Source organism: Phalacrocorax carbo, chromosome 3, assembly GCF_963921805.1.
Source record: "Phalacrocorax carbo chromosome 3, bPhaCar2.1, whole genome shotgun sequence".
NCBI lineage: Eukaryota > Metazoa > Chordata > Aves > Suliformes > Phalacrocoracidae > Phalacrocorax > Phalacrocorax carbo.
This window is the reverse complement of record NC_087515.1, coordinates 77718936-77976243: the sequence shown is the minus strand read 5'-3', so window position 1 is coordinate 77976243 and position 257308 is coordinate 77718936. Positions and strand designations below refer to the sequence as shown.

The window sequence follows — 257308 nt, the reverse complement described above, 5'->3', positions numbered from 1 at the left end:
CAAAAGACACATGCTAGAACCAGATGGAAAATGAAAGCTGAGAGGGAGGAGAAAGTAATTTCCATGCAATGGGAGACTACATAAACTAATACTTGGCTAGATCCCCAGCTGGGAGATGTGATATGACAGAGGCCCGTAAAATCAGGAACAGCACAGACAAGATGGGCAGGCAACAATTATTCACCGCTTTTTGTCACACACGAGTAGGGACATGGAATAAAACAATGAAGTTTGAAAACAAATTTATGGCAAAATTTGTTCATATAATTAAATTGCTGACTTAAAATAAGAATATATTCCTATAACAAAACACTGCTGCAGCTGAACATATAGATGGGTTCAAAAGAAAATAAATATTTTGCCAAAAACATTGACCTCAGGGGCTTATCTATGTTTTTTTTTTTTAATATCAAGAGCAAACCAATCATTCCAACTCTGAGTTCTGCTCTTCAGAGGAATCCTATGCTCTTCACCATGTACAAAGAAAATAACAGCAATAACAAAAGGTCCTAACCCTGGTCACTTTCTCCCAGGCAGGAGAACTGCCTGAGACTATGGGTGCCACACAGCAACTACCCACACCGAAGTTAGAGAAGCCTTTCGAGGCACAGGTCTGGCCTCCCTTGGCACAACCGCTCACCCCCCTTGGCCAGAGCGCATGGGGCATTTGGATGTTAGGAAGCTGACAACTTGGGGTAGATGCTGGTAGTACCCCTGGGCCTGAAGCCTGCCTGCTCCCCACTGGGGACCCTCTAAGAAGGAGGCATGGCTGGGTACACACTCCACTCTGCACCCTGGTGTGTGTGTGTGTGAATTTCCAGGCTTGAGTAGGACATCCTCCATAAGTCTGCCTGGAGGTTTCTATTTCAGCAACTAGCGGCACATGAGAAAGAGAGCCGCCTATGTGAGAACGAAACAGACACATGAGCTGCTAACCGGTGGGAAACAGGCTCTATTTTGAACTCTCAGCCTTCAACATTGATTCTAAAATGCACAGATCTGATTTCTTTAATGCTTATTAAAAAACAGAAACTCTGAAATAATTACTTGCCTAGTGGCTGCCTGCTCACTTTGGGACTCAAGGGATGTAAACACAAGTCTCCGCTTTGCCCTGTTTTCAAGAGAGTATCCAAGAGTCTAACAACCCCCGCTACAGATAAATATTTGACTAAAAAAGATCAGTGAATGATTTTGGCACAGTAGCAAAGGCACAGAAAGCAGATTTGCACCTCACACGCTGATCAGAGGAATACCCACGCTGCATGCAATGCCTCCAAGAGGAGAAAGACCAACTGGAGAATAACCAGGTGTTGACAACAGCCACAGGGAAGTGGAAGGCCAAGGCCTTTGTCCCAGCACCACACCAAGGATGTGTCCACAAAGATGTGCTCCAGGCTGGCAGAACCACAGCAGCCCCTGCAGCACTGCCACACAGGACACTTGAGGATGGCCATAGAGTCTAAAGAGTAGAGGCAGCCATTAGCCTCTGTGGGCACCTAAGTACCAGAAGGGTTTGAGTCTCAGGCAGATGGTACCTTTCTTCCTGCATGACAGCTGTCTTTCTGATACCCATTTCTATGAGCAGTCACTGTGCTGTTTCTGCAGTTATCCTCAGAAGGACTCAGATTCTCAAACTACAGCATAGGTGAGTGGTATCATTCAATTTCTGCACCCAAGGAAGTTCTCCAGAGATTTAAAACAGGATAAGAACCAAAAGGTTATTTCACTTCAAGTGGAAAAGATACATCATTAAAGGAACTTGGAAGTGCCCTGTCGATACTAAAGCAACCTGTTCAAGCACGGGGTCAGGCAGGCACTAAGACCCCCTGCAGAGCGTGGCTTCTCTGACCAGACCAGGAGACGTGTCTAGAAATGGACTTTTCTCCTTCACTTTCACAGTATCTAAATGAAGCAGTAGAAAGTGAGCTGGCCAGAAAAAAATATCTGTTTGGAAAGAAAGTATAGTCAATTTTAATCACTACCAGGATTATCAATTTCATGTTATTTATAGAGTTTTTACTGTTTTACAGAATACTAAGAAACAGCATTCCCATACATGCCTTGAAATAAAATCCTCTTCAGAATTTGTTTACCCATTTGAAAGATCTGTCAAAATAACAGACGTAATATTTGCATTTGATGACAAGAGTTACCTCTTATGAAGAAAGGGTTAATGTGCCTGTATGCAATTCTTAGCTATCTTTCCAAATGCAGTCTCTTTATATGAAATGCTGGGGCCATCTGATAGGTAACTAGTTGGTGGCTGAGCTAATCAGTTTTCCCAGCTCCAGTGAAGATGACAACAAGTAACTGTAGAGGCAGTGAGTGTTGAAAGAGTTCAGAAATGCACTTTCTTGCTAAAACTGGGTAGCACCATTTTTCCCCTCTGTAAGAAAGAAAGTGACTCTACTTGACTCCAATTTTTTTAGCAAATCCCTGTGAACAACATAAAAAGAAGTCTGTTTCTACCAAGTATCTGCAAAACTCTGCAAGGAAACATTATGTAATATAACTCAGATCTTCCTACTCTTCTTAATTACACTGTATGGAACTAGATCCCACTTCAGAAATCAAGTTCGTAATTACAACCTAAAATGTTGGAGGACCATTTTTAATCCTAGCTACTTGATATAATGATAGCAATGCTACTTATACAGATCTTACTAGTACAGTATTATGGATAATTCCCCTGCTAGCAGGTAAATAGTTTGGATGTATAACAGTGCAGCTGAGAAAAAATCAGAGCCTCACATTTATTGAGGTTATTCATATCTAGTGTAGTCATTGACACCAGGCTAGCCATAAACCCTGGTGCCATTGTTAACTGAATGAGCAAGCTTTCACATGCATTTCTATTAATAATATTACAGCTATTTCAGCTTTCCTGTTTCAAGTAGATAAATATTTATTTAATCATTACTGTAGCAGGATTATAACATAACTGAAGACTTTCTTGGAGATGTAAATTTATTTAAATATCAGATAAAATCCTGAAATATTTATTCTGCCAGAGTGTGATTTGGAGTTTGAATCTTGATTTAACCACTGACTTGGCAGAAACATACTCTAGGGCAGCTTTTCCAAAAGCATCTCAGTGTTTGGAGAAACAATGTTGTGTCAACATTTAATGACACTTGCATGTCCTGGAAAGCCTACACCATTTTTCAGCCAGGGCCCGGGATCCCACATCACTGAAGAGCTGCCAAAAATAGGCTTTTCCTGGAGTCTCTTCCATGCATTGAGTGGGGTGGCACCACGTCTCCAAAACACCCCAAACATTCTTGGAGCTTGAAAGCTTTCAAGGTTCTTGCAAGTATCCTTGTGTGGGGAACATTACTTCATGGTGAAAATAACACTTTGGTTAAGCATAACAAGTCACAATAACACCATAGCTCAATGGACGAACCCACCGCCAGAAGGACACTCATGGAGTTGACAAGCTCAGTGTTAGGGTCTCAGTTGAGATATACTCTTGTACCCCGAGAAAGATGCCCCAACACCACTCTCCAGAGTATTCTTCCTCCCTGCATTTTGAATTTTAAAAAAAAAAATCAGATCAAATTAGGAATAAAAAGTCCTGCAAAGCAGATGATACTGTTTTAAGGCTGTTTTAACTATTAAACTATGAGAAGCTTTGGCTAAAAGCTATGGACCATAGTTTCAAAGTAAATCTTAACTAAGTGGTCACGCCCAATATGGAAGCATTGATCAACTCCTTCCTCTGGAAAGGGAGCAGAGGCAGCAGGGCACTGCTGGCACTTTTGTCTTCAGTATATACTGAGTTGTTGAAAACTTTGTATCAAAATCATTTCTAGACTGCAAATCTCCTTAGTTGGCTTCCTGAAACACAACATTTTCAGAAATGTGATAAAATCCCAGCTGGTCATTTCCAAGTTATCCAGATGTGACAAAATGATCCTGTTCCTATAGTACATTTTCAGTTTCTTCTTCACTGATAAAATTCAAACACTATTATATCTTTTTTTCCATAGTCCCCCTACCCCCAACTTCCTTTTGAATTTATGTATTCAGTAAAGAAGAAACAGGAACAAAATCATAGATCATAGAATCGTTAAGGTTGGAAAAGACCTCTAGGATCATCAAGTCCAACTGTCAACCCCACACCACCATGCCTCCTAAACCATGTCCCCAAGTGCCACGTCTACATGTTTTTTGAACACCTCCAGGGATGGCAATGCCACCACCTCTCTGGGCAGCCTGTTCCAATGCCTGACCACTCTTTCAGTAAAAAAGATTTTCCTAATATCCAAGATAAACCTCCCCTGATGCAGCTTGAGGCCATTTCCTCTTGTCCTATCACTAGTAACTTGGGAGAAGAAACCAACACCCACCTCACCATAACCTCCTTTCAGGTAGTTATAGAGAGCGATACGGTCTTCCCTCAGCCTCCTCTTCTCCAGGCTGAATAACCCCAATTCTCTCAGCTGGTCCTCATAAGACTTGCTCTCCAGGTCCTTCACCAGCTTCATTGCCCTTCTCTGGACACGCTCCTGCACCTCAATGTCCTTCTTGTAGTGAAGGACAAAACTGACCACAATATTCACGGTGCAGCCTCACCAGTGCCGAGTACAGGGCCACTATCACCTCCCTGCTCCTGCTGGCCACAGTATTCCTGATACAAGCCAGGATGCTGTTGGCCTTTTTGGCTGCCTGAGCACACTGCTGGCTCATGTTCAGGCGGCTGCCAGCTAGCACCCCAGGTCCTTCTCTGACAGATAGCTTTCCAGCCACTCTTCCCCAAACCTGTGATAGACCTCTTGGATCTTAAGTTTCTTGGCTCAGCTTATTCCAAGGACCCCAGGGAAGTTCAGGGCCCCTGTGCAGAGGTGGATATAAAGCACCAAGTGCTTTAGCACTACCGGGCAGCTCTAGAGCTAAGCAAGCACATGACCTTTACACAACTGATAAAAAACCCACAGAGTTTACATAGTAAAATCAACGCTTTCTTTTGGATTAGCTTCAAAATATATTGGAATCTAGATCAAAGGCTTGATCCTGCAACCTGCCCCCATGTGAGTGATCCTATTCAAAGCCATGGTACTATTTACCTGGCAATAGGCAGTAAAACAAGGCTGCCGTGTACCGACACAAATGCCACTGAGCAAAGTGTTTCTAATTTGCTGTAGAATGAGGGATGTACTGAAAAACCTGTTGGAAAAAATTCACCTTGCATCCAGTCCTCACTGAAGGAAGAAGAAATAGTGAAGGGACAACTGTGGTGCAAAACCACAAAGAAAAACAGTCTCTCTCAGATAATTTTCCGATAGAATTTTTTTTCCCAATAAAAATCTGATAGATTTTTGCAGAGGCTAAAAAAAGGCTGTGAGGAATGTGTGTCCTGCTGAGGAAGTAATAATATAAGGGAACCTCGATTTGCATCAGCAAATCCAGCATTTATTGCCAAGGAAAGCCCAAGTTTCTCCCCAGTGACAGAGAGGACTCAGTTCCAACAGGTGTCAGAGACACAAATACAAACCCGAGAATATCAGGGGAAACCCAGGGCTGCTGTCACCCTGGTTTCAGCAAGAAATTATTTGAAAATAATACCCCTAAAAAAGCAGAATTGTCTGTGTGGAAGGGACAATGAACTAACGAAACAACTGGGTTTGTAGTGCACATGATTCATGGGCATGGAATATTTTTTTAAGTAGATCTCTCAGTAAAGAGGTCTTGTATTTTGCTTTTGCAAACAAGCAGAGAAAATTTTATTAATAAGGTGTTTTGAATGTTGATCTGCTTGGCATGATCAAGTGGGCAACTGAATCCAAAATAGTCACTGCAAAATATATTTTGGAACATATTTTCCCTCTGATCCAACATCAGTGGTTGCCAACAAAACAGTGAAAAATGGCTGAGGCAAAAATTTTGATATTAAAAACACATTTTTTTTTTCACTTGTAGGGTATTTTCATAATGCTCTTCTTAGAAGTTTATTTATTTTGAAGATCTTGTCAGAGAAGCGTAGGATAACCACAGTCCACAAAATAATGCCCGATTTGCTGATATGCTTGAAAAATTTCTTTTTTTTTTTTTTTTCTATAAAGAGATAGCCAAACAAAACACCAGTTTTGTTTGCAAAACTGCAAAACTGCAAAAACACCAGTACTGGAAAAAATAACAAAGCAAATGATCCATGGACATATCTCAAGTCACACAAGTACGCCCTGTGCAGTCACTGGCATATTGAAGGATATTTTCAATATATAAGGACTGCAAGGCTGAACCTAATTTTTCCTTACATCTCATGGTGGAACAGGAAAAAAATAGTAAAGACATATAGCTCAACCTTGAGATCAGACATTACTCATTTGTAGTTCTCAATGTCTTCATTTGGCTCCAATGAAAATAAATCAAAGCAAAATAATCTGAGAACAACAAAAATCTTAATGGTTATAGCAGCAGTGACCTAGGAAAATGAACCTCTGTCCTCCTCTTCTTTCTGGGAGAGGCAGGCGGCTGCATTTGCCGTGGGGTAGGAAATGTTTTGGTGTGCTTCCCAGCCTGGGGGACGGCCCTGTTGCCTGACATTTCCTTCTCTGCTATCCCAGAAAGATGATTGCTTTGTACACTGGACTGTTGTCCTCTTGCACTGGCTCCAAGCCACACCGCTTTTGTGTTATCACATATACTGGCATGTGAAATTATTAAATGAAAAAGGGATGCTTTCTTTTTTTTGCAAAACAAAGAGTCAGAAAACTATAAGAAACTAGATTTACAGCAACCTCTGCATCCTTAATCTCACTCCTTTATATGTTTGCCCTGGGAACTGATTATATAGTTAAATGCTGTATCATAATGTACAATGTGTGTTTGCAAGGCTCGCCTTTTAAAAATTAAAAATAGATTTTTATTTTAATTTTAACACTCTTTTCTCTTTGTTTTGTGTGTTACCCACGAGAAGGGCAGAGAAAAATCAGCTGAAATATTTCTTTCATTAGAATTTGCCAATTCAGTGATGATGAAACATTTTGTGGAAAGGTTGTGACTTTGACAAAGTTCCAGCAGAGCCCACATGTCCCCAGCAGTCCTTCAGCACTATTCCCTGGTGGCCTGTCACGAAGTCATGCACCCAGCAACACAAGTTGCTGTATTTTCAACTCCTCAGGAGCCCACAGTTCTACGATTTCCAGGGTCTGAGAGTTGCTGCTTTCCCCAGACCCAAGGCTGCAGTTCCTTTCATACAAAATCTGATATATTGGAGCTTTGTGGCTAGGTGGAACAAAACCAAAATATTTAAATGCCCTGTGACAGTGTCAGAAGAGGCACCCAGCACAACCCATTTCCTCCTAACTTAGCAGTTGCTCCACTGGCTGCTGGGCATTTGCAACCTGGTGTGAGCAACAGGCATTGCTCGGGCAGGAACGCAGTCTGTGGTTGCTGTGGCACATTGCAAATGCTCAGATCTGTAGATTGAAGACAGGGAAACTTCAGAGATGGATGGACAGAGAGGCTCACCCGGAACAGTATTTTCTTGAAACCCTGATGTGTTTCTCTTTGCTTTCTGATGGCCTTTTGCAAAGAGGGGGGCGATGGTAGTGCTTAAAGAGAAGTCATAATGTCCTCAGTAAGAAAAACCCTAAAACACCTAAAGGTGGGGTGGCTCATAGTCCCTCTTCCCTCTGATTGCCTTTTAACTGGCAATCACAAGCAAAGTCAAGATTTAGTAGAGCCTGGTGGTGCCTATCCTAGTAGTCCACATGACCTGTCTGCTGGGTGCTGGTGTTCCTAGGAATTCCGCTTAGGATTATTCAACACAACAGGTCCAAGTAGCTTGGGAAGAAGAGACACAACTGTGCACCTTTACTTACAACTGACTCAAATGTATGTGTAGACTGTTTCTGTACTGCTGTCTCAGCAGAAGCTGTGGCCACACTAAAACATGGATGCTGGCAGCTGCAGCAACACGAAGCTCGGCCCAGGCTTCAAGACCTATCCAGGAAGCAGGGGAAGCGACTGTGTAGGGAATAAAGCTGTGTGCCCACATTGTACTGTAATCTCCAGGGTGGCTGCCACCTTGACATGCTCTGCATGTCAACCAAAGGCAAGGTTTTATGAGAAGGTCAAGTCACACCAGTACCTTGGGGAAACAGGGCAAGAGCTGCTGTTACTGAAGGAGATCCCTCACCATTGCCATGAAGTCCTTGGCTGTTCTCCTCTCAGTCAGCTTCCCAGATGTTTTCTGATACCCCTTCACTTTGTTTCCTCCAGTCATCTCCCTTGATCCTCTACTCCATCTCCCCCAGGCCCTGCCAGTGCTGGTGAGCCACTGGTCAAAGATCAGCAAGGACTTGTCTGCAGCCCCCTTGGGAAGTTATCCCAGCTGGATGCAGGTGGTCCATTCTGTGCTGCTGGTGGTCAACTCCACGGGCTCCACTCTCTCAGCTCAACAAAAGCGTGCCCGTGCCACAGGTCCACCTCAGCGCCGCTGCTTATACGCCATTGCCTCTCGCTGCCTTCAGCATATGTGTCCTGATAGCTATGGGGGCCCTTGAGCAAGAGATCCTGTCCCCAGCACTGTTCCCTCCATCAATGTCTCTAGCCATGCTCATGCACACCTTCACCTGCTGAAGGCTGTGGATGGGCTGCAGGACCCCATACCTCCGCTGGGGCATTTCTGGGGAGTGCAAGCCAAACCATGGCTGTGCTTTCCCCCACTTTTCAGGCAAGGACAGCAGCAAAGACGTGGGCTGTGGAGCACCCTCCCTGTCACCAGGAAATGACCCCACCTCCTCCCTGTCCTCCAGGTCACTGCAGCTTGTCACGTCCCTGTGTGATCTCAACAACCCTTTAACATGTATGAATCAGACAGAGCAGCAAATAGCATCTTCCTATCTTCACACACCCCTGCTCTGGGTTCACTGGTCACTTTGCTGCAAAGGGCATAGTAGAAACAAGATCTTTTCTGCACTTGACACCTGGCTGTGACAGCCTGGAAGCTGCCCAGCTGGCCAGAGCCCTTCATGGCCCAGAGACCTGACCCAGCTCCCGTGGGGGAGGACTGGTGTAGTATGGTTCCTGCGGTAGCGTGGTTCAGGGGTACAGCCTTCATTTCCCATTTCCAGGCAATCAAGCCACAACTGTTCCAGCCCATCGAAACATCACCTGATATGTCACGCAGACCCTGTGCAAACAGTGCCACTGTTGCCACAGGTGCCACAAGTGTTGCTTTTTCATGCACACAAGACCAAAAGGCAGGTACAACCATATCAACAGTGAGTCAGAAGTACCTTGTCAGGCTTTGGCTGCTCTAATGCAGCCAAGGAGGCTTCAGGAGCAGGGACCTGAAGGGTGAGGCAGTGCAAAGCAGCTCCGTGAGACACCTCCCCCTCCCTTGGAGCAGGGCTCTCTGCAGCATCTCACACGGGCACCTGGCAAAAGCACAGCCAATTCTTTCATTTCATTACCTTCTAAAATTTTCTGCCATTATCCTTTCAGCCACCAGTAGATGGTGATACTTTATCTCCATCCAAGATGCATGTGTACACTGGAGAGCCAGGGAGGCAGCATGACAGCCTGTGTGAGAAGAGACTGAAAAATAAATTTTAAAATATATCCAGAAGTCAGGCTCCAGACAACCTCCTGCTTGTGCAGACACTTATTTTGGAGGCCTAGCTAATATCCCCAACCTCTCTCAGGGATCCTGGCTAGATTTCCAGGGCTGAAAAAACTGCAACTTCAACTATATCTCTTGCTTCCAGGTGTGATCCTTTGTGTGTGTTTGAATGAGCGCATGAGAGGAGGCCTGGAGGCACAGCTCATCATGGAAGCTGGACACTCTGGGCACCAGAGAGAAGAAGGAAATGTATTTATTGCTGAGAATGCAAATAACATCTTTGCCATCTCTAACGAAACAAAATCCTGGAGGTGTGTTTGATGATCACATTCTCTTGAAAAGCTCCCTTTGTTTTACAGACATCCTGCAGCAAGTGAAAAACAGTGTAAATCACTGACCTACACAGTCCTCTGTGGAAAGTGTACTCTTGCATTTCCAGGTCTTACAATTTGCCTTCAGAGCTATGCTTGTGCAAGAACTAACCTGATCACAAGGGAAATAGAGCAGATCTGGATAAACTCTACCTGAAATTGCAATGGTAACATTTTTGTCATATTGATATATCATTTATTTTGGGGCAAGACTGGTGTGGTCATGAATGATGTGGTCCTAAGCACAGGCAAAGGGTGGCAGGATAAGAAAGCCCTGCCTAATGCTAAGCCACATGGCTGGCCGCCTTGCAGGAATGCTAGGAGTGACTGAAGAAATATGGATCACAGCAGATCTTTCCCCTGTTATTGTTCCAGTTATAGGCCTGATCTTCCTCTCCCAGAAGCTCTGTGGGTTACACGTGTGCTCATTTTATCTGTCCTAAAACCATTGCTAACACACTCTCACTCATTCAGCTGGCAGCCATTTTTTGACAGGTGCATTTCTTAGATGTTCCCATCTCATTTGCCTGGAGAAATTACTTTACAGCCTCACCAACTCTTCCTTGTTTTGCCTGGATTAACCCCACAGGTGCTCTATGTTGTGGTTTCAGTGCCACCAGCCTTTTATGGCTTGGGATTTGTCTAGCTTGTGGCCCACAAAAGGCAACAGCAGATGCCAAACCTGTGGATACCTCATGGTAGGGAGGACAGGGCACAACTCAAAACACAGGAGGCTGGACTCAATTCAGTAGTTGCACGGGGCATTAAGATACTACCAATATGAGCCCATGACATTATTATGAAAACAGGGATCTAAAATCAGCTCTCCCGCTTATACAAACAGTGCACGTAGCCCAGTGAAATGGGCGTCTGGGAAGAAAATGGCCTCACTTAAATCTCCCCAGCTAGAGGACGTAGCTCTCAGTTGGGTTTCAGCCTTACCTACTGCACAGTTAACAGCAGTTAGCAGTATGGTTTTTCCCTCAAAGAACAATTTCCAGAAAACTAATTTGGTCTCAAAATATCTCTCCCTCCTTCGGGTTTGAAGAAGACAGGAACACAAATTAGAGAGGAACCGTTTGGATTTAGCAAGAGGCTGTAAACATTTCACCCAATGAAGAGAATAAGCGTCAGCCGATAATTTTAGAATCCCATAAAAGAGGCAAAAGCCACCCAGGCAGACCTCAGAGAAAGACCTCCAAAATACACACACAGAAATAGGAGATAAAACACTGACATGCAATCAGTCCCCAGAAACTCCCGCCCAGAGCGGTAAGGCTAAGATTATGCTGGCCAGGCCCAGGAGGGAGAGAAAAGAGCAGTCAGGGCTCCGAGAGCACCCTGGTGAGGGAGCAGCGCCAGTCAGCAGCCCCAGCCCGTGCGTTTCTCACCTTCCGTGAAATGAAGTCCTGCTTTGAGCCTCTCCTGCATGTGTGGGGAATAGCTGACTGCGGCAGCTGGCAAATGGCTCTGGTGAGAACAGTAAAAGTCAGCATCAAAATTAAAAAAAAAAAAAAAGAGAGTGAGAGCAACAGATACATTTGACAGAAAAATCACATCAGAAGCAGGTTATGGGGAAATGCCTGTGGTGAAATTGCAGCTTCGGGCTAAAGAGGCACCTGCTGTGCCCACTGTTAATTAATTGCCATGGTGTCAGCTGCTGCCAGAAACTCCTCACCGCGGCAAGAGATGTGTCCTGCCTGTGAAAAACTTTCACGTGCTGCTTCCCTCCAAGCAGCTTGCTGGGGAATAAAACTCCTCAAGCCGCCTGATGAGATGAATGTTTCCAGTTAGCCTGGATCCCGCAGTCCCAGGATGGGACTAGGGCAGGCGGACATTAAACAGCCTGTGCCAGGGCAGGCTTCATACCTTTGGTGTCTTAAATGTGTGGTCTTGACCCAGGTATGGGAGGAGCTGCTTGTGGGAGATGTTCCCCATGCAAACTGCTCCACATGGTTTTGATAATTTCTGCACCCTTTCTTTGTAAGATGTGTCGTGCAATGCCACGATCGATGGCAGAGCTGGGCCATCTGGGAGTTGCAACAGCATCTCCTCCCAGCTCTGTGCAAGGCCGTGGAAGAGACACATGCCCCCAGACCAGGCGCTCACACTCAGATCAGCTGCATGCACTTCCCTGCCTGCCTTCTCCTCCTGCTGTCCCCAAGCCTGCCATCACTGGGGCAAAGCCTGTCCTGTTGCGCCGCGAAGCCTCAGAACTGTCCCCTGGGTCAGGCTCCATCCCTGCTGCCTTCCACCTGTCCGACTGAGTCACTTATCCCCTGAGAGCTGCAGGGACCCCACTGCATTGCCCCCAGTCCTTGTTCATCCCACTCCCCATCCCGCAGGCCCCATGTCCCCGCTGTCTCTGCTCAGAGGGGACCAGCTGTTTGCAAGGGGTGGAAGGCCTGGGCCAGCGCTGCCGAAGGATGCTCGGTCCCAGCACAACATCAGGAGGAGCAGATTCAGGCCTGCAATACCTTCATCCTCCCTTCTCTCAGCACCAAAGTTTTCTCTTGACTTCCATGCCGCTCAGCTCCCTTACCAGCCACCTCTCCTATCCCTTAATTTTAGCCATGACTCTCCTACCCCAGTTTGTAAAATACCCCCAGGGAGGTATCTGCCATGAAAGCAGCTCTCGCCCCAAACCCCTGCCGCATGCTGGGGATGCAGACAGCTCCGACTCCGTGGCATTTCAGCATCAGATTTATTATTAATTATCAGTGTCATTATTACACAGCACCTACGAGCCCTGGCCATCTAGCAAAGCCCTGTGCAGAATATTAAAATGCTAATTTCCCTCCGAGATGGGAACTTGCTGGTGTCCCTCTGCTCATTTGTTTGCAAATGTCGTTTTCCTGTAGAGGCTGTATTCCCAGCAGGCACGGCAAGGAAACGCTTGCATAAACAGCCCCTGTTTAAGAAACCATGTATCTCACACATTCATGCATTATAGCCCTAATTGGGATTACTGTGACAATTTAAGAAAACTCTTGTGCTTTGTCTGACGCATTTTTAAGATCTTATTGTGCCTTCAGAATGCCTTGATGCAGTGACAGCTTTAGATATATGGTGGAGGACATAATTTTCTTCTGCAAAGCGTGGCTTAGCTGGCTGTAATAAGTTATATTAAGACACAACTCATTTTTGTGCCCCTGTGTAAGTCTCCAAATGGTGCTCTGGTGTGTGACTGCTGCAGCTGTCCTGGGTTTTGTCCTGGTATCGGGTTCTCACTCAGAGAGCAAGCGGCAGCTTGTCCTGGGCCGGGAGCCAGCACCCGCCAGAGCCGATGGGAGCCCTCGTGCTGCTGCCAAAGGGCTCAGGGGCTCTGCTCCCATGCAGAGACACCCTCTCTATTGGCACAGGACAGAAAACCCTCTATTTCTATTGACAGCGATTAATACAGTATGGTTTTTAATGCTAATGATAGGTAGATGGAGAGGTGGCTCAGGGAGAGCAGAGTAAAAGGCTGCAGCTCTGCAAGTGAAGGAAGGAAGTCCTGTTACTCCTCTCCAACCTGCACTGAATTTCTTTGGAGAGCTGCATGTGAGGTGCCAACCCCCTGAGCATCATCTTTCATTTTCACTGCTGAAGTATCTCCTGAAAATGCCTCAATTCCCTTCTCCTCAGCAATGTGATTTCCAGCAGTTGATGAAACGGGAATTGTTTCAGGCTGCATTTTAAGGAAACTAAACCAGCATTCAATTATACAGAAGAGGGAGCAAAAGAATTTGGCACCAACAAATGCAAATACGGCAGTTTAGCTTAAAACAAACAAGCAAATGAAACCAGGATCTCTCCCCGCAGGTATTTTTTTGTAGGAGCCTGCCATTATTATCCCTCTGCCATTGAGCAAGACTAGCAACGTTATCTCAAGTTGTGCAATACCCTTAATGTTTAGAACTATTTCAACAGCTCCGAATCTTGGGGGATACAGAAACACAGCCAGAAAGTAGCTTAGAGAGAAAGACAGACAGTTTTACAGCTTTACAGCGAATGTTGCAAACATACATAGTACAGGGTCTTCCTGTACTTCCCGTAACATAAAAAGGGTCTTCCTTCTTTTTACAGTCACGATAACTATCCCAGTTACAAATACCTGCCTTACATAAAGGCCACCTGTCTGCTCCAGTTGCTGTTGCAAAGCAATTGCAGTGGGGCTCGCCACTGCCAGATGGGAATGCTATGTGGCTGATAATAATCCCTTCCTCAGGTTAGGGATGCAATCATGTTTGCAAGTGTCTGAAAGTTTATTACAGAAGAGGCACAGCTAGCACACCTGAGTGAGACAAGAGAGTCAAAGAGACCAGGGCAATTTGTGGATAAAAAACCCCAAAGTTAAGGTGTAGCAAAAAAGCATCACAGGTACCTGCTCCTGTAACACTCAGGGCTAAAGAAGTCACTGCCACAGCCACCAGAGTTGATACCCAGGGACATCCGTCTCCCGGTACCAGAACTACACCTGGCTTCATTTCTGAGCTGCCCACACATAGCCAGGGCAGGCACACCACCTGGTTTTGCATGGACAGATATGCTGGAATGCCACAAACTTATACAAAAACTCACCAAAATCTCTGTCCCACACAAGTGTCTTTGCTCACAACAGGGTCCGGCGCTACTCCAGACTGCCCAGCCACAAAATTCAGCTTAATCCCATCATAGTGGAAAAAAAAAGGAGGGGAACAGAGGGATAAAAATCAGAACCATGGCCATGGTGGGCAATGCTGAGCTGTGCATTCCAGCCCAGCTTTTCACAGAGCAGGGAGAAATCCCAAGCAGAGAGAAGCAAGACTGAGCCAACAGCACAACCAGCAGTGCCTGCTGGGGCAGGGGCTGCTTCTTGCTCTCCTGCTGGATCTCTCCCGGCCCAGGGGCTGCCCAGTGTCCTTGCTAATGGCATGACACTCTGATGAGCCTCTGCAGCAAAGGAGGTGAGAGCATGGCAGCTGCCCGAGGGAAGTCCCAGCCACCAGTGGGGAGCACAGAGCGTCCCAGTTCACCTATGCCAGTTCCATGGCACGTGGGCAAATCTGCTGCGCCTGCTGATAGCGCTAATGGTGCTTGACCTGGCAGGCTGGGCTCTTGGCGTGCCTTTGCTCTGCACATTTATTTAGTCTCCAGCATTATCTGACAACTCAGATGTGAAGAAGCCAAAATACGTGCCCAGTAATCTGGAAAACAGGTTCCCTGTGCAAGCAACAAGGCTCAGGCAAAACACTGCTTATCTCCATGGCAGAGATAGTGGGGAGGGAGGCACTTGCTGTAAATCACAGCGTTGTTCTTCCTGCACTGGGAACACGTACAGATCCTCTTTGCCTGGTTGCCTGGGCCCCAGACCACAAGAGCACTCTGGTATGTAAATAGATTCAGGCACTGTTGGCCCAGAGGCACAAAGCACACAGACGGCCAGTCTGAACTCACCAATGGCTGCCCCACTGCATTGCCGAAGTGCCCAGCTGCCTGCTCCCCCCGTGCCCAGACAGACCTTGCTGCTTTGTCTGCCCCAGCCGGGCAGCATGGCAGCTCTCTCCCAGCCTGAGGGAGATGGACCTCCGCTCTGGCGTCAGTCCCAGCATGGGCAAGTGAAGGGCTCAACCCCAGAGGCTGCTTCCCTTTGTGGCCTTGCCCCGTTGGCCCTGCAGACAATGCTTCGCTGTGGGATTATCCTCATCTCGTCTTCCTCCAGCCCCAGGGGAAAGGCACCTCCCTTGGCAAGAAAGTGCCGTAGCCCTGAATCCAGCAGAGCTCGGGGCTACAAAACTCTGCAGAGGACAGGCTGACCCTGGGGTCTGGTCGCTGCAGGCCCTTTTGGAGATGGGTAAATGTTGGACACAGAGGTGAGATGTCGGTGTCAGGAGGGACGTGGATGCCAGGCAATGGCAGGTCAGGCATTTCAGGGCTCGGCATTGCTGGGGCCACATCCCTCTGCAGCCTGGCCAGAGCGATGGGGTTATGGAAACAGGTTGGACAGTAACACAGCCTTCAGCCTCACCAGCTGGAAGCATCATTCTGATGGGGCCCCAGTCCCTGGTCCTATCAGAAAAACGTAGTACTGTCTGGCCAGCGCGATACCACCAAACAACAGCTTTCCTTTTCCAGCTCCCTCCTGGGCAACAATCCATCCCATGGGATTTGCCAGCAGATGGCAGGCAACCCCAGGCAGAGGTAGCCACACTTGGCTACTGAGATCCTCGGTCCCATTCGAACCCCTAAAAGGTCTCCCTCCTCACAGCTCTCCTGCCCCTTGCCCCATCATCCCTTCACTTGCGCCCGCACCAGGTGCAGCACTGAGTCGAACCACCTGATGTGCGGGTGCAGCAACACTCTGTGGGAATTTGCAGCCCTCAAGAGGTGGATGGAGAAGAGCCAGTGTTCAGCTAAGGCTGCATGGAGGTGTTTGGTTCCAATACCAGCAGTACAGAGAAGAGAGCCACACTCAGCTATCTGATGGTCATTTAGCTCAGAGAAACACTTTTACATTAAAATTTAGAGGAAAGAAAGAGCAGGCCAGATACCACATTCATTGCCTCTGGCCTCATGCAGCGTTATCTGTTTGGCTCAACCTTTGATATTAAATTCTCTTTTTGTATTTCAGGAAAAAAAGAAAAGGCCCATTATCAAAGACACAGCGCCAACACCAAGCAACAGGCACTGCACTGCAGAATTCACATTCAGGATCCCTGTACCTACTTGCCCTGGTTGGCCATCGCTCTCTGCCCAGAACACAGGCAAACAAACCCACATTCACAAACCCCGTCAAAACACCATGGAGGCTGCTGGCAGAGAGACCTGCCAAGCACAAAATGGCAATGGCTAGCGACAGACATTTCATTTTTAAGCCTCAAGAAGCTATTTGCAAAAGCAAAGTTGGACTGCAACGGTTTTGTTCTGAAGCCTCACGGTGAAACCAGTGACAAGTCTGCTCTGAAAGGCTCTAGGAAAAAAATTGGCTCAGACCTGCGCTCAAATTGTTTGCGGTTTATGTGACAGAGAGCATTTAGCCAAAATCCTGTCGAGAAATGTGAATTTCAACATTTGTATGTAGCTGTCTATTAAGAGGGGAAAAGCCACAAAACAACCCCCCCTAACTGATAAACAGCATGAGCTTCCTAAAGAGCAACTCTCCTGTTGGCAGGGCTGCAAACCCTAGCTCTCCCCCGGTGCTCCTGGGCTCATCGGGAGCCACGGCCAGTACTGGTGGGATGGTGCTGGCTCTGTGGCCGTTTCAGCTCAGCTGAGCAGCCCTGGCTCCGCAGGCCGCTGGGTTGGGCAGCAGGGCTTTGTGGCTTTCCCCCCTCCTCCAGCTTGCAGATACTCTCTCCAGGTGCCAAAGGGCATTGTATGCAGACCGTACGTTATTCGTGCTCTGGCACCTGGGGTGTGCAGGGCCTGGGCGCTTGCAGCCCAAGGTGTTTCTCACTGCGGCTCTCCCCTTGCAGATGAACCGTAGCAGCTCAGGGGAGTTAAACATCTCTCCCAGGCTTTGGTTAACCAGTGCGACCAGTGGGTTTTTGCCCTCCCATTGGCACTGCCCAGGGGGTAGCTGGTGTGCAGGGGGGACTGCTGATCACATCAGTGTTCTGGTGAACACTCTCATATTGCTACTGTGAGCCATACCATGAACATTATCTCTTGGCCTGGCTGTGCCCTCAACTGAGGTTGCTGCCGCAGAGTTGTTCTCCCCTAAACACAGCAGCATGAGATGATAATCCCATCTTTGGACTCCAAATCCTCCTCCCAAGATGCTGCTGCCTGACACAGCCCTGCCCACGTGTAGCTAGATTTAGTTAGACTCTTTATATTAAACAGGTCAGAACCGACTTATCCTTTTACACTTCATAATACAACAGGCAAGAAAATTTTAGTCTACGTGTCTCTGGACAGTGGGTGGGAATCACGGGTCTGTGATGACCCCACCACCACTGAGGTCCAACAGCAGTGACTACTGCAGGCTCAGGCTGCCCAGCCACGCAGTCAGGAGAATAAGCACGCTGCTGTTCTAGGAGCCCAGTGGAAGACCCAAAATGGGGCTCCTGACTCCTTGCTGGAGAACCTCGTGTAAAAAACAGAAGCCATTAGAAACTCCTGCAGAATGGCACTTGCTCATAGTTCTATCAGAGAATCATAAAATCATTTAGGTTGAAAAAGACCTTGAAGATCATTGAGCCCAACCGTAAACATAACACTGCCAAGTCCACCAAGCTGAGACAAAGTCAGCCTAGCCTGTTCCCACCAGGCTCGCTGCGTCTTGCGCGTGCGCGCACACATACACACGCACACATGGCTGTTAAAGCATGTTCTGGTGACAGAGAAATGTGGGGTGATTCAAAAGAAAATAATGGAGCCACTCCTACCTGCCTGTGTGAATGTGAATCATGTGGGCTCAAATCCCAGCCAGATGCAAATCAACAGATCATAAATGAAATATAAAAGAGCACCCCCTGAGGCCTGGCATCCACCCCCACCCCTCTCCCCCTCCCAGGAACTCAGTCCCTCTAATGGGCTCTGCCAGCGTTTGTTCACATCCTCCCTAAATAACCCTGTGCTCTTTCCCTGCCAGCACCTGCAAAGGGAAGAAAAAGTGTGTGTTCTCAAGGGCTTTCCCACAAAGGTCCAGCTCTTGCCCTCCTCTTCCTGAGTGGGAAAGTCATTAGAGTCAGTGTAGGTCTTTTGCTGGTAGTCTTCCACCAAAGCAGCTGCCACCTGGGTCTTCAGGGCAGGCAAGCGGGGCTGCAGAGGGATGAGGCCAAGAAGATGATGCCGGTGGGGTGCTAAGGGTCCCTCTGCAGCGCACGAGGGCCAGCCAGGCCCCTCCTTGCCATTTGAAGCAGCAAGTCATCCCGCAGCCCTGCAACATGATGCTGGAGAGTCCCTTCTGGCTTCAGCCCCCCTGCTGCCTCTCCTCGCTCAGCGGGATGAAGCTGCTGGCCCAGCAGATCATTTATGGAGGCAGCAGCTTCCTGCTGGTGGAGGGCTTGCATGAACCACACATCACCTAATCCGGAGGGGCCGAGGGGAGCCCCATGTGAGCCGGCAGACTTTCTTTTGCCTGTCATGGCCAAGGAATCTGAGTTTCCATCAGCCCTTTCTGTTTGACTTGCAGGTCAATGAAATGCATTTCCTGAGCAAGACTTGTGTCCTCCAAACAGAAGATCCAGCTTCATGGCAGATGATGTCTGCCGTAGTGCTGAACTGGCTGGTTCTCTCCCATGAAGGATTTTTCTTTCTAGCTTCTTCAGTAGTCTCCCACGAGGCGCACGATGCTTCCATCCCCAAGAGTATAATATGTAAGAAAATTTGAAGACAAAAATCCCAGGAGGGCTCAGGCCATGCTCTGAAATAGATGCTGTAACATTAGATGTCCTGATGGACAAACACCAGAGCTGTCAGACAGCTCCCCAGGACAGCCAGGACCCAGGCAGCATCGGCAGCACAACACCCTCCCCAGCAGTAAAAGTGAAGTGAAACAAACCACCCAAGGGCTCTCTGAATATATGCTTTTTTTTAAAAATGTATCTACCATTAGCCATAAAATGGCATCCTCAGGTGCAGGCTGCAGGCGTCTGCAGAAGAGAGAGTTTGTGTAGGACTGGGCAAAGCTGAGTCACAGTATGAAGAAGGGCATTTTAGCCAAAGATTACAGCAGCCCTAGCAGGTGAGAACAGAGTGGGGAAGAAAAGATAGGAGGGGATCAGACCTCCCCTAAACCCATCCAAATCCAGTGAAGTGCCCATTACTTTGTGACCCTTCTGCGGGACAGACCTCAAACACAGCAAAACAAGGTCTGGAGCTGGAATGCTGTAGAGAAGCAGAAGGACACACTTCAAAAAACTTCCAAAAGTCCCACCCTCACCCACATGTGGGACACATCAGATCCTCCGAGCAACGTCAAGGCCTAAAACATGTTGGAAGATGGGTACCACAGGCCCACTCCATAGAGGCATCCAACCACCGAGCCGCAGCAACTCGGTGCATCATGTTTTCACAGTCAGGAGTGAGCTGGTCCTCACGTGGCACCTCCCACCTCTGCCTCTCCCACCTGGAGGCCCTCGGGAGTGGCGTGCGTGGGGAGAAGAGGCGGCATGCAACATGCCCGCCACTGTGCTGGCTGGCACCTTGCTTCTGGCTCCAGCTTTTTCACGCTTTCAGCTGCTTGTGCTCTAATTTGCAAGGGTGGGAATTGTGATCGGGCTCTTGGGGGTCCAGAGAGTTTTTCTGAAGTGCCACGGTGTTTGTAAAGCATCCAAGAAAGCAGACCCCGCTGCCAGAGCCTCTCTGTCCCAGATAGGAGAGCAGTGCAGCAGCACTGCCACCCTCTCTAGGCTTGCCCCAGGTGCTCCTGGCACCTTCCCGAGACGCCCACTGCCTGCAACGTGTGCTGACAGCTCACATAAGGTGGGCCCATCGCTCCTTCAGGCTGGATAATCTCCCTTCCCATCTGTGCACATGGGCCTCGCAGTTGGAGCCGCCCTGCGATGGTGCTTTGCATTCACCACCCCTCGCATTCACCACTGCAACTGCAACCCAAGAGGGGACCTCTGCACCAACCCCACTGCTTCCAGACCCTCTCAGAGGACTGACTCACTCCATGGCTTGCAAACACCTGCAGTGGCCAACCTCCACATCAGATGGGTACCATGGTCTACGCAGGGGCTGACAAAAATGCCCACGGCACAGATCACCTCCTCTTGCAGGAGGGGTGGTTCTGGCTGGGAGAAGATGGGTCTGGCTCAGGTAACTGCATTCCCCACCAGCAGCTGCGGGGCTGAGAGCTGGTCCTGCACCCACCCGAAGGAAGCGATCACGTTACGTGGTGGGGATGTCTGGCCCTGAACATCCTAAGCTGTGGTACGTGCTGTAAACCTGAAACCTGCTCTATGAATGCTCAGCACTGTTATATTTAGTATGCTTAGCTATTCTGGCTACACAGGGTATCCTGTTTTCTCACTGCATTTTTGGGAAATGAATTATTCCTTAGCTCCACATTTGGATATGTGCGTGAGAAGAGCAAGACACAGGAAACTTGGTTAGTAATTTTTTTTTTAAATTTATGAGGTGACAGATGACTACCAATGCCAACATGGTTTTACTAGGTCTTATTAGCCATGCTGGCCTAAACAAACTTAGGACATATCCTAATAATTGGAATGAGCACACTGCTGGAGTTCACCTGGCTGGCAAGATCCTGAAATCCAAAAGCAAAAGTGTGTTTTGTTTTGACAACCACATGTAGCATATCCAGAGACAGAATCCCACAGAAGCAGGGATTCTTCCCACTCTCTTCGCCCGTCCCCTCCACAAGCATGCCATGTCGCATGCACTGAAATCTCAGTCCACACGCAGGCAAGACTGAATACTGCTATCACGCTCTTTTGAATTCATTTTTAAGGAAGTGTATAGACTAACCAGAGTCACAGACCAGTGAGTTGCTGGTTTCCCCACAATCATACGCAAAACATCATGAAGGAGCGAGGTGGAATACAAATGGATTACCTCAGCTCTGATACCTGAGAAGCTGCAGCGATAACGCAGTCTTGGAATAGCACAACCACTGTGTATTAATAAAAGCATGACGCACTATGACTGATATATGAGTTTGGCACCTTAGGTGGGAAAGAACATGCCTGCTTCTGATCTAGCTGGCAGGTCGTTTCCTACATCCTCCAGCACACACAATCCACTGACAAGTATTTTATAAGATTTACATTAACGAGCCACAGCTGAGCATTTCTCCACAGACAATATATGTAAATGTTATCATGGGAGATTGAGTTCTTGGAGATGAAAGCATACAGCCACTGTGCAAATACGATACACATCACAGTCTCAGATGACTCAAATGCACTTAAACAGCTCTAATATCACTCTGGATGATAACAGAAGTTACTCCATTCCTGCTTCCCAGAAGAGACTGTCTCAAAGTCACAGGGGACTTCCAGCTTTCATCCAGCAGCAGCACAATATAAGAAGCAACTCTCGATAATCCCCGTTGGGACATACCCACTAGGGCATGTTAGTAGATGCCCCCATTGTTTCTTAAATGGGTAGGGATTTATTTCTATGCTTGTGGGATACTGAAATCTACAAGAAACTTTTTAATGTTTAAACAAAAGCTCCATTATTACCAGGGGGAGTATTTTGAAACCATAAACTACACAGATTTTCATGCATTTATGGGTGGGTAAGACCAAAGTCTATAAACTTCTTGACGTGATTGAGTCAGTTTGCTTGCTATGTGCAGGGAATTTTGTAGAGGTGGCCCAGACCTGTCAACTTTGCTAGGTGCACCTTCTGCAGTTCTGATGCTATACTTATGAGATAAACACTTCTCTTTCAAACTCAAATGTTTCCCAACAACTGCAGTTATTACATAAGCCATGATATGATCTGCCTGCTTGAATCCCCTCTGCTGCAGCAAAAGGAGGACACCAGCAAGGCAGGAGACTGATCTCCTTCGGTTCCTCTTTGTTATCAGGTTAACGTTCTGAGTTTTGCTGCCAAAACCAAACTATTGGAAACTGTCCTCCTTCTGTACCGCTGCGCAAGAACGAGTCATACAATTAAAACAGAAAATTGTAATTATAATTCCGCAAACTACACATTCTACTTTGTATTAGATAATGGCAAGACCAGCAACAGATGGTTTTGAACTGCATGGCCTAGCAATAATAATATGATCTGACAATTTACAATCATCTCATAGCGCTATCTGTCAAACTGGAGGACTACAGGAACCTTTTGAGGCAAGACTTTAAGCCTTTAATTTTGCAGTTCTCTGGCTCACCTTTCAGCCAAGGAAGTATGTTTTCTTTAAAAGGTGATTGCTTTTCCATAGACCTGTGTGACCTAAGCTTACAGGTTAAAGTTCAGTGTCCACTTGTGTAAATTGTCTGCAAGACACTGAATTGACAGCCGTGCCCCTGACCAGGTCAAGCATGCAGAGTTAGAGGTCATCTTCCAGAGCAGGGCTGTGCCACATTGCCCAGATAAGGGTAGAAAGTACTTCTAACAATGTAAGCGTTAAAAATACACATTTAAATGTATTTAAAAGTCCATTATGTTCCAGAGAACTTCAGACACCAAAACCAGATAGCATTAAAACTTCATTACAAAAGCAAAAGGCTGCACACTTCCACTCCTTTTTTTTTCCCTAGCATCCCAAAGAATTCCTGTTTGTGGATGTAGGGAAGAACCCTACCAATGTAGGCTCAAACGCAGGCTGCGGAAAGGATGTTTGAGCCATTCATCGACAGGACCTGGTCCATAATCCCAAAACTTCCTCTGCTGCTGATAGGTATGAAGAATTCCTTTCTTTAGTGCTTCACATATTGGGATTTTTGTTACTTAAGATACACGATTAGTCTTGTGGGATGGACATTGCATAAAACGCATTACTGCTGGCTACCATGTCACATCCAAGACTCAGTAACAAAAACCTGACTATTTTGTTCCTTACTTCTTAAAGTCATATTTAAGGAATAATGCAGATTCTCCTTTACTGATTTATTTGTAACATTTACTGCTAGCCTAAGCAAACCAAAACTCCATTCCGACAATGGACTGGGGCAAAGGTATCCTTTCTGCAATGACTTCAAACACCAGTTGGAGGTTTCACGTAGCTTCTTACTAAACATCATCAGATGACATTTTAGCTAAAGGAACGTATTGATGAATATTTCATTCAGCCATGTGTTTGACGTATGCAATGTATAGGTAAAAGTTACATACTCTCAAGGTCTCTGTCCTCTTCAAGATACTTCAAAGAACACACTACGAAATAATCACAGAAATGGCCTGTTACAGTCCGTACAATACACCTACCAGTATGCCCGTATACAAAGCCAGAAAAACTGATCCTGCAGCAGTACTCCAAGGCAAGCACATTATATAAAAATTATTAGGTAGGTTGGCATTACTTTCAGACTTCAAATAATAATCATAATCATTATTCTTTTAAACACCTACTCTGGATTATCTTGGATATCTGTTACATAACAACCGTGGTACTCCCACAGCAGTTTCAGCAGCTCAGCTATGACTGTACACACATCTTCCATAACCTTGTTGGTGGATTTAATCTACCTCAAACAATTATTGTTCCAATAAATATTTCTCCCAAATGAAAAAAAATCATTGTAGCAATCATGCAATAATATTTTTCTACATTACTATAAAAATACAAATCAATGATTCTGTTTTTTCTGCAATCTTAAGGGCATGAAGTTCTCTGGAATGTAAGAAAGCAGTACCTACCCATTAAAAAGACATTACAGGTAAACCATCGTTAACGCTTGCTGGCTATTGGAACAATGCTTGCTCAAGTTCCACGTTTAGGCAGCTCAAACTGATACTTGGCACCGATACAATGCTTTTTGTGTTCAAACAGCACATGGAAATTAGTCCTCATGCTACGACCGGGTATTGCCCAGTAGTAAAAAACTATGATATTACAGTGATTATTATTTGCTTTACAGAGTGCCTGCAAGCGCCAGTCATGAAGTTACTGTATCAGGACAAAATGACCCTTCCTGTCTCAGGGAGCTTACAGCAAGCGTAGAGGGAGGTGACAGATGGATGCAGAGAGCCTGGAGGGTGTAATGAAATACCAGGACAGTTTTCATTAACACAATAGGTACGACTCATAGCACACCAGCAGTTTAAAATATTAAACTGCTGTACACATCAAAGCCAAAGGGCTTTAATGAGGGATGCAGAAGACAGCTAGGAGGGAATTCTTCAGAAATTTATGCAACAGGTCTTCAGGAACACTGGGCAACTGGAAACAGAACATAAAACCTCTTATTTGGAAATCTAAAATGGGGGGTGTGTAGAGATTGACCTGGTGGGACGATCAGACCAGGAGACAACTTGGATAACTTGATTTGAATAAGAGGGATGGGGTAACATAGCAGCGATGTACAAGTGAAGAGAGCAGCTTTACATCTAATGCAACAGAGATGGCAGAGCCAGGGCAGTAACACAACGCAGGAAGCAACAACTCAAAGCAAAAGACTAATAGACAACCCACTCTGCAACTTTCTGAGTGGCTGTGAAGTGCAAGCTCTATAGTTGTCAAGGACAGAAAAACAGATGTAACTGTAATTCAGATCAGTATGATGAGGCTGGTTAGACCATGTAAATTGCATGACCAGGTAGGAAAAACAGTGAGAGATGCTGTAGAAGAACAAAGACTGGGACAGAGCCAACATAGCAGGTTTCAAGAAGGATGTCCAAGTCAACGCTGCTGACAACGCACAATCTTACCAACAAACAGGACAGCAGAAACAGAGAGGAAACTATGAGTGGTATAGAGCTGGGGATGCTCAGTTGCGTTGAGGCTGAAGCAACAGCTCCTTATCCATGAGGTGTCAGAAATGCAGACTGAGCGTTTTGGCAAACGGCTACTTCTAGTCTTATCCTTGTGCAAAAGGCACATCAGAAACCGAAACCTCTTCCTTACCGTGATTGGTAGCGGAAGTAAATCCCAACTGTTCTTACCCATGCAACTGTTATGGACAACACAGGTGGGATTTTTGGAAGAAGTTAATTATCCATCTGTGAAACAATGGTTAGATGGACAATACATTCTAGCTCCTGCTTTCTATGTTGTCACTTGACATCCTTCAAGGTCCAGCAGGAGGCAAAAATAAGAGGGCATTTAGCTTTAGAATGCAGAAAACCAGCTTTTTTTTTCCAGAAGACACGTCTTTAAGATTGTCACGCAAGTAATAATGAATCTCAACAAGTGGCATCACCGTGGCATGCCAGAATACTTTTAAGCAGAGGGCAAAATCTAACAGAACCACTCCATCGATCCTGTTTTCCAAAAGGCTTCATTCTGTGTTGATAGACACATACCCATGAATATCCTCATGGGCATTTTAAAAGCTGTAGTTTCAACTCTGAGGTTTTGCAAGCTTTGTTTTGTGTGGCGTACGATATCATAAACATCCTGAATATAATTACAACTGCAATTTTGTGGGCTATATTCTCCCTCTTGGTAGCCCAAAGCCAATGTTTACAAAAACTTTTCAGCACGCTTATTTTATTTGAACTTTTTATTATTATTACAAATGTATATTATTTTATTAAAAAAATTCACACTGAAGCAAAGTCAATTCCATTTCATTACAACCAAGAATATAAAATAAATGCAATGAACTCATAGTTTAGTTTTAACAGTCATTTCAAGAGTGACATCAAGACAACTTAAAAGCAGTAAACTCTCAACTCTAGAATGAGAAACAAGTATTTCGCTTTGTGGTTTTGCTAGCCCATTGGCACAGGCGCTGCCGAATGCGGCCACCACAGATCTAGAGCGGCAAAGTTTTGTGGCAGCATGAGGCACATACACAACAATTTCTAATGAAAACTACAAAAATGAAAGATGCGTGCATGAAATTATTAGAAAAAAAAATATAACTGAATAGAGACAGGCACACTTCCACAAATAGTAAACATGGGAAAATACAACTAGAACAATTTGAAAAGTTACTACCTTACATATATAAAAAGTTCTTTAAATTGCTGTTAAAAAGGACATGTTCTGTCCAGATTTTGTGTAATACTTTTTAGTGTCTACACAAGACAAATTTTTAAAAAAATTAAATAGTATTAATTTACTACTAAATATTTAGGAGATAACAGTGCATTAAGGACTTTTTTTTTTTTTTTCCATATAGTAATACACATCGCTCGTGTCTGGCGACATTTTTAGAAGATTATGTATGGCCTTATGTACAATACATTTATTTAATCCTAAAACAATTCTTTGCTTAATGGTGTTAAAGTACCATTCCTGAAGATTATGAAGGGGAACTAAGCTTATTATGTTTATATAAAATATTATACATATTTGAACACTTCTAGCTTCCCGCCACCCCTCCCGCTACGAATGCTCTTCCCTCCCCCTCCCCAGATACAGTGTCACAGATACAGTGCAGGACTCGCAGCTTTCCCTATATTTTTCCTTCATTGTGCAGTTTGTGCTACATAAACTTCACCAATGCGGACCAGGCCGCTCGTCCCATTCATTCCCCACACGTTTGTTTCCTCTGAGCCACGATGGGCAAAGCCGTACTCGGCGGCCCGCTCTCCAGCAGGCGACCAGGATGGAGAAGACAGCTCTGCCGGTGTCACCTGCCTCTCTCGGTACCAGTGTGAAACACTTTGGTGAGGGTGTAAAGGTTATGGGCAGAGGCAGAGCTATGAGTACTAATGAAACTGCACAGGCAAAAAAGAACGTTAAAATGACGTGGTCCTGGCTTCCCACGACACGCTGCATGATTCGCTTCTGAAAGCGGAGCGTTTTTACCCCATGGGATGACTGCTGGAGAGCAAGACTTCTTCCACTATGACTGCCACCCACCCTGGCAACGCACACCGAGCTCCCAAGAAAAGGCGAATTATCTCACCACCAGGAAGGAACTAGAAGAGCGTGCACAGCCTACATTTCACAGCAAATGCTTCTGCTCTTATTCACTCTCCTCCCATTTGTGAGTTTGAAGGCAACGGAGGAAGTCAGCTCAGCTTCGCCTGTGCACACAAAAGCTAGACAGGAGCAGCGTGCGGTCGTCTATCAGACCTAACCAAGGCAGAAATGCCAGTTCAGCTTAGAGAGAGGTTGTGGCAGTCGCTCTAGAAGCTGGAAGCTCACTTGATTAAAGCACCTTACATTGCTGTGAAGTTTCACACTCTACATACAGATTAATCTACACCATGATTTGCCTTATTGGCACAAGAGCCCACCTTAATTAACTGTATGGTAACATGCCTCCCTGTCACCTCCTGACGTTACACGAGTTTTGATGATCAGCTGCAGGTCACAGTAGGGAGAATAAACGTTAGATAACTCTAATGGAAAAGAAAAAAGGATCTTGAGAGAACAGAAGGGTAAAAAGAACAGAAGGGGACAAAAATTACTCTGCCAGCAGTTAGTTTCCAGAAATGTGACATTCTGGTGTATGTGACACGTGGTGTAAATTTGGGGTTGTCCTGTGCAGGGACAGGAGTTGGACTTGATCATCCTTGGGGTCCCCTTCCAAGTCAGGACATTCTATGATTCAAGTCACAAAAATGTAAAGTAAACACTACTTTATGGCATTGGTCAAATATCCGTTAGCTCAAAGGTACCTCATCCTAACATCAGTAAGGAGTGAGACATTCCACTTAAAGAATGTAACCCCAGACTCATTGAAATAAAATAAAGGAACAATTAAAATATGTTCTTTCAAACAGGCTACTAGGGTAGGTATAATATGTAGCATTTCAACGGTTACACATCGAAAGTATCTTTTGGGAGATTATCCTTCCCCAGAAATATTTTTCTCCTTCAAATTGCCTCATTTCATTTTTACCACCTTCTTTCCCGTTTGATGACAAAAGCAGGTTTTAGTTGCTTTTCCAGAGAAGCTGGGTGTTGTCAAAACCACATGATGGTAGATATGGCCAAAGCAAGCCAACCGCTCCCAGCAGGTATGAAAACAACATGTGTTCGAGGAGCAAGGGGGCACTAAAGGTGATTGGGAGATCAAATCCAGTAGAAACATGTATGTGTCTGGCTGTGATGAAAAGCATTCTCCTCAGAGCAAACAGATTTTCTCATCTTGCTAGGTATGATCACCACTTCAGTGTGAATGTGTATGGGTATAGACACTTTTTTTTGTATGGACTCAGGACAGCAGAGAACACACTGGGGTATAAGAGCCTGTAACATTAACTGTTTACACAGAAACTCTTCTCACTTCACCTCTTCTCTGGACACCAGTTGTAGAAGCTCGGTGATGTTACATTGCTAGTAGCTTTCTAAATGCTTTTTTCCAGGTTTTCTGCAACAAGAGCCAGCCTTATTTCTGAAGGCTGAAGGAAAAATGAAGCTGTCCCAAATTACATGTTGTGTCTCTCCGAATAACTGTGGTTGCAGAAGTTGGACAATAATCCTCTGATTATGCTTCTGAACTCTTATTTACTGGGGATTTTCTGCCAGCTACCCATCCGCTTACAGTCCTTAGGCACAATCAAAACATGTTTGCTCTAGGGAAAAAGAAACATTCCAGTGCAATCAAGCGCATCTGGTGTAACTAATCTGGGTTAATCACAGCAATGTGAGGGACACAGAATATGCATTATAAACATGAAGAAGGAACAATTTTCAACATGCTTTTCAAACTGCACATTAATTTCTCTTAATTATTAATTCTAACATAAAATGATTAAATGCATCTGTTTTCACAAGTCTTAGTATTTCTGTCACCTTTACAGTTAGAAAACTGACTCAGGAATGTGAAAGAAAGCTAAATTTATAGAACTCTCACATACATTAATCAGCTGCTTAAAAGAAAAAACAAGCCCATCATCCACATTCCTACTGAGACTTGAGGGCAGTAAATACATTTTCCTGACTATTTTGGTGTCCAGCCTGGGAAGACATTCCATTCTTCTGTTCCAACAGATCCTGAAAGCATCTCCTTTTTATGTGACTGTCCTGGTTTCATTCAAAATAACACTTAATTTAAAACTAGTCAGAGCATGATCACTGTGATTTCAAGAATTCAATGTGAATGAGTTAAGAAATATCAGCAATCTTCTGTTTGGCGTTCAGTCCAGTAGCATGAAGCTTATTTGTCGCTGCAGAGACTTGGGTGGGTTTTTTTCTTTTTTCCTTTTTCTTTTTTTAATTTTATTTATTTTTAAAATTTTTTTATTTTTAAGACCTCGCCTGAAAACTAGACTAATAAAAACAGAATAGTAAAATACTCTGGAACAGTAAAATTTTGCTGTTCTTGACATCCATGAGCAAACCAGTAATATCCTGTGAAAATAACATAGTGCTTTAAAAAGGTGCAATATACCTGTATAGCTAAACTGGTTTGCGTAGTATAAAACTAACTATATACAAGCTTGAAAGCCTGGGAGTTCAAGATTTTAAAACTTTAAAATGCCATCAAAGAGATTGAAAAGACAGATTTATGGCAATCACTACAGCATAAGGAAGGTGCACCAGGAATCCTTCAAAATTCCAAAGGTTAAAGAAGTTAAGTGCTGGGTTCAGATCAGAAGGGTTCATTAGAGTAACCACAATGGAGCACATGCAAGGGCAGGGAGGAAGGAAAACTTCACGAGAATCTCCTTTATGGCAATAAAGGGGCGGGGGGTGGAAGGGTGGAAGTCTTCAGTGGAGTGAAGTTTTCCTTTTATCATCATGAATTTTAATTCTGCATCATAGTTTGTATTTTTGGTTCTTCTCGTCGTTATGAACTTCATATTGCTGGAGTCTTCTGGCTTTTAGTCCGTTCCTTTCTGAGTGCAGTCCGTTAACCCCCTCAGTACCTGTGAGACTGATGAGATTGGTGATACTGGGAGCTCTGCTGAGACGACGTGGAATAGCCCATTGTACTCTGGGACTGAGAAGATCCCTGAATGTTGCTTTGGTAACTCAGGCGTGAGCTGGAGTGCTGCAGGAAAAGAGAGTGGGATCAGGGGAATGAAAACCAGCCTGTTAGGACTATGCAGCTCAGAAAACTTTTAACCTCTCTGAAGCTCATTAAAATGTGACTGTTGGAGAAGCTGACTAAACAGTGTTACGGTTTAAGGTCCCATAAAATAAGTAATCAATCTGATCTGCAATCAGCCTTAACACAGCACACAAAACACACAAGGTCACTGGCAGATACCTAGAAGTACAGCACGTATACACCCATTTTTGAAGGAAAAATACACAAGACACAAGAGAGAGCAGACTCCATTGCAAAATTCAGCTGTTTCTTAAACTTGCATCTATCATTATTCTAAGTGCTATTAATGCAAAAACAAAATGCTGAGGCCAAACACCCTTTCTGAGATAGGAAATACTAAAAGTTAGAGACAAACAATCTATTCTGTTCCTGACAAAGAGACAACCATGACTTAAGAGTTACTCAATTTATCTAAATGACAAAAATGTCTAGTAGGATAAAATAATATACTTCTAGGTGAGCCTTTCAACCTGCTGCCTTATCTAGTGGAAGCAAGGACAATTGCATGCGTATATGCAATAACCTAACATTTATTTTCCAGAATGTTTTCTTTTTCCCTCCGATGTTTGGGATATTAGCTCAGTAGACCCCAATCTCAGCAAGACAAATTTATGGATCATTTGCAACTTCCAGCCTGCTGAATTTGCCCTTTTATTACCATATCCATTCCCTGTGCAGAATTAATAATGAGCTGCAAAATCATGTAAGCTGCAAAATCACTTTGCAGAAAAAGTGCTCCACAATGGATAGGAGACTCTCTAGCAAGGTAAACCCCACCCCAGTCCACAAGAAAGGAGAGTCTACAAAAAGAAACACAAACCTATTCGCAGTCAGTAAACAGTTTGTTTCCAGCCAAGTTAAGTGCAGGGTCAGGCAACCATTCAATAGAGTTCTGTCCACTGTCTAGTTGATGGTTCTACTTGGCTATGCCCAAGGGTCAGCAGCAAGACTGTGGCCAACAGCAATCGTCTAGGAAAAGTGTTAAGATCCTACACTCTGATTAAATATCAGGATTATGAGTTACAGAAAGCCTCTGGAGAAGTTCGAGTTCTGAATGGAAATCCCATGGAGACAGTGGGTCTGTAAGAATACCACATCCTCCACAGACCAAGAATCTGCTCAGTGAAGTCAATACCCCAGTCAGTGAGGTCATCTAACCATTGGAGCTCAACCAGGAGAACTGTGAAAGCCTCCTGACAACTTTTCAGCTGGATGAAGAAGAGCAGGAGCCTAAAGTTCAGGCAGCGCAAACCACTTCTGCCCTTTGTTTCTGTACATAGTTCCATAGCTTTAATTTTACATGAATTGTAAACCATACTAAACCCTAAAAATATCACACTACTTTTTCTGTGTTCTGTCTAATGTAGGAATATGAAGGTTGCTTTCAAGGGGAAGCACAGTGAGGCTAAAGAGAGAAAGACAGCAGTCCAATCTTGCAGATTCTGTATCTCAATATAGTATCAATGTTTATAAAGGTCAGTTTGGGAGATAACAGCTCAGCACACCGGCTTTGGAAGAGACGTCTGCCAGCGGCACGTATGCTGTTAATAATCAGATTACGCTTGGCCTGAATGGTTAGATTGTTAACAGAGTGTCTGAAACCTGGAATTTGTCTCAAAATTCTGAAAGTTTTTGCAACTTCTAACAGAAAAGAGAGAGTTGTGATAAATGTTATGACTTCATAGAAACATATTCTGGATGAAAAGCATCAGCTCACCATGCTAAGCAAAACACCCATGGTCACATAAGGAATGCTCAGTAAAATTCAACAAGGAATTCGCACTGGCATTTGTGTAAGCAACATATATTGAGGTTGGTGAACTACCAAAAAAATTTCAATGGAGACTTTAAATCACAACCTAAATGAAACTCAAAGCAAAGGGAATCTTCTTCCTGCTTCTAAGATATAATGGAGTAAAATTAATGCCATAAGACTACAAGAATGCATTAACTTGCCCATGCTTATTTTTGTTCCACAGAGCAGAATTTGTTTTTAACGAAGTCAGACTTAGACAAATTGCAGACATTCCTTTCTGGAACAGAAGACTGTCAGCTAGAATTTAAGGGCAGATAGCCAAACGCAAGTGTAAAAATGGATAATCGGACCATACAATTAGCAAGTGATGTAAAGGAAACACAGATTATCATTTTGATGCCTGTGCTGTTAAAGTTTAGAAGGAAAGAGTCACAGGGGGTAAAAAAAGAAAATCTAACTATCTAAATATATTTCCAGACTGCTAGCAACTTGTAAGGGGAAGTTTGCCAACAATTCAGAGAGCTGTATAAGGATTCTATGATGGATGTCATCAAACGCAGCACACCAGTCCTCAAAATACAGACCAGAACAGGCCAGCCATAAATACTGTGTAGTCAGACAGCTGTAGTGATCTGTCCAGACCTCAAGCCTGTCTGGAACTTTTCAAAAGAGAAAACTAGTTGTCCTTACCCTTGAATTGCCCTCAATGCCTTCATGATCATTTGTAATTAAAAGAGTAAAACAGAAATGGGAGAAAAACGTCTGGCACTAAGAAATCAATTGTCTGTGGAGAAGGTCTGGAGGGCTAAGTCAAGGCAACTCCAGAGCTGGGTTTTTTAAAAGCTACTTATTTTAAGTTTAAAACAGCCTGATAAGACCATTCTCCAAGGTGGGATCCCTTCGAAGGCTAGTAGCAGATGGCATCCCTAGCATCTTTTAAAATCTACCTTTAATATCTACCTTATTCTGCTTTACAACTCACTGCTGTCCCAGCAGGTACAAACTCACAAGTATTGAACATCCTGGTAAGTTCAATGCTTTCTGTATTTAGTGTAAGTCACTTTTCCAGTGGAAAATATCATTCTAGGATGCAAAACCGAGTATGGAAATCCAAAAATAATTCAGTGATACTGCTTTTACTTATAAATGCTACTGCACATGATATCTATTCAACTTTGGTCACATTACAAACGATGTGTTTCTTTGTGCCCTACTTTAGCATGAATCATACTGATCAACCAAAACATCATTCCTGTGCTAACACGCATTTTTTTTCTTTAACATTAGAGGTAGACTTAGCAAGATACTAGAATAAACTACAGAACTACTCCATACATGTGATGATATGAGGTAAAATGAAGCAAGAATCAAATGAGAGAGTCTGGTTCTGACTTTACTTCTGCTTCTCATGATCTTCATAGATCTGCTTCTACACAGGATTTAATATTGCCGGGAGCTGAGTACCCTGAACTTGATCTAACACAGCATTTATGTGCATGAAATAGTTCCACTGCCTTCAGTAAGATTACTCTCAAACATAGAAGTTAAGCATACATTTAAGTGCCTTCCTGCAGTGAACTAGTCCTCAACACTTCACAGGATGCAGCAGATACCTGTTTTCTTTTCAAAATTACTAACCACAGAACAAAACGTTTTTACTTTAAACCTTCAAACCCCCATTTTTATCTAATATATCATAGCACGCCTGCTCAGGTTACATGAGAAAGTCATTAAAACATGACCTGTTCTTTCAGTGGGGAAGGGGGAAAACCAGTATTTTGGCCCTACAGTATCAGAAGCAGCAAAAAAATCAAGAGGTACCTGATAATCTGAAGGCATGACAGGCCCGCCTGAGTTAGCGCCTGAAGGCCCTATGCGTGGTTTCTTGTTCGGAGGCACCTGGTTGAGGCTGGAGTCCTGGCTGTGCTGGAGTCCTGCGCCCGCACCCCCGCCTCCCGTGCCAGCGCCCCCGGCTGTCCCGTTGGTCTGGGTGCTGTTCTGCTGCTGCGGCTGCGGCTGCTGCGGCGCTGCCTGCGGCTGCTGCTGAGGTGCTGTTTGCTGCTGATGTTGGTTCTGCTGCTGCTGATTCTAGGGGAAGGAGTGGCACAACACAGTCACTTGCACTGAACTAGTCTGTGAGCTTTATGGAGTTGCCAACCCCAGCGCCACCGTGTCTGTGGAGGAGGCGGCAGGCCCTGCTGCTCGATGGAAGACCAAAGCAAGGCTGTATGTTGAGAGAAACGCATCCTCTGTACACTCTTGCACACTTTGTGGTGGCATCCCATTTTGTGGTCATTTTGCTTTTTGTTTGGTTGGTTGGGGCTTTTTTTGTTTTTTGTTTGTTTGTTTTAAACAAAGCAAGCTAGACTAAAACTGGAAGGACAGTCTAGTGCCTCCTACAGCTAGCCAAGCATTCAGAGAAGAGAGTGGAAGGAACCATTTATAAAACAGTAATCACCTAATGAATTGAAAAACCCCAAAATTTCACTAGAGCTCAGCAGGAGACATGGTGAACCACAGTAAATTATTCTAAGTGCTTCAACAGCCTCATTCACTCAGAATCAAAACCACTTCTCAAACTTTCACACACATTACAATAACCGAAGGAGGTCGGCAGCATTACTGACAGAAGGTAAGCACATTGAGACCAGAGGAATTATATAATTTCTTCCAGGTTGTGAGGAAATTCTGTGGCAGAACCAGAAATGGGTTTCATTACTACTTTGCTCTCTGCTTTTAAGTACCTTGCAGAGAGTGGTGTACTGGGAATGTGGTCCAGCATGGTGTGCTAGGTATGGGGTCAGAAAATCTTATTGAAATAGCAGAAAAGTGAAAATTGACCACAGCCAAAGAGTTGAAGACGAAACAGGCAGAAACAGCTGATGGAAGAATGTGGCAAGGGAAGGCGAAGACTAGCAAAGGAAGAGAAGCCAGACAATGAAGAGGACACTGGGACCTAGCAGGAAGACACAAAGAGAAAAGTGCCACAAAAGAGAGAAAAAAGTTAAGAAGGGAAACACATGAGCAAAAGACATTGTACTCTTCTGGCCTCAGAGGGCTACAGACTAAAAAGAGTATTAGGGAACTGGAGGGAAGGTTAGAAAACCTGCCGAGTGCAACTGCCCTCCACGGTTAAAGAGTTACAAGGAAAGACCACCCATTTGTCTGGTTTCAAGCACTGGGGATGGCTCCTGCATCAGAGAACTAAAGCACATCAGAGAATTGTGAAGAAAAGCAATTTCACACCAAATGTGAGATATGTCACTTGTTCATCATGGAAAAAACCTACAATTGTCATGGCTTGAAGTAAAAAGCCTTACTACCCTCCTCCCCAATACACTGTACGGAACATTTCAGGACAGTCTTCTTTTCCTGGAATATCTGCTTATATAATTATCAAAGCTTTAGTATGGCAGCCTTTTATAAAAACCTCACTTTATTAGTTTCTCAGAAATCATGACAACCAGTTGCCACCAGCAGAAAATTTTTGATGTCCCCAATCACCAAAAGGCATTTAGATAAATGACGTAAAAGATCTGTATCTATGCCATTCATCACAATAGTCTCCCAAGATACATTCAGATGAAATTTGCAATGATGTATTCATTTAAGATTACAAAGAAGCCTTGCATCTTCAAGGACTTAAGAGGTGGCTTGCATTTCCATTTTTCGTTTAGCAAAACCAATAATATATACTCCTGCTTGTAGTCCTCAAATCCCATCTCAGTCAGATTCTGTTTCCCGGGAGATTTAAACTTCAACAATTTTAAAAGTTAATCAAGCTAGCCTGTAAAAACAAATTGTTAAGATGCAGTTTATCTCTTCATAATGGTTTGAGCTTCACTTATACAAACAAATGCCAATAACTAAGGCGGTATTTGTGCTACAAGTCCGAAACTTGTGTTTTCATAGGGGTGTTTGGATGCAAGTGAGGGTGTTGCTACTGAGAGCACTGAAAAACTGCAATTTCATTATAGGTAAACAAATATTGCAGGAACTCTCACAATCAAAGACAACAGTTTGTCGTAGGTCCCATGTTTCATGCTTTGGACATTAGAACAAAATTTACCTGACTAGTCTGAGCTTGCTCTTCTGTGCAGCTACTGCTGCTACTGCCTGGGTAGAGACTGAGATCTACTCTGTCAGACTCTGGCTGGGGTTTAGCTGCATCACCTTAGTGCACAAAAACAGCTTATGCCAGCAAAAACATTGTCCTCAGGTCAGTCTAGTTCATGGTGGATCCTAAATTAATAAACTTGCAAAAGGTCTACAGTTAGCAACATGTTACCATGTGTCACCTCTCAGGCACAAATTACCAAAATGAAATTCTGATCCTACCTAGAAACAAGCCCAGCAGAAACTTGCCTAACAGAATTTGAATGAGAAAATAATTTTTTCCACTTTGTTTTACGAACACTCATTTTAGCTTTGCTGACTAACGATTAACCATTTTGAAGAATGGATGCTTATGTTAAAGGTTATTCAATTCAGATGCAAGTTCCAAACACAGAGAACTCCTCTACATTTCCAAAGGGGTATACAAATATTTATGGTTTTAAAAATAAACCAGAAACCAACACTATTAAAAAAAAATCATCTTCTCACTTGCAACAACATTAAGAAACAAAACATGGCAGAGATCCAACTTTCAGAATATCCTTTACCTTCACATTTTCTACACTGTGGGAACACATTCAGTAATGATGAAAAAAGTTTTTTTTGGAGTGTGCGTACGTACGTGACTGTCCCCAACAATCTCAAAGACCGTTTATATAATGGCTGTTTTGAATATAAACATGCCATTGTTCCCCTCCCCCCCCACCCCAACACTCCCAGGAAAAAGGTATTTACTCTTAAATACACTGACTTAACAAATGCCAGAGTCATTTTAATTCAGGAGGTTTGTTCTTGTTTTCGAAGCTGTGAGAGTTGAAGCAGAGCTAGTAAGTAAATTACAATCAAAACAGTATCATGACTTTCATTGTATTTTTGCTTAGGTGTCTTGTTTGTTCTTTTTGAAAAAAACTATCTGGACTCAAAAATCCAGGACATTACCACTTGTTCTCAGGACAGAAGAATCTACAATATCTATTTTGAAAAACAAAATCTGCTGTCTGAAATGTATTGTGACAGGCACACTTCTAAACTCAGCTGGTTTCTCACGTTACACAGAAAATCTGAAAGAAGATGCATGTAGTCATATGGTTTCTCCAAAAGATTAACAGCCCTTATGTAGTCATCAGATAATTACAGTTTAAGGCCGTCTTCTTCACATTTTGCTAGCTACACATTACTGTTGGTGTCTCATTGTACACTTTTAAGCGAAAATTACAAGCTGTTTCATGCACTATAGCACAGCATGATGGGACAGTCACTGTGGTCACGTAGCACAGCTGAGCTACACGCACAAAGCTGGTCAGATTATGTTGCAAACACACCAGAATTTACTATGCACACAAACACATCCTTGCCCATATCTATGGGACTATGGGAAAGAGTATTCAGAGCAGATTTTTGCTCCTTTGTCTGAGGGCCCTTAAAACACGATCAGGAAACTGTGCAGACGGATGAAATGTTCTGATGAGGTGCAAGAAGCAGGCTGCCACTATTTATTTGAGACCCTGACAGCCATTTACTTTCAAATGGCTGGATGTATGCCAGTCATACAATGGAAATTCCATCCTTTTCACGTGATCACAATGTATTTTCATCATGAAATGCAGGAGGAGGTAGCAAGGTCCTCTTGGAATGATGGCAGCTGAAAGCAGACTACTGCTGACAGAACAATCCATCCAGCTCATTCCCCACAGGTCAGGGCAAACCATGTTGGTGATACTGCCTGAGACACCCCAAAGTCACCTGATGCTTTTAATCTGTCTGGGAAGCAGTTTTAAGAGCGCCTTGCCTGGAAAACACATTTTTAGTTAACTCTTCACGCTTCATTAGTTTTCATTTAGGAGCACCATGACTCTCTTTTATTGCACAGTTTAAAAAAAAAAAAAAAAAGCAGTTTATTATACCTTATCCCCTTTCTCTTCAGGTTCATCTTCATTGAGGAATTCTCTTTTAGGATATGGAATCTGACAGCCAGCAAATACACTGAAACACAGTAAGCAGTAAACACTCCACAAATTTGTACATGTGACACATTTACTTAATGATATATTAAAACCAATTGAATATAGCACAATTTAATTTCTTGTATTTCATGATTCTTGTCTCCATAACTGAATGGCACTGTAAGCACCCAAGATAGCAGCAGATAGCAGCAGTTAGGTGCTGATCAGAATATTGTATCTCTCTGATGTTGGCATGAGGCCATCATTTAGAAATCATGACATGGTAGAGCATGCCTGAATGCTAGAATGGCCACTTGTCGATCCAGATGGCAAAACGAACAAACACAGTGTCAGAGGCTCCACAACACCTAGTTGGAACACGCATGGCTCACTGAATAAAGGGCCTGATCCAAATAATATGTATGTCTATGAGCCCACCTTGGCTTACAGTGGGCTTAAATATTTGCCAATCACAACTGCAGAGTTACTTTCCATTAGCTTCTCAGGTCTTGTTTAGAGAGAAAAAAAGAGCTTTAAAAATTCATCTGGAACATTCCTTAACATTTACGGCAGAGACTTTATCACGTTATCCTATAATCTGTGGGGAGCTATAGCTCTATGTAAGGTAGCATCAGATAAACACTAAATAGAAAATTACTGGTAGATCTCGACCAGTATCAATTTCTTAGATTTCTGTGCCAGCATTCAGAATACAATCAACATGACATGATTTTTTTTTAAAGTGCGTAAACAGTTCCTAATCTAGCTGCTATGTAGTGTTTGGCTTATCCAAACAGAAAAAGAAGAAGAAAGAAGAAAAAAAAAAAACCTCAACTGGTATTAACTAGACTCCTTTTGCACTCCAGTGGCTGTTCCCTCCTTTTAGTGTTGCCTGCTAGCTGAGGAAGCAGTGAAAGCAAAGGTGGAAGTCGCCCTTCCTATGGTTCATAATGCTATGAACCGCCACACTTCTAAAAACTGTGAAGAGAAACTGCAAAAAGAAAGTCTGCCGGTAGGAATTGAATGTATCAGTTGAATTTTTCATGACAATAAAATATAGAGAGATATAAAATCTGTACTCTCAAGCCTTCTGAACAGGGGACTTGTGGGATTTGAGGCAGTCATTGATCTCTTCACTCTTCTCTCCTCATACTATTACCCTGTGCAAGAGGGCATGGAAAGAGGCTGTAGGTCAGAGAACTGACTAGTCCCAGGGAGAGGCACAATGAAACCAGGCAACAGAAAACAGGGTTCTGTGAGGCTGTGTAAGGCAGAACAGAACAGGGCACAGATTAATAATGTACTGCAGTAATACTGTCATACTAGCTTTGGTAGTACATTCAGAATTACAACTTTAGTGCGGTACTGGTTTGCTGTCCACGGCTGCTCAGTTCTAGCACCAGTAGATATAGACACTTCAGTACTACACTAAGAGTTTCTACTGAGCTGTCCAAGCTACTACTTCTTGTGGATATAGGTAGACATCCATGAATTTTTCAGCTGTCATCTCATTTCGGGGATTAGCATTTAGCAAGAAGACAATACCCCTGAAGAGCACAGAAGAGGGAATACATACTCTGATGTAGGCAGAGGATCCTCTTGAAAGTAGGGGTCCTGCAAAGCCTGCTCTGAGGTAATTCTCTTTGTAGGGTCCATAGTAAGAAGCTTCTGAAGCTGCAAAGCATAACATTAAAAACAGCAAAGAGCTTATCAAACTATCATTTTTCAAACAATGACTTTATGTCTTGGGTTGTGGATTGTTAAATTATTTGTGGCTTGTCCAGTCAAGCCTAAGGTAGCATTGCTTGTTCAGTGAAGTTCCCAAGAACTAGAATGCACATCCATCAAAGCACTACAGCTGCAAAGCACTTCTCACGTAAGTAATACAGTTAAGTGTAATATTAAGGTAATATTAATTGCTAAGGCTGAACCACTGTGCTAAAGTGACACTAAATTCACCTATTACAGGTTCATAAAGCATCATTTCTAAATAATGGTGTTTCGTTGTGGCACATGTACAGCTTTTATACTGTTCTGACACCTTTTCCCTGTTGTGTCAGCAGTACAGAGGAGACTGACTTTTGCAGACAGACTCTCCATATCACTTTAGGGACAGAAACAATAAATCTTCATCTCTCTTCCTGATGACATTCCACAGTCAGAGCACTCTGCCACTCATGCAGCTCCCAATCCCACTCTAATTGGTATTGAAATGAGGAAGAGGTGGAGCAGACCCTTCCTAGTAACCTTTCTTCCTTGCTAGGAGGAAAGCAATAATAAATTTATTAGCTAGAATGCTGTTGACTGCAGCAGGCTATAAAAGAGGATTACAGTATATTAGTAGTATAAAACAGGAATTATAGGGATAACATTATTTCTGGTTATTTATTTATCACATTCTGATAAACTCACAGTAGGAAATCTGGGTGCTCAAATTACATCATACCGTATCCTGCTCTCACACAATACTCTCCCAGTTCAAGCCAACAGTGAAAATAAAATTCCTTCTGCAAAGCACATCTTAGCTCAAACTCTATCTTCCAGGACTCCAACAAAAATTCCCTGGATGTTCAGCAAAAGAATGTGATTTTGGCATGGGTGTTTGGGGCTTTTTGTTCCAATAAATCAAAAATCTGTTACACAATTCTGTATTCTATATATATGGTGCAGTAAACAGCCTCAGTAAAAGCACTCATCCTGATCAAGGCAGATGATTCCCTGTATTTCCGTTCTCAGTAGCTGTAGTTAACCCTACTTTGTAGATGAGGTCTTATAAAATTCTCTCTGCTTTTGGCACTTCCTTCCCACCTCTCCTTATTCCCATACTTTATTACGCCACAGACCCCAACACTCTGACAACGCCACGAAGAGCCATTTGGGCTGTCTCTCCACCTATCAGCTCACTTGCAACCAGCTCCTGAGTTTTTTCCTGCTGCTTGTCCATAAATACACCTCAGGATGGTCCTGCATTGCACACACCTGAAGAGTTTGCATGGTGCGCTTATTTACTGTACTTTATGTCATCAGATAACCCTTAACCCTATATTTCCTGAATATCTTAACAAATTCAACCTCTACTGTGCTGTTGGCTCTCTACACAGTGACCTCACACGGTACAATGAATACAAACAACAGTTTTGGTATTCAGCATCTTTATGTCAAATCACCACCTCCCCCTACGTGTAAAGTTTTTGTTAGTTTTAGTGTCTTGTGACACACACACAGGTGATGCAAATTTCTTCTCCCCAGTTCCCCCACAGTGACAAAAGCTCGTGTTCTGTGTAAGGTGACTCCAGGTTAGATGTGGTCATTGACAGGCAAGTACAGGACATCAGCCTCTGCTCCCTGGACTCCTTCGTCAGAACTGGTTGCTGCAGTACTACGCAAGAGAAAGCTCCTCCAGCTTTCTGCCACATAGCACGCTCATCACAAGCTGCCTCCAAACATGACCTGTATTCTTTGTCATTCAAAGGGAAGGCCACAGCAGAAGACCTAAAGATATCTTGGACCTTTCAATGATCTGCTCATTCCCTTTAGTAATCCCCCTCCACTTCAGAGGATATAATGAGTTTGCCCATTCCACACACATCACTCCAGGTGAGATATCCTGCCTATAAGTGATGCTACTGTGAGCCAACTTTCTTTGACAAAATCTGGTCTTCTGTAGCTTCTGTTGCTCCTAGGAAAGTGAATACAAAATGGCTGGACACAATTTGCTTTCAGGGTAGTAGCTGCTAACACAATATAGAAAGCCTGTGAGACTGGACTTCATCAACAGCCTCATGCTTCTCAGCAGCTCTCAAGATTGCTCGCTGTCAGGCTCTACTGGCCTGACACAACAGCTATAAATACCATGCTTGTACCTTTTCCAGGACAGCAAGAACAGATGCCTCTTCCTGGATAGGAAACATTCTGCCCTTCATTTAGATATTAACATTCAATGTCAATCAGCAGAGTGGCACAATATCCTCCTCCTTGCCAAGAGGCACTTGCTACCTGATGCTGTATTTTCTCTATGCGCCACACTTTCTGTACTCATTAGCGCAGAGTCCTGACCAATGAAGGTTACAAAGTAGGTATCGTCAGGGGTCACCTTGCAAGAGGGAGGTTACTTCAAAAAAGTAACATAACTATCTTGGATACGAACAAGGCCTTTTAGGGAGTCTGCCTCAGAAAACGCGTACTTCCAATCTCTCTTGATTTGAGAGAGTAATACACACCTTTCCTTCAAGTTCTGCTGATTTTTAGGACCTTTCACAAGATAAGGCAGGTACTGAGCCCCTTTGCTGTAGCATGGCTGCGGTAATTTCAGTATATAGATCTCCTCAGTGCAGCAATGAGATTTCAAGAAGGCTGCCCATGTTCCTGGGCATTCTCACACAGAGCTCTGGGAGACTGACCTATTTGCGAACAGTCTCCCATCTCTGTGGTTAATCACTAAACCACCCTCATTTATCCCTGATTACGAATGGTGAGAAAAATTTGACTAACAGAACCTACCTTGCTACATGAATTTTCTTCTTCATGATGTTTAGAAAGAGCCTTTAGACTTTTGGGTATTTCAGTTCTCATTCTCACAATTATACAGGGGAATACATAGGTAGACACCTACCTATTTGTTCAGTCTGTAATATCCTTGTCTCACTACCTCTCCATAAGGAAAAGTTTCCTTGTTTACATACAGGGGCAAAATATACATGTGTGTGTGTGTATATATATTTAAAAAAATATATGTAAAGTATGTATATGTATTTTGCCACTCTATGGTTAATTTTGTGTCCTTTGGAGATCCACTTAATATTTTCCCCTGGAAAAGTAGCCTACCCACCCAAGATGACTCTCAGCTTAGTTTCATAGCTTTGATGAATTAACCACAATAGCTGACAGCAACCCATTTACTTCTTTGCCTTTCCACCAGGCTTTCTGGTGGCTTCCGCCTTTAGCAGGAAAACAGGAGGAAATTTAGGTGCAAACTAACGACGTCTCTTACACTGTCATCTTTTCAGTTCGAGTCTTCCTACAGATCGTTCCAATGTGTGCCCAGTAAGTTGAGTTTAAGAAATTTTATTTATTTTTTCTTGAAGTCTCACACTTACGTGAATGGTTCCCTTCCACCCACTTGGTACCAACCTATTCTCTTTCCACAACTATTTGTGTCATCATCCTACTACTACTACTGCTACTAACAAGTCAAAGAGCAAATCTTTGCCAGGATCTAGGGAGAAGACTGCTATGCTGAATCTGTAACTAGTGATGAAAAAAGACCACTAGAACTCAAGCTGCACTAACAGCCTTATTACAGAGACTCCCTGTTCACAGCCCTAGCAAAAGTAACTTTGAGCTTCATTCCTAAATTTAGACAGCACTGTCTTCACAGAGGCATCAAGAAATGAGGCTGTATTAGACAGAGCAACCTTGTATTCACCGACAATGAATGACTCAACTTGGTAACCAGCAAATACATGTTTAGGGATATTGTTTGGAATCACCCACAGAACAGAGGTTAACTGTCATGAGAGGGAAGAAAAAGAAAGAAAAAAAAGAAAATTACTACAGGAAATCATTAAATTTCTCCTTTCCTCTTCCCTTTCTTCACAAAACTCTAGCTTTTAGGAGCTCTTTTGCTCTCTGAAACAACACAGAATCAAGGGCTATATAATACTCACTATCCCATTTACACAACAGACCTAAGGGTAAGGCTGGGTATATGAGTGCCTTGCAGATCTTCCAAAAAGACCTTCAGATCTTCAATACTAGCAGTTTAAGCACACCCTCAGCATGAATGTTATATGAAGGAAACACCTCAAAAATGGCCAGTTTGTGATAAATAGCTTTCTTGAACATTTGCATTCATTAGAATGAGACAGAAGAACAGACACAGGTATTACTATTAGAAATCCATTTCATTCCTATCATCACAGTGATTTTCAAGTTGTACCTACCAAAAGAAAAACTTTGCTGTCAGGCTTGACTTTGTGTTTCTCCATGTATTTTATGAGGCTACTATTGGCATATCTGAAAAATACAGTTAAAAAAAGACATCTCTGAAATAATACAGCATTAAGAACATGGAACTGTAGCAAGTGATCACAAAAACATTTACCAGCCCTTAAACGGTAAAAAGAACTGCTATCAGAAAACATGTCAGATATTTATCCAGCAGTTGCACGCATAAAGTGTGCTCTTCACTAACAGGAGTAGTATCAACTGTATACAGATTATTTCTATGGAACATGCAACTTTTACAGCATATGGATAAGCTTTTGACATGGGCGTACGGCAGAGAAACTCAACTTAAAGTTTATACTCTAGTTTTCTAAAGCAACTCTGCCACAGAAAGTGCACAGCAGTTCATAACAGCACAACAGCTAAGCTATTAAGTTGTTTCCAGTTGCAATTTGGCAGAGCAGTTAGTTTACCGTTCTGTCTCCCTGACCCCAACCTGCAAACCATACAGTTGTTATAGCTCCCAAGCTCAAAAATGTCTCAAATATGTATGGCCTGCGCCTTGCCTTTAATCTACAAATCCAGAGGTTATCTACAGCCATTTTCAAAAGAAAGAAGCTTTGTGCACAGAGAAGTTTCATATCTTGTCTAAAGCCATCATAACAGATCTATGGCAGAGCTGGAAACAGAAACCAAAACTCCTGAATCCATGCCCTCTGCCATGCAACAGAGTTTGTGTTGCTCCTTACACCCTCTGATCTATCACCACTACTTGACTAATTTAGCCAAAGCACCAGGAAGCACTAGAAGTGGAAAATGCTCAGATCCCAGGTAGGCTTTGCATCACAACCTATTGAATATGTTACCTTCCATACAAACTTCTGTTCACTACTTTACTGTCTCCATGCATCTGCTGGTCAAAACGACCAGGGAGGTGCTTCCCTATACTTTCTCACACAAAATGAATGAAGTTATCTTGAACAGCTAACACAAGTGGTTTAAGCAAGCTCATTTGTCTGTTGTGCCATAGAATAAATGGCACTTGTGACGACCCTTTCTAGAGAAATAAGGGGGCCACCCAGTTGATGCTTTTAACAAGCAGTTGAGGGAGGAAACACCATTCAAGCAAAACAGCTAATTCAAACAGGACAGGTGTCACAGTGTTTGAGCCCAAACACTCCAAAATTCCCTCCCCCAAAAGTCAGAGGACAGGAGCTAATTTCTGCCTATCTGCTACATTCACTGAACTTTTGTTGTGTTGTCATCACTTACGTTGTTCTCCTAAAATCTTTCTGAAGAGTTGGATATTCTGGCATCTTCCTTATGTCTTCCCAATCTTTATCTTTGGTGGGGGGGGAAAAAGGAGAAGCATTTACAATTCTGAAAGCGTAGGTTAAGTAATGCACAACAAGAAATAACTACAGCAGTTGTTTGACTTCCTGTTTGCTGGCCAGTGCTATTGTTCCATAATTGTCAGCATTTCCAAATTCATCAAACTGACAGCTTCTTCATACCTATACAAACAACTAGTCATTTCCTTCAGAAAAAAAATCAACTCGGTAGCGTTATGTCTGACGTTTTAATGAAAATAAATTACCTGCAGGGAATCCCATTACACTGAAAATACGATCTAGCTGATCGTGATGAAAAGGATTACTTGTTTTGATGTCCTCCTGACGACAGTGAAATATAGGTTCCGAAGTCAATAGTTCAGCAAATATGCAGCCAATTGCCCAAATATCTAAGAAAGGAGGAGGATAATTAATGCAAATTTACTGTGCTTCATCACTCTGTTTTTTTTGTTTCTGCACAATTTCTCAACAACCTGTATAACCACAGTAAGCTAAAATGCCTCACAGTGTAATTACATGCAGTACTTTAAAATTAATCCTGTAATAAAATACATACAAAGAGGTGAAATCTTAAGATGTAGTTTTTTTAGTCAAAACTGGAGTCTCCAAATTCTGCTTCAAGTTGTACATGGGCAGTCCAGTACTTGAATATATTCACAGTTATGACAGAAACCTACACAACATTTGCTGACAACATAGCTTAAAGGGCATTCAACTATCAAAACCAAACCAGAAATCCCCCATAAAGATACATTGAAATAAAAGTTCTATCACCTATTTCAGAACAATTCCAAACATGTAATTGATAACCAAATAAATACTAAGAATGAAAAGACTAATATCTCATATTTTGAGCCAAATAGTGCAAGCTAGCTAAAATGGAGAAACAAGATCCTAATTTTAATCAAGAGTAGAACAGTGATTACCGAACTTTAAAGGAAACAACAACAAAAAAATTCCTACTTGACAACTGACTCCCACTGGAACAATACTGGAACTCTCATCTACATCTCACGTACACACAGAAAACAACAGCATGATATACTGACATTTTAATGAAAGAAAATAACAACCTCTACTTCATAAATCTTTCATTAATATACTTTTTAAAATTAAATCTATTATGGACAAGAACATTAGTTTCATTTACAGGAGAAGAAATTTCTAGATTACATGTATTCATTCTAGTTACGACTATCACCACTCATCTTATGCATGACCCGAATGCTTTATTATGCATCTTAAAATGAAGGTGTGAATTTGTCAGTGAGAAGAAGGTTACTAGCAGCAAAGAAATTGATTTGCTACATTGACAAATATGTGTCTGGGATATGACTCTGGAAAAAGATGTTAAGATCAAATGAATAATGAGCACAGATTGCTGAATACGAGAGTGTGGAGACTTGCTTGAGGTTAAAGCAGATGACCCTGGGAAACCTTCTGGATTTTATAAAATTTAATAGCATAAACATAGAAAATAATTTACCCTAATTTATAGGTCTCAGAGATAAAAAATTACTTAACTGGAGTTTGATTTATTACATTCAGACTAAAGAGAACACCAAAAGAAGTGTCTTGTTTGTTGCAACTAATCTGAGACTCAAAACTCCACCAGCTGTCAGTGGTGGGGTCGGCCCAGGCTGCCTGTGACACACATGGTCTCCTGACGAAAGAAAAAAAAAGCACTGCTCTCCTATGTAGGGAAGGAAAAAAGAACCATCACACACTTTGCCGAAACAGGTCGGTTCCACTTCCATCATGTTACAGGTGTGGAGCTTGGGGTGCCCCACTTTATAAGCCTTTCTTCCTACCTCCATAACAGGAAAGTCTGATAACATTTCATTCAGACTTTACAGTTTCGACAGGGTACAACTTGCTCTGTACATTACATCACTTTCTCAAGGTTTTATCTTCCTTTGATTTTCTTATTAGTCTTATCTGCATGAAAACAAGATCTTTAGCTCTTGAGATTTTATCTACTCAAGCAGCTAATGCAGCATATTAATCACAATTCCTGCCTGGGTAGTAGGCATAAATTATCTACTCCAGAATGGAAATTACTTATTATTTGAAGAATAGCATCTTCATTTAACTGTATCTATCCACTCATTTTCATACTAGATAGCAAATTCTTTTGGAGATGGTTTATCTAGAGGCCAAAGGAGTTGCAGCCCTCTTGGTTTTCGTGACTTTCTGCAGTGCTCACTGTCCATCCAGTAGTGAGGGAGGGGCTGGGCCACTGCTTATTATTCTATTCATTAGTGCTTTATTCAGACTGAGCTTTTCCTTTTAAAGAAGAAAAATGTAGTATTCTTGTTGACAGCAAAGCTGAACTAGGAAATCTCCCTGATGTGACACAGCAAACTTCAAAACTGTTCCTCCTTCATCAGATGAACTGTGTGAGAGCAGAACCACTGTGGCAACGCATTTCCACTTCCCAACTCTGTGATTAATACAGAAAGCATGTTTTAAACCCTTTGAGAATTCAGAAAGACAGACATTTACCAACTGGAAGTTACATTTGGATAAAGAGTGGTAAATCCCAAGCTGGTATTCTATTTTCTATGGGATGGCATTACTGGACAAGTCAAGCATGAGAATACTTTTGCTCTGATCAGTCATTATAGTCTCTAGTAGTTCACAGTGCTGAGGTTCAACCCTTTAGGTCTCTTGCCAGATACTCTTCAGCTTCAAAGAACTAATATAAAGTAACCCAAAATATTTAGTACAGAAAACCTGAAGCTTTAATTTCCGTAAGTGAAGATTAAACAGCTGGAAAAGGCCTTATAGCCATGCAGCTCAAGCAGGTTAGGGTCTTCCCTTCGTGAATCTAACTTTTATGTAACCTGATCTCAAACACATCCTTGGCACATATTGAAACCATTCTCACGGTTAATGGTTTTCTGCTAAGTTTGGCTAGTCCCTTTTTTTTAATAACATTCATAATTTACAGTAATTATTTACCACATGTGGCATTTTTCTAGCAGGAACACCTCATTAAATTCTGGCAAGTTTAAAAGCTTCATCAATACAAGCAGTCCTAACAGGTATTTATCTCCTATATTGTTCATGTTAATCAACCAAATACAAACTTCGGATTTAACTATGGGAAAATGTGTCAATAATTAGCAATTTCCCTATCCACTGCCTTTTCATATGTTTTCAGTTTGTGGTCCCTAAAAAAGATTAATGATTATTACTTCTATTCCAAGTCTACTCCAGATAAGAAGTACTACCTGTCAGAAGTGGGCATTTACAGGGACAAAGCTTAAAACACATAAGAAGTACTTTTCAACTACGGTGCATTATTAATCTAGTGCACATCTGCCTCTAGCACATAGGAACTTCTTATAAGGCTGGATAACAACTTCATTACAAATTAAATTTCTGTTTAAAAGCAACTGCCAAAACTAAGGGGCAAACCACAAACAGTATCCATTTTAACTTGTTATGTACCAGAACCACAGAAAACAGGGCCATACAGGTCCTACAAGGTTGCATTGGATACTAAATGTTTTCCCACCCGATGTCCCAGGAAGATCCTAATAAATGTACCAAAGTAATACATCCATTCCTGTAAAGATGATTCCATTTCCTACACTTGCCTCTACTATCATTAGGTTTCAGGAACGATCCATGGTAAAAAGTTCTTACTGCTTGTTTTCTTGTTGTGGGTGGTGTGGTTTTTTGTTGTTGTTGTTGTTGTTGTTTTTTGGTGTGTTGGTTGTTGGGTTTTGTTTTTTTTTTTACTTTGCCCTCCAAGACTTTTAGACACTTTTCCCAAGTTACACTGAACCTGAACGCTCTGGAAAGAGGGGTGTGAGTGAAGGCCTTTGTAGCATACTCCTTTCCCTAGACTCCTCACTGAACAGCTTGCTCAGGTCCCATTCAAACCTATTCACCAGTGAAATGTCCTTTCACTGTAACAATATTTCTCAAGTATTAAATAATAATTCTATAAAAGGAAAAATTAGCCTTTTAAAGATGGTCACTTGTGGTTGGTAAACAGACTTTCCATACATATGCCTGGGCGCACAGATTATTAGAATATTTGTATGGCTGTCCACGTCCTAGTTTTAAACCTGTGACTCAAATAGCTTTATAGGTCAGCTACTAAAGCCAAGAAAATCCTGCATGTCCCGCCCTACTTTAGTGCTGTAGCCAAGGAGCAAGTACAAAAGGATGCTGACACTGCTGTTTCAATGATAGGGCTGATTACGCAGACAAATGCTCAAGTATTCTTTCCTTTCTATGGCACAATAATATCGTTTCTGTATTTGTTCCAATATTTTGGAAACATTGTTATAGAACATTATGACAATTTAAAACAGCAAGACAATTTATTGAGCAATAGCCTTGATTCTCAAAATGAAACATCTTTTCCCATGCATATTAACTACAATGTTTCATTGAAGACAGGACAAGAGTCCAAGACAAAATATTTTATGCTTCTTAACTATATCCAAGAAAAATACATAAACAAGCTCTTAGCCTCATATAATTACTTAATAAGATTCTGTTAAAGAAAGTAAGTTAAGAATGTGAAAACATCTATTTAGCTGCAACTGATCTGTGGAATTCATCACTAGTGAGTTTAGCCTAGCAGCTTCAACCAACCTGCTTTTTTTGTTTTGGTTTGAACACAAAGTCTAGACCCTAGGACACATCTGAATGCTGGTAAAGGAAGCAAACAGCGGATGGGCACCAGAATTTGGTTTCTCTAGGTCCACCAAGGGCTAATGCAACAACCAGGATAACCAAAATATAGTTAGCATGGCCTTACCCCAAAAAAGGCAATGCAGGTCCCCCATAAAGAGCTACAATGTTTATGTAAGATTCGCCAGATCTTCCAATCATAGAATCATTTAGATTGGAAAAGACCTTTAAGACTGAGTCCAACCGTAAACCTAATACTGCCAAGTCCGCCGCTAAATCACGTCCCTAAGCACCACATCTACAATATCTTTTAAATACCTCTGGGGATGGTGACTCCACCACTTCCCTGGGCAGCCTGTTCCAGCGCCTGACCACCCTTTCAGTGAAGACATTTTTCCTAATATCCAATCTAAACCTCCCCTGGTGCAAATCAAGGCAAGGACAACAAATACGCCAACAGACTTAAAACCCAAAAGGTGGCTGTGCAAGCAAACATGTGTCTAATTTTTTCAAATATATATCAATCGGTCTAATGAAAAGGTCTAACCTCTTTGTAAGAAAATTTTGCTTCTCTTACGCTGAGCACAGCAGCAGATTCTAAACTCACCTGGAATCTTTACACGCAGTGACATAGGAGCATAAAGCTACTATAGAAAAAGTTTATTAAGTTTTACACTGAATTTAAATGCCTAGAAATTATATTTAAAATAATAATACACCTCTAAAGGGAGATTTCCCACTTCTTTGGTCTGATAAGGTGATTAGAACATACTTGTTGCTATCATACACACACACAAGGGAAAGCTCTTCCTTTTGTACGTTAAGGTCTCAATTTTTATATGCTTCATTTAAACTTTAATCAGCAAAAGAGAAGGTCAAGGATGAAGTGGTTACTAGCCTTTTAAGTTTGACTCTTTCTATGAAGAACTGAGAATGGGATCAAACATTTACATGTGACAGGCTTTTCAAGGGGAAGCAAAAAATGGTGTCAGTGGGCTAACGGTCAGAAATTTGCTATCACTCATTGGTAAGTTAGGCAATGTTTACTGATCTTCAAACAGCATCCCAGCAGAACTTGACTGAAGAACAGAAGTTTATACTGTAAAGCCACAAAGACAAATGCTCTGCAGATAGAAAAAAACACCTCTCAGTAATCTGAAGGACGCTCACATCCAGTCAAATGTGCATCTAAGAGCAATATTTTATTTCAAGAGCGTGTGTTCTCCTGTGCCGTGATGCAGCGCCAAGATAATTCAAAACTTTTAAAGACAAAACCATGTTAATTTAAATCAGTCATGAAATCTATTATCCTCACACTTTTTTTACCTGTATGCTTCCATCCTAGCCTTTTAAACTAAGCTGCCCTTTTCTCATGTTCATACTAAGAATTTAATTTATTTCAATTACTACACCTTAAAAATATTGAAGCATCTTGACTGAAGTTCTGAGTTCACCGAAATCAACTGTAATTTTCTACAGGGCTTTAGTGGGCCAGGATTTCTTCACTCTCTCTAAACAGAGTTAATTTACCTTTTCAAAATATTTATTTTCCCCACTTAAATGTCTATTCCTCATCATATCAGCATTAAATGAAGATCCTGGATCATATGATTTCAGACTTCTACTGTGCATTACATACATTAACTAACTTGCAACATTAGACTTAAATTACTGTGGTAACCTTGACAACATAGGTACAATAGATTTAATATGGGGATTAGGCAATAGGACCAGAGGCCCTAAGTAGTCCTCTCATGCAGCAAAAATACAACTGCAAACAAAGAAACCCTGTTAAGGAACTTAAATCTTTCATTTACAGACTTTCACATTCAAAAATTTGGAAATTCCAGGTTTATGGTTCTATATGCAGCCCTGTATGCTCCTGGTGCAGCCTATGTAGTGAAAAAGACAGGAATCCTCAAGGCAGGGAAATGCGGTCTTATCAACAATGGTACCATAGAGCACAAGAACTGAACTTTTATCAACATTAGTAGCTTGAGAACTAAACTTTTACCAATATTATACCACTATTGCACAGATTTTCAGTGCCGACTTCCCAAATACTCCCTCCCCCCCCCACCCCCCCCCAAATCCTATATACCACATTTTTCATCAACAGTTCTTTAACTGTTCAGTCTTCCAAGGCTACTACTGTATAAACTAGAGTAACTACATTAGCTAGCAGTAGAGCAGGCTAACATCCTTGAGAGAAAGAAGAGAGTAATGGTTGCATGAATGCAGAATAGGGTGATGGTTCCATCTTGTTTCTTCTCTCAGTTCTTCCATAAACCGGGGTGAGCTCTAGCCTCAGGTGATGTCACTTCAGGGCAGAGAATTAGGTCACTGGGACAAGTGCCGAGTTCTGGCAAGGACAGTGTGTTACAGCCTCCTGTTTTCCCTAATCCTAAGCCTTCAGATGCGTCAGAGACGGCAGAGGACTATTATTTTTATGCCAACTCCAGTATCTCCAAGATGTAGTAAAAAACATACTTCTACTTTTGTTCCAGCGACAGCAGTGCTTATACCTAAGAGGGTCCAAGAGGTACTCTGGTGGGCTGCCAAAGCTTTTCACAGCAACAAAAGTAAAAAGAAGAATGTTCTTTCAGTGACAACTCATCAAAAGCACAAGGAATGTAATGGGTGACACAAAAGGCAGCTTTGTAGCCTCAGGGCTACTTCCCCCTACCACATATCAAATAAATGCAGCAAGTAAAGGAAGTATGAAAGCTTCTCATTGCAAAGGTCACAAGCCTCTTTTATACTGCAAAGTATCAGGCACATCTAATACAGAAACTGTTGCCATTTCCTCATGTAATGATGGAAGAACTAAGAACAGGCAAGATACGTTGCTGTTCGGTAAAACAGTATTTAAAAAAACTTTTCAGGGAACAACCACAGCTTTGCATTTTCACTTTATCATGTGAAAAGAATGATTGACAGTATCATATAATTATAGGACTGGAAAGCCGGGAACTCCCAATTACTGTTTATGCTGCTTTATCATTAATTTCCCCCTCCTCCCATTTTTCCCCCCCCATCTTATTCCATCACTGCAGGTAAGTGTCCAATGTGGTGCAATCTATATTAAATAGCACAGGATGTTAGAGAATTGTTGCCATTTTCTGTGCTCCTCTGAACTGTAGCAAATGAGAAGTGAGCAGTACGTATTCTCTGAAAGGGAAATAAACTTTTTTCCCCTAATTAAATGCAGAATATTTTAACAAAACAGCTTTTCTGCACACAACGGAGGTCTTTGGAGGTTAACTCCATGCTAAATGACAAGGGACGATGAGTTTGTAATCTGTTGTGTGCTCTCACTTGGCTTGTCTGTCATTAACTAAAAATTACAACTTTTTACTAGGTCCAACATGTCAACACTTTCAGAGCTAGCATAAGGTGAGCAAAAGGCCTGCTATCTGGTAGATGAAGTTATAACAAGGAACATGTGTGAAGAGTACTTTCCTGGCCTGTTCCAATTCACAAGTCAGACAGTCTTTCCTGGGACTTCCTAAAAGGTATTGATGCCTACCTTATTTCAGTCAACAGAGAGGAATGCACACAAAGAGATCTTGCCTCTTAGCATGGAGAGGTTTATTTGTCCATCTAAATGGAGTGCTCTGCAGTAGCTAAACATTTCTGTTACTAAGGGGATCAGCCTTACAGCTATTTCTCATAAGGCACAGAGAATAACTCCTACATAATTATAAACAAATCTATTGGATAGGCAACAAAATAAACTGCTGTGAAATGTAATTCTGCTGTCAGTCACAGCTATTGCCAAGAAATCTACTTGTGAGGCAATCCCACCTGTCTTGAGAACAAGTCATTCTACTGAATCAGTGCTGGAGTGTTGAAAGCTTCAGCTGATATTGCTGAAATAATTGTGCCTGAAGATCAAACTGTTGGATTATCTAAAAAAAATTCCTCTGCACAAGACATATGCACCTTGTTATGATAGTAGGTACTTGGTTTTGAACCAAAACCAACTTCTGTGAGTGAACGTTCGTGATATGGTAGTAAATAGAATACACTAAAAGCCTTCATTACTGCACTAGTTAGCTAGGGTAAAGTGTTTATGGAACCAGGTTTTATAACAGAGCACCTTTTGGATCTTTGAATGGCAACCTCATGTTTCATTTCAGAAAATTAAATCAGTCTTTAATCCATTGCTTTGTAAAGGAAGCCTTAAAAAAATAACGCCAAATCAAACATCTCTAAGATGCAAGTTCAACTCTGCACCAAACCATTCCCCTGCTCATATAATGAAAGGAACAATGCATTTGCAGTATATCCCCAAAAATCACAATATATCCCAACTGACATACACAGAATGGAATTGAGTGTGATCAGAACGTGGGGAAAATGATCTCCTAACCTTCTCCAAAGGTTAGGATGACACCAAGTTGAGTGGGGAAGCAGACACTCCAGAAGGGAGAGCTGCTCTGCAGGGAGATCTGGATAGGCTGGAAGAGTGGGCCAGCCAGAACCTTATGAAGTTCAACAAGGACAAGTGTAAGGTCATGCACCTGGGAAAACATAATCCGGGAGTGCAGCACAGACTGGGATCCACCTGGCTGGAGAGCAGCTCTGTGGAAAGGGACCTGGGGGTCCTGGTGGACAGGAAGCTCAACATGAGTGAACAGTGGGCTGCTGCGGCCAAGAAGGCCAACAGGATGCTGGGCTGCATCAAAAAGTGCATCACCATCAGAGATAAAGAAGTCATCATCCCACTCTACTCAGAGCTTGTCAGGCCACACCTGGAGTACTGTGTACAGTTCTGGTCCCCCCTATACAAAAAGGCTGTGGACAGGCTGGGAGGGCTCCAGAGAAGGGCCACCAAGATGATCAAAGGCCTGGGAAGCTGCCATATGAGGACAGGCTGGGAGAACTGGGTTTGTTCAGCCTTGAGAAAAGGAGGCTCAGAGGGAATCTCATCACCATGTACCAGTACTTAAGGGGCAGCCTCAAAGAAGATGGAGACTCCCTTTTTACATGGAGTCACATGGAGAGGACAAGGGGGAATAGATACAAGTTGCTCTTGGGGAGATTCCGATTGGGCAAGAGAGGAAAATTTTTACAGTGAGGACAGTCAGCCACTGGAATAATCTCCCCAGGGAAGGGGTTGACTCGGCCACATTGGACACTTGAAAGAGTCGTCTGGACAGGGTGCTGGGCCATCTTGTCTAGACTGTGCTATTCCTAGAAAGATTCCCTGAGGTCCCTTCCAACCTGTGATTCTGTGAAATGCTGAGTCTTGCTTTCTCATGTCATCATTCATGTTCCATTTCCATGTTAGGAGTTAGGATCCATTATTTGTTCTGGGCTATGACAGACATTGCAAGAACTCCTGCCTTACTTCCCTAAATATTTTTTTTTTAACTGAGCTCACAGCATAGGTTGCTCAGGGAGGTTAGAGAATCAATTCTGCTGCTGCTGCTGCAAAGCTCATCTGCCTGGTAAAGGGCAAAATCAGTGAGATACTTGGGAAGACAAAGCTTGCTGATGTAAGAGGCGCTATAGTTGTTAACAGCTGGGAAGAACATGAAACTGGTACTCTGAGTGAAAAATAATTAGAAGGAAAAAGACATGGAACTGAGACTACCACCAGCAGAGAGGGTTTTTTTGGCCCACAAATCATTGACAATTTTTGATGTACATGGGTGCTAAGCAGAGACAGATTTTTGAAGGCACTTCTTGTTCAAAGTGGCTTTTAATCACAAAGCTGTTACTATAGAGGATATTCTGTCTTCTGAGTATTTTTATGTTATTTTAATTTTCCTGCTCTAAAATAATCCACGTACAGTTAAGTCATAGTAATCACACAACAGCAAATCTGCCAAAACATTGAATAAACAGGCAAAACCACCTGGTTGTTCTCTTCATATGTTTTCCAAGAGGAGAGAATCACGAACATATGAAAAAGTATTTGGTGACCATGAGTGGAAGTTTCCGGGGTAATTTACAGAGCAATTAGCAGATTCTAGTTGTGACTGAAGATTCAGCAGTTTTGTTTTCATTTTCCTTTTCCTTTTTAATGTCCAGAATGTGTATATTTCTTAAGCTAACTGCAGATGCTAAGTGACATCCCAGGTTTTCAGACAAATTAATCCATACACTGAGGTAACAAAAATAATTCATAACACACTTGTGCTGGAGCTCCCTATTATCACTAGATGATTTTATCTTCAGGACGATACCATTAAGAGGATACCCACTTTATAGACAATGAAACACCACATAGGATGGATTAAATGACATGCTGTAAACTACATACAACACCTGGGACTGAACCATTACTTAAATCCAAGTCTCCTGAGACCCAGCTTAATGTTCTAAGAGACAAAACTTTACTGTCTGCCCCACTTTAGAGTACCTCCATTGGTTTTATAACAGCAGACACAGGTCTGACCAACTGCACTCTTCTCATTTTCCTTACTATTAAGCTAACACACACTCCAACATACCTCTCAGACTCTTCAGAGTTGACAACGGCCACCAGCTTTACTAGCTAATTTCCAGTCATCAACATATTTGAGAAGCAAGAGCAACAGAGCTGTTTGGAGAAGGCAGGAACTAGTATGCTAAATCTCAAAACAGTTAATGTTTTAAAGTGTATAACAACCCTGTGGACAATATTCCTGGAGTTGCTGTTTCCCAAAAGACTAATTAAAGTAGTTTTAAATTGTTTTATTTAAGTGACCTAATAATCCTTTATAAAACTTTACATTTCTTAGGTGATTGCAGTGATAAGATTGTCGAGGTAGCAAATGCCTTTTTTTTAAAAAAAAAAAAAGAAGATACTTGTATAGTATTTTAGAGATCACTGTCAAGCAAGAGGAAAAAACAGCAGTATATCATCCAGCACCTGCAATAACTAGATAAGAGAGCAACAATTAATCTTTGGTATTAAAATATTTTGCCTCTCAGAGAAAGCATGTGAACAACTGCGATAATGAAAATGAAGAAAGCTTGCCACATGCCAAAATAAGTTTACCACAAAATATCGTCTGATTCCAATTACTTCCCATGTCATATAACATTGCCCAGGGCATGAACAAGGCTCCCTTCCTGGTGCAGCCTGAGTTTTTCTTTTCAGAGCGCATAAATTAATATTTTCCAAACTTCTCTACTTTTCTAGTTTTTCCACAGCCCCTTCCCCTCAAATCAAAATCTGTAACAATCAGGAAGTGGATCCCTATGCAGCAAACAGAAGCTGACTGACTAGATTTGCTTTTCTTAACTACCTCTGATGGATATTTAAAAGCAGTCCCCATACTCCCATGGCTCCACAGACCACAGGTGGGGAACCTCCCCTGTGCATTTTTTCCTAAGGACTTTTCAATCTTCTGGTCAGGCCCATTTGTAACGTCTAGTTTACCAGATTTTCCAGATAGGTCTTATTTCTCCTCCTTCCCCTCAACTCTCCTGGAACAAGAGACCAGAAGAGCTTTAGGCATTAGTCCAAGATTTCCAGAGGCCCCACAGCCTGGCCAGCGTGCCAACAATCTGTGCGCGTACAGTAAGGACATCTGATGCACTCAGAATGTGTGGGACTCGCTGCATAGGCAATATGGAACACATATGCACATATTTCCATCCTAAATCCTACATAATATACCCCAGATACTTCCCTCTCCTTTTTTCCTGCATAAAGTCAAATGAAGTTGTTGAAACGCTGACGGATCCCAGCATTCATTATAAATTCATTCCCTTTGATACACCTAATATTTTCCCGTGACATTTGCTTTCAAAGGCATTTTGATATCTGCTTATACCTTTCACACGTTTCCAGCTTCCATAACCATATGTTAGTCTGGAAATGGAATGAGGTGACAATGCACTGCCCAAGCTTTAAATTACAGTTTCTCTATACCTAAATCTTGTTCGGGCTGGTAAATGCAGTTGCCACATGGCCATTTCTGACATTCCTGCTGATTTATAATCTAGACAAATGAGGAAAGGTAACTAAGCAATAGAGGTTTCTCGGGTTCTCAGCTTTATTTTTTCACAATAAATAATCCCATCCTTTTTCGGCGCGAGACAGCGTCTTAGCCTTGCTTCTGGGGTGGTTGAATGATCGCTCTGAAGTCCTCTTTTGTCAACAAAATCCAGACCATCTGAAATACTATAAGCCATCCAATGCCATTTATCAAATATACTATTTCTTTAATTAAGGCAAGTGCTAAAGAGAAATAAGATAACATGCTCTTGTTTGATAGCACTGCTAACTATACAAGCTGCAACTTGATAAAAAACAAGTCTTAATTATGCTACTTCCTTGACATTAATGCTGTAAGATGCCCCAGAATGAATCATAGTAGAGACTGCCACATGCTTTCTTAAAAACCGATGATGAAAAAGAGTTCTTACTACTTACTTTACTTACTAAAACATTCTTTACTGTTTTGATGTTCCCAGAGTAAAAAAAAATCTGATTAATTTCTCCTTTCAAGCTGAAAGCCAGCTCCAGCTCACCTTTTCCCTCATTTTGCCACAGTCATTTCCTTTATTTTCCTTAAAATTATAGTGTAGAAGTCTTTGCCCATCCATGAAAGGAACACTGTACCTTGCCACTTACTTCAACGTTGTTTCTTTAGTATTTTGAGTATAAAGGCATTTTCTGTTGTGCTGGAGAGCTTCTAAAAGTTCAGTAATTTTATTAACGTTTCCATGATCACGAGCATTTTACATTTTCACAGTTACTTGGCTTCACCCAAAGCTTGTTCAAGTTACTTTTATTTGCATATTTTACTTCTTTGCCAGAGCATTAGGATCCGATGAACACATGGGAACAGATTCTGCTTTTAAATTATGGTGCTGGAAATGCAGACCGACTTCCACAGGCTACAATAAATTTAGTACAAATTTATATTGTGGTAACAGAACAGAAAGTGACCTTTGGCTTCTACAACACCGTTTTCCCAATTTGCATTCATCTAGTAAGTTAGTTGCTTGTAACTATGGTAGCAGATTATATAAGAAACTTTATTTACAAGTAGAGCTTAGATTATAAACGTTCACAGTTCAGGAAACTAAATATTATTCCCCGTGAAACCCTAACACAGGCTTTTTACTGTCCTTTTACCATGCAGAATGCAAAAGCTATTTCTGTTTTTCAGCAACAGTATTTTCTTGACTCCTGCATCTCCTTAAAGCATGTTATATACATGATGAAAACTACTTGTTCTGCAAGGAAATAAATGAAAAGTAGACTATTTCATTACTATGAAGGAACGAATTAAATAAAGGGGAAAGTGGCACTGAAAAATTACCTCTAAAAGAATGAAACGTGTGTATATACTGTTTTGTGTAATACAGAGTTTTTCTAAACAGACTGTATTTAGTCCAATATTTCCCCAAAGGTAAACCCACAAAATATAACTAAGATCAGGTCCAGAAAACAGAAACAAAAATCCTGAGTGAGACAAAAGTAAAATTCTAATTTCATTCTTCGATCATCTATGAGAAGTATTTACATGCAAGCAAGAATCCATAAAGGCTTTATTACAAGAACAAAACCAAACAGGACACTATAGTAGACAGTGTCCAGGATATTATGAATAATAATTAACATTATATGTGAAGATAAGGAAGAGAGTATTACATATGGAATACAGAAAATATATTTAAAGTAAAATAAAATCAAGACTAAGCCACAGTAAAAACCTAAGCAAACATCTGAATTATGTAGCAACTGTTGGACAATGTTCAGTGTGTTGCAGCAAAGAACTGACGACAGTGCACTCCTAGCAAATTGAAACAAAAATATTTCTCAAAGTGATAAAATGGGAAGAGAATAGACTAAAGCTGGCATGACACTGCTTTTAATCTGATTTTACTGATATTTACCAATTATACAAAATTGTATATTATATAAAAGGCATAAGAAAATAGCTATGGAAAATACGCAGCTATACCAAATAGCCTGTCATTTCCTTTTTCATAAATTGCTACCTAATCACCTTTCTTCTAAATTATTATTTCCAACTGAAGAGCAGTTAAATGAGAATCTTATATAATTTATGAGTTATTACTAAAAGCGATATATTAGGGCTCCTGAGAATTAGGTAATATTAAAAGAGGTTAAAAATGTATTTCTTGCATAGAGATTTAAGAGAGAGCTTTAAGAGTTGCATCCTTTGCCAAAAACATTAGCATTCAAGTTAAACTCTCACTAGTGTGCTCATTAAGATTGCCTTTTTTTTAAGTGCACATAATGCTAGAAGCAAAACACAAGTTTGGACTCATAAACTGCTTAAACATCACTGCTGTCATTTTGTTACCCACGTCTTCCCTTTGCCTTAAAGCTGCACATAGATCACCTCCAGGTACTTTTATTCTTTTCTTTTCAGTCACATGCTCCTCTAATCCTTCAGTCAGCCTACAAATCTCACCTTGAAACTTTCCTTGTTTTCATTTCCATATTTTTCACTTTGCTCCCCAAACTGTTTTGAGTGCCCTCAGCGCTCACACTGCACACCAGGTACTATATGACCCACTCACACCCCTCCTGGGGATTCACTGGTGCGGCTCTGATACAAGAAATAAAAGCCTCAGAAATAATAAACTACTAGCAAAACCAGATCTCGCTGAAGCAGCATCATCCTCTAAAGTTTCATAGGGACTCCTTGTCAGTGTTTTAGTGCAGACTACAGATCCCTCAGGGCAAGAACCAAGTAATTTATGACATAATTTAAAAAACCAACGGCATTACACTAACTCATTCTTCAAAGAGATATCCTGAGATAATGGTCCATATCATTCACCTAAATCTGCAAACAATATGCTATCTATCAAAAATAGGTAACTGTCACTTAAGGTAACTTCCCAGTACCACGCACACAAGTCACCCAGTAATCTGGTCCACTCACATCTGTGTTTCACAAAATCAACGTAGGGAAGTTTAAGCATCTAACTTAGAGGCGTTTAGGGTAATCCTGTTGGCATTTTCTTTAAACACTTCTGGTAGCTGTTTTCACCCACTACAGGGTACAGCAAACAGAGACTTTAGAAGTCAGCATCCCAGTTTGCATAGTGGCAAATGCAAAGGAAGCCCTAACAGTCTGCTTCAGACAACATGGGATTGTGCCACAACCATGGAGGGGAGCGGGGTGGGAGGCACTACAAGGCTCTACCCCCCAGGCACCCACTGGAGAAGATACCCTGGGGAACCAGAGGCCTCAGCCAAGACAGAGCTCCAGAGGAGAGAGGGTGCTGCCACGCAGGACTCTGGCTACAGGGTGACACTGGCTTCACAGTGAGATACACACAGGCTGGGGCACCTGCGAAAGTCACCAGCGAAAGGAGGTGAACAGACTCGGTAGCATCATGGAGAATAAAGTCACCTCAGGGACCCTGCAAAAGTTCCTGTAGAACGTTGGGGTAAATTTCTTCATACAGATACCACATCGGTCATCTTTCAGATCTGCTGCTCAGGAAGAAGGAAGAACTGGCTGGGGATATGATAATGGCAGCCTTGGCTGTAACAACCATGAAATAGTGGAGTAGTGAAGGCAAGTAGCAGAACACAGGCTCTGGGCTTCAGGAAAAACTAGCTACATCACCAGGGTCTGAGGAAGGTGGTTAATGGTTTATATTCCAGCCTGGAGGCTGATTACAAGTGAAGTACCCCAGAGGCCTATGAGACCTATTCAGGTTAGTATCTTTACCAATGCCAAGGAAGAGGAGCTGGAACATCCCCCCATCAAGTTGTGGATGAAGGAAAACTGGGGGAACAGTTGATACACTTGAGGGTAGAGCTGCCATTCAGAGGGAACTAGAAGGGTAGGAGGAATGGGCCACAGAAAACTCATGAAATTCAACAAGGACAAATATGAAGTCCAGCACTCATGATGGACTAACCCCCTGCAGTGGTTCAGGTGGGGGACTGACTGGCTGGTGAACATTTCTGCAGAAAAGCATGTGGGGTTTCCAGTAGACATCAGGTGAAACATGAGCCAGCAGTGTACCCTGGTAGTGATGAACTAACAGCATCAATAGGATGTATTGGCTGTATCAACAGCAGCACAGCCAGCAGATGCAGAGAAGTGATTATTCCCCTTTACTTAGCACTTGCTGGACCACATCTGAGGCACTCTGGGGACCTGAATACAAGACAGACTTTGACAACCTGGAGCAAGTTCAGTGGAGAGCCACCACCATGGTCAGAGGCTGGCAAACCTGCTCTGGGAGGGGAGGCTGAGGGACACAGTCATGACGAGATTGAAGAGGAACCTATGAGCGGCCTCCCCAGTAACTACAGAGAGCTGACCAAGACAATGGAGCCAGGCTTTTTACAGTGGTATATGACAGGAGAACGAGAGATTACAGGCATATACTGAAAAAGTTTTGACTAGATATAAGGAAAAAATTCTTCACTATTTAGCACTGGAACAGATCATTCAGAGAGGGTGTGGAACCTTTGTTTTACATCATTTTCAAGACCTGGCTCAATGTCCTGGTTTTGGCTGAGAGAGAGTTAATTTTCTTCCCAGTAGCTGCTATAGTGCTGTGTTTTGGATTTAGGATGAGAGTAATGTTGAGAACACACTGATGTTTTTGTTGTTGCTAAGCAGTGCTTACACTAAGTCAAGGGTTTTTCATCTTTTCATGCTCTGCGAGGTGCACAAGAAGTCAGGTAGGGGCACAGCCAAGAGAGCTGATCTAAACTGGGTAAAGGGATATTCCATACCATATGATGTCATGCTCAGTATATAAGCTGGGGGTATTTGACTGGTTGGCCCGCAGGCAGTGATTGGTGGTTGGGTACTGGCTGGACATTGGTTGGCAGGTGGTGAGGGGTTGCATCACTTGTTTTTCTTGGGTTTTGTTTCTCGGTCTCTCTAGTTGTTTTCCTTTTCATTAAAATTTTTATTATTATTACTAGTATTATTATTACTATTTTATTTCAATTATTAAACTGTTGTTATCTCAACCCACAAGTTTTCTTACTTTTGCTCTTCAGATTCTCTCCCCGATCCCACCAGGAGGCCAGGAGGGTGAGTGAGAGGCTGCGTGGTCCTTGGTTGCCTACTGGAGCTAAATCACAACACTGGACAAATCCCTCAGCAACCTGTTCTGAATTCAGAGTGGACCCTGTTTTAAACAAGAGGATGGACAAGAGACCTCCTAAGGTCCCTTTCGACCTGACTGAATCTATCTGCATTAGTATTTTACTTTGGACCAGGAGTTTGCTTTTGAAATGGATTGTTGTCCACATCTATGACACTTCAGCTTGTGCTGCAGAGCTCTCTCAGAGTACACAAAATAAACTCCTTTGGGATGAAATTAAACCAAAAGGTGTGCATCAGCCACTAATGAGCAGTAGTCTGTTGGACTAGGCCAAAGAAAGCCCAAAGTACTCCCCTTTCTCCAAAACACATATAATGGGGACACTAGGTACCCAGTACCCTTTTGCTTTACAGATGCACTGCTGCTGTGCCACACTACTTGCTAATGTAGACATCTTAATCTGAATAGCGATGTTTTTCCATTTCAGCAGATGAAAAGGAACGCTAGCATATAAAGCCCAACTTTTTGGCTTTTTCATGCTAACAATCTTTGTCCAAGGATAGAAACGCATGTTACCTGCCTGCAAGACTTGAACGTATGTATTCTCACTAGAGCTACGCAGAGATCTTTTTGCCCTTCCTAACAGTTCCTGCACATTCAAGGCAAGATCAACAAAGCAAGCAGTGTTTTGCCTTACACAGGTCCTCCTGCACTGGAGGATTCCAAATGGGAGAGAAAAGCAATAGAGAAATGTGAAATGCAAGTCCACAAAGCCAGGTGACAGTTTATTAATTTTTTTTAACCTTTCTCAAACTATCATATACAGCAGGAGTTATTTGAAAAAGGCAGACTGTGAGACTTTTAAAGTGTTGGTTCACCCAGCTGAACATTGAACAGAGATGCTAGTATAACACTGTGTTTTGTAATGCTCTGCACAAAGGCCCCCATAGCATCTCCAAAAACTTCTATAACAGGAAAATGCCTGCAACTCCCAAGAAAGTCACCTGTGTACACACAGGAACAGTGTAACCCCATTAACAGAGGGACACCATTTCCTTTGCCATTCTCTTCAACATATAACCTAATCACACAGACAGGATACCTCCAGTGCATCTCAGTGGTTTTATTCTCTAAACAGTTAGGCACGAGGCTGATTGTGCTTATGGAACTTACTAAGGCGGAAGACAGACAAGAGCCTGGCAACCAGCATTTCCTGAACATGGAGCTTCCTAAGTCATCAGGAGTGAATTATCTACAGATTGTGCACAACACAGGAGACTGCCCTTCTCCTTATCAAGCCACACACTTCATAGAAGCATCTGGACATGAAGCACCCCAGAACACCACCACTTAAACAGCCATACTCTTTCTCTTTTGAAGGTTTACAAGATTACAAGATCTCTGAGCCCATATCAAAAAACCATAGAAACCAATGCAAAGAATATTTTTATTTTAAAAGCAAACAACACATTTGACATGTCTAACATTAACCTTAAGTCATATTGACAAATAAAAGCACAGTCCTCAAAAAGTTTCAATCTGGATTAATCTTTTATGGATTGGATCATACTCCATCTGCTGCTACTTCATGAAAAAAAACTAGCTGGTCAGTTGATTATCATATCTACTATAAGGCTACTCTCCTTTACAACACTTAAAGGTAAACCTCTTTCTTGCAGAGAACTCACCAATGGCCTTTGTGTAATGTCTGGCTCCAAGTAACAGCTCTGGAGCTCTGTACCAGAAAGTCACCACAACAGGATCTAAGTCTGCCAATGGCTTCAAAGGTGAGTTGAACAATCTTGCAAAACCCATATCAGCTGGGGATGGGGGGGAGGAAAAAAAAAAAAAAAAGACAGACCATTTAAAATTTTAATACAACTAAATCAGAATTTAACAGTATTGCCAAAAGGCAATTATAACAAAAGCTCAAAAAGTTTGAAACTTACAAATCAAAGTTTCTAAGCAAGCAACAAGTTATTCATAACAATACTGGGCCAAATTTATCTAAGGCTGAATTCTATTTACTTCATTTATAAGACTATGAATGATGACATTTGACTTTTAAGTGTTTTCCTCATAATACTCTAAAACTTTACATAACACAGATGTTACAATGGAATTGTAACAGAAACCTGGTTAACTAAAGTCAATAGTAGTAGGTCTCTAATGTACATTTTCTCTTTTATTTTAATATAGGTTTACAAAACTATGAGCCCCTGTGACTGCTATATATTTACCCAAAGTGCAAAACCAAAACAACTGCAGTGTAGATTGCTTTGCACTATATTTCAAAGTATGCCTCCTACCTGATTTGGAAGAACAAACTCCAGAATCAGGAAAAACTTTTTAACTGGGTATTACTGAAATCGGTGAGCGTACACTGTTACAGAGATATAAAACGAATGCTTACATTTAAAATATACAACTCAAAAATTCTCTCTAGAAACAACCTTGTAAGTAACTAAGAAATGCTAGACAGGGAAGTACAAAATTTGGGTGTATATTCAAAACCATACATATTAATCCAAGTCTGAAACTTACATTTTACGCAACTTCACCTAAATCTTTGTGCTTCCAAGTTATGAAATGCCAGGTATAATTTTCTTGCAGTTACCCATATTAATACAAGCATATGAATCAGAAATGGTTAGCTGAACATTTTCAAGTACAACAGAAGTCAATTAATAGAAAAGAGGTTCCAGTACATTACTTCTTTCTTGATGATTGCCACAAGCTTTATTAAAAAAAACCCTTTATATCCACATGACTAAAGCTTACGATCTGCACAGGTAATTAGATTTTGGATAAAGACCATCAGTTACATGTGTTTCCCACCTTGGCGCCGAATAGCCTTTTGCATAGCAGATCTTTAGACCTCTACAAACGTGTGCATTGATGTTATTTATATAAAAATAATTAAGAACAAATACAATTTACAAGGAACAATGTTATACTAACTAATCATAGTAGAAGTCAAAAGAACCCTGGCCATAGCCATTGTTCTATGTGCTTATTACTTTCTTGTTTCTTACAGATGCTTTATTTTGCCAGATGTCCTTGGCAAGCTTTATAAATGCCTAATAATATGTTTGAAATATCTTAAGCTTGTAAACTCAGTGAATGAGATTTAAAATTGAACTAGATGTTTTGCATACATACACTCAAAGAATAATTATGATTTGTTTCTATTTTGCACTGAAGATGCAATTTTTTAAGCAATTCCTTAGCTGTGCAATGACATTTTCTCAAAATGTTTACCTATTTTTACTCTTCCTCTTTCAGGACCTTCACCCATTACCAGAATGTTTGCTGGTTTCTGGAAAAGAGAAAGCAGGTTATTTAGTTGTCCGGCCTTTGGTGATTATCTTCAAGAATAATAAAAATATGTGCATTTACTTTATAACAAAAACATTTCCATAAATACCCTTATAAGTATAAAATTACCATAACTTTATGTTTTGCTGACATTTAGCTTTTATCCCTAGTTACCGATTTTACAATTAGAAAAATAGTAAAGTACTTTGACATTTCACAGGAAGACATGCACTCTTTAATTAAATTTTCATTTCCATTTTTACCAGAATGATCACGTTCATTGGTGAGATTTTCTTCTACAGGAAAATTTTACACCAGGCTAACATTTATGCTACACATTGATAATCAGTCAAGAACTATTTCTGCTAGTATAACTGACTGAAAATTATGCCAAATCTTGGTACACAAATGCATAGATGAGAGTTGCTTTTATTATCAACATATTTTAACATATCAACATTTTTAGAGCTGTGCTTGCTTTTAGTGTATGAATGATAAAAATCACATTGGCAAAAGCATTTTTTCCCCTGAGTGAGTTGATTTCATGCTATGAGAATTCACTTAAAACAGAAGTATACAAGGACAGCTACATCCACAAGCTTCTGACAGTGTAGACAGCAGCTTTACAAGTAGAACAAAACCTTTATATGTATTTTATGCAATCTGCAGTTGTTCATAACCACCCGCTTGTGAACACTGTATAAAATCTGCACGTGAAATCACAGCAATTGTTCTGCAGTTAGGATCTAGGTTCTCTCAGACATCGATAGTCACTCCTTGGAAGCTTTTCCCCTTTTGTGTTAACAGCTGTAAAGTAGCAAATGAGATTGAAAACATTAAGTGATTTGAATGAAAAGATGTGTAACACAGTTTCAAAGCAGAATCTCTGGAAGGTCCATCTGAACATTACTTATATTTAAAATCCCTAATGCCTGAAGAGGTCTGCCTGAGCAGGATTTATTCAAGAATCTGAAAGAGATGTCCAGAAAGCTACAGTCAGAATCTCACTTAATTTCTCAGTTCCTAACACTTGCACTACTCCCCTGAAATGAGACACTCAAACTAGGGTTACTAATATAGCTCAAAATTGCACTACTTCACCTATTCTTTCTCCTTCCCTCCAGGAAGCTGTTCTCCTTTCCCACCTCACCCCCAGCACTAGAAATAGCTTCTTCCCTGGCTTCAGCCACAGCCTTTCTTTCCAGTCCTGCTCCAGATGCCATTGCCTCTTCTAATCCTCCTTTTTAAATCTCAGTATAATTCTCAACACCACCCCTGACTTCTCATTCCCCAACATATTTTTTGAACCCTTCAGAGGAATACGCACTCCCTCCATGGAGAATGCAACAGCTATTTTAATTGATCTTGAGTAAACGCTCACCAGCAAATCTAGGAAAGATAAAGATGATGCTTGCTCTTAGCTAATATTTAATGACAATGAAATCAACGCTTCAAGGCAACTGGTCAAAATCTGGATTTACATTTGTGTGTTACCCTGAACTGAATATTCTGGAGAACATAACAATCTCTTTCTGCATAATCAGAAACCAGGCAGCAAGGGAAGCATGCGTGTTCACACTATACTTTACCTGCTAGAGATCATTTAGCTAAAATTGTCCCAAGACAGCAAAATTCCAGTTCCCTTGTCAGAATTCTTCCCTAAAATCCTGCCTAGTAACCTTGACTGAGAGGTGAGTATGAATCAAAACCACTTCAATAGACCTTTACATTCAGAATTGGATTTTAGACACTATAAAATGCATTTATTTGTCACATGAACAGAGCTGATAAAAATGCAGTTACTGCACCGATTTCTAGGTTAGTTTTTTTCTACCGAAGAAGTATGTTGTAAGAGATGAACTGTGTAACACCAGGAGATGTACTAAGATAAAATTTAACACCTAAGCCGATACAACAGGATTCTCAAAACATCTCATAAGATTCATATTTTACCTGTAATATTACAAGATTCTTCAAGCAGCAATTTCTTCATAGAAAAAAGTACAATTTTATCTGCTGACATAAACCACAATATTCATAGAATAGTCCAGGTTGGAAAGGACCTCTGGAGATCATCAAGTCCAACCCCCTTGCTCAAAGCAGGGCTAGCTACTGCAGATTGCTCAGGCCTGAGTCCAGTTGGGTTTTAAACATCTCCAGGGATGGAGACTCCACAGCCTCTCTGTGAAACCTCTTCCAGTGTTTGGCCACCCTCACAGTAAAAAAAAAATTAAAATGTTTCTTTGTACATTTAATATATGCCCATTGCCTCTTCTTCTTTCACTGGATAGCACTGAGAAGAGTCTGGTTCAGTTTTCTTTACTCATGCTTACCAATATGCATACATACCTGATAATATCCCCCCCAAGCCTTCTCTTCTTGAGGCTGAACAGTCCCAGCTCCCTCAGCCTCAGAAAGACACCCCGAACACCTAAGCAACTTAGTGGCCCTATATGCAAGGGGATAGACTAGGTTAGAACCTATGGAAACAAGGAACTTGTCCATTTAAGTATTTTTAAGCCAGAGCATTTTGAAAAGATGTTGTTTCATTTAAAATTTAAATCTGTACTAATATTTAATCCACTGAGGATCAGAACCCTGCTCAAGCAGCCAGCAGAGAAGCACACTGATTTATAAATTCACCAGATCACATATCCATTAGCTCTTGTGAATCTCTCTGAGAGAGTTATGGGGTGAGAGAGATGGAAAACAGAAGGAATCAAGTGTGAAACAATCAAAAACTTAGTCTTCTTTCCAAAAAAGCAAGTGCCTCTCCTGAGGCGGCACCACCAACGTGGGGAACAACCGGCATTTCATGGATGGCATCCTGGTGCCTGCAGGATCCCCCACTGATCTGCACACTGCTCTCTCACTAAGAGCTTGCATTGCAGCAGCTTCCTGTGAGGTGAGAAGTCTTCATTCAAACTTGTTCCTCAAGTCAGAAGAACACAACCTGAACTTGCTTTTTATTTCCCACACGATACTGCTTGGTTATCAGCTACTAAAAATTTAAGAACTTTCCAAGTTCTTCTTGCTAATCAAAGTTGCTCTGGTTAGAAAAGCATTTTCAACTGTATGTATACTGAACCAGTCAAAGTAGCACCAACCTGACAGGACCCATCTTTCTGAGATGAGAAAAATGATATCTAGGCCCCTGTGCCCATGAATTTTTATCTAATAAAAATAAACAGCTTCAGAGGAGCTTAAAACAAAGGTCACGTGTTTTGTGGTTGTTTTATATAATAATGACTTTAACAGTGTAAGCTCCTCACTTCCCCAGAGTCTTCATGACACACAAGTTGCGCTGAGAGCAACCCAACCCTCAAGGAGCAGGGGTTCCTCGGGACCTTGGCTAAACAAGCAGCACCAAGGCAGAGCAGCAGAACTCCAGGTGCTCAGGTATGGAAGAGAGACTTTGGGTTATTTCAGAGGGATTAATTTGGCATCAGACATCCTCAGGAAAGTAGGTAACGAACATTTCCAGTCATGAGGTAAGTGAGAGAACTGCTAAAGGGAATGCAAACAACTGCTTTTTGGAGAAGGGAGAACATGTTAGTCTAATCTCTGGATACGTAGGATTTTAAGTATCGAAACATCTTACTCTGAGATAGTCAAACTAGAATTATAGTCTAGTATAACATAGTTACTGGACAGCTGCAAAAGTCAGATTAAAAAGTGTGAATCCGAGGAATTAAAAAGCCCCATACCTCATGTATGTTCAGCCTACATGCAGGTTATAAGCACCAGTCTAGTTCCTGAAACAAATCTTAGTGCTGTCCACGCAATGGAGAAAATGGGGTTTTAGGTGGCAGAAAACATGGAAGGCCCAAGCAGCGAAGAGACCAAAACCTGACACATACTTAGAGTATATCACGTCTCTTTCCCAGAGGACAGAATTTTATTCAAGTAAGGTTGAGAAGCCCTGCTTAAAATTATTAACTAACTCCTTAGTAAAGGGTGAGATAACTCAACAAGACTACACTTCTGAGCCAGTTACATCCCAATTAATACCCACTCTATTTTCCTCAAACTCTCCCCTTGCTGAGAACAGAAAACACCAGCTGGGAAGCAAAGCAATGCTGCTGCGTCTCCACCTATCTAGTTGCTATAGAAACAAGAGAAACAGTAAGAGTTGGGAGCCTCACATTTAAGATCAGCTATAAAAATGAACAGATAAATCCCTGCTGAGAAATGCAGTTGAGGTATGTCTAAAGAATATTTGCAAAAAGAGCAAGGTTAACAGCAACAAACAACTGGAGCTAAAACCTGAAACATCTGCAAAAAGGGATGTAGATGGTAATAATTTAACAGGTTTTTTACAATTAAAAAGCATGGATAATGTATTTATTTTTCTGCACCAGTAGGAGAGTGGGAATAAAGCAATTAACAGATCTTGGTGGGAGCACAATGAAAATGCTGGGCTAACAAGTATGTTTTCATAAATAATAGAAGTGTCATGAATGGGACTCATATGGACATCCATGTTATCTTAATCAATATGCTTCCTATTTAAATATTTAGACAGTAGATTCAAATAAAGGTTGAAGGAAAATAAACCATCTACGGTTTTGAAAGAGCATTACAGGTTAAAACAGGAACAACAGCTTAACAATAGATGGCAATACTTTAGTTTTAGTGGTTATTGTTGTTACCTCTTCAAGTACAGCAGTGACACAATTCTTAAGAGATTTGGTGCAGAATTACATTCCTGTGAGAAAACGTCCATAGGGACATACCACTTTCCATACACCATTCTTTATTGTTTATATCCTCACAAATGTGTTTCCCTTTTGGAATGTATCACTGGACAAAGAATAATCTGAAATTAAGAGGCTTCTATTGTAAAAGATATTGCAAGTCTTTTATCTAAAAGCTCTCGCCACAATTAAAGAAACTGGCTTGTGATGAAGTCTTTTCAAGCCTCAATTATTTAAAAAAGCAATTGTAAACACAGCGTTGATACATAGATGCGCTTTCAATTCACAAGCCAAAAACAATAGTAGTGGTGATTTCATCTTAGCACACTGCTCTACAAATGAGAAAGGTCCTAAACGAGACGACAGTGTTCCATTCTTCAGGCACTGCTCAAAAGACCACTGAGCCTTTAAGTTCAAGATTAAGAGCTGTGGATTGTTCAGAGAAATTTGCAATCAAAGCTTTTGCTCTTCTCACCCACAAGGATATGTAGGCACTTCCCTGCCTTAAGTCAATGCTATTCAAACCCAGACATTGTTTTCAGAACAATATCCTGGCATACTGGTACTAATGCTTTTGATAACAATTTATCGAATTAATGCAGGATTTAAAAAAATAAATGGTTCTGAAAAGATTTTATTATGCACTGCAAACCTCCAAATCATTATCACTTCCATTTGCATTACATTGAAAACCATACGGAAAATTCATCATCATCACTTCCCTTTCCTTTTTTAGAAAACCGTTTGGGCAACATTTTTCTCATACTGAAGCACTATACAGAAGTATACCATATAGAGTAAAATATCTTCACATCTGCTTCTCTTTACAAGCCTTACATACTGCAAACTCATATTAAGAGTCACTGCTCTGATTATACAACACCACTTTCAACTTGATTTTTTTCAGCTGTTATCCTTAACTTTACAAAAAAACACGCTATTTCATTATATTTTTTTTCCTAGATTTGTAAATCCATACAATTTTCTTCTCCTGTTTCTCTACTGTTAAAATGGTTGATGTTGCAAAACAATACCATTAACAAATCTCATCAATATATTTATCATTTAATTAAAATTAATAATGTTTCTACAGATATTATCAAATTCAGCAAGGCCAAAAATAAAGCTGATTAATTCAGCACATGATCTAAAAAAGGCAATAACAATGAATGCAAAATGCTTTGAAATAGTACATCATTCAAATGAAACAAAAACTTGTTCAAATCTAGAAAGGAGGGGAAAAACAACAGGGGCAGACACATTAAGTAGATATATGGCAACGTAGGAAGCAGAGAGTACAAGAGAAGGCTTTTATAGCTATATTAAAAAAAAAGAAAACAAAACCAAAATCAGTCCAAGAGTTTTTGCAATAAAAAATGGAAATACAAACAAATGCAGACATGTAAAATTTTACAGCTAAGCATCACCAGATTGTTATTTTTAAATTCAAAAACGTACTTACCAGAGGAACGTCAGTGACAAAAACATTTTCAAATTTATTTGTAGCATGTAGGAAACTAAATTTAATGCATATAAATATATTAATATGATAATAATATATCTATGGTACAATTACTTTTATCTCCACTCTTGCTTATAAAAATAATTTAAAAATTAAACATACAGAACTGAAAGACATGGAAGTGTGTGCCATTGTCTGAAAGGAAATAATCTTTTGCATAATTCTGAGAGATGGAAAATGGATATTCCATCATAAACCATGGTGTCAGATTATGTTAGGGACTTATGTATTTCATAGCTGCTGAACTGATACGGTCAAAATAATAATTAAATCCAGATACCAGAAATTGTAACCAGAAGTGTAGAATTTACCTCAAGCTCTGGAAGTGATGGTAACCAGCTAGAAATAGGAACAAACTGTACAGAATATAACCAAAATATTTCTCTGGAATGAATTGATAAAGATTTTTGTTAAATGCATTCTTTGCCTGTAGCCAATATGTGCTGAGAGAGGAAATGTACTGTCTTCATATCAAAGCTAGCTATCAAAGAAATCTCTGTGTGTTCATGTGTTCTTATAAAGCTCCTCTATGCACAGAAAGCAAAAGAAAGCAGAAAAACTAAAACTATGCCTACAGTGCAACCACAGATCTGCATACATTTAAAAAAAAAAAGGCCCTGAAATAAATTTAAGATTAGATAATCTTATGCCTACAGCAACAGCAAAGATGTGACTACGCAGGCTTCATTGGAGACTTAGATAAACCAGCCCATGACTCTGGATACTCTTTGGAGAATCAGTCAAAATCATACAATGCTTTGGGCTGGACGGGACCTCTGGAGGTCATCGGCTCTAAACAGGGAGGTCACCCTACTCAAAACAGTGCCAACCTCAAAGATAGAACCGACTTTGAAGCTGCATGAGGTTGCTGAGCTTCATAACCAAGGGAGCTGCAATTCTCCAAGGATGGAGGTTCCTCAGCCTTTCTGGTGGGCAACCCTTGCACTGCCTGACTACTCTCATGACAAAAAATTATTCCTCACCACTTAATCAAAATGTATCTTGGGGAAATGCGTGTCTGTGCCCCTTCCTCCTCCTTCTGCATACCTCTTAAAATGGCTTCACCTTCTCTACAACCTCCCATCGGGCAGTTAAAGTCCACACTGAAAACGCTGCATGTTGCTGAGGGCAGTGGCAGTAAAGCTGACACACGCAAAGCTATCTCTGTCACTCTGCTATACTCTTATTGCACCTTTGGCTGAACAGTTACATAGCTATATGTTTAACATATGAAACAAATACCTGAGATGGCAGAGTCATCCTAGAAGTCCACACTCTGGAACACACTCACTACAAAATGTGTTTTACCATGGGAAAGACAGGCACCCCCACCCCCTTAATTTTAACCAAATCACGTATAATCACATATAGACAAACTACCTCGTACATTCTAGGCAAGTTGCTACGCCTTCAGTTACTCTCATATATAACTGTCCTTATGATAACGAAATCAGTGGTCAGGTAAGTACTCATTTCTCTGTTTTACTTCATTTTTTCACAGGTTGGATGTTCTCAAGAGGTAATTAAGCATATACCTCAACTGACATTACTTCTTTAAATTCACTCAGCCCTACCCAGGCACTCCCCCAAAATGGCCAAAACATCCATGTTCCTTGTAAGAATGCTCTGCTTCAAAACTCAGTTAGAAACAATGGTATCTTAAGCAATTGCTAGAAAAGATATTTGTTTTATAAACTCAAGGTGTTTGACAGTTGTTGAAACAGGAAAAAGACTATTCACCAAACTCTATTCCCTGGTTAATCAATGGATAATATAGTTGCGAGTTACATCACTGGAAAATGGACTGCAAACACAAGGGGAATATGAAATAAGAATAATCACAAGAGGAGAATGTAACTCTGGGCTACATAAAAGTTCAGAAATGAAACAATCTTCCTTTCACACACCATTTCTTTCAGGTTTCTTACGGCTGGCTGAGCATTAAATTACTGCAAGACAAAAATGAAAACTCCAGACAACTTCGGATGCCAGGCATTGCTTCTATTATAACAATCTTCACAATGAACTAGTGTACCAGTGGTTTCACCCCAATCAATGACAATGCAGTTCAAGTGAAAAAGAAAAGAATGAAAAAAACCTCACGCTAGGAGAATGCCAAAACATTTGACACAAATTAAATTTTATGTTGCTATGCAACATTATCCAAAGCATTCTCCTGGTTCTAGTGCTGCAATAGCATATTTGAACTTAAAATGTTACATGTAACCTTGAGAAGGACAAAGAAGGGGGAAGATGGAAACAAAGAGAAAAATACGATCATAAATTATCAATGAAAAATAAAATGTCATAAAGCAAATGTTCAAATAATACACTGAATTCACATTGTCCCTGGTATTTTCATCACATTACAGTACACACTCCAGCAAAATTCCCATGAAACTGCTTAGCAATCATCTAGGGCCTTGTCTTTAGACCTTGTCTGGGCTCTTTGAGAGTGACAAGGAGAGCACAGGACAAGACAGATTGCTCAACCTCTGCTACCCCATTTCTGGGCAGTGCAGATGTGCAGGCCCATCATGCAAGGGAACAGATGAAAGACTCAGCTCAGAAATAATTTGGAAGAATACTCTGCTTTCTAATATATTACAAAGAGGAAACGGAGAAATAAATTTCACTCCATAAAAGCACAGTCAAACTCTTCCTCCGTTGGGGCTTCAAGAGACATCCTGAATGCCCCAAGATACTGCAGTCAAGCCAAGTCCATGCATCACTGCCATCAAGTCCTTATTAGGTATTCTTCACACATGATCTTTCCTCATAATAACTACCCAAAGGCAAATAAACTGAGAAGATTTTTGCATGTGTGAAACATGAAACATGACCACTTTCTTCACCTTTTTAAAGGCAAAAGCTAAGAGACACCAAGTCTGACAGAATGCTAACCTGAGAAAGCCTATGACTGTACTAATCGTGGGACTAGAGCTCGAGAGGAGGGGAAATGACATGATGAGATTCTCACCTGTTCCCGCTGTGGGAACTCTTCACTTATTTGCATTACTTTGTTTCTGTTACAGCAGCACGAAAATTAGATACCATAATTGCTGTATCTGGTAATTGTTTCAGTTTCAGCATTAAATTCCACCATTGCCAAATCCTGGTATTTATTTTATATGATATTCTGACTACTCCTCCCAGCTTAGTATGGTTATTAAGACAGGAGGATGAAGCCTCTATCCAATCAAAGGACAAATGACTGAAAGTGAGACTGCTGATGGTGCCATAAAACATTCTGTTAATTGCCTTTCACAAAGTATCTTTGGCAGTAAAACTCCAATACCTCAATTCCCCTGAGAGTCTACTAAAGTCAAAGAATTAACAAAGCTTTTCTGACTGCAATAAATAATATAGTACCAAACTAATACTTAGAAATGTAACCCATCTTCCTTACAAACCAGATTCTGCTTGGATAGCTTAGATTTAATATTTCAACCTAATTCAGTCGAAGTACTTTAACCAAACTTTCAAAAAGGAAAATAAGAAAGAGGTAGCATGGTTATTCAGAGAGGTGTGCTGCTTTTGGCTGGGGTAGAGTTAATCATCTTCACAGTAGCTAGTATGGGGCTATATTTTTGATTTGTACTGAAAACAGTGTTGATAATACAGAGATGATGTCATTACTGCTGAGCAGTGCTTGCACACTGTCAAGGCCTTCTCTGCTTCTCACCCCACCCCACCAGCGAGGAGGCTGGCGGTGCACAAGAATCTGGGAGGCAACACAGATGGCACAGCTGACCCCAGCTGACCAAAGGGACATCCCACACTATATGACATCATGCTCAGCATATAAAGCTGGGGGAAGAAGGAGGAAGGGGGAGATGTTTGGAGTGATGGCGTTTTTCTTCCCAAGTAACTGTTAAGCGTGATGGAACCCTGCTTTCCTGGAGATGGATGAACATCTGCCTGCTGATGGGGAGGAGTGAATGAATTCCTTGTTTTGCTTTGCTTGTGTGCGCGGCTTTTGCTTTACCTATTAAACTGTCTTTATCTCAACCCATGAGTTCTCTCACTTTTACCCTTCCAGTTCTCTCCCCCATCCCACTGGGGGGAGGTGAGCAAGCAGCTGGGTGAGGCTTAGTTGCCAGCTGGGGTTAAACCATGACAAGAGGTTACCTCCACATTCAGTGGGTCTTAAGAGTCCCTCTTTGTCTGCACATGGACATGGGACTATAGCTTAAGGGACTCAGAACTATGGAACACATTTTTAATTATTATTTTAGGGCATAAACTTTTGGTAAGATTTAGAAAAGCAATAAATACATTAAGTTTTACAGGATTTTAACAATCAAAGGTTTATGTCTAATAATATTTCGTATATCAGTTTATTACATACATTATTTTGTAGCATTAAACTACATTATTTATCCACTTTTCCTATATGCTCTTTTCCTATGCTTATAATCTCAAGGGGGAAAAAAAATATGAAGGAGGACCCATCTGTTCTCCCTGCTTCTTTCATACTGAGTCTAAAGACTAGAAAATCAATTTAAACGTCTGCTATGCTATAGCATCACCTTCTCTTTCCTGTGGAAATAATTTACAACATAACCCCAATCTTTCTATAGTCCTTCTCAGAGTATCTTCTTGAAGCAAGCCCTTGGCTTCCAGCCTTTGCAAGGATAAGTTACATGTCACTTTTTCACCATGGTTTGTCCAGCTGATCAGTGTTCAGACTTCAGTAAGAAATTTTATCACCCTAATACAAGCCTTGACACCTACAGCAATAACAACTGGGATTTAACAGTGCAGTGGACCATAAAGTCTCAGACTCACCATCCAGTTACCACATTCTAGACAACTTATGTATCAGCTGAGGCAGCACAAACTCACATGGCTTGCAGTGAGAAAAAGCAACTATGGACCACAAAGTGAGCAGATGCACAAACTACCGCTGCTCAGCGGATACATTCATTACAAAGTTAGCATACGCTTCAAAATCCATCCTAACAGAACCTCTTTTCCTAGTTTATCACAATCACTTGGTTCACCCCAGGCCCCAGATAAAAATCTCACTCCATTTCTGTCAGTTCATGCTGAAGCTATTCCCTCACTCCTCAATTTCCTGACTTTAGGGGTATCCTCAGGTCCATCCAGGCTCTGATTTTTACAGAGCTGAGCACCTTAGCAACAGTTATACTCCAAAACCCAGTCTTGTAGCAAAGTTGGAGAACACTGATTCTCCTAGCTTCCGCTTGATGGCTGTCCCAAGGTGTGTCCATCTGAACAAGCAGATATGGAGTTTTAAAAGTAACCAGTAAATGTGGTCTGCCTTGGGGCATGCTACAGCTGTGGTAACAAATTCTTGATTTCATTTCCACTGTTTTTCAGAAGTGCTATTGTTTCACAAGATTAACAAGAGTTTTCAGGAAAGCAGAATCCCCACGTCATCTCAAGGGCTGTCCTCAACAGCTGCACAACCGTGCTCCTTAAAGCAGGGCTCCCGGGTAGCTGGTGTGCTCTGCCCCTGCACAGTCTGCTCTCACACTCGAGCTGCTCCATCGTGGCTGCCGCTGCACTGGTTCCTTTGGATTCAAAGGCACTAATGAGACTTTATAAGGCAGTGAACTTAACAGGAGACACAGCAAAACATTTTTGGATACACTGCCATACCAGTACTCACTACTAGACTTCAATATTGCAAAGTTAGTAAATAACCAACACGATACAATGATCCTCTAAAGACTTCTTAGGCTATTTTAATGTAGGAAAAAAAAAGTTAGGCAGTCGTAACAAAGGATACATTTAGAGATAGACTCATAAGTTACAAAATATCTACTTGTTTTCTGAAGCCTGGAAGAGATTTATTGATTACCTGCCAGTTTTAGATACTCCCACGCACAAATGCGATTAAGAGATATTAAGTAGCACATCTGCGTGTGTTTATATTAACGATGACTTTATGTTTCTCAATAGCAAGTATTTTTAATGTATCACCCTCCATAAAATTTAGAGGAATTCTGCATTCCCTTTCTGCTCATTTAATCAGTAAATGCTATGGAAAGGAGCCTAATGTTCAGCTGTCATTCAAATTTTTATGGTATTCCTTCTGTAGTATAAACTCCAAACTTCACTGCAGCATAAGCCCAGTCTGACAATAAAGGTCTACACGGTCTAGATTTGATGGAAGAATTGAAGACCTAATGCTTAAATCAACACTAATTCAGAATTATCAGCATCTCAAACCAATCTGAAACCTTCTCATCAAGACAATTCTTCAGATAGAGGTCATATGTGCTTAGCCAGATTTCCCACCAAGTAAAAAATATTTTCTAACAGACCAGGCAGGAACAAGCATAAACCGTTTGAATCCAGAAGGTATTTTCATTAACAACCATAAACAACTGGAAGTTACAGATCTAGAATACTTCTATTCCAAGCGTGACTGAACACCACTTACACAACAACCCAATTCAAGTATTTTGTTGTTTACTTATGCAACCCTTCTTGTACACAAAGAGCAGAATGGGTAAACTACTGAACAAATGGCTCTTGCTTTATATAAAAGCTCAAGTCAGAGAGGCCAGTACAGTAACAGGGCACAGGAGTGAACACAGAGTGGGGCACATTGGGTAGAGAAGAAACAGCAATGGCACAGACAAGGCTCGGGGGTTTGGGGTCAAGGAGGAAGAGAACTTGGAGAATGGTAACCAGAGAGGTTCTTTCAAGCAAAGACCAACCCATAAAACAACAGAGATGGCAGGAGCAAGGAACAGAGACCAAGGAAAGTGTCTGCAGCCACAGGCATAGCTGGTGGAGGCTAGGAGAGGTACATAAGCAACACAGAAAAACTGGCTCAGAATACAGGGACTGAAAACCTGAACTTGGTTCAAGAAAAGAAAAACTATTTGAAGTTAAGATTTAATACACCAATTAAAAAGTTATGGAGACCACAAATTATCTTTTAAGAGTCTCAAGCTTTTATCCCAGTTACTCAGCTGCTGTATGTATGGTCCAAGATAGAGAAGTTTTCTTGTCTTGAAAGAGAGACATATTTTCATTTCTCAGATGCCATAGTATTTACACAGCTTAATAAATACTGATTTTCAGTATTTATTTTTTTTTTACATAAAAAAGTTTCACTTCATAGAATGGCATTTGTCATTTGTGTTTTGGTATCAATAGTCACAGCCTAAGACGAGCTGGAAGCAAAGGCTGTAAGTAGTACTGTTACGTACCCTGCTGTCTTGGGCACAGGAAGTATTTTTCCGTGCCCATAACCGCTTCTACAGCTTCCATGTTTTCACTCAGGAAAACATCACTTACTTATGCAGAAGAGTCTGTCTTTCTGCAGAATACTTTGCAGCCATTTGTTTCAAACAAGCACCTCCAAAACGACAAAATAAAGATTCTGCAGATACCAAGGCAAAGTATGCTGGACACCACTAAGGAAGATTCATAACTCCACAACACTACCACTTTAGATTTGTGAACACTGCTACCTCTTTTTTCCGTCTATGAATCTCTTACTAGCAACAAGATAATGTTTGAGGGTAAAAATTTCACATGAGTTTAGGCATCCTGTTCTTGAACCTAAAAATTCTGGCCACAAAGAGCTCACACGGCACTTTGGTGCTAGCGGGAAACACATGGACCCTCATCCATTTGCTTGAATAACCAAATGCAGTAGGCTTAGTGCTTCTCAACAGCATATACAAGGTGGGATCCCACTTAAAAATGGTTTATAGATACATCCATTACACAGTCATGGTTACATTCTGAGTATTTTCTACATTTTCATATGCAGAGTAACACATCTGCAGTAGCCTTAGAAATTCCTGCAGCTAGATGAGCAAATTAATTAAGCTAAGTGAAAGTGTGAGTTGTCAGCACCTCTGCTAACATGCGGGTAACTGCCATGGGCACACTCTTATCATGTGGTATCTCACAGTAAGCACTAAGCAGCTTGCTCCTTTTCATGAAGGAATAAAGGTATCTCTTACTTAGCACAGGATACCACTGGTAAAAGTGTGCCTACAGGCAGGTAGAGCAGGTAAAGGGTTTTGATTTCATATTCTCACTTGCACTCACAATAAAGTTGTCTCCATCAAGAAAACACACTTACACTCTGGTCTGCAAGTCTCAGGTGAAGAGGTTCCTCAGTTTAGAGACTACACAGATGATAACTGAGCTGTGGCAGAGCATCAGAGACATCTCTCTAGATTAACGGTGAGTTCATCCGTCTACCCCAATTCCTTACTGTGTTTAGAAAGTCAACTCAAGATTGAGGCAATGACATTTTGTCAAATTCAGGATTATTCCATTAAGCCTCCCATAATATTTACGGCAGCTTTCCAGCCCTCAAGTTTAAAATAACCAGGTAAGATCAAGAGTGTTCATACTGAGCATATTTGATATAGTGACTTGAAGTGTTCATAGAAATTACAACAATTTATTAAAAGCTGCACAGTTGCTAGTAAAATGTTAATCTTCTGTCCTAAAACTGTATTGATTTGTGAATGTAAACAGAAGACAAAAAGATGTTGGAACAAGCAATGAAGGCAACCAGGCCAGAATAATTTCCACAAGAGGCAAGCAATTTCTTAATTTCCTTTCTTTGGACGTGTACAAGAATTTTGGGGGCAAAATAAGTACATTTATTTTACAATATTTAGTGTAATGTACAGCTACAACATGACATTTCAGATTCTAAAAGTTTGTTCCTGTAGCATATTGCTAGTATCTTAATTTTTATTTTACTACCTAAATAAAAACACATCAAAAGACCATTATGTTAACAGATGCTTTCAAGAACAAATACATTAGGTATTAGTATTGCTTGTTCTCATTAATGCAAACCAAAAAGCAGTTCTTGGCAGTCTATAAACCGGTGGTGCTTAAATATTTTAGGTAGCCAACTTCAGACAAGGTGTGGGAGTCTGATCATTAACCGCTTTTGAAGATTAGGCTCTTTCCAAATGACACATACAGCACAAAACCAAAAAATCATTAAGTCATCTTAGAAAAATTTAACCTAACATGTATCAATTATTTCTTTATTACCTTGTTCATGTCTCTGCAGTTATTTGCAACACTTTTATAATAGTTTTACAGTAAGCATCAAGACCCCTCTTACACATTGAATTGAAGTTGCTGTACTGTATCTAATACCATGTGGAAGAGCTAATTAGTTACTGATTTGGAAATCCTACAACCACTTTTCAGCACCAACTATTACAAGGTTTTTCAGTCAATAACTAATTGAGGCAGATTCTGCACTGAAGACCATGGTTGAAGATTTTCAGACACATTTACAAGCTTGCCATGCAAAATAACTGCAAGTTAATTAATCATGATATGGGATTGGCCTGACACCTCCAAAAGCCCTGCAGTCAGTAGTACATATACTTCCAATAATATAAATAACACACATTTCTGGAAAATTAAAATTTTTTTGTTCATTTTTTTTTTTTATTTTAAAGTGGACAAAAAAGGACAAAAAGTTATCTGCTGTTAAACAAGAAAAAAAAAAGCCTGCCAAACCCAAAATGGATAAACCCCCTTTTTTATTTTGTAAAGGATTTTTCCCAATAATCTCCAAATGCTTTACAAGAATGACATATAAACTAAGACATGTCAGAACTATAGACTGTAGTAGCTTAAACAAACATGACCATGATCACACCCTTCATTCTTAAAGCTACTAATGCAAGTTAAAAGCTAGAAGGCATAGAGAAAGAAGATTTGGTACATGTGATTTTGAGCAGGAAAACACAGAAAAGCTGTCTTCAGAGTCAAAAGCCTTAAGGAAGCTGCTCGCAACGTCTTCTCTGAGGCAGAACCGCCACAGTAGCTACCAACTTCAGAATCTAAAGACCCTTGAGTGTTAATGAGGCTATAAAGTTTTTGAGTTAGTATGGTACTTCTAACAAGAACCTAAAATAAAGGAGAGTCACTCCACCTGGAATGAGTGAGCTTTTCTCCCATGTCGGTCAAGGCATGAAACATAGTATTCTACCTGTGCCAGCCACTGCAGAGCTCAAAGTTGCGAAGGCCGAAGGGAGGGGTAACAATTAAGGTTGTGAAGATGAAGAAAGAGGAATATTTCAGGAAAGTCAAAGCTGAGTCAAGGTTATATGAGTAATGTTAAAGAGGTGGCAAGAGGCAGATCAACAGATACAGGAATGTGGGCAGAGGAGCAGGAAGTTGGAAACAAATGAAAGATTTGTGTCAAGAGAGAAAACAGAAGAGTTGTGAAGAAGGCTCTACGTGCTGAAAACAAAATCTGAAATACTTCAAAACTAATTATAATATTTTTCCATTCAACAATTATGCCTTTTTTTAAAATGAAAGACAACCTGCATAGACCTGCAGTGGCTGTGAGATACCGCCAATTCCTGAGAAATGTTCCGTGATTCATGCCAAAAACATGAGCATGTTAAAGTGTGGCAGATCAAGCTGTCCTAATTTTTTTTTTTAAATTACACAACTCCAAACACAAGATACACTTTCAAAGAAAGACATGATTGTCCTTGCTACAGCAAATTTGCCCTACTTTACTCAGAAAAATGTCTATGTTTTTAGTGCTCGAAGTTTATAATTTACCTCACTGTTGATGTTGTAGTCTTTGGACATTCTCACAAAACATCAAGTGCGTAAAATGTAAATAAAATCCCTGTGGGAATTTTTATTTTCTTTTTTCAAGTTGCATAAATAGGCTAGGCACTCAACTCCTCCTTTTTCTCAAAGCCAGATTATGACTTTTGAAAAGCCTACTGTGCAACTAAATACCTTTGAGAAAACCCCTGGCTTTCAGAACATACCATCAGAGCACTTTCTACTCCATGTTACTCTGTCCCATGTTTTGTATATGCTATGCCCATCAGTTGAAACTCTTCTCCATAGTTACAATACCCCTTTTGAAAATAATAACGTCACAAACTTAGGACCAGGGTGAAAGTCTAGGGAAGGTTTATTAGAGGCAATAATAGCTTTAATACAGATTTAATGGCTGTAATGTCCTTACTATTAACAATCCAAAAGCTATCAACTCATTCGACAACTTGAAATCTGATATTAATAAGAGGAAAAGGAATACTGACACACACGCCCCCCTCATTCTGAACACATTTTTTTCTGTAAGACTTAGGTGGTTCTTGCATACTAAAGACTAAACTGGACATGCATTGTAGGAGGACTGTACCCAAAAGGTTGAATTTTATAAGCTCAACATATGGGTACCAACCTGAAAAAAAAAAAAGAAAAAACAAACCCTAAGTCATTATTATATTGACATTTTAGTTACCAGCATTTTAATGAAATCATCCTCAGAAACAACGTAAGGCACTTGGAAATTAATGTTATGCAGTAGCTGTCCAGTTTTAATGATGGTACATTAGGCAATTTTATCTCATTCCTATTAAGGTGTGAGATATCAAAGGACTATGCATTCTCTGCAGGATAAAAACATGCAGGTGAGCAGTTACTACAGGGCAACTAATGCAGAGTAAATCCACACCCTAAACTGCCTTGCTGTAACTTGTTCATGTAGCCATACCCTCTGCTTTAGTTTAAGTTTTTTGACTGAATTAAACTACCTAAATACTGAAGGAGGGTTCCAAGTAGTGTGCACCAAGAAAAACAGCTGTACAGTTTCAAACGTTACTGCCTCTAGCAGTCCATGCTGTCTCTCCACTGGAGATAATCATCCAGACAGCAGACTGTTGCAGTTAATGGGCTCCTCTGCCGTGGCCCTCCAGCCCACCACAGCACCTCGGCAAGAATAAATATACTTTGTCAAGGGCAGAAGTTAGCACCGGGACCATGGGAACGCTCACATCACTGACTGCGTGGTACCCAGCATCGCCTCCAGCACAGCGGAGGGATGGGCGGTCTGAGACAGCACCACCTCGCTCCCACACAGCTGAACTGAGCGCAGCTCAGTCTTCAGACCACTCAGAAGAGCCACAAAGATGTTTAACACAATTTAGTTAATCTATTTCAACAATTAATGCAGAATTTCCTGAGTGCTCCCACGTTCACCACCCCAGGGGTGGGGGGTTGGGGGCAGAGAGAGAGATTAGTATCTAGTATGTTTTCCAATAAAGCAAAAATAAAAGTCTTAAGTGAGCAGAACTGTGGGGATCAGCACTTCAGTAAATGACAGGTTACAGAGGGATATATAACCCTATATACAGGGATAAAGCAAGCATCAAAACCTCCACACTGCAGGAGGAGAAAGAGATTGAAAATGAGATAAACTAGAAAATAGCTTGATTTATTTTACATTTTTTCAAACTTAACACCCTACTTGTTGCAATATACACAATAATTTTTATATTATATAGAGAAGATGACTTTTAGGTCCCCTAAAAGGTTCACTGCTACTGCAAGCCCTTCCCTTCCCACTACACAAGCTGGAACTGAAGAACAGCAGCTCCCCACCAGAGCAAGGAGACACACACAGAGAAATAAGCCTCCAAGTAAATCCTGCGTCCTAGCAAACAGCGGCAGTCAGCCAGCCACAGCATATGTATTTGCTGACAGTAAAGTTATTAAGAAGCTACTGCAAAATTATACTATTCAGATAACCAGAATTTCAAGCACACACATTATCCAAACCCTAAATGGGTTTGCAATTCTATTGGTTTTAACTATCAAGAACTCAATATTTATTTGATAAGCAATCAGTTTTAGGGCTAAGACTGGAATTCACATCCTCAATTTCAAGAAGCAAAAAAAACTTTAACATCCCATTTAAGAGCTATCATTTCAGCTGAGCTGGCAAACAGCTCATCATACTCACAGTTCAACAGCCACAAAAATAATTTTCATAGCATTAGAAGTCAATATCAGCTCATTAAAATGTAACCTACTGGAGTTTGCACTTAATTCATAATTCTAACAATCATCATCCACAACTGTTACATCAAAAGTGACTATATGAAAGGTAAATCAAAGTAAAAATGTACAAACACATTTCATGGATTAAAGAAAAATGTAGAACAAGACACATTTGTGAAAAAAACCACTCTTTGGCAACAACTACAGCATAAGACAAATGGCTTGAGTAGCTGAAATCCCCCATTTCCAAGGGGAATTTCAGGAATGCAAAATATTGTCTATAGAATTATTTTCTTAGACATGAGTTATATTTAAGAACACCAGCTACATAGAACATTGTCATGCTAAGCTTTGGGATTTGGGCTCAATATTTAAGCTAGCAGAATAAGCACGCATAAACTTAGCACCACCTTACTACATTTTTATTACTATTTTGATTTTTTAAAAACTCTTAAAATAAGAAAAAAAACCAAACACCACAAAACAAACCCCCACAGAATTGGTTAAATGGAAATAAATTAATACAAAACCAACCAAAATTTATATTTAAAGTTTATTATACCAATAGGAATCAAACCATCACAGAGAGGGGCTAGTTTGGGGGTGGGAGGGAGGGGTTGTTTGAGAATGCAAAACCATAATCCCAATATAAAAACCAGTTTTCAGATGCCATCAGCTTACTTCAATAAAATAAACGAATTTCCACACTGTTTTCTGCTACTTTACAACATAGCACAAGAAGGTTACCGAACTCTTGGTGAAGTGTTTCTACAAGCCGCTGAAAGGAAACCAGAAGGTAATAAATAGCAAGCTGTGCTCTAACACCACTGAGGCGCCGAACAAAGTGGGACAGGGGTCTGTCAAAACACCTCTCATGCATTCACATGGGCTTTAGCTTCCAGAGGGCAGAAAAGCAGCAGATAAGAGAAAGAACAGTTTAAAAAAATCCTGTTAGTAGAAAGGTTGGGTATACAGAGAACCGTACGCATTTAAGACTGACTACTTGCATTACAACAAGCCCTTCCTTGTCTGGAGATCTTCGCTGCTTCACTGTTAATAAGTGAAAGAATATTATACATACTTTTACCAGTGCTCCAGATGTGCTGAAGGTTTGTTCCTGTATTTATTAAAATGGCTTTAAAATTGAATTCCAAGGTGTTTTTACATGAAATTCAGAAAAAACAATATAAGACTACCATATTCTTCCCTAAAGACAAATTTGAAGACCTAATGCCCAGTTTCTGAGAGGAGCACTTCACACAATCACTTCACAGACTGTATAATGGATTTCCTTCATTTTCTTTAACTGCTGTAACTGTCATATTTGGTCTTACAGCTACAGCAAGGCTGATGATTTCTGAAACATTAGCAAGAAAGCAGAAAGGATGGAGGCTGAAGAAGACAAAGTGGCCCTGAGATAAGCCATCAGTGAAACACCAGCTGATCAATCATTTTCTGCAGCAGAGCCAGTTTCTTTGACAACATTCACAGCTAACAAAACTGAGGAATAAACTAACATTCTTCGTTAGTCACTGCAGCTTCCTGGATCACTGATCAAAGATGGTTAATTTAAACACAAGACAATCTGCAACGTTATTGCAACATCTAAGTAGATCAGTAATAACTACAGTATGCTTGCAAATGAAGAGAAGCGCACAAGAGAAAGCACAAGATGGTAAGTAACATGAAGAACAAATGCAGCATTGTAATTTTTTCTTGATTATATGTTGTTACATTAGTCGCCTTCATTGATTTTAACCACTTCTTTTAACCTTCATTAATTTCTACTATTATAAATATGAACATGTCAACAATGTGGTGCCAACCTCTGTAGCCTTATTCAGAAGGGGCAATGAGTCCAAACAGAATTAATTTGACAGACACACTTGTAGCCTATCCCATTACGCCAAGGGTACCTTCTCCAACACAAAAAAAGTGGTAAGTCTTTTACAAAAGAAAAACTTTTAAAAGCTTCTTCTGAACTTTGCATTTTTCATTTAGAACTCAAAACCCAGTTTATTCACTCCAAAGAGTCACCTGTACCAGTAAGCTAAATACATCAAGTATTTACTAGAAACCTTCATACAGGGGATGGTATCTGAATTGGGGCTATTAGGAAAGATTACATTTTGCTTCTGTTTTTCCTGTATCCGGGAAAAAAACCAAATAAATTCTAGAATTACTTTAATACTTTTGCTTCCTTCTCACCCTTTTTCCACCTCAGGAAAAGAGATATGAAGCTCACAGGAGCCATATGTCATCTGTAGACTTTAGCAGCAAAACGCAGCCAAAAGAACATTAAATCAGTCCCTTTGTTTCTTCTGACTCATCTGAATTTATATCCAGTCAGGGTTTTATGGGTAGAAGCTTGTTTCAGAACCTGAGGTAAAACATTTTTCTTCAACTGTAATTATTTTTATTAGTAAAAATTAATCTACAAACATCTTCTTAATACCCTTGCCACAAACCAAAAGGTATGCATTAGTCAGTCTCAGAAAAATTGCTGCTTCCATGCACTCAGTAGAGGTAATGCTCTGCACACGTCTTCATACACCTTTCTAAATCACGTGAAGATTGGTTTTTACAACTGAAAGAGAAAAGCACAGTTCTGAGTAATGAGAAATGCACCATTTTTTACTAGGTGCTCCTCAAAATATGTCTAATATTTAAATAGAAAAAGAAAAAAGAGACAAGAATAGGCTGATAAAACTCAGTTTGCTATTCAGCATGTAAAGTTTCTGGATCATTTATCTGTCTAGAAGCACATAACCATATACATACACATATAACCACCCACATACTGTTGTTCCTCAGCAGTAAATGAAAAAGTGTATCTTCTCGTTAAAGAGATACGGAAGAGGAAAAATATGTTAACCTTTTGGCTAATAAATACAAATAACTTTCTAAAGTCATCATGGAGTCTAATCTCCTGAAATACGTAGGTTTAGCTTGCATCTCCCTTCTTCTGGGAAATCTGCAAGCTGAGTATGACCATCCCTAAGGTTCTCTGACATGCTGGAAAGTCCCCTTCACCCCTAAGAGATCATGCAGATGGAATAATAAAGGATTAAGAGGCCCAAACCCATACACAGCTTGGGAAAATGTCAGTCGGGAGTGTGTGTCCCTACACATCCGTGCACCTTTCCCATGCGTGGGGACACACGCGCGCGCACACACGCGATGACACAGAATGGTGAGGATTACTATTACAGTGTTTTTAAAAAGTTTAAAGAAACTGGCAGACAGGTTGACTCGTTATTTATTTACGGGAGGTGTGTGTGCACCCAAATGGGTGAACGGGGCCAAGAAGCTTTTCAAGCCAGTGCAAAATTACTGGCAGAAGGCAGGACCCAACAGTTCTGCATTCCTGCGCAGCAGCTGCTTGTCAAGGGAAGGATGCATGAACCTATGTCTAAATTACTTTTTATATCAGCACAAAAAAAGTCCATTTTTAGAATTGTTGGTTAAAGGGGAGTTTCCCACACTCGTCGTTTTACATTTTATCTTTCAAACCCACAGTTCACTTGCTTAGCAAAATGCAAGTGGGACATTTAAAAACAACCTCAGTTCTGTTGCTTTTTGGGTAGCTTTTCTCATAATTTATTGGCCTGGAAAATGTTGGGAGGGCACACGGAGGCAGAGAAGAGTCTAGTTAAATACCATAAACTAGTAATAATAAGTGTCAAGAGACTCTTCTCATTTTTCAAAGGCTTTGACATGAAAGCAGAAGTAAAAAGTCAGTACGCACTTAACAAAATTTTAAGAAATTTTCTGGTGCCTTCATACAACATGCAATTCATTTTAATTCTCAGTCTCCGTTAATACTTCCAGCTCATTAGAGTATCAAACAACAAAAAGAAATACTTAACTACATAAACAACCCATGTTATACTGTTTTCACTCAAAGACTTCATAGCACATAAAGCAGTAAGCTACAAATTATACTCAAATAGCTAACAGATTGGGAAACAGAGACAAAGACAGGTTAAGTGAGCTGTGTAATGTGGCAGCAAAGTTCCAGAGCAGAGATCAGTCACAGGTCCATGTTAAGAGATTGCAGATTTACACACTGGCTAGGGGAGGATTACTATCAGAAAATAATGACTGTTGTTTTCATTAATCCCTAAACTGAAAGACAACTGGTCAACTAAATATCTGAAAAATGTTGGAGCTTTATTTAATATAACTGAATTACCAATAATTTAGTAAAATGTTGGTATTCCATACAAACATCACGACGGAGCATTTAAAATACACATTCTGAATAAGTCAATGATAAATGTTTGGGGGTTTTTTAAATCGCAAATTATCAGAGTTAGAGGATGAAAGAATAATTAGTTTAATCATTTCTGAATAGGCTGTGCCTTTGAGGGAGGCAGAAGTTGCCGATTCCCACAGAAAGTCATGTCTGGCCCTTTCAGTCTGGGCTTTCCCTTTCTCCTTTATTTCTGACAGAAGAAAACCCACAGTCTCCAGACAGCTATGGTTTCCAGACAACCCTGAGAGAGAACAACTACTGCATTGTCTACTACACAGCGCTCCACAAGAGATGCGGACATGGAGCACTGGAGAAGACAACTTGCCCAGACTGCAATCATGGCCAGCCAGAACTGGCACTGGTCACCACATGGGCGCCTTGTGGCTCTGCTAAAGATTTACCCTTGGAAAGATACTAGGTTTACTGTTACTGCAGCAGCCAGATATTCAGGGGAGCTGTTAAAAAGCCCGATCCTGGGAGCTCACATGTCTGATGATCCTAAAGACTGTCTATAGACATTCACTACGTAAACAGGTATACAGAGTCAAAATTGTATCAAACCTCAGCTGCCTGCTATGTCCTTCCACCAAAACTGCCCAGATTAGCACTTCATAAATTCTGCAAGTGGCAGAAGCGCACAGACACTCCATAATCCACTCCGGGAAGAAACGCAAACTGATTAGCTTAAGCACTCAATGAAAAGATCTTCTACAGACAACATAGTGAAGCGAACTACAGTATGCATATATGATCTCCTCCTGCTTTAAAAGACAAGGGTATGGTAATAAAAGTGCTGGAGATGGAAAACCAGTGGCCAAGTCTTCACCACAGTTGGATTCCTCCTCCCTCCTGCCTTTAGTGAAATTAGAGTGAAAAGGTTGATTTAGAAAAAAAGGGTTACACTGAAAAAACCACATGTGGATATGGAAGCTTCAACAGCTTAGCCCACTCAGCAGCTGAAGAGTCAAGGAAGGGCCAGCTCAAGTAAGATTCGGGCCTGACTAGAATGATGGGGTGTGAGATCACAGAAACCCTGGAAAAAGCAAATCTTGGCTACCAGTGAGGAAGTGATGCATGGTGTTGCAGGGCATGTACACAGAGATGGCTGATAGAGCTGCAGGAAGACTTACATTGGCTGCTCTTGCTTTCTCCATTAGCTGTGCCTTCTGGAAAAAAAATATCCACCTTGGCTTCAGTTTCCCACTGTAACTCCTTTTACTTGTTTTTCTTCCCCATCTTCTACTTCTATCCAGTAATACAAGCCACAAAATCAATTACCGTCTCCGCTCTGTTGATGTAGCTATCAGCTTCAAAGCTCTAAAACATTTGCTGCCTTTCTAAGTGACAAAAACAATCCTTATAGTTTTTGCTACAACCACCTTTCTTCACTGAATACCACCATAAGAGCTGTCTTACAGTGTATAAGGGCCCTACATCAAGAATTTGCGTCAGGATTTAGTCACTTGGTTGCAGAAATCTGCCACATTACCACCTATTCTCTTCCACAGCGGAAGTAAGAAAAGCACCCTTTTCTTGCAATTGCTGTTCGTATTTGCTTTAAATGCCAAGGAAGGTGCATTTATACTGACATCATAGACTGTACACTGGAGGACCTGAGAAACAGGCGCGCTCTGCTTTCTGCCACTGGCAAAAACATTATTTCAAACAACTGTAATTACATTCTTCAAAAAAACACAACTCAAAACACCAAATCTTAGATTTCTTATGTTGAGAAGCTTCAGGTGCTCACTTTGTTCCTACTGGCCAAATCTAGGCACCCAAAAATTAACAGGTACTAAAATGGCTAAGGAGGAAGAAGATTACTGATCATACACTTAACACTGCCATCAGAATAGGACAATGTCACTGAAAATGGAAGCCTACCCTTCCCTTTTGTCCCATGCTTGTTGTCCTGGTTTCAGCTGGGATAGAGGTCATTTTCTTCCTAGTAGCTGGTATAGTGCTGCATTTCGGATTTAGGATGAGAATAACGTTGAGAACATACCGATGTTTTAGTTGTTGCCGAGCAGTGCTTACGCTAGTCAAGGACTTTTTTCAGCTTCCCACGCTCTGCCAGGTGCACGAGAAGCCGGGCAGGGAGGGGGCACAGCCAGGACAGCTGATCCAGACTGGCCAAAGGGATATTCCATACCATATGATGTTATGCTCAGTATATAAGTTTGCCTAGGGGGCAGCAGTCACTGGTCAGGAACAGACATTGGTCAGCAGGTGGTGAGCAGTTGCATTATGCATCATTTACCTTTTATATTCTTTTATCATCATTATTATTACTATTATTTTCCCTTCCTTTTCTGTCCTATTAAGCTGTCTTTATCTCAACCCACAAATTTTACTTTTTTTTCCCCCCAATCCTCTCCCCCATCCCACTGAGGCAAGGGTAAGGATAAGTGAACAGCTATATGGTGTTTAGTTGCCTGCCGATTTAAACCACAACACTTCTCCACTTGGCTCCCACACATATATCCATCTTGCCTATGTATTCACCATACATAAGCATTTGTGTAATTGTGTGCTGAATCTGATCAGAGAACAAACTCGCATACAGATCAGCCTTTTCTTTGTGAGTCTAATTTTAACTCATGTTAGTTTTCCAACCCCCAGCTTGGAGGAGGAAGAGAAGCACAGCAGATCAGAGAGGAGGCAGCACGCCTTCTTCTGCAACAGTAAGTTATACATCCAAACCTGCCCAGGGAATCACCCCATCTACAATCTCCCCTCTGTCTCATTTATTCTTTAGGCACCTAAATCTTTTCCTAAACAAATAGATCATTAGAGTGAAAAGGAATTTTTTTTGAAATCTCTACAACATTAAGACTCACAGGCACCTTTTGTTCTATCAGAACATGTTAACTCTGCCCTCTGAGTGTAAATCAAAATTGTGAGTCCAAAGGTGTGTCTAATGTGGAGTCTTTTCACCTATATCACTGTTGTTCCATCTATGAGACTGTTGCTGTAAACTAATCTCTTTAATTAGTAAAACAACATAAGCTGTCAATTTAAACATTCTAGAGCTGTAGAGGGGCAATAGCAGAGGAACTGGGAAATTTGTAGTCACAAATATTTAAAATTATAATCAATACACTTGAGAAATTTGGCTCATTTTACAAAGTTAGTTTACACAACTATTGCAATGAGCAAGTTCCTGATTTCAGAATGCTGAAAGCAACTATTTAACACAATCCTGGGGCTGGGGGGTGGGGTGGGGGTGGAGGGAATCTTAGTTTCTCTAGCAAGTTTGATTTCCAACATTCATTTGCAAACCAGAAGTTTTCTCTAGTACTCTGCTTAAAGTTATTAAATACTCAAGGATGTAAGCGGTATCTTAAATTAATTCCTCAGTATGGTTTCTGTGCACTTAAAACACCTCATAGATAATACCTCCTTCCAGGAAAATCTGTCCTATTACAAATAGAAATTGTTTTTACCAAGTTCTAAAGGAAATAGTCTCTGCCTCCTTTTGACCTTAAGCAACTAACATCAACTACAGAAGGGTTATTAGCACAAGAAAATGTGCCAAAATCCTTTCTGTTGTGAACATGAACACAGACTGCGAACACTGTATGGAAGATCTCCGCTTTCAGACAACTCTGCAAAGTAAGGCCTTTGCTGAATGTTCCTGTATAATCTAAAGAATTCTAATTTGGGGGAGCAGGCATCAAAGATATTATAATACCCTTGAATACTGCACTCCACATGCTGCATCTTCTAACTTTCTATTGACTCAAGGTACGAAGCACAATTTTAGATCTCCTTCAACTGGACAGCCCACAGTGTATACAGAGCACTTTAAGAAACAAAAGCTTAGTACAAAGAAGTCCTTTCTCTAATATTTATCTATATTAACCTCTTGTTTATAATGAAATGCCCAGCACCTAGCAGAGCCAGGAAAGCCTCCCTCCTCTCACATGTGGGATTCAGGAGTGCTGCTATGTTGAAAAGGCAAAACAATCATTGCTCAACAACATGCAACCCAGCAACAAAATGCCATTCCAAAGGGCTTGATAGGAGAACAAGCATATGGATTTTTACGGACTTAAGTCAACTCCAAGGTGTACAAACTGACTCAATGCTATTCAAAGAAACCAAAACTCTTAATGTTCCTGTCCCATATTCTATACTGGTTTGAATCTTGCAGTAAAGAAAGTTACTGCTTCATATTTTTAAACTGACAGGAATTCACAGCTTAGCCAAAAAATGCACCTAAAAAGCCACTTAGCACCTTTAAGCTACTTTCAGGATAAGAAAACCAGAGGCAAAATAACCCCAGTGTTACAATAAATTAAAATATACACTAAATTATTTTCGTATTTCTAGAATTACAAGCGTAAGAGTATTTGGTGTTATAATTTGCCTCATTTTGGGCACTTACCTAAACTTGGACATGTGTTAGAAGAGTTTAAGCTGACATAAGTCTTGGATCAGAAGAGATTAAAGGTAAACAGAGGTTATACTGATTTAGAACGACAATTTAGTTCAATCTTTTAAAAACACTTGCACTTTCATCTAAAAATTTAAAAGGTGCATTTTAACAATAGAATAATCTGATCTAATGGCAGATGATGCCAGAATGACCTGTTCAGCTTCCTGCCACCATCTCCAGCCTCACGCTGCTTCCGCACCAGCTCCTGCGCACTTGCAAGCTCCCAGTGAGATCCCTCAGGTAGCTTATCCTGCAGAAAATGAGCTCTGCAGGAGAAGGGTGAATGCTTTGTGCAGGTTTAACTCCCTGATCGAGCTCATCACCAGTCAGGTGAGTGTCACCCACCAGGCCATTATAATGGGTAGCAATGTCTAGTGGTAGTGAAGAGGGGAACAAGGCTGTCTCCTTGTGGTAGAAACCACCCCCTATCTCAGCCCAAGGACAGGACATGTATTGCAAGTCTGCAAGTTCACATTGTTCACCAGTTTTATTACTCTGTCATGCTTTTGCCAGCTACTGCCTATCTTAAAAATAAGTGTAACAATTTTAAGGTATCTAAAAATATGGTTCCATTGAGAATCAGAGTTTTTCCAAAAAGCATATTTGGTATTCTAGCTTCTTTTAAAACTCTTTGATTTAATACAGTACTAAATTCAGATTTAAGCAACATTCTTCAAACACCTCCAAACAAGTACTATCACAAATACCTAACCTCCCATGTTTCTGTTTTTCCATTGCAACATTTGTTAAATAAATTCTAAAGGCCATTTACATGGCTCAGGAGAATTTGGCTATTATTATAAATATTCTTGGAGAAACTACATTTTTTTTTTAAAGCAATGAAATAAGCATAACATGACTTTTATGGATGTCACCATCTTTGGTCTACATCCAAAAGCATACTAAAAATAGTAAGAAGAAAGTTATATTAAACCAGGAAAGTACAAGGTGTCTCGATGCAAAATACTGGTTTACATAAAACAGAAGGATATTTTTCCAGTGGATGTAAATTAAAACAGCTAAGAATAATAAAAAAAAAACCAGACAAACTGCCCCTCATCTTAAGATGACTCTGAAGAGTTGGTGTTTACATATTATACAAGAAACTGATCCCAGTTAAATCATGCCTGAGGTACCATCCTTAGAATCAAAAATCACAATTACGAGCATATGAATAAAAATTAGAGATATGTGAAATTTTTGGTTAACTGAGAATTTAAATTGGTTACTAGATGATTACATTAACTCCTAACTGTATGAGTAGACAGGACACATCCAAAATAACACATTACTGTGTTCAAGATAGAAAATAACTATGTGAAATATCTGAAATTCTTCAGAAATCCACAATAATTTTTAAAAAGGCAAAAGATTCTGAATACACCTTTAAATCACCAGAGTACCAAAGCAATTTTTAAAATAGCTTCCTTTCTCTCACTGAGGTATCCCAGAATCCATTAGCTTTAATTTATTTGCATACCAAGCACACATTAAGACTTCACAAATTTCTGTTCTTCTCCCTTCTTAATTACGCCAACATCAATCAAGCACTATCATTCAGGTGTCATGAAAAATAGTCGCCTTTTTTGTAACAGCAGCCATCACCTCCCAGAGTTCCAAGAGAAAAGACAGAGACATTAGGCACCAGTTTTCTGCAACACATCAACAACCGATAAGACCTGTAAAGTAGCAGCACTAGTCATGCAAAACAGCTGGTGCTGCAGGCGGGAAATAGCATCACCAGCAAGAAAATTCTCTAGGGTATTTGTTGTTATTATTATCCTAGATATCATCTTGTATTTCCTATCAAGATACCAAGTGCATGTATGCCATCTGAGTGTATATATATTTAATAGTTCCATGAACACATACATTTCCTTTAAACACAGCTGAATATAGACTTTTCAGGTGTTCCTTCTCAAGCTGTATCTAACTACATCTCAGCACTCTGCCAAAGCAACAGCTGCCTCCTTAGGAAAGTAGTACATGTAGCATGAAAATCAGGGTTGTACGTGCTTCCTACTTTTGCTCATGGCTACTATTCCAAAGGCAAAAAAAAAAACCCCAACCACAAAAATATACTAATATCTGGAATTTAACAGAAACATTGACAATAAATATCATGGAGCAGGGTAAAAAAATGATCCATACCAAAACCCGAAACCTACTTCTGCCCACTGTTATTGGGCATTATGACAAATATTAAATAAAATTTATTTCAGAAGATGTCTGTGACCTGTGTCCAGGACTGCCTTATGGTTATTCATATCTTTTCTTAAAAGATTTGCTCTTCACCCAAAAACTAATACAAGCCCCTAGTTACTATTAAAGATTCAGGAACAATCTGTGTCTCACAAAACGTAGCGATTATAAGTTTCTGCACATGCATCCCTATTTTGACCTACTGGAGCAATGATGAAACACAACCAAATAAAAGCAGTGGCTTTATAGACAGATTACACTGCCTCTCCTACCATACCTACTACTGATGTTGCAACAGCACAACTATTAGAACAGATTTGGCATATTAACCATCATGTTTGTCTCATGCCAAAAATTCTAGTTACAATGCAAGTGGCAGCAAGCACTATACCCGTATTAGTATTATTGTTTTTGCAACCCTTGGTAGCGCTTCGCTTGAGTACAAGGAGTGGTGGGAAACCTTAAGGAAAACAGGGTAAATAAAGACAAGGCAACTGACTGCCCTTGTAATCTCTAATCAACTTAAAGAGCCACTTCAGGTCATGAGAAATTTCAAGATGACAACTCTTTCATAGTTCTCTTCCCACGGTCAGAAAAAAATACCACATGGAAAAGAAATACTCTATGAAGAGGCTACTCTTTCACTGGCTTTTATGTTAACTTACACATAAGCCAAACAATGTCCAAGGGTATCAATCACTTTCCTACTTAAATGACTTTTCAAAGTTATGCACAAACTTATAAGAATGTTCAACCAACATATATCAGCTGGCCCATGTACTGTTTTCAGATATTGATATATGCAATCTTTTTACCGGATCTAGCATCATTGTCTGAGCTCAGATGACTCAGATAAAAACAATGTGAAAACATAGTTTGTTTTCATGTTTGAAGTCTCCATTGGTCTCCTGCAACAATAACAGGAAAAGCTGTACGGATCGATATGCAAGATTACTAATAGGGGCTTTTCTTCCCCTACCCAACAACATGCACGTGCAACTTTCTTAACCAGGTAATACACGCAGTACTTACCAGATCCCTGTGAAGCACCCAGTTTGCATGGAGGTAATGGATTCCATCGAGAATCTGGTAGAGTAGGGATTTAACCATAGATCTTGGCAACTGCATGGGCTTTTTGTTTGCTTTTGAGGCACGGTGAAACTTGATAATATGCTAGAAATGAAACAAGTAGAAACAAGAAGCATGTTAGATAAGTGGAAAGGTTTTTTGTTGTGTTGGGTTTTTTTTAAGCTATTAACACGAAATAATGGAATGAAATACGAAGTTTGTTGAACTTTGCAATAAAAAGTAATAGCGATGGGCTCACAATTTTCTTAAATTGTTTTTATTCTCTGAGTTACTTTAAAAAACAGCTGTCAAGCTTTTGTTAATATCTAAAGACTGGCTACTTACCTCCAGTAAAGTATCTTAGACGTTCTCCTCCCTCCCTCCTCCCCATTTGGGATCCTCTTAGCCTCACAGCTGCTAGAGCAGAAGCTTCCAAACCAGCAGTATCTACCAGAAAGAGGACCACTCTCTATGCTTTCACATCTTTCCTCCTCCTCTCCAAAAATACCCAGGCAGAGTGCTTGAACTACTTTACTGCTCCCCCGATAAATGAAAATCCCAGGTAGAGAGAGACTAAATAAATATTCAAATAAATATTTATGGAGGAGGAAGGGAAACTCCAAAAACCCCACACCACAACATTAGACTAAGATCATGTGCAGACATCTAAAAATGGTTATATTCTCACTTTGAAGTTTTGGTTGCATACTTCATTGATGATGACAAGCTAGTGGTTCTTGGATTACAGAAGTCAGTCAGCCCACTAGATAACAAATACTGCTTGAAAAACACAGAACGCAGAAAGGGACCCCAGCATTAGTCAGTTGAAGGAATGAAAAAAATCATTAAAAGATTGCTGAGTATCATAAATTATTCATAAACTAATTAATATTTATTGTAAAATCAATGTGGAGGTGATGTGTTAGGTTTGGTTTTGCTACCCCATACAAGAAATAAAGTGGGGTGAGGCCCTTCTACCTTTGCAATCCTCAGACATGGTGGTGCTATGCATGGCACAAACCCAATCTTAACATATTGCCATTCAGCAAACAACTAAATCCATTTATTCAGCTTAAAAAAAAAATCTCCTTTTTGAAGGCGATTCAAAGAAGCATCTCAAATAACAAAGTAGTTTTCAATTATATGCTTTTTGAAAGACAGAAATAATAAAGGCAGTTTGCATTTTTACTAAAAGCGATTCAAAATGCTAATCCGTAGAGTGACAAGACTACTAATTACCCAACTCTTTAAATAGCATTTGCCTAGTTCAAGATCATCTCTCTCCCCAGGTCAAAGAGGTAGCCAATGCTTTCATTAGATGTCTGCTCCTTCCACCACCATCCCCCTGCCAAGTTTGTCACTACTGTTCCCAATGAAAATGGTAACGGGTTAATGTTTCCTCATGGTAAACGCTACCTCTGGCTGTCACCAATACTTCAGCTACTGTCAAGTTGTACTTAGCAAAGGTGTAGACAGTATCATTTAAAGAGAAATTAAAAAAAAGTACAAAACACCCCAAATTAATCAGAACAAGGGCCTGCTTACTCCCTATCAGCAGCAGTGTTCCCAGTGATGGCTGTATATTAAAAAGCAATATAAAAGAAATCTACAGGATTACCAGTTTTTAATATACAAATGAGGATTAGTAAACAAACCAAGCTCTTAGTACTTGATCCTTTAATTATGCAGTCACTCTGAAAACTATAATGGAAAGCCTTAATGGATCATTTCCTTAGAAAAGTTTTTTCTTGTCATGTCACAAGAATATCCTGTGCCAAAAGTTCAGCTGGGAGTCCCTACCTTCCAGTACTGCACAATGCTCACCAGATCATGACCTTCATGTGTAATTACAAGAGGATTTATAAAGCAGTTACAATACCACAAACCCCAAACATACTGTGTATTAATACACAGTAAGAAAAAATACAGGAGCAAAGGTCACAACACAGAGACCCATAAATCCAGCTCAGCCCTTTTTCAGGATGCATGTAATCACTTAAAGGGATTTCTATACACATTTAAAAACTGAGTGGTATCCACACAGAATATTATTCCTTATAATAAAGGCATATAGAAAATGAAACTGAAAAGCGACTCATAGGACACAGCTAACCACAGATGTGTTAAGGAGGAACACTCTGCCTCTGGCCCTACCACAGCGCCTCGGCTACCTCTTGAGGAAGGGGGCATGACAGCACCAGGCTGGTGCCCTCTCATTTCTGCCCCCGCCCTCCCAAAGGATTGGGAACCCTGCCAAAGGTTTTGTCCTGTGAGAAACTAAAGGACTGAGCAGATGCTTAAAGCAATAGAAGAACATGTTCAAGAGCAAGCTACTAGTATGCCAGGGCCATCCATTAGATTGGCAAAGCAAAGCTTACACCAGGGTGCAGGAGGGGAAGGTTTCCGGCAGTGACTCAAAGCAGCAGCATCCCTCTTTCTTCCTCTTGTTCCACAGGAACACCTAGGTGAACTTTTGAGGCAGATAACCTGCCCTTACGCTGAGCTTTAGGTATGCAAGTTACCTCTAAACCAGAGCTAGCACAACTAAATCAGCACAGCACTAAGCTAAGTTACCCAACCAGACTTGCCAGCTGAGGCTCACCACCACCACCACACAAAGCTGGCTCACACTCCAGGAGACAGCAAAGCTTGCTCTTACCTGCCTCTGAAATACCACTTAGGCACATCCTAAATCATACCGGCTCTGATGTTGATTTGTCCCAGTCAGAAAGGCTAAGAAAGCACACTCCTTTCTTGGAGGAGTTCTTGAATTGCAGAAGTGAAGTAAAACTGAGTTTTGCTTTAAGCAAGCAATATCACCATTAGACAAAATTCAGTTTCCTACAAAAGCAAATAAAAGGTATTTTTGCCAACTTAGTCTACAGAAGTTTATCTTCGTCAAATCGCAGACTTCACCCATCACAGTTTAGATTAGAGAACTGAACAAAAATTAAACTAAACACATACTGCAGGGCCATATAGTACAGGGAACTGAAAAGCTGAATTTGCCTCACACCATTGGAATGAATCCGTAGTGCTCGTGACTAAGACCTACCCTCAAGCGTTTTGTAAAAAAAGCAGTTCATCGAATTTATTATATGCAGCTAGCCATATGAAGAAAGACCAACACACAGAACCAACACTAAACAGCAATTTTAACAGCACTGTCCATCTAAGAAACAGAAGGGCAAATAGGTGCCACTGCTGAACAGCATCTCTTCTGCTGGAGGCAGCAAGCCCAAGCTTTGTCTTATTTCTTTATGTTTTCAGAATTGTATCTATATGGCCCTAGCACTGTTGTGGGAAACTATTCTTCAACATAAAAAACTGTATCAATAAATAGATGAAAAAGAGCATTAGAACAGAAATAAATGAATGGTCATAACAATTTCACAAAAGTTTGAGGTCTGCCAGATCAGGTGTACAGTAAGCTCAAAAGCAAAGGATGCCATACCAGCACAGCTGTGCTAAAGGAATTTTTTTTTTTACCTTGAGCAATTCTGCTGTCTTCAGCTATGGCAGGGAGATGTGCTCTTTCCATGTCAAAACATTTAATAGTTAATGGTTTAAATCCAAGACCTCAGGTGTAGAAATGGGTGCAGGTGCCAGTACAAACTAGGACATTCTTTATACATAACCGCACTATGCAAGTGGATACGGCATTCTCTACTAGCTTCACTTCCTGAATAGTGCCAAAGTGCATCCTCAAGTACAGCATGTAACAGCCATAAACTTAGACCTAGTAAAGGTATCGAATAATTTACAGAAATTGTTACCTGCATTTCCCATTTCCCAGACAACTGCCTTAACTGCTAGGCTTCAAAACCCCACTCCTCCTTTCTCTCATTCAATCAATCTTGTTGCAGAATAGCACAGGATCAAGACTGTCCCATGAAACAGGAATTTGAATCCTGACAGGTATGAAGGCCATTCTGCATCTCTCTCCAGGAACCAGAAGTTGTGCTTGGACATTGCAGCTTCTTGCTCAAGTTCTTTGCTGAACCTTACCCCTAATGGATAACCATTAAGAACAAAACATGAGGACCTCCACAACCCAGTCAAGTCAGAAGCATGTTTGTAGTAAGATGACAAGCAGACAGAGGGTCAAAAGCTTTAGCATTCTCCATATCCTTTTCACTGTCACTCCCTAAAGATTCCTGTATTCTGTATAATTCTTGTATTCTGATGGACCACCTGGCCACAAAAGCTGGAAAACACCTAGACACATTCAGCAAAAGTTTAAGGAAGCCTTAATTGTCAGTGCGCACTATACCAGTCACATGCTACAGAACAGAAACCCATCCCCAACATTAACCAGCCATAATTTCATTTTAATTAGCTCATTAGAACACTGTAGGTGCAGGCTCCCCTTCTGATATATCTAAGATGCTTCAAAACTAAAGAAGAATGCTTGTCATACAAGGTAAATGAAACTTCAAGCAATATTCAAATCTATTCAGCAGAAGTAGCCAAGCCACCTTCCCTTCCCATGCAACCGTATTTTCAGATTCTCAGATCTTAAAAACATGCTGCCACTGATTGGACCCAATAAACATAGTGAGCCAATTAGGTATTCAGTTTGAGAATAAAAATAATGTAAAATATTTCTATTGCTTTTGTGTATTTTGTTTTAACCTCAAATAAGGCATCAACTTTGTGGCAGTGGCTTTAAGTCTCTATTCTAAATTAAATTAATACTTCATTAACCAATGTTAAAGTATAAATTTATTAACGTTCTAGAAAAGTAATGAAGCTTCCAGAGGCTTGCAATAATTTTCTGTTTGCAACATCTGGAACTATTGGTTTTATTTATTAACTGTATAGTCCCAATTTTCTACTTCAAAAAACATAATAGAATTGAAGGAAAAAAAACCAGATGAACCAGCTTATTTCAGCAAGACCATTTTAGCTTTAGCAAAGCCAAGACCATATAAATGATAATAAACAAGTGAAACAGAGCTAAGCATTCCAAAAGAAAGTATAGTGGTGACTCATGAAACAGTACTCAATCTAGTAGCTTGTCTACCTTCTATGTTACTTAATGTGTTGAAATTGGTTTGAAAATTGGCTGATGACGACCATGTACATTTTCTAAATTCTCCACCAAAAACAAAGTAAAACATAATGCATGACAACATAGAGCAACCTCATTTAATTTGTTCCATTAATATCTCTAGTTTTTACCCTGCTTCCAATGAAGTCAATCTGATGCAAACATACTGTTTTTGTCATCCCATTCCCAATTCCAAGAATTGCTGTTCAGTATGACAGTGGTTAAACCAAACCAAAACAAAAACCCACAAAAACCACAACAAACAAGTCAGACCTGGAAAGTTTTCATGGAAGTAAGAAGCCAGCTAAAGGAGAGATTTTACGCATGTCTGACTAAATGAAGTTACAGTAAGAGCTCTTACCTCAACAGACACGAGATGATCCATAGACCTCAAGACACAACCCCCTAGAAAACCTGACTGAGTTCTACAGCTAAAGGCAGAGCTTGTTTCAAAATCTCCATCAAACTGAAATGCAATCGTGTCAACACAAATGCCTCTCCCTGCTGAAGTAAACTGTTTTTTCCCACACTTTAGCAAAACCCCTCCTTTCTATGCAATCCCTAATCCAACCTTTGAGAATAAAACAGAATTATGTCAATGTGCCAGTAAAAAGTAAAATTACATTTTTAATATTGAAGAGATGGAAGTGTGGATACACATTAAATCTGTGCCCAGATTAAGAGGAACATTCAGATTATATGGCTTCAAGTCTCAGTTTAAACATAAAATAATCTCCACCTTCTCTCTTCAGCAATCAATACCCAAAAAAAGGTGAGATTCTTAAGTGTTAAATGTAAAGCACTTAAAAGGCTGTGGAAGAATATATCAAAATCTAAAGGTGGTATGAAAACTATACATGCATTGTTTGCACAATTTTCAAAAGTAGGAAGCAATGACAGACCCAACTAACCTGAATAACATTTGTTTGCTGTTCCAGAAATAAATCACAGCTTTATAAGCCTACACTTAGGACTCATTTCAGACACCAGAGTTTTAAACACTAAAAAAATTTTGTCAAGGGTATATCGCAAGTAAAATAAAATAAAATCAAAACAAAAGTGGGTAAAAGTACTTCTACAGCAATCACTTACATTTCCAGTTTTGGGAGCGTTACAGCAATCAACATATCATAGTCCTTCAAAAGAAGGGAAAAAAATATGCCTCAACAGCCTCCCTCTAAATGATGCCAGTACACTGCCATCATCAAATATCTTCTTTAGAATGTCATTAACCAAACTGTCTAACAAAAAAATCCATTTCCAATTGACAAGAGGTCAACATTTTAAGTAACAGTGAAAGGAGCTTTAATACTAACTTTTGCTGAAGATAACTTGCTTTAAATACCTAAGCTTTGAAGCACAGAGCAAACAGATTCAGTATCATTTTCTCAGGTTCTGCTGGGGTCTTTCTTGTTCTTCTGGATCTTTCAGACCTAAATATGTCAAAATAACTCTATACGATAACAAAAAATATCAGAATTTAACTACCCTTTCAGTATACTTCTGAAACACCCAGTATTCATGCCACTCTGTTCATATTAATTCTTCACACACTTTATGCTTTTGCACCTTTGTCTCTGTCTTTGAGGTCTGCTCCTATCTGTTGTCTCCTCCAATTCTCACACTTTATGGTACAGCAAATGAGCCCACAAACTACCATCAAATCCCCACAACTCTGGCTGAAGAAGCAAGTTTTGTGACAGGACAAGTATATTCTCAGAACAGACAGCTATCAACAAGGAATGGTGCTGCTCTCTGCAAGAAATCCAGCCATCACTTCAGTGTCAAGACTCCATCCATTATATTTGGAAGGGATAAATCATGCCATGAAGACTTTCTGTAACAATGGCTGATGATAAAAATTGTAACTTGAAAACAATAAAAACCTATGCCAGCCCATTCCCTTCTGCCCCAACAAATCTTACATTCTTGCGTCAGGTAGCGGACTCCTATAGTGGTGGATATGCACAGGACAGAAAAGACTGCACAAAGAATCACCTAGTGGAGCAGGACTGAGTTAAAACAAAAACAGATGACTATAGAAAAATAAAAGAGAACAAACTGCTACACTGAGAAAAGTATTTTCATGTATATAAAAATATTTGCGATCAACTAACATCTGAATTATCCGCATGATTAAGAGCTAAACTGAATCCTAGTGGAAGAGAGAATTGTAACTGATTACACCATATTTGAGGAAGACTTTAAAACTCAGACCTACTAGAAAACATTCAGGTGATTAAGCAAACATTCAGATTTGTTGCACAAACCAGTATGCAACACCTTCACCATTTCATTTAGACATTTTGAATAATGTTCATGTATGCATTAGCTGAAATTAAGTACACTTATTCGTATATTGAGTCAGCTAGTGTCACCAAATTCACATGTAGGAAGAATATTTTCTTCTAGTCATTACCTGATGATTATTTTGGGGTACACACAACTATGCTTATAATCTCTATCCTACATCTTTAAAAATAAAAAAAATATATACATAACAAGTATTTCAGATAATACAAAGCCAGTCTGTCCATTGCAGAAATATTTTTATTATCAACAATAATTTCAAGATTAATTTTACCCCAAATTTCTCAGTGGCATTTGCTGCTAAGCAGTTATTAGAGATGACTGGAATCTAGTATTAATAAACAAACATCCAACCAAACCTAACAAATACCCAGATCATGGATTAACTGATCTTGGACAGTGAATGTATCATTCATAGAATCATACAATGGTTTGGGTTGGAAGGGACCTTTAGAGGTCATCTAGTCCAACCCCCCTGCAGGGAGCAGGGACATCTTCAACTAAATCAGGTTGCTCAGAGATGCATCCAGCCTGACCTTGAACGTCTCTAGGGATGGGGCCTCCACAGCCTCTCTGGGTAACCTGTTCCAGCACTTCACCACCCTCATGATAAAAAATTTCTTTCTTCTATCTATTCTGAATCTACCCTCCTTTAGTTTAAAACCATCACCCCTTGTCCTGTCACAACTCACCTGGCTAAAGAGGTCGCTCCCATCTTTCCTATAGACCCCCTTTAAGTACCAAGAGCCCACAATAAGGTCTCCCCGCAGCCTTCTCTTCTCCAGGCTGAACAACCCCAGCTCTCCCAGCCTGTCCTCACAGCAGAGGGGCTCCAGCCCTCTGATCATTTCTGTGGCCCTCCTCTGGACTCGCTCCAACAGGTCCATGACCCTCCTGTGCTAAGGGCTCCAGAACTGGATACAGACCCCAGGTGGGGTCTCACCAGAACACAGTAGAGGGGGCAGAATCCCTTTCCTCAACCTGCCAGCCTTGTTTCTTTTGATGCAGCCCAGGATACGGTTGGCCTTCTGGGCTGCAAGCGCACATTGTTGGCTCATGTCCAGCTTTTCATCCACCAGTACCCCCAAGTCGTCCTCTGCAGGGCTGCTCTTAATCCCTTCATCCCCAGCCTGTACTGATAATGTGGGTTGCCCCAACCCAGGTGCACGACCTTGCACTTGGCCTTATTGAACCTCATGAGGTTCTCACAGGCCCACCTCTCCAGCTTGTCCAGGTCTCTCTGGATGGCATCCTGTTCTGCCGGCGTGTCAACTGCACCACTCAGCTTGGTGTCATCTGCAAACTTGCTGAGGGTGAACTCGATCCCACTGTCTATGTCATTGATGAGGACATTAAATAGTACTGGTCCCAGTACAAACCCTTGAGGGACACCGCTTTTCGTATTCAATATTACCATAGAATCATAGAATCATTAAGGTTAGAAAAGACCCTTAAGATCATCAAGTCCAAACGTTAACCTATCACTGCCAAGTCCACCACTAAACCATATCCTCAAGTACCACGTCTACCCTTCTTTTAAATACCTCCAGGGATGGAGACTCAACCACCTCCCTGGGCAGCCTGTTCCAATGTTTGACAACCCTTCCGGTGAGGAATTTTTTCCTAATGTCCAACCTAAACTTCCCCTGGCACAGCTTGAGGCCATTTCCTCTCGTCCTATCGCTTGTTACTAGGGTGAAGAGACCGACCCCTGCCTCGCTACAACCTCCTTTCAGGTAGTTGTAGAGAGCAATGAGGTGTCCCCTCAGCCTACTCTTCTCCAGACTAAACAACCCCAGCTCCCTCAGCTGCTCCTCGTAAAACTTTCTCTCTAGACCCTTCACCAGCTTCATCACCCTTCTCTGGACATGCTCCAGCACCTCAATGTCCTTCTTGTAGTGAGGGGCCCAAAACTGAACACAGTACTCGAGGTGTGGCCTCACCAGTGCCGAGTACAGGGGCACTATCACCTCCACACTCCTGCTGGCCACACTATTCCTGATACAAGCCAGGATGCCATCGGCCTTCTTGGCCACCTGAGCACACTGCTGGCTTATGTTCAGTCGGCTGCCAACCAACACCCCCAGGTCCTTTTCCTCCAGGCAGCTTTCCAGCCACTCCTCCCCAAGCCTGTAGCATTGCATGGAGTTGTTGTGAGCCAAGTACAAGAGTCGGCACTTGGCCTTGTTGAATCTCATACTGTTGGCTCTGGCCCAACGATCCAGCCTGTCCGGGTCCCTCTGTAGGGCCTTCCTGCCCTCCAGCAGATCAACACTTCCACCCAGCTTGGTGTCATCTGCAAACTTACTGAGGGTGCACTCAATCCCCTCATCCAGATCATCAGTGAAGATATTGAACAGGACCAGTCCCAGCACTGAGCCCTGGGGAACACCACTCGTGACTGGCCACCAACTGGATTTGACTCCATTCACCACCACTCTCTGGGCTTGGCCATCCAGCCAGTGTTTAACCCAGTGCAGAGTGCGCTTGTCCAAGCCGTGAGCACCCAGCTTCTCCAGGAGAATGCTGTGGGAGACAGTGTCAAAGGCCTTACTAAAGTCCAAGTAGACAGCGTCCACAGCCTTCGCGTCATCCACTAAGCGGGTCACCTTATCATAGAAGGAGATCAGGTTAGTGAGGCAGGACCTCCCTTTCATAAACCCATGCTGGCTGAGCCCGATCCCCTGGTTGTCCTGCATGTGCCACATAATGGCATTCAAGATGCCATTCATGTCACGTTCAACAGTGACATAAAAATGTCACTGTTTTTCAGAATGAGATAAAAACAAAGATTCAGAAGCTTCTGATTTAAGTTACAACATAGATTTCCAGAAAAAGGCATCTTAAAGCTTTGAGGTTACACACACATTAAGTGAGTCTGAGAATTAAATCTGTACCATAGCTAGAAAAGCAGAAACCTTATCAATTTAGAATATTTTTTAAAAATTAGTTATAAAAGTGTTGCTTTGAATCAAAAATCCTATTTAACAATACAGCGACTACGGAACTGAAGACATTGAACATGTACTTATCTGCAGTACTAAAATCAGAAATGTGTGCTTTAAAAAGATTTCCAATACTAAAAAGCTGATGCTGTAGAAGTATAGGAGAGTAGCTGGAAGCAAAAGAAAAGCTTTAAGTACTTTAAGCCATTGAAGAGGTTATAGTAACTACACTGACAACAAATAGAATTAACCTCCAGAGCAGATCTCATTTTTTGTATCAAACTCTTCTTGAAGTCCAATTAAGTAATCATCATGCATTTAGTGTATTTAATATAAATTTGAATCATATCTTAAAGTGCATGAGGTTTACATAGTGAGTTCTGCACAGCAGTGCACATCTAAAGACTAAGGTAAAATAAGAACATATATGAGATTTGATTAAGAAAATAAGCTATTCTTTATTAACGAAACAGAAAAAATTCATGCATTTGAAACACTTTTTTTCCAAGGTCAAAAATTAACATAGCAGAAAAATACACGTATCAGTTGAAGGAATTACTTTTTCTTGGAAAGATTTCACCCACACATAGTTTGTAAGACTATGAAGTTTTAACTGTCTACTAGAAAAGGTAACTTAAAAATCGTATCAGTTCCACTTGTGGACTTAAGATTAACTCAGCTATGTGTTAAATTACATTTTTTTTTAATCTCAACATAAATTAATCAAGGCAGAAAACCTGGATACAGTTCAGATTAAAAGCATCCAAGACCTTATGAGCAGACACGGAAAAAGGAATGCCTCTCACAAGAGAAGGAACAGGAGATGGTTGGTTCTGTGGCTATGAACATACAAAGCTGAACATTTCAGACAATTGGAATATAAAGGTGTGAGACTGAAGCAAGTTACCAGGAATTAAGAAAGGATGTGGCTTGTAAAGTATGAGATATTCAATGGAATCTGTGGACGTACATATTTTTAACCTTGTGTCAGATGCTCCTTTTTTACAGTGAGGTACAAGCTAAGGAATCTTGCATTTACTTCACAGCATGAGCATATATAAGCAGTGGTAACAGTGTAGACGTAAACACTATAAATTAACACATGTGGCACATCCAACAGCCTAAGAGCTTTACCAGTTGACAGAGACTAATAGCTGAGGAAGATGATACAGAAATCATTTGTGGATTACACTAAGATTTCTGGTGATTAAAGCAAACGAGTTATAAATCAATTGGTCAAAAGAACTGCTATGTTCTTAGACATTCTTTATTGTAATCTCATGAATGGCTTTGCATTGTTTTGTATAATGTAACTTCAGAGGTGATGAAGGAAAAATCTTTGATAGGCTTAGCTATTAAACAGTGAGTACGTCTGTAGGCAAGGTCAACATAATACGTCTTCATCAATACCTGTGAAAAGTAGTTCAAATTAGCATAGCTTTCTTCATCCCTTGGTAATGGCATCAACAGAAGTCATAGCAAATTATAAAGTATGCTGCTATCTACACTCAAATTACAGATTTGAGCAGTCTAATCCTTGGGAATTAAATGCAAAGTAAAAAAAAAAGTTCTTGCTCACCACAAAAGAACTTTTTAATAAGCTTAATTGGCACCATCACTTTTGCTCATTAGAACGGGACAATTTTTTTCAGTATTACAAAATGAACAAAATAAGATAGCATCTAGTATGGTTTATTCATCTCTTGCCAAATGTTTCCAGTACAGAAGACAAAAATTTAATGATTTTAATTAATCTGATGTTTGCAAGTGATGAGCATTTACTCTCCTCACTGAGCCAGCAGGAGTTACTAAAGCTGGGCAGCTTTGAACAGAAAGACGATTCCCATACCTACAGACAAATTTTGGTAAGTAACTCTAAGCTACCTATATTTGAAACTAACAGCCTCTGGGAATCTACATCTCTCTAGTGCCAGCACATCTACAGTTCCAAAACTTAAATCCTTCTAAACTGATATCTACAATGAATAGACTTATTTTGTTTTTACGTAGTGCTGGGGGAGCACATGGTGCTAAGCAACAACAAAACGTGCCAGTCCCTTGCTACTAATTCTACAGCTGAAAGGGCACAAGCTGTAAAGCACAGGAAATGCAAAACACAACACAACACAGACAGAATGACAAGTGGTTGTTATTACTGAAATGCGTTACAAAGTAAGTGGATTTTCAGGAGCTTTTTGAAGGAGGATAGTGAAGGAACTTTACGTACGTTAATTGGGAGGCTGTTCCATGTGTAGGAGGCAGCGTGGAAAAAGACACAAAGTTGGGAGTGAGCAAAAGAGACAAAAGGGGAATTAAGAGCGATGCTTGGGAAGTGCTGACGGTAAAGGAAATGAAGACCAAGGTTAAGCCAGAACCAAGAGTGCCTTGAGCACGGCTAACTTTATGCAAGGGAGGAAAAAGAATTCCTGGCAAAGGCTTAAGAAGCAAGGAAACATGGGCAGTTATACAGGAAAGGAGAAATGATTTGTGTAGCATGTCCCATAGGAGAAAAAAAAAAAAGTAAGAGAATTAGGAAGTGGGAGACCAGTTCACATCAAATAACTAGTGTAACAAACATTTCAGTCTCAAATAATAGAAAAGAATTAACTTCACTGAGATTATAACCAATACCCAGCCAGATGTGAGGAGTGGTAAGAACAGACTGCAGTGATTCTTTATCTACAGCTGTTAAATCACATGAAAAATCACCATGTAGTGTAAAAACCACATGCCCAAAATAAATTCAAATGGAAAAGGTTAGACAAAAGGTGTTTTAAACATGCCATTCAATGTAGCGGTAAAATGTGTTTGTTATGGTTGTTCTATAAAATGAGTAAACTCACTTGATGCACAAATAAATTCTGTCCATACAGGGTTTTAGCTGCTGCATTCCTATTCATCATCACTGTCACCAGTTATGAGAAATACAGACTCAGTGTACACTGAACTTTGATAAAGAAAACTTTTAAAATACAAAGCTGCTAACCCATTTGAGAAACCATATTCATTATTTTTTAAGCATATGAAAGGGAATGAAATACCATGACTTTACTTGTTCTGAGCATGGTCTAAGTTTACTTTCCTCCTAAATTACAATTTTGTGTCTTGAGAGCTAAGTACAAAAAAATTGAGCAACTTGTCACTAACGTTAGTAACAGCAACTTCGAGATTACTGAAGCCTTAAAAAGTAATATTGAAATTAATATTACCACTTCCTCTCCTTGCCGGTATTTTCAAAAGGAATTACAAATATTGATTACTCTTACTAAGCGTTTGATATCTTCTGGGTTTAAATACAAATCCAGGCCAAGAAACTCACATCTTATCAATAGGTTTGGAGCTTGAATATTTGTCTGAGTTCAATGATGTCACTGATGTCCACCTCTACAACAGATTAAATCAAATCATATAATATTTTGCTGGAAACCTAGACACAGACATCTACGTCTCTACTCCTCTTCCACATAGTGATAGTCCATCAGTAGGCCCAATTCGCAGTCCTTACTTTTTTTTTCTTATTGCCTTTCCATTCATACTGTCAGAAATTCACTGTTTAGAATTAGGTGATTGAATGTTGGTCACTTCCACTATACCTCAGTGAAAGGATTCAGTAAAGCAGTCCCTCTCCTTTCTTTTTTGGGGGGTGAGGGGGGTGAGGGTAAAACTGCAGGGGAAAAAAATTACTAAATACATTTCCAAACTCTATTTTAGAAGGTATCAAATTAGGAATGCTTTCTTTAACTCCAGGAAAAGTTTAACTTGCAGGAAAATTCTTTTAGCTTCAAAATGAAATCTGACTTTAAAAAAATTCTACATAGCCTTTTGCAGGTTTTAAAGTGTACAAAGAACAGGATGTCAGTTAGACCCTTAATTACAGAGCAAGAAATTTATGCATCTTTGCGCTGCATGAAGGTATGCCACACACACTTCTGTTTGAGCAAGCTCATATTACACTAGCTTAAACACTCAGGAAAATCTGTACTTACCCACAAATCATGTTCAGCATAATCAAACAGCAGCCAAACCTTTCTGTCACTGTGAGAAAGGAAAACCTTCTGCAACGCAATCACATTAGGGTGCTTCAACTCTCGTAAAAGCTGCAGAGAAACAGAGAAGCTCTTGTTACCTCTGTGCTTGTTAAGGAAAGCAAACAACAGAAAAACCAAAACAGGTCTTAGCAAACAAGTAATCCTAAAACAGGCTCTAGGAGAAAAGATGCCACTGATTCAACACATTACCTTCAAAATGTCAAAAATCAGGATATACACAGCCTCCATGGCACAGGCTGCTGTTCTACAAGCACAGCCGATCATCACTAGCTACCTTTCTGTCTGTCCCATGCTCAGCACACAGCTGCCCATCCTACCTATTCATCCCACTCACCCTCAGCTTCCATCTTAAAGGATGTTATTGCACACAAATGTAACTGTACTCAAAGGTGAACATCAGAATTTAAGGAAGCCAGAATGAAGCTTGTGCAGCTGGTCCAATTCTTTGTGGACAACAGAGTTCATCACCACATAATTATCGTACTACCAATAGTTTTCTTTTGCATTGTATTCCTGCCTTGCTTGCCTGGAAATCCATGGGGTTGTTCATCTCAGAACATAAGGGTGTTTTCAAAGAAAAGTTTACCAAAACCATTTTTCTAATGGTTGTTTCGACTACTATCCTGTACTCCAGAAATAAACCCAAGCTTATTTACTGCTTTCCAGAAAGAAAACTAGGTCTCATGTCCAATTAAGACAGCACATTAAAGCAGGCACCACTGCTGAAGTCACCCTTCAGCCAGCTTACAGCTTAAATCAGTCCTCAGTAGGAGCTGAAAAGCAGTACTCCCAAAAATATAATTTCCAAGGAATCACTTCTCCCCCCCCCCAATCCACACTGCACTCACAGAATGATTGGTCACTTCTGTTTTATCTGAAAATTGCTTGCATCTGCAACACTAGTATATAAATTACCAAGAATCAATTTATAATGGCGAAATAGTACATTGGAGTAGTTTCCAAGGCACATTTGAGAGAAATTTATCTTCCTTTTTTTTCACCTTACAGAAAAAGACTCGAAATGTTTTGGGTTTTTTGTGGTTTTTGGTTTATGGGGTTTTGTTGGTTGGTTGGTTGGTTGGGTTTTTTTTGGGGGGGGGGGGGGGGGGATAAGTAGGATGATTAATTTTGAATTATATTATCCTTTGGCTATACAGATATCTGAAGACAATAAATCTTCTAAAGAATATTATAACTGCTTATATCTATTCCAGTTTTCCAGCAAATGAAATAATTTAAATGTATTTTCTACCATGCAGAAAGTGTTTCCTTCTTTTTGTTTCTTCCTCTCCCTAACACTAAGCATTTCTAGCTGTAAAAGAAATTCCTCCTTAATGAACTGATCAGCAGTCATGCCCAGGTATCACTTATGAGACACAGTAAAAATAATTTTGTCACCTAACACATAGTAACAACTTGCAGAATTATAAAGTAACAAAACCATAGAGATTAAAGTTGTCTTCCACATGCATCAAGACATGTTGCTGTATACCTTGTCTTTAGTAATATTAAAAAACTGTCTTCCAGTAAGGATTCAATGTGATGCCTCTGCCTTTTCTTTCTTTATTTTTAATAAAGAGTTATTTTCATTTCAGGATAATTTTTAAACTAGGGGGAGGAAAAAATTATAATAGGCACATTATTTTTTTAATTGCCATTAGATTTTTCTTAAACTGTTGGCAACAATAGCAATATAAAATAATTTCAAATTGTTCAAAAAGAAAAAAAAAGGCGGCATTCTTTCAAAATAAGTAGAACTTTGGAGTAAGAAACAGCCAAAGAGTATATAGTTCCATATCAACTTTATGAATTATATGCTCGCGTATAATAAACAAGTTAATAGAAATATTATGTAGAGCATAAGAATAAGAAGAATGCCTGAGGTGGTGTGCATTAACAGAAAGGTGCAAATGAGACATGAATGTGTATGTTCTGCAGCTCTCAAACACCACTGCTCACACCAGTCCACAAAAAGAAACTGTATGTAGCAGTGGTCACCATCTATCAGAACAGCCTGATTAATAAATGAATCCTGAAACCTCTCCTTTTCATGGAAGTAATGAAAAAGGATGCTTCCATATAAAAGAAAGTGCTAAATTTCTTATCCAAAACAACAGTGACATACACTCATTTACAATGTGTAAGTTATTTCCAACACATTTTTATCCTCTTTTGATTCAACTTCGATGACTCAACGAACACTCTTATCCAAACCCAGCATTTTTCACATGACACAATCGAACCTTTACTGGTATGATCTTAAAGACTGATATTTGTAAAAACTATGAGAACATGAGGAATAAATCATTATGTTAGTTTTACACTACACATGTTGGGTTTCTAACAGAGAATGTCTGTATCTGAGCTAAAGAATAGAACACTAAGGCCAGTCTGCAAAAAAGCTCTGACACTGTATTTTTCAGCTAGCAGATGACCGTTCATAGTTGCAGCCATAGATGGCAAGAGCTCCCACCAAAATGACAGAAGTTTGCTTACGCAGGTTACAGACCCACTCTACCCACCTGCTTCTCAAGCCTTTTCTGCTCTGAAAACCTAGCAATTTTTCTAAACCATATAAATTAGCATGTTAAAATCAATAAGGTTAAAGGTTTAAAGTTGTGGTCTAGAGAGGTTCCCAATACCTTAATTATAGGGTCTACAGAAGCCTTATAACATTGTATTTTTTTCTCTCAAGAGGAGCAGTTACAAAGCAAAACGTTTCAGAAATGTGAATACTTACCAAAACACATCTTAATATAACAGTTATATTTAAGAGGACATCAATAATTTATACAGAACATTTAAGGACTTGATTCCCTGACTTAAACTCATTCTGCATGTGTATTAGACACCAACCAGTACCAAAAACTATACTGAAGACTTGTCAAATTATCTTGTTCCATCTAACAGCATATAACAGAACATACTGGGATGTTATTATTAAGAATATTTAAACAAGCTTTTGTCATCTATTCTGTACTCCGAAAGGTGAATAAATTTGTTAATTAAGGAGGAAGACAACTCCATTTTTGTGTTATTCTCATTTGTCTATTTTAAGTGACTGCTTTGCAACTACCACGGATAGTAATTTTGGAATCACTTTTGTAGTTTTAGCAAATAACAGATCTTTATCCTTCTTTCTTCTGTGGAGCTACAACCCTGACATAGCAGCAGGATGTAAGGAACTGCATGTAAAATAGAAAGTTTCAAGTGGAAAGAAGTGACACACGTGCAAACAAGAACAGCTTTAAAGGCCTTCTTGCATTCTGGCCGTCAAGACTACCAACGTGCAGCAGCCAGAGCTTCAGCAGCAGGAGCCAGACCAAGGAAGCATCAGCTCTCGAGTCCAACACACTGGTTCAAGAATGGGAGCTCTGCTCTAGCTACACTGGGCTTGCAACAGTGCTAGACACCAATTAGAAGAGATCAAAAACTATAGCTTAGGGTACAAGTGGCTAGCTTGAGTCATGAACAGAAATGTTGGTCAGATTTATGTCTAAAAGTAGTCTCCTCTGGAGATGGACCACAGCAGAAGAGAGGGTGACCACAGGGACCAAACCGATGCTACTCACAGGCAGAAAAAGAGAAGAGATGAGGAAAGTGATTCAAAAAGTACTGGAAAGGCATGATCAGAAAGGAATATAGGGCAGAACCAAATACACAGCTATTGAAATCAAGATACAGCATATTTCAGACAACTGTTTCAAAGACAAGTATTGATCTAAGATTAGCTAAAAAGAAATCAGAGGCTTTGGAAACAATATTTTCATTAAAGCACACAGGTGGAAACCAATAATGTGAAAATACAGGGACATATTTAAAGCTACTTGCACCACAGTTATATCAACTACCTACCCTAACGACTTTTTATGTTTGACTAGAATTTTGTCAATATTTAACTTCTATGCCAACCACCTAACTATACTGTCATTAATTTTTGTCTAAATGGCTTCAAAATTATGTATTTTGAAGGATAAAAGGATACCAAGGGTAGTATCTAGTTCTTCAGCTAACCCTAATCTTGAAAACAAAGTCTTATCTCATGATAGATCTGCCACTTTGGCTTTTCTGGCAGCTTCTGCTATAAAGGACTGGGGGCTCCTACTGCCTTTCTGCAGGCCGAGAACGAACCTGACTTCCAATTCTTTGAATAAGGGAACAGAACTCATTTTTAAATATATTGTCCAAATAGGAGAATAGGGCAGAAGGGGAAAAAGAGAAAGAGTCATAAGACTACATTTAGGTAAGACGTTAGCCTAATCTAATGGCTCACCTTGCAGTTTCACCCTCGCACTACTCACTTAAACTGTCACATACCTCATACATCTAACAGTTAAGTCTTGCACCTTTTTCTGAAATGGTTTTATGTCCGTTCATCACCATAAACACACTTCACAAATGTGCATTTTAGCCGTACCTAGAATCCCAAGGACAACTTCAAAGACACAGTAAATGACTGTCTACAGCTTTTCTGCACCACTTTAAACATACAAAATGGATGAATGAAACGTAATACCAACACTATTTTTCTAAGATGTTGTGCAGAAGTAGATCAGTTTAGAGACTTGGTTAATTCAAGTCTAAAGCTAGAAAGAAGAAATTAATATACTGTCCTAGTAATTGAAAGATCCCAGTGTACCTGACAATATTTTACTGCAAGATAACCTAAGATAAAAAGGATCTGCAACTGCTAGAATTTATTACTAAGTGAATATAGCATCATATTCTAATAGTACTTTAGCTTATTGTTCCTCTAAAATTTAAGTTCCATCATACCCAACTTGCAATAAAATGCTAATAAAAGCCTGTCTCTCAGGTGAGTTACAGCACATTTCTTTCTTGGTAATGGCATACAAAGCAGTTTAGGCAGAAAGTCATTGAGAAGGACGTCATTCTGAATTGTCAACAGCTATGCAACTTTGACTCTCCTGTACAACGGCTTTCTTGCAAACATATTATATTTTTTTTAAAATTATTCTTCTGGTTAAGAGAATTGTACACGCACCTTTGCTCATCACAGCTCTTACTTGATGCCACGGTCTCAAAATTTTAAAATGCTGCATTTGGATAGCCCAAATAGCATGAAACAACTTGTAGGATTCCAGGCAGCTTCACAGTATATACACAATTGCTAGTAATTTCTTCTTCTGTCTGGACACTGAGCATTTCCCTCACAAATGAATGTCTCTTACAGCAGAGGATGGGTGGAAGTCATGATGTGAAAGTCTCTGATGCCTGAGAAAAATTTGTCAACGGAATTCATATAGAAGCTTAAAGCATTGGAAAAGTGAAGTGTCAGCAATCAAGCTCAGTTAGATTTTGCATGGCAAGTCAAAATAAACAGAAGAGAGAGTCCAGCCAGAGAAGGAGCACAAGAGAGTGTGCAAGCACAAGAATAAGAAAATAAAAGTGGGATCATATAGTTTAAAGACAAAAATAAAGATCTAAAGTATTTTACCTCAGGTTTTAACAACAGCTACAATACTAAACATGGACAAAAAGAACACACATAAAAGAAATGCCTCCCATTTAAGAGAGTGGAAATTAGCACAAGTCAGATAAAAGCAGAACTCAGAGGTGCCATCATATGGTTAGCAAATATAGCACATATTTTTATAAAGAGGACAAGGAAAGGAGACAAGGCATCTGCACACCTGTTAATCCAAGAATATCATGCAAAGAATAAAAAAAATTTTGAAACCATGAATATAGAGAAAAATATATTAAAACCAAACTACCCTGATTTTCTACACAAGCAGAAGATCTGTGTTGAAATTTCAACTTTGTAAGAGCGTTAAGTACTTTGTCAGATTGGAAAGATGACAACTGGGAGGAACTTAAGATGAGCATTAAACTCCCTAAAAAGGCAGCTGCTGATGGAAAACGTGTCAACGTTAAATAGTTCTATATAATAACTATTTGGAGAGTAATCAAAGAATAGGTGTTGTGATTATTAATAAAACCCATCTTAGCATCAAAATGAGTGAATGAAATTATCTGACTAAATAAAGGTAGCATTCCCAGTGAAGAAAAGAAGCATGATAATATATCATCTTTACAATACTTCATGACTGAATAAACGAAGGGTAACAGAAATAGAATGAAATTAACAGCACAAAATATGAATCCATGCGCTTAGAAACTAACCAAGAATTTCTACTACAGACTGAGAAGTGCAAGTGAGAAAAAGATAGAACTGGATTACTATAAAACAAAGAAAATTAAGAGGGTAAATCTGATACTAGATATACTAGTTGATGTATTTACAGGAGAGGAAGGGATGTGTTGATATCAATACATAAAAAGTTTCTGTGATACATTTTTAAAATACTATATATGGTTTCTTTACCTATGCTCAAACACCTCCCACTCCACACACACACGAAAAAGATTAACTCACCCTGAAAGAGGCCAAGGGTAATCTAAGGAGCAAACAATCTATCCCTCAACAGGGCAGAAAAAGCTTGCTCAATTACGTAACTAATCAAATACTGAAAGGAAATAAGATTGATATCCACTAAAATACAAAGGCGTGAGCGCCAAAGATGAAAGACGTAATTGTGCTAAATGGCAATCGTGGTTCAAGAACAAACAGATACAGCTGATAAATTTACCCTGCAAGATGGTATCTTGTGAACTGGAAGGTTCAGGAATAGCTTTTCAATAGCAGGGAAAACAGTGTATCTCATTTGCAGCTTGATCATTGCTGGCAAAAAAATTATTTTGTTAATTTAATACAACAGTCATACTAGTGATGTCTATGTAGTATGTGCCTTAATAGAGGCCTTCACGAAAGGTGGGTTTGGTGAGGTTTTATTGATCATCTCCAGCAGATGAAAAAGATCATGTACTGATTGATAGCCAATCCTGCAGTAATTTGGTTTAAACTCTTTGAACTTTGCCTACAAATTGTCTGCCACCATATAACGCAAGTGCAACTAGGAAGTCTCTTCCTATTCTGAGGTACAGAAAATTCTGCCCTTTTCCCCCCTAAGAAAAAGACAACTTCTGTGAAACAGAAGGAGACTTACACTGTTACTAATGTAAACAACATGATCAATTATGAAGTCTTTTAGCACATTCAAAAATAGTCAGACAGTACATTCCTCAAGGAAGTAACTCTTGCACAGAAACGCTTTTTCACCATAGGATGATTAATGCTTTCTAGCTACCACCTACAAAAGCAGAGTGAGGACAGAGACTTTCATCTCGCTGTGAGGGAAACCTAAGAAAAATAAGAAAAAGAAAACCCAGGAGGACAAACACTGCTCTCATTACTCACGCTAGTAAGTCTTGCAGTGAATATGCATTTCTGTGTCAGCAATGACAAAACCCATAATCATCCTCAGAAATTTATTATGAGGCCAATCTCATCTAAGAGGTGTTCCTCTCTTTCACGTAGTTTACTCTGGTCTTTTGATCTACGTAGTTAAACTCACCTGAAACAACCTTGGTAGTTTCTTTGATGGAAATGCACTCTGTAATGCATTTAACTGTTTTCAAGGTTCGAACCCAAACCTTTAACTGGCAGAGATGTGGATCAGAAGTAGTCATAGGAAAGACCTGATTGCTCATTTAGGGAATTGTACAGCGCAGACTTTCAAAGCCACCTCTTGTGTGGTTAATATATTCAAAGACTGTAGGGCCACTGACACTGGTTTTCAATTGAAACTGGCATTTTCAAAGGAACTTAAAGATGATCATTTTACTCCTTCAGAAGCTCTTTAAAAATTCTAACTTATTTAGATGTATTAATCAAGACCAGATCCTCTCCTCTGTGTTACTAATACTATCCTTTCCACAGAGACACTCTGATGCCTATTATTATATTGAGCTCATGCTCCAGCTTTTCCCTCAGGGAGGTATATATAGGTCTCTCAAAATAAAAAATAAAAACAGGCAGCTATTAATTTTCTTAGATTTTTAAGAACAATTGTTTGCTAACCGTGCTACGGGTCTCAAAGTTATTATGCATAAGAAAAGAAGGGAACTGAAACAGTGTACCACATTTAAAAAAATACCCAAAATACAGCTTTGTTTAGTGATCCAACTGATTCTCGAGTTTGGGATTTTCCAGTTTGGATTCCCTTTTCCAGCTGGAAAAATTCCACTTTCAGAGTTACTGCATAACTGAAGTAAAAAAGTCTTTACCCAAAAATAACTTCAAACTAAGCAGGTATGGAGGGTTTGTTTATCAGTCCTTCCAGCTGTAAAATGTCTGTGGCTGGCACATGAAAGACACAGTCAACATAAAAATGACCATGAACACATATACACCAAAAAAAAAAGGAACTTTCCAAAGAACCTAAGAAAAAAGGGCAAAATTTAAGTGGCAGCTTAAGCTCTGGTTCAGAGAAGACATATTCTTCGTATACTGGTCTGGTCAAGCCCTGTATTTGCAGCCTTTGGCATGCAAAACCAAGCAGGGGAAGCAGACTGAAATGCCAAAATTTAACAACTGCCCTTCTTACGTGATCTGCTGGGAGTGCTGCCTCAGCTTAGAAGGCACGCTCCAAATTAAAATTAACAAGCTAAACCAGGAGTGCAAGCAGACTCTCTTCTTCCCTCTAATTCTTCTATACAAGCACCCAACTTTTCATCAGTTTTCTCCCAAGCAGTCCTTCATATTGAAACAACCCTCCAAGTCTGCTCTACACATCCTTCAACCTTCTCCTTTCTTCACACTCCCATCTCTCTAAAGCACACAGCCTCCAAACTGTGAGGGCTCCAAACTTGCACAAGTGAAAGATAAAACATGTTTTAAAAAATAATTACATAAAACGACACTGAACAGAACCTAGCCGGTAAATTGCCAAATGTCAGGACAGGAAGAAGACAAAAACCTGCCCCACCCTCCTCCTATGACAAGGATTAAGAAAGTATTTGTTCTATAAATATTTTCATTTCGGGAGCTGAAAATGGTCTGGCATTGCTAAATAACATTATTATTCTGAAACAAAAGCTTGGCAGAACACTTCTCTTAAGTATTACTTTTTGACCTAAACAAAGGAATAGAAACAAGGATAGCTGCATTTTTAATTTTTGATATTCCCAGCAAGAGAAAGTTAAGTAACTTTAGCATTTTTCTTGAAGAACCTAGGCAGAAATACAAGTATAATGGTTCTTTCCATTTCTTAGTTACCAATATGATATACCATGACATGGATTTTAAACAGAAAGAACTACTGTAAAATTACTTCCAAAACAAAAAAAAACCTCTTAATTTTTAATACAACTATATAAGGAAATGCTGGTATTAAGATCATACAATATCATCTTAGCTCTAGTGCACACATTAAAGATATTTATTCTCATATCTTTTCTATAAAATACATCTGAATTATTATTGAATTTTCTGCATCTTTCTAAAGGAAATGAAGTTTCCTTTAGGACAACCAAATTCTACACTCTCTTCTGTTAAAGGCAGCTCTGTAGTCAAATTTGGTCAGTGTGACAGAGATTTAACAATAACCATTTTCCTTCCAATTTAAAGGTAAGCTTAAGCTCTGTCTCTCTCAGAGATTTTTCTCCTTATTTGGCCCACAATAAAATAAAAAAACATTCATCCACTCAGATAATGCCAACTACTAAATTGAAAACATCTACAGAAAGCAATATGGAATGTTCATAATTTCTGAAGATTTTAAGATACCCTGAATTTTCTTTTTGGTTCACTAGAAAAGAAATTTATTCTGTTACTGAGAAGATAAAGAAATTTCCCATCAAACTAGCAAAGACTCTTAAACCTAAGGCTTATTAGAACAGCCTTTACAATGGGGCAGGTGGAAACAGGACAAACCACTTCACTAATATATCTTTAAAATTCCGAAGTACCTTCACATAATTCCACAAACTTACACTTTCAGCATTCAGTCTGGATTTTTAAAGTGCAACTAGTTTACCCTTGCAGCACTTCTAACGTTTCTGCACTTTTCTGATATCCTGGCAACCAGTTACCACCCTGCTCTATTCTCTGTGAAATACAGTGCAAAACAGTGACAGCAACTGAGGTGTTTCCAAAACCCTCATAGAAGGGCAAATAACAAGACTAGACATTTAATTCTGATCGATCATCCATTTTTCAAAGTAGATTTTCCTCTCAAGAATATTTCAGAAAGTAAGTTTTACATGAACCAGAGTAAGAGGAATAGTGTTTTATAAAAGAATGGTCAAAAAGTATGTTTTTCCAACCTCAACATAATTAATTATGGCACCATATTGATGCATCCCTCAAGAGGTAAAAAATTTCTAACCTTTGCAAAGTATTGTGCAGCAATTGCAATGCTATCCTGAAATGAATTGTCATAGGAAATATTTTTACAACCGATTTTTCCCCTTATTCCTAAAGTTTACTATCTCCTCTACCTAAATGACTTTTTGATTAATGTATTTGTTACTAGATTTTCATTTTTGTGACACTGTTCCATTTTCCACAGTTTATACATTACAAGCTACACAACACAAGTTATGGTATTTGTTATTTGACAAGTTATTTGACAATTACCATGAAAATAAAATCTAGATCTTGAAGAGAGTTCCATCCAACAACCGCTTGTAGTCTACTAGTGATAATGACCAGACTCCCAACTTGGTAAATACATCTATTGGACTCAGAGAAAAGTGCAACTCTGTTGTGCCTCTGCTTTTGATCCTGAAGCTTGCTACCATATGACACAAAAATTTCCTGATTTTGTTCTATACAGACCCAGAGCACATCAAGCGTGACGATGCTGAGCTGCTCAACACCTCTCTTGCACCTATACCCAAGATCCAAAATCTCTGCCAAAACCACCTATAAAATTCCATCCGTGAGGGGTTCTCTCAGATAATATGTAACAGATTCAGCTCTGTAACAAGCTGGGATACTGCCAGCATCTCCTCTTGATCTGACAGCTCAATAACCAAAGCACTCCCACCAACCGGCAAATCTGGCTTCAGTCTTCTCTACCACTCTGACCTGATGAATGGAAGGGGCACAGTGCCTGAAAGGACACAGCTCAAGCACATAAAAACTTCACAACAATATTCCAAGTAAATAGAGGTGACTCCCTGCAGTTTGAAGGAAGGTATCCCAGCCCTGGAAAATGCCAAGAAATGTTGCATACACCAAGTAACTTAAATCTTACACATCTTCAAGTGTGAATGCTGAATGTTATGAATCCAACTCCAGAATTTTACTCTACCCCTTCTTTGGAAAGGACTCTGTGTATTATTCAAGGTTGAAGGATATGCTGCTGCTGAGTACTGTCACATCCACAACCTCAACTTGCATACAATTATCTTTCAGATACAAAAATAGAGAGGAATACAAGCTAAGTGTTATAATTAGGCAGAAGTCTAGCAATAATTTAGATTTTCCAATAGTATATTAAAAAGGATCTTATATGTCATAATATAAAGTATTAATCAAACACTCTCCTGTGATTCAAAACTGTTCGGGGGGGGGGGAAATCTATGATGGCTTAACTTTGCATTTATTGGTTTTGCAATAGATCAGGTATCAGCTATCCTGCAGTCAGCATAAAGCCAATGCTCTAAGAAACTAAAAAGAAATTAAATCAAGCACCTATGTGCCAGTCTGGATCAAACACTGATGGTTGATTCACCAACACAACAGCAGCCTCCAACCAGGATACAATTCTGTTAGGTCCTGTTTCTGTGATGCTTAATCATGGAAACAGTAGATTTTTTTCAGGAAAGGATAATATGATCTCGTACATCACACTAAGCTTTCAGTGACAGTACTATGTGGCATAAATTGCATGTATTTTAATATTTCAGGATTAAACAAAAATATGACCTTCTTACAGTTAGAGCAAGAAAAAGAAAAAAGAACTAATTATTATTCTTCTTATGTACTCATTCTACTTACTCCAGCCTGCGAGGCAGGAGTTTAGATATATAATTTATAGTTCAAGTCTTCTTTAAATGGAAAATTAAATCAAATCAGAGGTATGAATTCAAAACATATTAAGCACATTAAACCTCTGTTCCTTATGGGAATCAAGTTAAAGCTGTTTTTGTTCTGAATGACAGCATCCATTAGAGTTTGATGTACTTCAACTGATCTGCTTTAATGTCTTACCTTTAGTTAAATAAGCTAATAGACAAGCCTACAGTTGCAAGTATAAATTGAGTCTAATACCATGCTCCAAGTGAGAAACATGCCTGCAGACCAGAGGGGAGAATGTGAGTATTTTTTGGTTCTTAACTTCCTTTCATTAATTTCGGTCTGTTTAAAATAGCAAAAGTTTTGCACGTAATTTTACAATCAGGTTTCTTGTATACTGTTTCAGGATAAGATTCATTTAAGAATATTACTCTTTCAGAGCTTTTACTCAAGAATTATAGAGGTAATTCATCTGTTGACAGTTATTTAAAACAAATGCAGCATTTCACTCTGGAAGCACAAGGCTAGATCGTTCTTAGTGTTTATTAACACAATTACCCATTAAATTTGTTCTGCTTTTGCTTATGTTTTCACTTTTTACCTAAATTTTCTGCAATCCTTTTAGCCACACGTTAGACAAACCTAATGTGTGAAGCAAGCTAAAACAAGATGTTCACTGGAGGTCTCCCAAGTCATTAAATGCCTACCACAAGATTCCTCTCATATTCTCAGGATCAGACTGCAATTGGATAAAAAAAGTCAGTTTGTAATCTAAAGACTGCTATTTCCTCATTCTTTAATTAAATATGAAAAAGTCTTCAATGAGGCAATGAATGCAGCAAAACAGTATCTCCCCCAATAAAGGCTGATACAGTTCGGGAAGGTGGCTTAATGTAATTCACAAAATATAAACAAGGTATAGTAAATATGCTCTTATGGCAACCCATAAGGACTCAGAACAACATCAATTTTGTAAGAAAGGTAGTGAAACAACAGTAGGTAATAAGATGAACAAACCAGTAGAAACTAGCAACTGGTTAATATTTACCTCCATGAGAGGTTAGGCACACGGTGTTCTGCATGTAATGTTCCACTGAATATAATCTTTTTCTAAAGCCACTTCTACTGCAAGCAAATGGGTGCTGAACTGACATTTTGTACAAGGCAGCAAAAGCCATGTGGCCCTGAAAACAATACACTCGCGTTAGACCTTCTTCCTGAGAACGGAGTGCAGATATTGTCCCAGATATTATGCAGAAATGAGTAACTGGAAGTCACTCTCAAGACCTACAATAGAACTCTTCCAGACCTGGTATATCTCATTAAGCAATTAGCAGTAGCAAATAACGTTTTTATAATCCTAATGAAAATGTCAGAGTTCATTTATGTGCATCTTCCTTCTAGAATAACTATTTCAGTCTGCCTGAAGAAAAATAAATATATCTTTCAGGAAAATTTCTTACACAATTGTGCCACCATCCGCTTCTAAGAATCTCCAAGACTGCAGGAAGCCTCCCCTGCAAGTCTGAAGTTCCTAACTTTGCCAAACTAATTGTTTGGGCTGAGATTTTCCAGTTTTGGCACTAATGAACATCTGATTGTTCACATAAACCGTTTAGCTATTTGTTCTTGCATTTGCAAGAACACCACTGAGGACAAAACATGTAATATATGTATGTTCCTACTCAAAGAAGTAAGAGCTGCTGTACCTGATTCAGACTCAAGAATCACTTTAAGTCTGCTTACTATTCTGCCCCTGATGTAGCTGAGGCAAACACCAAGGAAAAGACCACGTAAAGCAGCACATACGGTACGAGCCTTTCATGGTATGCACAGTCCACTTCCAGCAAGCCACCAGATCAGGGACTTGAGAGCCAGTTTAAATCAAAGCCCTTCACTGGTTTTATGCATTTGCTTGATTAGTCCCCAACCACATTCCTCCTCCCCAACTTAGTACTATCCTTGGTCTCTACAATATGAGGAGCTGTGTTTCAAAATTAAGTTGTACTGGGGAAAGATTGGCTATCTTCCTTCAGTTGCCCTAGTTCTGTTCTGATAAACACAGAATAGTAATTCCCTAATTAAGTTTTCCATATAAGTCTGTGATTTTAAGACCTCCCACATCTTCCTTCAGCTTACCCCCGCCTTCCAACACACAGATTCCCAGTATATTTTGTCTCTGTTCATAAAGAAGTAGTTTTGTATCACCAACTTTCTTGACTCACCCTTCTCTATCTTTTCTAGTGCTGCTGTATCCTTTCTGATGTGGAAAGGGATCAGGATGGCACATAAACACATGTGAATGCACGAGGAATTTATAAGGTTGACCAAGTCTGGTTTGTTCTTAGGTCTTAACTTCAGTAATGCAGTTTAAAGTCATTCTAGTGACTCTGAATTTGCCTTTTTGACTGCTTCCTGACTTGCAGCTGTTTCCAGAAGAACAGCGATGAAGATTCAAAGACTCTCCCCCTAACACTCAACCTGCACCAGAGTAATGATAGTTAGAACGAAAATTTTATTTGTGCATGCCCTGTAGAAATGGAATTGCAAGACCTTTAGAGCTGTTAAGTGATGCACATCAGAGATGGCTTTGACATCAAAACAAAGGAGAAAGTTTCCCCCCCCTTTTTCTCCTGCTTAATTCAGTCCCTGAGGAGAAGGCTGATTTCTTCTTGGGCAAGGGACATGAAAATCACTCCAGAAAGAGGAGCAGTAGGAAGAAGGCAAAGGAAGAGACAGTTAGGAGAACCACCCCAGGGAGAGGGAAACCAGTGTGGCAGCCAGCAGGAGGAGAGGAACACAGGCCGCAGATTACCAGCTGCTCTGCTCAACAACACCAGGAGCAGCAGGAACAGCATAGCTAGAATCAGCAGCAAGGAGACACATGAAACCCTGGAGAAGGACACTAGAAAAGAGACAGCACCAGGTAAGAAGATAAAAAGAAGGTGAAAGAAAGACGGGATTACAATAGTGAATCAGTGGTGAGGAATGGGACTGAGTATGGAAACAGAAGGGGGTGGAACAGGTGACGCTAGCAAACCTGAAGAGAAAAAACATGGCACTGATGAGGCAAGGAGTGGGAAATGGGACAAAGATTATGAAAAGGAATGAACTAGGTAGGAAAAACAAGACTGAAGCAAAAAGACCAGAGGAAAGGGAAGCAGAGGGCAAATACAGGAAAAGTCAAGGGGGGAAAGGCGCACACACAAGTGGCCAAAACAGCAAGCACCTTTCTTAACCTTCACACAAAGTCCAGAGCCCCACCAACGCTCTGACAAACGTGCCCTCCTCCTTTCTTTTAAGCATTAGCTTCCATGAAGGTGAGGTTTCTTATGATGGCAGGCAATTGTCTGTGTTGTAAGCAGGTCACAAAGAAGAGAAAATGAGGCATAAGAGAATAGAGGCATTACTGTGAAATGAAGGGGCATAAGGAAGAAGCTTGTATTTCCAGGACAGAAAATGGAAAAATATATAGAATCTGTCAAATTCTTTTTTCCTTCAGGACCTTCAGGAATAAAATCAGTTGCGTTTGTATGAAAAGGAAGACAGAAAAAGAAGAGGGCTGAAAGGGTATGTCAAGGGCAGTGAAAAGAACCTGGACTGACGGTATGTGATACAATTAAACTTTAAAAACTGAGAAAACACTCACGAAAGCAAGTGAAAAATCTGTAGAAGTTGATTGTAAGATATTTTTTTTAAAAGCACTCTAGCATACAAAAGTGGCAAAAGTAGTAAATATTGCTACTGACAGACCCTGTGATAGAACAGGGGAATACAAGGAGAATCAGAAAGTGTAACCACAGAAGAAAAGCAAGCAGGAACAAGAGGATATGAGAAGTCATGAATACTTACACACCAGATATCATAAGGAAGAGTAAGCAACAGAATATGAAGGATACTATACAAAGAAGAAATTATATGACAAAGAAAAGGTTTAGAATAGGAATTAGAGACAACAATTTTTGGAAAGGACAAAAAAAAGAGCGACTCTGCTAGTGTACACAAGCATTTAAGTAGTATTGTCCCTGACTGAAGAGGTGAACACAGCTTGTACATACAACCAAGTGACCAGATGCATCATCTGCATTCAATTACAGAGGATGAAGGCAGAGGAGTCCACAGAAAGAGAGCCAGGAGCCAGATTCGGAGGAAGGATGACAAGCAAAAAATGAGAAGTTACATGCAAATAGCCTGGTAAAAAGGATTTTAAAAACCCTATAAACAATATTTTTTTTTCCTACTCAGACCGCAAATGTTTTACAACAGTTATTGAACTAACTGAATGTAACAAGACATTTTGTCCCAATCAGCATGTCACTACTATATAATAGGATAACTCAGCCAAATAACTTAAGTGCAACATGCACTTTGTTTCCACTCATTATGACATTTTCCACAGTCAGATAAAAATCAAAACAGCACATCCTTTATCAGAGCCGATAAGAGAGTAGGTCAAGGATTCTTCCTTTATCCTATTATTGCCAAGACAAAAAAAACCTATGTTTTTGCAGTGCCCCACCTAAAAAAACATAGAGTAGACCTTTTGTATTTGTCAAGAAGCATGGAAAAGTTCAGGCAAGGGGCCAGATGTTTTGTTGAAATCCATAATGGTATGGTTTAGCTTTGCTGAGGACCCACAGTGTCCTGAGAATCTGGTCCCAACGCCCTCTCTTTTTACCTTATACCCAGCATGAGTTTTTATCCCAAAGGTATAAAACTGTATTTATATATACACACACCCCCACCCCCAAAATCTCTTACGAAAGACAAGAGCATATCCTATGCTGTAAAGACTGCAGTAATCTCCCTGGAAGACAAAGCTACATCCATAAGCACAATAAGTACTTTAATTCATACAAGAAGCTACTTTAATACAACCTTTCATAGAAACAAAGCACGCTGCTGATGACCGCTACCGTGAGAGAGCTCGGGCACTCCTTGTTCCACAGTCTCCCTTCCAGCCCTCCTCTCTTTCTTGCCCCATCACCAGCTCCTTAGCTCACCACATATGTGCTATATGCTAAGCAGCACATAGTGGGGTTTCAGGTGTATATGTGTCTATATGGCTCCCCTTTTGCCCCAGCTTTTTATGGCACAGTCCCTATCCGAGCATGTGCCTGGATTTTGCCACAAAAAAAAACCCACAAAATCTCAGAACAGGTTTACATGACTTTGAAAGGCCCCTCAGTCTTATTCCACTCTGAGCACCCTTTTACCCCATTGCCTTCAGATTTTTAAGGTATTTTAAATTAACAAAATAAATTAATGTGATATGACACAGATTTGATGGAGCAACAGGACTCAATCATGAAAGAGATGTTACAAATACCAAATAAAAAGCCTGAATGATATTGAAGAAAATACAATGATAAATTGAAGTGTGAAAAGACACACTGATGAGTGCTATTTCATAAACTGCAAATATTTTTCAAAAACCTCGTTTGGGAAAAGCCATGCAAGGAAGATTCCTTCCTTTAAATTTTCTTTACTATTCATTGCATACAGTCCAATTCATATGCTACAACAGAGCAATTAGATTAAATACTGCCAATATTCTCACTGGTGATAATTGGTCGTTTCTTGCAAGAACATCTGTTCCATCTTTCTTAAGAAATTAAGTACAGACCCTGTTACCTAGACAACAGAATCCTTCTGAGCATCACACACTATAAAGGGCAATACCAACCTAAGTCACACTTCATATTCGTTCTCTCCACTGCTCCCTTATTGCCATTAATGCAAATGAATGCTGTGACTTTTTAACATTAAGCCCATATTTATCAGATCACAAACTCAGGCCCACTTTCACATGCATTAAAAGTAACAGCTGTGTTACTGTCCTTTGGCCAAGCAACAGTCACTTTGAGGCTTTGTATCCAGCCACTTTCCACCACCATGACTGCCAAGTTGTCAAGCTGAAAATGCTACAGCTTATGAGTACTCTGAGAGCAAGTCCTATCAAATCTAGAAATCTCAGCTCAGTTCCCTTGAAAGCAGTCCAGAAACAGTCCTTCACTGCCATGCCCCTGGATTACTGGAGATATTCAAGTGCTATGGAAACTCATTCCATACAGGCACTCAGTAGTGCCCTCCAGCCAAATTAAGGAGAACAGCAGTAGAATAACCTTTGGAAGATGCCTTTTGCTGCCTTAGCAAACTCACCAGTTTTATAAATATTGACGAAATATTAACAACAAAGTGCAACAGATGACAAATGCCTCTGCATGCTTTAGTTGGATGGATTCCCCCCTCCCACCCGTGCCTATGTGCATGTGATGGAGGATCAATGAACACAGAAGTTCAAATGATGTGTGACACCTAAGGATTAGGCACTCCAAAAGGGAAAGAGCTCACTGCGGCAAAACAAGCTGCAAAACAATCACCACCACTCAACTGTCACCCTAAATTCACCTCACTTCATCTTCCTTCTGACAAGACCCTGAAGTACTTCCCCTCCTCCTTCACCTTCTTCCCTTCTTGGCTCTGAGAAGAGGAGCAGCACTGTCTATCCCTAAATGCATATGCTGTAGCTTTCCCTGTTTGGGGGGAAACTTCTCTAGGAGAACCCCTATAGCTTTCATGCCTTTGGTTTTGCACATGCAATAGCAATCATGCCCTGGGTATGTACTTAAAGCTTCAAGTTAGTCAGTCAGTACAAGTCAATAGCACCAAAAAATGCCAAGCAAGAGAAGGAGAAAAGACTATTAAACCAAAATACATGCAATCAGTTCACCACAGACCACACAAGAGAACTGAACACTTGAGGACTTACTAATGCAAACACGACTGGTACTTTTATGGGAATGCTCTGACAAGTTGTATTGCCACTCCTATGCAGAACACCACAGAAATAATTATATGAACATCTGATAAGCAAGTAGATGGTATTTTGAGCATTAACTAGCATAATGATAGAAGATAAGCACGGGCTTTTATTTATTTTGCAGATTCTGTATTTTTTGCAGAGGGGACTTCAAGGCCACTTAATTTGGAAAGACAGAAACGGAATGGCTTAAAGGAAGGCTTCTCTAGCAGTATCTTATACAGTAGTGTTTCACAGGAGAAAGATAACAAAATAATCCCAGTGGGATAGGAATATAGATCGGTTTTTCAGGCCCATCTGTATGAAAAAACACCTCATGAGTACTGGAAGTACTGAAGAAAAAGTAAGAGCTTGAAAATGATCTGGATTTGAGACGCCCAGAAGAAGGAAAAATGAAACAATCCATCCGGCCTCAGAATGAAAATCTGAACAATGGAGATAGCTGACAATGATTAAAACTTAAAATCACAGTAGAATTCCTCATTTAGGCTACAAAACTTCAAGCAAGTTCAGTGAATTTCAGATGTGGAACAGTACAAAAGACAATTTAGTAGCAGCAAAACATTTTTTAGACCACAAATATAACAAATACTGAGAGTAGAATGTAAAGCTGCAAGGATCACCCATCCTCAGAAAAATAAAACAGACCAGATAAAACCTAGGGAAGAACAAACTCATTAATACATAACAAAATAACATGTCGAAAAAGAAAGAACAATTATTAATCTGAAGTGCAAAGATACTAAGGCAGGTGAGGATACTGAACAAACTTCAGCTTTTGGTCAGAGAGAGATCATTAATCACAGTAATAAGAAGGGTTTTTTAGAGTAGAAGCTTAGAGAAGTCAAACCAAAATGCATCCAGGACAGAGCTAGTGCATGGGAAACCACTGTACTGCTTGTAAATATAAAAAGCATCCTGAGATAAAGGGAGAAGAAAGCAAGGAAAGCAGTACAAAAGGCAACTGAGGTAAAAAAGAAACTAGAATAATCTAATAAACAAATAAAAATATAGAAAGACAATGAGAGTTGAGAAACACACTCTGCAGGGGCCACAAGATGGGATAAGTTCATTAGCACAGAAAGAAAAGGCAGAGGCTTCCTCAAATGTCTTCAAGAACTGGCAGCAGATCTCCTATTTCGTAACTGTCTATAATCAAAATTATTCTACTGATAGCTTCTTTCAATACACTGCTCACGTATTCAAAAAACTGATAACTTTTTTTCCAATAGTGTAGGCTGTCAGGACTACCTTACCTTCAGTATCCTCAGGTGGCTGCACATGAAAAAGCTCAAAGTATACTGAGCATATATATAATCTCCACAGTTTAGTACATATGCTATATACAGGCAACAGGCAGGTTTAAGGAAGCATCCCAACACCGCTGGTGAGATAGGAAGGATAAGCATGATGCTCTTTCTACAAGGCAGGAGCATTTTGCCAGTCAGATAGCCAAATGGAGCAGAGAACAAAACCATGATGCTCACACCCTTCTTATCAAAATGCAAGCTAAGCAAACTCTACATAGTAACAACCTAATATTGTAAGGCTGTGTGCAAGATGCATCACACAATCAAAGACATCCAGGCTATCCACTTAGTGACTATTGTACTGTTAACTACAGTTTGGAAACAGGAAAGCCTCCCTGTGTCTCAAAATCCCCATACAGTAGTATATCGAGTCATCTTAAAGACAAGAAAAATCTCGGTAAGATACAATGGAAGCTGTATTTATAACAGAGCTATTTTTCAGCTTACCACTAAAATAGACATAGAGGCTCACAAGAAAACAAATACCACACAAACTTTTAACATCATGAAATTCAAAGAGTGAATAAAGTTTTAGTAGAAGGTAACATGACATCTTGCCTTCAGTAACAAAGCTGACTGCAATTTATATACAAAAACCTGCAGAGTAAAATACAACTGTAGACTACAAACACCATCCCCTTAGCCACACACAGGGGCTGAAACCAATGCCAAATGACGTACTGAAAAAAAGCGGCTTTTTAAACATTTGTTCAAGCACTGAAGATTTTTCCACTGGTGTTCCATTTTCAATCCAGCCACCTCTGTTCTGTATCAATTTATCCAGTTTAGGCACTACTAATAATATTTTATTTCTGCCTCACAGACTCAATATACACAGAGAGACCTCAGACAGCTTGCAGGTCAGGATCAGCAGAGAGACCAATAAGGATGACATTGTGTTGGGAGTACATTACAGAACCACCTGATAGAGATGGGGACTAACATGAAGTCTTCTCTACAACTCAAAGAAGTCTCTGAACCACAAACCCTGGTTCTTAGCAGAAGACCTTAACTTCCCTGACATTTGCTGGAACGGCAACACTGCAGGGCACAAGTTGCTTGTGCGGGTAATTTTTGGAGGATATCATGGACAAATTCTTCATATACATACCAGATGGGCCAACAATGATGGCACAAGGCTGTTCTCAAACAATGCATCACTGGTTGGAGACATGACAACCAAAGGCAGCTTTGACTGTAGCAACCATCAATTAGTACAGTTCAGAATCCTAAGTCGAGTGAAGAAGGCAAGTAGCAGAGCACAGACCTGGAGCTTCAGGAGAACAGATTTCAGCTTACTGAAGGAACTGGTAGGTGGTCATGGGAAGCAGGTCTGAAGAGGAAAGGAGCTCAGGAAAGCCAGCAGGTCTACTCAAAAATACAAGTTTCAGGAGACCTGCCTGGCTAAGCAGATTGTCAGAGCTCCAATGCAAGAAGGGCAGTATACAGAGGAGTGCAAACAGGGACAGGCTACATCAGAGGAGTTTAGAAACATTGCCCACGCATGTATGGATGGTGTCAGGGAAGCCAAAGCTCACCAAGAATTGACACTTGCAAGGAATGTTGAGGGCATCAAGAGCTTCTGCTACTACATTAGTTGTGAAAGGCTGAACAAGAAAATGTGAGCCTGTCGCTGAATGAAGTGGGCAATTTAATAACAGTATCTGAAGACGGAAGTCCCAACTTAAATGGAATCCATCATCTGAAAATCCATGCCATCACCTCTCAAGCCTGAGGCACCAAAAACAGTCACACATAATGTTAAATTAAAGAAAGGCGCATTCTACGGTTATGTAAAGTCAATTTACCATTCAAATGATTTTACAACTCCACACAGAATAAACTGAAAACATGTATAAACTAATTTTACCTGACTACAGGTAAAGTACAAATGGAGTAACATAAGGAAAATATGTAATGAGAAAGAATATGAAACAGAAGAGGAAATAGAAAGGTTTGGCACAAATTCCGAAAAGAACCCCAAATTTACAAAACATTCCAACTGACACTAAAACATACATGTTCATGCATGCACACACACACTCAGTCTTGCAGGGAATATTTAAGTTTGGCAAATAAGTATTTAAAAATGTCTTTCCTGCATTATCTAAACTCTGTTCTTTGAGTGATAAAGTAGCGATTTGCTTTACGTTGCTGCCTACAACTTAACCTGAAGGGGCTTGGCTTCACTTTTGTTCGCTTCTGTTGAAGGCATCATCAGTTGGTTTTGCATTTCTGTGTTCTAAGAATATTCAGGATCTGAACTGAACAGCAAAATCAAACTGAAAACAACTGAGCCTGAACAGCACTGAAGACCCATTTTCCCCAGTCAGCTTCACTGGGAATTTGGATTATGTCCTAACTGATGTTGACTACCAAACTTTCAGGGAACGCTTCTTCAGCTCACACTGTCAGAACGGGGTAGCAGCTTTCTTTTTAACATACATGCCATGGATTTGTTGATACCGTTCTCCTGCTTTGAGCACAGAGGCACAACGTCAAGAAAAGGAAATTAACTTCTGTATGGGAAAAAAAGTTTCAAATACTGTTGTCATAAAGTAATGGTTTGATGAAAGCAGAGTTTCCTTTTTCCTTGCTCTTCTGCATAGTCTTTGTTTTGTTAAACTGCTGAAGGAGGTGGCTGTAGTTAGACAATGGAGCTGACTAGCTGCTTCAGATGATGCTCTAATTTTTTTACAACTACTTGACAAAAAGAAAATTATACTCCAAGCTGTGAAACTTATTTTCATAAACATTACAGTGCATATATTGGCTGATAAGAAGAAAGTCAGCTTAACTGATTAAAACAAAAATCTCTTTTTGTTCAACAGATTTATTACCTGTGTACTTTAATTGTTCTTTCAGATACAAAAAAAAAAGTCCACAGAAGCCTTCTGAAGAATAACCAAAGCAGGAATTTAAGTACTCCTTTACACAAAAAAAGCATTTAAATTACACAGATTATACAAGATTAGGCCATGTAACACAGCAAGCTCTTTTTCTTCCTATGGCATGCAAAACATGAGTTGTCATGTAGCTGAACTAAAAAGCTCCTTTCAGCTGATTCATGCTTATACAATCACAATGCACACTTACTTCTAGCCAACACACGTCCTAAATCTAATAAAAATCCCTTCACATTTTTTTTAACTTCTACTTATTTCACTACCTCCAGCTATTGAAAGAGGGAGTGGAGTTTCAAAGTTTCCACAAACACAAATCTAACAATCATTTCTAATTAGGTAGCAGAGAATTTATGGGGAGATTTTACATTGCCAAATATTCTACACATTTATATTATCTTGGCAAGGGAAAAGAAGTTCTGACATTCAAAAGAAGTCTCCTACAGCAAATGTACTGAGGGACACAGACATTTTTAAAGCTTTGTTTTACCCAACCTTGCCTTAAACACAGCTGGTGACCAAGGTTTAGAAACCCATTTATCTACATAACAGTAAATACTGCAAGAAAAAGATCAATATAGCCAAAGCAAAAGGCTTGTACCTATTTTGAAATTCTGTGTAACCGTACTTGAAGAGAGTCAATGTCACTAAAAATCTTCAAAGTGACTCATTAATACTGAAAAGTTATCATTATTCCTGAACAGCTGATCTTTTCTACATTCTTAAGAGATGTAGAGACAAGTCAAACAGGTTATATAGCCAGCCTCAGCCACAGTCTCAAATTAAGCAGCTTCATGGTTAGTTCATTTGACTACGGAGGTAAGAACAGCTTCTAAAGGGACACACAGCACCTGATGGAGGGAAAAAAAAAAGCAAATGAGCTTTACTAGCTCTACCACCAAGATGTGACATGTCCCCTTGAGTGCCCCTGTGCCATGCTGCCAGCAGCACTGCTGAGAAGCACAAGGCAAAGGCACAAAGTGCTTCAAGATGGAGACAGTACGTCTAGCTGGACCTCCCTGGCTCAGCTGCAGCGCCACAACACCACAGACCCCCAAAGCCAAGAGGACAGAGATGCAGCCCCAGAAGAGCTGCCTACATGCAATGGAAGGCCACAGACAGCAGGGAGGTAGAAAAGAACATAAATACCATGAGACCAAGCCTTGCTCAAGAGAGCTGACAAACAAAAAAGTTACAAATACCTAACATTTAACCTGTAAAGCTTCAAAAACTTTGCCCTCAAACTGCGGATGCCAAAATATTTGTACCCTCTAGCACTTTGTAACATACACCGCATCAATAGGCAAAAGGCCTCAGAATAATTTGTGCACACTAAATTGTTCGAATGAGCTTTCAGTAACTCATTTAACATTACAGTCTGCATTATTTTAGCCTGTGCCCATAAATGCAAGAATGAATACAAAGGCCAACTAATGCTCCCACTGGTATCCCACAGTGTACTGGCAACGTGTCAAGGTCTCCCAGAAGGAGCAGCCTCACTAACAACTAGCACACACAGGCACAGGATGTGGCAACTAACATGGTAACACATCCCAGACCCAACATCCACGCAGGGCACTCTTAAACAAAGCTAGGAGAGAAATGCTCCTGGTTTGTGGCTCTACTGCTCCCATTTAAATAATCTGTAACAGCCTACTCTAATTCTTTTCCCCATAGAAAAAAGGCTACTGAGCTATTAAAAAAAAAAACCAAACACACCCTGATACAGCAAAATCCAATGAAGTTTAGAATTAAGTGCACTATTTACAGAGTAGATAGGAGAGTTGGTAAGTTATCCTTGAAAGAGGGAAAGTTCTCAGTGTTAGGGGGCGGGAGAAAAGCTAGAAAGGACCAGAAGTTGACAGAAGAGCCTCCTAGGACCTAACTCAAGTCATTGGTTCACATGACACCTTTCGTAGTAGTCATCTTTGTCTTTTTATAAGATCTTTTCCCCCCCCCCCCAAAGCACAGCCTGTAGACATTCTTAAACTATCCTCTTTTGGGTTAAGAATTTCAGAGCAAGACTGTATTCACTGCAGTACAAGCAACTGTTACAAATATTTCATTGGTTTCCAGGACATTTTTACTACTATATTTAATATACTTACATGGAACTGTCTCAGTAAGAGAACAGCCAGAATACACTAAAAACATTGACTGTTTTTTGGAGGAAAACTGAACTTATTTTTCATGTCATTGGTTTTTGGTTTGGTTTTGGTTCTTTGTCAAATATGCACAACTCATACCAGTGTACTGTTATAAGTACTAGAGTAAATGTGTGGTTGGTGACAAACAGACCCAAAAAATAAATTTGGAAATAAAGCTCAGACTCTTCAAAAATTTTCCAAGAGCTTTGTGTAGGATACCTAATTTCAGTGACCAGTCAGGAACCTCAGAAGAGCAACTTGGGTTATAAGAGGGTCTTACATCTTTTACTGGAACTTATCAAACAAATGTTTCTTCATCGTATTTCACTGCCAGGTAGTATATAAATGTATTATTTCATTAGTACAAAATGGTTATGTGCTTATTAGAAATACATCTGAATGACATGGCTATATTTCTGCTAAATGGACAGAAATACTAGAAGTTTGTTTACAGAATCACAGAATCTTTCATGTTGATAGGGAACTCTTGAGATCCAGCCCAACCTCCCCGCTCAAGCAAGGTCAGGTAGAGCAGGCTGCCCAAGACTGTCTCCAGACAGGCTCTAAGCATTTCCACAGATGGGAGACTTCACAACCTATTCCAGTGCTCAGTTACCTTCATAGTAAAGCATCACCTTTTTGTATTCAGATGGCATTTTATGTATTTTTAACGAGTGCCCATTGCCTCTTGTCCTGTCACTGGGAACCACTGAGAAGAGTTTGGTTCCCACTTCTTCATTCCCTCCCATCAGGTATTTACATATGTTGATAAGACCCCCCAAGCCTTCTCTTCTCCAGGCTAAACAGTCCCAGCTCCCCCTCCTATGTCAGATACTCCAGTCCCTTCATCATCTTTATGGCCTGCACTAGGCTGACACCAGTTGTTCCACGTCTTGTGTACTGGGGAGCCCAGGACTGGACACAGAACTCCAGGTGTGGCCTCAGCAGCACTGAATTAGAGTGGAAGGATCATCTCTCTTGACTTGCTGGCAATGCTCTGCCTAATGTAGCCCAGGATGCTGTTTGTCCTTGCCCTGAGGGTGCATTTCCGGCTTGTGGTCAGCTTGCTGCCCAGCAGGCCCCCAGGGCCTTCTCTGCAGAGTTGTTTCCCAGCCAGTCAGCTCCCAGCATACACTGGTGCCTGGAGTTATTCCACCCCAGATGCAAGACCTTGCATTTCCCTTGGTTGAATTTCATGAGATTCCTCTCAGCCCATTTCTCCAGACTCTTGAGGTCCCTCTGAACAGCAGCACAACCATCTGGTGTATCAGCCACTTCTCAGAGTTTTGTGTCAACCGCAAACTTGCTGAGGATGAACTCTGTCCCAGCGTACAGTTCGTTAATGAAGATACTAAACAGTACCAATCCCAGTATCAACCCCTGAGGTACACCACTAGTGACTTGTCTCTAGCTGGACTTAGCACAACCCCTCCTGGGTCCAGCTGTTCAGCCAGTTTTCAATTCACTGTACTTTGTTAGCTTGTCTAGGAGGATGCTACGGGAAACAGTATCAAAAGCCTTGCTGAAGTCACAATAAACAGAATCCACAGCATTCACCTCCTTCACCAAGCTGCCTACGATGAGATGCCTGGCTATCAGATTGGTTAGGGACAATTTCTCCTTCATAAATCCATGCTGACTACTCCCAATCATCTTGTCCTTCATGTGTTTGGAAATGGTTTCCAGGATGATTTTCTTTATCACCCTCCCAAGGACTGAGGTGAGGCTGACCAACCTGTAGCTCTCCTGATCCTCCTTCTTGGAGGCAGGAGTGACATTTGTTCTCTTCCATTCCTCAGGAATCTCTCCCAGTCACCATGATCTTTCAAAGAGAACTGAGAGTGGTCTCACAATAACATCAGGCAGCTCCCTCAGCATTTATGAGTGCAACTCATCGGGCGCCAGACACTTATGTATGTCCAGTTTGTATAAGTGCTCCCTCGCCTGCTCCTCCCCCACCAAGGTAAGTCTTCCTTGCTCGGCTTTTCCTCTGATCTCAGGAGCATGAGATTCCTGAAAGCTGGTCTTACCAGTGAAGACTCAGGCAAAAAGAGTTATTGAGTACCTCAGCCTTTTCCACATCATTTGTTCCCATTCAGCACCAGGCTTATGTTTTCCGCAGTTGCCCTTTTGCTGTTTATGTACTTTCAGAATCCTTTCTTGTTGCCCTTCAGGTTCCGTGCCAAATTCAACTCCAGGTCAGCCTTGGCCTTCCTAACCCCTATCATTGCAAGATCAAACAGCAACTCTATACTCTTCCTATGTTACCAATCCCTGGTTCTACCTCATATATGCTCCTTTTTTATGTCCGAGTTCAATAAGGAGCATCTTGTTCATCCATGCAGGCCTCCTGCTGCCCTTGCTTGCTTTCCTACTTGTTGGGATGGACCTTTGTTGAGCTTGGACAAGGTGATTCTTGAATATCAAGGACCTCTCCTGGATCCCTCTTCTCTCCAGGGCTGTATCTCATAGGATTCTTCCAAGCAGATATCTGAAGAGGTTGAAGCCTGCTCTCCTGAAGTCCAGGGTTGTGAACTTGCTTTTTAGTGTGCTCCCTCCCCTTACGATCCTAAACTCCACTATATCAGCTAAATAAGCCAATAACAATAATCATATCGTAGCTCCCCAAGTTGTTGAAGACTACAGTTTTTCTGAGAATTTCCAGATTAACCTCTACTACCATTCAGCCTTTAGTTTCTGCAATTCATGATGTTAAAAGCAACAGACAACCACAATCTTTGGAGGTGACTTAGCCACTAAAATAAGTTCCAAAGGAGACAGCTGCAAACAGTTTGGGGTCCCAGCAGCATAGCCTAATATCCACTGTCCAATTATCACTGAATTAATCTCTTTCTCTGAAAAAGACATTTTACTGCTTTCTCCTACCCTTCTTTTATAAATACACACAATGAGACTGTACTTTTCTCACAAACAATTGCACTGAAGTCCTTCCACGCTCAGGGACAGACTGCCTACCCAGATATTTTGAAAGTAGCAACTGAAGGGCACCGATTAAGGGAAGGCTTATGTTTTTCTTTTCTCTGAATTAGTTTCACCCAAAATCCACAATTAGAAGTTTATAGTCTCTTCGTTGTGGGAAGCAAAATACTTGAAGTAACCAGCATAATCCTCTCACAGGAAATAAAGCCTTTGGGACAAGAAATCTCAGATAAAGCTGTATCACTCTGGTGCTTTTTTGATTAAAAAATACAAAATTCCACTACCATTAGCTGTTTGCAGACTTTTAGAGTTATACCTATTGATTCTGAACAGATAATGGCCAAGATACTTCACAGGTAAAAAACAGCCCTAACAAGTAATACCCCTCTGGTCTGTTTCTTCTGTCTCCATCAGTCATTCAGAGAAAGCTGCTTAGATAAGGTAAGGAGCAAAAAATAGAACACAAAGAAAACAGAACTGAATAAAAGCCTTCTTTTCCCCAAAAAAGTATTTAAGTTACCTTTTCAGCATAATGAAGAAAAACTTTTCCCAGGACATGCATCAGATTATTTATAAATTCAGTTTACTCTCCTTGTCTATCTCCACACTTGATTACATTCAACTCTTTAGTTTCCTTCTTCCAAATCAAAGGATACAGGAAAGTTCATCCTGCATCAAGAAATCTATATCCTTCCCCTAATACCCAGTAGCATAATCATACGCTCTTTTGTTTTGCAGGCTTCCAATATACCTTCAAACTACATCACAATGAATATGCCCTGATGTCCCGCCTCTGAATGGAAAGGAATGGAGTTTTATTAAGGCCTTAATGTCTAAAAATGTATTTTATTTCTCCTCCACCTTCTACAGTGCAAACTAAAATAAAAAAATCCTAGAGCTATTTTATTTATAAATAGCTCTAGGAATTCAGGAAAAATTTTTTGCCCACGTTACAAAAACAATAGAAATCCCACCCTGATATTCAAGCAGTAATGAAAACATTTCATCCATCACTGGTTCAAAAATAAGCTAATACAAGTCTTGAGTTGAGAGAGGTGTCACATTTGTTAACTAGTCATGCAAAAATGAGAACTCTACATTTCATTACTCTTATTCATATTTTCCAGCCCTACTCTTCAAAAATGCTATTGCTTAAGCGCAGCAATAATCTGCCTCATAACAAGAACACAGAAATAGTTGGCATTAAAGTTATCTTCAGAACAGAATCAAGTTACAAGGCAGAAATTAGCTTCCCACCCCAACTCTTTATTATGTAAGAATCCCCTCTAGTATTTTCATATTCAGTACAACAGAACTGGCTAAAATATGGATTCCTTCAGCAAGTATCACCCTACTGTTGAATAGAAGTAATCATCACTTGCTCCAGAAACCACCGCCTATATGATGTTTTCACTGACATAAGCCTTCTTCCACAAAAAGCTCATATTAGTAGCGGTAAGAGAGACTTCATGTTTTTCAAAGTCCTAAGGAAAGACACATCAAGTTGGTCTGTAACATCAGAAGAGAGGAGTAGTCCACCTTTTCCCTGAGGGAAAGTTAGCTAGTAGTTCTTATTCTGAGTGTCCAGGCAATATTACACACAAAATGTTCTTGAATTGCAAAACTGGATGCCTTTTAGTTCAGCAACATACTTCTCAAACACATTCTCAAGTGTCTTCAGGTTATGGAGTTATTAAAATATTCTGAACACACACAGAACCAAGTACACTGATGCTTCTTCCACATTCTTAACTCCCACAGAAAACGGGTAGGGTTTGAATTTTTGGGGTTGGGGAGGGAAAGGGAGGTTGGTTGCTTTTGGTTTGGTTTTTTTAAGACGTCAAAAAGCATAGTGACAGCATTCAAACAAGGTAAATATTTAATCAAGCAAACACACTACTTTCTTCCATTGCAAAATTCATGCATTACAAGATTTTACTCACTATCCAATACTTTGACAGTAACAGACATTTTCTGTCATAAAACAACCATTTAAAGATCAAAATCTATCTTCATATACAAACACCCAATTCTTACCAACTTTGAAAGAATTATATATATACACACACATATGTATGGGCACTGCTGTGCTCAAAAGTGTGCGGTTTCTGAATCCATTTTTTTCCTAAGACACATGTAATAATACAATAAACCTGCTTATCCTGCTATGAAATTTCTCTGTACTTAGCAAAGCAAATAAGGAACAGGAGAACAAATTGTTCTCAGGTGCTAAAGAAGAGTAAGCTACCATTCATCTGAAACAAAACACATTATTAACAAGTGGACTTAAAGTAACAGTTGTAATCTTTCAGAACCTTTTTCCTTCAAGTCATTTTAAAAACATCCAGTTTTAAAATAAATCTTCATTAAAAGGTTCACGTCTATTTCCCTTTCAAAACATAAAAGAAGATAAAACAAAACTATATTAGAAAGAGGCATTACCATTACCTAGCAATAACACCTCTCTCTACTCTGGAAAAAGTATTATTTAGAAAACATTTTAAGAAATTCTTACGTTTAAATAACTTTCATGCTTGCATACTTCAAGGAAAACATTCAGATAAACTTTATGTTATTTAATTCGGAGAAAATGGAGAAATAAATATAAAAAAACTTATCCGTTGAATAATGGTGTCAGTAAAAATAGTTTCATTTTTGTACACTTACTGCAATCTCTCTACAGGCCGACATGGATATCCCTGTACCTTCAATTTGCTTCAGTGCATACTCCTTTTCATCTTTTCTGTATACAAAAAAAAAACAAACACAGAGAGGAATATTTTTAGTTCTGACTTTATCACACCAATCAGTACAAGTATAATGGTTCATTTTAATTTGGTATGGATCACGAAGCTGAAAAGCCAATCTGGTTTTATGCATAAATTACACTTAGATATTAAAAGTAGGTTTCCTTTTCACACAGGCTTCAAAAATTCCAAACTCCCACATAAAGAAACTTTGTTAATCCATATCCATTTCCCTCTGAAACCATATAGATAACTGCAAATACATCTACAGAGACTTTTGGAGGACACTTTTCCTGAAATTCCAGGATACTATCTACCACCATGAAAAAGCAGCACAGTTGCATCGTAGCCCACGCCTGGAAAACTCTCCTAGAAGTACCTAGGAACCACAAGGATCTTACTTGATTTTACAAGCCACTGTCAATCCACTTTCACTTCTGAAATACTATTATGTTTTAAACTAATTATACTTCTTGAAAGAACATTAATTTCACCGGGCAAGTTTGTGTTTGCCAGAGGACAAGCACAAAACTCTTGAATGCTGGCCACCAGCAGACCCCTACATGGTATATGAAACTGCTTGCTCTGAAGTACAAAGCCAAAACACAGTATTATCATTTAAATAATCACAGTTTAAAGTGATTTAGAGGCAATACCAACAGAACAGGAAAATGAAGTAGCATTCAAAGACCTTGCAATACAACATAACCAGCTTACTACCTATGGTAAGGTTTTGCAGGATTCAGGTATCATCAACAGATGTTCATAAGCACCAGTACCAACAGTGCTGACACACTTCCACGGACTCATCAGTTACAATTCAACAACCCACTAACCCCCATCTAAATTCCATATGGCATTTCTGGTGGACTTCAGTTTCTCCTTCATCCAGTCCCAAACCATTTTGTTTTGCTGTGCTGAAAAATTAACTTGAATTAGTTTCAGCCTCTCTTGCTTTTATCTAGAAGTCTGTGTCCTGTCCAGATCCAGCCTCTTTGCCATCCCCACCTCTGAAATTCATGGGATGAGAAATGGCCAAGTGGAGGAATACGGGGAGGGGATGAGATTGATAGGAAATTATAACCGCCTACACCTATCAGTAAGTACAGGTGATCATTTTTCTCAGTAATTTTCAGTATCCGCTAAAACCACAATGCATATCTATAGTTAACATTGTGCTTGCTTCAAAAAAAACATTGGGCAAAATGGAAGCCAAAAATATGACAAGAAAAATTCCAGATGCAGTCTGACTACACATGAAAACTCAGCGCACTGCAAGTTTTGCAAAAAGTAAATCCACCTTTTAAGCAGAAGTCACTCAGCAGCTGCTCCACCTGAGAAACCTGAGTTCTGGTGCTGAACCTTAACTCAGAAATAGTTGTTACTCCTCTCAAACAAGCATTTACATGAAATCTTTGAAAGCCTTTGAGAATGTATTCCCTCCACATTTAAAAAAAAAAAAAAAAAAAAGAGAAATTCAGTTGTAACAGAATTACAATCTGCTTTATTTCAAGCAGGGTGTTTCAATGTGTTTGGGATTTGGTGCAACATTGATCTCTAAGGAAGCAAGACCAAGCATGTTAGGCTAAAGGTTTGAAGGGTCTCTTTCTCCTGATACATTTGGAATAACAGGATATCCTTCTGCAGCTGAAACTAAAGGAATGGATTACTTTGAGGTGACCTAAATGATTTGGGAACCACCAAAGAGAAATACATTCTCATTCTGCACAGATTTTCCATGGAGAAACGGGAAGGACAGCAACTTACAAAATGCCTTGCAACTACCCCCAAAATATTCACCCATTCCAATACTTGGATGCAAATCTTAACAACCAACACACATGACAAATTAACATAAGATTGGATCCTTCTCTTCTAAAATAAACTTTTATTCCTCTATGCTAACTAAAATGAAATACAATCATAGAATATCTCAAGTTGGAAGGGACCCCCTATCACAATATTTTAAACATACAACTTCTGACTTTGTACTTTTGTTGAAGGGGGAAACACTCAGAACTTTTCAAGGGCTAACAAGTTATTCACTACTAAAATTAGGCTATTAACAGCTCTTAAGAGCTGTTCACCAAGTACACATTCAGGAGTAACTTCAGAAGCTGACATGTCTGCTTCTTAAGCAGAAGGATTCATCAGGATCTACTGATACAATAATTCAGATTCCTTCTTTGCTCCCAGCTGAGCAGCCCTTTATTTTCATGAATTAGTCCTTTATAAGAACTTGGCTCAAGACAGATGCAGAACCAAGAAATGTGTAACTTTACAGGTAATAAGCTCATATCTTATCTCTCAGAATTTGCTTTTGATGTCATTAATTAGTCCAAAATTTAAAGAGTAAATAAATGCTCATTCCCTCTCATACAGTTCTGCTATCTATGCAAATAAACTGCAAAGTATTAACTCCATAACTCAGATAGCTTACTGAGACTGTGAAGACAAAATTATGTTTTTCACAGAACCAAAACCAACTCTGAACATTTAAAATCGGCCATAGCTTAAACTATGCAGTACAGAACAGCTCCATGCAGACATATCAGCTTGAATCCCAAAACAATGTAGTCACTACAGCACTGCAATATACCCTTCTTTTGGCATGTCTACTTAAACAGGCACACCACCCCACTGATACAGCTACCCTTGAACTAGTTCTACAGATGCAAGCATTGCATTCAGTTACTCAGAAGTTCAGACTGAAGGTCGCGTCGAGACCGGGCATGCCGTTTGGCACACAACGCCTTCAACAGCATTGCTTAACACCACTGCTACTGTGAGTCTGTCACCACTTAACAGTCAGGCACTCTAGGCAGGATTTTAAGATACAAATGAGGAATGATGAAGATGTTAAAAAAAAAAAACCCAAACAAAACAACCTGAGAAATTATAGCATGTAGGAAAAGATGGCAATCTTGCAGAGCTGCAAACAACATGCTTCTAGGAGACTGGGTTTTGTGAACATTGAGCAAAAATGAGGGTAATGAAATACTTACCTAAAATAAATGGTTATCAAGGCTGAAGAACTCCAAAGATACCATATACTAGATCTCACCAGTTGTTTTTTCACCAGATGCTTCAGAATCATAAACATAGCCTCCTCTAAATACTTAAATACCATTTACTTGCTTTGGCAGAAATGCAAGGCTATATGAATACTTACCCAGTCAACTATTATGCAAACATACTAGCTGTTTAAAGGACTTTCCAAAAGATCTCCACCAACTGGTATTTTAACTAGTAATATCTCCTATTTAACAGTAATCTCAAGATAATTTGAGAAAGAAATATATTTAAAACTTCAATACCAAGTCAGCAATGCAATCTGATGAAATACACAATTCCGGTTACTCAATAAAATGGTATTAAAGGGCCAAAGAAAAAAAAAAACAGGTACTTTATTAGCTACTTCCCCTCTTTTAAGAATTCAATAAATAATGTCAAATGGTATGTGTGATAGGTAAGTATACCATTCAACTCCCTAAAGACCTATGCTCTTACAAAACACTTGAGGCAGGGGGAAGTATTTCTACTTCATGTTGAATATACAGAGAAACTCTAGTGAACTTTGAACACATTTCAAGAACTTTTACAGACTTATACAACAGGAAAGTTTTCATAAATCCTTTTCTGACAGATCGCACATCAGTACATTTTTCACTAGAGAGTGGAGCAAGTGTGATTGAGTTTAAAAACCAAACCTGAACAACAACAAACTACATAGCTCTGGCATGAGGCAAAAAGCACCCGTGCTAGGGATAGCCAACAGATGCAAAGTCTTTGACCATAATCATTTTCATCTGGTCACAGAAATATTGGCTTAGGATCAGGCCAAGTAACTTGAAGGTCCTGCTGTGTGGGTGTTTGTCTGAGGGCAGGGAGCAAGCAGCATAGACCAAGGTTTAATCAAGCAGGTTCTATTAAACAGCCACCCCAGGCTAATGGTGGCAATGTGCCCAATGAATCCAAGCAAAAAACATAGCAAAACATAACTGAAAAGGAACTCTATTCTTTAAGAGGCTGCGACTCAGCAAGTTTTATTAAAGCTTTTCAAAATTGATGCAGAAGAATTTGCCTGATAAAACTGGTACCAGGTCACACCTCCATGAGGTTTCTCCATGTTCCAAGTTCCCTTATCTGAAACTCAGGGCAAAGATTAAAATGAACATTGTTTCTAGTTCCAGACACATTAGAATTCATGCTATTTTAACAGAGATTAACTTTTGACAAAAGTGGAACTGATGAGATACCCTTGTCCTTAAAACTTACTGAGTTGGTATTTTAGATAGCCATAGGCAGCATCCAAACACAAGGCTCCTCACACCTACCAGCAATAATCCGGAACATCTCTCATAAAAATCCATACTGGCCTAAGGCCATAACCTGGTCTTTCAGCTTAAGCTTTTCTCCCTCACCAATAAATATCCCATTCTGCAAGTCCTTAACATTGACGTTAACATTTTAATTTCTACCGTACAAAGGAAAACTCTGTCCTCTTCCCCTCACAAAATTGTACTCAGCTGGCATATGTCCAATTGCAGTATTCAATGCAGAAAATAAAAATATGATTACTACTTCTTCTGGGTAACACTTCCAGCTACCATTTTCCAAATGCTTTGGAAAGTACCAAATTCACTTTATAAGGGTACAGTTCAGAAGACTTAGGATAATTAAAATGTTTCAAAGGAGTTAAACTGTCTTAATTAGCGTAATTGTACTTCAGAGTGCTCCCATCATATGAGAAACTACTTTACAAACAAGGCAATGGAAAACTAGAAACAACTTGCCCAAAACCATAAGGAAAAATTATAGGAGGATTTGAAAACAGTGCATGGTTCAAACTATTGTTTTATCGCTATTATTCAAGTTTCTAAACTTTTAATGATGGTCCCTGTTGAATTCACATAATTTAACATACATCCCAACTTCAGAATTAATTATCCACATCAAGGAACTGGCTTGAAAGACTGCAATCACACTGAAGCTACAACTGTGGCTATCACATCAGTTAATACGGATATAATGTTACAGTATATACTAACGATAACTTTCTTAAATTAAATGGACAATTACAAAAAACAAATAATAATTAAAATACACATTTTGTTAAACAAATGAAGTGCACCATAAAAACATTCCAAGACCTAGCTAGAAAAACCTAACAGAAAACAACAATACACCCTTGTAAGCAACACTAATAGAATTAAAACGTTTGTGACTCTGTAGGACAAAGCCTACAGAGTTCAGTGTCCTTCAAACACAGTACTGCCCAGAACACAACATTCCTATAGATATCTTCTTATGCTCTAACAACTTTGTTTAATTGCTGCCATACAGAATAAAGTTAATCACTCAGCAGGAGATCACCAAGGGTTGCAAACTTTGTTTTGTCCCCTAAGATAAGGAAAAAACCATGACACTGAAGTGCACCTAGGAATTAACTGAAAAACCCTCTGTGGTATCTGGAACACAGCAGCAAAACCACTAAATCAATCACATTCAGCACTGGTTACCTTATGTAAGATGCTCACAACTCTATACATAGCATGTGGCTATAGCCCTTTACACAGGTAATAGCGCCAGTAAAAGTGTCTATGACTGACTGGAAAAAGGGACCTGATCCTTCCCAAAAAGTGATGAGTTCTTACGCTTTACTGTTTTTATGCATATAGAAATAACCATAATCCCACAAGATTTAAAAAATCCACACGTGTTATCACTGGGGTACATGTTTTTCAACAGACTAGGAAAGTAATTTTCTTTTATCATTGTCCTCAAACCATATCAAGCCTTATCCAGTCAGCAGCTCAGCCAACTCCTTTTCATCCATGCGGCAACCAGCCACAAATGACAGAAGCTGGGAATCTACAGGCTGACCTTAATTTATTTCTAGAGAACAGTATATGTGCTGAATTTCAATGCATATATATTAGTTCATTTTGAATGCTACTTAAGAAACTCAAAATGTGCAACAGTAAGGATAGCAAGCAGAAATTTAAAGGAAATCTAGGACAACACCAGTCCTTTAAAGGGTTTGTCTTTCTTCACCTTCAAGGACAGCTCTCTGCTGCTCTGCTAAAAAACTTCACAGCAGCTACAGGTTATTCCTACAGCCCAGTCCCAGCCAACTTCAATACAACATGGATACCTGAGTTACATTTGGCTGGTTTGGGCCATGAAAAGAATGGATGAAACCAGCAGACTTACCTCATTCTGCTACGGTGAAAAGTTGACCATTTCAGTAACGTCTATGGACTGTGTGGCTGGCCTGCCTGCACCCCTTAGAGGTTTGGTGGGAACTTTCTCAGAGTTGCAAACAGAACTCACATGTGTATAGCACAGGGAAGGACTTCTCACACAAAGAGCAGACATGTATGTCATCTCATGTACTCAAACCTGGGCTTGGACTTTCCTCTTAGTGGCAGGATGGGAAGCCAACCTCTCCATCAGGCAGTGACTATATAGAGTCTTTAAAAGTTGAGCTTGCATCTTGTCTGGAACAACAACTAAAAGCAAACTTGGGGAGTGGGAGCAAGGCAACAAACCTACACCAAACAGGACAGTCTTTACTATGCAATACAAAAACAGCTAGAGCGAAAAGAGAATCTCCAAGGCTGATCCAGGTACATACAAGGAGAAACTTTTCAGAATGTAAACAATAGGCTATGTTTCATACTCCATTTCTGAATCTTTCATCTCACAAAGTCTTTATAATCTCAATTTTTTAAAAAGGGGCCTGAATGCTACACAGCTCATTGGTGTCATTGCCTGACAATACCCACTAAACTCTGCTAGGTCTCCCTCCAGACATCCCAGATGATGCCAGCTACGCCAGCATACACAGACAGTAACACCAAAAAGCAGCACTTTATCTTCCGCCACCACCAAGACTTGAAGTCCATATGTGAAGCCCTTCTGGGATCTACGAACACAGCAGAAATAAAGGGCAGAAGTTTGTGTCATTTTAGATGTTACTCTTCAAAATGCAATACCAAATTCCTGAACACTAAGCATAGTTTCCTACTCCACCTTCCAATAATTTTATAGACCTGCCAATGTCAGGTACTTGCATAAATGCATGTCCAAAAGAGGACAAACTCAAGACTCAATCTGTGAATTTTAAAAACAGTGATTTTTTTGTTTGTTTGGCTGGTTTAAAAAAACTCCCAAAGGGGGAGCTTTTCTATCCTGTTTGTTGAAATCAGCATTCTAAAGTTAAGTCTACTATAAATTGGGAGAGACAGTCAAATATAGAGCAACTGATTGCAACAATTAGCCTGTTCTTAAAAATATGACTTTCATTACATACATTATGAGAAACACACACCAGAACAGTTACAGAGAGATTAGCCTGCTGGAAAATCTGGCACATTCCAACCATACAGGCATCAGATTATGATTAGACAGAGTGTTACCACAGTACCCTATGAGACATTGAACTATACTCACATTTTGTTCTATTCTCTATAGAATATCCCCAGATGTACCTCTAAAAAACACAGTTGATATGGCTACCCTTCTGTTTGTTTATTCCTCTCTAAACCGGTCTACAAACTCAGGAGCAAATGTGCATGCTAAAGAATGAAGCAAGTTCTTAAAGTGATGCTAAGCTCCTTGCCATTAAACACAACACCCTTATATTGTGTGCTTCCACAGAGTCTCACAAAAGATGCTAAATACCTATTAAAAAAAAATACAACACAATCTTCACCTACCACAAGTGATTTGTTCTTTATGTATGACAGCTGATTAAAAAAACAAACCAGAAAAATCTTATCAGTGCTCAGATTCACCACGTTATTCCTTTACTCGGCTATCATTTCATTAGACTGGGAGTGGGAGTAGAGGTCTCTTAATATCAACATGAGGAGACTGGAACTATTCCAGCACCATTACACATAACCTAACAATATCCTCTTCCCTTTTTCCCCAGTAGTTTCCAATTCAGAAAATTAAAAACAAATCTTTGTAGCATAGATTACTTCCTGACTGTTAACAACGGTTTCAGACTATTTCACAGTCACAACCACAGACAGATTTTTAAGATCTCTGTAATAACAGACCATTGGACATCTTACTAACCTTAATCATATTAAAATTTAGCCTTTACATTATAATAATAATTAAAAAGTTGTATTTTTAAGGAAAGAGAGCACAACTTCAGCCACAGCCACCCTCAATCCAAATCTACTGATGAAGAGTCAGAGATCTCAATCAGCTCCAGGGTTGTTGCCATTGCTAAAATTAGACTGGTTCCAAAATATCTTGAGCAACTGAGAACTGTGAATTTCATATGAGTAGGTGTATTTTATAACAGATTGGCATATGCAGACTTGACAGCCTGTTTATAAAGGTAAAAACTGAAGCGTTCACATTAAATTTTGAAAGCTGTAAAATTATTCTGCAGCTCAGGTAATTTCTTCCGGCATTTGCTGCATTAAAGCAGGGGATAGGGCTGTACCTGATCTTATTTCTTTATAGACAGGCTTGATTACAGATAATGAACAGGTTTAAGAAATACCTCCCTTCCAGAAAGGATACTGCACGTGAGGATTTGTTATCTCTAAAATAAGGAACCACAGCAACAACAAGAAAAATACCTCTGAAATAAAGAGGAAACAAGATTTTCTTTCTGTCATTTATTTACCAAGGCCACAGACACAGGGTCCTTTAGACTATGCCAAAAAAGAATCCATCATTTGTTTCATAAAATCACTTATAAGAAGAATGTTTGTGACTACAAACCTCAAGAACTTTAGCTGTCTGGTTTTCAGTAATTTTTTAAGTATAGTTCCTAACACCATACTGTAAAAAAATACCATAACTACACAGTCCAGCCTAACGTGCATCACATTTCTTTCCCTATAGTGCTAGATCTGGCTAAAAACTACAAATCTGATAGGTGGAAAATTACTACTAAAACACCAAATATTAAGAAGCCTGTATTTCTTTTAAGTCTCTTTGGTGAGAACGTCAATATGAAACACGAAATGCGGATTTTTTTTCTCTAAACCATTGTAATGCATTAGGATCATCTACAGCAGAAGAAAAAAAAATATTGACTCAATGCAAGACCTATCAGGACAACAGCCTAAAACCTGAAGTTATTTAGTTTTCCTTTTCTAGTTCATGCCACAACCAAATGCTTCCCCTCAAGCATATAGAAAGCCCAGATTTATCAGAGATTATCTGTTGCACAACAGAGCACATTTATTATAGTTGGAAACTTGATGAGTAGAAAAAACACCCTTGCAAGAAGCTATAAGGACCAGAACAAAATTCTACAAAGTCACCACAGGGTCCAACTTCATTCAGTCTGAAAAAAAAAAAAATCTTTATTGATAATGAAGCATCTACATCTTCCCCCTCACTTCAAGATCAGCAATTAGGATTTCACAAAGTTACGGATATCTTTATTCCAACCACTAAGAGAGTCTTGCTACTTCCCAACAAGCAACAAGGCCTTTAGTCAGCAATCATCATATCTGCTCCCCCATAATCCAAGTCTCATTCTGCCTCCTTTGAACTTCAAAACTGCACATCCCATAGTGAGAATAGGTTTCTCCCGTGCTCTTTCTGTAGCTTAAGAGCATCATTTGAATAGTTTTACAATGACATTTTTTTCCTGCCACTGAACTCATGCTAAAGGTAGAATAAATGGGATTCAACCTGTAACAGTCTTCTGGTTGTTCTGAACCAAAGACAAACTAAATTTGGTAATTTGTCTACCCCTATTTCTCATTTGGAGCACAACAGAATCAGGCAAAGGATTGGGTCATTCCGTACAATAATAACGTTTCATTCATTCATTCATATCATATTAATCAAAAGGTACGAACATAAAGCTAACTTTGAAGTCCACAACACCCTTGAGAGCATGGCAACAACTGTGTTCAGGAACAGACCCATTCAAAGAAACTGTCAGCTGAATCAAAAACAAACATGACATTTTTCAATGAGCAAGATGATAAATCTTAGCATGATTCTGTGGTAATCCATGGAAGTATTAATATGGGTGAGAATTTTCTCTAAACACCTTTGAATTTGCAGAATTCATGAGCTGTAAGATAAGAAGCATCTCTCTCAAAAGAATCTACCTAGGAGTCAGATAACATGCTGCTAGAATTTCATGCATGAGTGGCCTTTGTATCATCAGATCTCTTCAGGCACTCAGACCCCACAAGATACCGAAGAGGTGGGCAAGTCAAGGACAACTGCCGTGAGAGCAGAGTCCCAGCATTACCTGTGTGAATGCTTCCAAGTGCTCTAGTGAGGATGGGGAAAGGAAGGAGGGACAGAAGAGACAGAAAACCTTCTGGCCACGGAAGAGGGATTGACTCTTCCTGCAATTAATTCACGAGGAAACCAAATACATTGCTTCAAAACACCAAATGTGTCCTGCTTTAACTCCAGGTGTAGTCTCCACTCCAGAAGAACTAGCTTTTGCCTTCAAGTCAATTGCCTATAACATTTATTTTCACTTGTCCGTAAAAAGAAATCAATAGCATCTTCTACTTAAGCCAGCAGGGAATGAACAAAAAAATAATCATAGCACACGTGAGGCCCAGTTTATGGGAGCGCATGTTTAAAGCCACACTGTCTGAGACTGTCCCCAGTTGGTATCTGTGCTCTTACTTAGTCCGGAACCCTTATCCTTAAGTGAGCGATCCCACACTCCCAGCATGCACAGGAAGCTATAGCTCTTGCTTTGCCTGTTGGAAAACCTGACCTCAGCATGATTTCATCTACAAGATGAATGACCCTAAAACTTTTCAAGATCATGACCTTTGTAGAAAACAGACAACTGAGGGAGAAACAAGCAGTTATGCTGTAACCTCATCTGAAAATACTTATTTAAAAACTGCTAATCGCAGAAGACAGAAGCAGACATGAACAATTCACTTCAGAGATCCACCATTCCAGTAATCTCAGCTCCTCCGATCTTTCTCACAAGAAAAGTCAGTTCTGCTTTGCAATTAAAAAACACAAACCCACAAACCAAACAAAAAACCCAAACCCTACAGTTATAGTTTTAACTGACCTTTGCAAATTGGTGTCTATCTCTGCAACATCCCTTTCAGACTGTCTTATCAGATACACTCATATTTCATAAATTCTCAAAAAAACCCAACTGCTAAACCAAAGAATCATGTTCCCACAGAAGTCTAAGAACATTTTAATAAGAAATTCAGATACAGAAGTATTAGTTGATTTAAAAGACTATCATAGGATTTTGTTAATAACTAATTTTTATTTAAAAGGTTTCTGTGCTTTTTTTCTTCCTGATTCTGTTAAGATAGCTGAAGTTCACAGGAGGCATAATAATTTGTAATATCATCACAACCAGCATTTTTATCTGTCGGTCATCTAACTTGTCCTCAAGTGATCCATGTAAATGAAGTCCCAGAGCTGGGAGGTCTTTTATAAACCTAAATTATTTAGATACATGACACTTGTAAGTCAAGTCAAAACAGTAAAGTTTATCTGCTATACAAGTAGAAATTGTCCTTCATTTCTGAAGGTCACATGCTGAGTTAGCCAATTTATTCTAAAAGCAGTTGTCCTGGACCAGTTTCAGCATTCCTTCAGGCAAACACACTGTTGTTGAAACAAATAAATCTTTTCCCGTTGTAATACTTTGTTTCAGTGAGAAAGACTGAAAAAAACAAACCAACCCCCAAACGCAGCCTGTGTCAGTTCTCAAATGCCAGCAAAGGAGCTCAAGAAAAGACACATCTTCAGAAGCAGAATGCAAGAGCTGCTGATCACTTCTGCTAACAATCCCTTCCTCAGTCATACACATGAACCGTAACATCTGAGCCGTACGTTAAGCAGCAGTGAGCACATGCAAATAGAAGCTTATTTTCCAATGTAGAACTCGGTAGTTAAAAATAGAGGAGAAAGACTTGGATTATAAGGAATCTATGCAAATCATGAGCTTGATTAAGGCCACAGAGATGCAAACACAATCTTTCAGTAGGTATTTTCAAAATGCGTGGGAAAATTTAATATTACTAAAAATCTCTTGTGAAATTTGGTTACAACATTCCACAGAAGTACTGGTTACTTGTGCAAACACATCTGTAACGTTCTGAATCACAGCAATTTCTGGGGCTTGGGTTTTTGTTTTTAAATCATGCATGATGTTAAAATATTCATCTGTAAAGTAAACTTATGAAAGAAACTTTACAACACTTCTACCTACAATACAACAGATTAGACTGGATGACCCAGAAATACACCAACGTATTAGATTTCTACATCAAGTAGTTCACATGAGAAATACTTAGTTTCTGATCTAGCCCCTGTTCTGCCTTGCTTCGCACCCTCTTACCAAGTGGGGAGCAGAAAGGAATCTATTCTTCCCCCTCAAGCCCTTACTTCCTTTTCCTGCAGCACTATTGGAAAACTCTGAGCCCACTCCCCATACCCCCCCATAACCCCGCCCCCACTCTGTAACAGGAAACTTCTTATCCTCTTCATCTCTTAAAAAAACCCACCACACTACTAAATCTTGAAAGGTTCTCCTTCCCAGCTTATTATGGGCTAATTTATGCATGAATCTTCCTCTGCAAGCTTGGCAAAAATCTTCATCTGTTTCTCTCTCAAACAAACGCAACCTCTTCCATGTCTCATAACCCCCACTCACCTCCTTTCTTCCTAAAGCTCCTACCACCACCCCACCTTTGTGCTAACCGTAGTAGCAAACAAAACACCAGCCGAATGCTATTTGCTTTCTGAAAAGCTATGGGCTGTACAGCTCATTTCTGCGCTTCATTTCAGGGAGAGTAACTAAAGAAAGGACAACATAGCCATCGGAGAGACCATGTGTAAGAGCCTCTGGGAAGCACTAAAAATTACTCATCACCACTTGCACTATCCTCTTGGGCAGGAAGCAGAGCCACAGTATAGTTTCACTAGCAGCCTTCAGTAAGGCACAGTTACAAAATACTAGTTTAGGGTTTTTTATTGGAATGCATTGCAGGCATCTAGTTAGACAGGTTTGGTTTAGTTCTGCTGCTCCTTCTCACACATACTAAGAGCACTCAGTGCTAACAAGTATTTCCAGGATTCACAGGTAAACTAGTATTTAGGTTTACTTAGCTGTTGAGAGATTATAGCGAGGCATGAACACCTTCAGCTGTTCTACCTTCTTAAGATAATAAGCTTCATCAAGAAAAAAAAATTATGGAAGTGAGAAGCAAAACCAGCCTTTTAGATACCATCACTGGTGGAGACATTGCTGCACAGAAAGGTAGTTGTTCAGCATCAAATACGTTGCTTTCCGACTTGGGTCAATATTTCTGTGATTTAGCCTGTGACAGGATTACATTAGCAAACAGCACTGAAAACTCAAATTACTTACATTCAAGACAATGTCAAATAGAGAAAATAATGATATGTAAATACACAAATTATTACACACTATCAAATATCTTACAAGTACATACTTGCATGCATTGGTACATAACACTCCAGTTTCACATTCAAAAGAGTATAACCCTTGCCACCTCCCTCTTAACAGTAAATGTAACTGCAGTACACATGCACCATCCCTCTGTGATTTTACCGCCAGCAGCATTCATTTGTAGCATTGAGTCAACTTGAGTGCAAGTTTCATTTCCTGACACACTCATGCTATATGACTTCAGTAATTTAAGCACTGCAGAATAATATGGAGAGAACAGTACACAAACTATTGTGATATGAACACTGATACAAGAGAATAAGCAGATTACCTTTGCTTCTTCTACACTTAAAGTTTTCTACCACCACAGTGATCTCAGTCATAAGTGTGACCAGATGCAACCTCTGAACAACATAACGATATTAGCAGAAAACTCAGCCACAGTGAGTGGCCCCAGGAAAAAGCCTGTTTTTCCAATAAAGCCATGCTCACAGCATGCTATTTTTTCCTCCCTCAATCAATATTTTTCCACTCCTGCTTCAAACAAATAAGATTCAACAAATTAAAAAAAACTAAAACAAACAAAAGGTTACATGGCCAGGACCACAGCGAGCATTCCTAGATTAGATTATACACTTGCCTTGGCTATGTGCTTCCCCTTCCTTCCTCTTCCCTTAACTTTCACTTGACTTTAGTGTGGACTTGGATGCTGTAAGCACTTCAGACCCGCATTAAGAACTTTACATTCATGTTTCTGCACACCAACGTCAGTCCAAGGAGGAAAACCGACTTCTCTTTAGTTGCAAGCTTACAGTACTCAAAAACTGGGGGAAACGATTTCATTGGTCTTCCCCCTCCTACACCTGTACTTTACAGTGATGTTTTTGGACTTTCATCACTGTTGCCCAATTTCATAGAGTGGGTTGGGTTGGAAGGGGCCTTAAAGATCATGTAGTTCTAACCGCCCTACCATGGGAAGGGACATCTTCCACTAAGACCACGTTGCTCAAAGCCCCATCCAACCTGGCCTTGAACACTTCCAGGGATGGGGCATCCACAACTTCTCTGGGCAACCTGTTCCAGTGCCTCATCACCTTGTGAGTGAAGAATTTCTTCCTTATATCTAATCTACATCTATCCTCTTTCAGTTTAAAGCCATTACCCCTTGTCCTGTCATTACAGGGCCTTGTAAGAAGTCCCTCTCCAGCTGACTTGCAGGCACCCTTTAGGTGCTGGAAGGCTGCTATAAGGTCTCCCCAGAGGCTTCTCTTGTCCAGGCTGAACAATTCTCTCAGCCTGACCTTATAGGAGAGGTACTCCAGCCCACCGATCATCTTTGTGGAATTCTATATTTAGCAGCTAAGGTGAAGCCTGTTTTATACCAATTCTCTTGTTTGAAAGTTACAGATACATTAACAAGGTAATATGACATGTTACAAATAGTGGCTTTCTTTTTTAAAAACCGTATATCACTATATTAGCATATAAATCTACAAGCTTCGTTCAGCTGCTACACTGTACAGTACAAGGCAGTGCCAAACCCTTCATACTTGCCAAAGGATAAGTGGCAGGAGGGTCTGCAGACGCAGCGCCTGCTACTGAGCAGGTGGCAAGCCTGGGAGTTGCCCAGGGTACAACTCCTGGCCCTTCTGCTGCCATCGCCTTGGAAGCTGATCACTCCAGATTTCTGCCATTTCCTCTATAAACAAAATTCTGACATTCCCTGTGTGATGCTGCTTTTTTGAAAGCTGTTTTGAAACACACAGACTAAATACATAACCTACATAGCTACTTGGAAATAAAAGAAACCCGAAACTGTTTGTGATTTTATTTTAATAACCTCTGTTGCCCAAAACCAGGTAGCGAGTAAAAGAAAAATAACATAGCCATAGCAGAAGAGAAAGAGGCCAGCTCAATTGTTCGTTTAAAGGTAAGCAGAAGCAACAATAACTAGAAAGGTTTTATTCACACGAAGATTTCAGCTTTTGCAAGTGCTACATCTGCTGTCACTGCTACAGAACGAAGAACAGGGTGGCCTATTTTCTACTTGACTTGTGCATCCCGTTATTCCTTGCGCGCTCCTGACTAACCAACAGTGGTATCTTTTCAGCTTGCTGACTCATCCAAACATCCTACTGCAGGTGAGCTGACATCTTGGTGAAGGAACATAAACACTTTGTAGGGGCCCAAACCCATAGACTGATCTTTCCCAAAGAGTAATAGGAAATAATTCAGGCATATACAAACAGAATTTCCAACCCTTGCTTCATCCTAAAAATTGCTTCCCATGTGAAAAGGAGATACAGGAAGTAAAACAACTAAGCACAACATCATGGCTTAAACTGTGATCAAAGAAGTGGCAAGGAATGTAACAAGGAAAGGTAAGGCATGAAACTAAATCACACTTTCCTAACAATGACTGGAAAAATTGCATTCTTTGTTTTACTGGACAAATGTGAACAAGTGTCCAAAAAAAAGTTTGCGAAAGCCAACATGAAGTTTTGAGGCACTACACACACAAAAATCGTAAAAGATCTCCCAGCTACATAAAGAGCTAAAAATATTGACAAAAGCTAAAAACAACCCTTTCTGGACTACAAATACATTAATGAAAGTTTTGTAAACCTAGGTGCCTAATTTAGCTAAATGCATAATGCAGGTAATAGCTCTCAACCTTATCAGAGCACACAAACACTACTGAAGTAAATGGAAGCTGCAGGTGCTCAACATCTTTAAAAACATGCTCATGCAGTGAATGCAAATGTCACACCAACATTGTTCAAACCTGACTGCCTGTTAAAAAAAAAAAAAAAGATCTTTTAACTCTCATAGAAATCAATCAGCTCACTAGAAACATGCCCAAATGATATTCCACTCTAGGCTGAAAAAGCCTAACTATGCTGTTACTTTGCTGAAAAACCGCTTTTATGCCCAAGCCATTCACAGAGATCTAAGCAATGCAACCACTTTTTTTTAACAAGCATTTTATCGAAGAGCTTGCCAAGCTCCGTATAAACACATTTTACTATTTCATAAAGTTTATATGCCAAGTTTTTGAAACATGAAGTGACAGGATCTCAGTGGAATTTCTGGAGAGTTACATGGTTCTTATTGCCCTCAGCCTCCCGAGACTGTAAATTGACTATAAGAAGCAAGTAGCCAGAATCTTTTTTCCTTTTATACTGGAATGCCTTGCAAATTTGAAATACTGAAACAGTCTCTATGATCAGCCAAAGAAGAATTCCTTTACACGAGGCTCAAAATCCCCCAGTGATCAGCACACTATAAATATGCATCACTGCTGGGTTTCTGTTGCCAGGACTGGAAAAAGTTTCTCTCCATCATTAAGGACTCCTTAAAGTTAAGAACAAATGCTAAATATCCTCCACCCCACAGAGATATTTTCGCTAGATATTTTCACAAGGAACTTACCATATCTTAATGATTTAGGTTGTTTTCTAATTTTTTTCTATTTTTTCTAACTTGTTCACATCTTACTTCCACCCAAGGTCGTAAAGTTACACAAAAGCTACTGAGAGCAAACTCACCAATCCCATAAAAAGGAAAACCAAAAAAAGGGAGAATAACCCAGTTTCCAAGCTTTGTGAAGTAAAACATCCGAGTATATAGCACAGTTGCATTTGTGCCATATTATATTGCATTTCAATCTGACTGGCTACTGAAACTTTGCACTTCCTTTTATCAGTTAATTTTCTTATGACTCAAGGTCTCCCTTTGATTATTCCCAGCTCTGACACATTAACTATCTTTTCATCATGTTTACTTTCACTTTACTACCCATTTACCTTCATACTACTATTACTATTGCAGGGATTTTGAAGACATGTCCTTTATGGTGCTTTGTAGCATCAACGTAATTCTTGCAAAGGCTTTCCATTGTCAATGATGGAAATGAAACAGATAAGTTAGAAACAGACATTAAATTTCTTTTTCATGAAACAGTAAACTCAAAGCTCTGCCTCTTTTATTCTGTTCTTACAAGCAGCAATTTTAGGATTACTGTATCAAAGAACAGCAAAAAATATTTAACCAGCATTTTGGATGCTTTTACTACTGCTTCCTCTCATATCTCATATATATGTATGTAATATAAATAAATTAAAACTTAAAGGAAAAAGAAAAGAAAACATGACTACTAAGCCCACAAATATTAGAAGAGCTCTGTGGCAGCTGAAATACCCAGAAAGGCGGTAACATTTCCTTTTCAAGTTAGCTATGCTTTAGCATTCTTAAGGTTGCAGAGCAAGCTAGTCAGAATCAGAGCTTATTTCCCAGCATTTAATCCTCCACCTGAATTAGTGTGCTACCTTTCAGTTATTAATCACTTTAATACTACATCCTCTTGACTCAGAGTTTAAATTTTGAAGACACACATGAATGCAATTTACTCCTACAGAAAAATCGCTGGACTTCTCTATTAATCTAAAGCAGCAGTGTTCCATTAACCACTTCCAGATCTTTATTTCAAAAATTGCCATATTCAATCTTTTCTTTTTCAAAGTTTCAGTTGCCTGAAATGGAAGGCTCTCTTTGGCCTTCTGTTAGGAAAGTATCACCTCCAATTTGCAAGTAAGTTTTATCAAACTTTACAGGCTGCTTAGAACACTTCTATAAACGCAGTCCACGTTGTGCAGTATTCACACTCCACAGTGAAAAAGCGCTTAATGGCTCTTCTGAAAGAAAAGGGTTGTATTCGGAACCTGCACCTGCAGGAGAGCCTTCCTCAGGACTGCTCCTCTTCAACAATGGCACACCAGCCAAGCAATCCCAAATAGCAACCCTAATTCCCCATTGCTCTCTTAATCCCAGTACAGTGAAAATGGCACCCAGGGGACACCTATCCCACAGCACCAGCCGTCTGTTCCCCAGGGAAAAGAAGGAAGCCCTTCCTTAGCCAACATCCACGGGCTTAATGGCTAAGCGACCTCTCTGGATCCAGCCAGAGCCAGGTGTTTCAGGACAAGTACCCTGCTCTCGCATGGGAAGCGAGGCGGATGGAGACACACCTGGGCGTCGGTACTGAGCGAAGCTGCCAGCTCTGCCCGCAAGGAGCCCCCCGGACGGGCCTCCCGGCCCCCCGTTCAGCGGGGCACCCGGCGCCGGGGACCGAGGCGCTCCCGGGGGTCTCCCGGGGGGTTTCCCGGGCGCACCGGCCGGAACGGGAGTACCGGGGGAGGGGCGGGCGGTAGCCAGACGGTCTTCGCGTCAAACTTGCTCGGTTTTCCAATCCCCTGCAAGTTGTCGGAGCAGAATGTCACAGCACGAACGCGACCACACAAAAGATGAAAGCGATGACGTGAAACCCGGTATGAAAACCAAAGGCGATTCCCAACGGCACAGCCTGCTGACACCGCACCCCCACCCGCGGGGGGGGGGGGGCAGAGTGGGACGCGCCACCGGAGCCTCGGCCACCGCCGCGTCCCACGGCCGCCGGGACACCGCGACAGCGGGGCGCACCCACGGGGCGGGATGGCCTCCCCCTCAGGCGACGCCGGGGCTCAGTGGGCAGCCGGGCACCCACCTGCGGCCACCCACGCACCGCGCCGCGCCGCAGGGCCGCCCCCGCCACAGGGCCGGGAGAACGCGGCCCGCTGCCAGCGCGGGGCGGGGGCTGCCCGGGCGGGCTCCGCGCTCCGGCCCCCGCGCCTTGACGGAAACTTTGCGACGGCGGCCAGGGACGAGAGGGGAGGGGAGGGCGGCGGCGGGCAGGGGGTCCCACCGGCCGTTGGCGGCGCGGCCCGGCGGCGCGGCGCGGCCCTTACCCGTCCTTGCGGCGGGCCTTGTAGACGTGCCCGTAGGTGCCTCTGCCCACTTTGCAGCCCTCGTATTCGAACAGGTCCTCCACCCGCTCGCGCTCGGCCGCCAGCTTCGACTTGAACTCGTAGTCCATGTCTCGCCCATGGGCGGGGAGGGACGGGCGGGGGACAGCGGCGGCCGGATCAGCACCCCTGGCTGGCGAAGCCCCCTCCCGGCGCCGCCATTTCCGGGGCTCGGCGGGGGCGGCGGGCGGGTGGGGTGGGGCGGTTTGTTTTTGTTTTGGTTTGGGGCTTTTTTGGCGGGGGGAGGGGGTGCGCTCCGCCGCCACCCGCTTCAACTGGGGCTCCTCGCGGCGCGGCGCGAGGGATGCCGGGAGTCGTAGTGCGGCTGCGGGCACCGGCCCCGGCGCCACGGGCGGGAGGCGGCGGCGACGGCACTACAACTCCCGGCGTGCCCCGCGCCGCCCCGGCCACGCGGCGCCGGCGCACTTCGCTCCCCGGGGACGCCGAGCGTTTCAGCGGCCGCCGGGAACTTGCTGACTCTTCACATTGCAGGGCAGAGGCGGGAGCGGCGAGCGCAGCTGGGCTCGGTGCCTCTCGCCGGGACAGCAGGCGCCTCGCCACTACCTCCGCCCGCCGCCGGCTGGCCTGGCAGTGGCTGATAGTATGGGGCGCCGAATAGTGCCGCAACTTGTTTATCTCGCCAGGTGCCACTCAAGGCCCGGCCCCACCCCCCCTGCTGGATGCCGCCCTCTCATTGGCCGGTGTCGCCCCGCCCAGCAGTGGAGCGGCCGCGGGTCCCCGCCGCTGGCCCCGGGCGGCTGCGGTGGGCGGGGTTGGGGGGTACGGGGTGGCCGCCGCCCCACCCGATGGCGGGGAGGGCGCGGGCTGCGCTGGGGCCGACTCGGCTCGGAGCGGGGGCTGTTTTGAGGCAGCGGCCCGAGCCTGGTGGGGTTGCGGTGCTGGGGAAGAGCCCCTGCTCTGAAGGCGGTTGCCGCCACTCGGCCCGGTGACGAGCGGCGCGCAGGAGTTGCCGTTGGGCCGCGCGCTCGGGCCCTGGCCCGCCCAAATCAAACGGCTCGTTAGCGGGGCAGAGGCCTCGTCCCGGTGCCCGCGCCGGTCGGAGGCCGAGCGGGAGCAGGCGGCGGGGCGAGGAGGTGGAGGAGGTGGGGGTTCCCTGATGCTGCGGCTCTGTGACAGAAGCACGGATTCTCAGAAAGTGCCTCGATATAGCCAGACGCTGCTAAATAAACTCATTTTTCATACTAAGAACCGCAAGGGCAGATGACAGCGTTTGTGTTCAAACGCTAACCTGGGCTTATCTCCGAGGCTCTCAGATTCAATAAGGGATAGGGATTTCTGGCCAAACATGATGCTACTTTCAGGTTCAGATTTCATGCCGAGTATTTTGAGATCATAGAAATATTTAGACCTTTTAAAATGATATCTCAGTCTCTTATTCAGGGATTTCTTTGTGAAAAACTTCACTCTCTGCAAACATACTTGCATTATGGAAGCACCACACAGAGCTAAGCAAATGTAAAGGTTATATCCTGTCATGCAAGCAAGTAATAATCCCTGCCTTGTGTCCTTAACCTACCTTTATAACTGTCAGCAACAAGTAAATGAAACAGAATGAAATGAGAGAAGGGAAGAGTAAAAAGAGTGGCTGTCCATACAGGGGAACCATCTCAGTTCCTCACCTGCCCAGCCAGCACTGGTTACCTAAATGGAAAGTTTTTGCACTGCCTAACACAGACTGGATGGGAGGGATAGATGAGCTGATGAGAAGCTGTCGTTGCTGACAAAGCAAAGGGAGGGGTCAACTGCACCATAGGATAGGTACTGTATATGATTACGAGTGCATAGCTAAGTCATGAGGTCCTAAGCAGAAGATTGTTTCTCAAGCAATGGCAGGAGGAACATAGCCATTTTGAAGTTGTTATTTCTTCCAGAAGGCAATAGATGATTCAGAGTTACACTTGTGCCAGGTAGCCAACAACCGAAATTCTCAGAAAACTTCATCACTCCTTTACCAAAGTACTATTTTCCAGAGAACTACAAGTGCTTTTCTCTGCAGTTGCAGGCATGGATCTTTCTGAACAGGGCCCCATCATGAGCTGGCAAATTCCCTGAGCACAGGAGAGAAAGGACCGTTGATCTTTCAGTGTCAGTATTAGAGACATTTGCTAAAATTAGAGCTAATAATTTAAATTTTGCAAAGCGTCCACTTCTTTAGTCACTTAGTAGTCAAAGCCAACGCTGAGAAGAAAAAGAGACAGACTTAAAAAGACAAGCATGTAGCTGTAGAATGTTATGCTACCCAGATGTATTCATCCAATCTCAAACTCACTAGGAATAAGGACTGCCTTGCTGTTGATAATAATAAACTCTATAAGTAGTTCCTGTTGCCCTCACTGACTAAAAAAATAGCTGTTATTGCCCATTCTCATCACAATGGCTTTTGTCTTCTACTCTTTCAACTCCACCATGTAATGACAAGGCTGTCTATAAATATAATTCATTGTATGTCTGCAGCCCCGGTGAGAGAGGGCTAACGGCACCCTCTGTTATGGAAGCTCAGCTATGCTGGCATTTGTAAGCTGAAGCAGCTTAATTCTTCTCTGCCCTATACTGTACCCTGCTCCCTAGTGTTGCAAACAGCCATTTTATTCTTTCTTCCAGAAACTGATCATGCTTTGCCAGTGAATGTTTTGGCCTTGCTGCTGCTACTGGGAGGATGTCTGAGAGAAACCTCTCTAACAGCTGGAAGCCTTCTTAAAATTTCAAACCTATATTTCCCTGTGACCATTCCACATCCATCTTTTCCTCCTGTACAAATACTGTCCTGAAGTAGCCTTTCCCAGTATCCTGTGTGTATCCCCTGCCAAAAGTATTTATAGACAGCAATCTCATCCCCATGCAGCCTTTATTTTGCAGGACTAAACAAGCCATGCTCTTCTCATCCCCCTCGTAAGCTCCCCCAGTAGAAGCTGGACTGGTACAAAGGTGGTTATGGAAAATGCAGAATGTGATCTGTGCCCCAGTTCCTTCCCTCGTGCCACAGCCCTGCTTCTTGTTTCTGAATCCTTACGTTGGCCACGTAAAAGCCATTAAAAGCATAGAATCAAGTAAGCAGCTCCAAGCGTAGGCCAGCTCAGAGGCTGGTAAGAATGAGGCTACCTTCTCATTTGAAGCAAAAGTTTTATCGATTCATGGTTAAAAGATGGAAATGGGCACATTCATCTCTTCTTGAGGTTGGAGCACACGACAGGATTCCACTTCAAGTTCACAAAGATGGAGAGAATTTTTTATGCGGGCACACACAGTCAGGCCTGCAGGAGAACAGCTGCCTGGCATCTCCTCTCCAGGTGGTTCCCAGAGGAAGAACAGTGGTGGGCAGCCATTTACAGAGCAGAGATGAATCTCTGAGTGGCAGCAAATGGGCCGAGAGAAAGAGGTGGAACAGTACTGTGACATTTCCATTGCTCTTCCATGTTAGTAGAATGGTTGTGATACTGGTAATACATATTTAATAGCATTCACATTTTTAAAAAATGTTTTATTAATTGTATTATTCACGTCTAGTCAGAAGAGAAATGACTGTAACATGTTTAATATGTAATGGCCTATCATTCATTAATTGTGCTGATGCAAAAAGTCTGAGTAGCCCCACCAAAGAAAATAGAAAATGACAGCCTTGCAGATTACAAGCATTATTCCTTTCAGCCTGCCAGCCTAGCTGAAGATGCAGGGTTGTTGCTCGTTAGAACCACCATTTCTTCCAAATCTCAAGTTGCTGTTGTTAAATAGTGCCTAGACTGTTGGAAAGGAAACGTGTTTCAAGCAAGACTGAAAGTTCAGGAATTTAATATTCTCATCAGTTCCCTAAGCAGATCTCCAAGACAGATAAGACATGAATTTCTAACGTAGAAAGGAAGAATTTGGTCTTTAACACTTCAACCTCAAGAAAATGACACACAGACCATTTTTTTCCTTTGCAGGTTGCCTTGCACATAAAATGCACTTTTTTATTTTCTTTACAGCTTGTCTTAACTTCATTCCCTGGCTTGGTAAGTTGTATTTTCTGTCACAGGTGATCTCTTACAGTTTTCTCTTTGTGTTTTAGCGAGACAAAAAATGTGGTGGTTTTTTTTTTAATTTTTCTAGGTCACATGTGGAAGTAGTTGCACCTTTTCTTAACTTACTCTCTTTGTAAGCTTTTACTTGCTAATCCAGTGGGAAATTTCAGATTCTTAGGGATCAAGACAGCATTTTTCCAGTAGATCTTGAGTGGAGCATTAATAAACATATACAAATAGTGTTTACTTATGTCAGTCACATTTAAGCTGATGTTGCTTCATTTAAGAGTGGAAGGATGCATCTCAGAAGTCTGAGGAATAAGAGTAGAGAAAATTCAGAATGAGTAGAGGTCTCACTTGAACTGTATTATCATCTCTCTACAGAAGCAGAGAAAAACTAACAGTTCTATTACCAAAAAATGTAGAAATATACTTGGGATTTTTAAACATATTAGTATGAGAGTGTGAAGGGCCTAATGAAAGTGTAGCAGCATGTCAGTGGATTTCTAATAGGGTTAGGTCTTTAACTGCCTGTAAGTTCATACGTTATCATTCCTAGTAAAACTCTGAATTTTGGAATCTTTCATGACAATTAACTTCTAAACACCTATAATAAACATATTAACCTTATTTTATAGGTTTAGAAAATAAAGTACATAACGAAAGGGCTCTATCAAGTCTTTACAGTAAATCTAGAGAGTATGCTAGGAACGGAAGATGGGAGTCCTGACTTCTGCTCTCATGATATAATTATTTGGCTGTCTCTGGGGTTTTTTAATTCATTTTTTTATAGTACCATAATCCAAATAGTACTAAAATAGAACATTGTGCTGCTTTTCTTGAGCGTAATCCAAGAACCTGGTCTCAAAATAGGCTGTACTGCTTTTCACATGGTTTTTTTCCTGAGAAAAAGAAAACCCTCACAAAAGTTATTCCTTACTTTCTCTTTACAGACTGACAATATTGAACAGTTACCTGACAAAAACAAGGGAATTCAGCATTCAGCAACTAAAAAGCAATAGGAGACAGCAAAGTAAAAGTGAAAAAATTCGGCATTGCATAGTGTGCCACAGGTTCACCATTGCGCAGCTACAACTCAACCGTACCCTGAGCAGCTAGTGTTACCACGTGTGTACTTTTCTTAGAAGATACACTTACTCCCTATGAATTGTGAAGCAAGATACATGATCTTATTTCATGTGGGGTACAGCATGCAGTATAGCAGGCTTACTTCAGTCTGTCAGAAAAAACCCAAAATGCCAGAGGATACTATTAACTAATATCATTGTGTTTACCTTTGAGAATCAGCATGACAGCTGGTTCAGAGGGCCAGCCAATACCTCCAAAGCAGAGATTTAGAGAAAGCCTTGAACTCTAAAAATGTAGAAGTTGTCTGTAATTATGGAGAAAGCATAAACTCTAATTCTGAATATAGCAGCCCAAAATTTTGTACTTTGGAGCTGTGCAGTCGGTGTAACTGAGTTTCCTTGGCTTTGTGGATATACATAGTTTCAGTCTACCTGCATTGTTGGCATCCTCATTCCAGCACCACCATATGACACCTACTCTATTTCCTTGCCAGTCATTAAAGTTTTCAGAAGCTCAAATAATTCTAAACTTCCCTGTAGAATCCACCGCTCTTTTTCCATGGACTGGGAAAGACAGTAGCATGTAATGAAAGAGGAAGGGTGTTTCTTTCATTATTGTTGAAATACACACAGGAGGATATAGCAGAACTGTACTGTCTGGGTAGCTTTCTGAGGTTAAGTCCATTCCCACAGAAGAAACAGCTGTGCTAAACAGATAACAGTAGAACTTGATATGGTTCAGGTTATGTTTTCAATTTTTTCCAATGGATGTAATAAGTTTTATACCCCTGTAATGGCAGAATCTATCCTAAAGACAAGCTATAACTGTAGAACAGTATTTCATGACAAGCCTATGGAACATAGATAATTTATATATATAGAACTATTACACTTTGTGTTGCTCCTAGCCAAATAGATTGTGATGGCCTGTTACAAGTGTTTTCAACAGCAAATGTTCAAAAAGGCTTTAATAAATAGTCTTTGATAGGAGACATAGGACAAGAAAGAGCAAACTTCAGTTGTACCAAGCCAAGTGAGATTTATATATAGGAAAACCTTTGAGTGATAAAGACAGTCTTATATTGAAATTGTCAGGAAATACTGTGTAATCATTAGACTAAAATTAATGAGATATTATTAAGAACTAAAATTAATGAGATATTTTTAAGAAAAGGTTAGATAAATCTGTTATAAATTTTGTATGTGAGATAGAATTAACATGATGAGGAGAGCAGCTAGAAATTAGATTTCTTGGTTTTCTTTCCAGCTCTATATTTCTATGGCTCTGATATTCTATATAACATCAGAAGGAGCCTCATCTCATGGAGTAACCAGCTAAAAGACAAAAACCAACAGACAGAAGTAAACCATGAGTTTCCATGGCAGAAGGGTTATCCCACAAGGATTTGTACTTAAAGCTGAGCTGGTCACAGTTCGTAAGTGAACTGAGAAAAGGAATGAGTGGTGATGTGACAACATTTGAAGAACATCTAAAGATGATCTAAAGCTGACTGAAAAGTACTGCAGGAGGCTCCAATGATACTGTGTGGGTCGTGGTAGTTGAAAAGCAGTGTTCCAAAGTACAGCGTAACACACATGGAGGAAAAACATGCAGACACGATGACAGACTCTAAAAGCTAGTATCAGTCAGGAAAATGTCTTGAAGTCACTGAGTAGTTCTTTGAACAGAAGTTTAGTGCTGAAAAGTAGTTAATAGGACAAGAAAAGTAAACTCTTTTAGGAAAAGGATAAGAAAAGAAAACATAAACAAGATTTATAGTACTGCATGTAACTGTGGTGCACTGCTTGCATTTTACTCAGCTCTAGTTACCCCGTCTCAAAATCCATATAGTAGGATTACGGTAACATTCAGGCTTGGATAATCAAAACTCAGAAATATGAAATGGCAAAATGATGGGAGATAAATACATTAGCAGCTATTAAACAGTAAATACTGCCTCTGTCTTAGTAAGTCTGCAGGACTGAGATTGCTGGAAGCTGGGGAAGCATACAGGAGGGATTACTGCTATCTGCTTGCCCTTCTGTTCTTTCATCATGTGCTAGATGGGCCTCTGGTCTGGTCTACTACAGCCATTCTTGTGATACTGTGAGAATAGGCTAAATAAATTTGGATTTTTTTAGGTGGGAATATAAATGATCAGGGTAATAAATGATAAAAATCAATTCATTCAAATGAAAACTTTATTCATACTGTGTCATTTGTGGCTGTTACATGCCATGGTCCAGAGGAAACTTTAATCTCAGGAACTCACTACACAATTTGTCAGAAGCTGAGAAGATGCACTAACAAAAGAAATGAGCAATCCAAGAGCTGAATCCCTCCTGCCTGTGAATGATTTTGAGCTTTGTGAAACTATGGTGGAATTAGATTTAGGAAAACCTAAGAACTCATATGCTGAGAGCCTCAATATGTTACTGAAGTTCTGGTTTTCTTATTTCCACTCTAATTTTATTATTTCCTAACTCCATCTGTGCCTCAGTGGCAAAGTCCTGAATTATCTAGATTCCAGAACTGTATTTACAGCCAAATAGGAAATGACAGCATTGGCTGCTGGCTCACTACGCTGAAGAAGTTGAGCAACTCTGAATTTTAAAAGAAAGCCAGATGGTCTAATGAGAGCAGGAGCCAGGAGTCCCATTGTCCTGTGTGGTTTTATTTCTTTGGGACCAGGTTTTCTATCTGTAATGCAAGGCAGAATATTTCCCCATTTTTAGGAAAATTTTTGGATTAAAGTATTACTAAACTTATCAGTTAGCTTTACCAGCTATCTCCATCAACCAGTAAAGAATTTGCAATCAGCCAAATTTCAGTCAGCCTGAAAAAAAGAACTGGTCAAAATCTTTTTATACTTCAGGCGATGGTCATGCCCCTACAACTCAAAAAAAGATTATCCTGAGACAAATACCTATTGTTAATGCCATATACAGAAAAGACTGTTGAAGCAAAAGTACTTTTTAAACCCTTGCCACCAGACCTCAAAAAAATTATTATCAAGCCCCTACAGCATTTCTGGCTGGATAAAGTATCAAGGAGGAGGTGACTATGACTTATCACAGAAGATGCAGAAACAAGAGTTGATGCAAGGGAAGTATGGGGATGATGCATCCATAGGCAATCACTAGCTGCTCCTACTACAGAATGTGAATGCATTTGCTGCTGAGTAAGACTTCTTATCTTGTCACTGGCTTCTGTGTTATCCTCACTCCGATTTTACACATAGACATTCAGCAAAATTAAGATAATCCAAAGTATTAAATTAGTGCACCTAAGCTGAAGTACTTTCAACTGCCATATTAATGTTTCTTTGAAGGATAACTTGCCCATGGTTCCCTGTAGCCTCTGGTAGTGTATTGTGTCTGGTTGGGATGGGGCTAATTTTCTTCATAGCAGCCCATAATGGTACGGTGTTTTAGATTTGTGACCAAAACAGTCTTGGTAATACACCAGCATTTTAGCTATTGCTGAGCAGTGCTTGCACCCATCAAGGCCTTCTCTGTTTTCCACTCCACCCCCGCAGCAAGTAGGCTGATGCGAGCTGACCAAAGAGATACGGCATGCCGCGTAACAGCATGCTCAGTCATAAAACGGGGGCAGCGGGGGACCTTTTGCAAAGTTGTCATTGCTTGCAGGCTGGTGGGGCATCAGTCTGCTGGTGGGAGGTGGAGAGCGAGGGCCTTTCCATCACTTGTTTCTTTTTTTCCTTTTCTTGACTTATGAAACTGTCTTCATCTTGACCCATGCATTTTTCTCACTTTTGCCCTTTCGATTCTCTCCCCTATCTCACTTAGGGGAGAGTAAGCGAGCAGCTGGGTGGGTTTTAGCTGCTGGCCAGGGTCAACCCCCACCGATAGAAAAGCTCTGAGGAAAGAACAAGAAGGAAGTGGGATGCACCTTACCAGGCTAATTGGTTCGCCATGGCTCTCATCTTCGACTCCGTATGTAGAAACCACCAAATCCCTATTGTTAGGACTGGGTGGAAGAAGTCACAGTTCATTTTCTCTTTGCCATCTATTGTGTCAGCAAGAAGGCAGTATGGATCTCAGAAGGATTAACAAATTGGTAGCAGCTCTTATTCTGTGAACCAACCAAACAAAATGTGCTGCTTCTTTCAACCTCTAATGCAGGCATAGGCAACATATAGCTCTTAAACCACATGAAGCTTGTGTGTGGCTTCTGCAAGAGCTGCACCATATGACAGATAACAGGCATTGCAAGTACAGAAGTTCCTGCACATTCTATATGTCCAGCTGTTAGAAAAAGTAAACAAACTGAAACCACTGAAGCCCAAATTACCCTGTCCCTTGGACCCAGCTCTACAGCAGAACGCTTATCAACAGCCTATAATGTCATTGTAGAAAGTCTGCCCTCTCTTTAGTGTGATGTCACATGACCTTGAGCTTTCATCTCTCATCTTCCTTAATCTGAAATTGTTGTGTTTGATTCTGTACAGTCACTGTCTGATATCATGACAGCCAAGCTAAAATCTTCCTCTAACTGAAGTTTTCTTACCATTGGATAAACGTATGGCAAAGCAGGCTTCTCCACTAACCCTGTCACTTCTGAGGAATTGTAGCAATTTGGATTCTACAGGTGTATGAGCTTTTCAGGACTGTCTGAAAACAAAAAACATGGAAAGGGTTTTTTTTGTTTGTTATCTCAGAGTAAGGAGACTGAAATTTTAGGGGTTAAAATTCATACACTCTTTAAATCAAATGGAGCTTCAATAGGGACTTAATGGAGCCATGCTTAACCCAGAGTCTGTTCCAAAGCTCATTGTTACCATTGGAAAAATGACATCATACATGTTTCAGTTCTTGTGTCTATAAAGTAGGGACAATAATATTTAGACACCCTTAATAGGACTGTCTCAAATCTAATTGCTAACTTCAGACACTCTGAGCATTAACCATTATTTTATTGTTATTACTTTATTATTGCAAAATGATAGTTGCTAGTGCAAACAAAACTTTCTTCATATAACCTGTTGAGTCCATCACTTGCATTGGATTCTTTGGTACAAGACAAAACACAAGAAGCTGCAACTTTAGCATGCTTGTTGTAGCAGCAAGCATGCTTGAAATGGAAATAATTGTGATATCAGTGGTAACAGAAACAATAGCAGTAGTCTACCAAATTGTCCTCATAGGTGAAGTCCTGAATACTGTATGTAGTGAACTGGATGCTTATTCAAAAGAAGATAAACTAATATTACGAAAATTTGTTTAAATTATGACTGTTGTGCTGGTTACACTAAGAATCCATTTTGGGTGCCGAGCTCACTTCCATCTGTTTAATTTTGATATGTCACTTTTGACTCGAGTCATTCCCAGGTAAAGATCAAATTGTGCTGTTAAGAAGCAGCAGAAATGAAGCCCTGGCTTCTTTGGATCCGCACCCCATTCTTTCTCCTTTCCTGGTGTCCACAGCTCAGGCTCTCTGCCCATCATCAATCTTCCCTTCCCCCAGTGTCCGCAGCTCCCTTCTCCTGCCTCCCAGCTACCAGCTGGGTGAGAACCAAGGGGATGTGGCTGCTTTTGAGCTAGGCATGTGCTGGCTGCCAGCAAACTGAACATAATAAATAACCTTTGAGCTCGGGCAACAGGGATTCAGTCATGATAATAATTTCAAGGAAGTGGTCTTTCCTTTACTGAGATGTTATGTTTCATGAAACTTGGAGGAATTTCACAGCCTGTAGTTTTCTATTTCTACAACAAATATAACTGAAGTGAACTTATGGGCTCAAAAGTTATTAGAGAGGGTCTGACAAGATTGGTATGCAAACAGCATATCACCTAAGTCCTGTTTACTGAGGCTTGCACCCATAGAGAAATACCCTTTGACAATACAATAGATACAATTTTCAGTAGTTTATAAATAAGGTTTGAGGGCAGAAGGCATGGGCAATATGCAAAACATTGGTCTCAGAAGTTTCCATAGCTTTTACAACATTCAAGGGAGGTCTCCAAAGCCATTTAGTCTCATCACAGCAGAAAAACTACAGTTGGTTTGGTTTATCAGGATTAATACAGAAATTATTAGAGACCAGGATCACACTCCAGGAGCCAGAACATGACTTTTTGTTAAATGTTTCTGCTACAGCAGTTAGGCATAATTTCCCAAACCTCTAAAATTGTGGTTTGTTGTCAGAACCTTGGGGTGTTTATTAAATTAAAAAGAAAAAAAATTTTAAAACCCCCAGGTATTCATAGGTCCATACTATACAAGCCTACTGGATGAAAGATTCTTCACTGCCTTTAGGACTTCCTCCATGGGAAAGATCTTCTAGTTGAACATCCACAGATGAGAACCATATGCTGTGTATGTATTGAGTGTATTTTCTGCCTTTATTAAGTGCATTCTTTTTTCACATTTCCAACATCCTAGACTGTATCCAACTTAAATTCAGGTACAAAAAGAACTGGGTTTGGCACAGTGTGAGTAATATGATATCTGTTCTAAAGTCTGATAAAATTGCGTGCTTTCTTTTGTGTGTAATATCTTTCCCTTGATATCACTTAAGTATTGATACCACATGTCATCTTATACCTCCCAGAGCACATTAGAAGTTGGGGGGGGGGGGCAGAGCCAAACATCAAATTCACCTTGATATGACTTTGATGGAAAGAAGACAAAGACATGAGCTGAACTCCGTGGCATTACAAATTACTTTATTTCTGTCTGTCAATAATTCAGATTTCACTGAAAGTATGTCAGGTCACTGAAACGGTAGAAAAGCCATCAAAAAGGTGTTTAAGAAGAACTTAATGCCTGAAAGCAATCTGGTGGCTATACCAATCTGGAAGAACAGAAAACAGAGGAGTAAATTTGGCAAATGACCGATGAGCAAACAATATGCAGTGATTACAGCTCGTATTGGTCAGGTAGCAGGGCACATAATGCATTTTCACAGAGAAAGGACATAATAGAGAAGGTCTGCACATCTATATGAGAAACAACATTGCAAATAAAGATAAAAGATGGAGGAAAGCCCCAAATATGGGGAATTTGATTTCCCAGCTCAATCTGGTCATGCATAAAAAGCAGATCTAAGCACTGTGCCGTGACAACTGCAGAGCTTCCAGTAGGCCAAAGCCCATAAAATCCCCTTCAGGAGCTCTTTCCTACATACAGAAGCTATATGGACTAAATTCAAGTGATATTAACTAAAGATCAGTTTTTGTGTATGGTTTCTCTTTCATTGACTGAAAGCTATTTTTACCTGTTTGGTTTATGACTATACATTTTGACCATAAGCACAAATTAAGTTTGCAAACAGTTGCTCCATTCAGAGACGTTACTACTCCCCAGCCCTTCATCAGTGACCTTTTGCAAAAGGCCATTTCCACCCACGGTTCTGCTGGCCTGCTCCAAAACGGGTCCCTTGGTGCCAGCAAGGCTGGCAAACAACCTCCAGTGAAATGTCCGATGGCTGAGCCAAGGAGCACCTACGCAATTCCTGCCACTGACAGATGTGGGTGCAGTAACCTGCTGCTGGATGATGACAAGTAACAAGATGTTGTATCTTCCCCTGTTCCAGCTATGTTGGGAAGGAAATGGCAGTCTGCTGCCTTGCTGACAGCTAAATCGGTATAAACAGATCTAAACTATGATAAAACATTGACTGCACACAACCTTGGGTACTATACTTGCTATATTGAGTTGGAAATCAATACTGCTAATGTGGTAACCCCCTTGTGCAAACGTATTTAGAGCATTCTAAAGGGTTTTTTTCACTGATGTGGTATTCCTATAAATGTATCTCTAATACAGTAAGTTATTTTATTGCAATATACAGCAGGAAGTTGTGTTGCATCCTGAGCCAATATACAAGCACAAAAGATGATGAGTATCTTCTCTTATCTTAATCTATATTTTCCTTTATCATCTCACAAGCCCATTTTAATTTATAATCATCCAATTATACTGCAATGTTAAAAAGTGCAATTTTTAAGTAGTTCTAGGAGGCCTTTATTAGCCTAATGCAGCAAAAAGAACACTAAAAAAACTAGTGAGCAGGGGCAAACGAAGCTGCAACATAGCTGGGAGGGATGGGCTGTAAGTTATTATATTGTTCCCGTGCTACGTGGCATGGAGTGTGCCACACTGAGGGGTGCTAATAGCCCCCAGCTGTAGCGAGGTCTCCTGAATGCCCTTTTGTGGCAGAATAAATGGATAACTTCTGATATTAAAATCCTTCAGTCCCAACACTGTATTTATTACACAATATATTTCTAAATTATGCTCCTTATTTAGAAATATCTTCCTTGAGAAACCTACCCAGAAGTCATTAATATATGCAAATGTATATTGAATGCATAAATACATGTCATATACAATTACTATATTTTTCTGATTGTAAGATTGCATTAACAGGGGTAAGGCTGCTTACCTGCTTTGATTCTCCTATCTGTATGTTCACTTTGTGGGTGCGTTTTATAGCAGTAATGCATGTTATCAGTTTTATAACGGGTAAATTATTGCCTGAAGTGTAACCTTCGGGTGCAGTTTAGCACCATGCCTTCTGCATGTTTACATTCCATCATAAGAGTCTGCTCTTTCCCTTCAGTTCGCCTGAATCACAAAGTCCTCAGAACTTACCGTCCTGCTGAGCGGAGTGTTGTAAAGCTATGTACACACACAACAGACCTGCAGAACGAATACCTGCAGGCAAGTAACGCATATTTGAGCACTTGCCAGTGCCTGAGGCCACACGGTGGGCAAATAATCCCATACTGTGGCTGTCAGCCACCCAAGTCCTAACAGAGTAATAACTGAATGACAGTCTTCCCAAAGGCAGCGTCAGAGTTAGAGACTTCAGAAGTGGCTTAATACTTGGTAAAAGCTCCACCTAGGCACTCTACATGTCTCAGGAATGCAAATATTTTGCAGCGCTCTGATCCTGGCAGGGAGGTTCCTTCTTTGTAACAATCTTATAACAAAACCAAATCAAATAATTTTACCCTGTGGGACAATTTCTGCATGACAATAGCAAACTCCGATATCTTTCTTAGTCAGAGGATTTGAAGCTCAAGTCATTCTGGAAGCTCCACTGTAATTAATATAAAAAAAAGAAAGAGTCTGCTAATATGAAAAATAGCAAGCCCAGCATACACAGGGAAGAAGCTTAATTTCTTGAGTTAAATAATTTAGATACTGCATTAAAAAATTTTAGATGACCCATAAGAAAGATCATACACTAAGACATTAATCTATCCGCTTTTGTAGCCAAGGTTCAGTTTACTGAAGTAAAAAAAAAACATTTTGACTGACAGGTACCAAAAAGAGGTGGCAGGAGCTGATAGGCTGATAATGATGGTATATTGTGTAAGGGTATCCCAGAGTAGAGGCAAATTCTGGGACTGCACACTGACAGCCATAATAATGATTTAATCCTGCTGGAGTTAATGGGATTACTGCTGCCCTTCCCTGTTTTTCTTTTAGAATAACCCTGCCTAACAAAGAGCATTTGATGGAAAATCTACATGTCTTCCCAGCTCAGGAGTCAGAAACCCATGAGAAGGACCCAGAAGACAAACTAGCCCTCAAGCAAAAAAACTAGTGCTTCCTGTTAGAAGTCAGGACACAAAGAAAACTTGATGTACACCCTGTCTCGGAAAAGGTTTGACAAAACGTGACTCCATGCCGTTGAGCAGCTCAAAACAACCGGATCAGTTAGTACTTTGGGTGGGTAGGCTGCAGTAGATCCCATTGTTGCTGCACTTTCTTATACAGTAGAGGCCACCATGCACCATCATCCTTGTTGATAGAAAATAAGGGAGTGGTATATCCCTTTTTTTCAAAACAGATGATCTCAACTCCTGGCACAGAGCATTTAACTGCATTTCTCACTGGCCTGAGTTCAGGTAGACCAATGTGTGGCTGTGCAGTACCAGGGACCACAGACCCTGAGATTTCACGTTATCTCAGTGAGATGCCTATCTCTGCTACTGCATTTACGCAGAAAATTCGGGAACACACAGCAACTGGCCCAAGGTGTGTCCCTGACAGACATAAATAGCTGGTAGCCATTTGCATAAAGTCTCACATACTGGCTTAAATCAGTACAGGGAGCGACATGCCCCAGAAGAGCTAAACAAATGCAATGCTCAGAATGCCAAATTTGTGCAAAAGCTTTGCTATTCCTTGAAGGAAGTCCTGCTGGAGGTAAGGTTTCACAGGAAGATAGTCTGTCGTTTAACTGACACACTTAAGGTGTTGTATGGCAGCCAGTTGTGACTTCCAGAAATTTAGCATGAAATCCAGTGAATAAGGAATTTCTTGTCTCTATTAATTTTTGAACCAATGTAGCATCTAAGCTGTGTGTAAGCATATTTTTAGAATGGTTTCAACCTTTGTATAGTCCCCCAATTATCTGTTGCAATTACATGGCAAAATTAACCACTTCAGTTTCATACTAAGAATGCAACTTTTGTATTATGCTTATTTCATTATATTATATACTGCTAATAATCATACATACTTTTGCTTTTTTAGTATGTTTTTTCCATTAAACACACTTGTGTCATTTTAAAAAATCAATAGCTGTATTATCTTCAGATAGCTTCACATATTGTGGCACTGTAAGAAACTAGGTGTTGGAAATAAAATGTTAAGCCACCCAAAGCCACTGCAGTTAATCATATTTAACACCTGACTAAACTGGGCTCACCCAGAGCTTTTGGTAGGATTGGAAATAAACAATCCTGATCAAGTAATTCTGTTGTATTATGTGAAAGCCCATTGACAGCTGCAGTTTCTACTGAAGCTGGATGTAACTGTAGAAGCTAAAGGCCCTGTTCACGTTTAGGAATATTTTGTACCTCTCATTTTTCTGGTACAGCAAGTCTTGGGAGGGCCTTCCATTTATTTTTCTATGACCTACAGACAGACTGTCGATCATAAATCTATTTGCTATTAATTAATGTATCATCATAAGAAGCATATGAGAGGAGACTGCAGAGAGTACGCTCTGCTGGTCAACCTCCATAGTGATGCCATAGCACTGAGTTGCTTTTTATTTATTCTCTTGAACATGTGATACAAAATGTACATACTCTGCCACAATTTAAGTGTTACTTCTGTCACATTTATCCATATTTCCACTGCCAAACTGATGTGAAAACTCAGCTTTTGTGTTGCCTGAATAACATAATTCCCCCGAACAACTCACACTTGAAATGGAACAAAAGACCCACCTCTGAAGAGCAAGCAGAGAGCAGAGTGCTAAGGCAGGGCAGGCGTCAGTGTGGAGAGCCAGAGGTTCACTGTAACAGGGTGGGATTAGAGAGAGATTCCCAAAGAGTCAAGATGAGTACAGCAAGGAAAGAGGACAGGAGCTCAAGGATGTTCTACTGCACTTTACTCTAAAAGGTACGCTTTTTCCTTTGTGGCAGTGCTTGAACTCAACGTTTTTCTCATAAAAGGAACAGCCTTTTCTTCTGTGGCTTAGCATAACAAAGGAACAGGCTTTTAATGGTAGCTTGCTTTTCTTTGGCTTTCAGACAAGGGAAAAATTCTGATTTCCTCAGAATATATATTTTACCCATAGTAAAATTGACATTTTTATCCTCCTGGATCCTTTTTGATCCCTCCACATAATTTTCTCAGGTTCCCAAGCTTTTTTTACGCTCACTCTGTGAAGATCTGCCCTTGGATCGTCCCAGTATCCCAGTACATATGGCTGGGAACATGTAACTGTGTGTACCTGGGCTTTTGCCACTGCTGGGGGCATTATGGTGGCCATAACCACTGCTTCGTGTACTAAATTTAACACGGAATACACTGTTCCAGTGCTCATACATTAAGATCCCCTATATCAGTTCCCCCTTTCATAGGACTCGCAGGCAGTCCCCAGGAATTTAGCATCCCTGCAGCAATGACTTTACCCAGAGCGAGCTGTCTGGAAGGAGTCAGACCTTTCTGCAGGGAAAGAAGGCTCAGGAATTTCCAAATTCCCTCTCCTTCCTGTTACCAAGCAAATCTAACAATCTGTCCTTTGATAGAGAGTCCTAGAAAAACACAGCCTCCATAATTGCTAGAGCACTGATGCAGATTAAGGAGAAAACTGGGTTAAACAAGGGATAATACACTTCCAGAGCCACTTTGTTCCACACAGAATGCTAACCAGGAGCATACACAGTAGAGGGACAACATCCTGGGGAAATCACAGGGAAGATCCTGTTGCTGAAAAAAAATATGCTTCAAGAAAAACAGAAAGGCAGAGAGGTGCATCTGTTATCAATCAGCTCTTCAGACAACAAGTTTAGGACTCGTGGAGCAAAAGAAACAAGCCTTCCCTCTGGCTCAAATTCCTCCTTGGAATTTCTCAAATGTCCATGGCTGCTGTAATTCCTGATCCACCCTGCCAACAGCAGCTCTTGCCAGCTCCTTTACCAGCTTGACAACCCAGCCAGGGAGACTGGTGAAAATTTGACTACAGAAAACATACTGGCTAGCTAAGAAAAGAGACACCTTAGCAGTACATTAACAGATTTAGTCCATTAATGTAACAGAACAACAAAGCCTTGGTCAATTCCTGATCACTGTGATCATCACAATGGCTGACTACTCAGTCATTGGTTTTTGTTTGTTTTCAATAAGCATATTTAAATTACAAAATTAACTTCCTGCAAAGTTCTCTGTAGTACCAATTCAGCTTTTCTCCCTGAGAAGGTAAAACCGCAGAGTAGGTTACAACTACACTGAGTGCTTATATACTAACGTTAAAAGCGATCAAACCCCAACATTTTCCTTAGCATAAGAATGGGTTTGCTTTGTAATGACAATGCTGACTGAATAGCAAAAGTTTCTGTAAAAACACTTGCATTTAAAGCTTGAGCACGTATCCTTGTACAACACCCTAGTCCTTAGGACCCCCAGTTCTACCACCCAGCCGCCTCCTCATTCATTCCTAGCTGCCCCAGGCATCCATGCACTTCATCTCTAACTCCAGACAGCCCAATCTGCCTTGCCCTTTGCTAATCCTTTCTGACTTACTGCAGGCAACGTGGTTCCTGCCGCTTGCTGCTCTGATACCACACTCCCCTGGCAGTTCTTGCAAGGAGAGCCTGGCCTGAAGTGATGAACTCCTGAGAGGGCAGAGAGAGGGGGAGGCAATCTCAGGGAGAATGTTCTGGCCATACAGAGAGTGCATCCACATTAGTATTTTGGTTTGGAAGATCTTTTGTTCTGCAGATCCATTCCTAGAGGCAGGTACTGTGATCATGTGTGCGGCAGCAAGAGGAGGACCCTCCAGAAGTACTCTGCATCAGTGCTGTACGTTCCTTGCTTTCAAAGTGTGTTCTTGTGCTTCTGGGTGTTTGAAACCCTCCCTCAGCCTCTGGACTCTGACCTCAAACCAAGGAGAATTCAGTAATGAATGTAGTTAATTTGAAACTGATTGTTGTTTCTAAGGTCAATAATGGGAAAACTGACTATAAGCAAACAGCCCTCCGGAGAACACAACTCTATGGGGATCTGATGTTTCCCTTAACCAAATAATGCCAGAATAACTAACCTGATGTTTGCCTACTCAACCTGCCTATCTACTGCCATGCTTTCCCTATTGCTTAAACCAGGCCTCACAAAACCTCAACTAAAAGTATGCAACAGTTACAACAGCGTGCTTATTTCATTCACACTAGGCTTCATAGGATGTGTATCTTGTGAATTTTAAGTAAATCATCAAAATTCACTTTGCATTTGCCAAAACAAATGTTGAATCTCTTCTTTTTGGTTTCTGCATTTGTGAAGCAAAGGCTAAGTTTTACTATCCATGCTTTAATAAAAAACAGTCAAAGAAAAATATTTCCTCTAAGTACTGTGTATCTTCCTTGATCAGCCAAGGTTTACACGATGGACAAACATGCCCATTTGTACTCAGAGGACGCAGACTCAGGATGCGTCCAACCTATTTCCCTACCACAGCCTCATCATCCCCTGCTTCAGATTCCTCTGTTCCCCAGGCACCACCCTGATTCATAATCTCAGGAAAGTAGGAGATGCTTAATGATCTTGCAGACCTGCATGACAACTGTTTTCACTGTGGATTTTCCAGCCCAGTTGATTGCCCACTATCTGGTAAGCAGGCTAGCATTGCTAACTTCTGCAGCGCAAAGGCTATTTGCTTATCTGGCATCAGAGTGGCTCTCACTCTGGTGTCTCTTTGATGAAGGCCAGGGCCAATACCTCTTCAGCATACAATTTCATTTACGTGGCTTTCTTCACTCTGAATTTCTTCATCCACTGCTAGTCACCCAAAACCTGCAACACACAATTTCACCTTCTGGTGTGTTTTTTTAGGCCCAGAAACATTATTCCACAGTGTGAAGCTATTTTTTTCCTCCTCCTCAAAATGTCATCATTCTTGTCCCATCACTAATCACCATTGTAGGACTTGCTTCAGTTCCATATATATGAAAGATATGCAAATCAGAAGCATAAGGCGCATTACCTCTTACAGATCTCATGCTGATGACAGAGAGAAAATTGCAAAGTATGGATTGAAAATAAAAAGAAAAACTGTAATTTAGAATGTGCAATGGAGGCTTGTGGGAAACTGAATCTAGTATCTTGACACTGGAAAAATTCTGCATAGGAGTGCAGTACAAGTTAGCACAGGGAGACCTCCTCACATTTTAGTGTGCCTCCACCCAGTACAACCACACTTGGTGAAGCTGGGTTGTGTCAGGCTGAGCAGCTACATATGAATGTACTCTTGGTGTTGCAGTGTCAGCTGGTATAGGCTGACAACATACTTTCTCATGTAGTCACATCTTTAAACCTTGGGATTGTCAGTTGCTCTGCTTTGACTTGAACTCTAGAGAACTAGCTCAGATGCAGACATCAGTACTGCAGACATCTAAAGTTAGAGAATACATATCCCAGTTCTGATGCTGTAAAGATGGAAGACAAATGCCCTCAGATCAATGTTCAGCAGGGGTTTTTGTTGCCATTCTTTAAAAATTTCTGAGAAATATTTTCTCTCCAGTAAAGATGCATCAATCTTTCATTCCCTGAAACAGAAAGGCCTGCTTTTATGCAGCTGTTCCATGCACATTCGTGCAAAATTCTTAGCAGCTTAAATAAATTATATCAATAAAATAGATTATTCCATAGTTTATGATTTATTATAACATAGTTTGTAGTGTTCCTGAAAATGTGTAACAAAACTGTTGCTGCAGAGGCAGTTCAGTTCTCTGCTCACTCTTCCCAGACTGGCCATATAGTTTCACTGCCACACTTATGCCTACTCTTCCAGTAGAACAAGTAGACCCTTTGGTGTATCTAGAAAATTTAATTAATCCTTGTCTAAAATAGGTCAGGTGATTCATGCCCTAAACCTACCTGTTCTTCTACAGCCCTGGGTGACACATCTTAGTTATCAACATCTGCATTGCATATGTAAAAGTTAAATGAGATGATTAATTTCTCTGGTGGTGTCTGTAATTGCTTCAGACATTTCATAGCAAAAATGAAACATATGATGCCTTCCAAAGACCTCAAATACATGTTTTTTGAAAGCCAAAAAAGGACTTGAAATTTCTTTGACCAAAGGAAAATATTGATCAGCCTTTTCATGAATCGTTTCACAGAATCACAGAATCACAGGTTGGAAGGGACCTCAGGGATCATCTAGTCCAACCTTTCTAGAAAAAGCAGAGTCTAGACAAGATGGCCCAGCACCCTGTCCAGACGACTCTTTCAAGTGTCCAATGTGGCCGAGTCAACCACTTCCCTGGGGAGATTATTCCAATGGCTGACTGTCCTCACTGTGAAAACTTTTCCTCTCTTGTCCAGTCGGAATCTCCCCAGGAGCAACTTGTGTCCATTCCCCCCTTGTCCTCTCCATGTGACTCCTTGTAAAAAGGGAGTCTCCACCTTCTTTGAGGCTGCCCCTTAAGTACTGGTACACGGTGATGAGATCCCCTCTGAGCCTCCTTTTCTCAAGGCTGAAAAAACCCAATTCTCCCAGCCCATCCTCATATGGCAGCTTCCCAGGCCTTTGGTCATCTTGGTGGCCCTTCTCTGGAACCCTCCCAGCCTGTCCACAGCCTTTTTGTATAGGGGGGACCAGAACTGTACACAGTACTCCAGGTGTGGCCTGACAAGCTCTGAGTAGAGTGGGATGATGACTTCTTTATCTCTGATGGTGATGCACTTTTTGATGCAGCCCAGCATCCTGTTGGCCTTCTTGGCCGCAGCAGCCCACTGTTCACTCATGTTGAGCTTCCTGTCCACCAGGACCCCCAGGTCCCTTTCCACAGAGCTGCTCTCCAGCCAGGTGGATCCCAGTCTGTGCTGCACTCCCGGATTATGTTTTCCCAGGTGCATGACCTTACACTTGTCCTTGTTGAACTTCATAAGGTTCTGGCTGGCCCACTCTTCCAGCCTATCCAGATCTCCCTGCAGAGCAGCTCTCCCTTCTGGAGTGTCTGCTTCCCCACTCAACTTGGTGGGGAAACTGCAAACTTCATCAGGCTACACTTGATGCCGTTATCCAGATCACTTATAAAGATACTGAATAACATTGGGCCCAATATTGATCCCTGGGGGACTCCACTAGTGACAGGTTGCCACTTGGAAAAGGAGCTATTTATCACCACCCTTTGGATGCGGCCTGTCAGCCAATTCCCCACCACTGCACAGACCACTTGTCTAGGCCATAACGCATTAATTTCTCCAGGAGGAGACTGGGGGGACCATATCAAAGGTCTTGGAGAAGCCTTTTGAGTGATTAACATCTTAAAACTGTCCACAAAGTAAACGCACACAGACACAGTTAAGAAAACACCAACAGGGAAAGGTGCAGAGATCTGGAGCAGATAATCTGAGGCAGAGGAAACAGACAGAACCTGGACAGAATTTACTGAGGATCTATATAAATAAAATTGTTGAGTTTTCTGTGTAAAATTCAATATGGAAAATTTCTCAAACTGACATATATCCTGTTCTAGGCTAGAAAATTAAACTGAGAAAACAGTAAAACTTCACCACTCTAGTAGTCATGTCAAATGAGACAGTGTTAGCATGCTGCATTACATTATTTTCCTGACATAAACAGGCCTCGATACAAAGGAAGATAAATAAATTCTTAGATTACCTGTCTAAATCTTGCCATTTCCCTTGTAAAACTAGAGATTGAAGAGATTGTCTGAATTAACTTCTTGCTCTAAATCACAGAAGAAAAATCTAAAGTAATGTTTGTACAGGATGCTTTACAATTTGAAAAACTAATCTGAAGTTATTAACCTCTTGTACCCCAACTATGCTGGATGACTATCAGTCGGAAAATCTGCACTGTTTCCTCCCATTGTTTATGTATGTCATTCCTACTACAAGGAACAAGCTTCCTTGTTGGGGCAAGTTTGTATATAGCGTATCCATATCAGAAGAGTTCTTCAGATGAAAAGCCGTGAACGACTTTCAGAAATATGAATTAAAGAGACCAGAGAGATGGTAGGTAGGAGTATAAAAGAGATTTTTTTTGTAATGTATGAACAAGTTATGTTGTACGTTGCAAGTACTAAGTTAAAAAAAATCAAATTGTTATGATGAAACTGACCATATTGCTTAAGATGTGCCTTTTTTTGTAACCAGGCTGCATTTATTCTACAACTGCACACAGAATGAAACAACTGGTAAGAAATACTGTATTGATCAAATGACAAAAAGGCTCCTGCACTTGCAGTTAGTAATAAGTATATAAAAGTTCAGTGTGTATCTTCTACCACAGTTGGCCTAGCTGGTGCACAAATGCAAAGCTGCAATCAAAGACAGTTGTGCAATTTAGACCTTAGCTAGTATTTTGAAACATAGAGAGAGGGGTAGTATTAAACTAATAAGAAATATTTATGAGAAGTAAGGGCACAAAGTACACTCTGGTTTAATTGAGGACTCCTGATCCATGGCAAAAAAAAAAAAAAAAAAAAAAAGGAATGCAGTGTTGAAAAACTAATATTTTTTGCCAGCACCCTGTTGGACATTATGATCAGCTCCACTTATGTACAACTCTATGTAAAAGCTTTGCCTTCCAGTCTCCAAAACAGCTAGATTACTTTTTTGTACCATACAAAAATATGCCCTCTGTCACAATTTATCCTACAACAACGTTCAGAAATGAGTCACGACCTTTCTTCAAAGGTTTTTTTTTCTGAAATGCTGACACAATCTTAGCTGTAGCATTGTCAATAGGGAATGCTACTACAGAGAGACTTAAATGACACTGTCATGTAGAGCAGAATAAATTATTTCAATTGTAAACCAGCTAATTATACATTAAAGCTGGTACCTACCTCTCTTTGTTATAAGACAGCTTTTTCCTGCTACAGATGAAATATAGCAGTGTGCATAAAGCCACATAAAGAGCCATTTTGTTTTTATCATATCAGTATCACTCAGTGTCTTACTTTAAGATTTGTATTTCTATTCATGTGTTTTCTTTTGGCTTCAGTTTCAGAGTTTTAAAATTTTGAATGTACACATCGACAAATACCCCAAAGGTCAAATCCTAATTTATTAATGTCTGAAATCTCATTATTTTTGACCAAATCTCATTAGTTTAAGACCTAACTGGTGATTTTTTGTGCTTAGGCTTATTAAAATTGATAATAACATAACAAATGTAAATCCCTTCTTTATATAAATGAGCAATTAGAAACAATGTAAGCAATTACAAGCTATATACATATTTTTTCATTGCTTCTGTGATAAATATGATGACATTTTCCCTGCGGAAGGTTGATTATAAATCAGTCACAATCAGATGTCTCTGCAGAAGCAACCAGTACAAAGAGGAGACAACCTGGCTTTCCTCAATCAAGTCAACTTTATTCAACATCTCTTATGTGTTCATTTAGTATTTAACTACAGTACATGCCAATGCAATTAAATAATTTAACTAAAATATCTAATTTTTTGTGATGTTTCTTTTTTTCTTTCACCATGGGCGCATCGAAGGGAGAGGGTAGAGCAGATATAACCTGAATTCCTATTGTGAAAATAAGCAGAATAAGATTTTGTTTTGACAAAAAATGTCATTAATAAGGAGTCCAGTTTCCTCCCTGGAACCCCTCTCTAAAGGTCAGTTCTGACTATCCCGTATCCCAGTGACAGATGACAATAGCTAATACTGTAAATTACCTTTTCTTCCTCTCAAAGGAGCTATGAAGAATCAGCTTTTCTCATTCCATTATGCATGCTGATATTTCTGTACATTAATAGCTTCAGAGATTTATGTAACTCTATTGACTTCAAATCAGTGTAAAAATTAAACGTGTAAATGTTTGCAGGAGCAAGGCCTTTGTGTATTGACTTCCTTTAGACTGGACTAAAATGACCAATGTGAACAGGGGCGTTTGGAGATTGTGGAAGGGGAGAATGTATGAGTTTTGCATATATATACATGCATAAGATTTCTATTGACTGACAGCTTTGTTTTCAAGTGCCACAGGAAGACTGAGGTCATAAGGAAAGCTGTTGGTTTGCCTCATTTAGTAAGGCAATCTTGGATGGTTTTAGGATCAGAAAGAGTAATTTTCTTTCTTTGTATTAGTGACTGCAAACTAACATTGCTTCAAAGATACAACTGACGCCACAGGACAGAATAAGGGAGGTTTAAGTGAGTCTTCATTTTCAGAAACACAACTGCAAAACATCTCAAGTGGGGGTTTTCAAGTACTTTTAAATTATCCAAATGTAGGGACTGGCACAAGTTTTTGGAACACTGAAAAAATAACATCAATAAGAGAAAAGCAGGATTACCCAATTCTCTTTCTTCAGTACCTCTTTGAAGATCACCTGTAACTAGTTTAGAATCTGGTTGAATAATATCATATATTTAGTAAATTAAGTACAAATAGAAAGTGAAGTAGAAAGTAACTACAACAGAGCTAAAAGCATTTACAAGTGATCTTCATAGATAAAGACAAAACATTTATTTTGTAATCCTTACATTGTGAATTATATTCGTTATTGCATTCAGTGCATTACATTAATTAATCAAATGCATATGAAAAAGTGTATAGGCATAACAGTCATTGCCTAACAAAGAGGAGTTGATGCTAATGACAGAAGAGGACTACAGAGGACAATTTGATTAGGTCAAAATTGATTTGGGGAAAGATGGTAAGAGCTTCTAATCCAAAAGTAAACAATATTCTCAATTTCGAAAGGACAATCTTTGATAAACAAGGAAACTTACTTGTGAAGTCAGGGACTGAGGAATTCAAATATTGAGGATAATATTATTATTTTAAGAGAAAAGGATAAAAGGATGTGGTCTTTGTGTCTCAAGAAAGTGGGGAAAGCTCTACAGAGGGACTTCAGAGTTAGTTGAATAAATAACCACAATCAAAACTCAAAACATTTGCAAAATGGCAAAGGGCATCAAGCACAAAGGAAATGTTATCTGAGGGATTAAGAAAAGGAAGGACAAAGTGAGAATTGCCAAAAGTCAAGCTGAGTTAGACTTCCAAAAAGATATGAAAAGCAAACAACAGAAAAGATTCTTCATCCCCATAAACAAAAGGCAATAAAGAACAGACTGTAGTGCTGAAATATGAAATTGAGAGAGATGGAAGATAATCTTGGCAAAAGATAAATTGCACTTCACTATTAATCTGAAACTAATACTTTGCCTCGGTTTTTAACAAGTACAATGACTGATCATGGGAGCACAGGCAGTTTAGATAATGGCAGGAGTGCATGGAAATGCATCGTTCAGAACAAAGGTAGAGCAGAACTTAAGAAAATTAATGCAGCCTGATCAAAAGACTGCATCTTCTCCAGCCCATTCCTGAAAGTAACTAGCATGTGAGCTCATGGGTCTACTGCCAGGGGAATGGAGAGGAGCAAATTTCACACCTATCACCAAAAAGGTGGTTCATTTCATTTACTTTCCTCATTTAATTCAGAAGGATATTTGCTGGTTGTAAACAATAAATTCATTTATTCAGTAGGAAATAACGATATGAGGTGCTTACAATCACTATTTTGAACTAAAAATAGCTCAAGTTACTGAAAGATCATTGCTGCTTGTTACCATAATGACACAGATTAAAATTTCTATCATGTAGAAGAACAGCCTGGATTTACTGAGAAATTCTGTTCCACGACTTTTGACTCTCTGAACTGTGAAGTTGGCTGCAGTTGCTGTCCTCACTGTAAGAAGAAATTTGAGAAGAGGGGCAAGTAAATCAGAATGGGAATGGAGGAGCAGGGCCAGGTTGGCAATATTAGAGACGAGTGCTTTTGTTTTTAAAAGAAGGGGAAGAACGCTTTGGAAGTCCTGTGTTCTTTATGCCTACAATGGCTCTGTAGCAACTTGCTTTTCTGTTCTTTTTGTAGCAACCATCAAAAAAATTGAGGAAGACAGCAAAAGTGCTCCTCCTCACAGCACGCCACAGTTTTTGCTTCTCACGGTCACATACCAGGGTTGCATAGAATTAGCGTAACATCACCTTTACATAAATATTAACAATGAATGTTCTCCTTCACAAAAAGCGAGCACGATTCTTTGCTGCCTGTTAGGTAGAGGGCTGGTAAAGGCAGCTTTATTCCATATTTGAATCTTCATTTTTCTTGGCAATGCCTCTCATGTAAGTTGGCAGCTCTAAATTACTTTGCTGCCACAGCCCCGTATGGATCATTGCAGCAGCTCAAAATAGCTGTTCAAAGTGAGGAAACCTCTACCCAAGGAGTATTCCCTAGGGAGAAATTTCAAGAACTCTACAGCCCCTTTGTGCTACTGGGAAAATGCAAAGAGACTGGATAAGAATACAGAATTCATCATTGTCCTTTCTGTACAATAAAACATTCATACTTTCTCATCTTTCTTTCTGGACTTGATTATTTGTTGACACCAAGCTTGCCCTATTCAAGAATATGGGTAAGAGCAAAGATTGCTTCACACTAACTCTGTAAGCTCTGCGTTCTGCAGCTGGTTTAGCAATGAAAATGGGGAGCAGCTTCAGCACCAGGCTTGCATCCTGTTTCTGACTGCCCCAAAGCTCTGTTTTCACATGCAGGAATTCTGAAACAAACTCAGAAAGTCTGACTGTTGGGCTTGGTTACTCACCTAACATAAAAATATGCAAAAGGGAGTTGATCTAGTTACAAGATTTTTTTATGCAATTTCCTCCTGCACACAGGGTAATGTACCTGGCCAGTTACAGCCTGCTGTACCAGTGGATTACTACAAAAGAACCAGATCATAAACAATTTTTGGCCCTGTGTCTCACAATTATATGATGATATCTGAGCCTTCCTGTCTTACTGAGCCTTCCTTCCTCCAGATTCAAATGTTTGACTAATGTTATTAAATCAATTTAAAAACTGCTCTAGTTAAATTAGGGCAACCCCTCTGAATGGGCATTTTCAAACCTGCTAGTCCTTCAGCTCCTGGTCTGCCTTTTATCTCTGGGTAATCTCAGTTGTAAACATGAATTCAGCGACCATCTTTCCAATGATGACTCACAGAACCTCCCTCTAATCCACAACAATCTCCTTCTGTCCTTCCTGAAACCTCAGCCTGTCTCTCAGACAATACTTTCTTCATGTCTAGTTGTCAGTCAAGTTCAAAAAAGAGCTTTCAGTGTTTTGCTCCTCCACCTGTTTTGTGTGTATCTTTCAGCAATCCAGCCTCTCACAAAGGAAGGCCTGCAGCCTTCAGTGCTAATATGAACCTCTTTTTAGGTGTTCATACCCATACTCTCTGGCTTCAAATATACTACATCATCCTGCTACTTTTCTATCATATCAGACAAAGTACTGGTCTTTGTTTTCGAATTCTTTCATTGTTTCATCTTACTCAGCATTGAGATCATTTCCCTCCTCATGCCATCTGGTGACACTGGGCTGTATTGTCCCTTGTTAGACTTTGAAACATGTACGTCACACTGTTTCGCAGGTTATCCTTCACACTGAGAAGCTTCCTAGAAATAAAAGAGAATTTACTTACTTTTTTTTGAATTTTGTCCTCCTCTGCAGTGTCTTAGAAAATTCTTATGGGCAATTGGTGTGCCTTAAAACCAAGGGGCAATAGTCACAGCCCCTGGGTTAGGCCCACTCAAACTAGTGTCTGGTAGCAGGTGAGAAGACATTGAAGTCCTGAATTGGAAAAGTAAGAGAAAGCTCTAGTTGAAGGGGACAGGCAAGAGCAGAGTCATACTTCAGGAAATGCTGGGGCTTGTGTGCACGTGGTCCAAGCCGTGGGGTGAGACCACACTATAGTCAAAGATGAGGAAGCCAGAGACTCCATGCAAGACAGGATCCAAGGCAAGAAGACAACACATCTGGCTGGAGCAATGACACACAGCTCACTTGCAAACAGAAAGTAGGATTGAGAGTACCTGACTGAAAACCAGGGACTAATGTTAAACTAACAGGAGACAGGACTAGGAAGTCATATTACGGATCCAGAAGCAAGGATAGGAGGGCTAGTATTAAAAATAAACAGGGAATATGGCTGGGTGGAGTTCACAAATGCTCAGTTGTAGTTTCATAGGGACTTTAGGCCGATATAACCCATCATGGCTACTGAAAGAAGTGGTCCTGCACTCCCCATCCATAATTTCTTGTGCTTGCCCAAACACCACCTCTTATTTATACCACCACAAGCATTTATGTAGCTAGGATGTGAAGCGGCTGAGGAAACTGATGGAAGTTAAAGCGGATCACAATTAAAAACTATTAACCATGATTAAAACTAAGTAGTTAGCATTAAACCTGATGCAGTCCACTACATAACCACGACATGCTTGTACTGGCGCAAAGAAGGAGGCAGAACACAGGCAGAAATAAACAGTCGAGAAAGGAAGACCTTTTTATGGCAGTAACAACTTACACTAAGTTAATAAAAACCAGTGAAACCGCAGCACTGGAGAACATGTTTCTCTGCCAGCTATAAGGCTCTGTTAAGGGTGCATACAGTGGCGACTGGCCACCTAGGGCATGATTCATATCCAGCTGCCTTGGGAATGACTCACCGAGTCAGTGAGTCACTCCTGCTGGTGGACAGAACCCACTGCCTATTATGTTGTCTGATACTATCTCACTGTCTCCTAGTAGGGACTCATTCATCTGTCTTCCACCATCTGCTGCTGCTTGTCCCATGCTTTATATTGTAAGCTCACTGGGGCAGATAGTATTTTCTGTTCTTCATTTGTTCGGTAGTAGGGGCTTCTGGGACTATAAAGTACTGCAATACTGGACTAGAAGGTATCATAATATTGATGAAAAAAGTTTTAACCAACCATAAAGCTTTTTAGTTTGCAACAGTTTGTTCTAAATATGAAAAAAGGTATTGCAGGTAGGCAAATGTTTACACATACCCCCACTCCTCCCGGTCAGACGCTTTCCCTCCCGTGAGGCTGCACATGCTCTTCCCGGTCACTTGCGCCTCCTGAGACATACACACGCATAAATAACTTCCCACTTCTTGGTCACACACACGCAGCTCCTCGAAAGGAAGAGGGGAGCGAGAATTACGTTTGAACGCTCAGTTAAACCTTCTCTTTACTAGCTAGTCATGTATGGACGTGACGAAGCGCAGAGGGAAAGAAGCGTTAGGTGCGGGGGGAGTCCTGCAGCTTCGGCCCCGGAACAGGCTTTATTCCGAGCTTGCTCCTTGCTACGCAGACTTGTGCCAGGGTTTGCTCCCTCGCCGCCTCCCGGCCATGTTCAGCCCTGCTCCCCCTCGTAGCCCCCCGATCGCCCCCTGCCGACCACAGGCCGCGCTCACCACCACCACCACCACTCCCGGGGGCGGCACGGCACGGCACGGCACGGCACGGCACGGCACGGCCCGACCCCGACGCGGCCGCCACACCGCGGCCCCAGGCACTGCCCCGGGCACTGTCACTGTCCCGACGCCGGGCACTGTCACTGTCCCGACCCCGGCCCGCCACCGCCGCCCGCTCCCCCCAGCTCCCGCGCCCTGCGGGCGGGCTGCAATGGGTGGGGCCAGAGGAACCGGCATATCCTTTGCCGGGCGTCAGCACCCTCCTATGGGAAGCGGGGAAAGGCGGGTCCGAGCGACGACGGCCCAATGGCAAGCGCGATCTGACGTGAGGCGTTTACCTGCGAGGTATAAAAGCGGCTGCGTGCGCGCTATCCCCTCGCTTACACAGTATGGCCGGCGACATTAGCTAGCGCTCGCTCAACGCTCTTCTCTGTAACAGGGGAACACACGGACTACAAGGAACCGAACCGCATCGCCTGCCCGCCCGCACCCCCGCTCGGACTGTAACCCTCTCACACACGCTCACGCCGCATCCGCCGCCGCGCATTTCGGGTGGTTTTCGCTGGTTTAAAAAAGAATAGAAAACCTTCCTTCTTTTTCTTATTCCTTTTTTTTTTTTAAATTAATATTAAAAAAAAAAATCCCCTAGGAGGTGAAACCCGCCCGGGAGGAACCGGGACCCGGCGGCGGCAGCAGCAAACGGTAGCGGCCGGGGGCAGTAGTTTGGTTGTCGTTAATTTCTGTGGTTGTTGGTTGCCGAGTTGTCTCACCATGAAGGAGAACGGTGCACACTTCTTCGAAGGGACCGAGAAGCTGTTGGAGGTGTGGTTCGCCCGGCAGCAGCCCGCGCAGCAGGAGCCGCACCAGAGCAAGGGGTCCGGCGATCTTCGCACCATACCCAGGTCCGTTAACGGCTGATTTGGGGGGCGGGGGGGCGATATGCGGCGGTTGGGAGAGCTGCCGTTAACGGCCGGGGGACGGGAGGGGCCGGTGAATGGCCGGCACACGCGGGACCCGGGTGTGGCGGCAGTGCGGAGCTGGGCGGGGAGGCGGCGGGCCGGAGTGTGTGAGAGGAGCGGTGGCGGGGGCGGGGGGGGTAATGGCCGTGCGCGGGCTGGCGGCCGCGCTGACGGGAGGCTGGTTCCGGGGTGGCTCGGGAGAGCCGTTGGTGGCAACGGCGGCGCGCGCGCGCGTTCCTGGCGGACTCGGCCCTCCTTCCCCCTTCCCTCAGTGACAGCCCCGGCCTCTCCCTCCCGCCGCCGCCGCCGCGGGAGGGCAGGGGGTGACCTTCCGTTGCCCTCCGGAGGCATCCCCCCTTCCCTCCCCTTCAAGGCAGCGGCGGCCGGGAGCCTCTCCTCGTCCCGGCTTGGGGGGGGGGAGGTGACGGTACCGGGGACGGCGCGGCGCGGAAGCCATTCCGTGCCGCCACCTCGTGCAGCCCCGTGCGGTCCCTACTGGCAACATGTGGCGGCGGGGAGAGGAGGGGAGGGAGAGCCAGGCGTGCGCCCCGCCGGCCGGCAGCGCCTATCGGGGGGAGACGGATGGCGGAGTGTCGCAGTGCTGCCGGGGGGCACGGAGGCGGCCCCCACTGCTCTGCACCACGGCCCCGTGGCGTGAGCCGCGGCAGGCTTTTTGTGGAGGGGTTTCGGGGTGGGAAGGCTCGGACAATCTCTGGCCGTTGAGACCAGCAGTGCTGCGGAGGCTGGGGGATAGGCATCTGGTTCCCAGGTCGTGGGAGCCGGAAAGGGAAAGGGGAGATTCCTCTTGCTGTCGCGGCGAAGAGTGATGGTTCCCTCACATGGCCGGTTTCGCCGCCACCTCCGGCACTGTGGCTGCACAGGTTCACAGAGCGGCTCTGACAGAGGGGAGCAGGCGGTGCACGGGAGCGCTGCCTTCCCCTGCCTCCCCGCGGCGTGGCAGGCACCGGTGGGGGCAGGACACCCTCCCTCCCCTCCCCCTGAAGTGTGGCTGGAGCTACGGTTTACACGTGAGTTTCTTGGCCGGGCTCCCGGGGCGTGCTGCCTCCCTTTTCCCCATTGACAAGCCCAGGCCGAGGGGAACTGGGCGGCGCGGAGCGGTGGGCCCGCGCCCGCCGCCCAACGGGCATCCGAAGAATGTGCTGGCGCTTCTTTCACCGCCACCCGGGGAGGGAGGAAGAAAGGCCCGAGGCCCACACAGCTTCTTGTTGTACACGTGTTTCCCACTCAGCCCTCTCCGGGAGGGGGCAGCTCCTTCCTCCTGCGGCTGAGGTATGCCTGCTCGGCCTTTGTTAGCACAACGGCCGATGGCCACCTGCCGGCACGCAGGTCATCTTTGAAACCTTGCTGGGCAAGATCGGCATGAGACGTCTTTACTGTAGCTCTGTAGCTTTCCAGTACGGTATTGGGGGCGGGGGGAGAGTCTGGAAAGACTGGAATACCTAGACTTCTGACTTGCAATGGTCAGGGGGTCTGGCTGTAGATTTGCAGAAAATTATATTCTGGCACAAGTGTCCTGGAGTGGGGGCCACAAGCCTTAAGTACAAAGCAAAATTTGCTTATATACCCTAGTGTGATAGGGTGGTGAATCTGGACCTGGCTGGTATAGGTTGGTCCATATTCTGGACCCAGAACTATGTACAGCTTTCTAGAGGGACAAGATTGGTATGTAGATGTAATCAGCTGATATAGTTAAAAAGCAGGCTTGTCTTAAGTGTATGGGGTGAATCTGAAGGTTATATTCATGTCAGTAGTTTACTATCAGTATGGTAAACTGTTCAACTTTCCATGTAGCTGGAGGATCTCGGATTTTCAGTGTATCCAGATCCACTTGTGTATATTACTGTTATCCAGTCATCGGGGAGCTTGAGAAAGGGAGCTCAGAGGAGAGCTTGTCATGATGTATTGCATGTTTGGAATATGGTAATGATGGTAGCTTCTCTATTCAAAGGCATACTTAATATATGCCGTTTGTCTTTTCTTTTGGTTTGGTATATCTCAGCAAATTTACTGTGTGTGTATATATATTGGTAGAGTTACCTATTCAAAGGTTGAATTGCCAGTGGTTAGATAACTTTCCTGAAATAAGGAATGACCCATGTTGTGTGTGCATGTCTGTATATATATATACACCACTAGCTCGTGGGTAGTGGAAGCTTCATTTCTGCCATGCCAGAAGCACTGCAGAAAACACATTTAGCTCTGACCTGTTGGTATAATGAGGTTGTTTGCTCATGTAAGTTTCTGACTTGTGAAGATATTTAGACGTTTTTGAATAACGTGGTTAACATGGAAATCATCAGATGTGGTTATGCAGTTCTTTGAGACCTAGTGGTGTAGCAGATACCACAAGGTAACATCTTGTATAGTTAATGTCCAGGCAATCCTGGACAACTGTTGCACATCCTAACTGAAATGTGTACAGATGACTTCAGTTACATAGGCACATCAGGATTCCTGTCGTGTTTGACCTTAAATGTGAAAGATTACAGAAGTACTCATTTGACTTTGACTTAATCTGTTGGTGTTGGAATATACAGATCTTTAGAAATTACATTCTGCAAATGCTTTCCTCACTGACACATTCATGCTCTCCAGTGTTCCGTTCATCAGCTCAGGTTCACATTTACAAAACTGAAAACTTAATTTCTAAAACTGCTCAGTGGCATTTAATGTAATTGCAAGGCAGGCACTGTGATGGTTCCTTTGTATGGCTTAGATATGGCTATAAAGTTTTAATAGAGTAGATACAAACTGTTAACTGTTGAACACGTGGTCTTTAACACAGTTTCAGAGCTGTGAGCAAGCTTTGAAGGCTTTTGTGTTAATTGGCTCTTAATACAAGATGTCAACTGAAGCTGTGTAATTTTTGGTAAGAAGCTGTGACATGTCTGAAAATTGCTGTTAACCTGTGTCCAGGAGTAATTATCAGTGATACTGTGTTGTGAGTGTGAAATGAAGTCTTACAAACATTCTTTCTTACAAAATTGTCAGAATTAAATTTACTACAGTTGATAGATGCAAATGAAAAAATTCTGAATGCAATATATCCCACTATGCTAATTCTGTAAAGGCAATCAAATAAGCTGGTTTGTTGAACAGAACTTGAAATCAAAGCTGAAACTGTAGAACAATAGCTAAATTAGAATCAAGTTGCAAACCAGTTGAGCTTGCTTTTGTATTGTAATACCTGCTTAGTAGTGAAATGTGAGCCATTCATCTACCGAATGACTAAGCTGATGTTCAAAGCTGAAAATTTCAATGTTGTGTGTGTTTGCTAGGGATTAGATATTTTAAAGTATTTGCTGGATATCACCAGAAAAAAAAAAAAGGAAAAAAATTTAAGAACTGCTGCAATTAAGAAATTTTTCAATTTTTTTTCTCCTATGGGCAAGCCTGCTTTTTAGAGAAGAGTTTGGATGGGTGTAAAGTATTTCAGAAAAGATCTATACTTATTGTTTTAATACGTTCAGTAAAGGTCTCAACTAAAAACTTAAGTATTGAACATGGGCTTTACTTTGGTGTTAAGCTTTGGAGGGGGGTGTTAATTTGCAAATCAGTTCTGCAAAAGTCTTGTGGTTGAAATAGTGGTGAGTGAAGATGACTACCCTACTGTCATTCCGAAGTGGAATGAAGTTAACATTTTTGTGGTTTCGAAATAATTTGCTTTAACTTTAGTGCTTGTTCTCACTATGCTATGTAAAGCACGTTTTTTAAAAATAGCCTTAAATTATGTATAAAAAAAGGAGGGCTTGCTGAAAACACAATGAACATGCCTGTGAACCCTGTGGTGACTGAGTAGTGCGTTCACGGTCCCCGCAGTGAAATAAGCTGTTTATTCCTTCAGATGATGTACAACTATTCATTTCCAGTCTTATGGCTTATCATGATCTTGAATGTACAGAAGTTTGAAACCATAGGTTAATGATGCAAGAATTAGGAGCCCATATTTCAAGCATTCAACCCTGAAGCGTAGTCCAAAATTAAGCTTGTTTATGGACCTTTAATGGGTTTCCTATTTGTCTATATTATGTAGACACAAGAAACTGGAGAAAAAAACAGGGCAGTAAAAAGCAATATGGAGTGACACTGATATGAGATTCTCACCCTGTGCTACATGACACCTTCTAAGTCCGGATTCAGTCAAGCATCTGATACAAGTCCTGTAAATACTTGCTTTGTACTGCGTCCTATAGCTCGAGTCAGCTCACTGCTGCAGTGCTGCTGCACCTCTAACTCCTCCCCAGGTCCTTAGGACCATGGCAGGGTTATCTGCCAGTTTTTTCAAACACTGAAGGTACAAGGAGGCTGGGCTGTGAGCCCTGTTCGACTTCTTCCTGCAGTGCTTTGGAACAAAACAGAGTAGAGCTACTCTGTGTGGAGACTGGGAAGAAGGCAGGGTAGGCAGGGTTGTGCCAGGATAAGGGCTTCTGTCACTGCGTGCTTGCTGAGCTTTTTTTATATGGAGATGAAAGGTGATCTGGAGAACTTCATGTAAGAATTCAGCCTTCCCGTCATCAAAATTGATATTCATACACTAGATTTTAGCAAACCAGTTCAAAATTACAGGTAGAATATGTTTGCTTATAACTCTTTCAACTGTAATTAAAGAATGGTTGCACACCAAGGAAAGGTGGCCTTTTACACTCACTACTACTATGATTGTGATGCTGTGTGCGGGAAGTTAAGACTTATATTGAAGGCTTTTTGCTATTTTCCTACCTTACCACTGAAACTGCTAAAATTTGGTTAGTCACTTTGTCAAAGGTCTGGTCCCTTAATGAAACTCCATAGAGCATCCTATTAAAGTATGTAGCTGCTGGTATATCCCTAAAAGGGCATTCCTAATGGTTGCTTACTCAGCTAGGAGAACAGGAAGATTTAAGGCTTATGGTAGATACTTGCTGCCTTACAGCATGTTCCTTCTGTAGAAGGTTACACTTGACGTTGCCTCTGTCTTGTTGAAGCCCTGATGTGTATCTTGGGTCTCATGCTTCCTTAAATGTCTTGGGTGTCAGGTATGTTTTGTCCTTTGATATGAGACTTGGGAATACCCATCTGAATATCTTTGGATATAGATGATGGTGTCACCATTCCATGCATACTGCTGTAACTGCAGTAATGATAAAAGGCCTGCAACAGGAACAACGTGCAGCCTTTAAAGCACTATCTGTGGCCATCAGTGTGCCATTGCTGAAATATCTTGGTGTCATTTGGGAGTAATTCTCTTTAGTAGTTGTCTCGGGACCTTCTAGGTAAGAAGCATTTTGTGAGGAGTACTGTTTGGAGTCAGTTTTGATGTGGATGCAGTTGTCGATTCAGGTGCCTGTCTTTAATTAAAGATTTTATTAAAGAAGTGCGTGACCCTGGACACCCTGGAGAGTTTTTTAAATTTTAAGATAAGGGAGATGCAGACAGTTGTTCTGTATATCTATGTTCAGAGTATCTAGAGGAGGTGTGGGTTTTGTGCACTCCAGATACTGCGGAAGTAAAGTTATCGAGTTGCCAGTTCCTGTGACTAACTTCAGGGTGTGAACATAGTTCAAGATAATCCTCCTTCAACAGCAATTTATAATCTAAGTTATATTTCTAGTAGGGAATAATTCACATGCATTTGTCTGCAGAAAAACACACGAGCTGTTAGGAGGTGCTTTAAAAGCTTGTGATTTTTGTGTAGGTGGTCTGTACTGTATCTACCTGTTTCAGGATGCTTGAAACTAATGTTGCAACTCTGCTGACACTGATATCTAGCCAGCTTCCGTGCTCCTTGCCTTCAGCGCCTCTGCATATGCAGTTTAGAGAAGGCATTGAGCTTGACTGTTCTGGATCATGGTATTGGTAGGAATTTGCCTACTTAATGTAGCCTGCTAATGAGGTAACTGATATATCTATTGGCTCCTAAAAATACTTAATAGGTAACAGGTGAGGGAATAAAAAGTTGCTCTGCAGTTGAATGCTTGATTTTTAAAACAGGGTCTTACAGTAAAGTACAAGATTAAAATGCTTATTACATTGATTCCTACAGACTTGTCAGCTGTTCTATTTTAGTGAAAAGCTGTGCAAGAGTATGTGTACAGCTTAAGCTGTCTTTAGGAGTTCCATAGGCTTTATTTCCTAGGAATTCCTGCCCTGCTGCAAAACAGCTTTTCCTGCCAGTGCTGTCTGGGCTGCGGTAGCAAGGTACCGTTTCTAGGGTGGTGGGGTGGTATGCTTGTGGAAGCTGTTAATTGCTGATAGGAACAAGTTCTTGTAGTTCTTTATCTCTTTAAATTCCTGTTACCCCTTCCCAGTTGGCCTGAAACAGCAGTATTGTGCTCCTGCCTGATGTGTGTGACTCCTGTTTTAAGACCTGGTTTACCCTTAACGGTAAAGGCTCAGAATAGGCCAAGAACCTGCATTCAAAAGTATGATTTTATCTGGCAAGGAAAACTTGATTCATAGCTTATTACTTGTCTCTTTCTCAGAAATATGAAATAAAGGAGCATACATGATGCTTTGGTACTTGGCTGAGAGGGACTGCTGACTATTCATTTCATTACACACTTTAGGCATACTTCCTAAAATAAATTAAAATACTTCTTGGTTCTGCTAGGTCTTCCATATGGACATACCTGGGTGGCAGTTTGAGTGGAAGTTATTTGCACTCTGGTAACAAGTGTGTGCTAATAAGGCACTAAGCATTAGCCATCTACTCCTATAGCTGTGTTGCAAACTTGACAGCTTTTTTATTTTGGCATATTCTGCTAGTCACATGTAGAACAAGTAGCTTTCTACCTTTCGAGCATGGACAGTTTTTCACATTTTGAGTGGGTGCATTCCATTTTCATTTGGTAGTCTCTGAGCATGTGCAGCCACTTAAGATGGATGGTGCTTGTGTATTGAAGAAACTATTTTGACTTTCAGTAGGTGTCAGTTATTTGAGATTTCAGGAACAGGATCTGACAGCTTTGGAATGAAGTGGGCAATAAGCCTATGTAACAGTGAGGAGTTGGTCTCAAATGCATTTTCAGTTTGGGGTTCCAGAGGATGCAGGTTTGCTGTAGAGCTCAGCTACCGATGATTGTCATGCATCATGCTCTAGTATGCTTGGCCTGAGTGCAGGGAGGCAGTCTCCAAAGTGTTTGGAATTGTCCTGATAGGTGGCTGTGGGAAGTAATTTAGGAAATAGTAATGCAGCCTGTATACTGCCCATTGAAAGGGGACTGTTGAAGAGCAGAAGCCCTTGAGAGCATTGTACTGAGAATTAGTCTTTGGCTTCCCTTTTTCAGTTAGAGGCTTTGCTTCCCAGTTATGAAATAGGAAGTAATGTTCTCATTTTTACTAACTTTGAGAATTTTTACTTGACAAAATAAAATGGGGTTAGCTGCAATACATGTACTGATAACTGTTGCAATACTATCTTTAAGGTGGATTTTGTTTCCACTTTACGTGGGGATAGGCATTTCTTGTCTCTAACTAGTAACCCTTAAATAATTATACAGATGGAAGAAAAGGAAGAAATGCAAGAGTTAGACTTCTACTGAACTTGGTCTACTTGTTACAAAGTAGTCCCAGATGTTCTAACTTAGCTTTCTGCTTTAAACAATGGAAAAACTCAAATACAAAGGTCATCTTGTTTAAATAGATTATACTGAGATCAAGTCTAGCTTATTAGTGGCCTTTCTGTAGTTTTCTGTGCTTAACTTCAAAATGCATACAGCTACAGGCCAGTATACCTGCAAAACTTCTCCCTAATGTGACCAAGTCTCATCCTGGGTGCTGCAACCCATTGCTAGTCTATTTTATGTATGCTTCTGGATCAAGCCTGACATCTTGTGTTTCTCAACTTGTAGGCTTTCCTCTGTAATGCTACTCTAATCAGATTGAATTATGAACTTACCCTTTATTCCTGTAAAGGCTGATCACGTGAACATTAGGATATGATTAGCTGATGGTTTCTGTAGTGGCACAGTGAAGAACTGAGTGAAGTTTTAATATGTGAAGGTCTTGTGCAACTGCAGATTCTAGCTGTGGTACCTAAATACCGACTGTAGTACTAATGCATGTGGCGCTACAATGTTTGGTGTGCTGTAGTACTGATGCACATAGCACTAACTAGGGATGTTTTTGCATGGAGGCTTTGGACTCAACATGCAATGTTGTATTGTTGGTGGTATGCTGTATTGAACTTTCATTGTTGGACAGCTTGAACACTAAAATTGTTACATCTGCCTGTACAAATACATGATTGAAAATTAAATGAGCCATTTTCCTGACATGTCTGCACTGAATTGCACTACAGTGATACTTAAAGAAAGCTCTCACTTGGCTACATAAAGCTAGGTTTTTGACTGTCTGACCATGTAAGAAGCTTTTAAAGGCTGCGACACATGCTCTTGCGAAGCTTGACATGGTTACATATATGTTAATACTTAGACAAGTAACAAATCGGATTTGTAGTAATGTACAAATGGGGTTACTGCAGCTCAGCATCAGGCACTGTAAGGGAACTCTGCCTCAGCTTTCATAAATGCCATGTTAGACACTTGAGTGTTTCTTTAATGGCAGATAAAATATCATCAGTAGCAGTGCTGGAATGAGTTGAACAGTTACTCCACCATACTGAACCAAAGTAACACATTACCTAGTTCAGTTTACAGGAAGAATATAATAGGATATTAGAGGGAAGATATTATGGTTGGCAAGTTTATGCAGGTGTGCTGTAGCTTCCGGAGGAAACTAAATCCTTCAGTCCTCTTCTCAGTAAAATTGCCTGATTGTCTAGGAGTGTTTCAAAAATAAGTATGAACTATTTCACTCTTTGTATTTACCAGGTTTATCAAAGATGAGCAGACACTTGCATTTTCATACATACTTGAGTATCAGGAACAGAGCTAAACCCAGTCAGTGGCATAAGTGTAGAGCTGAATAAATGTGTGTGATTTCATCTGAGCATCAAAAACAAGCTGGTCTTTTATTTGACATTCTGATTAGAGTGGACAGTGCTGTCACTTCTATAGTTCCAGAAGAGTATTTCATCAAGGTTCCCTAACTAGGGCGGTAGGGAAAACCTCGCTTTCCTTTCAGGTATCCAGTAAAATCACTGAGCTCAAACTTGTTCAGATGTGCCCTTAATTATGAGGGATTTCAAGACGCGTAGGATTCTGTTAAACTAATTTTTAATAGCTTCAGTCTGATCTGAAAGGGGGCTATAAAAGTAAGTATGTTGTTCTGGTTGACTCCGATATAAATATACTGGTTTAGTGCAATATACCCTTTAAAAGCAAAAATCCTCAAGTGTTAGTAATAAAGGTACAGAATTCAGTTTCAGGAGACATTCACAAGTGAGGGAGAAATTAAGGCATTGTTTGCTGGGGTGTTTAGAGAAGTAAAGAACATCTGGATATTTTTTTAGTTAAATGTACAGCAGAATCTAAAACTTCAACTTTGCAAACTGATGAGTTTTCAAAGGGGAAGTATTGGTGGCTGCTGGAGGAACCCTGCTGATGGAATTAACAGTGAATGCTCTGTCCTGAAGTACAGCTGTAGAGCCTTTGCAGTGTTAGTGAAGGGAGAGGCTGACAGCTATGTGGGCAGCTGAGCCAATCCAATAGCTTGCCTTGTCCTGTAGTTGTTCCAGCTCTACTGATGGGCAGCTTAGTTTTATGCTGGGTTAGTAAAATTCTTGGTTCATGACAGGTCTGAGTGCAAGAGCCAGCACAAACCTGCAGGTGGAATACGCTGTGGGAAGTGGGGCAGGGAAGTAGGGCATCTGGCAGCCTTGTAATTTTGCAGCTTAGGAAAAGATACAGCTTCCTGGTCTACTTCATAGCAAATTTGACTATGTTGGAATCTACTGCCCTGGTGTAGACACAAGATGGAAGTGACAACCAAAGTAGTTTTTTGCATGTCTGTAATTTCTCATGAGTACTTGGAAATCTTTGGGCTAATTTGAGCCCTTTGAGTTTTCCCATTTCATAATAAAATTCCATGTAGAATGAGTAATGACAGTAAGGAACTGAAATATTGAATGTCTACTGCTACACAGAAGTCTAGGACTGTGGCTTCAGCTTGTGTTGCATGAAAATAGTTCCGTTTATTTGCTTTTAAGTGTAATATTCCAGACTATTTGCTACAAGTCTTCTATATCTACTGGCGGTAGGAGTCCCATGATCTTGATGGTCAAAGGGGAGTTCAGGTCATTGAGATGTATTTGTTTTTAGGGTGGGTTTTCAATTACATTATGGACTTTTGACTCTAAGCTGGACAAATAAAACATGTTAATGGTAACCTGCTGGTTTATTACTCTAGTAGTTGCCAATGACTGCTGTGATTGAAGTACATGGAGGTTCAACCTAAAGCATACCTTAAGTTACAACAGTTAATTTTGTCTTAGTACATGTAGGTTGCAGGACTCTAAGGTTACCCTGACTTGCCTAGTGAGAAGCTTGGGGCTGCTGATTGACAATTGTCCTTGGGCAGCAGATTACACTAACAGATCTTGAGGAATACTTAGCTGTAGGGAGCTAATATTTGGATATTACTGTATTGTGATAGACAACCTTTTGTGCTCTCAGATGCAGCAACTCGAGATGAGAGCTATAGTCTTGTTTGGGCTATACTTTCTATGCAGGATTCCAGAAAGCTTTGGTTCGTTTAACCTTTTGTTTCTGCTCTTCTATAATTTCTTCACAGGATTGAGTGGGACAAACTTCTGGAGAATGTGCATTGTTTGATCATAAGTGTGACAAAAACTGACAAGCAGGAAGCTTATGTACTCAGGTAAGCCAATAGCTTATTCTTTTAGTCTACAAGAGGCAAAGTTAAAGCTGTTGCATGGGATCCACTTGGCTGAGAATCCAATATTGGGTTAAGATCCTGCCGTTCAGCCTGCCACTTGCAGGGGTCTGCTAATCACATTACTTTCATGCTTCTGTTTGGTAGCAGAAATGTCATCTTAGTTACCAGTGTTTGTCTCTCTTAACTGAAAGGATTAAGGACAGGGCTATGGTGTTTCTGCACCTGATCATTGAAGTTTGTACAGGGATAAATAAGTCTCCCCAATTAAGAGGTTTAGGATTACTTCTGCAGAATAGTGTATGTAAGTGTCACTCTTAGATCAGCAAAAACTGTATCAGTAGGTCAGCTTTAACTCCACATAATGCAATCAAGTGGGACAGCTCTTGTAGCTGAGCTAAGGGCATCTGTAACAATGTTGCTTTTCTGAAGTCTTGGAATTTTTGTGTTGTGCAGCAGTTTTAAGGGCACTACTTCTGCCATGTGTTTTTCATCTTGCAAAATACTTTCATGGTCTTCTACATGAACTTTACAGACATTGATGTTCTGTTTTATTTGAGATTGCAAAAACTGAAACTTTTGTACTCTGAAAAGACTGCCTTAAGGGCAAGGTTGGGCTAAAAGCAAGCTAGTTCAAAGAAACTGCGCTGAAGTCTTGTTTCTGCAAGTTTCATATATTTAAACAAAATTCTGAAAAGAATGTAACTAGTTACAACTGTATTGTGGATGAAATATAACCTTTTCTTTGAAACAGCATTCCAGACTGGGTTAGTTGTTTTAGCTAGACTTAATCCATTTTGCTGTTACTTGGTGAGAAGATACTTGTTATACATGTTTAAGTGTTCTGGATGTGGTATCAATGCTAATCTCCAGTTAAGTGTCTGACTTACCGTTCATGTAGTTAATGTCTGTATCTTATGCATAAGGCATGTTGAGGAACTGTCCCTATACTCTTATGAGACTTCCTGTTCCTGTGGGCAGGTGCTGACCTAGCACTTTCCAGTAGTCAGATTTCCTGGAAGATACAGCCAGACAATTTATGAAATTCTCTAAAGGCTTTTGCCTTTTTTGACTTCCTCATAGGCTTTATTTCAGCTAGGAAAGTCAGATTTCCAGTTTGACCCTGTTCTGTGTCTGGGTAAAGAAATTAAACTGCACGTCTCTGTTGTGTACCCCCTTCACAGTGCATTTGTATTTCTTAAATAGATTGAGGATATGTAATGCATGTAATACCGCTTTCCCTGTAGCGTTGTAGCTGGGTAATACCATGGTTGCAGCAGGTGTTAGTTTTGGGAAATCATAATGGCTCTCAAATGTTAGCTAAAATCTATTGGTTTGATCCATTTGCCAAGCATATTGACGTACCATATGACGAATGTTAGCTAACTGTAATACATTTCATTGGGATGAGAACCAAGATCTAATGATTCTCTCCTGGCTTGTTTAATATAGAGCACCTTATATTTTTAACACGATCCCTTTTTTTTACAGTGAGAGTAGCATGTTTGTCTCCAAGAGACGTTTCATTTTGAAGACGTGTGGTACCACCCTCTTACTGCAAGCACTGGTTCCCCTGTTGGAGCTTGCTAGGGAGTACAGTGGGTTTGACTCAATACAGGTAAGGTGCCAGAAATGCTGCACCTCCCTTAGAGTGTATGGGAAGATATCTACTAATATTTCAAAGTCACTGATTTTATTAAATATTCTGAAACTTCCTTTGCCATTTATCTATGCTGCCCATAATGGGAAGACTAATGCAAGATTGCTTACTCTGCTATAGGACTTAGCCTTCTATTTGCCTCTTAAAGGGTGCTAACTTGCAAATGCTATTGTGCTCATTTAACTTTACTTAAGGGTGAAAGACTTCTGTGCCCCCATTGTCAGTGCTGAAATCACTGATGTTTTCATGTGGAAAAAAATTTGGAAGTAAGCTGTCTCCTGTAGCTTACAAATTAAGTGAGGAATAGCCACATGCCTCTGAAATGGAAATACATATAGCAGCATTTTGACAATGAAAACTTAGGTGCTATGAGAGCTTATACTAAATGCTTGTATTTTGCTAGATTCTTAGATTGAAGGTGGACATACATATTCAGTAGCTAAGATGCACCTTATTTTTTCAGAGCTTCTTTTATTCACGTAAGAATTTCATGAAGCCTTCTCACCAGGAGTACCCACATAGGAATTTCCAGGAAGAAGTAGAGTTTCTTAATGAAATTTTCCCAAGTAAGTTCATTAACCTTCAGCAAAGTTGCACAGCTTCTGTGAAGTATTGATGTGAAGTGAGAAGTGACACAGTACAATACGTACAGGCTGCCACGCCGTTCATTCAGCAGTCCTTGCAGTTCTGTAGCCAGCACAAGCTTTGTCTGCATAAATATCAAAAGCTATAAATACTATTTTCTGAATTTTTGACACTTACCTTGCCAAGATCAAAATTTAAATTGTACTAAGCTTGACACTTAACACCTTGTCTTAACTGAGGTCATCTTCAGGCTTCCAAATGGAGCATAGTAATTCAGTCTGCACAATCCACAAAGCCTCTTTAGAAAGGCAGAATACATGACTTGTGGAATAGTAGATTTTTTTCTCAGAGAAGTTACTGCACCAAAGATGTTTGAATTCAAACATGTAATGAAATCTAAAATGTTCAAGAAAAACCTTGAATTTTAACCACTGGCAGAAAAGTGTTTTGAAGGAATGTGGGAGCTGTAGTATTTACCTGAGGTATTTGAAACTAAATGTTAATTGTTAATTCATTAAATAGATGCTTAGGAGTACTAGGGTTTCTGTCTGTGCGTAGCTAAAGCTGTAACAAGAATTTCCTGCTAGTAGGCTCTGAACTGGGGTGTCCAGACCACCTTCTGAGGGAGGCTGTTTTTCTGATTATTGGCTTCACATTCCTGAAGTTAAACACCTGCTTATTTGATACAGATGCTGACTGCATTGGTGAACCTCTTAGTGTTCTGTGCAAGGCTTCTACTATCTTTTAATATGAAACAAAACTCATCTTTTACATAAAGGATCAGCTGGGGTACACTAACTGGAGACTTTTTGTCTTGTCAGATGGAGCAGCTTATTGCATGGGGCGTATGAATTCTGATTGCTGGTATGTATGTGAAGACTTGGAAACCTTTGGGGCTTACAGTAAAATGTAACTTGGTGCTGCTAATATTTATTACATAAGTGATTTGTATTTTATATAGGTACCTGTACACCCTGGATTTCCCAGAGAGTCGGATATCCAATCAGCCTGACCAGACACTGGAAATTCTGATGAGTGAGCTTGACCCAGTAGTTATGGACCAGTTCTACATGAAAGATGGTGTTACTGCAAATGATGTCACTCGTGTATGTTTGCTTGAAAACTAAGCATTTTTGGGAATGGTGGAAATTAGGCAACAAAATGCTTCATACAAGGCTTGCTTTTTTTGGTAGTAAAGATCTCGTAGAAAATGTCAGGTTAATGTTTTGGGGGTGAAATGGGTCTAACTCTAGAATGTTTTTGGGAATATAACTTCGCATTTTCAATGCCCCTGCTTTAATCTATTGGAAGGAGCAACTTGCAGTTCTTTGGGTGATGGGAAGCTTATCCTCTGAAAAATTGAGGAGTAGGAATAAAAACACAATTGAGTAACTTCCACGGAAGGAGAGAGATTACGAGGAGTAAGATAATGAATGAAGATAATGAATGCCAAGGGACTCTATCAAAATTAAGGTTAAATCACAGAGCCATTTGGATAGTTTAGGGGGGAGGGGATAGATTTAAGGTCTAAGCATAACTTGCTTTTGCCTCCTTTTCTCCTTTTTCCAAATGACAAAGTCCTTTGACATGAACAAGTTTCTCTGACAACCACATTGACTTCAGCTGGTTTTCCATCTTAGGCTTTGATTCTCATACTGCATTTGCTATTGAGATTTGGTTGTAGCTAAAGTCCTGTGTGGGAGATCAGAGTGCTTGGGATTGCGCCTCATTCTAGAATATGAAGTACGTTCTCACTCAGGAGTAAATGTGAACAGCCTTTATTTTGTTGATACTGTTAAACAGGAGTTCTGTTTTCCATATTTCTAGGCTGTTCCCTCATCTTGGAGCTGTATGGCTTGGTTCTATAAGAGGCGAAGTATCTGATAATTTGCATGCAACTTGTCACTCAGTCACTTATTTGATCAGTGACAGGATGCAAAGCAAGTTCATCTACGGCAGTACAAATTATCAAACTGACTTGTTACTGGGAGAATGCTGGTGTCCTGTCCCCTCAGTTGGTGTTCATTCTACCTTTGAGTTAAATCTAAAACAAGTGTAAGGATGCACGATAAACTGAGTGCTGTAATTTTCTATTACAGATGAGTGGAATTCGTGACCTGATACCAGGTTCTGTTATTGATGCTACAATGTTCAATCCTTGTGGGTATTCAATGAATGGGATGAAATCAGATGTAAGTTTTACACTTGTTGATAATGAATATTAAAATAAATAGTGATTATTTGGCAGTAATAATATATTTTTTTTAGGGAACTTACTGGACTATTCACATCACTCCAGAACCAGAGTTCTCTTACGTTAGTTTTGAAACAAACATAAGTCAGACCTCTTACGATGACCTGATTAGAAAAGTTGTAGACGTTTTCAAGCCAGGAAAATTTGTGACAACCCTCTTTGTTAATCAGGTGAGTTTTCTTGCAGTAGCTTGTCAGCTCCTGAAATGCATATAGACATAAACATAGCAAGGCTAGAGGCTTTTTATGGGGGTGTTAGTAGTTTCCAGTTTGCACCTGTTTGGTAGTTTCTTTGGAAAGTAAAAATACTCTTCAGTTTGCTTTGCATGCACTAAACCGGATCTGTAGAAAACTTACGAACTACTAAGTTAAGGCAGCCCAATCTCAGTATTCCAGTGACTCTTTGTGCGATTCTGTAGAGATGTAATTTCTTGCTTTGGCATTTTTCCGGATTTGGCTTCCGCTGTCAGTTGCAGAAGCGCTGCTAATGGTGATGCTGCCAGCTAATGACTCATAGAACAAAGAAGCACCATACGCAGGTAGCAGAATTGCTGCTTGGGATTGAAACTTCCTGCAGCACCGTCAGGCAGGGGTTTGAAGCATGTTGGTAGCAGTATCACAGGAAGCACACAAAACACATATTTGTTAATCTGCCTGTAAATGCTAAGTTTAAAAAAGTAAATTTCACTTTTTGTTTTCTAGAGCTCTAAATGTCGTACCGTGTTTTCTTCTGCCCAGAAGATTGAAGGGTTTAAACGTCTTGATCACCAGATTGCCCAATTCAGTGATTATAATTTTGTTTTTACCAGTTTTACAAAGAATCGCCAGCAACAGCACAGTTGATTAAGAATGAAGAAAAAGCGCAAAAAGAAATCCCATATAGGAGGTGGTGGTTGCTTTCTAGTTAATGATTCAGGGGGCCATGCTTTCCACTCCCACCACCTTGTAGTTGTGGAAAGCCCTAGGTGTAATCATAGTATAACCATTTTGAATTGTATGCATTATTATATCAAGGAGTTAGATATCTTGCATGAATGCTCTCTTCTGTGTTTAGGTACTCTATGCCACTCTTGCTGTGAAATTGAAGTGCATGTAGAAAAATCTTACTGTATGAAACATTACAACACTTGTAAAAATGATTCAGGTAGAATTACACACAGTATAGTTTTTCTCCAGGTATCACCAAAAATTCCCCACAGACAAGGCTTTCGTCCTCATTAGACTTTAGCCTCAACCTACTTGCTGTGGACAGATCTCTGATAAATTGTCACTCGTTTTTGTCTATGTCGTGATTTCAGTCTAAAACAGTTTTTGACAAACTTTTATGATTTCTAATGAAACTGATTCCTAATTAACACTTCTGTGTTTGGAGAAAGTTCTTAAAACAGTTACAAATTGTTTTGCTACTACAGGTGGTGGTTGATTTAAATCAGACTGACTTTTCGTGCTCTACTCAAGCTTATAGGAATTTACTTGGCCGTACCATAGCACTGGGCTAATACATTGGTCTTTCACCTTTAGAAATGTGGGTATCGGTACTAATGCAGGTTGAATTTCATTTTATATTAATGCTCATTTATCTGTCCACATCCCCAAGCTGTCACACTGCTACACAATGGCAGAATTTGAAGAAGGTCCAAGACTTGATAGGGGAGGAGCTGAGTCAGGACGCAGGTGTTGTGCGACAGCTTTGCAAAGCTCAAGTTCATACTGGTACCAGATGTTTTCTTTCCTCATCACCAATTATGTCAGACTAGGAAGCTGGTGCTCTCAAGTGCTGGCAGGTAGATCTAATGAAGGAGTGGAATTTGCTGGGCTGGGTGTGTTGATTGGTTTGGGTTATTCTGTCAAACCTGTGACCTACCACTTCTAATTGTAATGAGTGCTTCTAAACTGGTCCAGTGTCACTTCATTTTGTTGTTCCAAGCAAAGCTAATGCCTCTGTCTTGTGACAGTCCTGTGACATTGTTGTGCATGTGACTTCTGTTGTATTTGAGTGTTGTGACTTCATCTGTTTTTTCCTCCTAATTACTAAGGTGGTTCCTCTTACTGTGACTTGAGGGCATTAAGTGAAGGCATAAAACAAGAACTGTCTGGGACACCTGGACAGAGGTTGAAGTAGGATGCTATTCATAGAACATGAATGAATGTGTAATTCAAAGTCACTCTAATGGGTATTGACTAAAATACAGGCTTTAAAGAGCTGGCATACTTTCAGCTATGTTTGCAAATACTGGGATTTTAACAGCTGTGAGACCAGCATGTTAACTACAAAATTGAGACAATTTCCCCCCCTTGTCCTTGCAATGTTTTGACTCTTTCTGGTTTGATGCAATGTGGTTTTTTTGTTCCGTATTTATAAATGAAGTGCTTTTTCAGTACTTCTAAACTGAAGTCTGCTTGGTTAGAAATCAAGTGGCTGGAACATTTTGAATTTTATTTTAAGCATATTGTTGATGTTCTTTACCAATGTTATCAGTTACATGCTGTAAATGGCACTAATGCTTTTTGGTGTTAATATTGAGGACCAATATTTCGGTGGGTTTTTTTTGTTCTTAAACATTGTCCCAACTGACCTGACATTTGTTGGCTTGAGGTCCTTTAAGTAGATGGACGATCCCTTTTCAAGTAATACTGAAAGGCACGTTTTACAAATAGAAGCATAAGCCTTGGCGATAAAAATGAAAGCTGTTGAATGGATTATTGAACTATCTATGGTGATCAGGATGGGGGGGGAGTATGGTGTTTATAATTTCTGTGGTGTTAGACTTTGATCATTTAAAATATCTGTACCACAACTTAATGCTTCAATAAAAGTTCGCTTAAATTGTTTGTAGTGATGATCCAGCGATTCTACCCTTCACGCTCTTCATACATTTTGGTACCAAATGATTTAAGTCTGAAACAGATTTGCATTTCTTGTCCTAAATTACTTCAAATTTACTCTGCCCTTGCAGGGGGTGCATCTCAACTGCTAATATGTTGGTAGTTTAGAATGAAGCCAGATGAAAATGTTATGCTGTTCTTGAGGCTAAGAATCTTTGTCTAAATGAAGACACAAAGACTGGAAGTTTGCTGTCTTCATCTAGCCTGTATTTTTCCTCAACATTAAATATTTAAAATATTCCTCTGAATTAAGACAACTCATGCTTCTGCTGGCCTTAAGTAACAAGCTCTGATGTACATTTATGGTACCTACGCGTAGAATGACTTTGAGAATTCAAGGTGAAGTTTGTATCTTAAGATGAAGTAGGCATATACCTGATCTGGATAGTAAACTAGACCGGAAGTTAGTGGCCAGGAATGTCAGTGCTAAGCAGACACAAGCAATGTAACTGAAACTTCCTTGATTCCATGTGAACAGTCCTACTGGAATAACAGCTGCAGTTTAACAATACCTGCAAAGGCCTAACAATGCTGATGTACTCCAAAGCCACCTAAGTAGGGAAAACTTGTGTTTAGCATTGAAGGCCTAATACCTTTAAATTGTTAATCTGTGAATACAGGTTTCATTAGTCACTTGGTGTATTCTGTGATTCTAGACTTTAATCATGCTTCGGATAGTGAATAGGAACTTCTAGTTCTTTCAAGTACTCAACACTATTGAAAATGCCTGAGTCTTCTATGAAAAGAAGGAATTCCAGCTTACAGGATCAAGCGATCCTGTCTAACAGTCTCAGCTATGACAAGTCAACACTAACCTACCTCTGAAGAACTGTTTTCTAGCCTGACTTCCACAAAACTGAAGATTCAGTTTAATGTGGTTTTTTTATTGTACCTCACTTAGTCTGAACTTTTCAGGTTGCCTGTAGCAATAGTTGTCATCTTCACATTTTTCGCCTCAGGAGTGTTCTTTGACAATACTCCTTTACACTAGCCCTTCTCTCTTGCAAATAGTGCTGATAACTGAGAATATGGTATCTACATAATTCTGTCTGTTATAGCAACACAAATGCAAAGATTGCTGTAGTCATTACCTGTGTTAGATTTCTCATAAACCAATGGAGGAAACAGCACCAGCACTGAGTCTGCATGTCCACATAAATGAGTAAATCAAAGGAACGACCACTGTGAAGGCATGGGAAGAGCTTTCTGTGATCTCCTACTGTCAGATGAATCCCGTCCAGCCTTGTGGGTTTGTGAGGTCCAGCTTTATTAGTCTCTTAACTTGATGCTCTGTATAGTGTAGGGAGCACATCTCATTCCACACACTTTGCTCATAATTGCCAAGAACTGTCCCCTTTGTGAGGAGACAGCCTCATGGCTGAGGTTCAGGAGAAGGCACTGAGTATATTGGGGTTTTTTCTGGTGCTCGGTCACCTGCTTGATTCAGCAGTTTTAAAACTGACCTTGGCCATTTTATCTGTGTGCCTAGGAAATGCTTTTGTATTTCCCCTTGGTAGCTTGTCCTTTCTTTGATTCCTTGTGGACTTTCTGCATTTGAGCTCAGTCTGGAGTGATGAGGGATGGGGTCACAGTGTCCCAAGAAAAAGAGACGAGCTTCAAAGCTCATAGAAGCCATTGAAAGTCAAAGGAATGAAGAGAATACTGGTTGTTGCAAAGCTGGAGGGTATCATCAGTATAAGAAGGACATTGAGTTGCTGGAGTGTGTCCAGAGAAGGGCAACGAAGCTGGTGAAGGGTCTGGAGAGCAAGTCTTATGAGGAGCGGCTGAGGGAGCCTGGGGTTGTTTAACCTGGAGAAGAGGAAACTGAGGGGGAGACCTTATTGCTCTCTACAGCTACTTGAAAGGAGGTTGTGGTGAGGTGGGTGTTGGTCTCCAAGTTACTAATGAAAGGACGAGAGGAAGTGGCCTCAGGCTGCATCAGGGGAGGTTTAGATTGGATATTAGGAAAAATTTCTTCACTGAAGGAGTGGTCAGGCATTGGAACAGGCTGCCCAGAGAGGAGGTGGAGTCACCATCCCTGGAGGTGTTCAGAAAATATGTAGATGTGGCACTTGGGGCATGGTTTAGGAGGCATGGTGGTGTGGGGTTGACAGTTGGACTTGATGATCCTAGAGGTCTTTTCCAACCTTAATTATTCTGTGACCTTAGACTGTGGCGGGACAGAGAGGGATGGGCAGTTCTGTGTGTCAGAGCACCCCAAGGTAATTTCAACACAGGGTGGAGACAGCCGCTGGCACCAATGCTGGTATCGAGCCATTTGAATAGGCATTAAAATCCACCAGGTTCCAGTAATGTTAAGTAATAAGTATAAGTAATATTATAGGCCTATAACATGTTGATGCCAAAGAGATGAATCTGCTCTAGTAGTCAGACCTGAGCCCAGAGTAACTCCGGGAACAGGTACCGGCTGTTGGTCTGGCTGCTGCTTTGGTGGTGTGGGATTACAGGTTGGCAGAGAAATGCTGGAGCTTCCCAGCTGGCATGGTGTAGACTTGGGTTTCCCTGGTGATAGTCCTAAAAGCAATGCCACCAATACCTAAAGGCACAAGGCTTGGAAACAGTGCTGAGGACGTGCTCAAGAAGTGTGGAGTTCTCCTGAGCCATACAGCCAAAACTACATTAGAGGTGGAAAAAAAATTGCTTCCAAACACACCATGTGTAGCCTGAAGCTTGTTGAAGTGTTAAATCAGAGCCTGTGGCCGAAGCCTGGAAAGAACAGGCTAGCCCAGTGCTGACCTGCCAAGCTCCCAGGTGACTACAGTAATGATGATTCAGTAGGAAGGTTAATGGACAAGTGAGGACCTGCTCTGACTCAGCTAGATAGAGCTAAGCAAATAGGATTCACAGGCAAAGGAATGCAGGGAATCACCTGCATGGTGTTAAATACTCTAACCATGTGAAATGCTTGCACAGCCACACTGTCAACGTAGCTACAGCTGAGCACTTGAAAGAGAGTGCTGTCATCAAAAAGCTACTGAGACAGGCATTTCCTGACAGTTTGTTCCATTTGACTTTCAATTACCTGTTTAACTTCAGGTTAAGTTATGCTTGCACTTTTCCATCCTGCTTCATTTCACCCCTTAGAATTGCTGGTGGTGTAGTCCATGGGGTATTCTGCTTATGGCTGACAGTTCAGGCAGGCCTCTGCTCTTTGGGGGAGATTGGATTAGGGTAAAAATTGCTCTTAATACCTGCTGTCAGTATGCTTCATGCCCACAAGGAAGCACTGCTGGAAATGAGGTTTAGCCAAACTTCAAGTTAACTGATCAATTTTCTTCTATTTCTTGTTATATGCTGTACTTGCAATACCAGAGTAGCTGTTAAATTTAATAAAAAAAAAAAAAGCAGGCCCTAGAGAGTCTTGCTTCTGCAGCTGCCCAAGAGCCACATCCTGATACAAATTTTACGTTCTCAGTAACATGCTTAGTTCTGCCTTTGGCAACTGCTATAAATTTTAAATATACATGTGCAAGTATAACATGTAAAATCACATTTAGGAGGAAAGTCAGACTCGTGAATACAATATCATCTGCATTTTTCATTCCTGGATTAGCCATAACATGAAACCACATTTTTGCCATTACGTAGTTCCACATATGTGTGCTTTACCTAATCCCTAACTTTAATTATGTAATTTGAAGCATTCCTGATATTTTCCCCACATAACTTTTCCTAGATTATATTGATCCCCTCAGTCCATTGCTCTAAACTTGTCCTAAAACAGTAAGATTTCAAAACAGCATGCAAGGCATCTGCCCATCTGAAGGCATGCACTGAAACTGCTGCTTTTGAGTCTAGAATGAGTGGCCATGCCAGTACAAGGTTCCTGGTGCCCAAACAAACCCAGGAAAAAAAAAACAGTTAGCCTCGAGAGAGGTCAGGCTGGCTCCTTAGTGACCTTTCCAGACACTCTATGCAGGCAGCGAAGCCTGTGACTGACACACATTCCTTTAGTAACTCCTAGATTTCTGCAGACTTGAATGCGACCCAAGATAGAAAAAGTGCAACTTGTTCCTTCTCTCCTCCTTCCCTGCTATCCACTGAATTTTATTTTGCTTGTTCTTAGAGTTGCAGAAACTTAATTTAACTGCAATCAACAGGAGTCCAGGTACAACTGTCAGATTATCTGCAATATGTAACCTAATACTGGCTGACTTGCAATGACGTTTCATTTTTCATTTCAGTAGCAACTTTTGAAGATCTATATACTTAGAAAACAAAAATCATTGATTTATGATATGCAAAGCATTTGGCCTCAGAAAGGCTAAATTAGAAATCTGATTTTCAAAATACTGCTTTCCCCATTTTGGTCTATTAACTGTTAGATGCAATTTAATGGACTCAGGTATAACCTGTTAAAACACATTTTGTGTAAATATGTAGTTGCTGGCACATCAATTACTGTAAACTTATAAGCAGTGGCATGGGTTAGTTAAGATAATCTTTTCACTAGGGTAGTGAGAAGATCACTTGGATGCAAAACCATAAGGCATGTGCACGGCAGATGAACCACGCCTGCAGACATGCGCGTATCTACGCTTTCTGATTTTCTGCCTCCATCTGAGCAGAGGCAAGACTTACCGATCAGGCTGCTCGAGATGAGCTCCACAGTGCAGGACCTCCTTTTGAAGGTCTCACTGGCCAAAAATGGGTCCGTTCTTGAAGATGAGTTACAAAAGCAGTTACCTCCTCTTCAGAGCTTCTGAAATGGTCCGATCAAAGTAAAGCTTTCATTATGGATACAGTGCTTGATCCCAGTGATCCAGTTTATAGTAGTCCATTTAGACATCACCTGTGAAAAACTGCAAGTTACCTGAGCTGCGGGGAGCCTACTTACAAAAACAAAAGCCAGCAGATTTCCAGAGACACTGAAGTAAACCTAGATTCCAGAAGCCATGTGGAAAAAGTCTCCAAACATTAGGAAAATGCTGCTTCTGCCAATTTCCTCTTCAGTTTCCTACACTCTTGAGAACAAGCATGTAGAGGTACAAAACAATGTGATACTCCTCCTAAACCACTTTTAAAGCAGATCATTAAATATTAGCTCCTTCTGTGAGCAGAACTTGCAGACACGTGTAAGCTTCCTGAAGCAAACCCCATTAATTCTCTTAAATAAATAGACTGCTGAATATTACAAATTAAAAAGATGAAAACGGGTATTTTGTAAAAAGAAACCTTTTTTTAAGCAGTTGCATTTAGAACCTTAAGTAGCTCAGAGTACTCTCTGAAATCATGCACACATTCAACTCCTGGCCTATACTGCTGCTGATTAAAGGGGAAGGGATGGGGCACTGAGCAGTGAACTGTAATGCATGTTTACTCTTGTGAATTAAATCCCAGGGTACTCAACAGAATGACTTATATGGGAGCATGTTCCAAAACGGAATCGTGACTCATTGCTGTAGCACTCCAGAACATCTTTCAAATTTCACATTGATGTCAAAGTAATGGTGCATTTTGAGTAAGATGATCCCTAGCAACTGTAACTCAGACGTGCAAGGGGGCTTTAAAACAAACTACCTTAAAAATAAACATAAAGGGGTTTTGTCTTTGAGAGTGAATAAAGTGATAGCGTTATTGTTAAATCTATTTGGCCGCTTAAATGTCAATAGAGTCACTAAGTTGCAGCTACGCAGATGGCATGGCTGGTACGCAATTGCGTGTTATACCTCATCTTTCCGAGAACTGTTTTTTGTATTTAGTTTTGGGATGATTTTGTTCTTATTTCACAATTAAATGGAAATTATTGCGCAAATGGATCACAATAGGATCGCTGTTTTATAACCACAGATATTTTGATATGTGCCTGTCCATTAGAAAGGTGCAAAGTTGTGGTTTGGGTCTGTAAAGTAGCCCTAAAAGTGGAAGTTCTGACTCCACTGTCTTAATACCCATCTTTAAATTTCATTGACTTACTTCATGGGCAAAAGTAAGGTTTTGGTGCTTGTTTTACTTTTTAAATTCCATCCTCTAGAAAAGAGGTTCTGTGCAGAGAAAGTGTGCTGTCCTACTGCGCCCAAGAGTTACACCAATGAGTTACACCAATATAACAGAACAAGACAGAGTGTTCCAAGTCCATTTTTCTTGCTCACAAACTTAGAGCAATATGGTGCCGCTTCATCATCAGCTTCTTCCAGAAGAGGCACTGGCCTCGCTGCCTGCTGGAGATCATTCTTTAAAACGTGCTGTGTGACAGCTCCATCAGCTCACCAGCCACCAAGTTTAGAGCCATCTCCAGTCCCTAAATTTGGACTTGTTTCTTTCAGAGCAGAACTTACTGTGTATCTGTCAGCTTCACTAGACTCATCTTTAACAACACTTTATCTTAAGGCTTAGAAAATGTTTAGCCAAATACAAAGTCAGATTTCCAATTACAAAGTTAGAATCCAGGCTATAAAAAGGTAGATAAAACTAGACTATACTTAACTACAAAATTCCTTTTTAGCTGCCCTGGTATCCCGCAGCCAGAATCCCTAACAGCCGAGGCAGCAGTAACATACATTTTCCACGCTATTTCAGGGTGAAACTTAAAACTATCCCAAGGGCTTAAGCCTCTGAGGGCAGTTCTCTAATGGTAAACACCCCCCTGCTCACTGTCTTCTCTTTGTTAAGGATGTGTCTCTCCTGTTTTTATTTTGTGATGCCGTTCTAAAGCAAAGCTAGTGCTGCTGCATTTTCTGAGAGAGGAGGGAAGAATGTGCTTTTATTCAGTTATTAAAGCATTTCCAATACTGTTACAATATCCTGCAATGCATATATCGTAAGGAGTATTTGTTGTACGTTCATTTGATTAGATTTTGAGATTTGTGTTCTTTATATGCTGCATATTGCCTAAAACCACGTTATTAGCTAGGTTATAGATAGGACACTCTGACCAAACCATCTCTCTTGTAGCCCAAAATTCCCAGTTTTAAGGGTTCTTACAGACACATATTTTACAGACATATTCAGATAGTGCAAAAGTTGGGGGCCGGGTGTTTCAGATTTGAAGACCTAACATTTTATAGTTTCCAATTCTCAAATTTTATTATTTAGAGTGAAAACCTGATATAAAACAAAAAATGTAGATAGAGTTGCTGATTTAAATGAAGACCTAATGTATTTATTCCTCCAAACTGTTGTGAAATGCTGGGGGGGGCCAGAAAAATAAGGTAAGATAAAGAAAATGACTCATTCCTGTTACAGAAGGTAGAGTTTACCTAATGTGCTGCAGTGAAAGCTGGCGTATGTAAGAACAACACAAAGCTACAGAGGCTTCAGGGTGTAATTGCTGAAGCTACAGCACCTACAACTGAAGGATACTGAGCATGAAGCTGACATGACTAGTGAAAACAGTAAAGCAATCAAACGAACAGCCATATTTGTAATTCGCTGTACTCTTCTATGATTCATATTGGGTTTTATGTTAGTATTTAATTCATGTGGCTTTGCTTTCACTGTTTTTAGACAGACAATCAACTGTAAATTCATAGTTTTTAATATTCTAGTTTTAAGCTTGGTAAAAAGTTTATTTGCAGCTGTAGTCTGGCTGTTAAGTGCCATGACATGGAAAAACTGAACAATTAATTTATATTTGTGCCTTTCAAGTCTTCCATTTAATGTGCTGCTACATAACAGGAAGATATGTTTTCTGATTACCTGCTCTCTTAATGTTGTAATCTGTTAAAGACTTCATTCCTGAAATATTTAAACTATGCAGACCACCCAGAAGGACTCAGCAGACAAGAAGTTACAAACGAGTGATTTTCCCTTTAACTCCTCATGTTACTATGTCAAGCAGTAGGTAAGAAATGAATCAGCTACTGGAAAAAAGCTATCTATTTTTATTTTTCATAGAGAACACTGCAGAGACACGTAGAAATCACATGTTTAAACCAGCTTTCATAAAACCCTCCTAACTCCTTTATAAAGAATTGTAATCCTAGTTATTCTTGCTAAATTTGGACAGTGCCATCTCAGTGAGCCACTTCTCAGTTTCTTACAGTAATAAAGCTTGACAATAGGATTTTAGTGTAAAAGCTGGCCTATAGTTTACATATGTTTCCTGATCTTAGAGAGCACTTTGTCTTACATAACATAAATATACTTCTTTATATGCTAGAGAAACATGCTAGTATTTTTTTTAAGCATAGCATGTTGTTATACATTTGGTTAAAATCTGTTGAAACCTATGATTTATTACAGCCACTGCTTGTCCAGGCCAAGAGTTCTCCAAATATGTCATTGTCTAAAGTAAACACGTGTACGAATCTGCTCAGAAATCAGAAGAGGGTAAGTGGAGGGTTCTGCTTGGTATGATTCTGTGCGTATCTATGTGTGCGTGCGCTTGTTAGAGAGAAGAACTAACACAGGGATATATACAGAAGGAACAGAGAGCCAGCCCCAGGCACACAAGGGCTAATAATATGACTTTTAAAAGAAAAGCACATTGATAAAACTATTGGGCTGAGTGCTAACTGGAAAAGAGTGGAAGCTCTGAGCAAGGTAAGTCTCAGCTTGGTTCCCCCTGTGTCCAGAGAAGTAGGACTCCATATACTGGTTTTTGCAATCCTGTATGCAAAACCCTGGGGAATTGGAAAGATTTTGGAAAAGGAATTAAATCACGAAAAATAGATGGTTACAGAAACATGATCAGTTCATACTGAATCTCTGAAAATATTCTATTTTTTCAGTTAATGTGATGGTGACTTGATAAATTAATACAATCTCTGTGTTCCACATGTAATACATATTTTCGATACAAATATACACCTGTATATACTTACATATAAATGTGCAAACTACAATACATATTTTAGACACAAAATAAATATACATGTGTATATATTGATATATAAATATGCAAACTATAACACAAAATACAAACAGTTCTAGGATATCATTTTTGTAACAGCTCTTCAAGTTTTTTTATTTTGGAATCCTTAATGTGCAAGATTGTTCAAGCCTCTGAAGGCACTCTAAATTTTTTCGATCACTCTATCTTCAAATCTAACAAATTGCCCTGCAGCAAGAGAGCCTGAGCTCTGAGACAGCGTGAAGTGAAGTTTCTGTTATTCCAGGAGTCGTACGTCCCATACAATTTCTTAATGGGCCTCTACCCTTCTGTAGAAGGATATATTTTTATGCATCCTGGGATGGAATGGGAGGATTTTAAGTTAGGCCTTTTTGCAGATGCTAGATCATTCCTTCCACCACCACAGGGACTCTACAGGGATCTGAGGAACAGTTGCTTGTATGCTGATGAGAACACAAATACGATGCGCATCTCCCCCTTAAAGAACAGGCTGAGTGCAGCCAAGGTGCTGAGGAACAACACAGCACAAAGCACAAGTACAAGTTGCCATACGATCCAAAAGAGGCATGCAGGGTATTACTGTACTGATCCTGAAATACAACTAAAACTGACATCATCTGAAGCCGCCCAGGAAAACAGACAACGGTCTGTTTAAACTCTGAAAGGACCAAATGGGAATGAGACATGACCTAGAGGTCTTCATCTTGAAACTTGGACTGCTAGGGAGTCAGTAGGACTGCCTGCAGGAACGGAAGTCCTTGGTCGTTTCACGGTCTTACAAACCAGTTACACAGTACAGAAATAGAAGGATATTCTACGTCACTTGACAGACGCACCAGGGGCAACCAGAATGTTAGAAAAAGTTGCAACATGCAGAGCCTGAATGAAATGATCCTTCATTAGTAACAACACTGACTCCCTGATATAATGAGGATTCTTTTGATAAGCCAATCTTAAGGCTTCATAAGAATAGATATATGTATCCTAGATTAGGTCAAAAGATCCGAACCACTCACCCTCTTCTGAGTAACTGAAATGACATTGATTGAAGTCACCAGGATAAAGATGTAACGGTTGAATCCTTTTTTAAGTTCTTTGCTGTCCCCAGCAGTGAGAGCGCTCTTCATAGCATCTCTTGTTTAAGTGCTGTACTAGGATTAGTTTTTTTATAGTTTCTAAAATTCTTGAGAACACTTCCTGAAAAAAGGGTGCAGTTGGGGAATTCCAGAGAGGCAGTAAAGCCAACTAATGAATCATTTACTGTTGGTCATTGTGTGTATCCGCTAATACAGGAGGAAGAGCTGATTGGAATAGCACAGAAAACAAGAAAGAAAATAATTTGCTGCTTCTAGTCACAAATTCAGGGCTGCTGCCTGCTAATTCTGAGCTGATTAGAGAAACTGAAGTACAAGAGAGATGTTGGCAGTGACTGCTGTAGTTGCTAGCAGTGCCAGCACTGGCCATTCTGTAGCTTTTGCCAAACACACAATCCCTTGCCCAGACCAGCCCAAAGCTGGACTGGTATCAGCAGGATCTTTCCATCTGGACTGCTCCCAAAATGAAGATGACAGAAGGGTATTTGTAATGCTTCGCCTTGCCTTTTCTGGTTTCCAGAACAGCGATGGCTGAATAAGCCTAAAGAAACTGAGATGGTGCCAGTTAACACTTCATCACGTGTTTTAACGCACTGGCTATAAGGGAGAGAAAGTCTAAGCTTCTACAACGAGAAGTTTTCTGCTTCCAAGTGACCGGGAATGCTTTCATGCACAGTGGAAGTGCACTATATTACAGAACTATTGAAGACAGAACATCTTGGGGTTTCCCATATCTTTTAAAAGAACTGTCCCCTTGAAAAAAGAAGTGTTTTGGTATCTTAAAGTTGGTATCTGGTGTTTTTTCCATAAGAACATACGTATCTAAATGCCAACATACTCTTTATTTGTTAAAATAGAAGTCTCTTACTTCTCTTGCAGGGGAATTTTGACCCCATGATAGGTAATAATGATGGGCCTTACAGCTAAGGTGTTCAGATTTGGTGTTTGGAATGTGGTGTTCACTCCTTTAGGGAACACTTTATCAATCTGGACAAGGGGATTGAGTGCACCCTCAGTAAGTTTACAGAGACAAAAAGTTGGCCAGGAGTGTTGATCTGCTTCAGGGAAGGAAGGCTTTGCAGTGGGTTCTGCACAGGCTGGGTTGATGGGCTGAAGCCAGTTGCATGAGGTTCAACAAGGCCAAGTGCCAGGTCCTGCACTTGGCTCACAACAGCCCCATGAAACACTACAGACTTGGGGAGGAGTGGCTGGAGAGCTGCCTGGCAGAGGAGGACCTGGGGGTGTTGGTCAACAGCCGGCTGAACATGAGCCAGCAGCGTGCCCAGGTGGCCAAGGCCAACAGCATCCTGGCTTTTATCAGGAATAGTGTGGCCAGCAGGAGCAGGGCAGTGATTGTGCCCCTGTACTCGGCACTGGTGAGGCTACACTGTGGGCCCCTCACTACAAAAGGGACATTGAGGTGCTGGAGCGTGTCCAGAGAAGGGCAACAAAGTTGGTGAAGGGTCTGGTGAGCAAGTCTTATGAGGACCAGCTCAGGGGAGACCTTATCGCTCTCTATAACTATCTGCAAGGAGGTTGTAGTAAGGTGGGTGTTGGTCTCTTCTCCCAAGTTACTAGCGATAGGACAAGAGGAAATGGCCTCAAGCTGCGTCGGGGAGGTTTAGATTGGATATTAGGAAAAATTTCACACCGAAAGGGTTGTCAGGCATTGGAACAGGCTTCCCAGGGAGGTGGTTGAGTCTCCATCGCTGGAGGTATTTAAAAGACATGTAGTTGTGGAGCTTAGGGACATGGTTTAGTGGAGGACTTGGCAGTGTTAGGTTAATGGTTGGACTTGATGATCTTGAAGGTCTTTCCAACCTAAACGATTCTATGATAAAGCAATAATATCAGATCAAAACACAGATGTGACACTTTAAACTTCTAGGCATCGCCTCTCACCTCCTATAATTCTGTTGCTCAATTACCATGTGAAGGTCCTGGCAGATAAAGCAGTACTTACAGCAATCTCTTTTTAAAAACTCACACATGTTCAGATGAACATTTAACATATGTTCAGAAGAAAGCACTTTAGCATCCGTCACCATTCAGTGAATGATATTTTATTCAGTATAAACTACTCAGAATGCAAGAACTGCAATAAAAAGTTATGAAATTAGTTACAAAAGGTATTAGAAGCTCACCCGCTGGGGACCTAATACAAATACAACACATGCCTGAAAGAACAGAAATAGGAAAAGAAAGTCCTCAATTAATTATATGTAGAGGGTATAATATATGTGTGTTGCTGCTGACTGCAAAAGATGAATGTAAGTGTAAACAACATGCTTTCAGAATCTCCAAGAGAGGAAATAGAGCTAAAAAGGCCAAGGCCAACAGAATTCAATATTCTCCATTTTTGTTATAGACCTGTATAGAGTGGCTCAGGTCTATCCATCATTCAGAAATCCACAAGAGAAGGTATAAATTTTTCCCTTCTCAGAGCAGAACTCTACAGCAAGAAAAAAATCGAATCAGCAGTAAGTACTGCTGAGGCATTTTCAGACAGCTAATAACTCCCTCCAGAGCTGCCTAGGTCCAATTTGGAATCTGAGCTGACAATTGTATCTCCCTCCCTCAATTGCTTGCTGAGAAAAAAAAGCTATGCTTCCCTGCAAATGTAAGTAATAATGGATGGTAATGTCTTTAAGCCTGAAGGCTAAAAGATCTTTGGTTTTTTAAAAGATTGTTCATCTGCTTTTTGGGGAGGGGGAATACTTTAAATTACTCTTTTTAAGAAAGAATCTGCTCTGGTACAGTTTAGAAATCAAAAGTGTACATTCCTAAATACTGAAAATACCATGAGCATACTGTAACTAAATGAGGCTATTGTCAGCATCACGTTTTTTCTTTTTAATAAAGGCAAAAATCTCATTGACAGCAGCTATAGAAATGTAGAGGAATTCTCTCAAACTTCATCTCCTGACCTGCATTTCTGACTAGCTTACAGAGAGAGTTGTGTCTTTGCTCTATTCATGCTTTGAGCCAGCTGGACATAAGATGAGCTTCTTTCCAGAAATCATGTGGCCACATTAGCACAGTTCTGAGCCCAAGCTAATATATCTTGCCTCACAGCCAGTGTTACTAACTCGGGCTCGGCAACACACGAATCACAGCTACACAGCTGCTACACCGGAGGTGGCTCCCAGCTGGCTGGTTCAGGGCACAGGCAGAGTGAACGTGTCACTGTCCACTCCCATCCATGTAGATACACCCTCAAATGACCCTCGGCATTGTGTGCTGCAACAAAAGCTATTTTCAAGAATTGGTTCTCCAAATAATTGCACTTTTATTACATAATAAAACCATATTGGAAAAGAGGCAACAAAATCTTGAAGGATATAGTAGTGTGAGTGTTTGTCAACGTAGGCACAACAGTGTGGCACCTGAGCGCGTCTGTGAAACAGATTTAAAAACTAAACAGATCCATGAACTTACTTTATTTTAAAATTTTTCATTATTATTGAAAATACATATAAAAATTTACATCTTGTCCTGTAGCAGGAAACTGATCCTCTGTAGAATGCTTCCACATTGCCGTCTAATACTTGTGACCATGCCACTTCCATTGTTGCCTCTAAAGCATTACTCTCCTCCTAAAACAGCAATGCATGTAAAACGTTTAAAAAGATCCAACTGTCATGGGAAAGATTATCACGTTGCATTAGTTGCCTTGGTTTCCAAACACATTCTCTATCAAACAATGAAGCGAATCAGGAAAGTAAGAACTACTGAAAGAATGTGGTCAACCATGACAATTTCCTTCCTTCAGCTCTTTGCTTGGCATTTCTGAACAGTATTCCTCAAGCAGTGGAAATGGTAAGCGTGCTTTGCTATAGATGCAGGTCCTTCTTCCCTATTCATTACCCTCCCTTCCTCCTGAAAACAGGGGCAAGGCATGCTATGCTGTCAGTGGGTCAGTGTGCTGGCTTTGCATCAGACCAAGCCATCACAACTCCTCAAAATTACTTTTCCAAAAGCTTTAAAGGTCATTCACAACAGTTCTTTTCACAGTCCTCCCACACAGAATTCCTGAAGAGCTCAATAACAGCCTTTTTCAGGTACTGATGCCTTCATGAGTAAAAGCAGTAATTGAAAGCATGCCAAATGTCATGGTATGTTAGCTGACAATGGGATCTTCACAGGGACTTCCACCTCTCATTTTGTCATTTGCTGTGATTTATCTACTATGTTATATTCCTCTGCTTCTGTACAAGAGAGAGTTGAGTTAAATAGCAGGAATGAAAAATGAAGCTAGTAAGCAGAATTTAGGGCTCATACAAGGGTTCATCTTTTGGGTCTAGCTAGCTCAGTGTGCTGTTCACAACAGTAGTCACCTAGTGAAGAACACAAGTATATACAGTGTACTCCCAACTGTTCTCAGCTCAACTCATGTACTCAGCCTGATATGATTTTGTCCCAATTTTATAATCCCCAGTGGATCCCTCCTTCAAGTACTTGTCCAGTCTCCCATTGAGTTCATGTAAATTTTGGCCTTTACAAACTTTGGAAAGGAATCTAACAGGTTGACTGCCTGGCTGGTTTGTCATTCTGGACCAAATATTTAAGAGAGCAAACCAGTCACACACTGAGCTAGATCAAAGATCCACCTAGCCAGCACCCTTGTCACCTAAATCAGCCCACAGGGAATGCCTGGAAAAGAGACAAACAACAGGCAGGACTAGCACGCAAAGGTATTTCACCTTGTAAATCTCCTCAGTCTTCAGCAGTATTTGGCTCAGGAGTTCCTTCGCCAGAGAATGGTTGTAATTCACCTGCCATTTTACCATCCTGTCATTCATGTGCTAATCTTTACAGCAGGCTTTCATTTTTACAACCCGGAAAACACAGTATTATTATCCAACTTCAGTATGTCACTTTCCATTGCTTTTTTTTTTTTTTTAAACAAATAGCTTAGGAATATGTTTAACACTACAAATTTCCATGGAACTCCACTAATGATCTCCATTTTGAAAACAGACCATTTACTCCTACCCTTGATTTCCCACTTGTTAACCATTAATCAATATGAACAACTTCTTATTCCTTGGCAGCTTCGTTTCTTTTAAAAGCAAACAGATCTTCATTCTGGTGCAAGACCATCAACTGCAAGTACATTAAGATCATTATTTTAGAATGGCTCTTCTGTAAAATCAGTTTCAAGTGGATCAAGTACAATGGTGATCAAGAACCAAGTCCAAAGTTAGTTTCTATCCTGTAGGTTCCCTCAAATTTATGGCACCGAGAATTTTAGTCTCACGATTCCAATCAACATGACATTTACCTAGAATACTCAAGAGTACTTAGACAATTTTTACTTTTTTGTTTTCTGCTTTTACAGTGTCTGATTTTCGTCATCAGGAAGTGATTACCACCATCTAGATAGTACAGTCCTAATAAGATGTTTTCTGTTTAGAATTCATATTAGTTGTATATTACTTGTTATAAAGATGTATTTTAACTCTGATTTGACTCAACATCCTCAAAAGGCTTTTTTTCACCTTCCCTATATAATTTATACACTGGTGTTAGAGTGTTTTAGTGTTTATCCTCCTTCCCTCAACTGTCTAACATGCACAGTATTGCACTATCCCTATTTAAACTAGCTATTCTTGTTCTCCTCTTCTGGATTTGGGGGTTTTGGTGTTTATGGAGCAATAGAATTTTAGTACTTAGAGATGCACACACAGATAACTGAGTCAGTGCATCCTTCTGTTGGCTATACAATGGGATTTATTTGTTCAACTACTCTTCACTATGTCCTGCCTCGCTTTTGTCAATTCTGTCCTGTTCTTTGAAGCTATAGATTGCGTTTATGATTTTACCCACATAATATGCACTAACATTGAAAAAGCAACATTCTAACAGCTTGTAGTAATATTACAGTAAGAAAAACAAATTTGTATAGCATTTACCCTCAGGCTTCAGCAATCTGATTCTTGTTTTTTATACTGGGTGAGAAACACTTTCTGTAGGTCAGTGGGCATACCTACAAAAGCACTAAACTACCAGGAATTCCAAATTGCTGCCAAGTTACACCTCAATGAAAGCCTACTGAATTAAGACTCTGATGTTTCTGATGCAGATTGACTAATAAGTATTTTATTTCCTACACTGCCAACCGCTTTGGCAGTTCTTGAGGTGTGTAAAAATATTTTAAACAGCACTTCAATAACAAGCAAAGCGATGTTCATGTACAAAGAAAACAAAACGCAATTCAATAAAAACATTTCACTTGAATCAAAAGCAAGCCCTGGAAGCATTGATAAAAATCAGTAAATAAATATGAAACAGAAATAACCTTCTCTTTTACATAATTGTATAAAAAAATTCCAAGTGCCTTTTATATCAGTTTTAAACATACTTTATACAAATACAAAAAGTTAATAATATCTGTCCAGAAGCAGAACTGGTTTCTCAGTTATTTTTTAAAATAATAGTAAAGCAATTTCTCCTAAGTTTCTCCTGCTGTCAACTCCTCTCATCTGCTACCTCAGTCCAGGGAGTAGGAGAGAAGAACACTCCCACCTGCTTCCTCTCCCATGGACAGCATGGTCTGGGGGAATGGCAGAAGTGGTGCCGTTTGCAGTGTACGTGCATGTAAGGCAGGCATACCAGGGCTCTCAGCAGGAAGCACCTGCCCTTGACTGCCTCTTCTTTACCTCTGATTCCCCAGCCCTTCCCAGTAAAATTCCCCTTTCACAGCTGAGATGCACTGGGTGGTAGGATGTTCTCACATGCTACTTCTCAACTTTCCCTGCTCCTACCATGACAGATCTGGCTCTGAGTGCCTGTGGAAATGAAACAGAAGAGACTGGGGAAGGAGAGGCCAGGTAACAAGCACCTGGGCAGACTACCTTGTGTAACAACTGAATCTATGACACCTAGACTGGCACAAAGCCTCCAGACTCTTGAGCACAGAACTCAGGGAACATCTAACACCGTCTTTATCTTCTCTATGCTGGCATCTGACTCCAGCTGCTAAAAGAAAAGCAGAAGTCCAGCAGACTATGGTAGGATCACCTGTGCCCAAGAATCCCTCCCAGCCCCTCTGTTCCCCCCTCTTACTGTGCTTTTACTATGCTTATTCCAAGACAACAGGAGTGACACCATCTAAATTAAGAACTGGTGGAAGAGAAAAGGCTCCTTCACTCAACTTCTTCCTTCCCTCCATCCTACTGTACTGCATCTCACCCCATAGTCTTAGATTAGACATAGTAAACAGAATAAGCACTGTGGAAATAAAGCACCCCTTACTTTACGCTACTCTTCTCTGACTGTGCTTTGTCTAACTGGGTTGCTGGGATTTCCTTATATGATTTTTAAGGAGGTTTTTGAAAAGTCCAACACACAGATGCAAAGGAATCCAGCAGGTCCTTTGTTTTGGGTTTTTTTTTTTGGCAACACCTATGAGCTGGTTTGGCTTGCAAATTCCTAACAGGGAAATGGAAATCATCCTCTGTAATGCAATCAGCAAACTACCTTTGTCCTACGGCTGATTCACCTTTTGTAACCCTTGCTAGAGTCAGAAATACACACTAGTGTCTCACAAGCTTTCTCCTGCATCTCTCTGCACCTCACAACACTGCATTATTACATTTAGTCATTTCACATGGTAACATTTTACTGAGGAGTCTCTTCCGATATCCACAGGCAATCACTTTTTGTCACATCATTGATTTTAGTTACACTTCCAATTTAAAATAAACCTAGGAACTACAACACCCTTCTCCTGAGGCAGTCAAGTCAGCAAATACTACAGATACATAGACTATATGTATACTCTGTGTGTGTGTATACATGCACGCATAGAATCTATCATAATTTTTAAAATACCAACTTCTGTGTTTTTTTCACTATGTCATACAAAAGGTTTTCAACCAGAGGCACAGCTAAACAGACAAAACTCAAGAACTTAAAACAAAGACTATCTTACCCTGTGTTTTTACAAAAAAACCCACCAAACCTTTTACTTATATACACTAGTGCCAGGGCCTCACAAAAAGTGTTCAGGAGGGAATGAAGAAATGGTAACTGCCTTCTGCAAAAGGATTGAGAAGGAATTCCAAACATGAAAATAAAAAGAAATGGAAAAATGAGACGAAGTAGAAAGCCAGAACTTACTCATTATGTGTTTCAGTGAACTCTGATTTCCTGTAATGCACCTTAACTGCAACGTTTATTGGCTAAAATAGATAGTCCAAGACTAACTTCCGCAACTAAAATTTGCAGAGGCCAAAATAAAATACGTATAAATTGCAAGTGAACTCACTGAAACTGACAACTGATTGTTTAATGTTATTTTGACCTTTAAGATAAAGTGTACAGAGATAATTAACTCTAGAAGAACCTCAAGGAAGGGAAGAAGGACATAAATTTAAAACAACTGACATATATCCTTGAGGATCAGTGTTTATGTACCAGATCAGCAAAATGTCCTAAACTGATGCCCCAAAGTCGAGCCATCTCATTATAATCTGAAAACCACACCTCCTAACTAGAAAAAGCCCCCTACTTGAATAAGCTCCTTGCTCTCTGAGCATGGGTAGCAAATTTAAAAGGAGCTGTACCTTTAAGATGAAGCAAGAAAGTTAACCAATGACTAGCTAAGTGGGGAGGGAGTCAATATTAGGTGTTACTGACACATTTAACTGGATAAATACCCACTGAGATTTTGACCAGGTGTGCTAGCTTTGTGGAGTTACTGCCTAGCACCTGTCTTTGCGCAAATGGAATAAACAAGTATCTCGGCTCTGTGTGTAAGACTGGCAGGTAAAAGAACCCCGTTTGTGAGTCAACAAAACTAGTGCATACATATTACGTATGTAGATCTCAAACACAGTCATTTATTTTGACTTTACCATTTGGTCGTCACTGACTCCAACTGACCTAAGTGCCACCTAGGTACTTGCCTCTGGCAGCACACACACATAAATCTGTTCCAGCACTGACAGGATTGTTAGCTGAGGCCTCAGAAACCCAAAACCTGGATTCTCAAAACACCTGTCTCCACATTTATCTCATCAAGTAGTTCAAGCTCCCCGGCAGACTCCAAGGACAGCCTCTTTTTCAGGGGTAAGTTGTTGAAATACTCTTGCCAGGATATGAAAGACCAAGGCAAACCACTAATGCCCGTAGCAAGTTTAGCCCGACAATGAGGTAGTCTCTTTTAAAATGCATTTGGCACTAATGCACCAGAAATTTCCCATCACCCAGCTGCACACCCTGACTCATGATAACTAGGAAACTGAGATGACCCCAGATACTACATGACGCTTAGGCTGGTATAAAAGCAAACATATGTACCAGCTCCATCAGCAGTTCATGCTGATCTACAATCTAACACAGGCTGATCTGCCACCCATTTATGTTCTTGTAAGGGCTCTCTTGAGTTTTAGTTAAGTCACTTACCCTCCTCCCATCTATAAAAACAGAACGATGGTATTAATGTAAAGTTACAGAAGCACTCTCAGTTCTGACAATTTTTAAATATGTATTCAGAATAGAAAGTTTATTATGCTTTATTCAGGAAAAGAATTGTTAAAACAAGAAGAATTTTATCTAAAGACAGGAAGACCTGGTGCAAAAATGTAACTGCCAAATACAGAGATTTAATAAATTAGTAGTTAAGAACTATAAAAAGACTGGGTCTACTACACATGTACTCATATTATACAGCATAAGATCAACTAGCTAAAGTTACCAACATTTACATACAGCTTTAAAAGTTAGAAGCTCATTAAAAACATCAGAAATGTTGAACAAGGTCTCTAAGCATACTTTTATTTATCTATCTCCTTCTAGTGGCAGAACATGAAATCAAATACTAAAAAACTTATTTTTATTATTTTCTAAAATGGTTAAAGTACAGCAGCCCACACTAAGTAAATGATGCAAACTGTTATTTTAAAATATCTAATAATTAACACTTGTAATATACCAAACATCTGTTCCACAGCTATTTTGCCCTATCAAAATTAAATGTCAAAATTAAAGCCTTTGCAATTTGCCTGACCAGAAGGTAACATGGACCAGCACCTTCTTCTGTACTTCAAACTAATCCAAATTTACAGGCTGTTCTTACTACAGCAGTGTACAGTATTCTAAAACAAGCTCTGAGAAAAGAAAAATTAAAAACATGAAGCTTAACAGAAAATGACACAAAGCCTAATGCTGGCTTCCCAAAGAAAAACTCCTACTAAACTTACCTGATGTGTTTAAAATCAGTGATTTTTTTAGGAAAAAGGAGAAACACATTAGATTACATATATCTGGACATTGTTAAACACTTGATACAGTACTATACTGAGAATTATGTTTATCTTATATAAGATGGAGATAAGTAGAGGCTGGAAGAAAATATATAGTGAACTTGCTTGGGATCAGTTTTTATGTAACGTTTTAATTAATGACTTCAACACAATGAGTAGGAAGACACTTTTGGCACAAAACCAGAACCTAGCATAGAGAAGGAAAACAAGGGAGAATTACATTACAAAAAACAGTATGAGACTGAGAATTGTGTAGTGCAGCATCTGTACATATAAAAAAAGAAATTATCACATTATCTTAGAAATCCCTATCAGACAGAAATGAGACAGGAGCATATCTGAACCCAACAACCAGAAAGCATAAGGCACAGGCCATGGAAACAGCAAATACAATTTAAACACGCACAACGCAAAAATTTCCCTTTCTTCTGCTAAAGAAGGGTCTGGCAAGATTTAATCTATAACGGTGCACACAAAGCTAGCCTTTTAAGAGAGATATCTGGAACAGGTGCAGAGGTCGGCTCTTAGGATGAAGAGCGAAACCAGGACTCTGTCTAGCAGGGACGAAGCACCTTGTTCAACCTGGAAAACGAGGGCCGAGCATCAGGGTGTGACTCCGCTCTGGACAACTGCTGGGTCTGTGGGAAGCCTCGGAGGCAGAAAGCTTCGGGCACACGAAGCCCGCTTGAAAGAGAGCTTCTCAGGCCCTGCAAGGCGCTGCCTGACTCACGCGCCCCACCTCAGCCTAGGGCGCCGGGGAGCCGCCACCCCTCCTCCTTCCCCCCGCTCCCGCAGCCCCTCACCTTCCCGCCGGCCCGGGGCTCCTCCCTGGCCCAGCTTCATCCACCTCCCCAGGGCCCTGCGCGCCTCACCTCTCCTTCCCCCCCCCCCGGGACCGCTCCTTACGTCCCGTCGCTTAACGGTCGCTCAGGCACGTGCCTCACTACCGCCTCCTGCTGGGGGCGGCTGGCGCGAGCGGTAGCTCGCCGGGCGGGGCCGCCGTTGGCGCCGTTTCCCGCCGCCGCTGGGAGAGGGGGGGGGCAGTACTGGTCGCTCTCTAAGATGGCGGCGCCGGGCCCACGTGGTGCGCGCTGAGGCGAAGGGTGTGGTGGGGAAAGAGAGACATTCACTGGTAATATGGCGGCGGCGGCGAGCATGGAGGAGGGCGAGAGGAAAGATGAAGATGAGGAAGACGAGGTGGAGGTTGGTGGATGCCGACACCAAGGCGCGCGCCCCAGGCGTCCCCTCTCTTGGAGCGGCGTTAGGGGAAGGGACGCGGCGCGGCCGGGCCGGCCCCCCTCGGGGCGTGTCCCGCCCGTGGGCCCGGCCCGGCCCGGCCCCTCGCTCCTCTTCCCCTGCGGTCGCTGAGCGGCAGCGCAGGGTTCCGCGCCCGCCCTCCCGCGGGCTGCCAGGGCTGGGCGCCAGCTCCGTGACTCCCGTGAGGGAGGGGGTGGCCTTTCCCCTCTCACCGCTCTCCCTGCAAGGCCTCCCCCGGGCGCCGCCGCCCCGCCTGCAGGAGGGCCGGCGGGGCAGGCCGGAGGTGTGGGGGGAGGTGGGGGCCGCCGTAGTAGCCCGCGGGCGGGCGGTGGGGTCGGGCACAGCGAGCCCCTGTCCCGGCGGGCTGGCGGGTTCCTCTGCCGCGGCGGCCGTCGCGCCCCGAGCGCTGTACGGCTTCGGCTGTGCTGCTTCGGGTTTCCCGGGGAGCGGCGTTGTCGGAAAGCACGCTTCCCGCTTCGGTTGCTTCTTATCCCCCCTAGAATCCGAAAATACAAAATATTACTCTTCTTGCAGATATTCATGGATGCTTAGTAGGTGGTGACTCTTAAAAACCCTTCTTTCAATAAAAGATTTTTCAAGGTGGCAATTTTTTTGTTTTGTTGTTGAGTTTTCTCACCCAAAACTGTACAGAATTACAAACGAATTAATTTCAAAGCAATTTGTCATAAAAAGTAACCATTTCAAGCAACACGTTGCTTAACCTCTCATTATGGTGTCTTATTTACATAGGTACTAAAGCTTTGGGAAAATGTGTTTTGGAATATGTAACTGGTTATATTATAATGCATAAATCATTTACCCACGTAGATCCTCATTTTTCAAGGGTGAAAAAGGAGCTCCCTTCCTAACTAGGAAGAAAAGGCCAGGAATTTCAGGTGTGAAACAGGTGTCTGATGGAGTAGTGGGTCATGGCATTTCCCTGAGTATTGCAATATCTGTCTACCATTTATTTTCTCTAGACAAAATGCAGAATAAGTCAGATTTGGGGTCTGTTTATTCTGAAGGTCTGGGTCATTGTATGCTGTTCTTTTCGGTTTGGGTTGTTTGGGGGTTTTTTGGGGTTTGGTTTTTCTTTTTTTCCTGAGTTCAGATGTATCAGTTATAGATGTACATTATAAACTTATGTTGTAGGAGCAACTGGTCATGGTGGAACTATCAGGAATTATTGATTCAGACTTCTTAGAAAAATGTGAAAACAAATGCAAGATTTTGGTGAGTGATTACAGCACAATAGGAAAGGGGTAAGTCAGTACGCATGTGAATGAGGGACTGAGGCTGTTTCTAAATTCCTTGAAGTCAATAACATTCAGATAAAATCTTTGATAATTATGTGCAGTCTCTTGGCTGTATTTGGCTGCATGTTGTGGCCTCTCTGAGAAATAACATATACCTTTGAATATAGTATCATATAAATATAAGGAAATATTTTCAGAAATATATATAAGCTAGGACCGTTATCCCATCTGTATTTAAGCTCTAAGTTAATTTTTTAAAATTATGTATTTTGCACACTCAAAAAATACATTGTTAAGCACAGTTCTCCAAATAACTTGAATACAACTGACAGGTAAAGCCAAAATCTTTATGAATTGCACTGTATTTACAATGGGTTTTTTTTTTTGCAGATACTGCCTGGCAAGTTCAAGTGTTGTAAAAGATAACTGGGTATTAACAGTTTTGGATGTTGGTTGCTTAGCTGTGAGGTTATTGTAAGAATCTGGCTTACCCGTCTTCCTTTTGAGTTGTTTAATCGCATTGTCTGTATGGGATAAAGTGTATTTGCCCTTCAAAACCTACATTGGCTATGAGAACTGTATAAGATAGTACAAGTACTACTGATTTGCAAATACTTTCTGAATCTAGACCTTTATTATGGACTGAAAAGATGGAAGAGAACATCTCAGAGCATGCCACTGCTCAGAATATGTGTGAGGTGGTAAAGGCAATTCTGAAAATTTCAAATGTAGAAATACAAACAAAATTAATAAATTATCCATCACTTGGATGGATATGCTTTTATAAGCAGATTTGCTTCTGGGATCTGACTGAAGTTGCTTGAAATGTATTACACAGAAGATTCATCACTGGTGGCCAAATACCAATTAACCAATTAACACTCTTGGTGTTAATGGGATTCTTTTAAATTTTGTGCTTTGAGATTCTCTCGTAATGTTACTAGAAACTTTAAGTATCTGTACTGTATCCTACTCATATCCAAATCTACCTGCACTCACTCCACAGAGTAAGCAGATTTTTCATAACAGGCAACTGTTATTAAAACTCCAATGAAAGATGCTACTCTGTGTTATTCTGCTTAGTAAGTTTTCTGTGATGCTGGTCACGTAAGGGGAAGACAGTCTCAACTTTTGCATAGTCCAAAAAGAGAATGCAAATTGGCCAAAGGAATAAAGTTTTGAATATTCAAGAACCATAATGCTGTTGCCTAGTACTGATGTGTTCATTTTTTAAATTAATTCCCTGTAGTAAAAAAAAAACAACCGAAAATAAGTTTACATGTTAGCTTAATGCTATTGGTGTTCTCACCTTATGCAGCAGAAAGAGAATCCCAGAGCTTAAATCTTGCTGATCTTACCTACTTCTGTTTTTTAGAAGTACGAGAGGAAAATCGCACAAATTCCTATTAACCTGTGTGATATTCTCTATTTTATGCAATTTACCACAGTGCCTCATCTTCAAAACTTTTAGCATGTGCTTATCTTCATGTCCTGAATAATGTTGATGTTCATGATATACTATTAAAGGACATTTGGCTTTAATTAGTGTATTCTGTTCAGGCATTAATTTTTATCAAAATACAGTTTATAGGTGTACCTTATATTACAAATAATGGGATCCTGGACTCTGTATTTGGAAAACCTCTGCTGTAGAGGAAGGGAATGAGCTGTTGCCTTACTTCTCCACTCATTTAAAAAAATAAAATTAAATAACAACAATTTCCAATTCCTTCACAATGCAGACACAGCGATCACAGAAGCTTCTGTGACCCTGCAGTTGCACTTCTGGTGCTGGTTTAATGCTTTATGCTGGACTTCTTCACCTTGTGTATTGTCTGAAGACTTTAGAAAGTTATTCTACTTTATAGAGCTTTTATTAATTGGAGCTTAGAAAATAAGATTTTTTTTCCATGCAAATATATGTATTTTTATTTGTTAATTTAAAATGAATGTTAAATTAATTTTCTAGAGGAAATAACAGCAGTGTTATTTTGCTGTTATTAACAGTTTGATCTAAATTTCTTTGATCCTTTTCAGTATACTCGAACATTTTCTATACCAGTTCAGCATTGTTGTTTTTGTTGTGATTATTAGAACAGTATTATCTGGTATATTCTTTGTATTTAATGTACTTGAAGTAACATGTATGATGATGGACTGAAAAATTGCCATTACATTTTTTTTTTCACAGAACGCTGATTCTACAGTAAGATTGGTCAAACCCTTTGTAACAGTTGTTATCGCTGCTTAACAAAGCCTCCTACAAAAACTCTTGTCCGCCCACCCCTGATGTTTAACATTGCAGAAGACCTCAGGGTCAATTGTGATGACTAAAACAACTTTTATTACTTTCTTTTAATTAATAAATATTAATTTAATTGCCTGTCTTGCCATTTTTTCAGAAGTCTGCTAGCTTCTGTAAAATTATATCCTCTGCAGAATGCTCTTATCCGCTTCCATAATTCCTGTTTTAAAGATGTACTTTTCTTCATATGAAGCTGACAGTTTGAGAAAGCTTTACCGTCTGGAATCCATTCCTTTAATACCAAAAGAAACTTTTTATTTCACATTTACCATGTTATGGAATACTTGTTTTACTCTTTTTACATTATGTTGGGGTTTTTTTAAACTATTTATCTTTTCAAGGAGTTTATGTAATCTGGGTTCTGATATATCTGTTTCCTGTGGTCTTTCAGCAAGAAATTCGCCTGGACTAACAGACCTGACATCTGTGCAATTTTGTCCCTCTTTTTGTAGGGAATAGAGACAGAGAGGCCCATTTTACAAGTGGACAGATATGTGTTTGCAGGAGAATATGAAGGTAGGATAAATTATGTGGATACTATCTCTCCTTTTTCACATAGAATCATAGAATTTTCTTAATGTCCATTAATTGCACTGCGAATGAAGAACATGGTCCTGTGAGGTGCTGAAGTTCTGTCTGGTGTTTGTGTAACCCATATAGAGTAGCACCAGTCTGCGTTCATGGCTAAATGAGCCGTGCACCCATGTTACTGACTGGAAAGTATGCCTGGAAGCTGACTCCCAGGTGCATCAGCTGGTATTTCTGTAGGGAAAAATGCAGGATGTAAAATGCTATAAAGTGCTTGTTGTCCCCTGTAAAAGCAGGGCTGATGTGTTGTGCAATCTGTAGTTCTCCCATTTGCCTTATGGTGACAACATCGGTCTGGAAGAAAATGATCTGGAATCCTCCCTTGTAGTGACTTCCAATGACCGTGATACTCCTGCCTGTTCCTGAGCTGGCAGTGTGGTCCCCAGCACTGGGCCTTTGCAAAAGGCTGGAAGTCAGAACACTCCCAGAGCTATGCCAGTGGGTGCAATATCTACAGCTGATATAAATTTGTCTCTAAGACTTTCTCACTTTGTTTTCCACAGATACCTTGGGAACCTGTGTGGTTTTTGAAGAAAACACAGAGCATGGTAATGGTTGTGATTTGATGTCCTGTTCATTGTGGTAGCCTGGGAGGTTAAAAATATTTATCTTGTTTCAGTTGATAGTGGAATTCACTATAATGATTAGGGTTTGGGTATTGTTTTTTCTCCTCTCTTCATAGTAGATGCAGAGGGCAACCAAAAAGTACAGCTGAAATACAAGTGCCACACAATGAAGAAGCTGAACATGACCCGGACACTTCTGACAGAGAAGAAGGAAGGAGAAGAGAATGTTGGTTAGTGCCCCTGCTCTGATGCATAGGGACATGGATGGATTATGCTTAGGACTGTCAGCCTTGATTAAGTTTGATTCAAGAGTGTGCAGGAAGTTAGGGGAACTTAATAACAATGAGCTTAAACTAAAAAACCAAAACAAAACCAAAAACCTGCTGTTAACTCTTAACTCCTTTGTCACTAATATCAATTTTCCTTCTTTGCATCAGGTGGAGTGGAGTGGTTACAGATCAAGGACAGAGACTTTTCCTACAGTAGGCCTAATACAATTTGCAGCTTTCTGCGTGAAAAAGAAGATTCTGAGGAGTCAGCTCAGGCCCAAGACAAATTCACTGAAGAGTCAGAGGGAGAGGTGAGTGGCGGAGGAAATTCTGACATGAATTGTGATCTGGAGAAGCAACACAGCATGGAAGTAGATGCCTCTATTCGTCTGCCTGACAGCCCTGCTTCTGGGGCAGAGGATTCTCCTTCTGGAAGTGTTGCCTTAGATGATGCCCCTCCATGATATCACCTCTGATCTTTTCAGGATTTCTTCATGGAGTTAATGGGCCAACTTATAAATGCCAACTTTTATAGGCTGTAACCTGATTTCTAGTTCATCTGAGCAATTAATGGTGGAAAAATGGACATTGTGTTCTTGTGCATTGCTTTTATGCTTGGATTATAGTGGGGAGGGCTTAAGTGTTTTTAAAAAATGCTGATTGGAATGTGTGTGTCTCTACCTCAAAATTGAAGAAAAGAAAATGGTTACATTAAAAAAACCCTCACCTTAGAAAAACGTTGATGTCTTGCACAGTCTGGAACATTTTGTAAAAAGAAAAAAGAAAAAAAAAATTGTTTAAAATAAAGTCCTGAATTTTTCAAGTATAGCTTCACCTTGTGTGTCATATTCAGCTGCATACTGCATCTGTTCTTGTACTGCAGTTATTGAAAGAAAAATTCAAGTAAGTGTGGCTATTATTACTTGTTGAATTACTCATCAGGTTGCTTCGTTTGGATTTTCTGAGGCGTCCTTTGTCCCCTTGACAGATCTTATAAATCCCTCATGTGGGAAGGGTCTTCAGGAGGTCTCCATCCAGCTTCCTACTTACAATAGGGTAAACACTGAATTCAGGCCAAGTTCCTCAGGGCTTTGTCCAGTCACGTCTTGAAAACCCCTGTGGACTAGTCAGCAACTGAAATCGAGGTCTTAATGAGGGATCTGTCACTCTTCCTTCCCCCATTTTGTACATAATATAATGTATGTTACATTACCCAAAAAGAATCTTCCCCCCCGCCAGTAAGTTCATGGCTCTGATATTCTCTGGTATTTTTCTGAAGGCTTTTATGCCTAAGATCCTATAACTGTGTATCAGTGGTTCGCAAACTGAGCCACATGACTGTATTGTGGCCCCTAGCTAGTCTGTGGGCTGACACTACATACTGCTGCATCATTTATATTGTCACATAGTGTTTAATATAAAAGTTGAGTATGTGGTGCATTCATGAAAATGTTTTTAAAAGCACAGCATTTTTCTAAACATAAGACATTTTCTTCCTGACCTTTCTTCCTTCCTACCTTTCTCTGTCTCCCTGAAAATAGTTTAACTGCAATGATGCTGTGAGGATGGGAATGCCTAATTAATTCCAGCATAATTATGTAATACTTTAATTAGTTATGATCAGGGGAGAAGTTCACCCCCAGCGTTTTTCACAGCACAGGATTGGTAAAGTCATCAAAACAGTGCAACAGTTTCAAACCATCCATCCCACTATGCCATTTTTCTATGTAGAAGTAACTTGAGTCATGGGGGGAGGGGAGGCAGGGAGAGGAAGGTGAGGAAGAAGAGAGAATATGTTCTATAAGATTCCAGTCTGGTTACAGATCTTTGACATGGTAGTGCCTCCGCTTAAGGTTTCAGGGAGACCGCTCAGCCTTCCCTCTGGATTTAACTGAGACCGTGGCAGTTTAAAAGCATTGTTCAAATGTGATTTGTATGGTGCTGTTAGACAGAGGATAATTACAACTGGACTAACAATCTTGGGAATATTATGAACTGGTATAATATACGCTCTTGTCTGCAGTGGGGAGCGTTTGCAGTGCTGGGCTGCACCTGCTGACAGCTGAACTTCCTGCTAGAGAGACTGGGTGTGCTTGCAGGTGGAAAGCACTTGCCATTGTAGCTTCTGCCATTGAGAACAGATTGGTGCTTCCAAGAGTTTGTTCTCTGTCAGTGTGTGAACATAGCAACTTCTCTCCTATATTTTGTTAACCAGTTGCTAAACCTGTTGCTATGTACGTGTAAAGTTTTTTACCGTGTGCAAGGAGTATTCTAGCAGAATTGGTTCCTGACCTTTTTCAGCCTTTTCTTTCAGTAATATATACTGAAGCTGTTTGTTCTAGTTTATCTGGGAATCAATTTTTTTAAAAAACATTTTATGTATATCATAAGCTATGAGTACCTGCATAATAATGGTTTTTAGATTTCAAATTTTATTGATAATGCTCAAGGTTTTGTTTCTGTTATAGCCCCGACTTCTGCAACCATACTCACTCTTTAACCATCTTTTCCCCCTTCCTCCCAGAAAGCAGGTTCTATGAGTCCACTGCTGCTGACAGCAAATTCTTCAGGTTTACTGATTTCGCCCAAAAAAGGCCATCAGGTTGGTTATTTCAAGTACAGCTCAAAGTTGGTGGGCAGGGGGTGCGTGGAGTAAAAAGAGTATTGGGTAAGCGTGGTAGCTGGCCATAGGATTACTACCGTCATCGTCCTTGCCTGGTTATTATATATTGTTCCTGTCTTTGTGCCAAGACACTGGGCCATCCCTGTAGTTGCTTGACATGTCTGGGATTAAGCACTTCTTTGCATGTTGTAACAGTTACCAGTGCATGTGACATTTAGGCTACTGGTAAAATAAGCACGCATTTTCAGTGTTAGCACTTGGAGGGAAAAAAAAAGGAAAAAAAAAAACTTTGGAAAAGATTCAGAGACAAATGTGCTTACAACAGCAGAGCACAGCATGTGAAGTGTTGAGCTTACAGGAAGGCTGGGAGATGGGTTTCAAATTAGATGTAGGCAGGCAGGGGCTGATTTTTCTGCTTCAGGTCTTTGGATTTTGAGGGGTAGTTTGGCTTTCTTGTACCTTCAATTTTCAAGTCGCAATCAAATGACTTGTCTTCAAAGAGGTTGTAGTAAAGCTCTTTGTCTAGTTAAAATCAAAGGCAATATCCAAGTTCTGCTAAATCAACTTTCAGTATTTCATACCCTTTTCTATATTCTACAATGTGTAAATTTCTCAGAGGAGAGAAAACAGAAATACTTTTCTTGTCCTGTGAAGACACAGGCTAGCCAAACCAATATCCAGGACTGCAGCTGGAAGGGGAGATAAGCCAAAGAAAACCGGACAAAAGTCAGCGACCGGATTGCTTATTCTATTCTAAACACCAACTTGAGGAGCAACAGCAGCACCCTGAACAAATTTGAACAATGCCAACTGACTGAAGGCCTGCAGTCTTTGAAACAACTGAGCTTTTCAGGTTAAGAGTAGACACCAGTTGAAAGTGATGCTACCATGAGGGATTTTAGGCAGAAATGTATCTTTGGCATGTGGCCTCCATCACATATAAGGTCGTTCTCCAGTCGTAATAGTTGCACCTGTCTTTCCACATAAGTGAAGTTGGGGGTAAATTGGGTTTACAAGGGTATGCTTTAGCTGTACAACTTTCATGTGTTTCCCACCACATGGGCTGAGAGGAGGTCAGAAACAGTTTGATCAGCAACTAATGCAATTACGTACGGCTGCTAAACGGCATCGTTATTTTTTTAATCCTTAAACTGTAAAACGTGTTTATTAAATTACATCCGCTGCTTAGCGGGGACTCGCCATTTCAGTACCGGAAACGACCACTTAACACCAATACCAGGGGCACAATCGCGCCCACGGCACCTCCCCACAGGGGGAGACGGCTTTTAAACGTCAGAGGTGCGCAATGCGGCCCCCGTGCCCCGCGCATGCTCACTGCCCCACCCCGAGCGCTTTCTGGCGCCCGCATTGCCCTTCCCCCGCTCCCCCTTCCCTTGGCGGATGTGACGTACCGGATGACGCTGCCTGGCGGCGGCGGGGCACGCACGTGAGGGGACTCGGCAGCGATGGACGCGTTGGACCGGGTGGTGTGAGTGTGACGGGGGGCAGCCGTGGGGCTGCAAGGGGGGGAGGCCGGCGGAGGGGAAAGGCCCGCGGGAAGGAGGAATACCGAGTGGTGACGTCTGTTTCTTGGCGGCAAGGCAGCCTTTCCGCACTCGGTGGCTTAAAGGAGTCGTGGCGCCCCAGCTGGCGTTGAGTTTATGTATTTCTCTATGCTTGAAAGAAAGAAGAGTCGTCGTCTGTAGTTGGAAATACCTGTGTGGGGGTTCTTGGTTGTAAATAAAATAGATATGCTTCACGGAGAAGATAGTAAAATCTTTACGTTCTTGTAGCAGAGAAATGTAGTTCTTAAGCCATGCGGTTATCTCTGCAAGCTCTGTGCCGCTGCCGAGGCTGGCGTGTTTCACCCAGATGCGGCGGGGTGCTGCTCTCTGCTTCGCGCCGGCAGGTGTGCCGTGCTTGAGCTTTGCTGTTGGCTGCCGCTGGTGGTCTTTGAGGAACTTTGTTTTCTCATATGCCAGTCCCTGACTTGGGGAGGGAGCTGGTGTGAGGGGAAGCTTTCAGCCTGTCGGTAGTCTTGTGGGAATTCTGGTATAGCTTAAGCTCTAAATTAGCAGAAACTGGGAAGCCCAAAACTGTAAAACCACCTTTGCTAGTTTTGGGGGGGTACAGAGGGAAAGAGGAGTGGCAGTAAAACACATTCACCTGAGACTGGGCTTTTAGCACTGATTGTAATTCTGCAGGTTGGGATTAGTTTGAGTCACTGAAACAAGTTGCGTGAACACAGCTTGGTCCAATTCTTGTTTTGTTTTAATGTTTTCCATGGTGTTGGGTGTTATTACTAATGCTGCGCTTTTCAACTGTTAATTTATTGTTACAGAAAACCTAAAACTAAGAGAGCAAAAAGATTTCTTGAGAAGAGAGAACCCAAACTTAAAGAAAACACAAAAAATGCTATGCTCATAAAGGGAGGAAATGCAAACTTAACAGTGACTGAAGTGCTTAAAGACATTGTAAGTTGTTGGACATATGTATGCAGCCTTTAATTGTGCTACCGTTTGTGCTACACCAAGGGTACCTTCCTCCTTCTCTTTCTTAGAGTTTGCATGTTGTCTGCTGCAAGGTCAATTATTTTCATACTCTCTTTGTTCCCCAAATTTCAGATTGATTGGTATTCCAAAGGTGTCATTACCTACCCCTTGATAGAGATTTTTTTTTTCCTATTTTCTCTTTGCCGGAAGTTTTGAGCTTATTCTTTTCATTATTTTTCCATGGTTGTCAGTATAATAAGGTGAGGTGTTGCAAGTCCATTTGAAAACAAGAGAATTAGGTACAGAATTGGGACTGGGTCACACAGCTGAAGTAATATCCTATAATCCTGTAAACTGCTTGCTTTCAACCTCTCCTAAAATTTAAACTTACCAATCCTGTCTCCTAACTCCATACCTGAAAATATTATAGCTGTTCATACACTCTTTTCTCCCCTTGCTTTGTCATTCTCTTACCATCTTACGCTGATAATCAGGTGGTTGTTCACTCCCTGGTTTTCCCCATGCCACTAGAAGCAGAGATTCCATTACATGTCTTTGATTTCAGTTGTTTCTCAGTTACTTTGTTATTCCTTGGTTTCTGGAAATAAGTCCTCCTGCAATTAATTTGAAACCAAGATTAGTACTCCTAACTTGAAGAGTATTATTATAAGCAGACCTTTTGAAGTGACTTCTTTTCTAGAGTGATTTGCACAAACAATTACTCTATTTCATGTGATTGTGTAAGTTGCGGGGTTTTAGAAAAAGCAGTGCTGTGCACTTAAATGTATTCGAGATAATGTGTTAAACTTTGTATTTTGCAGTATGCTGTGAAGAAGCCTTTTGCTGTACTGTATAAAAAGTAAGTGGTCTCACTTTGACATCTTTGAGTCCTCTGACAAGACAGCATTTGGTAGTTTCAAAGCATGAATAGAGATGTTGGCTAGCTTGGGGGCTCGAACAATGGAAAGGGTTGCAGAAGGTGACTGAGGTTCGTTGTAAATTTCAATAGACTGGAAACAAGCTACACATGATCGGTGTTGGTGCTGAGCCCAGTTCTGTCCCAAGGCTTGTGGAGCAGGATTCAGCAGACTTGAACAGTTGGCTTCTCTGAGTGGTATGTGCAAACAGCTAGCGAGGTTCGGTGTCTGTTGGGTAGGATGGAGTTCTTATATCCGAATTCTTACGAATTCAAGTTACAGGTTGTAATGATGGATATGTCTTGCTCAGAATGGGAACCCGGTATCTGTATGGTGTAGAGCAAATCTACTGTTGGATGAACAAGCAAAGGCAGTTGTTTATGAAATGTCACTGGTGATAGTCTAGAGGTCAGGCCCCAGGATATAGGAAGCGTGGAAGAAAGTACTTAAAATGTCAAGTGCGGCACCAAGGAACTCCTGGCAGTATTAATGTGGCCTATGCTTTGAACTAAAACTGAACCTCTGCTGCTGGAGTTCCCAGCAGAATGCAGAATTTTGTTATTGGAGAACTAATTGGAAGTGTTTATCTCAGCCTGTTTTTTTTCTTCCTTTTTTTCCATCCTCTCAGGAAAAATATTACTAGGCCTTTTGAAGATCAGACATCATTGGTAAGTATAAACCACGTCTTCTCTTGTGACATTTTACAGCCTTAAAGTCATGAAGAACTTTATTGTAGGATAATTTGATATTACTCCGTGAGGAACTAGATGAGGAACAAAGTTTATGGAGAGCTGGATAAGTTGAAGGTAGGGCTATGTCTAGATTTGTGGCATCAGTAGGCATATTTTTCCTCTGGCTGCAAGGCAGAATTGTCACGTGGGGACTTTGTCTTTACCTTAAACGCATGTTTCCGTAAACTGACAGGCAAACGTGGGAGTCTGTAACGCTATTGTAAGTAACAGTGCTTGATACGAAAGGAAGAGTAAAGCCACTTTTTTTAGTTTTCTAAAAGTCAGTCCACTGAAGTGCTGTAGCTTGTGAACAACTTGTTTTCAGTTTGGTGAATTCATAGGTTAAAATAGTTAAATGGAGGGGTTGTAGCTTTCTGCGACTTCCTCATGTTTGAATAGAGGAAGAAAAGCCTAGCAGAGTACCACAGGGGAACACATGCATCAGCTGTGCAAGTGTGAGATGGTCGCTGAGAGTTTTGTTCCAACATTCAGTCAAGAACCGTCAGAAGAATGCTCAATTTCAGTTAAATATGTGTATTTGGCCTGCAAAGAGTTGGAAAAGTGGCTCTTCAGAGGCTCAGAGGGTACTTTGGAAGGGGGTGTGTGTTTGGCAATACATTTGGTGATATGCCCCTGTCTGGATTTGGTGTTGATTCAGTGCTTTAAGGACAAAATAATTTATGAGCAGGAAAGCAAAAAATAGAGGGGCTAATCCTAAGATTATATCTCACACATTTGCGCTTCAATCAAAGCATTACTTACACTGCATTTATGACAGACATATTTCAGCAGTTAAGGTATTTCCCTCAACAAAATGAGAGAAGGGAGATAGTGAAGTACAGCTGTGGTTTTACAATAAAGACAAAAATGATTTATCCCCAAGTAAGTTGTTTGGTTCCCAGTGATCATGATTTGGTTATGTTTGTTCTGTGCTGGTGCTGATCCTCATAGGGAAATGAGGGTCAGCTTTCCAATGCCTGAGGCACTTTTTGAAATAACTCACTGCAAATGCACACTGAAGTTGGGGGTACTGTATTAAGTAAATCTGTGCGTGAAGGGAAAAAAAATGCCTGTGTATGCACTGAGCACAAATGCACTTATTTGTCTGAAAGGGATTGTTAAAATGAAGGGGAAACGTGTCTGAGGAATTGTCTGTAAAGCAAAAGGGAGAGAAGGGGAGAGGTAGCTAAGGATTCTTAATGATCACTAAGGATCCTTTTTTAAAAAGTGGAGGCAGCCAATAGTGAGCACTGGAGGAGTTGCTGACATTGTGTTGGGCAGTTGGGTTAAAGCATTTTTAATGTGTTAGGAACAAAAAATCATTGTGTTTGCAGCATAGATACACCAACAAAGTTAGTTACTTAATCTGCCTTAATACAGATGCTAAGGTGTTGTAGTATGTGCTTCTCTCCTGTCCTTGGCAGGAAGCACAGTAATGCAGCCATCCCTAAAATATCATGAGTGGAATAGAAAACTTACTGTAGGCAGTGAGGAACGATTTGCAACATTATCCGCTGAAACAAAACCTCTTAAAATCCTGAGGCTGGATGATTTGATTTCACAGTCACAGAGGAGCTAGCTGATTATCAGCTGGCCACTGTTTTAAACTTCTGATAGTTTCTGGGACAACATGATAGCTAAAATCATTCTGATATTTTAAAAGGAGGTCCTACAGGGAACTTTAATTCTTGTAACCTCAAAACAGTGGGGCTGGGTCATTGAGAACAGTGTCAGCAAATAATCAGACCCTAGAAAGATACGGGAAGTCAAATCAAGTTAGGCTTCCATTTTGTTTGCTTTTTAATCAGGTTACGGGCATTTTTTTTAAAAGGGCAACTTTGCAATGTATGTCACAGTATATGCAGGACACATTTGAGGCATTTGAGTTTGTTGCATCTTTTTAATAAAATATACAGCTATTAGAGTATTTACGTATATCATCAACACTCAGTGATTAGCAGAGCTGTATGAGCAGGTGTTTCAAGGGGATGGTTCCTTTCTTGGTATGCCTACAGTCAGTATTTTTCAGAGACCTGGCGGCAGGGCTCAGTGCTGAGCTTTGCGATTTGTATGTGCAGTTAATCCAGCCTAGGATTGCTCTTGGGGTTGTCTCTCCTGACCTCCCAGAGGGGCAGAGCTGCAAAGGCATCTCTGAGCTGCTGCTGCTGTTGCAGGGGTGGGAGGAGATGCAGTGGCTTTTCCTGCTTCACAGCTGCTAAGGGCATGTATAGAAACTGTGGTACTTCTGGGAAGTACTGGATAAATAGCGTGTGTGTATATCTAAGAACTGTGGGTGATACACAGAATGAGGGGCTGCCTTGAGAAGCAGCAGTGCATAAAAAGGTTTTGGAGTTGGATGTCCTCAGAAAGAGTTGCTGTAGTGTTGGCTCTGGACATAATATCATCATGGGTTCTCTGTCTACTCTACCTGGAGTAAAAATCTTCTTTATGATAGTCACCACTGGCTTGGTTTTAAGCAGCATCTTAGTCTTAAATAATAAATTGATGTGAAGTTGCTCTGTAGTAGGACTCTCATGGCCAAGTGTGAGAGCATTTCATATTTGCAGATGTCCCTAGGCTTGCTGTTGAGGGAATTAACTGGTTGTTCAGAAGCTGTTAGGCAAAGCTAATATGCTGCATAAAGCTTAGCTGGGTAACTAAAATCAGGCATTACAACTGCAACTAACTTGCACTTACTCCTCAGGCAAGGAGAAGTGGTTGAAAGTATCTTATGTAAAAATAATAACGAGGAATTATGGAAAAGGGCATTAGAGATAAAATGGCAAGAAAAAATTGCCTGGCTTGATCTTTAAAACTGCAGTAGGAAATAAAAAAAGAAATTAATCATTATTTGAACCTTGAATCCAGCTGTCAATTTTGGACATACTTGAAACTCTTCTGCTGAGTGTAGTTGCTCTTCTCGTTAAGCAGCTCTTAAACTCGCATGTTTGTGATGCATACCTTCACCACATATTTTAAATCCTACAAACTGAAATTCATGGGTTTTGTTCTTTTCCTCAATTGTAGGAATTTTTTTCCAAGAAATCAGACTGTTCTTTGTTTCTGTTTGGCTCTCATAACAAGAAGCGACCTAACAACCTGATAATAGGTAATATGTCTCACTTGGGTTTTTATTTGTATGAAAGGTCTAGTTTTCACGTAATATTTAAATAGCTGGATTTTCTTTTTTTACTTTCACAGGTCGCATGTTTGACTATCATGTCCTAGACATGATTGAGCTAGGTGTTGAGAAGTTTGTATCCCTAAAAGATGTCAAGGTAAGGAATTGCGAATTCAGTGTTTCAGTGACATCTACTGGTGGATTTTTTTTTTTTGGTGCATTGGCTTTTTTTTTGTGCTTTGAAGTAAGGACAGGAGTTGTTTAAAGAAGTGTTTCATGCAGTATGTGAGGATTGCTAATTTGTATACCCCAGAACATTGTTTTTAAGATGTGCTTTATATTTTATTTTGGTCGTTTTGAGCAAGCTTGCAACTTTGCAGATTCTTTGTTTTAGACTTGGTTTATCTCTAATATTTTCATTTTAATTAAAGAGGTACATTTACAAAATTCCTGAGTCAGGTGCTGCTCATGGTAGGTTCCTATATAAACTGGCGTGGGCTTTGAAAACTGAAATCCTTCTTCTCAAATTATAATCAAAGAGGGTCACTCTGCCGACTGAGATGATTCTGAAACTTTCTTTAGCTTTCAGTAGAACATAAACACCAGTTTTCAGGGAACTATACTTAATTCAGGCAGGGAGTGAACATATTGATTATTTAAATGCAGAGAAAATTCACCTTTTATGTTTTAGTCTTGCCAAAATGAGCCTAACATAGCCATGTTTCGTATGTATGCACTTTTTGTATCAAGCAGTTCATCCACCACACAAATAAGAAATGTCTGTGGTCCTTATTCTCATCACAGTGTATAAATTGGCAGGAGAGTCTAGAGGGATAGTGAAGAAATTACAGTTTATAAAAGTGAATCTTCCCCTTCAAGTTGGATTGTAGTGTGTATCTTCTTAACACTGTTTATAGCAGGGAAGTTATAGTTCAGTAAAAGTATTTGTTGGCCAGGATTAAAATTAGGTGATTGACTAAACTATTCCTTTAGCCTTTTTCATGTACTCTTCAGTCTCAGAAGTAGAATAGACTTGTTTGCCTCTAATTTTAGTTTTCTTGTCAGTAGTTGCAGTCAAGTTCACTCGTTTTCACCAGATGGTGCTATCATATATTTTGTAGTAAAGAATATCTGTTTCTAATCCAGCACAAAGAATAATACAATTCACCATTTTAAAAACAAAGTCCTTCCATACACATACAGTGTTGTTCAATGAAAAAAAAAGTCTATTCTGTACACATTGATGATGGGGTCACAACAATTTTTCATTCAGTGTGGAATAGCTAACCACCTATTAAGTTAATAATATGCTCCCTAACACGGTCTGAATTCTTGTTCTGTTTTAAAATTCTTATCCTGCAGAACAGTAAATGTCCTGAAGGAACAAAACCTATGTTGATATTTGCTGGTGACATGTTTGATGTAAATGAAGAATACAGAAGACTGAAGAGCCTTCTTATCGGTCAGTATTTTGATGATTTCAGCAGTAGGATTGCGTAAATCTGTAGTCATATGATCTGTTGGGAAATGCTGTTTTGTCAGTAAGTGTTTGTTTGTGTCCAGCACAGAAAGAAAACAAGAACAGGCACTTGTAAATTTCATGTCACATGAAATTGAAGTTAACTAATCATCGTGACTGTTAGAGGGGGGGGAAAAAGACTAGCCTAACAGATGCTGAGGTTGAAACTTCGTGTTCGCTCAAACTCATGACTTTGTGGGTAAGTTCTGGTATTTTTCAAAAAGTCTTTACCTTGTAATTACACTGGATCATCACTTTTCTAGCCAAATAGTATTTTTGAAGTCTAATTTGAAATCGGTGGATTAAGTTCAGAAAGTGGGATGGTTTTGCTTACAAAAAAAGTCAAAGCATAAATGAGCTTGTGTTTTTATAATGAAAGCATTTTCTGTTGGAAATTTGACCAATTCTAACAAAAGTGCCATTGATTAAAGTACTTGATTTTTACTGCACATGTTCTTTCCAACTGTAGATAATAGCTGTGTCATGACTTCAGGGCAGGCTTTGGACCTTAGTAAACAAAACAGCATAAAGTTTTTTCCTACCTCAAGGCTGGAGACACATTGTGGGTTCTTTCTGGGCAACTACAAAAAATTATTTTACTTTTGTTAGGGTAGCTTTTTGGGACATAGAAGTCATATGGTACTGTATCTCTTGACACGTTTAAATGCATCTGGTTTTGTAGAACTAGATCTAGTAAGTACGGTAGTGTGTTTTTTCTTTTTAATAAATTTCCTAAAAGTAGATTACTTTTACCAGAGCTTACAAGCAAACAAACAAAAACAAAAAACCCAACAAACCCCAAACCTGAAACTGAACCAATAAGAACAGCCTTGTTCTTTCAGTTCCATTCTTGGGTTGTACCAATTCATAATCTTACAGCTTTGCAAGATCTCCCTTTCATATAAAATAAATATTGGTTGGGCTCCTCTTTTCTAGGCAAACGGATAAATGATTGCTCTTTAGAAACAGACCTTAAAAATTAGATCCCCCCTGCCCCCCACCTTAGTATTATCATTCCTTAAAGCAAGGTGCTTCATCTGGAATGAGACTGAAAAGGGAGCAGGAGGGGAGAAAACTTGCATCCACTCGATACAGCCGACTAGTTCTTGGGGATAGATGAAAAGCTAGTAACTGTGCTTATAAACCTTTGGAGGTGGGTGAATGTTGAATAGTGAGTTTTAATACTGCCTGTTTGTGTCACTCTAAAGGAATATTTACACTGCAGGAAGCAGGTGCATTATTTTCTGAAGTGTATCTCGTTCAGGCATCTGCACAACGTTGGTGATTGGCATCCAGACGTGCTCATGCACCCTGTGATCAAGCAGCCTGATGCCTTAAAGGGGAGACATGCATCGTTAGATAGTTGCCAAATAACTAACAAGTGTTTCCTGTCCTATTTCTTTTGATGTTCATCTGTCCTTTCTCCTCTCCTATTTATTTGCTTTTAATGACTCTGCAGTCAAATGTACCCAAACTGACACCCAGTCTTACTTCTCAAATGTACTCAAAGTTCTCCAGGTCTTAATGTTCTGCTGACTTCTATGAAATAACTAGATGCAAAACAGTAGACAAAGCGAAAAGAGTGCAAAGGCTTGAAGGTATTGCTAACCAATTAAAATCACTGGGTAGTAATTTGACCTGCTTCAAAACTACTCGTAACTGATAGGGAAGAACTGGTTCTTTCCCTTCCTGCAGAAGATAGTGCTTTTAAGCTGCCACTCGGTTGCTAAGAAAGATAGAAAAATGTCTTTAGCAGCAAATATTTTGTTACTGTAGCACTATTGTTGGGATCCCAGAGGGAATATTAGATAGCTAACAGCTTCCTCTTGCCAAAGCAACGTGATGCCAGCGATGCTGGTGAACAGCCAAGCTTTCATTGGCTTTTGTGGTATCAAAAGGGTTTATACGTGTTTGGAATATCATCTTACAGCAGTTCCTTTGTAAAATCAAAGGCAAGAGTGAATTATTGTCTTCATGGTAACCAAACCCTATAGTCCGCTTAAACTCTTTTGGTTTTTGTTGCCTACTGATGTGGTAGTGTAGAAATTCATTTACAGTGCAAGTCCTTGGAATGCAGTTCATGAAATTCTAATAACTTTTTATGCTTGTATTTGTAAAATGTTTCACCTCTTACAACACTGCCTGCTTGCTAGTTCTGTTATTGCACACCCATTTCATCTTAAAAATGTCTGGGCACTACGTGACTTGCTTATACACGTTCTAAAATGTTGGTTTCCAGGAGACTCCACAATTTTAGGTTGACCATCAGCTTGTTCTTCATTCAGCCCTCCTCATGCAGACTTTTTTGAGTGTGTCAAAAGATTTGTGGGTTCCTTCTGGCCAAGAAGGGGAAATGGCTGGGATAGAGTTTGAACTCTGCTAATGCTAATCATAGCTACATAGGTTACAGTGTTACCAGCTTTTTGATACAAATTGGTACAAAAAGAAGCCTATAGACTCATGTTCCAAAATAGTTTAGGGATTTAATGTGGAAATGGAAAGGTCCGGTGAAGCTCTCTGCAGGAAAAAGTAAATTAGAAGTTCTGGAAGCATGTTGAGTACAAGGCGGAGAAAGAAGTAGGAATGGAAAGAAAGGAGAAGGCAAATCTGTAGTCCAACCAAAGCAAGAGCTGTGAGTTAAGAATACATTAAAAAAAACTTCAACTCTCTGGGTATACTGAAGTGGAAGGTTTCTGCAGCTGTTCAGTGCTGCCAGGAACCAGAAATTCATGACCACCTGCACTTATTGGAAGAGACGATCCTGTGGGTGAAAAGATGTATGGTGCCACAGGAAAAATCGAAAGGGAGATGTTGGCAATAAAACCACTGTAGATGTAAGCTCGTGGACCCGCAGAGAACTAGTCAAGGGGAAGATGCATGCCAGAAGTGAACAAAATATTTTATTTGCAACTTTTCCCCTACCTACAAGCTCAGCCCACAAGAGGAGGAGAGAGAGTATTTAATCGACGGAGGAAATTTCCTGGCTAGGCTCCAGCTGATACCTGCCAGCAAGACTTTGTTTTGGATGTTGCTCCAATGCTGATATTCTTGGGAAAAAAAGGTAGTGGAGGAAAAGACAGCTAGCTGAGGGATCTGAAAATGGGACAGAGCAGAGAAGACTGATGTGTTTGCATCTGTTAGCAGTTCTGTGTTTCAGCATTGCCCTGTCATGTTTATTAGCACACCTTCTTCCCTCAGTCAAGGTCACATTCTTTCTCCACCCTCTGCATATGTTGGACAGATTGCTGTGCCTGTTGCAAGCTGTCTGATTGCACGGTATTTTTTTCATAGCCTGATATAAGAACCTCGCTATAGACGGCTCATTTTGTATTTAAACTGTGTTTTGGCAGTCTCTCTGCAAACTAAGGAAGTATCTCAGGTGTCTTATTTTTATAGTTGTGTTGCTTGTTAAATAGAGAAAACATGAATTGTAATGACAAATACTGCTTTACCTAAAGGACAGAAGTGCTTTGCTGTGGGGGAGGTATGGAAGAAACGATATATCTAAACTTTTTCCCCAAGCTAGTGAGAGAAAATGTAGGTAAGAGTAGACAAGATACAGTTTCGATCTGTTTTGTACTGGTTTTGAATCTTCTTTGTACTGATCGAAATCTGGCTTTGATTAAGAATCTTAAGTATCAGTTTGTTGAATTATGTCTTTAAACAGATATCTGGCTGATGGCTTCTCTGCATTGATGTATGTTTAGCTGAGCATGAACTGGCCTAAGCACAAAATAAGATACATTTAATTTTTCTGACTTCAGAGCCAAATATTTAGAAGAATAGACAATGCAATTATCCCAATTACCTTAATAAGACTAAGTTACTGCTCTGAAAGTATATTTGCTCTTATCCGTGCACTTATTTTTAGATAGTGGGTATATTGCTGCCAAATTATCTCTGGGAAGTCACCGTGTTCCTGTCAGGATTTCTACACACATTTTGGTTTCACCAGTGCAGGAGCCAACATCTATAATGTTAAGTTTCTCTCCCGTGTTTTGGCTGGGCTGCAGTTCTAAGTAGCGGCTATTGTGTGAGATTCCCATTAAACATATGGATTCGGCTTTTCTAGAGCCATCCCACGTATAGCCTTGCTTAATTAGATGCAATAAAAATATCTATATAGGCAAGCAGTTCACATAATGATGTGAATGCGGGTCCCTTATGAAATAAAACAATTTGTTACAGTCATCTGTTGGTTTGGTTTTCAGCCAAGAAACCTGGCATTTATTCTTTTTAAATACTCTTTCAGATTTCTTCAGAGGTCCTAGTGTGCCCAGTATTCGTCTGGCTGGCTTAGAGTATGTTTTGCATTTCACAGCTGTAGATGGGAAAATTTACATGCGAAGCTACAAGTGAGTATATGTTTTCTCTGTTTGCTTGCTGTTCCCAAAATTTAGCTCATAGTTGTGTGATTGAACTGGCTTGAGCAATAGTTTGCTGCATTTAAAACACAGGATGTATAGAGGTGTTCCAGCACAACGCGGAGCAGCTTGTACAGCAGAAGGAAAACACCTAAGCCCAAAACCTGCTGCTGCTTTCCCTGTTGAGCTTCCCCCTTCTAGCTGTAATTCAGAGTACAGTCTTAGACTTAGTCTGTCCACTTGGCGTTTGTCAGAGAACGACAGGTGGCAGGCTGCAGCCAGTGGTACGCAAGGGAAAACAGGAAAAGGCAGGGCAAGACAATCTGTCTTGCTGCATTGGTGTTCACCCTCACAGTTCATGATCTTGCCTTAGGCTGTGAGCATTCATAGCTTGTGTTCCATGCGATTTAGATTTCTTTTACAATAAAACCACTTTTATCGGTCTCATTCTTCAAAACGAGCAAACAAAAAACTTTCTCGTTTAGTGCTCCAATTATGTTGCTGTAAACAATAGTGTTTTTCATGTCTGTTAATACCCAGGACGCTATTTTGAATTGGAGGAGTGAAGTGGCTTTCAGGGTACTGGGACTGAGTTTTAACAGTAATATTGATAATACCAGTCTCAATTAAAAAAAAAAAAAACACACCCACAAACAAACCAACACAAAAACCCCAAACAACTTATATTAGGTTGTATTTTGGGTGTGTTTAAATTGTGATGGAATAGGTTTAATATATTGTAAATTGTTATTGACAGACATGTTTCACAATGATAGAGTAAGCAGTAGCAGTTGTTTTTAATAATCTTCTGAACTTACAGGATTGAACCTGCCCTTTAGGAAGATGGATAAATCTTTGTCACAGAGGACAATGTTGATTTTGGTTGATTTTACCTTCTAGGGTGCTTCTGAAGAAATCTGGCTGTAAAATACCAAGGATTGAACTGGAAGAGATGGGACCTTCATTAGACCTGGTTATGAGGAGGACACATTTAGCTTCAGATGACCTTTATAAACTGTCTTTAAAACAACCAAAAGCCCTGAAGGTACCTGTCTTGGAAAGTTTATTATTTCCAGGTCTATATGTGAGGAAGAGCAAAAGCTCAAGTATTAATTATTGTATATTTGACCAAAGCTTACTTTTATATAGGCCAACTGATATTTCTGGGTCTGTCGCACTTTTGTGGTGATCAGCTGGCGTACAAACTCTCCTCTGGCAGCATATAAGAGCAGAACAAATCTTAATCTCTAAGCTCCAAACAATGTATGCGGCCTTGCTTTTAGGCACTTGATTTGGTGGCTTACTTACCGATGAACGTGGTGATGATAAGGCCAGGTATCTGGCTTCTCACCAGAGCTCCTGGCGCTCTCTGCTCAGAAACACTGATGTTCTTCTTCCCTTACAGCCTAAGAAGAAAAAGAATATCTCCCATGATGTGTTTGGTACAACTTATGGTCGAATCCACATGCAGAAGCAAGATCTTAGTAAACTGCAAACGCGAAAAATGAAAGGGTTAAAAAAGAGGCCAGCAGAGAAGTCAGCTGAAGATGGGGTTAGTCCCAAAAAGTCAAAATCAGGTTGATAGTCTGGAACAGTTTGAAAACTTTGTACCTTCAAACTTAGTATATATATTGTAATATAAATGTGTCAGACGTAAAAGATTCAGCGGCTGTTAGCTTTAGTTTTATAAAAAAATCTTTTTAATGATTTGTCATTTTAAAGGGAACATGGGGGTATTGAGCTTTAACATGGAACTTGGTTATTTAAAATAAAAAATGTGATATAACTTGCTTAGTTTTCTGAAGCTGAGTGTTTATTCTCTCAGAGTTAGCAAACATGCGAGTCAAGCAGGTGACTCATTTCCCAGTTTTACGGCTATTATGTCTTCTTCAATCAACTCATCTTAGAAATTCTGCGCAGGGCCAGAGTAGTGCATACACATAACATACACAGCACAACTTCTGCATTTGTTTATTGTTTTTGTATTTCAGATTTTGCACAACTCAATAAACTATTTTCTGTAGTGTGAGCTCACACTGTGTGTCTGATGCCAGACTACGTTTTTAACTATTGCACCAAGCCCTGCTTCACACTTGCAGAATCAGGAGTGATTAAGGTGCTCTTACTGTGTTCGTCACCATGGTACCAAAGTACCTGATGTTTGCTGTAGCCATAAATGAAACCTGTACAGTTCGAGGTTCAATCATTGATGCTTGATTTGTGCCCAGAATGGAAGTCTGTGAAGCAACTACAGAAGGTACAAGTCATTGCGTCTTACCCTGCTTTCCTCCTAAGTTTGTGCTTGTGAGTGAAGACTCAGTTAAAGACTTGGGTAGAGGGGATGAGTCTTTAGCCCCTGCAGTTTGTGCAGCTTCAGAGAGTCCTCAAGCATGGGAAAGTGGTCAATGGGGAGAACCCTGGTGCATTTATTCACCCTTTGCAGGGTCTTTGTCTCTGCTGACTTCAAGTGGAACTTCAAGAGCCTGAAGTTCCACACCTGTGGCTGTTTGTGTGAATAGCCTTTTATCGTTACTGTTTGTTCTTGTGAAATACAGCCGTGTGGTGGACAAAATGCATTGGATGTGTGAGGCAAGGAGAAATTCACCTGGGTATAGTGTAAGGATAGTTAGGCCATGTTTTTCCATGCTAATAATTTTAAAGTTGTGTGGTTAGCAAGGATTAAAATTTGCTCAATTTCTGATAAATACTTTGTACTACTCAAAATGGTGTCATTTGGTGCAAACTCTGAGTGGGAAGTGCTGTTCTCACGCCAGAAATGAACCACACTGATCTCTGTATGACGAGGATGGAGCCAAATTAGCAACTGAGTTCACCCCATTTCTTCCAGGGAAGTTTCAGCCTTGCTGTGAAGCAATGATTAAGCCACAAGACTGGTGGCTAGTGTGATTTCAGATGCACGGCATGTACAACTGCACCTCTGCATAGTAGGCAATTGCTACATTCTGAGTGTCGGGTTTACCTCAAGGTGAATGGAGATAGGAGAGCTAAATATAACCTTTCTAGTGGCATGTTCTTATTTCCCACAGTCTTTAAAGTGTGAGGAAATTGTCAGGTGCTGCAATGCAGCTGTGTGCGTGGGGAACAGAACATGTGGTGCTCAAAGGGCAGCTGATGAAAGGGGCTTGGCTTGCCTCAATTGCTCCTTGCTTCCAGAGCTCACTATGCTCTGAAAACATGTAAACATGGCCCCAGGCATGTTTACAGGCGAGGCATAACTGGCATGTTTACCCCTTTCCTTTGGCTTTCATCTTCCCCACCCCCAACGCACTGGAGATAGCTTTATTTATGGGTTGAGCGTAGCAATAAATGTGGTTTCAAGAAAATCCCTGGGGGCAAAGCACAGCTCCAGAGGCTGTACCTGTGCGGTAAAATGGCAGAGGAATTACCTACGCTGCTTTGTGCTCTGGAATTATTGCCGCAAAGGTGACTACCTATGTTAGCTGTAGATAGGCACGCTGGGGCCTCACATCAGCTGTTGCCAAAAGATAGTTAAAAAGCCTCCCTTCTCCCTGCCTGTTTTCCAGATAGAGGTGTATTCCTTGTACTAAGTCAGGGTTTCCGTTCTCCTAATCCAACAAAGTCCACAAGTAGTTATGTCTTTTCAGTTTTGGTTGCAAGTTGCTAATGTTTTTCTCCAGTGGAAATTGAGCTCCTTGGCTCAGACGTTGCTGTCTCCTCTGGGGGAAGGTGAGGAAGGGAATGCAGAAGTGAGGGGAGAAGAAAAGATTAAGGCAAAACCTCCCCTCTCTCTCCTGTTGTGTCAGCTCTTATATGTGACAGAAACTAGTCCCAATGCAACAAAGAAATGTAAGGTGTTCAGCAGTGTAAATTCACACTGAACATCTCTAAGCAAAGCTGAGCTCTCCCTGTTCTCATGAGCAAGCAGCTGTCTGGCAAGTGCCACTGCCAAAAGACGGGCAGTCACATCTGCTGTATCTGGAAGTTTGTGTTGGGATGGTTTGCCACAAAAAGTGCAATGCAGAGCTTGCATTTGCCTCCCATCAGAGCCGTTTAATTTTTTTAATTGAAAACAGATTATTATGAAGAATTAATGAGACCCTCTGAAGTGCGCATGCAGCATGCCAATAAACAGTAATAAGCTTTTAATTCATAAGAGGTGACAGATTTCAGCTGCTGTTGGCTTACTTTGCACAGGGGAATATATCCTCACTCATTAGGGT

General features: G+C 40.7%; 4 protein-coding genes and 1 long non-coding RNA gene across 6 annotated transcripts; 4 read left to right on the top strand and 1 right to left on the bottom strand.

Moving 5' to 3' along the window:
• Positions 1-25982: 25982 nt before the first annotated feature.
• CDK19 (cyclin dependent kinase 19) lies at positions 25983-162264 on the bottom strand. The gene is made up of 13 exons (XM_064447463.1): positions 161857-162264; positions 142577-142652; positions 111834-111944; positions 97504-97644; positions 66497-66554; positions 64924-65055; positions 45814-45957; positions 45489-45558; positions 44213-44285; positions 39847-39944; positions 38232-38310; positions 34033-34299; positions 25983-30395 (listed from the first exon to the last, which is right to left on the bottom strand). Exons 1-13 carry the CDS (start codon positions 161982-161984, stop codon positions 30264-30266), a joined length of 1509 nt encoding a protein of 502 aa, XP_064303533.1. The 5' UTR covers positions 161985-162264; the 3' UTR covers positions 25983-30263.
• On the top strand, positions 87190-101496 carry LOC135312613 (uncharacterized). Its single transcript, XR_010372230.1, has 3 exons — positions 87190-87245; positions 92451-92512; positions 101406-101496. It is a non-coding gene; the product is annotated as an uncharacterized LOC135312613 (long non-coding RNA).
• Positions 162265-192170: 29906 nt separating the features above from the next.
• On the top strand, positions 192171-210864 carry AMD1 (adenosylmethionine decarboxylase 1). The gene is made up of 9 exons (XM_064447462.1): positions 192171-192683; positions 203433-203519; positions 205026-205152; positions 205658-205760; positions 206601-206643; positions 206741-206885; positions 207879-207971; positions 208048-208203; positions 208735-210864. Exons 1-9 carry the CDS (start codon positions 192553-192555, stop codon positions 208873-208875), a joined length of 1026 nt encoding a protein of 341 aa, XP_064303532.1. The 5' UTR covers positions 192171-192552; the 3' UTR covers positions 208876-210864.
• Positions 210865-232134: 21270 nt separating this feature from the next.
• Positions 232135-238167, top strand: GTF3C6 (general transcription factor IIIC subunit 6). Of its 2 annotated transcripts, none has more exons than XM_064447461.1 (6): positions 232135-232301; positions 233508-233588; positions 236369-236432; positions 237008-237052; positions 237190-237300; positions 237508-238167. In XM_064447461.1, the coding sequence occupies exons 1-6, from the start codon at positions 232236-232238 to the stop codon at positions 237801-237803; spliced, it is 663 nt and encodes a 220-aa protein (XP_064303531.1). In that variant the 5' UTR covers positions 232135-232235; the 3' UTR covers positions 237804-238167. The 2 variants fall into 2 exon arrangements, with proteins under 2 accessions (XP_064303531.1, XP_064303530.1); XM_064447460.1 differs by having other exon boundaries at positions 232136-232301; positions 237187-237300.
• Positions 238168-241320: 3153 nt separating this feature from the next.
• Positions 241321-255140, top strand: RPF2 (ribosome production factor 2 homolog). The gene is made up of 10 exons (XM_064447459.1): positions 241321-241451; positions 242304-242436; positions 243276-243313; positions 244000-244039; positions 247130-247211; positions 247304-247380; positions 248586-248685; positions 252995-253097; positions 254007-254151; positions 254512-255140. Exons 1-10 carry the CDS (start codon positions 241429-241431, stop codon positions 254686-254688), a joined length of 918 nt encoding a protein of 305 aa, XP_064303529.1. The 5' UTR covers positions 241321-241428; the 3' UTR covers positions 254689-255140.
• Positions 255141-257308: the final 2168 nt, after the last annotated feature.

Bases quoted from the DNA above. Each gene is read 5' to 3' on its own strand.
- RPF2 (XM_064447459.1), top strand. From the start codon at position 241,429: ATGGACGCGTTGGACCGGGTGGT. The intron at 244,040-247,129 runs GTAAGTATAAAC...CCTCAATTGTAG, and splicing joins TTGAAGATCAGACATCATTG to GAATTTTTTTCCAAGAAATC. The intron at 253,098-254,006 runs GTGAGTATATGT...TTTACCTTCTAG, and splicing joins ATTTACATGCGAAGCTACAA to GGTGCTTCTGAAGAAATCTG.
- GTF3C6 (XM_064447460.1), top strand. From the start codon at position 232,236: ATGGCGGCGGCGGCGAGCATGGAGGAGGGCGAGAGGAAAGATGAAGAT. The intron at 233,589-236,368 runs GTGAGTGATTAC...CTCTTTTTGTAG, and splicing joins AAAACAAATGCAAGATTTTG to GGAATAGAGACAGAGAGGCC. The intron at 237,301-237,507 runs GTTAGTGCCCCT...TCTTTGCATCAG, and splicing joins GGAAGGAGAAGAGAATGTTG to GTGGAGTGGAGTGGTTACAG.
- CDK19 (XM_064447463.1), bottom strand. From the start codon at position 161,984: ATGGACTACGAGTTCAAGTCGAAGCTGGCGGCCGAGCGCGAGCGGGTG. The intron at 142,653-161,856 runs GTAAGGGCCGCG...TTTTGTATACAG, and splicing joins AAGGCCCGCCGCAAGGACGG to AAAAGATGAAAAGGAGTATG. The intron at 45,559-45,813 runs GTAATTTATTTT...CCCCCACCAAAG, and splicing joins TGTAATGGGATTCCCTGCAG to ATAAAGATTGGGAAGACATA.
- AMD1 (XM_064447462.1), top strand. From the start codon at position 192,553: ATGAAGGAGAACGGTGCACACTTCTTCGAAGGGACCGAGAAGCTGTTG. The intron at 207,972-208,047 runs GTAAGTTTTACA...TATTTTTTTTAG, and splicing joins TGAATGGGATGAAATCAGAT to GGAACTTACTGGACTATTCA. The intron at 208,204-208,734 runs GTGAGTTTTCTT...TTTGTTTTCTAG, and splicing joins CAACCCTCTTTGTTAATCAG to AGCTCTAAATGTCGTACCGT.